General features: G+C 29.8%; 25 protein-coding genes and 2 pseudogenes across 37 annotated transcripts; 14 read left to right on the top strand and 13 right to left on the bottom strand.

Moving 5' to 3' along the window:
* Nucleotides 1-344: 344 nt before the first annotated feature.
* LOC149882887 (uncharacterized) lies at nucleotides 345-2,877 on the bottom strand. The gene is made up of 2 exons (XM_090100688.1): nucleotides 2,509-2,877; nucleotides 345-1,847 (listed from the first exon to the last, which is right to left on the bottom strand). The coding sequence occupies exons 1-2, from the start codon at nucleotides 2,858-2,860 to the stop codon at nucleotides 829-831; spliced, it is 1,371 nt and encodes a 456-aa protein (XP_089956814.1). The 5' UTR covers nucleotides 2,861-2,877; the 3' UTR covers nucleotides 345-828.
* Nucleotides 2,878-18,619: 15,742 nt separating this feature from the next.
* Nucleotides 18,620-38,522, bottom strand: LOC145192907 (1-phosphatidylinositol 4,5-bisphosphate phosphodiesterase gamma-1-like). Its single transcript, XM_090099926.1, has 36 exons — nucleotides 38,216-38,522; nucleotides 37,965-38,108; nucleotides 37,128-37,221; nucleotides 36,884-36,931; nucleotides 36,732-36,813; nucleotides 36,551-36,628; nucleotides 32,387-32,430; nucleotides 31,548-31,599; nucleotides 30,931-31,044; nucleotides 30,360-30,475; nucleotides 27,261-27,346; nucleotides 27,062-27,179; nucleotides 26,418-26,503; nucleotides 26,229-26,311; nucleotides 26,014-26,074; nucleotides 25,870-25,937; nucleotides 25,404-25,523; nucleotides 25,172-25,203; nucleotides 24,886-25,011; nucleotides 24,485-24,665; nucleotides 23,665-23,687; nucleotides 23,405-23,536; nucleotides 22,998-23,175; nucleotides 22,759-22,827; nucleotides 22,487-22,590; nucleotides 22,091-22,178; nucleotides 21,911-21,986; nucleotides 21,370-21,458; nucleotides 21,134-21,287; nucleotides 20,928-21,024; nucleotides 20,623-20,793; nucleotides 20,372-20,474; nucleotides 20,175-20,289; nucleotides 19,745-19,992; nucleotides 19,500-19,663; nucleotides 18,620-19,200 (listed from the first exon to the last, which is right to left on the bottom strand). Exons 1-36 carry the CDS (start codon nucleotides 38,472-38,474, stop codon nucleotides 19,152-19,154), a joined length of 3,852 nt encoding a protein of 1,283 aa, XP_089956052.1. The 5' UTR covers nucleotides 38,475-38,522; the 3' UTR covers nucleotides 18,620-19,151.
* Nucleotides 27,539-29,406, top strand: LOC149882888 (uncharacterized; annotated as a pseudogene). Its single transcript, XR_016456269.1, has 3 exons — nucleotides 27,539-27,792; nucleotides 27,934-28,002; nucleotides 28,192-29,406. The product of XR_016456269.1 is annotated as an uncharacterized LOC149882888 (transcript).
* Nucleotides 38,523-45,881: 7,359 nt separating the features above from the next.
* On the top strand, nucleotides 45,882-49,791 carry LOC145196017 (uncharacterized). Its single transcript, XM_090065610.1, has 5 exons — nucleotides 45,882-46,373; nucleotides 46,735-46,827; nucleotides 49,135-49,266; nucleotides 49,368-49,420; nucleotides 49,586-49,791. Exons 1-5 carry the CDS (start codon nucleotides 46,040-46,042, stop codon nucleotides 49,679-49,681), a joined length of 708 nt encoding a protein of 235 aa, XP_089921736.1. The 5' UTR covers nucleotides 45,882-46,039; the 3' UTR covers nucleotides 49,682-49,791.
* Nucleotides 49,792-69,842: 20,051 nt separating this feature from the next.
* On the bottom strand, nucleotides 69,843-78,283 carry LOC149882889 (inositol monophosphatase 1-like). Its single transcript, XM_090101343.1, has 8 exons — nucleotides 78,116-78,283; nucleotides 77,827-77,960; nucleotides 74,681-74,785; nucleotides 74,444-74,489; nucleotides 71,310-71,421; nucleotides 71,053-71,164; nucleotides 70,728-70,879; nucleotides 69,843-70,603 (listed from the first exon to the last, which is right to left on the bottom strand). Exons 1-8 carry the CDS (start codon nucleotides 78,212-78,214, stop codon nucleotides 70,491-70,493), a joined length of 873 nt encoding a protein of 290 aa, XP_089957469.1. The 5' UTR covers nucleotides 78,215-78,283; the 3' UTR covers nucleotides 69,843-70,490.
* Nucleotides 78,284-80,314: 2,031 nt separating this feature from the next.
* Nucleotides 80,315-92,452, top strand: LOC149882890 (kinesin-like protein KIF28). Its single transcript, XM_090099932.1, has 27 exons — nucleotides 80,315-80,467; nucleotides 81,261-81,299; nucleotides 81,431-81,507; nucleotides 81,613-81,629; nucleotides 83,427-83,449; nucleotides 83,545-83,666; nucleotides 83,972-84,050; nucleotides 84,233-84,296; nucleotides 84,382-84,471; nucleotides 84,672-84,768; nucleotides 84,889-85,041; nucleotides 85,275-85,539; nucleotides 85,727-85,905; nucleotides 85,991-86,079; nucleotides 86,174-86,303; nucleotides 86,400-86,457; nucleotides 86,888-87,030; nucleotides 87,140-87,280; nucleotides 87,375-87,462; nucleotides 87,640-87,702; nucleotides 87,791-87,878; nucleotides 88,061-88,234; nucleotides 88,312-88,434; nucleotides 91,229-91,498; nucleotides 91,696-91,854; nucleotides 91,958-92,086; nucleotides 92,223-92,452. Exons 1-27 carry the CDS (start codon nucleotides 80,457-80,459, stop codon nucleotides 92,319-92,321), a joined length of 2,970 nt encoding a protein of 989 aa, XP_089956058.1. The 5' UTR covers nucleotides 80,315-80,456; the 3' UTR covers nucleotides 92,322-92,452.
* A 428-nt stretch (nucleotides 92,453-92,880) lies between these two features.
* LOC149882891 (eukaryotic translation initiation factor 2-alpha kinase 1-like) lies at nucleotides 92,881-99,067 on the bottom strand. Of its 3 annotated transcripts, none has more exons than XM_090099933.1 (16): nucleotides 97,923-99,067; nucleotides 97,556-97,717; nucleotides 97,430-97,458; nucleotides 97,020-97,121; nucleotides 96,779-96,831; nucleotides 96,503-96,677; nucleotides 96,241-96,343; nucleotides 95,318-95,345; nucleotides 94,954-95,143; nucleotides 94,604-94,700; nucleotides 94,413-94,507; nucleotides 94,137-94,257; nucleotides 93,921-94,051; nucleotides 93,619-93,756; nucleotides 93,432-93,527; nucleotides 92,881-93,275 (listed from the first exon to the last, which is right to left on the bottom strand). In XM_090099933.1, exons 1-16 carry the CDS (start codon nucleotides 97,993-97,995, stop codon nucleotides 93,162-93,164), a joined length of 1,707 nt encoding a protein of 568 aa, XP_089956059.1. In that variant the 5' UTR covers nucleotides 97,996-99,067; the 3' UTR covers nucleotides 92,881-93,161. The 3 variants fall into 3 exon arrangements, 2 of the variants coding, with proteins under 2 accessions (XP_089956059.1, XP_089956060.1); XR_016456271.1 differs by having other exon boundaries at nucleotides 92,949-93,275; nucleotides 94,611-94,700; nucleotides 97,923-98,082; XM_090099934.1 differs by having other exon boundaries at nucleotides 92,949-93,275; nucleotides 97,020-97,096; nucleotides 97,923-98,030.
* A 289-nt stretch (nucleotides 99,068-99,356) lies between these two features.
* LOC145193346 (aspartate beta-hydroxylase domain-containing protein 2-like) lies at nucleotides 99,357-100,479 on the bottom strand. The gene has a single exon (XM_080070810.2). The coding sequence runs from the start codon at nucleotides 100,352-100,354 to the stop codon at nucleotides 99,488-99,490; it is 867 nt and encodes a 288-aa protein (XP_079926936.2). The 5' UTR covers nucleotides 100,355-100,479; the 3' UTR covers nucleotides 99,357-99,487.
* A 298-nt stretch (nucleotides 100,480-100,777) lies between these two features.
* On the bottom strand, nucleotides 100,778-107,251 carry LOC145193347 (dynein light chain roadblock-type 2). The gene is made up of 5 exons (XM_090099935.1): nucleotides 107,112-107,251; nucleotides 102,099-102,174; nucleotides 101,521-101,630; nucleotides 101,252-101,309; nucleotides 100,778-100,928 (listed from the first exon to the last, which is right to left on the bottom strand). The coding sequence occupies exons 1-5, from the start codon at nucleotides 107,112-107,114 to the stop codon at nucleotides 100,870-100,872; spliced, it is 306 nt and encodes a 101-aa protein (XP_089956061.1). The 5' UTR covers nucleotides 107,115-107,251; the 3' UTR covers nucleotides 100,778-100,869.
* A 10,666-nt stretch (nucleotides 107,252-117,917) lies between these two features.
* On the bottom strand, nucleotides 117,918-120,188 carry LOC145193336 (eukaryotic translation initiation factor 6-like). The gene is made up of 8 exons (XM_090099505.1): nucleotides 120,010-120,188; nucleotides 119,764-119,849; nucleotides 119,550-119,593; nucleotides 119,185-119,316; nucleotides 118,962-119,072; nucleotides 118,750-118,815; nucleotides 118,431-118,612; nucleotides 117,918-118,057 (listed from the first exon to the last, which is right to left on the bottom strand). Exons 1-8 carry the CDS (start codon nucleotides 120,114-120,116, stop codon nucleotides 118,048-118,050), a joined length of 738 nt encoding a protein of 245 aa, XP_089955631.1. The 5' UTR covers nucleotides 120,117-120,188; the 3' UTR covers nucleotides 117,918-118,047.
* A 314-nt stretch (nucleotides 120,189-120,502) lies between these two features.
* LOC145192966 (ubiquitin carboxyl-terminal hydrolase 10-B-like) lies at nucleotides 120,503-129,468 on the bottom strand. Its single transcript, XM_090099504.1, has 12 exons — nucleotides 129,268-129,468; nucleotides 128,752-128,832; nucleotides 128,597-128,645; nucleotides 127,977-128,351; nucleotides 126,903-127,104; nucleotides 122,782-122,926; nucleotides 122,371-122,559; nucleotides 122,041-122,166; nucleotides 121,651-121,743; nucleotides 121,394-121,538; nucleotides 121,241-121,300; nucleotides 120,503-120,858 (listed from the first exon to the last, which is right to left on the bottom strand). The coding sequence occupies exons 1-12, from the start codon at nucleotides 129,313-129,315 to the stop codon at nucleotides 120,674-120,676; spliced, it is 1,698 nt and encodes a 565-aa protein (XP_089955630.1). The 5' UTR covers nucleotides 129,316-129,468; the 3' UTR covers nucleotides 120,503-120,673.
* A 199-nt stretch (nucleotides 129,469-129,667) lies between these two features.
* LOC149882892 (cytochrome b5-like) lies at nucleotides 129,668-133,992 on the top strand. Its single transcript, XM_090099506.1, has 6 exons — nucleotides 129,668-129,873; nucleotides 130,199-130,235; nucleotides 130,692-130,783; nucleotides 130,954-130,992; nucleotides 131,731-131,759; nucleotides 133,665-133,992. Exons 1-6 carry the CDS (start codon nucleotides 129,763-129,765, stop codon nucleotides 133,744-133,746), a joined length of 390 nt encoding a protein of 129 aa, XP_089955632.1. The 5' UTR covers nucleotides 129,668-129,762; the 3' UTR covers nucleotides 133,747-133,992.
* Nucleotides 133,993-143,949: 9,957 nt separating this feature from the next.
* On the top strand, nucleotides 143,950-146,023 carry LOC145194959 (uncharacterized). Its single transcript, XM_090099508.1, has 2 exons — nucleotides 143,950-144,422; nucleotides 144,669-146,023. Exons 1-2 carry the CDS (start codon nucleotides 144,245-144,247, stop codon nucleotides 145,991-145,993), a joined length of 1,503 nt encoding a protein of 500 aa, XP_089955634.1. The 5' UTR covers nucleotides 143,950-144,244; the 3' UTR covers nucleotides 145,994-146,023.
* Nucleotides 146,024-150,548: 4,525 nt separating this feature from the next.
* Nucleotides 150,549-152,746, top strand: LOC149882893 (uncharacterized). The gene has a single exon (XM_090099510.1). The coding sequence runs from the start codon at nucleotides 150,878-150,880 to the stop codon at nucleotides 152,375-152,377; it is 1,500 nt and encodes a 499-aa protein (XP_089955636.1). The 5' UTR covers nucleotides 150,549-150,877; the 3' UTR covers nucleotides 152,378-152,746.
* A 5-nt stretch (nucleotides 152,747-152,751) lies between these two features.
* Nucleotides 152,752-155,870, bottom strand: LOC149882894 (uncharacterized). Its single transcript, XM_090099507.1, has 3 exons — nucleotides 154,348-155,870; nucleotides 154,139-154,276; nucleotides 152,752-152,994 (listed from the first exon to the last, which is right to left on the bottom strand). Exons 1-3 carry the CDS (start codon nucleotides 155,386-155,388, stop codon nucleotides 152,830-152,832), a joined length of 1,344 nt encoding a protein of 447 aa, XP_089955633.1. The 5' UTR covers nucleotides 155,389-155,870; the 3' UTR covers nucleotides 152,752-152,829.
* Nucleotides 155,871-158,941: 3,071 nt separating this feature from the next.
* LOC149882895 (uncharacterized) lies at nucleotides 158,942-160,097 on the top strand. Its single transcript, XM_090100969.1, has 2 exons — nucleotides 158,942-159,808; nucleotides 159,912-160,097. The coding sequence occupies exons 1-2, from the start codon at nucleotides 159,527-159,529 to the stop codon at nucleotides 160,095-160,097; spliced, it is 468 nt and encodes a 155-aa protein (XP_089957095.1). The 5' UTR covers nucleotides 158,942-159,526.
* Nucleotides 160,098-160,381: 284 nt separating this feature from the next.
* On the bottom strand, nucleotides 160,382-166,109 carry LOC149882896 (uncharacterized). The gene is made up of 2 exons (XM_090101154.1): nucleotides 165,837-166,109; nucleotides 160,382-162,585 (listed from the first exon to the last, which is right to left on the bottom strand). The coding sequence occupies exon 2, from the start codon at nucleotides 162,581-162,583 to the stop codon at nucleotides 161,642-161,644; it is 942 nt and encodes a 313-aa protein (XP_089957280.1). The 5' UTR covers nucleotides 162,584-162,585; nucleotides 165,837-166,109; the 3' UTR covers nucleotides 160,382-161,641.
* Nucleotides 166,110-168,198: 2,089 nt separating this feature from the next.
* LOC145192962 (uncharacterized) lies at nucleotides 168,199-198,036 on the bottom strand. Of its 6 annotated transcripts, none has more exons than XM_090065652.1 (31): nucleotides 197,871-198,036; nucleotides 197,663-197,731; nucleotides 197,478-197,524; nucleotides 197,091-197,148; nucleotides 196,456-196,517; nucleotides 196,258-196,316; nucleotides 193,933-194,136; nucleotides 190,306-190,352; nucleotides 190,084-190,200; nucleotides 189,863-189,966; nucleotides 188,999-189,062; nucleotides 186,673-186,763; nucleotides 182,468-182,513; nucleotides 182,214-182,349; nucleotides 181,834-182,079; nucleotides 181,554-181,676; nucleotides 180,855-180,977; nucleotides 180,614-180,705; nucleotides 180,144-180,242; nucleotides 179,862-179,971; nucleotides 179,654-179,751; nucleotides 179,224-179,281; nucleotides 178,227-178,312; nucleotides 177,073-177,133; nucleotides 176,867-176,973; nucleotides 173,502-173,602; nucleotides 173,294-173,368; nucleotides 173,106-173,185; nucleotides 169,719-169,871; nucleotides 169,337-169,546; nucleotides 168,199-168,681 (listed from the first exon to the last, which is right to left on the bottom strand). In XM_090065652.1, the coding sequence occupies exons 1-31, from the start codon at nucleotides 197,892-197,894 to the stop codon at nucleotides 168,371-168,373; spliced, it is 3,261 nt and encodes a 1,086-aa protein (XP_089921778.1). In that variant the 5' UTR covers nucleotides 197,895-198,036; the 3' UTR covers nucleotides 168,199-168,370. The 6 variants fall into 6 exon arrangements, with proteins under 6 accessions (XP_089921778.1, XP_089921780.1, XP_089921779.1 ...); XM_090065654.1 differs by having other exon boundaries at nucleotides 196,252-196,316; XM_090065653.1 differs by having other exon boundaries at nucleotides 197,478-197,508; nucleotides 197,871-197,978.
* On the bottom strand, nucleotides 197,871-211,538 carry LOC145192965 (palmitoyltransferase ZDHHC3-like). Its single transcript, XM_090065660.1, has 7 exons — nucleotides 211,078-211,538; nucleotides 206,356-206,525; nucleotides 206,148-206,199; nucleotides 204,867-204,948; nucleotides 204,155-204,285; nucleotides 203,696-203,742; nucleotides 197,871-199,125 (listed from the first exon to the last, which is right to left on the bottom strand). The coding sequence occupies exons 1-7, from the start codon at nucleotides 211,432-211,434 to the stop codon at nucleotides 199,017-199,019; spliced, it is 948 nt and encodes a 315-aa protein (XP_089921786.1). The 5' UTR covers nucleotides 211,435-211,538; the 3' UTR covers nucleotides 197,871-199,016.
* Nucleotides 199,583-201,898, top strand: LOC149882897 (uncharacterized). Its single transcript, XM_090065659.1, has 2 exons — nucleotides 199,583-200,028; nucleotides 200,170-201,898. Exons 1-2 carry the CDS (start codon nucleotides 199,671-199,673, stop codon nucleotides 201,759-201,761), a joined length of 1,950 nt encoding a protein of 649 aa, XP_089921785.1. The 5' UTR covers nucleotides 199,583-199,670; the 3' UTR covers nucleotides 201,762-201,898.
* A 4,030-nt stretch (nucleotides 211,539-215,568) lies between the features above and the next one.
* On the bottom strand, nucleotides 215,569-217,661 carry LOC149882898 (peroxiredoxin-6-like). The gene is made up of 3 exons (XM_090101363.1): nucleotides 217,295-217,661; nucleotides 216,341-216,632; nucleotides 215,569-216,143 (listed from the first exon to the last, which is right to left on the bottom strand). The coding sequence occupies exons 1-3, from the start codon at nucleotides 217,378-217,380 to the stop codon at nucleotides 215,865-215,867; spliced, it is 657 nt and encodes a 218-aa protein (XP_089957489.1). The 5' UTR covers nucleotides 217,381-217,661; the 3' UTR covers nucleotides 215,569-215,864.
* A 9,074-nt stretch (nucleotides 217,662-226,735) lies between these two features.
* On the top strand, nucleotides 226,736-232,421 carry LOC145193397 (dynein regulatory complex subunit 4-like). Its single transcript, XM_090101208.1, has 12 exons — nucleotides 226,736-226,845; nucleotides 227,392-227,490; nucleotides 227,734-228,001; nucleotides 228,141-228,277; nucleotides 228,647-228,701; nucleotides 228,833-229,038; nucleotides 229,144-229,275; nucleotides 229,363-229,398; nucleotides 229,962-230,180; nucleotides 231,832-231,909; nucleotides 232,039-232,104; nucleotides 232,184-232,421. Exons 1-12 carry the CDS (start codon nucleotides 226,843-226,845, stop codon nucleotides 232,322-232,324), a joined length of 1,440 nt encoding a protein of 479 aa, XP_089957334.1. The 5' UTR covers nucleotides 226,736-226,842; the 3' UTR covers nucleotides 232,325-232,421.
* A 4,880-nt stretch (nucleotides 232,422-237,301) lies between these two features.
* On the top strand, nucleotides 237,302-240,472 carry LOC145193094 (E3 ubiquitin-protein ligase MYLIP-like). Its single transcript, XM_080070484.2, has 4 exons — nucleotides 237,302-237,530; nucleotides 237,628-237,818; nucleotides 238,004-238,381; nucleotides 238,488-240,472. Exons 1-4 carry the CDS (start codon nucleotides 237,381-237,383, stop codon nucleotides 239,164-239,166), a joined length of 1,398 nt encoding a protein of 465 aa, XP_079926610.2. The 5' UTR covers nucleotides 237,302-237,380; the 3' UTR covers nucleotides 239,167-240,472.
* A 3,245-nt stretch (nucleotides 240,473-243,717) lies between these two features.
* LOC149882899 (uncharacterized) lies at nucleotides 243,718-245,430 on the top strand. Its single transcript, XM_090100779.1, has one exon. It carries the CDS (start codon nucleotides 243,960-243,962, stop codon nucleotides 244,809-244,811), a length of 852 nt encoding a protein of 283 aa, XP_089956905.1. The 5' UTR covers nucleotides 243,718-243,959; the 3' UTR covers nucleotides 244,812-245,430.
* Nucleotides 245,431-246,788: 1,358 nt separating this feature from the next.
* On the top strand, nucleotides 246,789-248,043 carry LOC149882900 (uncharacterized; annotated as a pseudogene).
* A 968-nt stretch (nucleotides 248,044-249,011) lies between these two features.
* Nucleotides 249,012-257,186, top strand: LOC145192166 (uncharacterized). 5 transcript variants are annotated; one of them, XM_090065664.1, is made up of 4 exons: nucleotides 253,067-253,824; nucleotides 254,485-254,643; nucleotides 254,764-254,960; nucleotides 255,154-255,295. In XM_090065664.1, exons 1-4 carry the CDS (start codon nucleotides 253,822-253,824, stop codon nucleotides 255,170-255,172), a joined length of 378 nt encoding a protein of 125 aa, XP_089921790.1. In that variant the 5' UTR covers nucleotides 253,067-253,821; the 3' UTR covers nucleotides 255,173-255,295. The 5 variants fall into 5 exon arrangements, with proteins under 5 accessions (XP_089921789.1, XP_089921788.1, XP_089921787.1 ...); XM_090065663.1 differs by lacking the exons at nucleotides 253,067-253,824; nucleotides 254,485-254,643; nucleotides 254,764-254,960 and adding exons at nucleotides 249,012-249,109; nucleotides 256,342-256,863; XM_090065662.1 differs by lacking the exons at nucleotides 253,067-253,824; nucleotides 254,485-254,643; nucleotides 254,764-254,960; nucleotides 255,154-255,295 and adding exons at nucleotides 249,158-249,562; nucleotides 256,342-256,733; nucleotides 257,060-257,186.
* Nucleotides 257,187-276,288: 19,102 nt separating this feature from the next.
* On the top strand, nucleotides 276,289-277,536 carry LOC149882901 (uncharacterized). The gene has a single exon (XM_090100972.1). It carries the CDS (start codon nucleotides 276,289-276,291, stop codon nucleotides 277,534-277,536), a length of 1,248 nt encoding a protein of 415 aa, XP_089957098.1.
* Nucleotides 277,537-288,358: the final 10,822 nt, after the last annotated feature.

Below are 288,358 nucleotides of genomic sequence, written 5' to 3' on the forward strand. Positions count from 1 at the left end.
GTTTCGATTCAAGATTCGAAACAATAAAATGCTTATACGCAGAGCAAGAATTTAAATATATATATAAATTCTTTACTATATTTTTACTATATTGAGCACTTTGGCATCACACAAATCTTTTTAATTACTTTAAAACAGTTCTCTAGTTTAATTGCTAAGATTTTCCCTCAAAAAATTATTACATAACTGAAGAATTCTAAAGGACTAAACGATATTCTGTTGGTTATTTACAGCATTAAACGCAAGTGATGACATCATACTGATTTAGGTATAGACAAGGCTTCAGTACATACATCGATTGATTTAGGGAGAACTCACAAGAGAATTGATAACACATAGGCTTAGACAGGGATTAATATTATTCGTTTTTACTTTCTTCGTTTTACTTTGTTTTTGAAGAAATAAAGCGCTTTTTTTAGCATTAAAGTGCACAAAATGTATCAGGGAACTGTGACCTTATATAGAATTTGTAAATATATATGGAACATGGGAGAACAATTTCCACTTCAGACTTAAGTATGGGGAATAAGTAAAAAAGTATGGGGTATAAAATCTTAAACTAATTAACATCAATATTTGAATATAAAAAAATACATCTGTTTAATTACTTCAATTTTAGGAAAATATTACATGAAACGCAATGATGTAAAAACACTCAATTACATATAATACTTTTTATAGTTTAATAACTATACGATTCTTTTTATTCTTAATTAAAAATAGAGCTTACAAATAAAATATGTTACTTTTGATAAAAAAATATGATTCAGAAACATGAAAAAACATATTTAAAAAAGGTTAAAAAATCTGCTACTAATAGAATACACCCTACTTTAAACTTTTACGTAGTGAAACTTCTCCTTTACGGGAAATTTTATGCCCTATTTCACTTCTTCTCATAATCTGAATCCACGTTTTAACAAAGGCCCTAATTCTGATATTAATCCACCTTTTAATAATTTTCTCATATAATACATTTTTTATACTGTCATTTTCAAGGTCCATTGTTAGCATCTCCCATTTTTCTATGACTAATTCACTTTTAATTATATTGTTATAAACTAAAGTACTTAAATTTTCCCCGCAATAAGTGATTAGCAAATTTTTGTTTATAATTTTACAAGCATCTATTTCAATTTGACGAACAAAAAGCAAAAATCTGTCATTTACTATTATGAGCCCTCCTCTATTAACTCTTTCAACCCAGTGTATTGTATATTTATTTATATCTGCACATTCATCTTTTGGCTCTGTCTTTGATCCCCATAATGATAATAAATCAATTAATGCTTTACCCTGAGGTGATCGTTTATCCTTTATATTTTCTTTAAGAACATATATTATATAACCAGCAATATATCTAATAGTCTCTTCTTCAGAAATATCAAGAGGCTTATAAACTTCCTTGACATTTACATCTAAATTTATACATTTAACACGATACTCTAAACTCCATTGCAATAACCTATCAAATATATATTGGAGTAATAGACTGTTTGCTTTTTTCGATGTAGAAATATTGCTAAGGGATAGGAAATCATTCCAAATATCTTTTGCTTTTTTTAAATAGCATAAATGCAGAAATTTTTTGAACATTTCTTCTCTGTTATGGCACATGGTTCCATTAAGTTTTATAATTGTAAAAATTTCAGCTTTAGCAAGACTGTCAAACTCCTTAAGCTTTGATGTATCTTTTGATAACACTTGCATTACTTCTTCCGCCAACAACTTGACTTCTACACCTGGTCCAGTAATGTTATGCATAGGATCTTCAAATGCTTCCTTTAAAGATCGAGTAATAAAGTTCTCAGAGTGTGTGTTGAACTCTGATTCTATCAGCTTAGGAGCTATAAAGAAATGAATAGATATTGGTAATAAACATGACATGACGTAAAATATAATTAAATGTATATAAAAAGTATACATGCAGGGTGTTCGCCAGAATTATATTTTATAAAGCCAGAATTATATTTTATAAAGTGTTTTTAAAATATTGGGAATATTTGTAGTTATTGTTCTACAAAATATTGGCAATTTTTGTTAAAATTGATTATACTAAAAATAGTCATTGAATTTTGGGAATTTTAAACCCATTGGGAATTCAACGGTATATGCAGTGCCATCTGGCTGGCTAACATCCAGACATGTTACATTAATATTTTAATATAAAATTAATTATATTTAATATGCAATTATAATAGCATAATTGTATATTGTAAAATAAATGCAATTATAACTCACTAATATACATTATTTTTAAACTGTTTAAAATTCTTAGTCATGATTTTTTTGTATTCATTTTGTGTAGCTTTAATTACATCTTTTAATCATTGACAGATGTGTTAAAGCTACAAAAAAAATATTAACTTAATGTAATGTTTTAATTACATTAAAATATGTAACAAAAGCTACAAAAAATGAATAAAAAACAATCATGAAATGATTTTTAAACAGTTTAAAATAACACTGAAATACTAAAATCAGCAACTTTTTTCATTAACAACTTACTTTCTCCATGCATATCTTTTCTACACTTTTCTTCGTGAATTTTTAAAAAATTTTGATTTTTATACTTTTTACTACAAAAACTGCAACAAACTGGAAGTGTAGTAAGGGTGGACGAAGATTTATTTCTAAAGTAGACCTCTTCGAAAACAAATTGAGAAATATTATCATCGCTTACAAACACAAGCTTTGGAATATGAGGAAGTTCCTCCACTATAAAATCTATAGCAATATCATCCTCGTTGATTAAATCCTCAGAATTCACGATTTCTGGATTGAATAAAAATGAATCTATCTCCAGTTCTTCGTCAATGTCTATATTCTTTAAAGCAAATTCCAGTTCAATATCAGCCATTTTCAATGTAAACTTTTTATCTTATTTTTTAATTTATTTTTTAAAACGTTCATAACATTTTTTTAAAGAAATATCATTGGATATATACTTTTTAATGTGGAATGTGATTGGATAACCTTAAGTTATGATAATTACGCGAAAAGTCATTGAAAATTATGTTACAACTAAGACTGTTCCGTGAAAAATGACATAATTTAACTTCGTTCTCACTCCATCTATAATAACTCTTTGGAATGTCTGTTATCGTAGATAATTAAAGATTGCTGTTTTCTTAAAGTTAAATTCAGGTTTCAGTTTTTATACCCATTAAAAAAACCTTTTCCTGCAATCTTTTTTTCTTCGTTAAGCCGATGTTTTATTTTCAAATATTCTGCTAAATCATGTACTAAACTCAAAACTTCATACCTAGAAAGTCCTAAGAATAAAAAATCTGCCTTTTGTATGCTTTACCAGTTTCAAACTCATCATTGAAAAAATTTTCAAAATATCCCAACTTGGGACATGGGACTACAGCTTATAATTTTTTTTTTTCTATTACTTTTTTTTAAGTAACAAATTTAATAGATGTCAATTAAACTATATTTAATTAACAACTCTTTTATGATTGCACATTGTTCGTTAAAAATTTAAAAAACTTTTTTCAGCGGTTAAAATTACGTCTAATTTTTTTAACAAATTACTTTTAGAATAAAATTGGTTGAAAAAATTGATGTTCTTTTTTTTTTTTTTCTTCAGATTGAATTTAGAGCGCTTTAGCCAAAAACTACTTTTTTTTTTTTACACATTTTCTTAATTTCGGACGTCAATTTTTCCTTGAGATGCGGGGCTTTAGGGGTGTGTACGAAAGTGGAATAGAGCCAGAAAGTCCAGAATTGTCTATGATTAAAAAAAACAAAATGTTCAAAACATGATTTTACTGCTAAAGTTTATGTATGGGAAAATCGGAAATTTCAAATGACCGCATCTCATGAACCATAAAACGTTTTAAGCTGAAATTTTCAGCATTTGATTCTCCCATTGATATAAACCAATTCATTAAGTTTAATTACAATCTGAGTTTTTCCATGTTGGACCAAAGGTCCACTTAGCACGGAATGACTCGTTGACATAACTTTTTTAGTGATCTTTCTCATTTAAAAAATTTTCATTCTTGTAAAAAATTTTAATAAATGAAGCTGAATTTTTCAGCTCATCATACAGTTTTCATTTCTCATAATGTTTTTGTAGCTTAATTATTTCCGGCTCCATTACACAGTTTTCATTTCTCATATGGTTTTTTTAGCTTTCTTTTTTTGGGATAATACAATTTTTATAAAAATCAATATAATCTGAATCAGTGAGACATTTTGAAAAATCATATGAAAAATGAATTTTGTACTTATACTGAACTACCAACTTTTGAGTGTTTATTTATTGTCATTTTTGATAAATCATGTTTTCAAAATCAAGTTTTTCACATTTTTTTTTACAGAATGTTGAGGCAAGTGCGGCATTTTTTTCTTAATTTATTTTTCATCATATACTTACTTTTACAAATTTTGTTGATAATTGGTTACCTTTATTATAAGTTTATCATTTCAAAAAGTTTTATATAGGAGTACCATCTTAAACTCTTTCTCTCAAAAGTTTTAATTTATTATCCAGATCAGCTGTGTACAGATAAGTGTTATAGACCCAGGATGCATTTTTAATCATTTTCTGTTACATTTCTATAAAATATGATATATACCATTGAAGATTTTGAGGAATATATTTGAACTAAAAAACTTCATCAACTTTTTACCGCTAACCTGTCAGGTTCGAGTATACCAAAGAGAATGACGTAATTACAGAGTTGTACAACTACTACACTCTTGCCTAAAGATAGCAATTCAACCTAGTTCCAACAGAAATCTAGAAATCTTTAACAGTGATTTCTAAAAAAACCTTTAACAGTGATTTCTAAATTCTAAAAGAAAGAAGCGAAATCTACGATTGCATATTTTCGGAAATTCAGGTAAACTTTAACCAGCTCAAATTTTAGAAATTTTCATATTTAAAAAGTAGTGCAAAACTGAACATTTTTAAAATGTAAGTTTTATGTCCTGTACGATTTTTTGCTTGAGTATGGAGTTATTGGAGTTTGTTCATTAAGAGTTTAGGAGATGGATTATACTGCATCTCATATATATTCTAAAGAAAGACCTACTATTAACACTTTTTTTCAATTCAAACAGAAACCGTGCTCAACTAAAATAATATAAAGTTTTTTGCATATGACCAGAATATCAATGAACCTCTAAATTTTAAACTCTGATTGGAGCTTTTTTTATTATGAACTGGCAGGGGTACCCGACGCTGTCCTGGAATAAAGTTAACCATTGAGCAAATCAGATAAAGGGGGGAATAATTCAAAGTGTGGAAGTTTAGCCCAGATAAGTGGTTTCCAGTCTGTGCCACGTGGAGGCACTTCCACATACAGACCAGTCTTTTTGTCTCAAGACTTACAGTCAAGGACTTAGACACAGAAAGAGAAACCTAAAAAGAAATGAAAAATTTCCTGTTAGTTTTTACATACCTGCCTTGCAAAACTCCTGGTCTTTGAAATGAAAGGCTGTTGAGAAACCTAGCTAGAGAAACTTACATAGACATGGAAATATCAGTGTTCATTTAAAAAATTATGAAATGAGATTTAATCCAGAACTTGTCTGTAAACAATATTTTTTGAAACTCCTCCAGGGACCAAAATAAAAAGATTCCTAGAAGAGCCAACTCTAGAGTAGGCAACATAAAATTGACCATGTGAGAAACATGGAGACCTTAAATCAACACCACAGTATTTGATGGATTGTCCCTGAGACTTGTTGACTGTTATGGAAAATGCTAGTCTAACAGGGAACTGAAGACTTTTGAATGGGAATTCAAAATTGGAAGCTACTAAGGGAATCCTGGGAATAAGAACGCTTTCACCAGCGCCCTTTCCAGTCAGAATTGTTGCCTCAATGGTGCTGCGTAGCATTCTTTTCACACACAGTCTAGTTCCATTGCACAGTTTGGGAGGGTACAAATTTCTCAACAGTATAATAGGTGATCCTACCTTTAAATAAAGTGAGTGAGGTGGCATACCAGGAGGATTTTGGGCATTTAACACCTCAACAGGAAAATGAACTGCATTAGATTCCTTAACAACAGCATCAATTGACTCATGTAAGTTGGGTTCACCTGGCAACATTGATAAAATCTTAGTATTTATATCATGAACATCATCATTTTTGGCAGCAAGAATTGCTCTTTCTGTCAACCAACTTAAGTTTTGATAGTTTATTTCCACACTTGGATACACAACATTGATAAGGTCCTCAAGTGACTGTACCAAATTGCACAGCTCATGAATCAATTGAATTTCATTGTTGACATTTTGAGGAAACCTGCCATCACCAATTTCCAAAAGAACATTTGGAAAATTGTCAAGATTACTATCACTTCCCAAGCTCACTCGCATGTTTTGAGTCAGGGTCAATGTCCTTGCGTGTCTCCACAAATGTGACATTTTCAGACATGCATTGACTTCATCTGCAAGTGTGGACTTTGGGATGACTGGTAAGGTTTGCCGGAAATCCCCACAGAGTAGAAGTAAAGTGCCCCCCATAAGTATGTAATTTTTTCTGAGATCTTTTAGAGTTGTATTTAGACCTTCGATAGATTTATGGTGTGCCATGGTACACTCATCCCAAACAATCAACTTACAATCTCTAAGGATTTGACCCCTACCGCTATTCCTTGATATACTGCAAGTAGGATTGTCTAACCTAGCAATATCTAGTGGAAGTTTAAATGCAGAATGTGTTGTCCTTCCGCCATCCATCAAGGTTGCAGCAATACCAGAAGAAGCTACAGCGACAGCTATCTCTCTCCTAAATCTTACTTCAGCCAATATTAGGTTGGTCAGGAATGTCTTGCCTGTACCTCCTGGAACCTGTAGAAATATTATGGATCCATCCTCATTTCCTAATGCATCCATTATTGATGCATAATCATGTCTTTGATCATGATTGAGTAGAAGCCTTTTTTCAGCAACATATGCTTGCAAATCTTCTGCATTGTAATCAATTTCCCTAAGGTAGTCACTGTGAAGCACAGCACCTTGGTTGCGGGCTGGAGAAGGTAGGCCTAATTGCTGCAATGTGCTGTTATTCATGGACTCACATTTATCTCCGATCAAAATCAAGGCCTCATTAAATACATCTTCAGAATATTCAATTTCAAGATCTGGATTTTCTCGCCTAACCCTTGCAAGAATATCCTCACTCAATGCTTCCTTGTACTTGTTCCACAATTCTGCCGGATTTGAAGGGTTACATGTGCTAATTATAATTGCAAATAAGTTTCGCATTTGTGAAGGTAAAGAAATTTGTTTAGCCTCATTCAAGCACTTATCCCAATGGTTGTTCCCCTCCAAGTGTCCCAACATTTGACATGCCTCACGAAAGGTTTCACACACGCAATTTTCAACAGTTTTCACCTCATTAAAAGACCTTGGGCCTCGCACCTTGTGCAGCAGTAATCGCAAGAAATAGCATTCTTTGTTTTTGGGGTTCACCACAGACACTCTTCCCAAGGCCTTGCCTGCTTTTCTCCTTGACCAACATTTTTTACTTGCATTCCAGGTAAAATAATTGGGAACTTCCACATAAAGCAAGTTCCTTGCAAGTTCATCAACTGTACAAAGCTTGAAAAATGCCGTCAGAGTTGTGTCACGTGGATTAGCTGATATTTCGGCAGCATTCTGCTCCGTGAAGTACACCCTTTAGCCATTTTCCAGGTGCACTTGAAATTGCATCACAGTAACAGAACGATGATGTATGGAGTAACCAAATATCCTCCAGAATGATTCATTGCTACTCAAATATCTCCCAAATTCGTAGTTACTCACCTCGTCATTGGCTCTTGAGCCAACAACGCCAAAAGCAGTCATGTCACTTCCTTTATTCACATACTTGCAGATATATTTGATAGACTTTACACTACTACAAAACTCAACAATAATGTGTGCATTAAACATTTTAGAAAGCACAGGGGAGTAGGGAACAACCCAACTGTTGTCAACTTCCATTTCCACGTTTCCCCACAATCTTACTTTGGTTATAAAGCCACCATCTAATGGAGCACGACGTCTATACAATGGATAGCCATCTGTACCAGTTTGAGTCTCACATAATAAGTTACGCGGATACTTTTTTGTGCACTTGCCATCCTGCATACATGGGGCTTGGAGATTGTGGCGGCCACAGGGCCTATGAATCATATTCTTAGTTATAATTGCAAACAAATTTGGGTCCACTTCAGGGTTAGGCAGTTCTGCAGATATCACACAGTAAATCTGAGAAGGGTGAATTTTCTAAGGTGTATATACTCTTCAGCCCTCAATTGCTTCTGATTTAGACAAATATATAACAGTCTCTCACTCTGTATTTTTGCACATATATCAACCACAAACTGCTGAAGCAGGTTGCGACAATTAAGCAGGTAGTTCTGCTCTTCATCTCGAACCATCAAACGATATGCATAGAATTCCATGGCAGACACTTTCTTAGAAGTTTCTTCACCACTAATTGGATTTACCTGTCTGAGAGCAAAATTGTATCCATCTTCTCCTTAGGGAAAAAGAAGAGGTTACTGCAAAGCATCATACCAGCGATGTGTTTCAATGATACGCTGGACTCCCGCATTTCTTTTGTGAATAACAATGTCACGTGTTCCAGTCTCTTGGCCAGAAATCACAACTGCAACCTCATCAACTTGTGGAGCATTGTAACGTCTCTCATGCTCACCGGGGGGCCGCCTATCAGCCTTGATAACAACCTTATACTCATCAGAAGGCATTCTAGAAAGAGCTACCTAAAAAGTATGCACCAATGAATTGCACTCGTGAAGCATTCGTTGCAGATTTTCAACAATTTCACGATTTGTACCTGACAAATATGAACACCTCTGAGAGGCAGCATCTCCTACAAAGTACATTTGTAAGAATTGCGGTGCCTTTCCTTCTATTTGTAAAAGCGACCCTGCCAGATGGTACACTTGGCCCTGGACTGTAAAGGTGGACTGAAATCCAGAGTGATCAACAATGTTTGTTGCACCAAATGAGGTCATTTGAAAGCAAGAATTATATTTTCTCATGTTTTTCGAAAAATCTCTCGACTGGGGAGTTTCACCATGGGTAAGACGTAAAAGTTCAGGAGGTGGTGGTGCCAAAGGAGCTAATTTCACCTTCCCACTGTTGCAACATAGTCCAGGGCGCTCACCCTTAAACGTTCTTGCTCTACAGAACTTACAAATCTTATCCATTTTACCGATCAAAGAAAATGTGCTATAATCAGTTGTAGGATCATACATAAAGCCATCAATTTCAACAGACCGTCTGGCCCTGGTTGATGATCTGAACTGCTCTACTCTTTGCCTCTGTTCAGCAAGAAAAGTTTCTCTTTCATCAAGAGTCTGCAATTGTCTCATCTCTATCTCTCTTTCTCTACGCACATTATTTGAGGCCTCTCTTTCAATTTCAGTCTGAGACAATCTTACCTCAAGCTCTCTTGCCCTGCGCTGTGCAAGTAATGCCTCTCTTGCAGCCGCAGTTTGAAGCCTTCTCTGTTGCGCTCGCCGTTCCTTTTCTCTCAACAGTCTTTCATTGCGCTGACCAGGAGTTTCTCGCCTTCCTTTCCTTGAATCGATTCCCTTTCCTCTTCCTCGGGCCATCCTTTTTTAATAAACAAGTATAAATAAGTTTTAAAGTTATTCCATGGCTTCATAATCCTTTTCAGCCCACAACTACTAAAAAACTGAAGCAAAAGAGAAAAACAAAGCAAATTATTGCCGTTTATTTTTTCACCTTGCCTAATTTTGTCATGTCAGATTGATAAGCTGACTTAAGAAATCATTTCAACTTTATAGGTCAAACAATGTGCTAACATAGGCTGTTGCAATCCAAGGACTTTCAGTGAAAGGGACATAGTTATAGAAAATATTGTGCTCAAACATCATGGGTCAACCACTTATTCTCAAAATGTTAAGCTATGAATTAAAATTAAATTGATAACTATCCACTCCAACTGGCTAAAATAAAAATATGACCAAATAATAGTTTCTCTGCATGGGGCAGATAATGTACAAAACCAAACAAAGCCTGTTCAAATCATACAAGACCAAGTTAAAGCATTAACTTTATTCCAGCAAGCAGATCAATTAAGGCTTGAAAAGAGCAAAAGAAAAATAGATAAATTCAAGATCTTATACTCAACCAGGGGTCACTACTATAAAACTCATTCCGATCGGAATTAAAAAAATTGTAAACCCGATGAATTTCATCGGATGCGACAAAATAGGCGTAAACCCGATAATCCCAAATAGCCTCTACTATAAAAATTTTTTTTCGTATCGTAAAAACTTTCCGACGAAAATATTAGCGGGTTCTTAAAAAAAACAAAAAGATATTATCTAGTTAATCAATTGTTTTTTTACATTTTGTTTTGTTTATATTATGGACAGTTGTGCAAAATTTCAACTAAATGCCACAAGAAAAACAAATTTCAAAAAAGAAATGTAAGTAAATTCAATATCCTTATCTTAAATATACATTATAGGGGAACATGGGGTAAGATGACGAAATGGGGCAAGATGAAATTATATTGTTATCTTCAAAACTCAACTAAATATGAAATCTGATTGTAGCGAAGAGGGAAGTAGATTACATCTACTAGATTTATTTATGCTTTTTTTTATAAATATTATTTTCGGAATCAAAGATAATTATTAAAAAGGTTTTTCCTACATTAAGGAAAAAAAAATTTATCCACTTGTATTTGATTTATTTCATCATTACATCACCAGCCAAAGGTAAGCAAGAATTTCTCATTCAGTTTGTTCAATTTGGAAGCCATACAAGTAGTATTAAGCTATGATAACTTATTTATGTAGAGTTCTGAGTCATTTTAAAGATTAAGTAGCCTAGGGGCAAGATGAACGGGGCAAGATGACTCGTTTGTCCTTTCGCCAAAGTACATGTTTTACCATAAACCTGTAATGTAATAATTTTTGTGTAGCTTAGTCATTAATACATTGTTTTTGTGTAGCTTAGTCATTAATACATTAATACTTAGTCATTAATACTTCTTTATTATGCATTAAAATGTTTTGTTTGACATTTGCTTTATATTGTTGTGTTGGAATTTGCTATGAACTGATTAGTAGACTTTTTTTTGCACAGTCCTATATAAATATATAGTTTAATTGTTAAAAAAATAACATAACCGTTTGTATTACATATCTTATTAACTAGAATTTATGGTATCGTGTTATTTGAGAAGGTAATAGTATAATGGAATTTACTTTTTTTAAAGCCGATAATTTGAGGTAACTTTGGTTAATTAGTTTTTTCCAGGCTGTTTTTAATTTTTATATGGGTTTTTTTTGTACATATATGACATACATAATTTTATGTACATATGTACATACATAATTTTTTTTCCACTTTTTGATAAAGTTTCACTTATTGGAACAGTTATTGAATAAGATATAAGTGCTTTTCAAAACGTTCGTCATCTTGCCCCATGTTCCCCTACTTATTTCCAATTACGAATCTTTCTGTGAAATTACCACAGTCCTACGTTCATATGTTTTAGGAGTTTTAAGACGTTCTTTATCAATTTACAAGGCCAGCTAATCAATGTTTTATTAAAATATTAAAACCATTAAATAGTTATAAGTAATTTTTTCACTGTAATTTTCCTATGTTATAGACATACCACAAAGGCAATAATTATATGTCATAGAACTTCTAATTAAAAAAAAAATTTTTCTAAGGCATAACAAAGACAGGCACACAGCCACAATTAAACAGTAATTTTAAAGTAGTGAAATTATTATCATGTTAAATAATTTTCATGTTAAATAATTTTCATCACATTACATCAAAATTATTCTTTATTGTTATTGTTGCCTGTTTGTGTCGACCCTATACATAATACTATTCTCACACATAGTGCATTATATTTAATGTGCTTTAATGTTTTTTACCCAAGGGGACAGAAAAAAGATGCCTACATAGCTCGAGTGTCATTGAGTTTGTCACAAAAATTCGGCAGACTGGATTAAATAATTAAAAGATGTTTTAATGAGAAGATTTGGTGAAAAGTCACAGATGGCTCAAAAACACCAAAGGTTACCAATCTTGAAAAAAACCTGGGCATCCCAGCAAACATTTAGTCTAAAAAAGACGTCTTAAATATGTCTTTTAGACTTATTAGACGCTTTTTATACCTCTAAAAGACATCTTTTTTAGACTCGATGTTTGCTGAGATCTGAGGCTATCTATTCTAAAGCAGTTGCAAATGGACTCCCCATTCCAAACATCTACTACCTAAGACATGTAATAATTTCTTACATTTCCAAAAGTATTCTAAACCTAATTTAAAATTAGATTACCAAGTTTTATTCACATTAGATGTTAGTTTGGTTTGTTAGAAGCAGGATCCATTTTGACCAGACAAAATGTATTGGTCCTAAATGCAACTTATTATAAGCCCTTAAATTGAAGCCTTCGCCACTTCTACTACACTGTAAATAAAAATAAATACCTTTAAAAAGCATCAAAAAACATCCTAAAAGTTGTTATAGGAAACTAAAATTGAACAATTCGATTCCATTTATTAAAAATTTTTTTTTTGGAGAAATTAAAGTAATAATCAAGCTTGCTCTGACCAATCGAAAACTTTTTTTGTTGTCTCCTGAAAAATTTAATTCTCTTTTTAACTATTTAGAGAAAGTCAGTGGTTATCACATTCTTGATAATTTTACTTTATAAAAAGTATCGCTTTAGTATCACCTGTCTATGTTGACCCTTAGATGCCATTTACACATTTTGTGAGTTGGAAAATTTGTGTCATTTTTACTAAAATAAAAATTGCCAGGCACCAGTTTTAGTTACCTGATAATATTTTAATATAGCAAAAGTGACCTATTGCCCAAGGTGTAAATGGTTCCTAGACGGTGCAAAATACTGCAATAATGCAATATCATAATATAGGATGTAATCAATGTTGTAAAGTGTTACAAACTTAAAATGTATTATTTAACTATGTAAGACTTCTGGGACAACATCAAATAAGTGACTACAAAGAAGGTGACAGATTCTAACAAAAGTAGTATGGGGAGTCAAAAGCTAATACCACTGGATGAAATTATTTTTGACATTAGAATCAGATAGTTCTATAGAATATAGTACAACTATTCTAGAATTAAATTCTGAGTTTTTATATTCAAATTCAGTGTATTCTACTGCAATATAAAGAAATCTAGATAAAAGTATTTGTAATTGGCAAAACAGTTTCTTTCATGATTAGTGACACTAACCTTAATAGTCTCTTCTTTTGCAAATAATATTTAATGATAACCTTGGTATTTGCTATTTGTGGAGAAATTCTTATGAAAATAGAGTTTGGTCTGAAAAAGTAGAAATTTATTCGTGCGCAAATTCATACTTTAATTCATTCTTACCCACTGTTAATTATCTGTTGTCGAGGTGGACAGTGAAAAATGAAATGCGGAACTTATTCTAATTTTGTCAATGAGAAATGTTAGAGATTGAGTTTGATTTCTGTTTTTGTTTTCAAAACAAGAAACTGTTAAAAAAAAAGCTAGCTCAAATTATCGGATTTACGATTTCCGCTACACAAAGATCGCGTAAACTTTAATTGGGTTTTTACGCTGAAATTAGCGGAAATTCCGAAAAAATATGTTTATAGTAACAATCCGCTTATTTCAGCGGGTTTCAAATGAAATGGTCGTGAATTCCGATCGGAATGAGTTTTATAGTAGTGACCCCAAGTGTAATTGAATTGCGTGAAGAAACTATTTACGGCGGATTTGATTGACGTAGTTTCTTTGATATGTTGTAAATATAGTTTAAGCGGTTTATTTTATGAGAATATTTGAGGTTCTTTGTATAGTATAAATTGAAGGAAAACTATTTGTAAAGAGAGAGTTATTTTAGGAGAAGAGAAAATGTAGAACTGAAACCTTGTGTTCGCTGCAAGAAAACAACACCAAGGCACAAAAATCCCAGGGACAATTAAGCATCGGCGTTACCGCACTGGCGGTAAAAAAATTTCGGTAAAATGCGGTAAAACGCGTAATACGCATTTTTACCGCAGTGCGGTAAAAATGCGTATTACGCATTTTTACGCTTTCTTGTTACAGAAGACGGTAAAATTGCGTAAAAATGCGTAAAATCGGTAAAAATGCGTAAAAATGCGTAAAATGCGTAAAAATGCGTAAAAACGGTAAAATTGCGTAAATACGGTAAAACTGCGTAAAAGCGGTAAAAATCGGTAATTTCGGTAAATTGTGATAAAAGTTTGTATAAGCGGTAATTATTATGGTAAAAAATTACTTTGTTTTTATCAAGTCAGATAGTTGTTAAATAATTAATTACCTTCTAAAATTAAATTAGCCTCCTATATAAGCTTTACAAAAGTCAAGAAAGACTAACCACCTCAAAGTTCTTCAGTGATCTGATTAGTATACCAAAATCACTACCGAATTAAACCATCTTCAAGAAACAATGTCTCTTTGGAATTATTTTACCAAGCTAGACAGAGAAGAGGATAACATCTCTGGCTCTGGCAGAAAATCAGGATTTGCTGAGTGCAATAAGTGCAAAAAAGTGATTAAGCTGTCTCAAGGTAGCACAGTGGAGTTAAAGCTCACTTAAAGTAAGTGTTTTACTCTTACTAAAATTTAGTATATTTTAAACCACTGATCTCAAAATATAACTGGATAGCGTATTCTATCGCTGTTTTCGAAAAAATATTGAAGCCAAAATTGGCCTTCCAAGATGGCGGCGATCAGAGCTCTTAGCGGTGAACCGATGTACATCTTATAAGACTTTATTGTAATATGAAAGAAAATAATTAAACAGTTTTGAAAGAAAAACAAGACAATGAAACAAGTTTTTAAAAAGTTTATAGAAATGAAATGGTTTTAAAAAAATTAGACAATTAAAGATATTGTTAATTTAAATGTTAAAGTTCAAAGTATTCGATATAATTTTTTTATGTGCAATTTACGATTAAATTAATATTTATGTATAACTTATGTACCTTTTAGTTCTTAGTTACCCAATACAGTGTGCTACAAGGTTGATAACACAACTGAATGGTAAGCGGCAGTGGTGTTTACCTACAATTTTGACAAATTTTATATTTTCAATAACGCAACATGCAGTTGTGTTACTAACCTTCTCAGGGGCGTGTCTAGGGGAGGTCTGCTACGTCGCTGGACATACTCAAAATATGTATCTTTATATATTTTTTCACAACTTCAATATTGTAGATAAAAGCAAACAGAGCGAATAATTATAGCAAACTACAGCAATAATTAAGCAAACTATACAAGGTTAATTGTTTGAACGGATGGTAAGAAGTTATTAATCCGGGATAACAGTTAGATTTATGGTTTGGTATTTTATTATAGCGCTTGTCAAATCGAGAACGGTCTAAAATTTATTAAAAAACGATTTATATATTAAACGGAGGTTGTTTTAATTTTTGACTTAAACAAATTAACAAAAAACTTGAATGGACATACCTTTTTTTTATTAAGTTATAAAGTACTTCATTTTTTAAATATTTTCTTTTGTTAATTTAAAAAAAATAAAAGTTATTATTTCTTAGAGAACAAATTCCGGACTTCCATTTCAATTACACCCTAAGTAAAGTTTTAGTCAAATTCTTTTGATATATATCATCAGGAGGAGAAGACTACAATTAACAACAAGTATATATTAAAATATATCAATGGACATCCCCAATTATTTTATACAAAGGTGTGTATCTTTTTAATTACTTGCATTTTGAACAATATAAAAAGAAAGAAAGGGTTTTAAACATCAAAAATTAAATTCGGACTTACGTGTGTACATACACTAAGCCGTCTTACCTCATATATGTGTTTGTCAATGAGGAAGGGGGGGGGGGGGGATGCTAAAATTTAACATTTTTGGGAAGGGTTTAAAATTGCGACTTACCCAAAAAAATTCCTGTACAGGCCCCTGCTTCAAGCACAAGCATTGGGTAGTTAAGAACTAAAAGGTACATAAGTTATATTGCAAATGCTAATTATTTTAAGTTTGAGATTTCTGCACAAGTAAACAAATACTTTTTCTTCACTACTATTAAACAAACTAAATTGAAACAAATTAAATTAAAACTTGTACTTAGTTTTACTGAGAACTTGTATTTTATCATATGTGCCCATATGATAAAATACAAATTATAACGTTATACGGAATTTTTCAATTTATTCAAATGCGAATCATTAAATATCTCGAAATAAGAAATATATGACTTAGACCACTTTCATAATTATGAGCTCATATTTATTCTAAAAAAACGAAAAGCAGAAAGTTAACATACAACAAGCTATTGTAAGAATATGTTTTGTTAAATAAAAAAATATTTATATTTGAAATTTATGTAATTATGTAATATTCCGTTATTTTTATGAAAAAAATCTTATGCTAAACAAAAAAATAGATTTTTATTTGAAACTTATCAATATTTGAGCTTAAGATTTAAAATTTGATTATCATTAGTTTCTTAATTTTCATATAGCCGTTCGTTGTATCCGCCGCCTCAACGATTGGGGAAAAACTTGCGAAGAAGAGCCGTATGAATTACCACATGTCACACCACCAACTAAGAAGACTCACCAACAGGGAAAATCACATAGTCAAACTGAAACTAAAAAAAGAGGTCCACCTGAAAAGGCTTCTCCAACTTTATCAGATACTCAAACTGGTCCTGAACCTAATAAGCAACAACAGCTACAGTTAGATACTCAAGAGAGTCAAAGGACTCTAGCTCAACAAGAAGGGTATGAAGTGACTCAAGGTAAAGACCAAACTCAAAGTGTCTCTTTGTTTATTCCAATGACACTCCAGCACAAACAAAGTAGAATCAAAAAAGCAAAATTAAGTAATATAATGAAGTCAAGTTGGAAGGGGAACGAGAAAAAAAAGTACAGAGCATCTGAGCTTGCAAACATTTTATTAGAGACAGATGATGATATATCTGATGATTAATTTTTTATCAATAACTTGTTTGTTTAAAACTGTAAATGTAATATTTACTAATAGAAATACAAAAAGCAATTTAAAGTATCTTTTTTTAGTTTTTCGGTAATCAGCAAAAAAAGAGGTAATTTGTGATAAAATGCGGTAAATCGTGATAAAAAGCGGTAAAAAGTGATAAAAACGGTAAAAAGTGATAAATGTAGTAAAAAGTGATAAATGCGGTAAAATTGCGTATTACGCATTTTTACGCAAAATTACCGCGGTAATTACGCATTTTTACGCATTTTTACACAAATTTACGCATTTTACGCAAACTTACGCATTTTACGCAAATTTACGCATTTTTACCGACGGTGCGGTAACGCCGATGCTTAGGGACAATCCCTTTTATACAAAGTAATAGATTCAAAGTTCAGTTACCAAATAGTGAGCCCAAAAAATCTATTTGATTTTGCAGTTTCACATATTTTCACACTTTATGTTGGCTGAAAATAAGTCACAGGTTCAAGTTAGCCTTTCAAATCTGATGAGCAAGGCTAAACATTCGTTGGGTTCAAGAAGATTAGGGAAGTGAGCCAGAGAGCCTATTAGATTTTACATAACCGGCAAGAGGTTAGCTACAATTAGCCCCTGGATTTTTTAAAATATTAGGACGCGGCCGAACTCAAAAGAAAAAAAAAGAAAGAATTTACCTTCCTCAAACAACTCCCTGATTGTTTATCCTGAAAAAAAATTCTTGAAATAAAAAACTTCTTTGGTATTTGAACAGAATAGTTTTATTGTCCACTCGCCAAATCACACCACTGGACAAACAACTTAATTTAAATGCTTCCTCATTGCAGCTGACTGCCCCTGGATCATCGTATTTACTGGTCCGAATTAGGCTAGTTTTACTTGTTTATTTTTGCAAAATTTATACAGCCTCTCGTGGGCTGATTTGTTTAAAGCAGGGACAATCCAACTGCCTTTTGTTCAATGCATAACTATTCCAAAGAAAGAAGAAAGAAAAGACATTTCAATTTTTATTCTGACAATAAATTCTTCAGCCATTTTAAAATCAGTTGTCCGGTCGCCGAGGACTCGAATTGGATTCGGCCGGCGAAATACAGCTGATGCCTGGGAGGGAGCCATTTTGAAAAATCTCCGTGAACATTTCTTTAAAAAATTAATAACTCAAGAACCGTTTGTCCAATCAAAAAGCTTAAAAAAATCAAATTGCTCAGAATTTAGAGTTCTACACTTATAATTTTGTAAGGTTTTTTATTAGACTAACTGTTCTAGAGATTTTTGCATTTAAAGGTGACGTCGGGAAAAAAAGAAAAATTCTTTTAAAGATTCTGTTGTTATTAGTCCGTTTTAAAAGCTAAAACATAGCCTATGGAATTAGCTAGATTCCCACGAATTTTTTAAGCCATTCCTGATTAAATTTGGTGGTCTGGTTGTCAAGAACTCAGCCCGGACACGGACCACGGACGGTACAGTCCTCTTTTATATATATATTAAAAGAAATGTACGATAAAAAGTCAAACAGTTTGACCATATTTTTTTTACATCTGTAAAGTAGTAAAAATTTTTAGGTCGAATTTAAAAAACACAAAATGAAAGCGATTACTTTATAAATATAGGTGTGCATCATAAAAATATCATTCTTCTTCCCAATCATCATCTTTCCACATGTAACAAAAATACGTAAAACATACAGAAAGTATTTTGTATATTTTGTAATAAAGAAATAAAAATAATGTGTATGTCTTTATTACACAGATATACAGAAATATCTTTTATACACATACACAACCTTATGAAAATTCGCATGTAATTCGTTTTATTTTACAAAAAATATATAAAAATAAAATTTAACTCAAACATACAAAAATAAACTCCACGTAGTATTTTCATTTACAAAAATGTGGACAAAAAAAATACCCTTTTTGAATACTATAAAACTATCCGACGCACTATTGTAGTACAATTTAGTAGCGTAAATCAGAAAGAAAAATTTAATTTTTGAATAACAAAATTAATTCCCCTTCATAAATGCTGCCAATATGCGCATGATTAACTCTAAACGAGTTTAGAAATGCTGAATCCATTTAGAAATAGAAAAACTTAAATATCTAAGTTGAGCTAAACTGCAGTTGAGGACCATGTAATTCTCTAAAGTCTGTTGACGATGCGGGGACGCTAAACACGATTCACAACATGAGATTTTGATGCATCTGCCTCAAGATGTCTAAAGATATTCAAGATGTCTAAAGATATTCAAGATGTCTAAAGATATTCAAGATGTCTAAAGATATTCAAGATGTCTAAAGATATTCAAGATGTCTGAAGATATTCAAGATGTCTAAAGATATTCAAGATGTCTGAAGATATTCAAGATGTCTAAAGATATTCAAGATGTCTAAAGATATTCAAGAACAAATAGAACCACACAAAATTTTATTTCATGATGATCAGAAAGAAATAAATTGAAGCAAGAGAAAGCAGGTGCAACTTTGAAAAAATGTAAAATCTCTAAAAGTATCAAACCTCGTTTCTCTGCTATGTGTAAGCCTGGAAAGCTGATCTTGATAGGATTGTAACTGTTTCTTTGTTTCGATATCTACGTCTGATTGCACTGAACCATCATTTCGATCAATTAACATCTGCATCTTATCACGGAGTTCAGCAATAGAAGAGTATTCCTCGTCATCCTAGAAGGAAACGGTTTAGTTTAAAATAATCCGTCTTAGTTTCTGGGCACCAAACTTAAAAACGAAAAATTTTAATGAGACCTGCGCATTTTGTATCTTTAGTTCCACTAATAGTGACGCTAAGGGAATTTCTTCACTATAGGCATTGAGTAATTGGATGGATCGATGACCAACCTTAAGACTGGTTAGAAGCAAACACGATTGAGCAATGAAGTTGGGGTCTCCAAACATATCTTCGTCTTGAACTACAAACCTTATCATGGCGGTGGGAGGGAATATCACATCGAAATCAAAAGTATCAAACCAAGTAGGGCATAAACCATTGTCCGCTAAATGGTGTAAATATTAAAATGAAGCCAATCCAAGCTTCATTAATCAAAAAAGATTAAGAAAACACAATTTTTCTGAGGATCATAAATAACGTAAAATATTCTTGTAACACTTGTAACACTCTTAAATAACAAGTTAAAAAACATTTTTATATTCCTATTATCAAAATAAATGCCCTTACGTTTGGTTTTTGTTCGGAATGAATCGTTATCACAACTCAAGCCGATTATCTCTATCTCAACAAACGGTGATGTAATCCCACGTCCTGATTTTGGTAAATGGCGCGCACCTAGCACCTAAAAATATTTATAAGCTACCTGCTACTTTGCTGCAAAATAACACACTACAAACTATTTAATTTGCGTTCAATAAAAATACCGTCAGCCGAATATTCCAAGGTTCCACATTTTTAAATGTGCTTTTATCGTGAGGATTAAAGTTTGGATCTCTAAAGTAATCAGGCTGCAACACATAACCACACCTGTAAATTAAGAAACCTTGAAAATTCAAGTAGGTCAACCGTCAATCAATGATTAGAATGCCAATAAATGATCAGAACTTTGACCTTTTGTACTGTCAATAAAATGGGGATTATTGAAAAATTTAACACAATAGGCAAAAAATCTAACCGGCCATTATTCATAAAAACCCCGTTATTGATTTGCATTGAACGATCCGGCGTTTGATAGTTTAAAGCACACATTTGCACACCAAAATTCCAGTAAGGCACAGGGTCATAGTTTGAAGAGTCTACACGTGTTCCCTTAGGATAGACACGACTAAGTTGACGCTGATGATACGTAAAAGGGGTCAAGAAATATAAAAACAAAAATTTAAATACATTTTGAACGATTGTCCGAATTTCTCTTGATTATGTTAAGCAATAAAATTTCAGTCTAAAAGAAAACTTGAAACATTTCAAATGAAAAGATATTTTAAAAACCGAATATCGGATGTCTTTTTGCTGACGAACTTTTCACCTTTTTGCTCGGGAAAAGATGACATCTCAAAGTATTTACCGCTATCATAACCTGAAGAAAATAAAGCTAATTTAATACTGGATTGTCTAATATTTTATTTAATACACATAATTGACATGTTTACTTGAGACCTCGAAAGAAAAAGACAAAAAAAGTTTACTTTCTTCTTTAAAAGGAACGGTGACGCAATAAACAATAAGATCAGACAACTCTTTTGCGATATTCTTTTGTTCGCTCAATGCACGGATTTTGCTCACCGCATTTTCAGCTTGTGTTGAAGCGTCCTGTATACTAGTTAACCACTCTACCATTTCCTTTAAGAAAAGAAAAAAACTCAACAAAAGTACTTTCGACTCAGCAGTTTGAAAGAGAATTATGGCTTAAATTTTAAGATACCTGCTCAGTGTCAACAGAACATACAAATTCTCCACTTGAGGTTTTTAAAAGAAAAACATAGGGCCTTTGCGGTCTTGAAGTTAAAATTTCTATATAAGAAATGTTTAAAAATATTAAAAGCCATTTATAGGTATGTATGTAATGTAATGTAATGTAATGTATGCATGTAATGTAATGTATGCATGTAATGTAATGTATGCATGTATTGTATACATGCATGCATTTTATACATGCATGTATTGTATACATGCATGTAATGCATGCATGCATGGTTGCATGCTTACATGGATGCATGCATGCATGCATGGATTGGATGGATGGATGTACGTACGTATGTATGTATATATGTATGTATGTATGTATATATGTATGTATGTATGTATGTATGTATGTATGTATGTATGTATGTATGTATGTATGTATGTATGTATGTATGTATGTATGTATGTATGTATGTATGTATGTATGTATGTATGTATGTATGTATGTATGTATGTATGTATGTGTGTGTGTTTGTGTGTGTGTGCAAAGATTAACCTACGGAGTTGACAGCCGGTCAGATTGATTGCACCTTTTTGCTGTGAATCTAGTGGTATTTCGGCAGCTTTATTTTGCTCCTTTAAACATCAATTAAATGTTTATAACTATGAGTGTATAGAAAAGGGAATAAACCAACCAAAAAAAAAACTAAGAAAAAAAAAAAAGGAAGCAACAAGAAAACCTCTTCAACTTTTGGTTTGATAGTAGTTTCTTCTGTGAAGTTCACAGGAAACCACTTTTGCTCTTGACCATCGTAATCTCCTTGCCACCTACATAATAAACAGTCATGTGAGTGGTCTTTTGATCCCTCTTTTTCATTGCATAACTTTTACGAAATACACAAAACAAGCACACACCAAGCATACAAAAATAGCAAAACAATGTAATATAATATTATAGAATAAAATTATAGAATAAAGAAATAATAAATACAAAACAAGCAACATACATTATGACATATGACATATATACATGACATTTGTTATGAAGAGTAAACATTTAAAAAATTTTCTTTTAGCACGTTTTTTAATTTTATTAAATTTTTTTAGAGGCTTGGCTAAAAAAAAAAAACCTTTACCAGCCGCCATCATATTTCACAATGTTCACTATCAGTGCTCCTTTGCAAAAAGATAACTCATCTTCTTTTTGGGCAGAATAATCATATTTTGCTCTGCAGGCAGGCTGAAGTTTGTAAAAAAAAAAAAAAATATATTAAATTTAAGAAAAGTTAATTTAAAAAAACTCTTGCTATGACAATGAAACAATTACATCAAATACAAAGACAAACAAAAATCTAAAACAAAAGTTTGAAACAAAAATTCCAATAAATTTTAAGGTGACTTCTCTTACTTTTGGCATAGAGAGGTTAGGCTGAGCATAAAACTGATCAGGGTCATCATTAGGCATACCATCTGGGTTCTAAGAAAATAAAATAAAATCTTTTGATTTATTAAATATTCGGTTAAATAAAAATACATATAAATACATTTCTGGTTTCTTGAGACTGTTGATTAAACAATGACATACAAAAACTTTGATGTTAAGATATTGTTGATATGCAGTCATAACAATAAAACTTAAAAATTTACAATTCCTAGCTCTTGAACTACATCTTGATTACAAGGGTATTTTAGCCTCGTTTGCCGGTAGAGAGGGTTTTTTTCATAATGAGAGATCAACTCAGTGAGGCTTTCAAAAGGAGCAGTACCAATCATGAACAATCGCCCTTCTTTTTTTATGACACAGTGCTTAATGGTTCCTCCTGTTCTGGAAAAGTCAAAAAAAATTGAAATGTACAAACAGTATTAATCACTAAATTAGAAAATTTATTAAATCAACAGCAGCAACTTCAATTTTAACGATTTCTCTTGATAATTCTAGTAATACCATCCATTCCATGAAAAGTAATTAATTTTCAACTGAGTATTTTAGTCAAAAGTCATTATATTTATGCGTTAGATACAATTAAAAAACTAGAAAAATAAAATTTATCTACCTAAATGATATTGCATATGATTCACTTTGATCTCCAGATTCATTTCTTTTACGCACCAGAAAATATGAATCTTTTCGCATCCTCCTTAGCATTTCCTCTGCTTGACTTCGAGTCAAATTTTCATGATACCAACTGCAAAAGAATTGAAAGTAATCATGTTTTTCATCTGGCACAAAAACTAAAAACTGAGCATGATAGTATAATTGTAATTCAGTTTGTAATACATATCTAGTAAAAAACTATTATAAAAAATAACTTACTCTTTTCCAAGATGTGCATTAGGCTTTGAAAAAAAAAAAAAAAAAAAAAAAAAAAAAAAGAAAGAAATTAAAATCACATTCAAGCATTAGAAATTTTTATCTTTAAAATAATTGTTTCCAAAGATCATTTTGGCTACCAGAACAAATACGATGTTTATCACTTGTTTAGACAGCACAACATGAATTGTTCTTGTAACAGAATATATCAGCTGTTTGGTGGAAAAAATAATAGTGGAAAGAATGCTATAGACAAATACATAGATTTTGTCCTAAAACCAAATTGTTCTGAAAGCATAATACACAAATCGTTCTGCTTGTACAAATTGTTCTGGTAGAATAATATATAACTCTAGCAAAAAAAAAAAAAGTTGGTTATTTTGGGTTGCTTAATATATTTTTGATTGTTTATATAAAAGTGCTTTGATAGTTTTAGTCCCACTCCATCAACAATAAAAATGTTCACCATGTTAAAATAAATTGAAGCATGGAAATCAACCATTTGGAAAGAGATAAAGTGCAGAAATGTGAATATGGAATTGCTGAAATTTTCAACATATAAAATATGAAAATAAAGTGTTGAATAAAATATTTCAACAACAAAAGAAATTTAAAAATTAATAAAAGAGTAAAACTATCCAACTTTTTTATATTTACCATAAAAATTTTAACAATAAATGACACTATTTTTAACTTTGTACCCATTTTCTATTTATCATATTCTCAATTAAAATGAATTTTATTTTTCTTATTAGAAAAGTAGCTTTATTGAAAAAAGTCTTTTTTTTTTTTTTTACAAACAAGTAAAAAAAAAATTTAGTACCTGGGGAACTGGCTCAGTAAGCAGCATTTCAAATTTATCTGATTTAAGTGGATTAAGCTGGTAATGATTAATCAAACTGTACAAATTGTCAAAACCTTTTGGGCCGACCAAAAAGTATTTTGTTAAACCATCATTCGTTGGACGTGACTTTATGTGACAATGCTGAACACGGTTCTTTCGCCTGAAAGCAAATGCTGCTTAAATTAAGTTATACAATTACAAAATAGAGCAGTGCTTAATGATCATAAGTTTTCTACATGAATAATAAAAGGTGTAATATAGTTGAATTTAAAAAAAAGCACTTTAATACCTTTGGTTTAATTGGTAGTAAAAAATTTCACTTAGTAGAAATAACCAATTACTTTCTTGATAGAAAAACTACAATTAATAAAGAAGCTCACCAAAAAGATAATGAGAAGTCTCCAACAAACATGTTACTTGGCCGCACAAGAAATGATCCATCACCACGCTGATAGTCTTGAAGCAGACTCTCTGCTTCTTGCCGTGTGATGTTGCGGTGAAACCATCTAGTGAAAAAAACTGAGAGAATATGATTGTAAATAATTTTATAAACTTGAAATGCTCAATATATCAACTTCTAAATTATTTTTTAAACGATTTTAAATTTTAGTAGCCATGTAAAGTGAAAAGTTTGTGAAGAAACATCGCTTTAAAACATTTACTCACTTTTCAGAGAAATGCAGATCATCTTCACTGCCCTAAAGAAAATGTTTTCATTTCAAAATTATTACTTTTTTATCCTTTTTTTTAAACTTTTTATTTTTTAAATAAACAATTCTGCTTTATTCTTAAACTAAACATTTTATTTTTTAGGAAAATGTAAAAAAAGTCTAAAATTTCTTTGAACTTTATAATTTCTGTTGTAAATACAATTAGTGAATTTTATATGTAAACTTACAGATTTTTGATCCGAGTCATCAGTATCATTACTATCATCATCATCTTCTTCTGTTGCATCTTGAGCATCAGAATAATATAAAAACCTTGATGTTAAAACAAAAAAATGCTTGTTCCACTTCTAGAAAAGAAAAAATAAAATTTCAATATTTTAAATATCTTTTTTTTATACTTGGTAAAAAATCTTTTAATCTTTTGCTTCAAAAACACTTTATATTAAAAAAATCACGTGCTAGAAGTTCTTTTGTTTCTTTTTAGACTGCTTTACCCTGTTACCTGCAGCTGTATTAGCTACAGGTAGCAGTTATAAGAGAACTATCTTTTTTAAAACTGCAGCTGAAAATTGAGAAAGATTTTTGTAGATTGGTCAAAATGTTGATCCAAGTAGTTTGTGTATAGGTTTTTCAAAAAAAAAATGACAAGAAATTGTTAACTGCTTTATAATTTAAAATGATAAACTATAATACCTTTTCCTCATCTTCCATATATATAAGTCCAGTTTTCAAGGCATTTGAAAGAAAGTCCTCATCCATTACTAAAAAAGGCGACCAAATTTTTTTTGATCTTTTACAAATTTTGTTATAACATCAACTTTATTTTTGTAGCCTTACTTGAATCCTTTGAACTAATAGAATGCCGAAAACTTGAGTCATCATCTATCAACCGCTTGTTCTAGAAAATGATTGTATTAAAAATCTTGATATTTTTTGTGTTTTAATCTTAAACTATTAACCAAGATATAACGCATTTTTTAAAATGATTCTTAAACCCTTAAACAACGTAAAATTAATATGTAACTGAAAGTTTTTTTAAATGATTCTCAAACCTTTAAAATAATTTTTCTCTTTAAACTTTCAGGTGAAGGAAGTTGGGTTTCATTTGGATCTAAAAACTCAGTAACCAAGTATTCTAAAAAAAAAAAAATGACAACAATATTCTAAAGTTTTCTAAAAAGAAAAAAAAATGACAACACCTAAAACATTTTTAAAAAATATTGTTTCATAATAAAACTTACTCCCAAGGTAATTTTTGAATATGTCTGCCATTATTATTTGTTGCGGTATACTACAGTGATTTTCCAAAGATAATATTAAAGGATATCTACATAAATTGACAAAATTGTTAAAGAATGAAATTATTTCTCATCAGGAAAAACATGTTTAAAAAGCAACTGTTTATTTTGCACCAGAAAAATAAAAGGGTGATAAAGCAAAGGCTAAATGATTGTGACAACCTAAAGTTAAAACGAAGAAACAATAAGTTACAAAAAGACTGCTCATCAACATTTAACTATAAAAACTACTTATGAGTAAAGCCATAATAATAAAGAAACATGTCAAAAACCACTTTTGGACTTAACTTCTCAGAGGCATAAATGCATCTAGAAAACAGACTTTTAAATACATTTTGAAAGAGTTGTTATACCTTTTGTTCAGAATTACCTTGATTTGAGTTATGTTGATAAAACCTTTAAACCTTTTTAAAATAAAAAATTTTCTATTCTTTTTTTTTTCACTCCTTCGTTCTTGAGATTGATGTTAAATTCTTTTTTTCAGTTAGCAGAAAATTTTATGCTCATTTGATAAACAAATTAATAAAAAGTTAAATGTATCATATACAGTAGTTATATGATAAAATGAATGATTAAAAAATACTAACTCAGATTCTGCAAAGGCATATGTAGCAATAGCCTTAACAACATCAGCAAAATTGATCTTTGAAGTCAGTGTTAAACCATGATAAATGACTGGTTCTACAGGTCCATCCCAGCAATCCACTATTAAATACATCAAATTAGCAAATCAAATAAAGTTTAAATCAAAAAAATTGTTTTAGAAATCAAAAAATTGTCCCTTACATTCAAGACATCTGCAACCCATTCGCAAACATCTTATGTACGACTCAAATGATGATTCACTTTGCAATTGATCACCAGTCAAGTAACTAGATAAAAATTTTTTTGCAAGCAATAAGACCTTAAATCAATTTGTTTAATGGTGGCTTTAGTATAAGCATTTACCATCAACTGGCTTATTAATTAATAATTTTTTTCAAAATGATAAAGCTTTGACTAATTGAGGGGCTCAGCGGAAAAGTGGTCTAACCCACATTTTTGAAATTTTCTGGATAATCACTGCAAACTGTACATTGAGTATGTAGTTTGTTGTGGAAAAAGTGCCAAACCCCAAAGCCCATCCATACAGTGCTACTACCTATAATCATATTTACTTTAACAGAAAAATAAAATTTGAATTGTGGAAAAGTTGCCTATCCAACAATCAACATGGCGAAAATGAACTGCTCAGATTTGGAAGAGTTTCTAATGAAAAGTGATTGTGATGATTCAGATGCAGATAACAACACTTCTTTAGAGGATGATGTTAGCGAAGGTATGTATATAGTTAATGCAGCATCAAGATATACTTTTCATTGAGTTTATCATACAATAATATAGTTTCTAGCCTCAATGTTGTTTAGGCAGGTTTTCCTCTTCTAGTTTTTCAAAACTGACATGCACTTTTTTATTTCAGTTTCAAGTATTGGGGATCAATATGTTGAAGAAAATGCAAGACCTATATCTATACTAACAGGAGTTAATGGTATGTACAATTTTTCTAAAACTAAATAGGCTTATAAAAGGAATTTTTTAGTCCTATTGATATGGCCTAGGACTGATTGTTTATATTGGTGTTAGGTCTAGCATTAGACTAGCTAGGGCCATTTAGTTTGTTTTGTTAGGAATTCTTTTCTTGTTAGAAAATAATTTTTACCTAACATTTTCATTGCAGATTCAAATGTTAACCTTGTTGGAGAAGTAGGAGAGGACGACAGCTTTTCCCAGGAAGTACAAGGAGAAACCCATAGTCATAGACGTAGTCGTAAGCGAGTTGCCCATCCAGAACTACACAAAAGAAATATTTTGAAACAGAAAAGGTCAACAGGGAAGGGATATGTTACATCAAAGGGCAAAGTAGTTGAACCAAAGATTTTTATTAACAAAGATTGTGGTTGCAATCTAGAGTGCAGCAGTAAAATAACAGTTGCTCGCCATAATCAAATTTTTTCTTACTTTTACACCATGAACTGGGATTTAAAAAACGCCTTTGTGATGGGTTCTGTTGATGTAAAAGAAAAACACAGGACGTATACTGCATCAAATAACTCCCGTAGGGCAAATAATCGTTCCTATAAACTAACTGATGAATGTGGAAATGTTAAAAAGATTTCCAAAACTTACTTCAAAGACACATTGCAGATTCCTGATGGAACAATAACAAATATTTTAGCAAGGAAAAAAACAGATGGTACACCTATCAAAGATCGCAGAGGTAAATTGGCTCCACAAAATAAAAGTAGTGATGAAGACACAGAATATCTTCAAAGATTTATTCGCTTATTTCCAACGTACCAATCTCACTATAGCAGAAAAGACAACCAGTACAGAAATTATTTGCCTCCAACTTTACGAATGTCAACGATGTAGGAGAAATATGTTTGCAATTGCAATGAAAATGATCGCACCCCACTTTCAATTTTTGTATTTCAACGCATATTCAATACAAAATTCAATTTACATTTTCACCATCCGCAATCAGATACATGTCAAAAATGTGATCTATTTAACAATAAAATCAGGTGTCTTTCAGAGGGTGAAGAAAAAAACACTGTTAGGAGGGACCTTATTATTCATCAAGAGATGACTAAAAAGGCAAAAGAAAAAATGAAAGAAGATACACTAGATGCACTTACAAATCCAAACAAGAGGGTATTAGTTTTCGACTTACAAAAAACTCTACCGACACCAGTGCTTAGTACAGGAATAGCCTACTATAAAAGGCAAATGTGGACTTACAATCTTGGAATCCACGATGAAAACTTAAAGACAGGTTTTATGTATGTATGGAGTGAGGAACAATCATCCAGAGGTACTCAAGAGATAGGTTCGTGTATCCTCGAGCATGTTTTTCGACACATACCAGAAACTGTGACCCATTTAATATTGTATAGCAATAGTTGCGGTGGACAAAATCGTAATATAAAAATGTCTCTTATGTTACAATATATTTTGCACAAATCTCCATTTCTGAAAACCATTGAACAGAAATTTTTTGTACCAGGGCATAGTTTTTCCTCCTGCGACCAAGACTTTGCTGTGATTGAAAAAGCCAAAAAAAGGAAGGACCAAATTTTTGTTCCAGATCATTGGATAGACCTTATTAAAAATGCAAAGAAGAGGGCCCCAATATTTATTGTAAGAAAAATGGAGACCCATGAATTTCTCAGTACAAAATCATTGGAGAGTGGGATAACCAATAGAAAAAAATTAACAAATAGCGAAAAAGTTTCATGGCTAAAGACATGCTGGATAAAATTGGAAAAAGGATCACCACGCTCATTTCAAATGAAGCAAACACATTTAGAAAGTGACACATTCATGTTGCTGGACATAACAAAGCGAAATCGTGGACGGCCATTTACCAATATCAATGTTGAACTTGAGCTCTTGTACCCCAATGGTAAGCTAAGTGATCTTTTTGAGCTAATACAATTCATACCACCTGTCCATCATCCCTATTATCTTGCTCTTAAAGGTGACGAGGAGGCAACTGATTTGGGTCTAAGAGATGATTCTGGTGACGAAGACATAAATTAGTGCATGCTACATATATAAAAGAATCATTAACAAGTCATAAACAAAACATCCATTTAGCCTAACCAACTCTATTAACAATATTTTAAAAATTTTGAGGAGGCAAAGTTGCCTAACATTTTTGTTATTGCAGAACACAGTAATATAGTGTCTAATTTTTTAGTAGATATACCAGTGTATTTTTTCACCTGTTTTTATAATAAATACTATTTTTCTGATAATCCTTAAAGTCTTTTACAGTTTACTAAAAATGAAGTAATTGTGGCTTAGGCAACTTTTCCGCTGAGCCCTTCAATTTAGACTTACGTATTATGAGAGGAGGCAATCCAGTACCAGGAAAGTGGTTTTGTCATATCTTGGCACACTTTAGTTTGTTCTTCGTTAAAAATACTGTTTGCAGGACTGAATAAATAGGTGAGAAACTAAAAATCAAAACAGACTCTTTGACATTTACAAAATTTGTTCTTTTTGAATGTTAACTTTTTAAAGCTAAAATTGAATAATAAAAAATTTTTGTTACTATCATTAACCCATTATCATCATCAATATTATAGTTGTTGCCATATGACCACATGTCATTTAAAATATCATAAATTTCATGCCTATGTAAACTTTCCACTTTAAATGAAAGAAATAGTTTTACTAATCTATCGAAGGTGGCTCTCTGCAACTTTTGATCTTCATTTGTTTTTAACTGAACTTTTGTCAAATAAATTTTATAGAAATTAAATAATTTGGGCTGGACTAAATGATATTACAAATAGAAATCACATTTGCCAGAACATAACTTTCTGATGAGCTCATAAAGAAACACGTAGAATTACTTGTGGTTATCTGACATTTCTACTTTTGATTTTAACAAAGTTTAATAAAGTACCTGCTGTTGAGTAAAAAAAATTTCATTAGGGTTAGCAGAGTGCATTGATTCATCAGGGACACACAGTGACATTAATCCCTGTACATAAGACAAATCGTTTCCAGCTTTGTAATCCTGAACACAATTTAGTACAAAATCTACAAAGTTCAAAATACTGCTAATTTAATTAATAAGTTTTATAAGTTAATTTTTTTTTATTGAAAACCTCAAAAAAAAAAAAAAATAAATAAAGCTGCTTTATTAGACTTATAGCATGTATAAAAAAAAAAAAGGCTGTTGTTACTTAGAGCGCCATGCGCTGTATGCAGCCTTATGCTACTCGGATCGCAATACTTTGTACACATGTGCTAAATTTTTTTTTTTTTTTTTAAATCTTGTTGATGTTAACCCTATTCCCATCCCTATCCCTATCCCTATCCCTATCCCTATCTCTATCCCTATCCCTATCCCTATCCCTAACCCTAACCGCCTATCTAACCAGCTTTATTGTGAAATATAAATCACACTGTTATAATAAAATAATTGTGCATGCGTGAACAATATTGCGCTCTGAGCAGTTTATGGCTACATAGAGCACATTGCGCTGTACGAAGACACTTTGAAAAACAAATCCTAACCTTCTGTTCATCTAATAGAAACCTTTGAAAGTCATAAATGGTCATGAACAAACTTAAAAAAAAATCAAGTTTTTAAATAACTTAAAAATAAGTTTTCTGAACAAACTGCAATTAAAACAATTGTAATAAAGATCCACACTGACAATAAAACTGATGTTGAAACGGAAAATACTAATGTTTAAAATATTAATGTTTAAAATATTTATGTTTAAAATATTAATGTTTAAAATATTAATGTTTAAAATATTAATGTTTAAAATATTAATGTTTAAAATATTAATGTTTAAAATATTAATGTTTAAAATATTAATGTTTAAAATATTAATGTTTAAAATATTAATGTTTAAAATATTAATGTTTAAAATATTAATGTTTAAAATATTAATGTTTAAAATATTAATGTTTAAAATATTAATGTTTAAAATATTAATGTTTAAAATACTAATGTTTAAAATACTAATGTTTAAAATATCAATGTTTAAAATACTAATGTTTAAAATATCAATGTTTAAAATATCAATGTTTAAAATATTAATGTTTAAAACAATAATTTTTAAAATATTAATGTTTAAAACAATAATTTTTAAAATATTAATGTTTAAAATATTAATGTTTAAAACATTAATGTTTAATTACAGTTATGACATTCTTTTTTTAACATCTGTGTTTAAATTAATTAAAATTTTTAAATGTATTTAAATTAATTAAAATTTTTTTTTTTTTAGAAGTTAAACACACTAACTCAATTTATTTTACAATAAAATTTATAAGATTTATTCTCAATTTATTTAGAATTTATTAGATTTATTCTGAAATGTAAAGTGTAAAATAATAAGTACCTTTCATCACTTCGATGGAAGTATTCTTCATAGCGATTTACTATCTACAGTAACGTTTAAAAAATTGTATACCTTTTTAAGAGTTTTAACAAAAGCATTCAAACAAAATAATGACATTTTGTTTAACAAATTACAAACAAGTAATTCCATAGAACAGATGCACAGTATTCGATGGAAGGAGCAAATTTTGCTTGTAAGAGAAGCTTACAAGTATTGAAACATGAATGACAAATGTCATTTAAATTCATAAAATTATTGGGAACTTAACGATGTAATTATTAATAATGATGTAATGATGTTATTATTTAAATATAGTTTGTAATGACTATGAAAATAATTGAAATCTATGTGAAAATATTTTAAACAAGATTTAACACTCAGTAAGTGTCACGGTTAAACTTGTAGTGGATCTTTTAGCAGGATTAAAAAGGTGTAGCGTATTAAGAGCCTTTGATTGATCATTCTGATTGTTTCAATTAACAAGAAAATAGAAAAACTTTTAGTAATACTTTATAACATAAATAGTTTCTCTGAGCAACACTTTCAATCTTTTAAAGATATTGATTAAGTAGTTTTACAATTTCTTTTTTTTTTTTAAATTCTTTTTCAAGCAAACCCTTAATGCATATCACATTAAATTTTTGAAATTTAAGGAGAACAGGACTCAAAATGCATTTTTAATATAATTGTAGTAAAATGAAAAAAGCATTTTCAAAAGTACTTATGGAGCTCCTAAGGATTGAAGAACTTAGAGCAGGAACATTAAAGCTAGAAAACCTTACAACCATATGTATAAGCAGCAGATTTCACAACAATGGTACATGAAGAAGATAAAGTGAGAATTATCAATATCATTAACAACATAGTCAAGAAAAAATTAAGGCTAACATTTAGCATGTCTTAAGTAACTGTTATCCTGAGTATCAAACCTGATTAAAGTTTAAGCAAATAATTTTTTTATTAAAATAATCTAATTATATATATATATATATATATATATATATATATATATATATATATATATATATATATATATATATATATATATATATATATATATATATATGTATATATATATATAATTAGATTTTTTTAATAAAAAAATTATTTGCTTAAACTTTAATCAGGTTTGATACTGAGGATAACAGTTACTTATATATACAGTGGTGATATTCGAAATTTTCAACAACTGGTACGCTTAAAAAAAAGCTTTTAGATTATATACATTTACTTTTACACATACAATTATTTATTTACATGAAATAGAAAAAATAATATTAAAATTCTAATTTAATAAGTTCCATATTAAATTTTGGTTTTCGCAAGGTGTAATAGGGTCTACTTGTTTTACACGTGTATCACTTGCCAGATGATATCCTAACAAATGGATTTTTATATAATTGGAAATTTATATAATTCATATAAAATAATTCATATATTTAACAAATGGATTTTTATATAATTGGAAATTTATATAATTCATATAAAAAGTTACGAAAAGCGACAGTGAGTTATATTTAAATATTGAAATTAGTCTTTTGTACCACACACAAAATATAATTCACAATTTAATATAAAATACATATCATATTATAAATTTATTTAACTATATATCAACCAGTACGGAAAACTTTGAAAATTTTAACAACGGTATGGTTGTACCGGCTGAATATCACCACTGTATATATATATATATATATATATATATATATATATATATATATATATATATATATATATATATATATATATATATATATATATATATATGACATTGAGCAAAATATTTAAACTAAAAGATCAAAAACAGCAAGAAATGTTTCTTTTAAAATTTAAAAAAAATCATTTTGAATTAAATCAAGTTCATTTGTTCAAACAAAACAACAGCAATGACTTTTCCTAAAAAACTAAGTTGTTTTTAAATCATCTTTTTATATTTATGAAATAATTTCAAAGATCAATAGCTGCAGTGTTTTTAGTATTTGGTTTTCAGACTGAAAATAGTTGGTGAAAATAAATAGTCAAAGTTCTGGGTCTACCATTGAGATAATTAATGGACAACTTTTTATGGAAAGGTTTTCATTTTACAGCAGTCTTTTTCAATTATTAGTAAAAAAACTGAAATAAAAAAACTGAAATAAAGAAGCTGAATTAAAAAAAATAAAAAAACTAAACTGAATACTTGTATTTTTTTTTCTTTTTCAAAATTTTAAAAGAAAAATTGCATGCTGTTTTTGATCTTTTAGTTTAAATATTTGCTCAATGTCATTTTTAGATATACAGCTGCGGACAAAACTACGTGAACGATTGCAAATAGTTTTTTTTTAATGAAATTTTCAATGTCTTAAAATAAGTTTATAGTTTAATACTATATATGGTTGGATAGAGCGTTTTTTGCTCTATAAGACTGTGTAAAGTGTATTCTCTAATAATTTGTTTAAAATTAAACATATCTAAATGTTCAAAAAGCATCAAATATTTTGCGCGACAAAACCACGTGAACGATTTATAAAAGCGTCATTTTTGATGCAAATTATATTATATTCACATCGAAATCAGTGCTTTTAAAAATCGTTCATGTGGTTTTGGTATTCTAAGAACTTAAAATCATTTAAATTTCTCAAGATTATTCTGTTTAACATCAAAAAATTAAAAAAATTAAACTATAATGGTTCGTCAAACTGATTCAAAAATTGAAAGCTTGGTTTTGCGTTTGCGCAAAGAAGAAAAATGGTCCATTGGGCAAATTGCAGCTCATGTGAAGATGTCAAAAGGTGGAATACATAAAATTATACACCGAGAAAAGAGCAAAAAGATCGTTAAGAAAGGTGGTCGTCCACGTATTACAGATAAGCGGTAATATTCCTTTAATTTTATTTTTTTCAATATTTAATCTTAATAATATTAATGTTAATGTTAATTTTAATGTTTAACATTTTATTTTTTAGTACTGATCGAAAAATTGTGCGAAAATCTCTTGAGAATCCACATTTGACAGCCCCTGAAATTCGTCTGCAAACAGGCATGGAAAATGTAAGCACACGAACGATTCAAAGGCGTTTAAACGAAGGAGGTCTTTATGGGCGCAGACCTGCAAAGAAACCATTCCTTAAGCCCAGGCACGTCAAAGATCGCCTACAGTTCGCTAAAGATCACTTAAACTGGACGGTTGAAAATTGGAAAACAGTTTTGTGGTCGGATGAAAGTAAATTTAACATGGTTTGCAGCGACGGTCGAGGTTATGTTAGGCGTCCAGTAGGTAAAAGATTTGCAAAAGAGTATACAATAGGAACTGTAAAATTTGGGGGTGGCAATATAATGGTTTGGGGGTGTTTCTCCTGGGCTGGAATTGGTCTGTTGTACCGTGTAAACGGTATAATGGACCAACTACAGGGAAACATTATCTAATCAAATGTTGCCACACGCTTTAGAAAAAATGCCTCACAATTGGGTTTATCAACATGATAATGACCCTAAACATACAGCTTTGACTGTAAAAAATTGGCTCATAAATAATAGCATAACGGTTTTGAAGTGGCCTGCCCAATCTCCCGACTTAAATCCAATCGAAAATTTATGGATTGAAGTTGAGCGACACTTGGGAGGTCGCAAATTTCAAAAACCGGATGAACTTTTTCGAGCCGTACAGTATGAATGGGAGGCATTACCAAAACAGTTACTAGAAACTCTTGTAGAATCTATGCCAAGACGGTGCAAGGCCGTTATCGATTCTAAAGGCTATGCAACTAAATATTAATGTTTGTTTTTTTTTAGAATCTATTATTTGTTGATGTTAGTAAAATTATTCTTTTACGTTTGTATAATCGTTCACGTGGTTTTGTCGCGCAAAATATTTGATGCTTTTTGAACATTTAGATATGTTTAATTTTAAACAAATTATTAGAGAATACACTTTACACAGTCTTATAGAGCAAAAAACGCTCTATCCAACCATATATAGTATTAAACTATAAACTTATTTTAAGACATTGAAAATTTCATTAAAAAAAACTATTTGCAATCGTTCACGTAGTTTTGTCCGCAGCTGTATATACATATATACTTTGTCAAATATACAAGTATACATCTAAAATTTTTATAAACTCAAACTTTTATCATATTATATATATTGGATTTAATAAATTATTACAAAATAATACTTACCGAAGATTGAAGTATAAGATTATCATAGGCTTCACATAGAGCAGTTGCATCAAATCCATTTGCTTGACTAGAATAACGCTACAAACATTAAAATCATTAAATTAAAAAACTAAAAGTTTGTAAAAACTCTTTTTATTTGGTTAGAATTTTAAATAATTCAAAATCAATTTCAAATTAAGACCTGATATATATCTCGAACTTTATTGTTAGACAACTTAATATTTGCTCGCTGCAGAAACAACTTAAACTCTTTCATTGGCATTCTAAAAAAAAAGGTATTATTTAATAACCATCTCATTCAAACTTAAGTGCAGATGATGTGGATTTACTTACTTGAGCTGACAGTTTTTAGGAACCAAAGACCATTCCCTGCATAACCATCTAAATCAGAGTTTTTTTGCATCAGGTTTTTTAAAATTCAATACTTAAGAAATAGTTTTAAAAATTTAGAAAATTACTTTTTCATAAATGAGAAAATCTGGTATATAAAATGATAAAAAAAAAAAAAGCTTAACTACTAATTATAGTAGTTAGTAACTAAGCAATTATGATTTATGTTAAATAAGTAAAAAATTACCTGTGACTAAGAACTGGAGGAGGTGCAAGTTGATTAACCCATTTTAAATATACTAAAGCCTTTACCCAATACTCTCGTTCATTTGGATTTTGAGCTAAAAAGTTTTTTTATTCTACATTTTATTTTCTTTTGTAAACATTACTTTTACAGCCATTCAATAGCAAAGTTATAAAAATTGGCTCAAAAATGGTCTAATTGTGGCTTATAAAAAATCATATCTTCAATGCTTTTATAAGTCTTACATTACAAATCATTTACACTGATATCATAACTGAAAGTCCATTAGACTATAAAGATATATAAATAATTAATTAACTATTGACAATGTTGTTTCAAATAATTCTAAAAATAATTGAGATATGATGTTAAAATAGACTATTAGTAGGTCAGTTTTTGTTCAGCAAGTAGTATAGAATCTAATACAGCCATGGCATTTTTTATATTATTGCATAATATAAAAAATAACATGGCTGTATGAGATCCTATACCAATTGCTGATTGCATTCTTGTGAATGCCTTAACTCCAACAGCTGTTTTTCAAAGTTGTTTAAAGTTTATCAAGAAAAAAGTTACAAGACTCACAAAAAATTATTTTATCTAAAAACTAAGAAGACATCAGATACACTTTACAATAACGCTATCAATCATCTTCATTTTTAATTTGTTTAATATTAATCAGATACCATGTTTGAATTAAAGAAAATTTTAATTGATTGGTGTTGCGAAAGTTATACTGTTTGTGTAACAAAAGTTGCTTAATTGCATAGTTACATAATTTAATATATTGTCCTGTGTCTGTAAATTTTATTGTTTATATATAATTGTATAAATTCTAACCTAACAATGATAAGGTTTTCAGACGGAATGTTGAACCATAGACAATTATGATACAGCAATTTGGGTTATCAATTTTTTTAAGAAAGCCTATAAAATCTTTAGAACTACAGCCTCTGCGAACTTCTCTTACATCTTCAATGTTAACTATGAAAAAAAGTCTTTTAATAACAAGGGGCTAACTTTTATTGGTGTTGAAAAACCGTTAACAGAAAAACAAAAAAGACTATATAAAGCTAATTAATAAAAATGACCTTTTCCCTCTTCTCGGTTAGTGCCAGCACGAAACCAAGAAATCTTAAATTCCTCCAAGTTAAGTTGAAAAGTCTTTTGATCAGCTCGCCCTTTTTTGAACTTAGTCATGGATGTTCCAAGTTTTAGTGCAGAAACAATTGGGCCCAACTCTGATTCTTCTGGAATTTTTACAGGAGTATTATCACTCTCATTTTCATGAAATGATGTGCTAGGAAGTCTTAATATTGATTGTCGCAGTGCAGCATTTATTGAACTCATTTTTTTAATTCCTTAAAACACTATTATTAGAAATATTGAAACTTGTTATCTAAAAATATATAATATTATAATTTGTTTAATAAAAAAAAAACTTAACAAAATCATGTAGATACGCATAGAAGTTAGAATAATAAATAAATATATCAATAATTGTATACAAATTATATGTATCATACAAAATATGAATACTGTTTTATTACATTTCTTGAAGTGTTGGAACAGTTGTCATACTTTGTATAGCACATTTAATTTGTATATCAATTGTATATTAATATTTTATGACTTAATCAAACTAATTAGTTTTAAGATTGTCTAAAAGGAACAATTTAACAATAGAAACATACAATCACATTTTTAAAAAAATTAAAAAATCTTATTTTTAAAATGAATGATTTAAAAATGAATGATTTAAAAATGAATGTTTGAATGTTGTTTATGATAAAAGCATGTAATGATAAATTAATAGCAATATTCAAAATGTCTATTTTATAAAAATACATATGGAATTCAAAAATTCAACAAAACTTTATGAAAATAGTTTTTTTAAACTAAATATAGATAGGTAAACAGTGACTAATTGCTATTATAGTGTTGTTTTGAAATATAACAAAATTCTATTCCTTTAAATTTACACGCTATATATATATATATATATATATATATATATATATATATATATATATATATATATATATATATATATATATATATATATATATATATATATATATATATATATATATATATATATATATATAAACATGGTTGATTATTGAAAGAAAGGTTACGATCGGTACTCTGTTGCAAAATAAACTTTAGCTACAACATACGAAAACATCGTTAATAGTAATTCTTAAATTAAATTATCTTTAGAGAATTTCTTTACTTTGATTTATAGCTGTTAAAAGAGCAATTGTTTTCGCATTAAGTAATGATCAGCGTGAGCCTTTTGACTCATACTTTCGCATTTACTTGCTGCTTTTTTCTTTTTAAATCAAATTTTTTTAATATTGCACCGATTCTCGGCACCAGAGAAAAACAAATGAAATTTCAAGACAAACAAATCAGCATTTGCAAAAATGAGCAATACCTACAATTTCCACTTTCATACCGCTCAATTGCAAAAAAAAAATTAGTTTCATCAAATATTTATGATAGAAACAAACGTTATAATCAATAAACAACACATTGGTAGATACAAAGGTAATGTGTAGTGTTACAATGACTTTATCTTTTAATCAATTACTAAATTTGCATTCAAATAATAATTAATTTTAAAAAATATTGGAAACATATTTTACAACATATTTTACAACATTCAATCGATTAGAAACTCTTTTTGCTTAATTTTTTAAGATTTGTATTTCTTCATTATCCTCTAAACTTTTTTGTTTTATTTGCTTTACTAAAAATATATTGCACTCCTAGTTTTAGTTTTAGGCTGAGAGTCAAAATTTTATAGTTTAAAGTTAATAATGTAGAAATATTTTTTTAAAAAGTTTAATTTGTTAACACTGTATTGAAAATATATTTCTCCACCAGCCGTCATTACTTATTTTACTTTAACCAGCCACAGTAAATCAAATGAAACTTTATACTTTTCAACAGCTGCTCAAGTATCTGAAATTTCGACAAAGCTTATGAGATGCGACAAAACGTATGAGGGGTGTATGGAATGAAAATGAGTAAATACCACAACACAATCAAGAAAGCTTACTCATTTTTTGGTATTTGATTTTTAGAGCTTTTTAAAAGAGAAATAAAATTTTAAGAAATCAGGAAATATTTTAAAAGACTTTGCCTGTTTCAAAGAATAATTGAGGCAAAAAAAAAATCAACAGATTTTATTAGCTATTGACAGTGTTTAAAACATTTTGTCATTGTGCAACTTGCTGCAACCACAATGTTGTTGTGTTTTATAAATAATAGTATGCGAATTAAAAAGAATTTAAGAATCCTGATGGACCAATGATAGTGGAGTAGCTCGTACATATTTTACACGGTTTAAGAATTAAATGATTGTAACCTCGGCTAAAACTTGATCTGTTCTCATGTGCCATGACTTATCCTTATAGAAACTTCTTTTTTTTCATGTTTAATTGATTCTTTTAATCATGCCCTCATTTCAAAAATTCTGATTTCTAGTTTTTATATCAGGGGTTCGCCAAATTTATGATTTTCTCATTCTCAATTTTATCATTTATGTCAAAAAATACTTTTTCTGAGATCGAATTCTGGATGAGACAGAATTCATCTCACATATATTCTTTTTTTTGTAAAGATGCATAAGGAATACGCTTAAGAACAGCAATACACTTTTTTATCTAATCAGCACTTCGACACTAAAAAGTACGAGAACTTATGGTTAAAAAACGCCTCTCTTTTCAATTTCGCTCTTAGTAACGTAAATATATATTTATTCTAGGAGTTTCATCTCCGTAGAACTCAGTTAACCAGATGATTATACCAAGAGTATGCATGGCAAACTCTCTCTACCACACTGAGTAGCACCTACACGAAATTAGCCTTGCGATGCTAATTTCGTGTAGGTGCTCGACTTGCTTTTCAAGAAAATGTTTACCAATAGTCAAAGAATATGCCATTCAAACAACACAATGTTTTTTCAAAAGTCTGCCTATAAACCTAAAACTTGCTTGTAGACCGCGTAAAACTGTACTAGAGACAAAACACTTTTTAAGATTATAGCAATAGGCGCTTTAAACCCTGGTCAGATAGAATAATATGTCCGAAAAATTAAACTTGCCCCCCCCCCCCCCCCCTTTGACAATAACAAATTAAGGTCTGCAAAAAAAATAAAAACTGTTCAAATATATATATTTATTGCCGTATTTTTATAAGTACCGCATAATAACTCAGGCTAATTAATCTTAGTGAGTTAAGTTTCAACTAATTAATGCTTATTCTCAATTAAATGCATTGGAATACGACGTAATGGAAATACCATTCGTAGAGTAAATATGACCTTATGATGTTTAAATACCTATTTTAAGGTTTAAAAAGAAACAGTTTTTTAAACAAATATTTTAAAATTGTTTTAAAATTATTTTTATTCCTGAATAAACAAGAACCTTTTGACAAATTGCACATTAGTAGTAGCTTGATTCGTTGTATTCACAGGATACAGCAAAGCGTTCGGCTCAATGCTTAGAAACAACTGCTTGGAAAAATATAGGGTCATTTTGTATTTTATCGTAATTTAAACCTTGTTTGATTGTAATTTTAAAAGAAATTTTATTGCTAGTTGGGATGGGTAGGGATTGGGGCGGGTATTGCCATTATCTTTAGATGTTTTGATCAATTAGGGTAAACTAATAGTTGCTTAAATCTTTTATTAAAAGTAGATAATGATAACATTAAATATTAACAAAAAGTCGCCACAAAAAGTAGATTTCCATACTACATGAAAGTTGATCGGTAGGAGGAGGGGTTGGCCAGAAAAGGATTTTCATTAACTATAAAACGTATTTTTTTTTGTTGTTGTTACTGGACGATTAGAATTTAAAAGTACTTCGTTATTAAACTGGATATATTTATTACGTAAAATTTTTATATGAACTTTAAGTTCTAATAAAACTTTTACGTAATTTCACTTTTATAGCTTAGAAAGTTAAAGGTTTCTGTGATGTTTTAACTTTTCATAAGTTATTTGAGTTTTTATCAATTCGGTATGCATTAAGTTTTTATCAGTTTGATATGCATTTTTGTATTTTGATAAGTTTTTATCAGTTCAATAATATGTATTAGCCAAGAGTGACTGAGTCACTTGGGCTGGGTTAATGAAGATAAGTTATAGGTGCTTAAATTGAACCAAAGTCTACATTAGCAAAGGGAATTGGTTTTTTACTCGATTTTAAAAAATGTCCCAAAAAAAACTTGTGAAAAAATTATTCATTAAAGTTACTTTAAAGCTGTTATGCATATTATTTTAAGGAGGAAAAACAAAAAAAATTATAAACATTAGTTTTAACTTTAACTCGAATCATACATATTATCTATTCGAACAATGAAAAGTGCGAGACAGTCGAAACACCAAGTTGACACACATGCACAATTGCATGAAAAATAAAACAGTCACAATAATTAAAGTTTTAACCAATTTTCGAAATGGCGACCAGAAGTTGGATTAGATTTACTTCTTTAAAATGATAGTAGGTCAATTAGTAAAGTTTTGTTGCGCTTATCAAATCGTGTTAAACGTATCGTCTTTGAGTTGGTTAGTATAATATAGATAGTTAATGTCCCCTTGGGAATAGGTATAAATATAATGGTTATGGCAGCGTCTCTCTCTCTCGCAGCTAACAATCAAACAATAACAGATTCGATCACTTAATCTACTACTAGCTGTGATCTATGATATCTTCTTTGTGTTTAACTTCTTTGTATTGTATGTTAATATTTGTAATGAATAATTAAACTCGTTTTACAAGTCCATTTATAAGAAAAACAACAGGTGTCGCGATAATTCTCTAACTACTTTGTAATATTTACCAACAAAATTTTTAAGTTGAAAATAGTTCCATTGTAAGTGGATCCTTAGATCATAAATTCCAAAAGAATATTTTTTAAATGAGAATTAATCGTATTACACTATCTGTATTAGTGAAGTATTAAAAAAATATATTTCAATTAAGCGTTTAGGAAAATTTATTAAGAGACGAGAAAGACCAGTAGAAAGTATTTTTATTGTATATATATTTGGATTTAGGAATTGGTTATTATTTGTATTAAGAAAAAAAAATTTTTCATCGTTTGCATAAAGATCTAAAGTGTTAGAAGTTGAAACGTGTCACAATTTCACTACACGAACCATACGTGATCCATTCACGATTAATAGACGAATCATATACAAACATTAAACTAAACATACACGAATATTAAACAAGCCATTTGACAAGACACATACACTCCCACACACGAACTGAGGGCAAGTCAAAACAACCCAACCATAAAATCCAAGCTCCTAACCGAACCTCAAACGCAGCAATAAAGAAATTACCGTCCTTATATTATCTATAAAATTCTTCTGTTTGGTTGAATTTAGTGCATGTCATGTAACTTTTTATCCAATTTCTTTGAACTTGGTAATTGTTCTTTTTTTGTTTTTTTTTTCTGCCATCTCTTCAGTTTTCGTTTTTTCTCTTATATACATTAAAGTTTGTCGCGCAAATTTTTTGTTTGTACTTAATCTTGGCCCACATGCTTCATTACATTTCAATTAATAGTATTTATTTAGTCTTTTTAAAAGACTTTCGGCGGTTTGTTGCAGCATGTAAAACAAAACGTCTGAACCTTTACCACCTTCATAGTGTTAAAAGACGTAAAAGACGACAGACCACCCGCGACATACCACATGATAAACGAATAAGTTCAGTAACTGTTACTTTTACTCTATTTGACGCAATTGAAAACTAAAAATCGTCAACATTTTCTTCTTGAGGCAATAACATTATCATACCAAGTATTTTAAATGGCTCCATCGTTATTTCTAAAAGTTATGATTTGGCGAAATAATTGTCTCATAATGGCATCATACAAATGGTACCTGAATGCAAAATATTGTAGATTAAACAATACGAAGAACAATTTGCAGAGTTATTTAAGGCCATGAACGCTAAAGTGGTGTAGCCCCAATATCTTAAAAAATGGTTTATTTGTTCAAACGCATCCCATTAGTATAATCTTTAAAACAAAATGATGTAAGCAACATTGTTTTAATTTTTAAACAAACCGTGTTGGTAGAGTTAATTTTGCTTTAACAATTTTGACAACTTCTTCAAAGCAGTTGTGGAACATAAGAGGAAGAATAGTGGTGTATGAGAAGCAACAGTGAACAGTTAAAACTGCTTCACTGTTGCTTTCATGTTAAAGTTAAAACATCCATGTTGTCAAACAATAATTAAAGCCAATAAGTTTTCAACGTAAGCTATATTTGTTAAACAGATAATTACATTATAAAAAAATATAACAGTTATACAACCTCTTTTTTGATACCAATAGCTTTTTAGAGTTTTCCATCCATGGAAAACTTTATCAAAATCCCATTTTAAGTTTTGAAAACATAGATACACGAAGTCAACTGACTTATTTCCAGTTTGCAGCAATTGCAAACGGTAAAACTAAGTTTGTTTTCAGTGCAATTGTTTGTACAATTTTGTATTTGAACATTTTTCTAATATGCTAACATTTGTTACTATTTTAAAATGTCTCAATCGTGGTAAAGAAGATTTCAAATGCTAGAATTTCTATGGTGAATTTCGGAGATTAGTATGGCTACTCTAGGTAAATGTTGGCACTCGGTAAAACTGAGCAATTTACTCATTCTACAGCAAATAAACTCAATACAGGTTTGATAATAATAATACAGGTTTGATAATAATAATACAGGTTTAATAATAATGAATGTACAACCTATAAAAACTGATGATCTTATATTAACTAAAAATTTTGATGATGTCATAATGTTAAAAAATATGATAATTATAACAATTTACTCTCATACTAAAACATAAATTATTCATTATAAAGTTTTTTTATTTTTTCCTTTATATTTATTATCTTTGTGGAAGTTAACAGAAAAATGGTTCAAGGTACAAACATTTATATAGATTGTATTTGTGTTTAAATTAGAAATCAAACGCTTACTGCAGCTGTAATGAAATTAAATACTTACAGCAGCCATAACGAAATCGAGTGCACTTACACAGTAATTTGCGTTTTAAAAATTTTAGATGGTTTTTATTTAAGTAAAAAACAACAACTAAAAAATTATTAAAACTGATGAGATGCTTTTATATTGAAGCAGCTTAAAAGTAGCAAATGTAAAGCAAATAATCGCAATATTATTATCCTCATAAGAATAATCGAAATACCCTCCATGAAATGGTTTTACGTATACTTACAGTTTAAATCTTAAGTTCTACTAAAATATTAAAAGTTTTTTATGTCGAGTCAACTTGGTGTTCAACCATCTCCCTGATAATATTGCGCCTTCATATTCAAGCTGTAATGAAATGAATATAAAACTAGTAATAAAGAAACTAAGAGTCTTTGGAACGAGGTTGTTTGCCAACAATTCCTGAAAGCGACGACGTCATCCGCGTTCCAATTTTCTTAGAACACACGCAATCAAAGTTTAAGCTTGTTTGCTTAACTCAGCTCAAGAAAACAAATCTCTATTGTACACGAAAATTGGGAACAAGGTATTGCGTACTTAAATGGTTTTCTAAACATCCGTTATAATAATTTTGTGTTGTTAAAAACTAAAGTAAAATTTTCATATTTTTTGTTTGAAAAAAGTTTTTTTTTTTTTTTTTTTTTTTTTTGAGATTTCAAAACAAGTTTAAAAAATTTCGAAACGAAACTTTAATCATAATTTTTGCTTTTAGAAAAAAAGTCAGTTTTTAAATTACAAATTGTTGGCTGTTGCTACATATTCTCTGACTTAGTTTTACATCTAAATTTAGAAGAACTGACTTTAAAAGTAACTTGATCACATTTTAGTGGATTCAAATGTTGGCATTGTGGAAAAGTTAGCTACGTTATAGATGACAATGCTTACCGAAAAAACATTGGGCAGCAGAACGGTTTTACCACTTTGGGCTTCTCGGAAAAAAGTTTTTTTGTTAATCGCTATTGTTATTTTCATTGTTTTATTTTTTACAATCCGTGAAAAGTATTTCTATAGGACAGATGCACTCAAACCTATTTTACATTTAAGCCATAAGACTAAAAGCAATCTAGATATACAAAAAAAAGTATGGGGTTTTTTTAATTTTGTTGGTGAAGAATCGGAAGTTGTAGATCAAAGAAACGCATGGGATTTATGGATGGATGCACACCCGCAACTAACATCTATCGGAGATATATATGATAAATGTGGTAAGAAATACTTATAACTTTTCACAGTATAAGATACTCTCACTTTAATTGCTCACCACATCTTTTGATTTAGAGATTGATTCTGGAAGCAATCTTTTCTAAAAGCAATTTTTAGCTAATTGTGTTTAGTGATATTGTGGCTATGTAAAAACTTTTGCGTTATTTTATTTAAAAACTTTTTGTAAAGAATTAAAAGATTTGTTGGGTTCAATCCATTGAAATTGCTAATTCACCCACTTCCTCTCCTCATCCTCTCCTCATCCTCTCCTCATCTCCATAATGTTAACAAATTGTACGATTGATAAAGAACAACAACAAAAATTATGCGTCTATCAAAGTTTTTTAAAACATTTTTTTAAAGATAACCAGACACGAAACAAAGTTGGGAAAGTTGTATTGGAACCAATTGGTAAAGAATCCGTCCAAATTATTTCTTATACGAATCAAACTTACAGTGAGTGATTATTTTCTCAGAACTAATCCTTATTTTTGATTCCTTTTTTTTTTTTTAATTGTTATTTAGAGTAACTAGAGTCATCCCAAAAACTAACAATTATTTATTAAGACTGTTCACTCAGCTTTTTTTCTGGTTCGAGGTTCTTGATCTCCTTTAAATAGCCATTAAGATAAAAACAAAGTTTCAAATTTCATAAGATCTGTAATAAAATCCGTAATAAAATCCGTAATAAAATCCGTAATAAAATCCGTAAAAAAATCTGTGATAGAAGTAAGGTAGTATTTTTCTTAAGATAAGTTAATTGAAATGTAAGTTCTACTTGGTTTAACTTTTAACCTGTCCAAGCTTTAGAAAATCAATTTTTATACAGATTCTGTGAACTAATTGAAAGGTGCCTACGATAGTGTGACGATTATGATAGCATGCTGATCCTGTTTCCAAAAATATTGGTTTTGATGCATAAGAGACTAGACTTGTATGTGTATATTAATATTTCTTTACTTCTGGTGAAAATACGTCCCTTAGTACAAATACTGCTTTTGTAATCAGCAAACGTAAATTTTGTCACGTAATGTTGTAGTTTTAATGGCCTCATATACTTAGGATTAAAGTTTATTATACACAAATATAATTTCCATGAATTTCATCTGCAGGTTTTTTAATTTTATTAGAAAATTTCTTTAGAATGTTTATAATAAGGTAGACAGCTTGTTTTGATAAAAATGGCAAGAATCATTGATGGCATATTGATGAGTTAAGCATAGATATACCATCATAAGACTTAATTGGTGTACAAAATTACACGGCCATATGTATTATTACATATTAGTATATCTGACACAGCATGTTTGTGTTGCAATGAACTTTATTCTCAATCTCGTCCTTAAAGGAAACATGGATTTGCTGTCAAAAATGCAGATCTTGGTGTCATTTTTAATGCGAAAAAAGACACCTAGATCTGTATTGCACAAGACAAAAGAAAGAGATTTATATGTGAAGTATTCTTATAGACCATACGTTATTTTAAATTTTTTTATTGTATGTCTAATTTATCTAAAGTGTGCCATCATAGGAGTTGGTTACATTTTTTAATGGTAGTAACTTATAAAAAAGAAGAATATTTAAAAACTTTAAGGGTCATTTTTATTCTTCATGTTTAAAGGAATACACTCAGGTCAAAAAATTATTTTTTAAATTTTTAGGATTCAGTGAAGCGTTAAAATGAAGTCATCATAAACACCTTTCCCCTACATAATGTAAAATGGTAAAAACATTTTATTTAAAATATCTTTTGAAATAAAAGAATCAAGTAACTCACAATACAAAATGACAGACAAAATTTAATAGATCATTATATCCCTCCCTCCCCTTCCACCCATTCTTATATTCTACCTATGCTTTAAAATTGTTCAGCTCTCGTAAAATATCTGTCAAAAGCATGGTCCTAGCGTATTGTCAGGTACATAACAAACAATACCACTATCTGTATTTAAAAAAGCAACATTTCATTATAATTTGCTTATATTTGGTTTTAAGATATCTTTATGTTTTATTCGCCTTGAATCACAAGATAGCCTTACTGCCATTCTTCAAATTTACGAACATTTGTAAACATGAAAGGATTTTAAATTGTTTTACTTTACGACTTGAGATGTCCTATTCTATTTATCTACTTGTGCAAAAAATCTTATCAGGTATGTATTTATTTAGATTTAAATAATATTCTGCAAGTCAAATATAATACCATCACGTGATTACAATAATCACAATTTCCAGTAGAGCATGAGCTACGTGCTTTTCTAACAGAGACAGTTAATCTGCTAATATAACCCTTTAAACCTTCCATGGCCTCCTCTCCTTGAGAACTGAAATTTTAAACATGCTCGAGTAAATATTCGGCCTTCGGAATGCGGCGTATGTGAATTGCGAAAAAAGTTTTGCACTACTTTTTTTTTAAGCCCAAAAGAAAGCTTAACGTTGAGATTAATTGAATTAGAAATAAGTAATGTAATTACATGATGAATTAAAATTTAAGAAAATCATTATTTCAAATAAATTACAGTTCAAATACCTGGTCATACTATAGACGCCCGACCATTAGGGGACAAGGCTTGCAGTAAACTTTCATTCATACATTAGGGGCTAAATTAAACTTTCATTAATACATTAAGGGCTAAATTCTTTCTTTTTTTTTACAACCATGTATTTGTAAGATTAAAATTATTGTGCAATAAAAAATTGTCTCCATCAACAGAAGTTCTGGTACGCATGTGCAATTCAACGATTTTTTTTTTTCCTTTTAAGAGTTTGACATCACGAAAGCAACGAGCCACATGAAGGTTTTCTATGACGAGGATTTGTTCTATGAAAATGATTACGACGTTTGCGAACAAGTCGAAATGCTTGAGACTCCTTATCACTGCCCATTAATTGCAGGCGAGTAAAAGTTTATAACTTTTCAAATCAAGCGATAAAAACTTCTCATGATGGCTTCTTTACTCTTAAATTTGTATTTTTTATTTTCTTTATCAATTTAGGGAAAGAAATTTTTATAAGAAGCGAAACTAAAATGCCAAGTTATATACCAAAGGTAAACATTTAATTTTGCGCTTTACTTTTTCTTAATTTTGAATTTGAAAACTTATTCTCACTTATATTTATCACTGATACTTAATATATTGTTTTCCCAAGTTATGAAACTAAAATTGTAAAAACTGCTGCGGTTGCTTTAAACTTGATGAAACCTTATTTACAGGGAAGATACACCGTCGAAGTGTCAGTGAGAAACCAAGACGACATTGACATCGGCTGCACATTTGTCGAGTTCAAAACAGGTGAAGAAGAGCACTAGCTTAATTGACTCGAAAATGCCTTTCAAATTATCTTTAAAGTTTGTTAAAAGAAGATCATCTTTGAGTTTTTTCACTAAAAAAAGTTGTTGAATGTTATTCGCTGATCCTACGCATAAAGTGTTTTTCATCGTTAAAACCGTGCGTAATTCCGAAATTTTTTCTCTAAATATTCCTAACTGATATGTTGAAGTTGCAATTTTTTACTTTCAAATGAAAAAACTGATGAAACAATTTGAGAAGAGGAAGATTTCTTCATCAAAAATTTACATTTTAAGGTAGAATTAAAAACTTGGCGACAGCTTTGAAATTTTCATTCATATTTTTCAGCGAAAAAAGATAACGAGCAATTTAATATATTTTCTTAAAAATTCTGTTGAGAAAAAATTAATTTATGAAAAACGAAAACCTTATGTGAGAAGTTAAAACAAGTTTAATCCTTAACGAACATGTTGAATTGCATTGTTTATTACAATATTATTGTAATAAACAATCCCATTAGCAATAAATTATGAAATAAACCTGTGAAAGGTTGAGAGGTATTGTAAGTCATCTTTAATTTTTTTTTGTTCCGTACATATATAGAGGCAAAAATGAGGTGTCAAAAACACATTAAAAAATGGAAGCCTATTTGAGGCATGTTTTTCTGGAAACTGATTTCATCCGTTTCAAGTGATGTAAAACATCATTTGGAACTCAATTCAGCGCGCGAGCCACCAGAACACACAGTCTACAAGTAGTTTTCAACAACCGTATTTTAAACTGTCGATTGACATAGTTTTGACATCTTATAAACACGTAGACTGCTAATCCTTATATCAGATTTTGAATATTTATTATATGGTTTTTTTTTATATCAGCCGAACAGTTTGTTGGGTGTTCAAAAATTTTCTTCAAGAATAGGTGAACCATAAGCATCTGTAGTCATTTAGTGTTTAGAAAAGTAGGTGTAGAAGATCAAGTGACATCATTGTGCTTCAATGCAAGTTTTTAATACTTGCTATCGTTCTAGTGCATGTTGATTGATTGGGCTAAAACTGAATCAAGATCCTTTTCATCTGGCGCTATTATTTAATGGAGCTTATTTTTTGGGTTGTATTTGAAAAGATTTCAATCGGCGCTTCCTCAGGACTAGAAACACTTATCTTCAAAAGGTTTAAAAACTGCTTACAGTTTTTGAATTGTGATAGCTTCCTGGGAGCTTCATCAGATGCGTCAGTTAAATCTCTCGTAAAACCATTTTATTCTGACATTTAGAAACTTTCTCGAGTTTATTTACAAGCCGAACAGCAAATTAAAGTAATTGATAGCCGTTAATGAAAAGGCTGAGAGAGAGGTAGCCCTTTCCAAAATTTTAATATAAAGCTGACAAAGACGAGGATTAGCTTTAGCTTCCTGAATGTACTAAAAGAAAAGTTCTAGCAAATACCAGTCCCAATAGTCAATAAGTGAAATTAGTTAGAGGTTTACTTGGATACGACATTAATACTGCCAGGATATTTTGACGTTCGAAGTTTAAAACACTACTGAGGTATATGTGACTAAGACTATTCAATTAGTTTCACTAAAATAGTTCTCCAATAATAGATGTGATAAGCTGAACAAGTAGACAATGGACATAAACAATTAATTTAAGTTCTAACACTACTATGATGTATGTCTAAATAATTGATATTTAAATATATTGCCAATTGCTAATAAACGTAAATCTTTGAAGCTCAATGTCCACCCCTAAATATCAACTAATGTTGCTGATTTTTTACACATAATTTTGTCTTATATGCATGCATGCATACATGCATACATTCATACATACACACATAATATATTGAGAAAAGCCGGTTCTGGCGCATTGATACCCTTATATATTGGGGGGTTCGATGTTTTTTCCAAGATGGCGGCTGTGTATAATGAAGTAGTAAAATAATCTTGTTAGGGTTTTATTAAAATCCAAGATGGCGACCGGCTTGTTAGCTATATATAAATATCGAAGCGTATCCGTAAAGATCCAAAATGACTTACCTTTTTAGTCCTAAGTTTTGTTCAAGTTTTTTTAAATTTTTTAAGAAGGATCCAGTCTTATTCCAGACCATTAACTTAAAGCAGGAGTCTCAGGAGCAGGTCTTGTTTTGTAGTGACCAATAGCCCACGTGCTGATTTTATCATTTTGTATGATCCTTTTGTCGTCATTAGGGCTGAGTGCTATTTTGTTAATCTCCTCTGTGTAAATATCATGAAGATGGGATCGGAAGACGTTCATGGTTGTAAGAATTTCTTCTCCATTCATTAAGCAGTCGTAGTAGTCTTGGTGAGTGAGGCGATTTTTAACCACATCCTTTTTAACCCCTTTGCATTTTTTGTGTTCTTTATCTTCTTCATCTTCTTCAGGGATGTAGTAAGAGTAGAGCTTAGGTCTAAGCCCAACAAATTGTATGATTTGCTTGCCTCCAGTCTCATCCTTAAACTTGCCAATAACCTTATTATTTTTACCCACTTTGAATCCAACGTTTTGAATAGCAGGATGATTTTTAGGAAAGTCGCTCGTGTCAAATTTGCTTTCAACATCATCGGCAATGTCTTTATAGAAATCATCCGTTTCGATTTCATAAATAAGCGAGTCAGTGTCGGTCATGAGTAATTTTGCGCGATCGCCGTATTTAGGCTTGATGTAGTCGTAATGGAACTCAAACATCAAAGTCTTGCTAATGTCGAGGATGCTCATTCCCAAATAAACAGGCTTATCGTAAAAGACTTTTGTTTTTTCCATGTGAACCGCGATTAAGTTTTCATCAAAAATGGTGTTTCGTTTATAACGAGGGGCTTTGGACAATTTTAAGGCTTCTTTTTTTGTGGTGATTAATATCCAAGGTTTGTTTTTTTGTTTGTTTGCCTGACTGCCTGAATGCCTACGATTATTCTATCCATTTATTTTCGGCTCTGAGCGCTGGTTACGACGTATTGGGGCTTTTGTTAGTTTGTTGGTTTGTTATTTTTAAAAACTTTATTTTTAAAAATTCACCACAAGGTGTTAATAATGCTTTGAAAGTCAAACCCTTCATTTAATTTTTTTAAGACGTAAAGACACAAGTGACAACAAAAAGAGGTATCACCAAACTGAACCCTTTCGCTGTTATAATAAACGGGGCTTTTTAAATATTGAACCAGTTCAACAAGAGGAGGTTGTGCGTAAGAATCGAAACTGTATTTTTTATTGCCGTCTTTGTACCAGCACACCCAATGAAATCCTCCAGTGCTCGAATCACCCGTGTTGACGATACCGCATTCTTTTTTTCTTGGTTTTTCAGGCAACTCGTCTCCCACAAGAGCACCTCGAAAGTTTTTTAATTTTAACCGTTTAGCAGCTTTTATCAATTGAAAGTTGGTTAAAGCCTCGTTGGGTAAAACAATTCCTTCAACATTGATCATTTTTATAAATTTGTTTAAAAGTTTAAGTTTTATAAAAATTTTTATAGAATGGAACCTAAAATGGGTATGCTATTGAAGGGTGAATTAGGTCCGAGGAGTAAACCAGAGCCAGCAATAAGAGTGCTTCCGAGCATACCGAGCAAAGGGAGTAGAGTACCGATGAAACCTCCTGTTGTTTTATGTCCTTTTCCAGTTTTAACAAAGAGTCCTTTTCCATTTTTAATAAAGAGTCCATCGCCTTGAGTATTTTCAGTCCAATGTTTTAAGAATATACCAGAGCCAAATTTGGTTATTTCTATTCCTTTTCCGTCTTTGCTCAAGTAAAATGTTTCAGGTTCATTGATTTTGTTGGTTATAGCTGAGCTTGCAGAATCTTTACTTGAACAAGTAACACCTCGTCCGGAGATTTGATCAATAACAGTAGATCCGAGCGTAGAGGAGGCTCCCTCTAATAAACCTTTTGCAAGCACTGGAGCTGCACGAGATGCAATTTTTCCAAGTAAAGGTAAAAGGGCACCGATAAATCCTCCTTCTACTTTAGAGTTGTACGCAAGTTGTCTTTTGCTGAGTTTAAGCGTAACACCTTTTCCAGCTTCATATGCTTTTTTAATTTGGTTCAATTGGGTGTTAGTAACAGCAAGAACATGTTCACCATCCAAGTCTTGAGGAGTGATTTTAATGCTAGTAGTAGTTTTATCATGCATTGGTTTTTTCATTTTATCGGCTTGTCCCTGTGAGATGTTAATTTTAATGTTTTGATAATTGCTCATTTTTAAAGAGTTAAGAAATTTATTTATTTCACTTCTCTGATGTGATAACGTATCGTAATGTCTTCTCCACGAAAATCAACTAAATCCCCATTGTTATCAATGATGCGAGTAACCATTGTTGAAATTTCGAACACTTTAACAGGAAGATAAATCAAATGCATTGGTCTTTCGATGATTTTATAACCTGGATTAACATTTGGGTAAAAGGAGTAAATGCAATTTAATTGAGTTCCATTAACATAGGACGATCCGATATCGTTGTTAACAATTCTAATGGTGTTCATGCTTAAAATTTTAGCAATATGATCAGACTCGTATTCAGAATTGGAATTCAATTTTCTTTTAGTAAACCCTAAAACTGAAGCGATGCTGTTCTCCGCGTTAAAGTCAATCAAATAATTCATTCCAAGTTTAATGATTGATCTTAAAGTATTAAGATTGATTCCAATTTGAAGGTTGTTTGGAGAGTAATTAATTTTATTTGTAATAATATAACTTCCGCGTTGAGCTGTTTTTATCGTGTTTAAAATAGACTTTTGCAAATACTCATTGATGTCTTTAATTTCATAACTTCCATCAGGAATGATAATGGTTTCCCAATGAGCTCCATTGTTCATACTGTATTTCAAAGAATTGTTTTTGCTGTTTACATTTGGAAAGCTGTTATAAGTTTCAAGCCCTAGAAAAGCCATATCATAACTTTTTCCTTTTTCAAAGACGATTTTATCTAAAAATTCAGTCGTGATAACACTTGATCTTCCATCTATATCGATTATAATACCAGACATGTTTTTTAAAATAAGAATTATTTTTTAAATTGTTTTATAGAAATAAAAAATCGTCAAACCCGATTCGGTATTTTCCCTGGTTCTTTTTAGAGGACAAATCAATGACGGCAAATCCGTGGGGTTGAGACCAGCAGTATTTGCAAATCTTTTAAAATTCTTCTTTAGACATGTGAACAGCAGCATGATCTCTGTAGAGGTGGTCAACGTTTTTTTGGTCTTGAGGAAAGAGACAAATAAAGTTGGCATTTTCTCTGATGGTTTGTCTGGGAAGCAAGAAATAGTTTTGAGCTAGGTAAAAGCAGTCGACGTTGGAGTGTCTTCCTCGAATGTAATATTTTTCGCACGTGTTTTGTCTGGTGAGTTGCAAGTCGTCAAAGATCATCAAATTGTTTTTGGTTGAATCGAGATTTTGAGGTTCAGGAACGTCTTCTTCATTTTCGAAAAATTAACACTCCATATTCTCGTTGTAGGAATATTTTTTTGAGAGGTTGTCAATAACATCTTCAGGGTTTAAATTCAATTTTTCCATTTCTCCTTGTACTTTAAACAAATCAAGAATATCCTTTTTAGGAAGTTTCTTCTCGAAGGAGCTTTTGAGTATTTTGTATTCAGTTTGAAAAAGGGATTTTCCAAACACTTGCAAATGGTTGTAATTGAGCCATCCAGGCTTGAGCAGTAAATTAAGAAGCAACGTTGTTTTCCCGCAACCGGACTTTCCAACGATGATTCCTCGAATGCTTCTAGGGAAAAGCTTGTTGTTGTTTCTTTTAGTTTTATTAATGTTCCACGATAAATCAGTAACTTCCATTTTTTATATTAAAACTTTTTATATATATATATGTTAAAATGTACTGTGTTAAATGCAAAAGAGAGACTAGGACCATTCACTTGAAAAATGAGATGACAAAAAATCATCAAAATATGCTCAAAGGAACATGCGACTCTTGTGGAACAACCAAATGCAGTTTTATTTCTGCGCATGCGCTCAAGGGATTATATTCGTCAGCAAAAGGAGGTGATTTGAAATGGACGGATCAGCTTGCAGAGGAGCTTCATAAACCGGTAATTCATCATTTTAAAAGAAGAAGGGTGATTGTGAACGACATTGATGAGATATGGGCTGCAGATTTAGTAGACATGCAATCGTTTTCAAAATTCAACAACGGAGTAAAATATTTGCTCATGGTGATCGACGTGTTTTCAAAGTATGGATGGATCGTTCCGTTAAAAAGCAAAACGGGTATTGAAGTAGCTGAATCGTTGAAAAAAATCTTCGGAGAAAGAAAGTGCATCAAATTGTGGGTGGATAAAGGAAAAGAATTTTACAACAGGGATGTGAGAGCGCTGGGTGTGCAATTGTATTCCACTGAAAATGAGGAAAAAAGTTGTGTCGTCGAGCGTTGGAATAGAACGATGAAAGAGAGAATGTTTAAATATTTTTCAGCCAACAACACCAAAAAATACATTGACGTATTAGATGAGATGGTGAAAAATTACAACAACACAAGACACTCTTCCATCAAAATGACTCCAGTTGAAGCTAGCGATGAAAAGAATAAAGGTAGGGTATGGTGGAATCTATATGGAAAGGATCAAACATTACCAGCAAAACCAAAATTTTCCATGGGTGATCAAGTGAGGATCGTAAAAAAGAAGTCTCATTTTGTAATACCAAAGAGGGTCAAGACCGTAATATTCCATGTAAACGTCTCTGAAATTTTCAAAGACATCAGCTAGAATCAGCACGTCTGAGATGATGTACAGCTCATGGTAATCTTTAAACGTTTTACATCCAAATTCTTTATAAACGTTTTGCGCATGCGCATAGTCTTCAACGCTGTTGGACTCGTCATTGAGTTTGGAGTAAAAGGCTTTGATAGGAGGCAATGCTGTTTCGGAAAACTTTTCAATGTTGTCTACCCATTCGTAGGGGTAAACGCCTTTTCCTAAAGCAAATCTTGTTTTGTTCCGCTGAAGAATGAATTTAAGTTTTTGCATTCAGTATCGACTTTCTTGAGTCGACGAGATTTGCAATCCTCGCAATTGACTTTGCATTTGCATTTTTTACCTTTTTTATCCATGCAGCTCTTTTTGCATGTTTTTGGATCTAATTTAGAGCATTCATCACACAAATCTTTAACAAGGTTGTCGCCTAAATCTTTTAAAGGGCTTCCCATGAACCTATAGCTGTCAATAAACCTCAATTCTTTCAATACTTCTCGAAGTTTACCTTTTTCATCAATATAGTCTCTCACTTTGATTTTTTTCGTGAAGCTGATGTATTTTTCTTCATTGTTGGGTATGCAATTGAGTTTCCCGCCTAATTTCTTGATGAACAAATGGCTGTCATAACCGGATAAATTGTGTAAAACAATGGGTATAAATTTTGGAATTCGATATTTTTTATTGCAAGCATCATGAGCAGCACCACGGTACTTTCCAGTCAAATGGCAGTGGTCCAAGACTTTGTCACCGTTAAGATCTTTATTGCAAATGTGGCAAATGGTTGCATCTTTAAATTTCTTTTCATCTTCATCAGTCACTACTTTATTTTTTTTTCCAGTGTTTTTGCTGTAAATCACTGTCGTTCCAAATCTTTTTAAGGTCTGCTTCAAGAACTTTTTAGCCACATCATCCTCATCGCTTTCAGCTGTGTACGTTTCAAGCTTTCCCTTGTAAATGGTTTCGTCGAAACATTTGATATAATAGCAGAAGGAGCTTGGAACGTGTTTTTGGTATTTTTTGGTATACGACTCTTTATTATTATATTCAGTGTTGTCATCGATGGGCTTGATGAAACTTTCAAAGTCAGCATATACGACGTAAGGAACTTTCATAGACTTTTTATAGTTTTTAAATTCAACAGTTGCCCCTTCTTTTGGAAGATCGATTCTCGTTGGAGCGTTATCGTAACAGTCTTCTCGATGAATTTGAAGCTTTTCTTCTTGGTCGAAACCTTGCATGCACCTTCTGCAAAAATATCTTTTATGTTGTTTTTTCGATGCTGAGGAGCTTGCAAACCGACTGAAATTTTTAATGAGACAATAATGGCTGTTGTCTTCGTTTGAAATATACAGCAAATCAACACAATGCTTTCGATCCATAAAATCAGATACTCGCAAAGGTTGAGGTGCTTTTTCTTCATACTCATAGACGTTGATGCTTATGGTTGGATTATTCACCTCAAACTTGTCGATTTTATGGTAATCAACAGGAAATTTTATTCCGTCCCTATCCAACTCTTCATATTTTAAAATCAAGTCATCATCAATTCTTTCGTTGTCTCTATTTTTCAGATTCAAAGCTCTGGTGACGCACCACTTGAAACATTCATTGTCGTTGTTTTCCATGTTGACGATCGCCTTTTTGTTTTTCAACTTGGTAGGTAGCTTCATGTAGGAAGAACCGCTGAGAGGTCTGTAATCGATAAAGTTGATATCCATTTTTAAAATTTTTGACAAGACGCAAATAGACCCCATCTTGTTGTAATTAGCGCTACGTTCTAAGATTTTTTCTTCCATTTGACTCATTAACGTTCTTAAATCTGTAGCCGCTAAAATAATTTCCGAGTTGGATGAAAAGTTAGCCATCTGAGTAACCTTTTCACCTGTTAAGATGCTTACTCGTATCATTTCGCAGGTTAGAATAATTCTTACTTTTGTGTTTATTTCTCCTTCCATGGTTTGAATAGCAGACTCTCTCACCAAGTTTAAAAAAGGAACAATGTTTTTGTATCGAGAAGAAGGCTCGTAAGAAAATTGTCTGACAGAACGTTCTGCTGAATGCTCAGTCATATTAAACTTTATTTTAAAAGGACGAGGAGCGATAACTGGTCTTTCACGACCTGTCGACCTTGGAGCAGGATCCTGTATCGGTGTTGTAACAGGTGTACCAAATGCAACGTCTTTGATTGACTTGATCGTTTTTTCCACTCCATTTCTCACGCTGCTCACTGCATTTTTCACCGTGGTTGGAACGTATGGTTCAACGAGAGCATTTAGTTAGTTAAAACCGTTAGAGACAGCCGTTGCAGTTCTTGAAAACCAGCCAGCTCTTGGTGCAGGAACCGAGCTTTCACGACCTGTTGGTTTTGGTACAGGAACAGAATTTTGCAAATGGGTAGGTTTTGGAGCAATAGGTGGTTTCTGCACGACAGGTCTCGGTGGAATTGTTGATGGTTTCGGAGCGATGATAGGTTTTTGAACAATCGGAGCAGTATCAGGGCGCGGTGCTGTAACCGACCTCGAAACTGGACTTTGAGCAATCGAACGAGAAGCAGGCAAAGGTCTTGCATCAGTCGTTCGTCTACGAGGTCCATGCCCAATGACAGGTTTTGTTGTTCTTATAGCTTCAACGAGCTGTTCCCTAGGCATTCTGGTATAGCCTTTGATAGCCCTTTTTTGAGCATCCCTTCGTAATGATGCCTTGAGACTTTTTTATCTTTCAATGCTTTATCTTCCATTTTTATAAGGGGAAGAAAAAAATTTTCGGTGCTTTCAATTTTTCGCTCTTTGGCGATGAATTTTTCTGAAGATTGGAGACTCATTTTATTTCTGCCGTGATTTTCTTTAAGTCAATTCAATTTTTTTTCAATCTTGGCACACTGTCGGCATGTTTTCTTCTTAGAACCGTTTTTTCAATTCTTAAAAAAGAACTAAAAATTAAGCCGCAAGATAATTGGCAAAAATTTCGCTTATTGAATCGTATACATGCGCACGACCAAAGACATCAAATTTAATCGTGTAATTCCTTCCCCAATCATCACGTGCAGTAAATTCACATCCAGCCGCATGAATTTCTTTGTCTTCATAAAACACATGTGCACGACCCATAACATCAAATTCAATCACATATTTCCTTTCCATCTTTTTATTAAGGAAAGAAAATTTTTTAAAGTCAATTCAATTTTTTAAATCTTGTTAACTTTCAATTCTTAAAAATGTTTAGATCCGTGGAAAATCAGTGAATTTTTAGACAGCGTGTCCTACTCATCGTCTGACGAATCATCTTCAAAATCTTTTTCAAACATTCTTCTCGTTTCTTTAAAATATTTTATCACTTCTTCATGCCTTCTTCTAACTTTTTCATGCCTTCTTCTAACTTTTTCATGCAGTTCTCTCAATTCTTCATGATTTCTCATCTCTTTTTCATGCTTTCTTATGTCTTTTTCATACTTTTTTATCGCTTTTTCATGCGACCCTCTCATTTCCTCAAACTCTCTTTCTCTTTCTTCAATATCTTGTTGATCCATCTTTTTTATTGCCAAGAAATTTATCTCGAATTCAATTTTTTTTAATTCTTCAAAAGAATTGAAAATGGATTTTTTAAGCAGCAGGAGCGCACACTCTACGTCTATCCTTACGGAGACCTTTTTTCAACGCCTTAATCTTTAATTTCTGTCGTTGCTCTTCCTCATCGTCTTCAAGATCTCTTATCATCCGTCTTCTCGCTTCTTCAAACTGGCTTTCCACCTGTCTTCTCATTTCTTCCGACTCTCTTTCAAACTCTATTATCATCCGTCTTCTCGCTTCTTCAAACTGGCTTTCCATCTGTCTTCTCATTTCTTCCAACTTTATTTCTATATGTCTTCTCGCTTCTTCCAACTCTCTTTCAAACTGGCTTTCCATTTCTTCAATTTCTTGCAGTGTATCTATCTTTTTTTTTATTTTCGTTGGAATTTATTTTTCTTCGATTCAATTTTTTTTATTTTCAGCAAATTTTCAATTCTTCGAAAAGACTCAAAGCTACCATCAAGGGCATTCAAAGGATCATCCTTTTGCATGTTTTCCATCTTTTTATTTACGCCAAGATTTTTATTTAAGTTAATTTTTTAACATGACAAAAGTTAAAAAATCAATTTTGAAGCATTTTACGTTTTTCAAGCTTTTCAGAATTTAAAAAGTCAATCTTGATTCCATTGTCCACCTTTCCATCTCGACGCTCTAAATATCTCCATCCACGACCAGTTCCTACCATCGCTTTGTAAAGAGACTTCTATTCAGTCACCTCACCCGTTTCAATGTTAGTCATTCTCACAGTGATGGGCTTTTTCTTAACAAAACGAAGCCATTCCCATTTTGGATCGGTTGGTTTTTTCTCTTTTATTTCACGTATTTTCTTATCTTTTGCTCTTTCTAAAATCTTATCTTTACTGATCAAATTATTTTCAAAAGCAAGAATCAACAACGTTTCTAGATCTTCTGCAGTTTTTGAAACACCGTTTTCATTCAGCAAATTTTTCAAATACGATTTTCGATCTATATGATCTCATTTTATTATACCAAGAAATACGATCTCATTTTATTATACCAAGATTTTTTTTAAGCCAATTCAATTTTTTTTTATTTTATGCAGTTTCTTTAGAGTGTTCGTCAATGACCGGTCTTGTGTTTTTTATAGCTTTCACAAGCTCATCCTTTTTCATTTCTGAATAACCCTTTATCGCATGGTTTTTACCTAATTCACGCAATTCTTTAACCGTTTTGCTATCCATTTTTATTCAGATTAAAACTAATAAACAGCAGTCATATTGGTTCCGTCTGAAACAAAATTAAGCAATTTATCTGAAATAATCACTGCATAAATAACGTATTTGCAGTGATTATTTCAGATAAATTGCTAACGTATTTGCAATAGTCGAAGTTCGAAATTTAAAATGAGCTACCAATTCAGGTGTTTCAGAAGCCGTTCTTTCTTTTTGTTTGCTGATATCTACAAGAAACAAGGGATACAATTTTATATACTCAAGCAATGACAACCCAGATTGACAAACAAGTTCGTTTGTACCGTAATACTTTTCATCAAAAGAGAACTCATCCGCATAAGCCATGACCACTTTCTTTTCTCCAAAAATCATGTTGAAATTAAAATTTGGATACTTTATCCCATTTACAGTAGCGTTATAATTACTTACGTCACAATGATCGAATAGTGACGGATTGACAGTTTGGCTAGAATTTCTGTTGGTTTGAAGTCTAAACAAGACCAATATTGGAGCTCCTTTATCCGTGATTCTTCCAAGCGACCAGGTAAATTCTGTTTGACCAGCTGGAATAAGCTGTCTTTCGCATTTGTTTGATTTATAAGGCACTTGAATTGGTATCTTACTAGATATAATATTCATGAATTCAATCTTTTTAGAAACATTCAGCGCGAGGCATGTAAAGTCTAAATTTTTTAAGATTAATCATTCCTGCACTGACGCTCTCCGCTCTGTAAATTGCATCATCACATTCTTTCTTTGTAAAGGTAATGGTGTGTCTGAACCCATAAACAACTTTGTCATAGGTATCGCAAAAACCAAAAATGTGTCTCAAAGGAATTTTAAATGAAAAAGCTCCAACAGATGTTGTGTCTGCAAACAAGTGGTCTCGTCTAACATTGAATCCTGTATTTCCAACAAGATTTGATGAGTCCATATACCACATCTGTTTTAATCCATCCGTAAACTGAAATCCGTAAGGATATTTTAATACTCCAAGAATGGTGGTAGCTTGACCTGGATATAAGACTCTTTCCACTTGCTCCCTTGACAAGTCATAAGTGATATCGTTAAACAAATACATCAAAGCATTATTCACCAAGGCAATGTTGTCTTTGGATTCGTAAAAAGTTCCATCGTTCTTTTTCAGCACCCCTTCAATGAGAAGAAAAGCCTCTGAGGGTATTGTATGATTCGATTGACAGTCAATTTCAAACGTAATCGTGCCTGAAGAATTTAAATCAAGATTGGTTGGAAGGTACTCAAAAAAACCACTTTTTCAATGCCAGTGTCATACTCTGGTTTCTCAGTCACTCTTAATCGATCAGTATTTATCATTTTTATAGAAAAGAATTTTTTTAAAATTCATTTCAATGTCTCTTGCGCCATCACAAGACAGTAGGACCTTCAAGCTATCTTCATACCTCTTCCCATCTTCACCAGGTCTTGGATTCGAATGGCGTTCTGTTTAGAAATTTTCCTAGTTTGAATGGATGAACCAGTCTTTAATTACTCAATGGTCTTTTTAACTTTATTGAGGGCTACGTCTTTAGCAGCAGAAATGGCAGAAAAGGCTAACTCTGTACCAGCAGATTTTGCAGCTGTAATCGCTTCTCGTCCAATTTCGCTTTTTGCAGCATTTTTAAGCAAATTCACTGCTGCTTTTGTCATGCTTGAAGAAACCGCTCTTTTAATGAAATTTTTAATCGTGTCTACAATACAACCTCCTCCGACAACGTTCTTTTTCACATATCTTCGATTATTACAGATAAGCATTTTCTCTTTAAATAAAAGAAATTCTTTTTAAATCCTTTGATGCATGAAAATTAAATAATTTTATCAATCGTCTTCATTAACGACTTATATTCCTCTTTATTAATCTCTCCTTGTCTCAACAGCTCATCACAAATAGCAACTGCCTCATTTCTTGACCCTGTATTTCCAGCATGCCAAGCAGCCACGCTCAATTCAAGCTTTTCCACCAACGCATTCGGATCGCTGGGTAGAATGATCACTACACGACCTTTTTTCCCTTTTTCAATACGCATCATTTTTTCCCAAATAGGAGCAATAAGTTTCTGATACTTTGGTCTTCTTGAAGCTTTTGGTTTATGCGGTTGCGTATCAGATCTTATAGCATCACTGTCCATTAAAATTTTTTCATAATTTTGCAAATCTTCATCCGTATACTCGCTCGGTATTTCAAATTTATTCATCAGTTCCCAAAGACCTTTTGTTCCTTCATACCTTTCTCCACCTACAATAATGTCATCTCCATCCTTTTCAACCTCCATTTTACCAATAAACATTTTATCTCCAACTTTATTCACTTCAAAAGGCATTTTCTTTTTGATCATCTTTTTATTGATAAGTGCGTTGGTTTCGATGAGCGGCTTAAATATCTTTTCCTTGCTTGCGATGAGCGGTTTAAACAGCTTGCTCAAATTAGCTTGAAAATTTGACTCTGAAATATTTTCGTTGATACTGTCTTGATAAATCGTTTTTCTTCTGTCATTAATTTCTTTCACAATTTCATCACGTTTATTCGGGTCTTGTATTTTAAATAAAAACATCTTTTTAAAATACACGGAAAAAAAACATAAATTGGTTTTTACATTAATGTTGTCCCTTTTTGAACAAATTGTTGAACGTTTGAATGGCGTCTTCTCGACCTTTTTGGATCAAGTTTTCTTTTGTAACTTCATCAATATACCATTTTGGTTTTGGTTCGTATTTCCTCCATCATGAATTTAAATTTTTGAAGCTCCTCTAAAATCAATTAAAACTCTGAATCGCTTATTTTTCCGTCCATCAACGCTTTAGAAATGTGCTCGCTGATCGTGTTCAATTTTGACTCGGCCAACACTTTTATCTTTTCATGCTTCTCCGCTTTCAACGCCATCTTTTTGTTCACTTGACCTCCGACAATCGATAAAAAAACCCATTCCAATGACCACGCCTTCACATGCAATCGCTGCTGGACTGGCAATAATGGTTGACAAAAGACCTATTCCAGTCGCACCCAAAGCTATGCATAAGCCTTGCATCGTATTGTCCACATTCGAAATGATCCTGAAAACACGATGGTACTTTTTGCTGAGATGAACTCTCTTTGCTTTTTCACTTTCTATTTCTTTCTGAATCTCACCGATCTTCTGAAGACGATAAACATGTCCTTCTTCGCGCGATTTTGCAGGAGCTGATGGAAGAACTGGATAAAGTTTTTCATTCAATATTTACATTTTTTTTATTAAGAAAAAAATTATTTTAAATCAATGTAAGTAATCAAACAAAGTTTTTCGCCTTTTTTAACAATCACGTCCTCTTTGCTGTTGCTATTCACGTCCATAATAACGTTATCTACAGACTCTGAAATAATAACTTCGTTTTTTCTATAATTCAATTGCTCAGTGATTTTATTCATTAATGTCACAACACCTTTCTCTAAATTTAGTCCAATGGATAAAGCTATCATTGTATGGGAGAGAGCAGCAAATTTAATATCTTTCTGAGCAAAAATCTCATACTGTCCGTTCGTGTTGTAATAAGTAGGATGATCCAACGTTATCGTAAATACAATAATGTTACTCGGTCTTCTTTCCTCCAACTATCTTATCCTCTCTTCCAAATATTTCAATTGCAAATCTAAACTGTGAACTTCTGCTGAGGCAACATTTCTAAAAAACTTGTGAGGAGCATGCATTTTAAAATAATAAAAAATAATTTTTTAGATCATTTTTGCAAACTAATCAATTCATTATTGTCCACCCACGAATTAAACGAGTCCGGATATCCTAACCATTTAACCAGTGATCTGCTCTTGGTTTTGCGAACGATTTTTTCAATTCTAAATATGTCTTGATGCGTCTTTTGCATCTTCTGCTCGTAAAAAGTGCCTTGAATTTCTTCACCGTTAGTATCAGCGATTTTATACGTGGGAGGATTCGTATACTGAACATTTGACACGGTAAAAACCTCTTCAAGTCTATCTCGGCGTATACCCCTTTTCAAAATGAGACTTCTTTTTTACGATCCTCACTTGATCACCCATGGAAAATTTTGGTTTTGCTGGTAATGTTTGATCCTTTCCATATAGATTCCACCATACCCTACCTTTATTCTTTTCATCGCTAGCTTCAACTGGAGTCATTTTGATGGAAGAGTGTCTTGTGTTGTTGTAATTTTTCACCATCTCATCTAATACGTCAATGTATTTTTTGGTGTTGTTGGCTGAAAAATATTTAAACATTCTCTCTTTCATCGTTCTATTCCAACGCTCGACGACACAACTTTTTTCCTCATTTTCAGTGGAATACAATTGCACACCCAGCGCTCTCACATCCCTGTTGTAAAATTCTTTTCCTTTATCCACCCACAATTTGATGCACTTTCTTTCTCCGAAGATTTTTTTCAACGATTCAGCTACTTCAATACCCGTTTTGCTTTTTAACGGAACGATCCATCCATACTTTGAAAACACGTCGATCACCATGAGCAAATATTTTACTCCGTTGTTGAATTTTGAAAACGATTGCATGTCTACTAAATCTGCAGCCCATATCTCATCAATGTCGTTCACAATCACCCTTCTTCTTTTAAAATGATGAATTACCGGTTTATGAAGCTCCTCTGCAAGCTGATCCGTCCATTTCAAATCACCTCCTTTTGCTGACGAATATAATCCCTTGAGCGCATGCGCAGAAATAAAACTGCATTTGGTTGTTCCACAAGAGTCGCATGTTCCTTTGAGCATATTTTGATGATTTTTTGTCATCTCATTTTTCAAGTGAATGGTCCTAGTCTCTCTTTTGCATTTAACACAGTACATTTTAACATATATATATATAAAAAGTTTTAATATAAAAAATGGAAGTTACTGATTTATCGTGGAACATTAATAAAACTAAAAGAAACAACAACAAGCTTTTCCCTAGAAGCATTCGAGGAATCATCGTTGGAAAGTCCGGTTGCGGGAAAACAACGTTGCTTCTTAATTTACTGCTCAAGCCTGGATGGCTCAATTACAACCATTTGCAAGTGTTTGGAAAATCCCTTTTTCAAACTGAATACAAAATACTCAAAAGCTCCTTCGAGAAGAAACTTCCTAAAAAGGATATTCTTGATTTGTTTAAAGTACAAGGAGAAATGGAAAAATTGAATTTAAACCCTGAAGATGTTATTGACAACCTCTCAAAAAAATATTCCTACAACGAGAATATGGAGTGTTAATTTTTCGAAAATGAAGAAGACGTTCCTGAACCTCAAAATCTCGATTCAACCAAAAACAATTTGATGATCTTTGACGACTTGCAACTCACCAGACAAAACACGTGCGAAAAATATTACATTCGAGGAAGACACTCCAACGTCGACTGCTTTTACCTAGCTCAAAACTATTTCTTGCTTCCCAGACAAACCATCAGAGAAAATGCCAACTTTATTTGTCTCTTTCCTCAAGACCAAAAAAACGTTGACCACCTCTACAGAGATCATGCTGCTGTTCACATGTCTAAAGAAGAATTTTAAAAGATTTGCAAATACTGCTGGTCTCAACCCCACGGATTTGCCGTCATTGATTTGTCCTCTAAAAAGAACCAGGGAAAATACCGAATCGGGTTTGACGATTTTTTATTTCTATAAAACAATTTAAAAAATAATTCTTATTTTAAAAAACATGTCTGGTATTATAATCGATATAGATGGAAGATCAAGTGTTATCACGACTGAATTTTTAGATAAAATCGTCTTTGAAAAAGGAAAAAGTTATGATATGGCTTTTCTAGGGCTTGAAACTTATAACAGCTTTCCAAATGTAAACAGCAAAAACAATTCTTTGAAATACAGTATGAACAATGGAGCTCATTGGGAAACCATTATCATTCCTGATGGAAGTTATGAAATTAAAGACATCAATGAGTATTTGCAAAAGTCTATTTTAAACACGATAAAAACAGCTCAACGCGGAAGTTATATTATTACAAATAAAATTAATTACTCTCCAAACAACCTTCAAATTGGAATCAATCTTAATACTTTAAGATCAATCATTAAACTTGGAATGAATTATTTGATTGACTTTAACGCGGAGAACAGCATCGCTTCAGTTTTAGGGTTTACTAAAAGAAAATTGAATTCCAATTCTGAATACGAGTCTGATCATATTGCTAAAATTTTAAGCATGAACACCATTAGAATTGTTAACAACGATATCGGATCGTCCTATGTTAATGGAACTCAATTAAATTGCATTTACTCCTTTTACCCAAATGTTAATCCAGGTTATAAAATCATCGAAAGACCAATGCATTTGATTTATCTTCCTGTTAAAGTGTTCGAAATTTCAACAATGGTTACTCGCATCATTGATAACAATGGGGATTTAGTTGATTTTCGTGGAGAAGACATTACGATACGTTATCACATCAGAGAAGTGAAATAAATAAATTTCTTAACTCTTTAAAAATGAGCAATTATCAAAACATTAAAATTAACATCTCACAGGGACAAGCCGATAAAATGAAAAAACCAATGCATGATAAAACTACTACTAGCATTAAAATCACTCCTCAAGACTTGGATGGTGAACATGTTCTTGCTGTTACTAACACCCAATTGAACCAAATTAAAAAAGCATATGAAGCTGGAAAAGGTGTTACGCTTAAACTCAGCAAAAGACAACTTGCGTACAACTCTAAAGTAGAAGGAGGATTTATCGGTGCCCTTTTACCTTTACTTGGAAAAATTGCATCTCGTGCAGCTCCAGTGCTTGCAAAAGGTTTATTAGAGGGAGCCTCCTCTACGCTCGGATCTACTGTTATTGATCAAATCTCCGGACGAGGTGTTACTTGTTCAAGTAAAGATTCTGCAAGCTCAGCTATAACCAACAAAATCAATGAACCTGAAACATTTTACTTGAGCAAAGACGGAAAAGGAATAGAAATAACCAAATTTGGCTCTGGTATATTCTTAAAACATTGGACTGAAAATACTCAAGGCGATGGACTCTTTATTAAAAATGGAAAAGGACTCTTTGTTAAAACTGGAAAAGGACATAAAACAACAGGAGGTTTCATCGGTACTCTACTCCCTTTGCTCGGTATGCTCGGAAGCACTCTTATTGCTGGCTCTGGTTTACTCCTCGGACCTAATTCACCCTTCAATAGCATACCCATTTTAGGTTCCATTCTATAAAAATTTTTATAAAACTTAAACTTTTAAACAAATTTATAAAAATGATCAATGTTGAAGGAATTGTTTTACCCAACGAGGCTTTAACCAACTTTCAATTGATAAAAGCTGCTAAACGGTTAAAATTAAAAAACTTTCGAGGTGCTCTTGTGGGAGACGAGTTGCCTGAAAAACCAAGAAAAAAAGAATGCGGTATCGTCAACACGGGTGATTCGAGCACTGGAGGATTTCATTGGGTGTGCTGGTACAAAGACGGCAATAAAAAATACAGTTTCGATTCTTACGCACAACCTCCTCTTGTTGAACTGGTTCAATATTTAAAAAGCCCCGTTTATTATAACAGCGAAAGGGTTCAGTTTGGTGATACCTCTTTTTGTTGTCACTTGTGTCTTTACGTCTTAAAAAAATTAAATGAAGGGTTTGACTTTCAAAGCATTATTAACACCTTGTGGTGAATTTTTAAAAATAAAGTTTTTAAAAATAACAAACCAACAAACTAACAAAAGCCCCAATACGTCGTAACCAGCGCTCAGAGCCGAAAATAAATGGATAGAATAATCGTAGGCATTCAGGCAGTCAGGCAAACAAACAAAAAAACAAACCTTGGATATTAATCACCACAAAAAAAGAAGCCTTAAAATTGTCCAAAGCCCCTCGTTATAAACGAAACACCATTTTTGATGAAAACTTAATCGCGGTTCACATGGAAAAAACAAAAGTCTTTTACGATAAGCCTGTTTATTTGGGAATGAGCATCCTCGACATTAGCAAGACTTTGATGTTTGAGTTCCATTACGACTACATCAAGCCTAAATACGGCGATCGCGCAAAATTACTCATGACCGACACTGACTCGCTTATTTATGAAATCGAAACGGATGATTTCTATAAAGACATTGCCGATGATGTTGAAAGCAAATTTGACACGAGCGACTTTCCTAAAAATCATCCTGCTATTCAAAACGTTGGATTCAAAGTGGGTAAAAATAATAAGGTTATTGGCAAGTTTAAGGATGAGACTGGAGGCAAGCAAATCATACAATTTGTTGGGCTTAGACCTAAGCTCTACTCTTACTACATCCCTGAAGAAGATGAAGAAGATAAAGAACACAAAAAATGCAAAGGGGTTAAAAAGGATGTGGTTAAAAATCGCCTCACTCACCAAGACTACTACGACTGCTTAATGAATGGAGAAGAAATTCTTACAACCATGAACGTCTTCCGATCCCATCTTCATGATATTTACACAGAGGAGATTAACAAAATAGCACTCAGCCCTAATGACGACAAAAGGATCATACAAAATGATAAAATCAGCACGTGGGCTATTGGTCACTACAAAACAAGACCTGCTCCTGAGACTCCTGCTTTAAGTTAATGGTCTGGAATAAGACTGGATCCTTCTTAAAAAATTTAAAAAAACTTGAACAAAACTTAGGACTAAAAAGGTAAGTCATTTTGGATCTTTACGGATACGCTTCGATATTTATATATAGCTAACAAGCCGGTCGCCATCTTGGATTTTAATAAAACCCTAACAAGATTATTTTACTACTTCATTATACACAGCCGCCATCTTGGAAAAAACATCGAACCCCCCAATATATAAGGGTATCAATGCGCCAGAACCGGCTTTTCTCAATATATCACATACATACATACATACATACATACATACATACATACATACATACATACATACATACATACATACATACATACACGCATATATCTTCAGATATATGTATAGATATGCACCTAAGGCTTGTTCCCCAAGAATAAATACCTTGAAATTTTTAGGCTCAGCGAGTCAACTCGGTATATTTCTTTTCATTGGTTTTTATGTAGGAAAATGTAAAAAAGAGTTAGAAATAAAAACAGAGAAAGGAGAAAACGAAATAAAAACACGACAAAATCTAAGCTTTGCCGGCATTACTTCTCTTATGCAAGATTTTTATCCCCCGCAATATATTCTCTAATGTTTTCTAACGATATTTTTATGAAATCTATTGACGTTTTTTATCTGGATAACTTTTTCATATTTACTATTTAAGTTAATCAAAAATGTGATCTAAAAAAGGAAAAAAAAAAAAAAAGAGGTATTCTAAAAAGAAAAAAGTTAAAACGCTTTTTAAGGTAAAAAGGAGAAACAAGGTTTTCACTCATCGTCACGGAGTGTAGGAATCTGAGTCAAAGTAGGAACAATTTCGTCGATGATGTTTTTACATCCCGCAGAGATTATTGTACGACCCATCAGGTCGAAATCGCTACCTGTGAAAAGAAAAAAAAAACACCTAGCGTTATATTTGTTTTAATTTTCTTCTGAGAGATTTTTCAGTTCATATATTACTATTGTAATTGAATACATCAAGGAAACAGTCGAGGAAATACTTACCTAACGTTGTAGTATTGCACCCTCCAGCCTCTTCCACCATCAGGTTACTAGCAGCCATATCCCAACAATGCGGCCCCCATTCAAAGTATAAATCAATTGAGCTGCAAGCCACCATACACATATTTAAAGCGGCTGAACCAGTACTTCGCATGCTACGAAATGTAGCAACAACAAAATTTTCAGATAAATAAAAATAATTATAATAATAACAACAACAATAATAATAATAGTAATAATAATAGTATTAGTCATATTGATTGCTGCCTTAAAATTAGGTTGCAAATGCAGAAAGTAACAAGAGGCATGCATTACAAAAACATCTTACCCTCGAACCTGATGTTTTTGCATGATGTCCAGCAGGTTTTTACATTTTAAAGCTAAAACATTATTTTCTCTAACTGCGCCAAATTCAAAAGCAATTAAGGCGTTTGTCAAACCTAAATATTTTAAAGCGCAAAAAGATTTTAATTTTTTTACGTTTTAAAATTTTTAAAAACGTAACGTTTTAAATTTAAATGATCGAGCAAAAGATAACAATTCTAAATTAAAAAAAAAAAAAAAAAAAACAAAAAAAAAACGTACAACTAGGAGGATTAATTATTTTCAGCCTTTGTCCGTTTAGATATGCTCCTTCATTTTGTACAGCTACATAAAGGTCTTTTAGAATTGGTGCATAAACCACTCCAACTTCGCTCTAAGATAACAAAAATCTAAATTTATTTAGAAGGGGTTTTGTATATAATTTAAGAATAAAAACATAAAAATATTTGTAAAATGTAAATAAAAGCGATGGCTTAAACAAAACTTTATTATATTGCGATATTAGAGAAAGAAATTTTTTAAAGTAATACTGAACTGCAGACAATAAAACGTGAATATATTCTGCCTTTTTCAATTAGAAATACTTATGAATTAGTTATGCACTATGCAACATTCATTTTTTAAACCGCCCATGATATTAGACTTTGAATGGAATGATTTAATATATTTTTTTTGACTGCAAGCTTTAAGGTGTTTTAACAACTAAACAATAATTACACCAAAAAAACTTGTAATTACACATATAAACTAGACGTAGAAAGTTTTACGTAAGCCGGAGATATTACAGAAAAAAATATCTTTTAAAAGTTTTTGCTTAAAGTATATTAAAAACTGCAGTAGTTACAAAGGAGAGATGCTCTTATTATGACCAAATATCAATTCTAACCTGAAACAATTCACTAAAAACCACTTCCATCTTAAACAGCAACTGGATTGGTTTACATTACAAAACTTTTTGATCATTGTTGCTTTTTAAGACATAAGTTAAAAAAGTTAAAAAATACTCAAACTTATTTTTAAGACATAAGTTAAAAAAGTTAAAAAATACTCAAACTTATTTTTAAGACATAAGTTAAAAAAGTTAAAAAATACTCAAACTTATTTTTAAGACAAAAGTTAAAAAAGTTAAAAAATACTCAAACTTATTTTTAAGACATAAGTTAAAAAAGTTAAAAAATACTCAAACTTATTTTTAAGACATAAGTTAAAAAAGTTAAAAAATACTCAAACTTATTTTTAAGACAAAATTTAAAAAAGTTAAAAAATACTCAAACTTATTTTTAAGACATAAGTTAAAAAAGTTAAAAAATACTCAAACTTATTTCACAGGTCTCTTGAACATTACTTAGGAACATCATCATCTTTCTGATTATGTTTGAAAACTATATTTTAAAAAAGGAAAAGATGAAAACTATGAAAACCTCATGAAGAGGTGTCTCTGGGAAGAATACTATTTGAAAATCTTGATCTACCTAAATTGTTTAGATAAAAAGAGCATTCAACTAGTTTCACATTTACAATCAAGCTTAATTGTAAAAGTAACTCAGATTACGTTTGTGTATTAGTGAAAGTGCATTGATGCATTAAAGTTTTAATAATATTTAACAAGTATTGATAACCTTTTGGGCCAGAATATTAGAGTTGTTCACAGAGCAAGATGTAAATGTTGTGAAATGGCCCTTAAAGTGATTCAGAGAAAGTTTCTCTCTCTCCCTTGGTACCATGCTTGACTAAAAAATTTTTCAATTCTATATTTAATAGATTGAAACTTTATGCAGCTAAGCAAGGTCTAGTTCTTCAAACTCTAGCTCCATCAAAAAAACGAATTAAGCAAAAAAAAAACAACTCTGCTTTCTATAGGTTGCAGCAGTGATTCACAGACTTTTTGTTACTATCAGACTTGAAATTTTTGAGCCAAAAATAATCGTTTCCAAATAATATTTATAAAAGAAAATTTCAAGATATATGACTTCCTACCTTAAGATTTGATTAGATCTCCATTTTTTTTCAATGAAAGTCTGATAAGTACTGATGAAGTATTCCCCTGACATAGAGTTCTAAGTTTTTGTAATGGATATGCAAACATATTTCCACCAACGCAAATCCAATCAAGAGGATTCTAATCTAGATTGGATGAAGGCCAAAAGTTTTTGGTGATAAATTAGCCATATTGTCTTTAGGAAACTGTTGGATCCTTTTGGTCCCATGGCTTAGAGCTCCATATTGCTGGAACACATAGTTTCCATCTGGGGAAGTCTTCTTGAGACATGGTACCACATACCTTTTTAAAAGGCTGATAACCAATTATAGGCAAACCCACATGGATTAAATACTTCAGTTCTTTTTGCTTCCATTTTTAAACTTTTTAAATCAAATTTATTTTTGTTCAACTTGATTTAAAAATTACATATTTAAGCATTAACAAAAAACAAAAAAAATCCATTCTTTTTAGGTGATGCAACCTTTCTAAAAAATTAGTCTACAAATCACTGCTTCCCCCTGTGTATAACATCTTGCACAACTTGTATTAATTTTAGTTAATGGGAAAAAAAATTGCCCTAAACATCAACAATCTTAACAAGTTCCTATGGTTATTCAGCAAGATAGTACATAATCAAATGTTTCAGCAATATACTCAACCATCCTTTGTTGAAAAGTTAACAAAGATGACAACAGAACTTGCCTATATATTGTGGCTAACATTTTTTGCTAGGCATTTTGATGGACATTATAGACAAACTTCTCACAAGTATTAAAAAAAAATCTGTTTTAATTTTAGAACGATTCAAATTTTTAGGTGGTTATCAGTTTACAGTAAACTTAAGTGAAGTGTTAAGAAAAGCACCATTTGAAACGTAATCTGGGGTAAAATACAGAGCAGCTCAAAAAGATATTAACAATATTGTTTTCAGTTGTTTAGGCAAATATTCAAATCACAACTACATTGAGTGTATCAAAAACATTCTCCATAAGCTTTAAAGATTTTGGATCCATTAAAACTCTTAGAACACAAAATCAAATTTTTTCTGGTATGAAAACATTTTTAAAAAATTGTCAGTTTTTGTGACACAATCTGAATTACAGAGGAAAGGAAACTTTGAAAATTTATGAATGATACTGTTTTGATAGGCTAAGAAATCATTCTATATAGTCAATAGCAATAGAGATGATTAATTGAAATATGTAAAGGAAATGACTAAGGTCATTTCATATTATAAAATCATATTTGCTCATTGAAATTATGACTTTCTTTTTCTTTTTTTCTTTTTTTTTCTTTTTTTGCAGGTCAAATACAACCAACTCCTACCATGATTACTCACAAATGAAATGGTTAAAAATAATGGTTGTATCAAGCAATACTTAAAAAAGTAAAAATTATATGAATTGTTTTTTACTTTTTTGTTTATAACAAGCCCAATTGAAACTGCTACATATGGATTTCTAAAAAAAAAAAAAAAATCTTTAGTTAAGAATAACTTTAAGTGAAAATTTGAAAAAACTGTTAAATAGTATTTTAACATTCAAGAAACATGCAACCAAATTTGTATTTTTCTAATAAACTGCAACTTTCAAACAAAATGAAAAAATAACATTTAACCTGTTTATTAACCAAAATATGAGTATTAAAATACCTATGAACAAAATTTGTTGTACCATCTATAGGATCAACAATCCAAGTGGGTTCTGATGTTAATAGAGAAGATGCACCACCACTTACAGATTCCTCTCCTATAAATCTAAAATAAGCACTTAAGATAATACATGCATAGATACAAAAAATTAAAAATTGCCTTTTAATAAACTTAAATAGAAAATTTCTCACCAACAAAAAATTTATAGCTTTATTTATAAAAAACATCTACAAAAATGTACCAAAATTTTTATAGATGCTTTTTAGAACTAGATTAGAGTTCATAAGTGATACTTTTGTATAAAACTCCACCAAGACCTTTAAAAAATGTTTAAAAACAACAACTCTGCTGAATATTGCTATTTAATGAACAATATAAATTTGCAAAAAAATTTATTGGAATTATTATTTCTAAAACTTTATTGGTTTAATTTATTCTAAGAAAACTTGCTTGCAAAAACGGAGAACCACAAAATGGAGAGTCAGGAGTGTAAGCCATCACACAATAAAGCTACTTACAATATTTAGAAATTTATTATGACAAGACCAATCTGTCTGCAAAGATCAGAAACTATATTAATGCAGTATATGTGTACTGTTCATTCTTTCAACTTGGTAGTCTCTTCAGTTCCTTGAGTAAATTCAAGTCCTGTCTCTATAACAAATTTTTTACTGGCTCCAAACTGTTCCATGGCAGGCTACAATATGAATAACATTTGTTGAGTAAGATGTAATCCTATGAATGCTGATATAATAAAAAGAAATTACTAAATTTTGTTTGAAACTTTTGCCTTCCAGGAAATTTGCTGTCCCTTTAAAACTAGTAGTTTTCTATCTTGCTGAGGTAAATGATTTTTAAAACACCAGCTTTAGAGTTTGGCTCTAACTTGGTGTTATAAAAATCATACACTGCATTAATATAGTCTTTTTTTTTCATTATTGGTTGAAGTATTAAATGTTTGCCATATATCAAACTTGGCATTCCCTATTTTTGGCCTAAATGGTCTATGGGTAGTAAATTAAAATTGCAGTCAACCAGAGGTTTTTTTAATCTTTCATAAATACTTTCTGCTTTTAACTCTATAATGCAGACAGCAGAATTCTTTCTTTCAGCATGGTTTTTTTTTTTTTTAAATAGATCTTACTTCTTCAGAAAATTTTTAACTTTTTTAGTTAAAGTAACTTAGTATTTGGCCTCATGAATTTCATTTCCAGTTTCACTCATCAAAAAAAGTCTGTGCAAAAAAAGATCTCATTTTGAATATCTGGGCTTAGCACAAAAGTATTTCTAGAACCAGACTTGCATTTGTATTTTGAAAAAAAATTCAGCAGCTCTAGGGAACTTCTCTTGTATTGAGTTTCAGCTTTATCTCTTTGAAAAGCTATTTCTCAATTTGCTCAATAGGAATATATTAACTAGAGTTATTAAATACTCTTTTTCTTATTCAAATTATAAAACATGGTCCAATAATTGGTCAAATTTTTTTTTATACTTACCAGTTTTAACTTTAATTTAAATGATTTATGGCAGTAGGGGAAGGGGGGGGCAAATCGCTGTGCTTTTTTAACTTTCTCACAACTTTTTTTTAGTTTTGACAAAGCTAAAAATTAACAATAAACAAGTCTTTTTATTGCTAAATTCAATTCATTAATATACATTGAGGCAATGAGATCTGAGTTTGTGTTATTTGTCATTCGGAATACAATTTGAATTTGAACAAAGTTGTTTCCCCTTTTCAAGAAAGCATGTTTGTTAGCAAATGATTGTGTCCACTGATGATTACTATTTTTTACATATTCTTTTTTGCTAATATTCTTAGTAGAAGAAAGTTCTTTATATACAAACTTGTTACTAGCAACCTCAGACATGATGAATATTTCATTAACCCAAAATTAAAAATTTATTAAACAAATTGCTACACATACAGATGATCATGAATCACAAATTAATATTCACTGGAGGTGTAGATTCCAGAAAAAAACCATTACTTAAAACCCATTAATATCTAACAACTTTAGTTGATTTGTACACAATGTGTATGATTTTTTTTGTAAACTCATTTATCTATGCCATTAATTACTTAAATTAGTTATTGAATTATAAAAATAATATCTTTCTCATTACTTTTGAACAAAAGCTCATTGATTTATGATATAAGAGCATTGGGTAACAAAAAAGTCATAACCCTAATGTATAATATATATGCTTACAATGAACATACAATAAATAAGAAACTTTATGCTATTCCTGAAACACAAATTATTTTACCAAGACTTTGTGTTAGTTGTAGACATTATATTAAGTCCTAATTCCAATCCGATTCAAATTCACTATGTGAATATTGCCAACTACCTTTTTAAACATTACTAATCAGTTTTAAGAGAGATTCATTTTAAAACTATTTCCAATCTGTCTGCTTTCTACCATCAGAAAAAAATTGAAAGCAATAGCAAAATCAATCAATTCTTTTTACAGTTTGAAAAGAATTTATTGATTTTGCAGTTGTTTTCAATTTTTACAACTAGATATTGTTGTTCTTAGGGCTAACATTATGGCTGGCCAAATAAAAAATCAAACTCAATGGTGAGAATACTTTTCCTACTCTAGAAACTTTATTCACAGGTTAATAAACAAAGATCATTCCCTAAAAGAATTGTTAACCTGTACAATTTTCCAGCTACTACTTCTAGTCTCACATGTATTTTTAGTGAATTGCACAGAATATTTATGGTTGCACAAGGGTTTTTATGTTTCTTTCTCTTTGAACAACATTTATTAAATTGAAGTGATTACAAAACCATAATCTAAACCTTCAGGAAACTCTTATTATAACAAAACACTACCTATAAAAAAATATAGTTGTAAAGGAAGATTTTCTTTACCCAAACAAAATTCTTAGTATATAAATCTTGTTAAAATGTCAATACAAGCTCTGTTTAACTGATGTTTTTAAAGAAGGATATTTTAACAACAAATATAGTTACCAACAGCCTGGGATTAAATTCATCTTAATGCAAGCAAAGACAATAGTGAAAAAATAAGCACTGTTAAATGTCCTCAAAAAAAAAAGGTAAACTATAAATAAACTGCATATTGATCTATTCTAAACTGAAAATAAAATGTTATTTTGAAATAAAAACTCTTACTTGTGTGATGGAAATTCTTTTTTCAATGCACTAAAAATCAATTTTTCAACCAACTTGTCAGTTTCAGTGACTAAATCTGCAGCACAATCTTTTGTAAACACTGTTTTTACTTGATGATAAGATTCTCTTATAATCTAATTTTAAATATGTATATATATACATATATATAAATATACATGTATATATACATATAAATAAATATATACAGAAATGTGTAATATGTTATAGATTTAAAAAAGATTGCTTAATTTGAGAGGTAGTATATTAGTAAAAATAATGATTAACTTACATTTCCTGCAGTATTAGCAATATTTATAGCTGTAAGAACGTAATGAAGACGACTATCTTGTTTTGAAGCTAGTGTTTGAAGACAGTCATCTAATGACATTTTTGTAAAAACTAAAATTTTTCATGTGTATATATATATATATATCTATATCTATATCTATATATCTATATATATATATCTATATATATATATATATAAATATATATATATATATGTATATATATATATATATAAGTGTACATATATATATGTGTACATATATATATGTACATATATATATGTATATATATATATATATATATATATATATATATATATATATATATATATATATATATATATATATAAACTGGTACAGTCACTATATATGCACATATATATGCGTTTATAGTGATTTGATTGTTGAAAAACAACAAACAAAAATTTTATCGCAATTTTATTTCAAAGCTCCACCATGTTTGTTTATTGTTAAAAAATCAAAAAATGTATTTGGATAGTTTACACTGGGTTTAAAGTTCACCAAGAAGTTAGCAAATAAAGTAGCGAAAAATTTTTTTCCAATAAAGTATTATTTATTTATATATATATATATATATATATATATATATATATATATATATATATATATATATATATATATATATATGTAGTTTTATATTGTTGCTCTTATTTCACATATAGATAGTACTTTTATTTCTTGGTGAGCATAGCTCACCAAGAAATAAAAGTTCTTTGAATTTCACCATTTTTCTTTTTTTAGCGATTCATTTCTCAACAACATCTATTTGTTGATAGCATCTTTATGTATTTTTGATGTATCAGCACTGTCGGGTAAAGAGGCCAGATAGGATCTCCAGCGAGATAAAACGAAACAAGAAAAGTTCTGAATATAAGCATTTTGTCTCAACTATCTAAATTGGATCAAAAAAAAATTCTGTAATGAATATGATATGCATTTCATACGCATGTTCTTGTCAGAAAATATTTTTCCAATAATAGATAAGAACTTTTTTTATCCCTTGCCCCAAGACTGCGCGAAAAATGCAATATAAATTTATATTTGGTTTAAACAATTTATTTTTATTTAGAATTATTCTCGAAAGACTAGTTGTTGTTCTACAAAGAAAGACATGTTAATGACACATTTTTAATGTTATCGAAACTTAAGAACGTGTCATTCTACATTATCTTTTTGAAAAGTTATTATTTAATAATAAATTATAATAATAAATAATAAAAAGTAGATCACAGCTCTCGCATAAATCTTAATTCAAATGATGCATTGCAGGATTTGATTTACGCTCTTATTCAACGCAGAAATTCATTTAAATAAACTAAATACGAGACATTTTTTCTAACTCAGAGTACAAAAGTATACTAAAAATATTGAATACTTTTCTAAGCTCTTTTGCGTAACAATATTACCATATAAAAGATCATTAGAGGTCGATTACATTCCTCAAATAATACTATTGATTCCACTGAAGCTTTTAGCACTTTATTTAATCTAAGTATTTGAAACTAAAATTATTGGAAAAATTATGCATTTATTAAATATATCTGTAGCGCGGAGGTTAAAAACACATTATTGCAAATTTTCCATGCATTTTTGAGGGTATTGATATACTTTTTGTGATATTTTCTCTAGTTCTGAGTTGGAACCACTGATCTCTATAATAACTGGATAGCGCATCTCAAATATCAAAATTCACGCCAAAATCGCCATATTGGAAAGCCCCAGAACAATGAAATCTGATATGTGTGATAAAGCGATAAAGCGATAAGCCGAAAAACAGAACTTAAAGCTTACGGGATTAAAATTTTTGGGGCTTTCCAATATGGCGATTTTGGCGTCAAAAAATAAGAAGTTTTGCTCGGAGTTGCGCTATCCAGTTATTATAGAGATCAGTGGTTGGAACTGAAAACGCCACATTTAAATTGACTCCCGAATTGGAAAATAAAAAGTTGTTAAATTTTACGCTTCTCTCCTGTAAACTATAAAAAATATGGCAAGTTCCCCTAATACCTCTGAGCAGCATATATATTTATTTAAAAAAAGGTTGCTTTATGTCGTTATGGGATATTGTGGAATGCAAAGTAATTGTTTAAAGTTTACATTAAAACCAATTATCTCCACCAATCAATACTAAATATTCATCGTTTGAAAAAGATAAATGAATGATTTTTAGTTTAGCTGCCAACAGTTAAAATCGAAAGTGCTATCTAGCATGGTAGCAACGGAGAAATCACAAATCAAAACTTAACAAAAATCTAATAGGAAAAAGTAAAGGTTTTAGATTTGTTGATAAATTTGGTTTTGGGTCATTAGGAATCTTTGATCATGGCAGAATCGTAAGTTTTTTCAAACCGGGTTTGTTAAGAATTAAATTTATCTAAAAATTATGAGTTATATACTAACACAATTTTCTTAATAACTTTTTTGTTGGAATATGTAGCTGGCTAAAGTTTAAAGAGTTTTTTTAAAAATCTTGTTTGTTAAAAGCTTTCAATTAAATTATTTGGGTCCTAATAATTTTTATGTAAATAGTATATAGTTAATTAAAGGTTTTTCTTAAAAAGTTTTTTTTTAGCTAGCACATCTACTTACAAAAATTCTTTGCTAGATAAGAAATGATATAATAATTCATTCATGAACAAACATTTATGAACATTCTTTGCCCAGTTTTCTTAAAGAAAGCATTTTATAGTTTGTCATTTAGTTTAAAAAACTTTGGTAACTTGACCAATAAATAAAAGAGTTACTAAAAAATGCAAAGGATGCAAAACTTGTATCATAAAATGTAAAAAATACACATACATACATTTGTATATACGTACGTACCTACATACATACATACATACATACATACATACATACATACATACATACATACATACATACATACATACATACATACATACATACATACATACATACATACATACATACATACATACATACATACATACATACATGCATGCATGCATACATCCATACATACGATTGTTGGAATGTGAACCTCTACACTGTGCAATTCAAGTAAGTCACTAAAAAAAACACAACTAAAAATATTTGTATAACAAATTACTGAAGGAATTTTCTATTTTACATAATTTTCACTTTTATTTTATAATATTCTTTTAGTGTCCGAGTAGCTGTCAGAGTGAGACCATTTAACTCTCGGTAAGTATTATAAAAACCTAAATAAAAGTTTATTGTTTTTGTTTTTTAAAGTTGCTATTTTTTCTTGTAATATTTTCCTTAAACAGTTCTTGTTAAAATAAACGAAATTATTTATTATTTTAATTTTAAAGAGAAAAAGAGCGTAATTCACAATGTTGCTTAAAAATGATAGATAAGATGACACAAATAATTGATCCTGAAAATCCAGGTATGTTTGATAATTCAAACTTTTTACTTTTCTTAGGATTCTTAAATAGAATTTTTTTTATTTCTGTTTTTTTATTTTATTATTTTTTATTTTTATTGTATCTAGATCAGCCACCAAAAGAGGTAATTTTATTATTATTAAAGAAGAATTCATTTACTACAATGTTAAAACTATTTTATGCTAAATAATGCTTCGTTTTTGTTTAAAATTAATGTTTTAAGTTTAAAATAAATGAAATAAGTGCGCAATCTTGTTCTCAATAATTTAAGTGTCTATCTAATTGTCTGTGATCTATTACCTGCTAACTATTATCCTAATATCTATCTTTCATGGAAAATTAATAGACAATGTCCAAAATTCTTATCATTTTAAGAATTTTCTGTCAGCATATTATATTATTAATAAGAACAAACATAGCTTTTAAAAGAGATACTGAAAAATTGTTTTATGCAATTATTTAAAAACCTTTTTATAAAGCTTTTCTTATAAAAAATTTTTCCACACTTTGTGATACGATTTAATAGGATGCCCACTTTATTAAAAGACTATGGAAAAGTTTTTAAAGTTTTATGTATGTTATTACTTATATTATGTCATACATACATACATACATACATACATACATACATACATACATACATACATACATACATACATACATACATACATACATACATACATACATACATACATACATACATACATACATACATACATACATACATATGTATATGTATATGTATGTATATGTATATATATATATATATATATATATATATATATATATATATATATATATATATATATATATATATATATATATATATATATATATATATATATATATAGATATATATATATATATATATATACATATATATATATATACATACATATATATATATATATATATATATATATATATATATATATATATATATATATATATATATATATATATATATATATATATATATATATATATATATATATATATATAAAGTAGGGCCTATAACTTCTAAATTATTCTTTGAAATTTTTGTAGATAGAGACTTTCAACTTTCAACCTTACTTTCAGCTTAATTGATGGTTTTGGTTTGCAAAAAAAGATATTACATATCATTTTACCCAAAAGTTTCAGAGTCTTTCCATTAAAACTGTTTTTACAAAAGGTTTAAAAAACTTGTGATGAAATAAATTTTGAAATGTCTGAATTTTTTGAAAGTATAAAAGTAAAATCAAAACAATACAAAATTTTCTTTAGGTGTGCTTTTTAATAAGAGATCTCTTGTAAGTTATTATGATGACAAAAATAGAGTTGCTTAAATTTGTTTTACTATAAATATTTGTTCAAGTTTATCAGCCTTATGGGTTCTTTTGTTTTGCAAAAAATTAATCTTATTTTAGGATTATGCAGGTAAATTTTTAAAGATTGGCCAAAGTTCTTAGTGTTAATTGAATTTTAGGAAGACTTAATATAAGAGTAAAATGTAAAACAATTTTTAAACCCTTAAAATTGACATATTTAATGTTTAATTAAATTGAGTTACTTAAAGTAATTTACAGACTCAATAGTAAATTTTATGTTTTTAATAAGAAAGCTTTGTTTAAAGCAAGAATAAGAAAAAGTGAATAATATTCTTGATTAAACTTGATTTCAATTTAAAGTGATTTTTCATTAAGAATAAGAAGTTCTTACTTTTATAGTTTTTCTCTTTTCCCTATCTAACCTTGAGACCAGTCTCTTTTAAATCTTTTATCCTTGTGATCTGATAGTATGAGTTTTTTTTGTTTATTTTGAAACTATTCAAGTCAAAATTAGCTAATGAAGAGAAACTTTCTATTTTTATCAACAAATTATGTAAATATATTTTTGTTAGAAGAAAAAGAAAATCAAATTATTGTTCTTTTATTTTTAGTTTTCTTTTGATTTCTCCTATTGGTAAGTTTTAACGTTTCTTTGATTTTACTATACAATCTAACATTTTACATCAGTTGTATGTTGTTTCACTTATTTTATTTGAAAACATTTTGTAGGTCTCATGATCAGTTTGAAACTGATGAAAATGGAATTTTTGTTGGCACAAGTCCTCAATATGCTGATCAGCGAATGGTTTTCAATGATCTTGGGCAAGGGGTTTTAAACAATGCAGTTCAAGGTAAATAGAAGTGGTCATCTTTGGTTTCTTTTATCATCAAACATAGGAAAGAAAGATTTTTTTAATTAAATTACTCTTTGAAATTTATGGATTTTGTAAAATAGTTTAAGAAGAAATATTTAACCTGTGTCAAAGAGTTAATAGTTAAAAGAAAACAATAACTTTCAATTTAAAGTTTACTTTTAAACTCTAATTGTAAAAAAATGAAAAAAGTTTGGGTTGTTGTGGAGCTGCAAGCAGGAGTTTTCACACAATCAACTAAATTTCATTCTTTATCAAAATTTTTTTTTTCGATTTTCTTTTAGGTTTTAATTGCTCCCTGTTTGCTTATGGTCAGACTGGTGCTGGGAAAAGTTATTCAATGGTTGGTTATGGTCCTAATAAGTAAGTTTCACATAACAGAATTTTATTTACATTTTTTGAATTAGCAGCAATCTTTTTAAGATAAGAATTAATTTTTCAATTTTTTACCACTATGGTTAGAAAATAAGTTTTTACTATTGCATATGTTTTTGTATTTTGTTTTTAATTTTCAAATATTTTTGAAAACTTTGTATACTTATTAGAGGAATTGTTCCCATCACATGTGATGAGTTGTTTAAGCTTATTGAGCGGTCTACTTCTGATATTGTAAGTTGTTCAAACTATAATTCAGATTAGTTGAAGTATGAAATTTTGCGATATAAATTTATTTTTAAAATGTATTTTGTTTTAGAAATATCAAGTTACATTTAGTATGCTGGAGATCTATAACGAGCAAGTTCGTGATCTTTTGACCCAGGATAATCCAAAAGGTGGACTTCCTGTAAGATTTTTTAAATCATATTTTCATATTTTATTACTTTTTTTACTAAGTTAAAGATATAAAAATCAATGTGTGCTATCCAATGTATATAACCATAAGTTTCTTCTTTTACCAATATATGGAGAAAAAAACAACATAGAAAATTTTTTTAAACATTTGAAGCAACTAAAGATATATTAGATAAGTGTCTTTTCTCATAGGTACGTCAAAATCCTAAGCTTGGCTCATTTTATGTTCAAGGATTGAAATTTGTTGCAGTAGGAAGTTATAAAGAGATAGAAGCAAGAACTGAAGAAGGTATTTTCAGTAAAACAATTTTAATATATATCATTTTTGAATTCAGTTTAAACTATGATATTTCAATACCATTTTGATTCTCCAATTAGTAGTCAATTAGAATTTGATGTTTTGTGTTAGGTACTGCAAATCGAACAGTAGCATCAACACAAATGAATGCTACAAGTTCACGTGCCCATACAGTAGTAACTATACAGTTTGATCAAATTGAGAAAAATTCTGCTGGAGAAGAAACTAAAAAACAAAGTGTTATAAATTTAGTAGATTTAGCTGGTATGTAAAATTTAGTGAGTCATATTGGCTGTAAATTGTAATTTTCAGTAATGCTTAACTGAATTTTCCTCAATCTTTTTTTTTATTTTTTAAAGCTATTTGGGTAATTGAATTTGTTCTACTACTCATTCTTTAATTTTTTTGAAGCAGTTAGAAATGTTGTGTTATTTGTTTAAATTAGCATGTTTTCAATCATAATGCTTTGGGTAAAATCTTTAATATTGTATTTTTAGGTTCTGAGCGTGCTGATTCTACAGGTGCTACTGGAGATCGTCTTAAGGAAGGAGCAAACATAAATAAATCATTATCTTCACTGGGTAATGTGATCTCTGCACTTGCTGATCTTTCAATGGGTAAAAAAAAAGTTTTGGTTCCATATCGTGATTCAGTGTTAACTAAGCTGTTACAAAATGCGCTTGGTGGAAACAGTAAAACAATCATGATAGCAGCTTTGTCTCCTGCAGATATCAACTATGATGAAACATTAGGTACTTTAAGGTACATGTTTAAACTCTAAGTTATTATAGAAAAAAGAAAAAGGTTTCAGCTGTTACAAATTCTATTAAAGTTTTCCATTCTTAAAGAATGTTTACATTTCTTTTTGTAGAAATTGCTGTATATATGTAAAAGAACTAAATGTTATAAAGATATAATTATACATCATTTGTAAATTTGATCATGGTAGATATGCAGACAGAGCAAAGAAGATTAAAAACAAAGCTGTTGTAAATGAAAATCCCATGGATAAACTCATTCGTGAATTAAAAGAGGAAAATGAGAAGTTAAAAAAGGCTATGCAGAGTGGTGACTTCTCTTCATTGATGGGTGCTGGTGGTGAATCTGGAGGTGGAATGACTGATGAAGGCAAGACTTTTATCTTCATGGTTAATTTTGTTTAAATTGATTTAAAAATTTATTTGTAATGAGAAATGCATTTCATTAACTTTAGAAAAAGCTCAATTGCGGAGAGAGATGGAAGAAGAAATAAGAGCTCAACTTGAAGCAAATTCATCTGCAATGATGAACTGGGATGACAAGGCATGAGCTTTCTAAATATATTAGTATCTGCCTAAAAAGTTTATAATGGTTAAATACTATATGTTTTATATCTTCTTTATTTCTTTAATTTTAGTTAAAAGTTGCTCGAAGTGAAATTATTGAAGTAGATACTAAAGCAGAGCAAGCTAAAAGAATACCCCATCTTGTAAACTTAAATGAGGATCCTATGCTTTCAAGTGTTATTGTACATTTCTTGAAAGAAGGTGAGTACTTTGTAAGTCTCATTAATTGTTGTTGAGGATTGATGAGCACTTTGATTTGTGTTAGCTTATTTTTTGCTAAATATAATATGGTTTTAGGCCAAGTTCGCATTGGAAGAAAAGAATCCAGCCCAGATATTGCAATGTCTGGTTTAAGGTTGTTAATAATTTTTTTAAACTACTGAAATTTACATCAAAAATATTTTTATCCCATATAAGCCATTCATTGTTTTTTTTTATATTTTATATTTTGATTTCCTGCAACTTTGTGTCTTATGTTTACCATTGAGTGTTCAAACCATTACTAACCATTGAGTGTTCTTTTGTGCAGTAATGAGCCTCTGCCCCACATTTTTTGCACTTTTTCTCTTTACTAAACTTAGTTTTGTTTGTTTTTCTATTTAATTAAACTTTTCTACCATAACTTATGTTTATGTAGCTTATAAAATACTGAACTTAAAATGAATTGTTTCAAAATTGTTGCTAAATTTGATCTTTATATGGAGAATTCATAATAAGATTTTTTTTTTAAAGAAATAGTGATCTGATTGTATGCTTCATTTTGATTACCTGCTTTTCACATCTAGTATATCAAGCGAACATGCTATCATAACAAATAAAAGTGGAGAAGTCACTGTTAAACCTGCAAGTTCTGGTGCAAAGACAAAAGTAAATGGCATTATGATCACTGGAGAGCAAATTTTAAAACATCATGATCGTCTGCTATTTGGTACTTTCCTCATTTCAAATAAACATTTCAATAAATTTCAAAGTAACTCTCGCTAAGAATAAAAAAAAAAACTTTATTTTTTTAGTTTGATTTTTTAAATTTAATTTAGGGTCCAACCATATGTACTTTTTTGTTAATCCATTGAAGAAGGATGAGGGATCTCCAGAAACTGTAGACTGGGAGTTTGCAAATAAAGAAATAGCACAAGCAAAAGGGTTTTCAACAGCAGGTGGAGCAGGGCTTAGCAAAGGTATTTGGTAATTTCATAAAGATTTTAAAAGAATATCTTAGTTAAGAAATTTTTAGCAATAAACAACCTTTTCAAATAAAATTTGGTTTTGTAGATCAGGTTCAAGCACAAGAGCAAGTGTTGGAACTATTACCAATGGTTAGTGAAGTAAATGCCATCAGTGAGGAGCTGGACAAGCAAATGTAAACCATTACTTTTTTTTTACAGAATAAAAAAGCATAACTTCTATTTATATAAAGAGCATCATTTAACTGATTTTTTTTTTAATGTTTTTTGTTGTTTTTTCTAGCTCCTAAGTTTTCTTTTTAAACTTTGTTTTTGAAAACTTATTTTTTTACTGATTGGTTTATTTCTTATAGGTCATTTGAAGTGATCTTAATATCAGGTGCTGCTCAAGGTGGCAACGCTGATAAAGGAACAAAGTATTGATTTAGATAATGAATTGTTATAATGACATGCTAAATATTAAAAAGCTATTTTAAAAGAATATCTATTGGTTGTTCTTTTCAGAGTGGTAGTTAAAATGAAGAATTTATTAAATGATAACGTTTGGCTCTGGGAAAGAGGAAAGTTTACTAATAGAAGGTATTTAATGCAGGTAAAATATTTAAATTATTTTAAAAATAACAATTTAAAAACAACCACATTTTAAAAATGTTAAACTTTTTTTTTTTTTAAATCATGCTAAAATAACAACAAAAAATTCACAAAATAATGTCTTTGTTAACATTTAACAACCTGTTTTTTACATTCTAATATCTTATTTGTCTGTTCTCTAAGGATATGTATCAGCGCTTCTTGGATGGTGAGAATGTTAAATCAACCATTAAGCAAGAAGATGATCCTTTTTGGGAACCACCAGAGGATGTGTTAATAGGAACTGCAAATGTGTTCTTGCAAAGTTTGTCTTATGCACTAGACTTTGATGATAAGCTTGCAATTACAGATTATAAGGTTTAATGATCATAAAAATTGAAATTTAATATTTTCAGTTTCAAGATCTTGTTTCAAAATTAAGAAAATTTTTTCAGGGTTCAGAAGAAGGTAATCTAGTGATAAGTGTAGTTCCTTGTACACAGCAGGGAAAAGCACTTGATGAAGATTATTTTGTTGATGATCCGAAAGATCTGCTAGGAAAGCCCTATTACTTTAAGGTAACTCTAATTATTTGCCATTAAGTATTTGATCTTAATACTTCTAAATATGTGTTTGCATCTTTAGAAAATAAACTTTTAATACTTTTATTGTGGGGAAGTTGTAGGTTTTGGGAAAAAAAAAGTTGGGAAATTGTGTTGTAATTGTAGGGTTGTTTACAATACTATCATACCAATGTAATAGTAAAAAAGGTTTAAGGAAATAGGGGTGTGAGGGTTAAATGGAAGTAGTGTGGAGGTTAGGGATTTTGTTAAGGGTCTTGGGACTGTTTGTTTAGGGAAGAGTACAAGTAATTGGTAAAAGTTTTGTAGTTGTTCCTGAATGTATACTTGTTAAAATGGTTCTTGTGTAATGGTTCTCTTGTATGCGTAATGGTTAAAATACTTTAGCTTTCTTTATCATTATTTTAATTGAGAATAGATTTGAACTCTAAAAACAAACAACAATTGAAATTCTTCTTATTTCCAAACTCTTGAGACTAATAATCTTAAACTTAAGCAAACTCTAGTGGTGGGTAAACATTTAAACATCTTATCAAAAAAGAGTCAATCATTGATTAATTTTCAAACAATCAGTTAATTTGCTGTTTTTGAAATGAAAAGAAATTTTTGACAACGTATAGAAATTGTTTTTATTTTCAACTGGTGTTAAAGAAAGATGGAAGATGCTGAGAAATGTAAACCAATAATATAATTTCAGTGCAGTAGCCTGAATGCCATTTACAATGTTGTCTGATAAAATTCACTCTGAAGTTTGAAAGCAGTTTTTTATTAGAAAGTAAAGACAAATCCAAGTGCAAAAATTTTTCACTTAAACTTTAATTCATCAACCTCAAATTTTTCATATCATTTAGAGCACTAACATTTTGTCAGCTAAAATTGTTCCAAAAAAGTCGAAAACTGCTGCCTAATTTAATAAAATAAGTAACAATGCTGAAGGGGTATTAGCTTAACAGCTGTAGATCATATTCTTTTTCTAACTTTGACCATTAATAAAGATGTTAAAGATGGCTGGAAAGCTCAAGGACTAAAAATCCCCAATGATCAAGATCCTATAAAGGCAATTGTTATAAACTACAAAAACTCAATAATGTTAAAAACTGCTCAAGAGCTTAAGCAAAAAAAAAATAAATGAAAAAAGGTTATCTCTGTGATATTCTTTATATGAAAAAGTAAATGAAAAAAGATTATCTCTGTGATATTCTTTATATGAAAAAGTAAATGAAAAAAGATTATCTCTGTGATATTCTTTATATGAAAAAATAAATGAAAAAAGATTATCTTTGTGATATTCTTTATATAAAAAAATGTTTAGCAATCAATCAGCAAAAATCTCAAGAAAAACTAATCAATCATGAGGATAATGAAAACAAAGCTGATTCTGATTATGATTTACAAAAAGAGTTGAAGTCTGGGTATTAAAACAAGATGAAATTCTCTAATCAGTTAAAACAAGAATTAAAAAATATTATTAAACAGATTTGACTTTAAAAGAAAAAGAAATAAAATCAATCTCTGATTTTGTTCAGGCTCTTGATGTTGAAGAAGTAAATGTTATGGTTTTAGGGAATAGAAACTGTGATCTGATAAAACTATTTTGTTTTCACTACAAAATTTTAGAGAGAAAAATATTAACGTGAGTCAAAATTTATTTACTGTTGTTTCTGAGAGAATTAATAAAGCAGTAAGAGAAAAATGAGTCGTTCAGTGGACAAGTTGATTAATTCCATAAAACAAAAAGTTAAGAAATGCAATGAAATAATGTACATTATTTTTTAAAATTCCTTTTATATTATAAAATCTTTTTGTCATTTAATGGTGTTAATCTCTATTATTCAGGAAAGTTAAATATAAAAAGTTATTATACCAAGTCCTTTGACACTTAAATTTATGTTTCAAAAAGTGGAGTTGATTTGTGCACTGAACAGCTCATACGTTTACTTCTACATGAGGATAACCAAAGGAAAAGTGAACTCGTCGTAAAAGTAGCATCTGAGTGTGAGTTTGAATCCACTTTTGATATAAAACCAGTGAGAAAAAAAACTAAAGCGGAAGAATTAGCAGAAATAATCTCACAACTTCCTTATCTTGAAGAACTAAAGGACTAATTTGTAATTCATCCCCAAAAACATTTTGACTTATTGAATATGGATTGTTTTTAAATGTGAAAAGCACTAGAGAAAAACTAAGCTATTCAGAAAAGAAAAGTAAGTCTTTCCCCATCTTCTTTAGAAGCAGAAAGAAGTTTTAATGCTACTGGTTAGTTTGTTACTGAGTTACAAACTTGTTTAAACTTATGTTTTTGAAGATCCTATCTAATGAAAAAAGAGAAATAAAACCTCAATAAGTAGCAGTATGCGTTTTATAAATCTTAAAAGTTCATTTTTTAACCTTAAATGAAAATTATTTCATTAATTTTATGGAAATTAAAATACCGATTAACTTACCATCCCTAAAAAAGTACAACTTTTTTAAATCTTCAGGAATTCAGCTAAGTAACACAGCGCCCACTTCTTTTAAATAAAAGTTGTCATCTTTATTTTGTATTAACAATTTTTTTGAACTTCGTTAATTATTGTTTGTTTCTCATTTCTATATCAACTTATCTTTTTTTTGACAGGTATAAATACATTTGCGTGAGACGCTTTTTCCTAATTGCAGTCTTTATGAAAATGACATTTCATTAGTTTATTTTACCGGAGCAAAATAACGACATTTGTTTCTTGCTACTTGCTACAAGACTCTTTCTTTCTTTGCTTTTTTTAATTACAATTTTTTGAAACAATCTTTTCAGGTTTTGTTACGCAGTGCAGAAGTACATAAATCTCGCTACTCTCATGGTTTGTATGTAAAGTTTCTTACATTTGGAGAAAAGACTCCGATTCAAACACCTGTAATAAATGGAACATTATCTCCGCAATTTAACTTCTCAAAAATAATTTCTATGCCCTCTATAACTGACGATCATTTGAACTGGTTTGAACACGGATGTTTGTCGTTTAACTTATACGGCAAGCAAAACCCAAACGCTGTTGATCAGAGATTGGCCAAAATGACAACTAAGGTAGAAAACTTTGAAGAAACGTTTAACATTACATGTTTGTCACTCTCCGTTTTAATTATTCCCTTGATGTAGTCCGTTATGTTTTCTCGGTCATGAGTTTTATTATACTAAACTTGCTATTTTCATACATCGTGTGTACTATTAAAACGTGCTGCTACTTAAGGAAATTACAGTGTTTTTTTTTACGTTTTTCTAAGGAACTTCGTCAAATGGAATCGATGCAAAATAATAAAAACATGGCAAAACATGCCAGCTTTAGAGAAAAAAGCTTTGGAGAAATCGCTCAGCTAAAAAGTGAAGTGATACTTTATAAGAGAAGATATGAGAGAATGAAGCAAAAGGAAAAGCGTATTCAGGTATGTGCACTAAGTGTATTTTCAAGTTTTTAAGAAATTTTCTTAAGAAAATTCTCTGGACTATTACATTCCCGATCTTTTAAAAGCAGTTTTCTGGTTTTAGGATTTGGTAAATGAATGGGGTAAAAAGGAAGACAAAGATAAGGATTTTGCTGCATTCCATAGGGCCGTTCAAACAGCGGCCTTCTACGAACGAGGAAAACTCAAGTACAAAGTCAATCTTTTGCAATCGGTAAGTTGACTTATCTTGAATTGACTTAACTGAGTTGTTTATGAGATAAAGTTACAATCTTTTATACTCCTACCTAATTATAACTTAGTTTTTAGTTGCAGCCTTTATTATTGTTACTAATCTTGTTTTTTTAAAGTATCTTAAAAGTCAGCCTGGTGTTGCAGAAAATGGCGGAAAAATTAAAACAGATGACGTTAAAGTTCCGGTTGGCAGCAAAGCATGTTTAATGCAATAAAATTATATTTATATAAATTATATATATTCATACATATCAAATAAATTATATAATATTTTAAACTATTTTTAACTTAGACTAAGTTTAAGTAAAAAAATTCCTTGTCGTAAAACGGAAAGCATTTGATAACTTTTTTTTGTAAGATTTTGCTTTTCACATAAAAGTATTATATAACCAAAAAAGACTTAAAATTATTATATATTAATATTAAAACATGTAAATTGTGCACTCAAAGTGATTTTTCTAAATTATTTTTGCCAGTATACAAATGGCTTTTAGATTTGTAATTTTGATAAAAATAAATACCAAAAAGTGTTCTCCAGTGTATTTTTTATCGTCGTTGCGTTTTCTTATTTAACCATTTTGAATCTTTGAAAGAACCTTCTTACATTAGGATTATAGGGTATAAGTTTGTAAAACACCGATTGGTTGGTTACATTTAAAAATATCTTTAGATCGGAATCTCGAAATCAAACTCTACAGAAGCAAGTTTTTCAGTAAATTTGTTTGGTCAAAATTAGATTTTCGAAGAGGAAGAAAAACAAATGAGCCTGGAAAATAAATTACCGATTCCTTAGCATTAAACATTTAGCTTTATAAAATAATTTACGACAAGGAAAACAACCGTTGCAAATGAAGTTATTCAACTTTTAACCGAGAAAATTTCATGCTTTCATTTTTTCTTCAAACGAGTTTGAAAATAAAAATAGTTCTGTCGGGTATCGAAAATCTAACGAGGCTTGAACTCGATACAACAACGCTTTCGCTAGATTAACTTATTTTCTCACCAAAGTAATTTGTTCAAAATAATTTGCCCATCATAATTCTGTCTTTAGCGCTCTATACTTTTGTCGAATTAGAATTTAAAGAATTTCGTAAATCTTCCAGTAATTTTTTTAGATGTTGAATTTCCGTATCTTTTGCTTTGAGGGCAGAACGGAGAGAATCTAATGTCTAAAGAAGAAAAAAAAAACACACAAACAGAAATTTTTGTAAACAATTCAAAAAAAATAAATTGAAGTGCTTTAACGAAAAAGAAATTGTTGAAGAAAATGAACGCGTATTAATCAGTAAAAAAGTGCTATTTTATTGAGGGGGTGAATCCAGTACCTCTTCTTGATCGCAGAATAAAGTGGAATTTAAAACATCATAAGCTGGTGGTCGTTTATCAGGAATAGATGATGTCATCTGAAGAATTAGAGTTGACTAGAAAAAAAACATCAATTATTGAGAAAAGATGAAATAAAAGATAAACATCTGTAGAGTATTGAAAAACACATCACAGAATTTAGTTTACCTCTTCGTTCCAAAGAGTATTCACTTCGCCACATGTATTTTGATGAAGCAACCCATTTATTAGATGAACTCTCTCCATTTCAGTGTTAAAAGGATGAAATAACTCGAAGAATATTATGCCGACACTAAAGATGTCTACCTGAAAAAAAGATGTCTACCTGTCTAAAGATGTCTACCCGAAAAAAATTCTCCTGGTTATGATTATTTAGAGTTATGTTATTGAGTTATGCAACACGCAAAAGAATGTAACTGCTGATAGAGGAAGTAAAAAAATTTAAAGAACTACGCAGTCATAAAGGAAACCTTATTTGTGTAGATGGAAGACGTCTTTTGTTCTGGAGCAGCATATATGGTTGTTCCAACATCTGTTGTGTGTAATTCTGAGAATGTAGAAAACTGAGGGTTGGAGGAACGTGTCATACTTCTATCAGACTCTAACATTTTATAAAAAAAATATTTTGAATTTTTTATTTAATATAATGACAATATTAAGAAAATGCTCTACATAACAACTATTACCGAAGAAAGTATTGCTAGAAGTTTTCGATTTTTCATTACGGGCAGTTCGAGCAAGACCAAAATCTCCTATCTTGATACACATGCCATCTTTTTGCGTTTCATTGATAAATATATTTGCTGGCTATAAATAGAAAAATAAAAGTTGTAAGAAAGATAATCATAGTTCCTGTGTAAACGTTTCATCCCTTTCCTCGTTAAGTTCGTACTTCTCGTTTATATAAGATAACAACTTGTAACAATAGAAAACAATGTTAAAAATTGAATATTAATGCCAACTTTTAAATCTCGATGCAGAAGCCCTTTAGAATGAATGTATTGCAGTGCACGGAGTATTTGCTTTAAAATGTTTAGGTTTGTGTTTCTATCAACACCTACAGAAGTAGAGAAATGAAAGGTTACACATTGATAGATGAAACACTTAGCATACTGAGAAAAAGATTTATTTCCAACTATAACCAAAAGTAAACCTTTTACAGATTTAAGCTTTTCATTCCTCCGTTTTATCCACGATTTTAAAGTCAACTGACAAAGCTCCATTTGAATAAAAAGAGTCATCATCAATTTCTAAAAAAAAAAATACATTTTAACATTTTATAACAACTCCTTTTTGCTCTTACGTTCGTCAACACATTCTATTAAAGAACTAATAAAATTAAGTTTCTGAAAAAGTTAGTGATATAGAAAAATTGTTGTGAAGCAAGAGCGGTGCTGTGACAGAGTAATATAGTCATGCCGGAGCAATCAGGTTTCGCATGAAGCAAAGAAGGTTGAGTCCGAGATTTTTAAAAGCTGTACAAATTACAAATACGATGAATACCGTAGCTCTTTTACATCTGTGAAAATCATCGCCATTGCCTTTGCAAATATCCACATCATAACTTTTGGAAATGTTACCATGAGATGTTCTACTGTTATTTTGAGACTTTTTTGGTGTGACACAACCGGAAATAGATAGCTGCTCGTTGGAAACGTTTATTTCTTTTTTTCCAAACAACTGGCTTGAAAGGCTAACACAAAAACATTTACGTGATGAAAGAACAACTTAATTATAAATCCCACAATATAAGATGACAGTTATCTAAATAAGCATTACTCATTTACTGCATTCCTACAACAATTTTAGAAGAATGTTTTCTACTGAAATCAATGTACACAGCGGAAAAAAATATTTTAATAAAAACCTGTTTTTTGGGTTAACTCTCTTTCTGCCTAACAACAAAGACAAAAGAATAATAACAACTAAGACAAAAGAATCATAATAAAAAAGACAAAAGAATAGTAGCAACAAAGACAAAAGAATAATAACAACTAAAACAAAAGAATAAAAAAAAGTTTTTAAAAATATTGATGAATTTAGATGAGAATATGAACGAAAAATTTCAAAAGTGGTGATTTGGCCTACTTAAAATATAGCAAACTTTTATGCTTTGAAGAAAATCAGCTAAAACAAAAAATATTGTATCAATAAACATTTGTTAACATAATTGATGTTTTATAATTAACTGATGCAATACCTACTTCCTCAAATAGCAATTTAGAAATCAAAATAACGCAGGCATAGAACTTTCAACATAATGTAGGTATAGAAAATTTCTGTTCTGCAGTTTGCTAGTTCTTGTTCAAACATTGAATTAAAGTTATTGAAATAAAAAAAAGGGCATAAAACTTGTTCAAATATAACAAAAAAATAAAATAATAAAAATAAAAATTTAATGGTTGGGTAATTATTCTCAGTGCGATTTCTTTTAAACTCAGCATTAGAAAAAGTAAAACCAATCCAATAAATATAGCTTTTCAACTTTAAGATCTTCAGTGCTTCATAAAGCACCTTTCATGGGTTTGAAACTATTTTAAAAAATACAGTATTCAAAGATTTACAATTTTATTTTAGTCACCTTTGAGAAAGGTGACTAATACAAAATTGTAAATCTTTGAATATGGAGTATTGAGCAAAAAAAAAAACTCCACTATGAAATGTGCTTCAAAATTTTAAAAAGGATTTTAAATGGTAAGGTACAGACTTTTTTTAGGTTTAAAATCAAAAATTCTTTAACTGAATACAAAGATTCACTAGCATTTTTTTTATAACACTTTTTAACTTTACCTGCTTGCTGAACTTCATCATGACCATATTCTAACCACGATGAATGATAGCGCACTATATTAGGATGATCTAAGTCAGAGAAAATACGCACCTCCCTTAGTGTCTAGAAGCAAAACAGTTAAAAGCTGAAAAAAATTGGAACAAAATATTGAAATAACAAAAAAAATTTTACTAAAACAAAAAGAGATTTATTTGGTTCAAAAATTCAAATCATCAAACTAATATCTTTACACTTGTTAACTCACATTTTTTGAAGCTATACCTTTAAACAATCTTGAGGCTGAGTATCAATAAAAATAATCTTTTTAATTGCATAGAACTTTTGATCAAGAAGATTTTTAGCTTTAACAACTTTCCCAAAACCCCCTCTGCCTAACAAATCACTTTCCCAAAATGTTTCTTTATACCATGACTGCAGGGTTAATGATATATTATTTCTAAAAGTATTACACAAATTTAAAAATGTAAATCTAAATAGCGAAACAAATAAATTGCCTTAAAGGAAATTACTTTAGTACTATATGAAATTAAAACTTACTTAGCAGACATATGCCACAATCTTTCAGGTAGCATATTTGGAATACCATCCATCTAAAAACATTTTTTATAAATATAACATTATAAGATGGCCATTAAATATGAAAGATTTCCAATAAAATATTCAAAGATTTACAAATTTTTTTTGAGAACATTGTTTTGTTGTTGAGGTTCTATAAAATGTTATATAGAATCAAACATTACCACATGGAACTAAAAGTGAGCAAATATTGAAAATGCACCTTTATTGTGCTAACTGCACTCTTCATTAACTCAGAGAAAGCAGCATTGTACTTTTTTCTGACAGCTTGTAAGTCATCTAAATATGACAAGTTTGGTATCAGCTAAACAAAAAAATATTTAAAAAAAGATCAGGTTTGTAATCATTTTTAACACTTTAAGTGACCTATTACTGATAAACAACCATAAATAACTATTTTCTTATAAACAACTATTTTTCTTATTATATAACCATAACATTAATTTTCTTATAAATAACCATAACATTAATTTTCTTATAAATAACCATAACATTAATTTAATGAAAAAAACTTTAATGACATTAAAGTAATTAACCATGATCGTAAACCATGAATAAATGTGTAATAATATAATAAATGTATAGTAATATAATAAATGATAAAAATATTACCTTCATCTTTGATAAATGGTCACAAACAACTGTAAATCAATAAAAATATTTTTTTATATAAATTAAATTTTTTTTTTGTAATACTATTTTAATTGTCTTCATTATATTTAAGAAATATAAACTTACACTTAAACAACTGTCTACTTGATTTTTCATTCACACTATAAAATTTGCAAATATGCTCAAGTAAGGAGACAAGCATTAAGTGATTGGCTGGTTGATAATCAATAGAAGATGCAACTAAGTCAATCTTTGAAGATGAAGAGCTTGAATGAGATAAGAAATCATCTAGTAAAAATATAAAAAATTAAATTATTAGTAGGCACTTTATAATTCTGTTATAAACTTACCAAAAATTACTAATGTTGTAGGAAAACCTTTAAGTAAGATAAAAATATTGTAATTCAAAAACACTTTTCAAAACTGGTGAACATTCAAACATAAAAACTGTTCAACTTTCAATGTCCACTGATGAATGCTCAAAAATACAAACCATGAAAATCATCATATCTTTCAAAACCAATTGATGAATGTTTAGAAAGAGAGTTTGTATATTTAAAGCTCATCTTTTTTTGTTGACCTTTTCAATTCAAAATCATCTAAAATAATCTCTAAGAAAATAATATCTCCAAGAAAATAATCTCTCAGAAAATAATCTCTCTACAAAAAAAAAAGTCAGAAATTGAAGTAATCTTTACTTATTTAACATTGAAGAGTTTGAAAAATACTCTTGAAAAACAGTTTTAACAATAATATTTGTTCTTCTAGTATCTACAACAATCAAAGCAAATGTTGTCTTTTATTCTAATCTAGTTATCTTATATGCTGCTGTTGTAATGAGAATTTCAATGTCATATAATTTAAATTAAATATTCCCAGCTTTGTTTAAAGTTAGACATTCTTTAATAAATTAATTTCGACATTTTTTTTTGTAGAAACATCAAGATAAACAATTATTCAATATAGTTAGCTATAAAAAATTTATAAAAAAATAAGTTAAACATGTAAAAAAATGACTTCAAATATGTATATAAAAAAAATCAAAGCCTTGACGTTTGTAACGCAAACTTTAACGTCATTGTTTGACGTTTGTAACGCAAACTTTAACGTCATTGTTTGATTTTTAAAAAACCTCTAAAAAATTTAAAAGGGACAAAGAATTGTTTATAAGTTAAACTTAAAATATTTGATCAATTTTTTGACTTTTTTTTACTTAAATTTTTCATTAGTTTATTTAATGTTGAGTTATTTACAAAAGTTAAATCTTTTTACTACAATTTATAAAAATAATAAGAAATGATAAAATAATTTGTTACATGTTTCTGTAAACTATTACTTGAACACTTGCAGTTTCAAAAAACATCAAATGGCACATTTTTAAAAAAATTTTAACGGGTTGAAATTATGAAAAACAAAAGAATGTTACTATTAAAATGATTTTTTGAAAAAAAATCTCTAAGAAAACAAACTTAAAATGTCTGTAAATAATGTCTGACTTAAAATGTCTGTAAATAATGTCTGATTGAAGTAACTTTTTTTTAAATGTTATTACTGATTCAGAAAGCTTAGAAATAACTTGTTCTAAATATATGAATAACTTGAGTTGTTTTTTTTTAAATCAAGTTGCCTGGTTTTTTCGTGGAGGATCATATTATTGATTCAACCAATCAAACAAGATTGTTGCTAAAATAGCTTTAATAAATATTTTTTAAAACATTTTATGCATACATTCATTTTATGCTTCATTTCAAATGTTATGTCACATTTATTTATTTTAAATGTCACAAATTTTATGCTTACATTCATTTTATGCTTCATTTCAAATGTTATGTCACATTTTATATTAGTAACTTTAAAAAAGTTTTAAAATAGCACTACATTCTTTATTTTCAAAGCAAATGGAGCATATTTTGAAAAAAACGAAATTATGAGAAAAAAAAATATATAAAAAGAAATTATGACCTTAATAAAGTTAATGCAAAATAAATTTGAAAAAATTATCTAAAAAAAAAAGAAAAAAAGAAAAAAATTTAAATAAAACTTAGAAAAAAAAATTTCTCAACTATAACACTTTTGTATACACAATCTTTCTTCAGGCATAAGATCGGGATGCCAAAAATCAACTAATAATACAATTCTACTTGCTTGTTCATTATTTGAAGTGTATTGCACAGAATGTACTAAACTGTCATCAAATAAAACAGCTCTACCTTGTTTCCATTCCACTTTTTTTCCAGCTACAATAAGTTCACATTTATCACCTGGTTCCAGTTCTGGAACAGTTAATGCTATATGACAACGAAGTCTAATGTTTGTAGGACCTGTATGCTCAGGAATGACTGTATTTGGATGAACAACCGAAAAGAAGACATAACCAAACAAACAATTGTCAATAATATTATTGCACTTTTTTAATATGGAAACAGTCTCTGTACAAAGATTTGTAATTTTTAAGTTCTGAACACCTTGATTAAATAAATAAAGTCTGGACCATTTGCATGTGTCATGTTTTTCCAAGAAAAGCTTATCTTCTAATAAATAATAATCTTGCAAAAAAAATTTTGCACTTTCCTCTAACTTTTTTATATCAGATTTGTAAGACTCTGGTAGATCTTTAATGTTCCAAATACTATGTGATTTCAATTTTTCAATATACAGAACAAATTTTGATGCTGAGGATGGAGAAAGAACAGCAGTTTTTATTCTTTCTAGTTTTTTATCAAAAAAAAAATTTTGTTGAAAAGTATTTTGCGCTTGTTTAGCAACAACTATATTTCTATTACATCTTAAGCAGTCAGATGATTCACATAGTTCAGTTTCATTTCTTTTACATTCTTTTCTGAAGCTGTAAAATCTCCAAATGAAAGCCATGAAAACACTTGGGAATATAATCATCAGAATACCAGAAAGAAAAGGTTCAAACATGGTAGGAGTTTTAAAGTTTGAGGAATGATAATATAATACACTATCAAAACTATTTTACAGAAATATAAACATTAAAATTTCAAAAAACTTTCATTTTTTCTAGAATGAACTTTGTCTTCAGTATCTTTTTGTTTAGACAAAAAAAGTTGAAATATTTTTTTATATTTTAAAGCCTCTTGAAGATTTTAACCAAAAAAAACATATAACTACTTCTTTCAACTTAATTTAAGTTTAAAATATTTACAACTCATTTTATAAATATTCAATTAATTTACAAAACAAGATAAATCATTAAAATAAGCAAAAATAATTGCATGAAGTAAAATTATAAAACATTTTTCAGAGAGCTTAATTTTTTTACCTAGGAATATTGAGTACTTAACATTTAACACGACAGCATAAATAAAGAACACACAAAAAATGTCTTTCTCTATTAAACTAATTTTATGGTATTTGAAATTAAAGACATAAAAATTAACAATAGATAAACTGATTATCATTCCATCAACCATGCATTAACTATTACGTTCATTTATACCAGGGTTTTGAATAACAATTAGCATGTACTCTTTCTCTAAAATAAAAGATATTGAAATTCAATGCTTAGTTTCAGAAGGATTGAGTAAAAACAATTGTTTAATCAATCATTAAAAAATTTGTTATACTATGATTAATTTTTAAAAAAGGAAAAATTTTTAATTTGATTTTAGAAAGTTTTTAGAAAAAAATTAGAAAAAAAGGTTCTGGAGAACAAAAACCCTATTGGAAGCACATTAGGAGAGCAAATCCTAACTTAAACTTTGTATTTCTACTCCCCTAAATAGCAAATTAAAAATAAACAGTGAACATAAAAACAATATAAAAACATATGAAGCACAACATCAACAAAAAGGCTACCTGGAGCTACCATTATTTCATGCTTTTTAGATCTGATTCGCAAGAAAGTCAAGTCATTCTAAAACAAGCAATTAATGAAAACAGGACTAAGGTAATTTATTTTTCATAGTATCAACAGAAAGTTTACATTAAATCTTAATTTACAAGTAGGTAATTCTATTTATGTAACCACTGGGGTAACTCTGTTTATGTTTGAACTTTTTGTGCAGCAGTATAAAGTTAAAGATTATGTAAGTTGACTTAATTTGGAAGAAAAATGTATTTCTTACTTGAGGGTCTATGTCACGCACAGTACTTCTTGCTTTGGCAGTCAGTTGATGGATAAGTCCTGCATATTGAACTGTAGTGGAATTGTCCAAAGTTGTTCTGATAGGAATACCTGAAAATAATTTTGTAAAAAATGTAAAACTTTTATCTGATAAAAGTTTTACATTCTTTATTACTTGGCAGTATTTAAATCTAAGATGTTAAGTTTCAATTCATGCAATTACAGCTGTTTTTTAGTTATTTTTTTTTTAAATTTTTGGTGCTGCATTACTTGCCAAGCATTAAAAGAAATTTTCTCAAACTTAATGAGACTTTCTAACATTTAAAGTAAATTTATTTGAAGACTAAGTAATTTTATGATAATTAAGTCTTTAAGTAAACAAATATTAAATCTGGAAACATGAAATTAAAAATATTTTTTTAAGCACTTATAAGTAATACAGCACCAAAATTATTTAAAACACAGTTAAAAATGTTTTTAAAAATATTAAAAATACATGTATTAAAACTTAATGATGTTAGTTTAAATGCTGCAATAAACTACTGCAGTTAAATTAAATCCAAATAAAAAAATATTTACCTTCTTGATTAACAACAATAATACCAATAACTCCTTTATGACTTCCAATCCTCTTCAAAGTTTCTTCAATTTCAGACTAGACAGAAGAAAAAAATTTAATCTTGGTATCTTAATGTTTTTCTTACTTCATTTTTGAAATTTCATATTTTTAAATTATATCTTTCACATCAGTAGAAAATTTTCAAAAAAAAGATGAACTCTAACAATGTTAAATTGAATCTCCACCGATAAACTGCTTTTACCAAATAATTTTGAAATTTACTTATTCATGACATGTGATACAAATACTTTAACCCATTAATAGAGAAAAACTGATGCTTTAAACGCAAGCATGATTATGCAGTAGAGAAATCAATTTTTAAAACTTTTTTAAAAGTTTAGAGACACTGTAAACTGTAAATCAATTTGTGGAATATTGCTTTTCATTGACAAGAACACTTTTAAAACGACTTTTACCCTTCCCTGCCTGCCCCGATAAAGAAACTTTTTAACATTTCTATTAAACTATATATATATATATATATATATATATATATATATATATATATATATATATATATATATATATATATATATAGGTGTGCGAAACTCAAAGTTTCAAGTTCGAGTTTATTTAATAATCAAACTCGAATCGAATATGTTTAGTTAATCGAATATAATTTGAATTTGGAACCAAAAGTTCGATATTTAAAAAGTTGCTGTAAAATAGTGTTAAAATGCTTAAAAAAAGTCACTGTAAAATAATATTAAATGCTTCAAAATGGAGGACGAGAGAGTAAGGAGCATTATTTGGAATTTTTTGATAGGCGTAAAATTAATGATACTATTTTGGATTTTGTAAAATTGGAAAATGCAGTCAAAAAATATCTTGTCTTACTTCATCTACAACTGGCTTATTTACTCACCTGAGAAGCTATCATAAGAAGGAATCAGCAGAGGGTGATAAAAAGGCACAAGAAGCAAAAAGAATGAAAAAGGAAGAAAATAAAGCTGGAAAACAACTGTCAATTAGTGTCACAGATCTGTGGGCTAAGAAAACACTATGGAAGTCTGATTACGAAAAAGTTAAAGAAATAACACGAGGTATTGGGCGCATATTGGCTTCCAATTACCTGTGGTACGATTTGATTGAAGGACAAGGTTTTCAGGCACTTATGAATTTAATGTACACTTTCACTAGTTTGTTTAATAATTTTAAACTCGAGCTTGAACTTGATCAAATTTTTGTTATTTCAATCGCACGCGATCAAAGATATAAAACCTAATCTCGCACAGCTCTAATATATATATACATTTTATAAAAATATATATATACATTTTATAAAAATATATATATATATATACAGTGGGGTGCAAAAAAAAAGCCACACTAACATTTTTTCTTGACTTTAAGTATAAAATGTATAATCAAGCAAAACAAAAAAAATTGGATGTGGCAGTGAAAAGTTCAGGAAAGAAGAGGTATGTTATATATATACACTAATAATTATATAACAAAAATCTTTAAAAATACGGAATAATATGGGCGCATTTAATATTTCAGAAAACAACTAACTAATATAGGAATTGGAATAATTATTGAAGCTGCTGACCGAGGAGAGTCTTTTAGAAGAATTGGAAAGCGTTTTAATTGGCAAAACTCTGCTATTAGCAGATTGGTGAAGAAATATAAACGAACTGGTAAAACTGAAAGGTCTATTGGATCAGGGAGAAAACCTAAAACTTCAAATAAGGAAGATCGCTACATTCTTAACTTTGTCAAAAAAGATCGTAAAATCACATGTAGTGAGATAAAACTAGATTTGAACCTTACTAATATCTCAAAGTGGACAATATCTCATCAAATAAAAGCATCAGGTGAATTTTTTTCTGGAAACCAAATAAAAAAATCATTTGTTAGTGAAATCAATCACAAAAAAAGATTAAAGCCATGCATTGAGCACAAAGGTTGGATATGTCAACAATGGGCTAAAGTTATTTGGAGCGACGAATCTCCTTTCATCTTTTTTGAAAAGCACCATGGACCAGCATTTGTATCACAAAATCTTAGTTAATCAACTTTGACTAAGTATAAAAGAACTTTTTCCTAATGTTGACTACGTCTTTCAAAAGGATAACGATCCCAAACATACAGCACCGTTGAATAAAAGATATCTAGAATCTAAATTGATACCATTTATGTTTTGGCCAGCACAGTCACCTGATTAAATCCAATAGAAAACCTAAGGTCTATGCTGGATAAAAAATTGAAAGATCGTAGGATAACAAATGAAGATGAACTGTTCCAAATTCTTCTTGTTGGTTGGAAAGCATTGCCAAATGACTTATTAAAAAGACTTGTAGATAGTATGTCTTCTAGATGCGTAGAAGTCATAAAAAGTAAAAGCAATTAAGTACTGATACAGCTAAAACTTGAAAAATACTTCATAAATCCTAATCTTTTTATTATATGTAATATACAATAATATCAAAAGCATTAAATCAAAATTGTCTTATATTACTTTTATTATATGAGTTTAAGGCAGCTTTTATTGCTTTTTTTTATTAAAAAAATGAGTGTGGCGTTTTTTTTTGCACCCCACTGTATATATATATATATATATATATATATATATATATATATATATATATATATATATATACATATATACTATTATTGTTATTATATAAACTAAATAATTAGCTTGGTTTATATTACATTACTTAAAGTTTTAGTGAAAAAGTGAAACTTTAAGTAATGTAATATAAACCAAGCTAATTATTTAGTTTATATAATAACAATAATAGTATATTCACTCTACTTATTCTACGCTGTATTGAGCACTCTTACTGGAAATATTAACATAATTTCTACAATACTATATATATATATATATATATATATATATATATACATATATATATATATATATACATATATATATATATATATATATATATATATATATATATATATATATATATATATATATATATATATATATACATTTTATAAAAATATATTAATATATATATACATTTTATAAAAATATATTAATATATATATACATTTTATAAAAATATATTAATATATATATACATTTTATAAAAATATATTAATATATATATACATTTTATAAAAATATATTAATATATATATACATTTTATAAAAATATATTAGTATATATATACATTTTATAAAAATATATTAATATATATATACATTTTATAAAAATATATTAATATATATATACATTTTATAAAAATATATTAATATATATATACATTTTATAAAAATATATTAATATATATATACATTTTATAAAAATATATTAATATATATATACATTTTATAAAAATATATTAATATATATATACATTTTATAAATATATATTAATATATATATACATTTTATAATATATATATATATATATATATATATATATATATATATATATATATATATATATATATATTTATAAAATGTATATATATATATTTTATAAAAAAATATATATATACATTTTATAAAAATATATATATGTATATATAGACATTTTATAAATATATATATATACATATATATATACATTTTATAAAAATATATATATAGTTAATAAAAGCATATCTTACAAAATCACTTGAAAAATAATTTCAATTTTAATTAGTTTAATATTTTATTGAATGGTTCTCAACTGATGGAGGTTGTATATCAGTTTTGGCATGATAAAGCTGATACACACACATAAATTACATATATATATATATATATATATATATATATATATATATATATATATATATATATATATATATATATATATATATATAATATTTTCAAATTAAAAAGAGAGAAATGAAGTTCAATTTAATTAAATATAATTCTAATACAAAAATAACTATGAAAGAAAGAAAACATATTTTTAAAAATAGTAATAAAACTTAAACAAAAATAAAGTTGTTATTTAATATTACTTTTTTTATATAACCATTTAGAAAATTGGTTGAAAGTGTTGCTGTCATTATGTTTTAAAAGCACAACATTTTAATTCATTTTAAAAATATTATAAATTTTGTGTTGTATATTTTTATAAAATATAATATAAATATAAAAAAATAATTATAATAAAAAAATTGATAAAACTATCAATTTTTTTCAAAATCACAAAAAAGCCTCAGCTGTTCCTAAATAATTAAGAAAAATTTTCATTATCTGTATATTTGATCAGAATCTCTAATTTACTTTATTTTTTAGTTAAATGTTTAATCTTTTTTATTTCAAAAAATTTTTGAAAAAAAAATTGATTTTTATTTTCATCATTAATTGACACATAAATGCTGAAAAAAAAAACAAAGAAAATGATTTCAAAAAAATCAAACAAAACAGTTAATGGATACTTTAATTACTATCTTTAATGATTAATTAGAATATAATAAACTCTACTTTTGACTTTTAATAAATGTAATATAGTCTTAAAATTCAATAAAGTGGAAACAAAAAACACACTTAAACTAAAGAAGTCTATGGTAACAACTTTATACTATTATGAACTCTCAAAACTTCTTTTAAAAAGTATTAAATTTTAGAATGATTTATTATAAATTTGTAATTTTCTAAATTAAATTACATGTTAAATTACATATTAAATTACATTAAAATTAAATTACATCTATATTTAGTTTATTAAAGAAGTTTAAATTAAGTTAAGTTTTGGAGTATGCCATGTTTTTAAAGGAATTTTTCAAACTAAAAACTGTTTAAAATTCATATAAAAAGAATTTAAAATTTTTAAAATAGAATTTAAATGATGTTTTGCAGTGTGAAACCCAGTGCACTCTTAGTAATGATAATACACTTAAGTAGGAAGAGGTGACTGAGAGTAATATACTACTTTACAAAGTATTTACAAAATTATAAGCCAATATTCCTTTACCTGACGAGTTTTATTATCCTACTTTAAAATGACTAAGTTAAATCTGAATATCTGAGCTAAATAATAAGAAATATTCGAAGGGAATAAAAATAATTTACCATTATATCTAGTTAAACTACTCTTGTACTGTATGGACCCGTCTCCAGTCACAACCTTGTTTTGTGCTTTTGATTGATAACTTATAAAATGTTCGACCGGTTTAATTTTTCCGTACTGTTTCTTATGCCAAACTCTTAATCGATAAAGAAAATATGGTTGAGACGGCACAACGAGTTGTAACGTTGCAACGTAGCGGGAATAATTTATTTGAAAAAAAAAAAATTATCAGAAACAGTTCGCAATTTCGAAACCACCATAGCATACACAGTTATAAACTAGATTTTGAAAACTTTCTGTTACATGAAAAATAAAAAAATTTAAAAAGACGATTTTTGGTATTTAAGATAAGTTAAATTCAGAGATGGTGCTAACTAAATTTTTGTATATTTACACTGGTGCCAATTAAAAATGTCTTCCTAAATATTGCGGTAATCGGGCGACCAAGCTTACTACCCCTCTATTTAGTGGGGATGTCAAAATTATATTGTCATAACTAGGGATGTTGACTTAAAATAATAATAGACACTTCTCTAATTCGATTGCGCAACTAATTTCTCAGCTTGAAAAAGAGGCCAGTAAGGACAAAAGTGTAAACAGATAAAAACTCTTTCTCGAAATTATAAAATTAAAAACATAATTTTGCTCCAAAAGATGTCTCATTCCAACTCAAGCATTTTCAGACCAAACGAAGTGAAAAAAGGTGGAAGAGGGATGTATTGCTGTATTCCACTGTGCGGAAGTTCGTTTTATAATAACAATATGGAAAAGACTAACATTGCTCTATTTTCTTTCCCAATTAAGAAAAAAAAACTTGATGTTTACAGAGCTTGGTGTAGCGAAATATTTAAATATAAACGTAAAGGAGGTGCTGATAAATTTGAAATAATGAAACACACGAAAGTGTGTGAATTTCACTTTAGGCATGAGGAAATACAAGTTGGTTCAGGATGCGGTAAAAAAAACTTTAAAATCAGGGAATGACGTTCCTAGCATTTTTTCATTCAAGACACCACAAGATAAGTTACCTAGAAAATCTCCATGCAAAAAGTTGAAATATCCAGAGTTTACAACTTATATTGATACTGAAACTCATACAATAATCGATTCTACAATCATAGAAAAAAAAATAGAAGTATGTCATGAAAGTTACATGAAAGCTTGCTTGAAAAATATAAAACTTTAAAAATAATAAAGGACCAGCTAAAAAATAATATTTTTAGCTACCAAAATTTTGAAAAAGAAAAAATAGTTTGCCGCTATTTGTTTACATTTTTGTCCTTACTGACCTCTTTTTCAAGCTGAGAAATTAGTTGCGCAATCGAATTAGAGAAATGAGCCAATTTCTCATAAGACGGTTTTGTCGCAACTAATGTTGCATGAAAATAAAGTTTGGGCTATCTATAAAATTTTATCAAGTATGGTAAATTTTATCAATAGGGATGTACAAAATAGATTTGGTTTTGCACGAATCTGCTTTTTAAATGTTTTTGGATATCATCAAGTAATGAGGCCCAATAATTTTTTCCACTCCGTTACCGTAACATAAGTGTAACTACATCTGTGAATTATTATTTTTTTTGTAACAAATTCTATTTTTCTAAAGAAATATACTGGGTACTATAAATACAGCCTACATGTTAAGTATATTAGCCAAATTTAATGAGATAAAAAATTTAATTTATGTGACAATGTCTGCTCCGTTACTGACATTTGCTAATTATTTATTATTTAAAAGCAAAACAGTGTAAGTTACATTTTAAATTAAAGGGAAAATCTTAGTATACAAATAAATTCAGTACATTGTCTTTTTAAAAAAGGTAAAGCGTCTTTAAAAAAAGAAACAAACTCGACAAAAATCTTTTTCGGATTTAAATTGTACAAATACTGTCCGCTCCGTTACTGGATCATTACCATACATCATTAATGTGAAGAAAGTTGTGGTCGCTCACAACATCATTTGCTTCAATCAACAATATTCAAATTTTCATCGAAATTAACCAGATCAATGATATTGTTGCTTAAATGTTGAAATTGGTCATCATTGACATCCATTGCATCGGCCGAAGTAATGCTTTCATCACTGTTAAAATTCTGAAATATTAAAAAGAAATTCACGGAAGTACTTAAAATAATTTTAATTATTATGGAAGCAAATAAATAAGCAAAATAATAAAATACACAAATATTTTTTTACCGTGCTAGTGTTTTTGGAAAACATGTAGCAAACTGTAGCCCTCTTACAGAAGCAACTTCAATCTCGATACAAAACATTAAATTTTCTGTCTGTGTGCTGCTGATGCAATTTCATAGCGCCTGTAATAGCCTTTAATGTTTTGGAACATTTTGAGTCAAAAGAAATAATTTTGGATCCCTCAATATAGTAAAACTTTATTAATGAATGTCCATTGTTAAGAAAATTATATAAACTTTCTGCATCTGGAAGGTCACAACCCATATTAAGCAACTGATCTGCCTGACGTTTCACAGATCCTCCTATCGCATCCGGTGCTCCCTTGCCATGCCCACTTTCAAAAAAATTCCAACTGGCTAAATTAAATTTTAATTCGTATACCAATGTAGAGAATAAGAAGAAGTTTGGCTTATTCCTATATTGTGTGGTTGGTCCATCAGAAAAAAAATGAAGATCTGTAATTTGTGGGTTATCTATCTTGAGTTCAATTAGCACGGGTTCCAGATGTGCCCATATAGAAGGAGGATCGTGCCTCAAAGAGTCGGATATAGTTGTAAATGACTGATGTCCATCCATTTTATAAATTACTCCTGTATGCAATGTAGCTTGCTTGTTACTTGCTCCAAAATGTGAAGATTGAATTGCAGCAAAATACTTGCACACATAGTTCTCAGAAAAATCTATATGTATAACAGCTTCGTTCACATTTACTGTTTCTTTTAATTGTTTGTACATTCTGAACTGGTGTCTTATTATAAAAACATGCTTGCACAGCTCGTTTCGAATAACTTATTTAATTAATTATTTTTTTTATTAATTTATTTAATTAAATAAACACGTCAACCATTAGGGACTTACTGCAGCGATAAAATATGATTACCTTGCAGCGTTAAATATGATTACCATATATACGCTGCGTTCTTTTACTTACAATACAATAAATTGAATATATGGTAATCGTTCGTTCTTTTACTTTCAATTTATTTAAAATAAATGTAAATCTTGAAATATATTTTAATAATAATAAATAAATAAACTTTTGGTGTATTTTCTGCATTAATGCAGAAAATAGCTTAGTTTAAAGCTTTTGATTTTTTTTATATTCGTGATGTCAGCTCCGTTATGTTGTTGTCAACTCCGTTATTAAGAGGAAATCACGGAGTTGACAGTAACGGAGTAGACATAACTATACATAATCAATAATATCTCATTATTACTCATTGGAAAACATCTTTAAAATCTTTTATTGCTATATTGTCCAAAAGATTTAAAGAGTACTAAAACACGCCATATAAAAGTTTGTAATTTTACGGAATAAAAAAGCGTAAGCGTAATAAAAAAACGTAAGTAGACTTCGAATAAGAATATCATTTTTAAAATAAGGTAATTAGGCTCTCATTTTTATATAAATAATGCTTGCAGCACGATATAACTTTAAATGTTAATAAATTCCATAGAACTGGACTTTTTTTTATTATTTTAATTAGTAAATAAGTAAAAACTACAAACCTGTGACTATTTTAGAATGTAATAACGGAGTAGACAAAAAATGTGGGGACAGCAAGTTTTTGACAAGAGCTACAACAGGATAAGGTGTAAATTAATACATGTATTAAAATACCATATATTAGCATGTCTAAAGCACCAAATTATGTCCCCGATTAGCCTTAATACAAAAGAAAAAAATTATTGAGTATAACAATATAGTCCTAGATGCAGGACATCTTCGGAGTGGACATTTTTGATTAACAATTGAGCACACAAAATTTTTAATTTTAGTTGGAAATATCCGATAAAATGCTAGTTTATATTAACGATAAGTATTACTACTCAAATGTCTATTGAATGTAAAAAGATACTTTCACTAAAAAAGATTTTTACATGTGAATTTTAATCTAGTTTATAATATTGCAGCTTTTTTTAATGTCATTCTCCCTCTTTTCCCTTCACACAGATTTGGAATTTGAATTTTTTGCCCTAATTTAAACGTTTCAAATTCCAAGTATGTATGTGCAAAGGGGAAAGTAAGGAATGACAATTTAAATGAAACTTTAATGACATTTACGCCACAGGTTTACGCTATAATGTAGAAAAGAAAATTTATTAAAGTAAAGCTATGAACATTTTTTTTTATCTGCTGCTGTGGTCAAAAAAACATTTCATAAATAGTTTGATATTTTTCAGATTGTTTCAAAATGCCAAACAATAAAAATCTCACAAACGCTTGATGTTTTTGTCTCCGTAATTTTTGAATGTTGCATTTTTTAAATCTGTGTATTTTTTGAACGCTTCACTGAAGTCAATCTTTAATTTGTTTGATATTTTGAACATATCGTTTTTTTTTTAGTTTCTCGGGCACCTCAGATTTATTTAGACACTAGCCTTCAACTCTCGGAATGTTGACTTTAGTTTTTATGTGTCAACATGGTGGTGCCGTAAAACATTTTTCAAATTGCTTTTGAGTCTTTCTAAGAAATGTTGCAATTACTCTTCACTGTAAGTTGTTTGCGTTTTACGAATGTAAGTACGAGCCATTTTTATTTTAAAATCTTAAGATAGATAGCAAAGGCTATCATATTTGTTTACGTTTCAATTAATAATTAACTATTAATTAATTTAGCTTCGCTCATCTTATATTTAAGTGCGAGTAATAAGCATGTTTACTCTTCCCCCTTTTGTTTAAGGGAATAGTACTTGGAACTTTTGTTGATATTTACTCAACGTAAGTAGCTGTACTGGTTTAAATTATTTACTAACTCAAAGAGTCTACACTTGTATTTTTGCAGTCAAAGAACCACTACGCAAACGAACTATACTTTGTTTATTACGGCGGTTTCAAATTCAGGGGTCTGCGAGTGATTTACAAAGTGGTGGGAGGCCACATTCAGGGAGGCCACAGGACAACATATGACGTGCAAGCCGAAGCATTGAAGAAGAGCTTTAAATTATAGTTTGAAGGCGGCCCCAAGAGTTGTAGATGTGATATTGAACAGAACTTCGCTCCAGAGGATTAAAGAAATGCTGCATATCTATTCGTATAAAATACAGCTAGTGCAGGAACTGAGTTCAACAGATTATTGGAATTAATTTGCACTTGCTTTCCAGATCGAAGAATTGGAAAGGCAAGAACCTTGCTTCATTTACCTGACCTCTTTACGGGTGATGAGGCCCATTTTCACCAAAACAGATTTGTTAACAAACAAAATATGTAATTCTAAGGTACACAAAATTCAAAAAATAGTCCACCAACGTTGTTTACTGCCCATATTTTCTACTAATTGTAGCTCTCGCTCCTTTGTGCCTCCTGGTTCTTTGAGAATATTGCTTTGAATCTTCTAAGTCAAGTTAGTTATAACTTGTTAGTTAATAAATATAATTCTATACCTACAGTGTCCTCGAACAAAAAAAAAATGCAACAGCATAATTTTTTTTAAAAAAAAAGTCATAAAACTCAATGTTGTGTCAGTTATTTTTAAACTTCATTTCTCAATTATTATTACACTTGATTAAAGTAGAGAAATTTTAAATTAAACTGTTGAAATTCAACTACAAAAAAAAGCTCAAAATTATTTTTATCAAAAAAGTTAAAATTTTTTTTAGAAAATAAATTAAAATTGATTGGAGCTTCTAATTTTTTTATTTTTGCTTTTAAATATTTAAAACTTAATATATTTACATTATTTCCGTAATTAAAATTTAAAAAATAACAAAAAAAGAAAGTGACAGCCTAAAATTCACGAAGGGCACAGGAGGATTTCTTTAAAACAACGTTTCAATTGTCAATGTTTCACATGACATTTTTCCTAGTTTTAAAGTGCTACATTTTATATACTTTTTTTGTAACTTAACTTTAATTTTTCATCTGTTAATCTATAAAAAAATATTACATTATTTTATTTAAATTAAATGTTTTAACAATTTTATATACACAAGGAAAATATACTTAAATGGCAAAAATGATAGAATTAGATGCTTTTGTTTCTGCTTCTATCAAAATTCAACCATTAATTGGGTATGAGACATTCATACTCATAGTATTTTAGCATTTAATTTTAACTAACATTTGCTTATCATTTAAAACTTATATTTACCAATTTAGGAAAAACATGTTCAGACTTTGATAAAGGTAGAATAATTCAATTACACAATGCAGATTGGTCTTCTTGTAATATTTCCAAAGAAGTTAGATGTGGTAAAAAAAAAAGTGTAACTTATAGCACACATGCAAACCATGGTTTGGGGTGTATTTGCTGTTCATGCGGTGGAAAAATTGTAATTAGTTGAAGGAATCATGGACCAACATAAGTACTATTGTATTTTAGTGCACCAAATAAAACCAATTATAACACATCTATTTCAAAATGGAAATTATATTTTTCAACAAGACAATGACCCAAAACATACAGCAAGAAAAAGTATAAGGTATATACAAAATGCTGGAAAACTTAGCTTTGAGTGTCCGTCGCAATCACCTGAAATTAATCCAATTGAGAATCTGTGTTCTATATTAGATGCTAAATTCAAAGATAGAAAGTCTAGTAAAGAAAATGATTAATTCTAAACACTTCAAAATGGATGGAATTCTCTGGACGTGACCTTGTTAACAAAACTGGTTGAAAGCATACCCCACAGATTCCAAGCGGTTATTGATGCTAAAGGTTATGCGACCAAATTAGAACTAATCAAAATAATTAAAACAGATTGAATTTCTTATTTAGTAGTTATGAGGGAAAACTAATTGCATTAAGTATTCAGTATTTAGTAGCAAAAATGTAAAAAAAACCATAGATGATTAGAAACAATAAACATTTTTACCTTTGTTTGTGAAAAAATATTCCCATTTTAACTAATTTTTTCCACTTTGGTTGTTTTATATATATATATATATATATATATATATATATATATATATATATATATATATATATATATATGTATATATATATATATATATATATATATATATATATATATATATATATATATATATATATATATATATATATATATATATGTATATATATATATATATATATATATATATATATATATATATATGTATATATATATATATATATATATATATATATATATATATATATATATATATATATATATATACATATATATATATATATATATATATATATATATAAACAGTAGGGAAGCAATTATTCGAAAGCTTAAAAGCTTAAAAACTTTCTTTACTTTTTTCTATGCACAGTTTAAAAAGTTTATAGTTAAACTGAGATTGTTGTATTTATCAAAATAAAAATAAAGTTGTTCATTTGATTCAATCTATAGATATAATATAGTATAATAATATAATAAAGAAGTATATTTGAGAGAGTAGATATACAATCAAATTAAAAACAAGTTTTACAAGGGAGAGACATTTACAGAAATAATTTACACCCATGACCAATTATTTAATAAAGAAGTATATTTGAGAGAGTAGATATACAATCAAATTAAAAACAAGTTTTACAAGGGAGAGACATTTACAGAAATAATTTACACCCATGACCAATTATTTAATAAAGAAGTATATTTGAGAGAGTAGATATACAATCAAATTAAAAACAAGTTTTACAAGGGAGAGACATTTACAGAAATAATTTACACCCATGACCAATTATTTAATAAAGAAGTATATTTGAGAGAGTAGATATACAAGCACTTTTTTCGGACAATAAATCTGAAGCTTAAAGAATCATGTTGGATTAACTTAAATACGCGAAAATCCTTAAAAGTACTATTTATAGGATCATGTTTGACAGTTAAGAGAATTGCATCGTTTAAGCAGCTCGAAAACTCAATTGTATCATACTGTATTTTCATATTGCATGTATAAAATTTTTTTTTTGGAAATTAGGACTTTAAATGAAAATTAAGGTTTCGGATTTTTTACACAATCAATGAGCCTTTTTGATTACCATTATAAGAGGATTGTAACATAAGATTTCCATCTTAAGAGGATTACAATAAAATCAGCATAGGGAAATTAGGAAAGCAAGCACCTTTTTCTTCTATCAATTTAATTTTTTTTTTTTTTTTTGAAAAACTTAAGAAGTGAAAGCTTTTTAAATTTTTAAAAAAAAAAAAAAAAAAAAAAAAAAAAAAGAAGAAGAAGAAAAAGTAAGAAAAGAAATAATGCCAAAAAAATTTCTTTAAAAACTTGTACATGTTTTATGACCTGTCTGGGCAGTAGTGCTACCTTTTTAGAACTGTCAAAATTCAATTAATATGCTGTCTACTTATGGAACTATGCAGTTCTTAAGTGTCCCTGGTTTTGATTAAAACTGTAGCTTAAACCAATTAAAATAAAAGTGAATCAACAACGAGTACGTAATTTATCGACCTCTCTTTTCATCTTCCTACTACAAAACAGTTAAAATGCTTTTCAATTCTAAATCTTTATTCTAGAATTGTGCTTTTTCTTTTTAAAACTTCAAAGTTTCATTGCTAAAGGTTACTTGTTTCTACTTATCTATGGACCAAGCGCCATTCTCTTCTTACTCCATCCTAATATATTGAGTTTATTTTTAAAGAAATAATTGAACGGCTGAGTGGAAAAAGGATGGTCTTTCTTAACACTCAACTTTCGGAAAACTAAAAAGTCCTTTTAATTTGTTAATTTTTATTTGAATATTAATTTTATCTATACAACACATACAGGTTAGTACTTAATCATTAAACTCCTAAAATAAGAGATAATGAGAAGTTCTTTTTTTTAATGTGCAAAAATTATAAAGTACTGGAATATTATTCTTTTTCTACTTCGTTCAATGTAAAAATAGGATCTTAAAACAATTTTAATGCATAATTTTATAACGAATAAGATTTTACTTTATACAAAACTGTTATAAAGTCTTATCTTAGTTTAAATGATATAAATTTAAAAATAATCAAATTTTTTATTAAATTAAATAAGTATTTGGTTTTTTTAATCAAAATACCTATCATCATCACAAATTTCTCCTTTCAACATTGGTTGGTTCAAGATTTCGTCATAGAACACTTTATACTCTTGTGGCATGTATTATCTAACTTTTGATATGCTCTGAGTCTTGTTGTTGTTGACAGCAACTTTATAGATTATGTTTTCGGGGAACAGCATTTCTTTTTTTTCTTTTTTTTACGGTCATCAATAAAAAGTTAGAAATTTTCACATAACCTTTCAGTTGATTTTTGTACATCAAGTGCCTGTGCTGGCTTATGCCGAACTTTTCACCCTTTCTTTCATTATCGGTTAATTTTTTTAAAAATATCGAGGGCACCATTTATGAAAGTTTAGTGTCTTCATTTTATACCAATTTTTATTCTTAGGTTAGTGAGGACATTTTGGCTATTTTAAGAAGATTTTCATACTGGCTAAGTATATAGATTCTAACGAACGTCTGTACTGCACATTATATCACTGAAAAGTTTCGGTCACAGAGCAAAAAGCTGTGCCCTCGTACTGGAAATGGATGATGGAAAACTGTTATTGATGTTCATAGTCAAAATTGTTCAGTCACCGTGTGAGTTCTATTTTGGCCACCATACGCGTCACTAAATACGTGAAGCTCTTTTCCTTCATTAGGTATCGTCTTGAAAAAATCAGAAAGAGAGCTACAAACTTCATTTGGACCCCTTTTGAAAGCCCCTTCAGCGTACGATTAAATACAGTTCTTTGTTTTGATCCCATTTGAATATCTAAAACCATAGCTTAAGTAGAACATTTCCTGGACTGGCATGAATGGAAGGGGGAAGTTTTGCATATAGCAGAGTGTTGTGACTATTACGTCACTTCTGATTTTACAATTCTCAGAAACTTTTTTAAACTTATTATAAAACGTCTTCGCTTAGTAACTGTGAACTAACTATGCAACTGCTACTTTGATTGTCACATTGTTTTAGGCCGAAGATTTAATTTTAGTATAAAACTCTTCACAACTCGAGCACACATTTACTTGTGGTCATTAAAATCTGTAGTCGAGGTTGTCATTAAAGTATCAAGTACAAAATTTTCTAGGCTTGGGTTATTGTCAATGAAAAGTATATATTTTTTTTATCGTCAGAAATGCCCCTGAATAAATAACAGTTGCAGATGTATGTTTCCTTTTTAGGAAAAGATGAAATATAATCAAGGATCTTAAAGATTTCTGGGTCTAAAGCATTTTCCCCTTTTTATGCTATCCTCTTATAACGATAAGTGACTGATTGGTTTTACGCAATCTGTTCAAACGTTAAATTATTTCGTTTGATATTCAAACGTTAAATTATTTTGTTTGAATGCAGACTTAAATACTTTACGATAGACCTCTTCTTTGAGGATCACTTTCCAACCGTTATTTATGTTTTAAACAACAATATTGTAATTAAAGAATTTCTTACTTTCAGTTTAGTACAAAAACCTTACATTTCTAATATAAGCTTTTATTTTTATTATTTCATCGTACCTTCAGTTTTACTAGTTTGAAAAAAATAAACACAACGGATACAGCATTTAGAAAATCGATCGATCTTTTTTACGAGTTGTTGTTTTACAAAACCAGCTTTAAATTTTAAAAAGCAAAAAAAAAAAAAAAAAAAAAAAAATTCAAATGTTTCTTTTAAACGAATTAAAAAAAAAACAAAAAAAAAAGCTACGTTAAAACAAACAAACGAAAAACCAGCAGTTTTTTTTTTTTTTTTTGGAACTTTCTTTCACTTCAGCATAATCAGCGAATAAAATATCTTCAGAAGAACTTCACAGCATACTACGTCATACTAAAGGACACAGAAAAGAGAAAAAAAGTACATTCGAGGTGTATTCTTACACCTCGAATGTAGTTTTGTATGCATTAGTATGTGTGTGTGTGTGTTCTAAGGGCCTGCGTATCGTTTCATTTCCATATCGTTATCATACCGATATGATATCGGAAAAAAAAAGTGTCATCGGAATGATTACGACGTAATATCGTTATAAAAACTTTAACCGGTATTGCAGTTAGTTTAAATTTCGGTATATACCGGAACTCTCGCCATTCCAGTTATTTTTTTTTTCCGATATCATATCGGAATGATAATGATATGGAAATGAAACGATACGCAGACCCTTAGTATACATATATATAGTTTTAGAATTATAAAGAAAAAATACCTTTCAATAAGAGCAGCTCTCATACTGGTGGTTATAGCAGATTGTTGTGAGTCTCCTAACTTAAATATGCTCTCGATGACAGACAATTCAGTACTTGTAGTATCAAGTCCACAGAAAGCGCACCAATCATTCACAACCATACCACCCCCTATAACTTCACTTCCACGATTGACTGTACCAGCCTGGAGTATAAAGAAAATTTCATCAGTATTCTACCAAAATGGAAAGAAGTTAAAAGAAGTTAAAAGAAGTAAAAAGAGTTAAAAAGCAACGCATTCACCTAAAAGTTGGGACTAAATAGTTTTTTAAATATATTTACCACTAGCGGTATTTGTAAAAGCGAAGATAGTTCTTCTTGGTTTTCAATCGATGTTTTGGGATGTACCTACACATTAAACAATTTACAGATCATTTGAGCCAAGAGCCGTACATAAATGAGTATAGTGCATAGTTCACACATTAAAAATTTTCTAAAACCTTTTTTTATAATTAAAAATACTAAATCATTTAGACGAGAAAGAAAAAAAGTACCAGCCCCCCTTGATTACTAAAGCTGCAGTAAGATCCAACAAGTGAGTTGTCTGCAACAGTTTGTCTGAACACTTCAACATTTAATGTATCAACTAAAATCTCCTCTGTTTCCTTAAAAAAAAAAAAAAATATCTTATGACTAAAACATATATATATTTTTTATATAATAAAAACTCTTAATAACATATTTTTGATATTCTACATCTAACTCTGTAATTCTTACTCTATCTAAATCTGGGTGAACTATAGCCACATAATCGTTACAGGCAACAACATTGCCGAGCGCAGATAATCTTTCTTCAACACGCTGCAACTTAACACCACATGGAAGAGAATTACGAATATGCTGAAGCTCCTAAAATCAGTTTAGTACACCATGTAAAGATAAATTGAACAGCAGAAACCCATAAAAGATTACAGAAATTACCTCAAAAGTTATCACCGTCGATTTAGTAATAAAAAATGGCATAAAAGATTACAGAAAACACCTCAAAAGTTATCACCCTCGATTCAATAATAAAAAATGGCGTCATTAACTATTAACACTCATATACAACAAAATTTATTAACTGTAAATTTATTATTTACCTGATCTGTTGTGGTGTTAGGAACAATCAATCCATGTCTGTTACCTTAGTGAAATAAACTCATTTCTGTTACCTTCTAATTTTATATCCATAAAAATGATAAAATAAAATTTAAAAAAATTGTAATTCAAGTAAATTAAATTGAATAAAGAGATAAACCATAAGACACTTTCCATGTTTCAACTCTTTTCACAAAAATCATGGAGATGACTTACCCACACTCAGGCTTCCAACAATAGCAGTATCTGCTAGAGAAGCATGAAACACTGGGATAACATCTGATAATTCACCTTCAAAAACACTAACAAACAAAATTTAGGAAAGTATACCTTTTCTGATTAATCATATTAAAAGGAGTAAAATAGTTTCAACTCTACTACAATAATTAATAGAATTATAGAAAATTTAGAAAACTCTACTACAATAATTAATATATAGAAAAAAAAAAAAAAAAACTTTACCTATAAAAGTTTTCAGAGGCACCAACACCAACCATACAATATGTATTTGTAAGTTTTGCATACACACCTATTTCATTACTATTTTCATAACGAGCACGAACAGCCATAGTTTTTAATTGCTTATTTATTTTACTAATTGCATATGAAGATAAAAAATGCTACTCAATATTTATAAGCACATATTTTATACAAATAAAAAATACAACTCATAATTTATTCTTAGTCTAAAAAGCAAAATAAACTTCCAGATTGTTATAATTGAGCACAAATGAGAAGACTGCAAATTGCAAAAAATAACAATTACTTAAAATCTATGAAACTTTATAAATAACCATATCTTTCTGATCTATAGTTAGTAAAATTACAATTCTATATGAAAAAAGGAAGTTTTGAAAATTGTAAAAAATGCTTTATCTTTGAAATCTTACAAATAATATCTTTCTGATCTCCTATCATTAATATAATTATAATTAAAAATCAAATAAAGCAAGTCTGGAGGATACTATTTTCTACTTTTAAAAAAAATTGTTACAAAAACAGTATTCTAACTGATTGTAAATTAGTAATTTAAAATTTTAACTGCAACAAGAAGGAGCTTTGTTTTAAATGCTTTCAAAACACAATTTCTTCATTTTTTGCTAAAAGTGCTTTGATCGTCATCATACTACCTTTGAACCCTTTCATAAAAAAGCAAGTAGGGAACACTGCCTTGCTGTTTACGCAAAACTTGATTAACACTAAGTGTTTTAATTAAATTATCATCAAAGTTTACCCAACCAAATGGATTGCCGTGATGTACTGATGCAGTGTAATGACCACCTGCTGCATGTTTTCCATGATGGTAAATAACTAAAATAACAGAAAAACAAATTAAGATGCAATCTTATTATTATATATCATGTAATAGTATTTATTAAATTAAATTTGAATTGACAATTGGCATAAATTTAACTTTAAATTGGCTTAAAGAATGAATTGATTCCAAGTAACAGAATTTCTTTTATTACAGAATCAATTTGTTACATAAAAATTGTCATAGCTAACAGTACAAAGTACTTTGAATGAAATATTATTGCTCTTTAACTAAACAGTGGAAACTTACCCAAATACCTAATCAAATATTTAGGTATTTAGAAAGCTTTTAAATAACATAAGAGTGTCAAATATCTGAAATATTAAAGCTGTTGAACTATTTGTAAAAAAAAAATAAATATTGCATATAAAAAACTACCTGCATTCAGCTTGTATTGTCGATCACTTGAAGAAACTTTCAATGAGGGTGATAGAACATCTATATATATAAAAAAAAAAAAATAAATGAAAAATAAATTTTTAAACAAAAAAATTTTTTACCTATAAATTCTGAAGTCAGTCCACCTTTTACCTTTAGGTATTTTAAGATCAACAGGTATATCAATAGGTTTATATATTTTTTGACTTCCACCAGTTCGATCATAAACAAAATATTTCAGATGGAAGATAAGAACTATAGGAAGCTCTTCAATTGACAACTTGCGTGAAGCTTCCACCTATATTTGTGAAATGTTTATTGAAATAACTAAACAAATCAAAACTATATAACAACAAAATATGCAATCAAAAACATAATCCAAAGCAATTCTTCAAAAATTAGAAAAAAACCTCAGCATTTGTTTTTGAACATGTAAAACCTTGAAGATTTTCTTTAACAAAATATGCTTCAAGTGCATTTCCCAATGACCAAATATTCTCTCCCTTAAACATTAATAATTAATGAAAAAAATAAAACTACATTGTATATAACAATTCCAAAATAAATGGTGATATCTTTTTAATTCTTTAAAAACAACATATCAATTTACTAAGCTTAACTTAATTAATCAGACAACAATAAACTTAAGCAAATTTAAATATCACAATTCTGCGTATCTAAAAGCATTTTCATTAAAATACTGCTTTTCTTCCAAGTGGTGATATCAAACAATTATCTTCCAATTATTTATTTAAAAAATGTGTAAATTTCTGTTGAAAAAAAAAAAGATTTTAAAATACTTGAATATCTAGTTGTAAAGTAAAGAAAGGCTGCAAAGTTGTTGATTCTTTTACTCCACTTTGCTGAACAGATGATCTAATCATACCGCCAAAGATCTGCTTTATTATGGAATTTTCAGATATTATCTATAAAAAAGGTTTCAAACTTTTAAGCTTTAACTTGCTGTTTACTAAAAGTAAAAGTTAAAGAAAAAAAGATTTTTTTAAAAAAAAGCCATTCTCAATACTTTTTTTTTAATTTAGAAAAGCAAATGGCAGTTGGCATTCTTAATATTTCAATTGCTTCAGTAGATAAATATATTTGTTATTTTGTTAATATGTTTTTGAAACCTTTCTGATAGTCTGTTCTTTATTTTTGGGACCAACATGAGACCAAGAACTATCATCATTTTCTTCAATCTCTGAAACACCATTTCCATTTTCTATTTTTTTTAACAGCAGTTTATTTAATGCAGCCAATTCATCATGAATGCCATTCAATAAATATGAGAGAAACTCTTCAGCATCTTCTTGACGACCCTGAATAAGATAAGCATTTGGTTAGGATTCTATATCAACACTAGCAATAGAAACACAAAAAACACAAACAACAACATGAGTAGTAGTAGAAAACTCAATTAGAATTTAAGCTTTTTTTATCTTTTTCCTATTTTAACAAATTTATTTTATTTAGAAATAAACATGAGTTTTTGTAATTACAAGTAACTAAAGAAAAAAATAAATAAAGGTAAATAAAAAAACCTTTTCAGATAAAGTTGTTTTCAATGTAGTTAAAACATTGTAAATACATCGTGGCTCAAATGAAGGACCAATTCTCAATTCCTCACTTTGCTTTTTCAATGAAACCTTTGGATTAATACACTCAAATTCATTGAAGAAAGCAATCCTAAATCAAATGGTAAGCCTTGAAAAAACAAATTTAAAGAACTTAATTTGTTTTCAAGAAAAAAGTTTTAATTTTATATTTAGCTTACAGGTTAATTGTTTACTTAACTTCATATTTGGACAATCAATTATTACTTAAAATTTTTAAGAATTTATTATATGTACTCTTTTTAATTGCAAGTATCTCTTGATTCTTTCTGTTTGTCTTTTAATGAATACTTCTCATTCAACTTTTGTTTTTCCAAATTAAACATTCACAGTTCATAAAATTTGAATTTTGTGGCTTTATCTGGATTGAGTCTAAATTGAACAATGCAGATGAAACTTTTTGCTCACCTTAGTCAAATTTTTGGAGCAACTTTTGATAGTTGTTAAGCTTCTTTTAGAACCATTTCATTATTGTAATCGTTTTTCACATGTTGCAATTAAATTTTGTAAGTTTCCATTCACATTTTTTCAAACAAAAAACAGTTTTATAGTAATCTTCATGATTTTTACCTGTTTTAGGCATTTTTGAATGTTGAAATGTGAACTACAAAATGAAAGTTAATTGTATATGATACATTTCTTTACATATTTGAACTAAATAATCCCATTTAGAAATTAAAGAATCAATAAAAATGGTGGTGGTGGTGGGGTGGGGTGGGGGATGGGGAAGAGGAGGAGGAGAAGGAGGAAGAGGGCAAAGGAGGGGTTAAAGCTTTAAATTTTATAACATAATAATGCATTTTTTGATTTAAGACAAACTTTTAATAGTTAAAAGAATTATTAAACTTTAAGAGGATGGTAACTTTAAATGGTTTTTGCTTCATTCAACTCACAGTTAGCATGGATCATGATAATGCCAACCTAGCTGACCCAAGAACGCCACTTATATAGAGTGATAGCATACACGTCAAGGTACCCTGTGATGCAAATTTTGAAATCATTTTATTTTTTCCGCAGAAAATAACTTTATTTGAATGTTCAAATTGAGTGAAATTTTGACTTTATAGTGCAACAACAAAAACACTTGTAGAATGAGAACCACTATGTAATTTGATAAAATTTGGTGCAAATGACATAGCTGAACAGCTTTGCATTAGCAACATTCCCGCCAGATTGCTGAAAAGACTTGAGGCTAGATTTGGTTGAGCCCAGTGTTCGTAAGTTTCTAGATTCGGCAAGACACTTGGATTTGACATCACACCATGTGCAAGAGTGCATACTTGAATAGGTTTGAAGACCACAAATTATATTTGCAACTTTCATACACAAGCCAAAATTAGTTTAAGTCCATTTAGATTAATTAGGGATCAGATTTATTCAATATTGGAGTGAATTTCAGACAATTCTTTTGATACTGCAACAAGAGTTTGTCTCTTGACTCCAGTGTCTTTACCAGTTCTTTGAATGAGAGGTTGTTTTTGTGGCGGTGAACTGGTTTCATCCCTGAACAAGTATTGACAATGCTTAGACAAAACTTGAGAAAACCTTTGCCAACATCAATTCCAAGCTTAACAAAAAAGCCACCAGAAACTTTGCGAGATTGAATAACATGATTCACAAGACTTGATAAATCATTGCAGTGAGTAACAACCCAAACTGTACAAAAATCTCCTTTTCTGTCAGTGATTTTTAAGTCACTGCAGGTGAAGAAATCACTTAAGTGTTGACCTGCTCTTAGGAAATTCTTGTAAAATTTTGGCTCTACCATCTTGCTGCTTGATGTTTGATTTGTAGTTTTGACCAGTTCTTTTAATCCAATTGTTTGACAGGCCCATATTTAATTGTACGTTTACAAGAGCTAGAATGATCAATTTCAGAGTGCTTGATGGTGACAGGCACTACTTTGAACTGAAACCAAAACATGCATATTTTAGGTTTTAATAAACTTTGTTTTTAAAGTTTGGTAAAGCTTTTAAATTATTCACTATTAAAGAGATTAGAAACTTGTCAAAAATATATTTCCTGAGATCTATCTAGTCTTCTTAATAGACTTTCTTTCAATATATGCATGTAAAGATTATTTAAGTATAAATATTTGCTGGGGTTTTTTGTAAGTGGAGGCCCGCCAGATTCTTTAGCAAGTCAAATAGTTCCTTACAGGGATAATTCTTTATTGGAAATAACTCGAGATGCAATTTGTTCGGCTGCTTTGGCACCATTTGCTGCTTAAGATTAAAGGTTTTCCCCTGTTCTTTATTTGAGAGCACTGGTGTGGCAAACCTTTTCCTAAAGGGCTGAGGCATGTACTGCAGTGCACACCTGGTTCTTTCTCAATGGTGGTTTGCTCTTCAAGAGGATGTTTTTTTTGCAGCTTTGAACGACCAATTAGATTTTCATCATGACTCTTTGCTTGATTTGGCATTGTGTTAATTCACTAAATCTAACTTTACTAAATCAAACTTTGCCTTTTACAAAATCTAATTTAAAGTTATATTGGATAACAATTCACTTAACGTTTGTTAACAATTACAACTTTTAAGATTTAGATGAGATCTTATTTGGTTAGACAGTCCTACAATTGATTTTTACATTTTTACTTCTCTTCAAATAACTATTCTGCCCTTCATAACATTTCTCTTTTCAAAAATTTTGACACTTTTAGAAAACTTTTGATAGAGATTTACTCTTTTTGTGCCTGTGCAACTATTCTTTTAAAAGTTTTACAATTTTTTTTTTCAAAACAACCCAAATTTATAAAGATTGATCTTCCTCAGAATGGGCCTCCAAACATTTCAGAGGTCAGTTATCTTAGTTATCTAAATTTTTTAAGCCAATATAACAAATAATTTGTTTTTTTCACAGTTTTTCTGTTTTAACAGAAAAAAATATTTTTATTTTCTATGTAGGAATCCTTAGAAAAGCTTTTCAACCATTTTTTAGCCTTTTTATGCATTTTGGCAGTAGTTTATACCTTATGAAATGCAGAGATTTTCAAGCAATCCATAAATCAAACCACGCTTTAAATAGCAAACCAATATTTTGGTCTATAAAATGAAAAACATAATTTCCATAATTTTGAAAATAGTGACCAAATATCACAGTAAGGTTTTGAGGTATAAGTAGCAAAAAATTAACAAAATTTAAACCAAAGCTGCCATAAATCTGTAACATAAGAACCAATTCGACTGAAATTTTATCCAAAGTTTGATGTGATTGTAGGCAACATTTGCACCAAATTTTATCAAATTACATAGAGTGGTTCTCATTCTACAGATGCTTTTGTTGGTGCACTATAAAGTCAAAACTTCACTCAATTTGAACATTCAAATGAAGTTAATTTCCATGGACAAAATAAAATGATTTCAAAATTTGCATCACAGGGTACCTTATGTGTACGCTATCACCCCATATAAGTGGCGTTCTTGGGTCAGCTAGGTTGGCATTATCATGATCTGTGCTAACCGTGAACTATGCATATTGGTGTTAAATGAACACTAAAATGTGAATAAACTCATATTTTATTGGTGTTTTTCATAAAAATATTAAAATTTGTACAACTCTCTCAGACAAAATAAAAATTTTTAAAAATTTTGCAGTTGCTCTACCGTAAGTGTACTCCAAAGGGTTTTCTTGGGAATTGCCATAAACATCAAACCTGATTTTTACAGACCATGCACAAAATAACATAAGCATTGAACTTTTGATTAGATGAAATATTTCAAATTCATTTAAAATGACATTAACAACTATCGTAAAATCTATAAAAGAACATAAAAATTGTTTGTATTTTAACTTTGTAATTCTGTTAGTTTTGAGGAAATTTTACAAATTATCACAACCATACTAAACACATGACAAAATTTTTTTTTCTTCCCAAAAAAGATGTATAAAAGGAAATGTAACTATACCTAATATACATCAAATTTAATTACTTTATTCTTTTTCAAAGAAATTAATATCTGTTTAGTCTTAACATAAAAACCATTAATGTGCCTTTAAATGCTTTTTAAATTAAGACTAAACTCAAACTTTCTAAAAGAAATTCTTACATGCTATCGGTTAAAGGAGTTGATGTATGATTTACATTTGTATTCAGAAATCCTTTGAGGGACTTGTAAAAACGAGATATTGGTGAAATTGCAAGAAGGGCTTGTAATGTGGTATTGATGTAACACCAATTACCTCGATTGATTAAACCACGAAGTTGGAGATGATGACGTGTAAAATCTATCTTCAAATTGCATATGTAATCTAAAAGCATTAGACAAGTTATTTCTAACTTTTTACTAACAATTTAAAAGCAACTTGCTTTGCCATTACAAATGTTAAGTATCTTCCCAGTCAATAACAAAATTATACATTTTAAACTTTAAAACCAAAATTTAAAAAATATAGTAAGAAATAAGACATAAATTTGTAGTATTCAACACAATTAAGATTAGACAGACTTTATACATCAAATTTTTCTTTTGACCCACATAGTGTTTATTAAGTCCAGTTTTGTTATAAAATTTTCAACATCATTTCAGAAATAAAGAAGTGAAATATGCATTTTAATCAAAGACATTGTTCAGCCTTGTCAATAATGCATAAAAAAAGTAAAACTATTATTGCTTATTTTATGCATCGTTGACAGACCTCTGGTTATAGATTCTTAACATATTGCATATTTCTTAAAACTAGTTTTGAAAAACTCTTTGACTCAAACTATTTTAATGGAGATTGATGAAATAATTACAAGGTACTGTATTAATACCAAAGATACCTAAATAATATCTCAGTAGCTTTTCCCAGATCTGATATAAAGGATCTATAAAATTGTTTACTAGTTTTAAAATGAAAGCATTCAGTCAAATCAAGAATCAGGAATTTTTGTTAAATACTTTTTAAGGAAATAAAATGTTCTGTTATAACTAAAGAAACCTTAAAATATAAGTTGACACTAGTTCTTAAGTTTCTTACTGAAAAAAGTTTAAAAGGTATAACATTATTTATTTGATAAGCATTATTAAACATAAAGAGCAACATCAAAAGCTTTTAAATTTCAACATAAAATAATAAACTATCTATTTTGAAGGTCCTTAAAACTTCACAATTCAAAAAATAAAATCAGAGTAAGATACCTGCTAGCTTGACAGCTCTTTCATCATTCTCCATTCCAACAACAGTAATAAAATCTTTTAACTCTGCATTATGAGTGTCATCAATTTGTACAGAAATGACCTTGTCATTGTTAATTGAACTCGAGTTGCTGTCAGTGACAGTAGAGTTAAACAAAGAAGCCCATGTTGATGGCCTGAAAGGTTCTTTTTTTTCAGAGCCATTTTTTTCTATATAAGGCTCATTTTTATTAAGTAAATTTTCTGAAAAGGTTTGAACTTCTGCTTGAGATTCATATTTTTCTGAAATAGCATTATGGTCAATTGAATTCAAATCATTTGATGTGTTAAATTCAAAAGAAACATTGTTTACTGATTCTGGATCTCCAATACATTCAACTGAAAGAAAACAGCAATGTTACTTTTTATAAAAAAAAAAAATTTTTTTTTTTGTTTATAAAGTATACAAGGTATTTTTATGATTTAAGAACAACTTAGATTTTTTTTTTTTTTTTTTACAAAATCTTTATTTTAAAATCTATTGAGATTAATTCTAGAAAACAAAGGAGCACTTTTTGTTAAAAAAAATAAAATAAAATAAGTAAATAAATTAAAAAATAATTATGTTTTTTGTTACATTATACCTTCATTCACCCATGCCTGAGTTGTATTATGTAAATCACCACATAAAAACTAAAAAAATAAAAAATAACTTGAACCTTAACATAAATAAAAATGCATTAAAACTTTTTTATTTTCTGCAGTTAAAGTATAATGCAGTTAAAGTTTTAAAGTATACCTCTACACCAATTTTCTCTGGTTCAGCATGCTGGAAATATATATTATACTCATCTACTTCAAAATCACCAAAAAGCAAAAGCTACATAATAAAAAAAACACACACACAAATATATGAGTTTAAAACTGAAGTAGTAGTTAAAATTTCATCATGTAATTATATTTATCAATACTAAAATCCTCAAAACCATACTTTCCATGCGTGTTTTAAAAAGTTGTTAATACTCAAAATTGTTAGCCTTTCCCATGACATTATTTTTTTTTACTAATATCATGCTTTATTAACAATTACTAACTTCATCACATTGATTATTGACAATTATAGCACATAACATCTAATCTGAATGTAATATCAAAAATTGATATCATTTTGATGACTTGACTTCATGATAAACTCTTTCTAAATCAGCTATTTTGTTAAACAACACTTGTAATAGTATACAAAGATTTTTATTTCAGTGCTATCTTTCATAACTAATGAAGGAGTAGTTCTTAGAATTAGTTAAAGTCATTTCACCTTATTTATATCATTTCGTTCAAGTAGTCCTCCCTCATTTGGGTTCATATTATTTTACTTCCAATCTATTAGACATGTAAATGATCGCATCATTTTTATTTAAGATAAAGTACTTTTATGCTGAATCTGTCAAAAATTGACATCGCATGTTGCATGTTTGTTATTTCGTAGAGCTGCCATTATGGTCTGCAATGTGGGTATGAAGTTATTAAGGGGGATCGATTTACAATAAAAATTTTATATATAATTGTAAATTACTGAAATAAACTTGTTTTTATGTTTTTTTTTTTAAAAAAAGAAAGTTTTTGGGTTAAAAATATGATTCAAAAGATAATTGATTTTATTAACAGCCAAATTTAGCGAACACAAATCCCCCTGAAGCGAATTTATTTACTACTATGTGGTCTATGGACACAATCACACATCGGGAGGGGGCAGAACTGTACAAGCTATCTGCCGTGTCACGCTGAACTGCCTGAGGGTCATTTAATAAACATGAGTGTAAAATTATTCACTCTTGAAGAAGTTAAATCTCATAATAATGGAAAATCTTGTTGGGTATCTATACATGATAAAGTTTACGATATTTCAAAGTTTATAGATGAGGTACGATCTGCTATAAATTTTAGAGGCCTGATATCTGTATATATCATGGAAGCTAACCAATGCATTTTATAAAACTATCATCTGATATGTATCATGTAACAGCCTGGTTCATCTCATGCTACTTATCACATAGCTTCTAATATAATGATACATAACTTAATGTAGATATGCTCTCTTAATTGCATTAGCAGCTATATAAATATTAAGAAGTGGACCAGGTTTTAACATAATGATTTTTTGTAATCTTATATGAGTCTTTCAGAAAAGTGAAAAAAGATTTTTATTTATGTCATTCTGATGCATAATTTATGCTGTATATTTTCAGCATCCAGGAGGTGAAGAAGTTTTGTTGGAAGTGGCTGGTAGGTTTAACTTTTTACATTTTTGAAAGATTAAATATAAAGTGTTACTACTTACTTTAAACATTTAAATTAGTTATCTGCTTTCAATAGGGTTTTAGTAAGTATATTATAAGTATATAGCATCAGGGTTGTCATACTTTTAAAGGAGAATCATGAGCACTAATGAAATAATAAATAACTCAATTAAAGCTGAAGTACTCAATCTTAAACACTAATCAATAATTTGAAAGCAATTTTAACAAGATATCTGTAAGTTAGGTTATAAAAGCAAAGCTTGGCAAATAACTAAAACTCTAAATTCCCTTTAAACTTATAAAACTGTTGAAAAGTTTATCAGCATAATATTTTCTTTGCAAAAAGTTGACCCCATAATTCATTGTATTAAAATTTTTGAGAAAAAAATTGTGCTATAGGGATGCAAAGTTGTTAAAAGAAAAAAATCTAAATATTTTTTAGGAAAAGATGCTACTGCTCAATTTGAAGATGTAGGGCATTCAAGTGATGCTAGGGAATTGTTAGCAAGCTACTATATTGGTGATTTACATGAGGTAAATATTTAGCAGTTTGATTGATATTGATAGTTTGAGATTCTATCAGGAGCATTTTAGAGGGAAGGAATTAAGTTTACTAATACTAGTTTGAATTTTGATTTAAAAAAATCAATTTTATGGCAAATGTTATATTGGTTCCTGAAATTAAGTATTGTTTTTTTCTTTAGAAGGATAGATCAAATTACAAACAAAAATCAGCTAAAGAAGTGAGTTTACTTTTTTTACATATTTGCATTTCATTAGTGCTTTAAGAGATTAACTTTATATACATATTATTTGTATGTGCATATTAATTCCTGTCTTAATGCTATAGTATACATCTGCCATGCCCCTCAAAACTCATTAAATCTCCTTAAAAACTCTTCAGAAAAAAAGAATTTTTACTACTTTTTTCTTAAATCTCCTCAAATTTTCTTTTACCTGTTTAACTTTAAGAATGCCAAATGATTTTGTAAACTTTCTTAAACTCTCCAATTGTTACGGTTTTAATGGCAACAATTTAATACTACAATGTGTTATTTTGGCAAAAACTCTTGTTTTTTGAACTAGCGAAGCAGTCTACTAGTTTAAACTATTTTTGTGTTAAGTTAAAGTGAAACATGAAGAACCTTCAAAACCCAAATATGACATTGAGAAGTTGTCTATTTTTCCTTAAAACCATCTTAAATAAAAACTACTTTTTTTTTTCACTCTAAGCTTCACAATTCTCCTCATTTCTCATGTTTGAATTAAAGTTCCAATCCTGCATCTTTAAATTGAGCATTAAAAAAGAATGTAATTTCTCCTATTGTCTAAATTACATTAGATTAATGCTTGTAATAGAACTAATTGTTTTGTTTAATCTATTTTAACACATATATTATAATGGGGAAATTTTCAAAATGTTTTTTGATCTTAGTATTTTCAAACACATAAACTGCTAAATATTAAAATATTCATTTTAGAAAAAAACAAATGGTTCACAGGAGTCCAGGTAATATTACCATGTTACTTTTATAAAGCTTTAAAACGTTTTTTAATTGATTAATTTTAAAAAAATCTGAAACATAACTATAGAATATAATATTAATATGTTTGGAACTAACAAAATAAAATTGTTGAAATTTTCAATGATATTTTTTTAAAATATCAAATATTTTTAAACAATATCTTTAAAATTATTTGTATTTTCTTTGATGATTTTAAATTCAAAAAAATCTTTTCAAACACTTTCATTCTTAGAAATAAAGCTGTAAATTATGAAACTAAATACAAAATGATAGAATTTTCTATTTGCTGTGATGAGATATTTTTCTACTCTTTGATTTTGATTCTCCCACAGTTTTGTTGCAGAGAACATTTTCAGATCCAAACTGATTGTTTTGTAAAAATTTTCCATTTCTATTGAAAACTATCAGATGTGTTTCTAGATTCCAACTGCTAGAGGTCATTTATAATACTTCCAGTTAAGACATAGGTACAAAATAAACTTTTCATGTCCAGAACTTTCCTTGTTCCATCACCGAGACTTTTGGAACATTGGAACATTTACCATATTTGTTTTTTCATGTTCATACAATTCTAATAGAAATTTAAATTCTTTTACCACCAACTTATTAGCCACAAAAAAACATCTGTACTTTTTTTTCCCCCTTTTAATAATGAAAGAAAATGTACTATTATCTTGATCTTGTCATTGGGTAATTCAATTGGACATTTTAACTTGGTTGACTTGTGCTCATACTTATCAACTCCTCTATTGGATTGTTTTCATAATTGGCTTGATTTTTCTCTCAGCAAATATGCCTTGGGTTGCTGATCATCAGTAAGTGGGTGTTGATTAATGACTGCTGCTGTGTAAGTTCAATCACTTTCCATAACTATACTTTTGTAATATATTTTCAGTTCCATATTTTGGGAATCACATGTTAAACTTTCTGATCTGTGAAATCAAAACATCATTTTCAGTATTTGACAAATTTTTGAACAGATAACTTTATTAAAGTTGAGGTTATTTTTACTCTATATGATTATAAAACAAATGACTTATTCAAACTTACATTCTTTTTCACCCAATTCTTCTGATGCTTTTAGATGGTGTCCTTAAGATTTTCTTTGCATTCTACAGCTAGCGCAGAAGTTTTGCTGACATCTGATTAGTTTTCACTTTTTTTTTCTTCAAATTACAGGAGCAAGAAAACTACAAATGTAATTTTTTAAGATTTACCTAATGTTTAGTCATTTGACCTTTGTTCTTAAGTACCATTTCAAAAGGTTTCGGCATGCTTTAGAGAATTTTTGAAAGTATTGCAGAGACATGTTCTTTTATGGAATTGAAGTGCAGCATACTCGTAATATGGTTAGAACCAGTGATAAATCAGTGAAAAATCGCTTTTGTCCGACCACATGGCGGTAGACCATTTTTCTTGTGATTAATGCTTCCCTTGTGAACAAATACAATTCTTTTCTTAACCATTGAGGCTGTAAGCAATGGTTTTTGAGCATCGTAAGCCTAGGTCTTTTTGAAGCCTAATTTGAACTGTTCTAATAGACACTTTTGGAAAAAAAAGGGAAAAATGTTCCAAAATGTTTACGCAATTTAAGAACTTTGAGAATATTTCCGTAACAAAATTTGGTTTCGAAATTTCGTATCGTTTTATTCCAAACTCTCCGCTCTGACAATAAATCCAAACGCCGAGATTTAAAAAATCTGTATTAAGTTTTTTACAAAGTCTTGGAATCAAACTTAGCAATTTAATTTTTTGTTTTAGTTGTTTGCTTACATGAGTTAAATGTATGTCATTTTACTTATAATAGATATTTTTATAAATTTTAATTTTTTGTTTCACAGAAATGTTATTTCTTTTTATTTATTTATTTTTTTAATTGTTTTTTTAAGCATTTCTGTTTGGTTGGCAATTCTATCTTTAACTGTGCTTGGGATGGCTTTTGGCTATTACATGGTATTTATGAAAAAATAAAATTATCTTAGAAAGGCTTTTTTACGCAATTGCATTCGTGTAATACAGAAGTTGTATGTGAAATTGTCAAAAGATGAATTTTGATTCATCTACATGATGATCATAATAATAGCATGGCAAAGTTGAGATCATGTAATGTGTTCTTTTCTTACTCAATTTTTTAATGTGATTTTCGAAAGTATGCGTGGATAGATAACTTATTTTCTTTGTAAATTTGATTTTTAATAAATTAAAAGATATTCTTTCCTCTTTTTTTTTTTACTCACTTAAAACTTTAAACATTCGAATTAATTTTTCTCGTAAAAGAATACGCATGTTTTTCACATAAATTTGAATTCACTTGTAAGTTTGTAACAGCCGGAAATAAACATAGGAAGGTGACCACAGTCTCCCGAGATCAGTAAAAAAATAACAACTATGAAAGGCGTTGAATGTGTAACAATATTCTACTACTAAGCATGTTAAATTTGAATTACTGCAAATAATGCAAATAAGAATAAAAAGTACAAAACGAATTGTCGAGGCAGTTGTGATATGTGTGCGACAACGAAAAGCCTTATCAGAAAAATATAAGAAAATTTTAAATAGAAATAAAGAAGTAGATTGATTAAGGAGAAAAAAAATACAACATGCCACCATAAAATCCACACTTGGCACTATAATTTTAAATTTTTAAAATAGAAAAAAGGAGTAAATATATATTAGGGTGTGTCACAATTAAAAACTTTTAATTTCAATTCCGTAAGATAATTGACCCATTAGAATAAAATTAGTTTGAGTTCAAAAAAAATAAAAGTGTTGCTCTATTTTTTAGATCCCCGTTTTTATAATTTTATATTCAAAAATTTTTCCAGAAAAAAAGCAGAGACCTTAAAATTTAGCTAAAATCTAGAATTTTTTGTTCTGAGCATCTCAAATGACCATTTAATCAGGCACTCAAAATGATCATTTTATAAATGTGTTAAAAAGTGCACTGATTGCAGGCAGAAGTCGTTAAAATGTATCTTTATTTGATGGAGATTCATTGATATTTGAAATAAACGATTTCTCTCTCAATTGAATATTATAAAACCTCCACCTCAAAAACAAATAACCATTGAACTAGGATTTTTTAAAAACTCTTTTTAGACAAAGTTGCTTAAATTCATGGTGTACATAAATAAAGCCATGGCTTAGGTCCATGGTTAGTAGCCATGGTCTAGATCCATAGTTACCAGCGATACTGTGCTCGATACAAGATATAAAATTCTTTTAATAAACTTGATGCAATCAAAATTAATTCCTTTTTTAATATTTGTCATCAATTTTTAGTAAAAAATGTCAAATAATTAACTTGTCTCAAAACAGGTTACTACTATGGATTGCCGATTCTGGAACATTTTAATTTTTTGCAAATTTTTTTTTGCGTGCCACTTTTTTGTGGGCATGGGTTCTGGCTCATATATATTTTGATCATAATGTAACAATGAATTTTTCTCCGTTTGAACCGTGCATTACTTTTAAAAAACTTTATTTTTGAAAAACTTTTCAGTTTGTAATGTCTGACGTGATGGTGCTTGTTCAGTCTGTCCTGTTAAATTTGTCAATCATTTTTATATACGCGTTTTTAGAATTACGACAAGGTATTAACAATGTCTTGAAAAACGTTTCCTTCATCCAATTTTTTCAAGACGTAAAGATACAAATGACCACAATAAGACTTTCATTTTATAAAATTAAATTTAAAAAGGGGATGCTAAAAAAGGGTGAATTTGGATCTAACAGCAAACCAGACCCATAGCTTCATACCCTCTTCCGCTCTTTACATAAGCTCCATCTCTTATTGAACTCCCTTTTACCCACGGTGTTATAAACAATCCGTCTCCGCTCAGAGTTTTCATCTTCATTCCATTGCCATTTTTTTTTGACATACACAATGCCTCTTTCTGCGATTTTATCCACCATCGCCGACCCTGCAGTTGAAGCAAGTGCTCCCAACAAACCTGTTGCAACCACTAGAGCCGCTCGCACTGCAAGCATTCCCAATAATGGCAAAAGAACTCCAATAAATCCTCCTTTTACTTTTGAGTTGTATTCGACCTGAGTTTTGCTCATTTTAATGGTCACTCCAACTACTCGACGGAGAGCGTTCACAATTTTTTCATATTGCTTTCAGTCACGAACAATACGTCTCTTCCATTTAAATCGTCTTTTGAAAGCTTGATGCTTACAGGCTGACCATCCATTATCGATTTTTTTATTTTGTCAGTCTGCCCTTGTGAAACATTTACTTTTACACTGATATATTTGCTCATTTTTTAAACGTCGAAAAATATTTATTTCATTTCTCGAATGTGATATCTGATCGTAATGTCCTCACCACGAAAATCAACCAAATTTCCATTTTGGTCGATAATGCGAGTGACCATCGTCGAAATCTCACACAGTTTCACGGGAAGATAAAGAAAATGGGTGGGTCTTTCAATGATTTTAAAACCTGGACCAACGTTTGGATAAAAGGAGTAAATGCAATTTAATTGGGATCCGTTGATATATGCCGACCCGATGACGTTGTTGAGAATTCTGATTGTGTTGATGCTTGAAATTCGGACAATATTGTCAGGCTCATATTCTGAATTGGAGTCCAACTGTCTTTTCGTAAACCCCAAAACTGACGCGATGCTTTTCTTCACGTTCAAATCCATCAAATAATTTAAACCTAGTTTGATGGTTGATTTTAAAGTATTAGGATTGGTTCCAATTTTAATGTTGTCTGGAGAGTAACTAGTTTTATTTGCAGTAACATAATTTCCACGTTGAGTCGCGTAATTTTTTATCGTGCTTGAAACAGGTTTTTGCAAATACTTATCTTTAATGTTGTAACACTTGTAAATCTTTAATGTTGTAACACCCATCTGGAATGACAATTTTTTCCCAATTTGCTCCATTGTTCATGCTGTATCTGAAAGAATTGTTTTTGTCTGAAAAAAGCCATCTCATAGTTTTTCCCTTTGTCAAAAACGATTTTGTCTAAAAAATCTGTTGTTATCACGTTTGAATTTCCATCCACGTCGATTATAATCCCTGACATTTTTTTTATTACGCATCATTTTTTTAAATTGTCTTTTTTGGAAAATAAAAGAGGTCAAATCCGCTTCAATATTTTCCATTAATCTTTTTGAAGGACAAATCAATCACGGCAAATCCGTGGGGTTGAGACCAGCAATGCTTGCAAAACTTTTTAAACTCTTCTTTTTTTCATGTCGACAGCGACGTGGTCTCGATAAATGTGGTCGACGTTTTTTGAATCCTGCGGAAACAGGCAAATAAAATTCGCATTTTCTCTGATGGTTTGCCTGGGGAGCATGAAATAATTTTGAGCCAAATAGAAGCAGTCGACGTTGGAATGCCTTCCTCTGATGTAATATTTTTCGCACTTGTTTTGTTTAGTCAATTGCAGATCGTCAAAAATCATTAAATTGTTCCTCGATGCGTCAAAATCTTCTGGTTCAGGCACGTCGTCAGCTGTTCAAAAAACTAGCATTCCATGTCCTCTTTGTCATCATAATTTTTTGAAAGGTCGTCAATCACTATTTCAGGATTTAAATTCAATTTTTCGATTTCCCCTTGTACCTTGAACAATTCGAGAATAATCTCTTTTGGCAATTTCTTCTCGAAGGAGCTTTTTAGTATTTTGTATTCTGGCTGGAAAAGGGACTTTTCAAAAACTTGCAAGTTGTTGTAATTCAGCCATCCAGGTCTCAGCAGCAAATTCAGCAGCAAAGTCGTTTTTCCACAGCCGAATTTTCCAACGATGATTCCCCTTATACTTCTCGGAAAAAGCTTGTTGTTGTTCCTTTTGCTTTTACCAATATTCCATGACAAATCAGAAATATCCATTTTTTTAAATAAAAAAATTTTCTAAATATGTAAACTGCGTCAAATGCAAAAGAAAAACGGAGGCGATTCACTAGAGAAATGAAGCCTCCAGAAACAACAGAAATATGCTCAAAGGAAATTGCGATGTTTGCGGAACGACCAAAAACAAATTTATTTCATCCACAAAAGGAGGAGACTTGGTCGAATCGCTTAACAAACTGTCCAGCAAAATAAAGATTCCGTGGAGAAATGCAAGTTCCCTGGAGAAATGCAAGTTCCGTGGAGAAATGCAATTCCCTAGTACAAACCTCGACAAAAGACTTACCCCCACAAGTGATTTGAAATGGACGGATCAGCTTGCAGAGGAGTTTCACAAACCAGTGATTAATCATATCAAAAGAAGAAAAGTGATTGTGAACGACATCGATGAAATATGGGCTGCAGACTTAGTCGACATGCAATCGTTTTCAAAATTCAACAACGGAATAAAATACTTGCTCATGGTTATTGATGTATTTTCAAAGTATGGATGGATTGCACCCTTAAAAAGTAAAACGGGTCTTGATGTGGGCAACGCTTTAAGTAAAATCTTCGACAAAAGAAGGTGCTCTAAAATGTGGGTGGATAAAGGAAAAGAATTTTACAACAAGCATGTGAAAGCGCTTGGAGTGCAATTATATTCCACTGAAAATGAAGAAAAAAGTTGCGTCGTCGAAAGATGGAACAGAACTATGAAAGAAAAAATGTTTAAATACTTTTCAGCAAACAACACCAAAAAATACAATGACGTTTTAGATGAAATGGTGAGCAAATACAACAACACAAAACGCTCTTCCATCAAAATGACTCCTGTTGAAGCCAGCGATGAAAAGAATAAAAATAAGGTCTGGATGAACCTGTATGGAAAGGTGCAAACAGAAAGAACTGAACCAAAATTTTCCATGGGTGACAAAGTGAGGATCACTAAAAATCCACCTACATATAAAATCACAGACGCCAATGGCGAAGAAATACAAGACACTTTTTACGAACAGGAAATGCAAAAGACTCATCAAGACATATTCAGAATTGAAAAAATCATTCGAAAGCAAAAGAACAAACCATTGGTTAAATGGAAAGGATATCCAGACTCATTTAACTCGTGGGTGGATAATAAAGAATTGATAATTTTGCAAAAAAAAATGATCTAAAAATTTTCTTTTTAATATATTAAAATGCATGCTCCTCACAAGTTGTTTAAAAATATTGCCTTAGCAGAAGTCCACAGTTTGGATTTGCAATTGAGTCATTTGGAAGAGAGGATTAAGGAGTTGGAGCAAAGAAGACCGAGCAACATTATTGTGACCAAAAAAAAGTTGGATCATCCTACCTATAACAACGTTAACGGACAGCATGAGATTTTTGCTCAGAAAGATATTAGATTTGTCGCTCTCTCGCACACGACGATATCGTTGTCAGTCGGACTGAAATTGGACAAAGATATCGCTTATAGAAATCAATTATAGAAATCAGGACGTCATTGTTAAAAAAGGCAAAAAACTTTGTAAAATTAATCAAATTGATTTGAATTAAAATAATTTATTAATTGATTAAAAAATGGAAATATTAAAAAATACAGATAAAATTTATCCGGTTCTTCCAACGGCTCCAGCGGATGAAAGGCATATTTACCGCCTTCAAAAAATAAGCGAGATACAAAAAGAGATTGAAAACGAAAAAGCAAAGAGAATGGCTCTTAGCAAAAAGTACCATCGCGCTTTCAGAATCATCTCGAATGTGGACAACTCGATGCAGGTATTGCGCATCGCTCTTGGGACCGTGGAAATCGGACTTTTGACAACCATTATTGCCACTCCATGCTGAGGCAAGGAGAGATTAACAAAGACCAATATAAATCGATTCAAAGATTCGTCGATATCTAATATTTTCTCATTTAAAAAAATTTTTTAGCTCATTTTAAAATGCTAATCATAAATAATCGTAGATATGTTAAAAAAAACATCGTCGGTGGCATTGTGGACACGATTAAAACTTTTTTGAGAAGCGAATTTGCTTAAAAATGCTGCAAAAAGCGAAATTGGAAGAGAGGCGATCATGGTTGCAAAGTCTGCCGGTAAAGAGTTGGCCTCTTCTGCTATATCCGCCGCAAAAGGCGTGGCCATTGACAAAGGAAAGAAGGCGATTGAGAAATTGTATACCAAGACTGGAACAGTGAAGCCGAACATTTTAACCGAGACAGTGAAGCCAGATCTGATAAATAATGGTGCTGAGATTCCGATTTACGATTTGCATAAAAAATTGTTTGGTTCAACCATAATCAGAAAGAAAATGACAAAAAAGAATGCAACCAGAATTCAAGACCTTGTAAAAATGGGAAACGAGATGAAGATTGCGTAAAATAGTTTGAAACAGCGTGAAACAGTTTGAAACAGCGTGAAACAGTTTGAAACAGTTTAAAAATTTGAAAGATTTTAATCGCGTAAAAAATGAACTAGATTTTTTAATTTCATTTAAAAATGATAAACATCGACAGATTAAGAGTTACCAAAAATCCAGAATTTTACATTGATATTGAAAAAATTGATTTTTTTGAGTACCTTTCATTAAGTATCGATTTAAATTCTTCAGGCACGATAACTCTTGAGATTGACTATCAATTGATTCAAACAGTGCCATCAGAGGCTTACATCCTCATCGAAGGAGTGTTGAAAAAAAGTGATAGCACTGTTTACGAAGCCACAGACAAGATTGCATTTGTGAACAATGCCATGATGTATTTGTTCAACGATGTCACTTATGACTTATCAGGAGAGCAAGTGGAGAGAATCATTTATCCAGATCAAGAAACAACCATGCTTGGAATGATGAAATATCCTTATGGATTTCAGCTTGCAGATGGATTAAAACAGATGTGGTACATGGATACGTCAAATCTTGTTGGAAATTTACAAAGAAAGAAAATGATGATGCTATTTACAGAGCTGAGAGCGTTAGTGCAGGAATGATCTACCTTAAAAAATTCAGACTTTATATGCCAAGACTTGAATTGGATATTTTGAGGAAGAACGATTTCATGAATTTAATGACGAAAAAGACCCATTCAAGTGGCTTATAAATCAAACAGATGTGAAAGGCAGATTGTTTTATCTAGTTGCACAGAGTTCACCTGGTCGCTCGGAAGAATCACAGACAAAAGCATTCCAAGATTTGTCATATTTGAACTTCAGCAGAACAGATCTTCCAGTCAAACTGTTAATCCATCCATATTTGACCATTGTGATGTCAGCAATTTTTACGTGACCGTTAATGGAATAAAGTATCCAAATTACAATTATGGCTTGAATTTTGGAGAAAAGAGAGTTGTCATGGCCCATTCAGATGCATTGTCGTTTGATGAAAAATATTACGGCACAAACGAACTTGTTTGTCAATCGGGGTTGTCCTTGCTTGAATATGCAAAATTGTATCCATTGTTCTTTGTTGATATCAGCAAGCAAAAAGAGAGAGTGGTATCTGAAACTGCTGAATTTGTTGTTAACCTCAATAATATTTTTTTGTTCTGAACAGCGACTCTTGCAAATACCGTCATATTCGCAGTGGTCATTTCCAACAAAATGATGAAATTGGTGTCCGATGGCACCAACATGAATGCTATTTATTAAGTCTTTCAGACCCATATGAATTAGATCCTTTTTAATCTGAATAAATATTGATGAAAATTTGAAAAATTGAATTGACTTAAACAAAATCTTGACATATTAAAAATGAGATACACGACAACGTATTTGAAAAAATTACTGATGGAAAATGGAGTCTCCAAATCGGCAAACGATTTAATTACGTTGACGATGCTGCGGTTGAAAATAATCTGATCAATAAAGATTTAATTTTGGAAAATGCAAAAGAAAAGAGACCTGTGGGACGTCAAATAAAATCTGAAAAAGAAAAAAACCGATCGACCCCAAATATGAAAGGCTCGGTCAGATTAAAAAAAAGCCCGTAACTGCAAGAACAACTAACATCGAAAGAGGCGAGGTGGTTGGACTGTGGATCCCTTTACAAAGCGATGAGAGAAACGGGACATGGATAAAGATATTTGGAGCGTCGATATGGAAAGGTGGGCAACGGAATCAAGATTGAATTTTTTTATTCTGAAAAACTTGAAAACCCTCTAGCGCCTGAAAGAATGACCATTAACAAAGTGAGCAAGCTCGTCCCAAACTTGAACGAGAAAAAGAATTATGTCATCCATTACGAGAACCTGAAATTATATGAGCGATTGGGGTTAAAAATTTCAAAGGTGCACAGAGTCATCAAATTTGAGGAAAGAGATTGGCTGAAAAAATACATCGATCTCAACACCCATTTAAGAACTCTTGTCACCAACGACTTTGAAAAGGACTTTTTAAGCTGATGAATAATTCAGTGTTTGGAAAAACCATGGAAAACATTGAAAAAAGAGTGGACGTGAGATTGGTCACAAAAGAGGAAGAAGCCAATAAATTGTCTTCCGAACCCAATTACGATCGACACACCATTTTCGATGAAAACTTGATCGCCGTGCACATGAAAAGAACAAAGCTCATTTACAACAAACCCATTTATTTGGGAATGTGCATCTTGGATTTGAGCGAAACGTTAATGTTTGAATTCCACTACGATTACATCAGGAACAAATACTCCGATAAAGCAAAGCTGCTGATGACCGATACGAACTCGTTGATTTATGAAATCAAAACGGACGATTTTTATAAAGACATTGCTGAGGATGTAGAAAGCAGATTTGACACGAGCGAGTTTGACAGAAACCATTCCGCCATTCAAAGCGTCGGTTTCAAAACAGGTGTCAACAAAAAGTTCATTGGCATGTTTAAAGACCAAACCGCAGGTAAGCAGATTGAAGAATTTGTCGGGGTTCGGTCCAAATTGTACTTTTACAAGCTCCACGAAAAAGAACAAAAAAATGCAAAGGGGTTAAGAAAAATGTCGTCCAAAAATAAATCACTCACGATGATTACAAAAACTGTCTGAAAAGTAAAAATAAGTAGCTCAGGAAAATGAACGTCATCCGATCCCATTTACATGAAATTTACACTGAAGAAATCAACAAATTCGTACTCAGGGCTGACGATAATAAAAGAGTCATTTTAGAAAATGGAATCAACACCTTCGCCCGCGGACATTACAAATTAAAGTCAACAAAATAATGTAAATAAAATGATTAATGTCGAAGGAATTGTCTTGCCTAATGAGGCTTTGACGAATTTTCAGTTGATAAAGGCGGTAAAAAAGCTCAAAATAAAAAACTTTAAAGGCGTTTTTGTCAGAGATGAATTACCTAAAAAGCCAAGGAGAAAAGAATGCAGAATTGTCAATACGGGGGATTCGAGCACGAATGGATTTCATTCGGGTGTGCTAGTATAAAGACGAAGACAAAGAATACAGCTTTGACTATGATCAGCCTCCTCTTGTCGAGCTCGTTGAATATTTGAAAAGTCCCGTCATTTACAACAGCGAAAGGGTCCAGTTTGGCGACACGTCTTATTGTGGTCATTTGTGTCTTCACGTCTTGAAAAAATTGGATGAAGGAAACGACTTTCAAGACATTGTTAATACCTTGTCGTAATTCTAAAAACGCGTATATAAAAATGATTGACAAATTTGACAGGACAGACTGAACAAGCACCATCACGTCAGACATTACAAACTGAAAAGTTTTTCAAAAATAAAGTTTTTTAAAAGTAATGCACGGTTCAAACGGAGAAAAATTCATTGTTACATTATGATCAAAATATATATGAGCCAGAACCCATGCCCACAAAAAAGTGGCACGCAAAAAAAATTTGCAAAAAATGAAACTGTTCCAGAATCGGCAATCCATAGTAGTCAGGTTACTATCAGCAAAAACGAAAAAAGGAGTTAACAAAAGAGTTAACAAAAAAAAAACTTGCTTCTAACAAAAGGTTGAAAAAAATGTTCGCTATGTAAGTAAAATTTTTAACTTAAGAGTTTTGATTATAAACTGCAAGTTAAAAACTTTACTTTGAAATGGAGTCGTAAAAAATAAATCGAAAGAAGATAAAAGTCTTCGATCGAAAACTTTTTTTATCTTCATGTAAAAAGAAAAAGTTTTCTGAAAGCGGATTGGTGTCTATAATTTTGTACTTAAAGCGGATTGGTGTCTATAATTTTGTACTTAAAGCGGATTGGTGTCTATAATTTTGTACTTAAAGCGGATTGGTGTCTATAATTTTGTCTTAACATTAATTTTTAACCAATGATATATTATATATACTAGATGTCTAACTTCGATCCGAAAAGTGAAGCCGTGGGAACCATTTCTAATTCGGGCAAAAACGTGCATTTTTAACTTTTATTTCGCACGTCGGATATAGTTTTTGCCCTTATTACAAATGGCGGATATAGTTTTTGCCCTTATTACAAATGGCGGATTCAATTTGTAAACAAAAAAAGCGGCTTCACTTTTCGTCCAATAAAATCCCGCAAGTTAGACATCTAGTATATATAATATATCATTGTTTTTAACAGATGTATTCATGATATTCATATGAACGCCAAACGTCCGCAAAACTTTATATCCGCCATGATGGGTGGCAAAAAGATGTAAACAAATGTAAAAATGGTAAAAAGATGTTGCGCACCATACTGTGAAAACAGAAAAATTAAAGGTAGCACAATTCCTTTTCATAGGTTTCCGAAAGAAGAAGAGCGAAGGAGGTTACGGATTGCTTTCTTAAATAGAAAGATTTTGCCGAATTTGAAGTTTGCTTACATTTGCGGTGAACATTTTATTACTGGTAAGTCAAGTCTTCTTGCGTGGATTTATTAAATGTTAAATACATAAACACATGAGCACTTATAAATTTACATATAAATACATACATATATATTTATATACAGCAATATATATTTATATACAACAATATATATATATATATATATATATATATATATATATATATATATATATATATATATATATATATATATATATATATATATATATATATATATATATATATATATATATGTTTATTTTTTAGGAAGAAAAAATGATGATAAAAATCATGCTGACTTTGTTCCCTCCATTAAAAAAGTTAACAGAAAAAACAGTATACCTATTGAATTTAATGACATGTCATGTAATTCATCAAGGAAAATATATTCAAAAAGATCAAATCGTTTAAAAAAGAGGAATGCTGAAAAAGTGCTTATTGAAGAAAATAGTATTAACAGTTGTTTGCAAGAACAAATTGTTGAAGAATCTGAAACTGTCAAAATTATAAAAGAGTTAAAAGAAGAAAACGAGAAGTTTAAAAATTCAATTAAAAAACTAAAAGAAGACAATAAAGCAGAAATTGAACTTCTTCAAAAGGAAAATATGAAATCAAAATATATTATACAAAAACTAAAAAATATAAAAACTGCACTCATCAAGAAAAATAAAAAATTGAAAAATCAAGTTGATCAGGCTACTTTTAAACTAATAAAAGACAAAAAAAAAGCTCAATTTTATACAGGTCTTCCTGATATACATGTTTTTAAACATGTTTTTAATTTAATTGAAAACTATGTGCCAGCTAATAATGCTTCAACTATGACAAAGTTGCAAGAATTTTGTATTGTTTTAATGAAACTGCGTCTAAATTTGCTGGAACAAGATATAGCGTACAGATTTGGGATAAGTCAACCAACCGTATCACGAATCTTTGAAAAATGGCTTCTTGTAATGATGCGCAGACTATCCTTTTTGATAAAGTGGCCAGAGAGAGATATCTTAAGGAGAACAATGTCAACTTGTTTTCAAGAATTTTTTCCTAAATGTGTTGTAATTATTGACTGCTTTGAGATTTTTATTGAAAAACCAAAAGATCTGACAGCTAGAGCTCAAACTTTTTCTAAATATAAACACCATAATACTGTTAAAGTTTTAATTGGCATTACTCCACAAGGCTCAATATCATTTGTTTCAGAAGCTTGGGGCAGAAGAGTATCTGACGTTTATATTACAGAAAATTCTGGAATATTAAATAATTTACTTATTGGTGATCAGGTGTTAGCAGACAGAGGTTTTACCATTGCAGATTCCATTGGTTTACATTGTGCAGAATTAAAACTTCCTGCTTTTACACGAGGAAAGTCTCAGTTGTCTCAAATAGAAGTTGATTGGACACGAGAGATTGCCCATGTACGAATACATGTTGAACGTTTAATTGGGCTCTTAAGAAATAAATACACAATTTTGCAAGGAGTACTTCCTAATAAACTAACCAGTCGAACAGATGATGGAATATGTACACTAAATAATATTTTAACTGTTTGCTCTGCTTTATGTAACCTTTGTTGTGGAGTAGTCCCTATTGATTGACTTTTATTTTAATATATAAAAATACATAAATGTTGTGTTATGTTTATTTATTCATTTAAAACTTTTTTTTTTTAATTCTGGTTTTCTTTTGGCAACAATATGGGCAAAACCATTTTCCAATTGGTTTGCTTGTGAGTCCAAGACAATTAAGATGATAGGTTTTTATAACGCAAGTTAAATCAAAACATTTAATTATAATACTCTCTTTGATTTCACCGCAAGTACATATTGTTTCAAAATTGCTACTTTGTTCTAATATTTACAAAATTATTATGATTTCTAGAATACCATTTAGCAAGGAGTTCAGGCAATATCGCTAAAATAAAAAAATCTCTTGCTTTGTTTAAGTTTTCAGTGAGGAATTCTTTATCAACATAAATCTTTTCAATTAGACTGGCTTCACCATCATACAGAATAAAATAACATCGGAATATTTGAAATTAACATTTGTAGCTGAACTTGATAAAAATGTTGATGATTTCTTTTTAAATAATGTTTTCCGTCCTTTATTTCCATGCAAAACTCTTTACCATTATTTGCCAGTTCAAAGACATTTCTTTTTGTGCATTTAAATGGACATTTTATCTCAACTATATATTCATGAGGACAGCATGTGCATTTCATAATACCATCAGGAGTTGCTTCGAGGTATGGCCATCTGGGTGTTCTAAGTAATCCACCATCAAAAATTTCAACATTTTTGTGAGTTGTTAATAGATGTGATTTTAAATAATTTTTAGCTACAATTTCATTATCACAACCATACTTTGTTGCTTTGGTAATAAAATTTTTTTTCTGATGGATAACAAATTTGCATTATTAAATTTTCAGAAGGCATGGCTATATTTGAATGACAACAAGCTTTGAATTTACTAGCTGTTATAACCCCTGCACGTGCTCTAAACCATAAACTTGATTGAGATTGAGTTTTTGTATGATCTGAAAGCAATTTAATTTCATCTTCATTTATTTTTATATCTGAAAAAGTTTTATTTGAAAGTTGCACAAGTTCATGATTGTTCATGTTCTCTTTTGTAAAAGTTAAAAATAATTGTATTTAGTTTTGCAACTAAAGGTATATATTTATAACTATATTCAGGAATTATACGAAGAATTACACTATCTCTTGCATTATCTGATATTTTACTGTAAAAGTTAGCAATTTCTGTCTCACTTGGAATTGGAACAGATAAGGCTTTTTTAATATATGGTTTTGCTTGTGTTTTGTTCTTCACTTTTGCTTCAATTTTTTTTTTAGGATCAGTAAAATTAATTTGTGAAAGTGGCAAATAAGTAACTTCCTTAAGGTTTTGTGGCAACCAAGCACACAATTGAGATGTACAAGCATCATCATTATTTCTTTTCCAATAATCAGATGTTAACATTAAATAAAATAGGGTTGCTCCAATATGAGAACAGACTTCACATAAACCTGCCATACATGTGCAATGTGCATTTATAACTTCACCATCTTCTTGAACGCTAACCCATACCCTTGTTGGAGTTTTAGAAAAAATGCTCTGACCATGTCTTACACGACTGGTAACAATATAAATAGACTTTACACCATGAATGAACTTTACAAGAACGTTGTGAACAAGACAACTTGTTACATAGTTGTAAGATTCAAGACCTTTGTAAGATTTTAAACTAGAACTTGTAAACTGACTTGGAAAGTTGATTAGATAGCTGTATATATCAGCAAAAGTCAGATTAGGCAATTTGTCTACGTTATTAGTTAGTTCACAGTCTTTTTCTGATAAAGAATACGGATCAAAAATAATCTCTAAAACTGATAATTTTTCTTCGTATCTCTTTTTTGCTTCCAAACTAAGACTCTCGTAATACTGTGATCGCATAATTGTAGGCAAAAAAGAATTTAAATCAATTTCAACAGATCGGCTTTTAGTATCTAATATTTGTTTACATTTTTTTGCCACCCATCATGGCGGATACAAAGTTTTGCGGACGTTTGAAGTTCATTTGAATATCATGAATTCCCTCTAACATACAAAACAATAATAAATTAAAAAATAAAAATAAAAAATAAATTGTTGTCCCTCAGAATTTTTAACTACTTTACTTTTTGATAAGTTATAATCATAAAAAAAAAATACAAGTATGCCATTATATACCAACTGCTCCTATGATGTTTACTTTAAATAAATTACTAACAAGAATTATTTTTATTCTTTATTAATGGAAACACAACATATAATTAAAAGAAAAAAAAATTAACTTATGGTTTAAAAGCATAGTTCACATACAAATTTTATTCTTCTATCTAACCCTACACTTAAAAAATGAAACCAAGATCTACATTTTTGACACCAAATCTATAATTCTCAATTAAAACTGCCAATCTTTTAAGACAGTAAGAATCTACATTGGTCATAAAAGATTTTTTTTAAGCGCGTTATGGTGCACAAAATATTCAAGCTATTTTTAAAAAATTTCACTAGTTTAATGTTCCAGTTGCATTCATAGAACATATTACAGTCAAGTACTGATAACGTTCAGTACTTCTGAGTGCACTTTTTATTACCAGCCATTTTAAAATGTTAACAAAATGCTTGGTATTATTTTTTTCTACTATTCTCAACACCCACTGCCTCAGATCTTTAATAGCTAAAGTAAAAAAATCTTGTATCCATATCCACTAAATGCATACTTAGTTCAACTTCTAACGATAACTTGGTATTGTTCTATGACCTCACAAATCTGCTTTTGTAGCACTATTGCGTTTTTTAAATTTTTAACATATTGTCGCTTGTTGCCTTTTGGTAACCATTTTACCATATTGTCGCTTGTTGCCTTTTGGTAACCATTTTAACATATTGTCGCTTGTTGCCTTTTGGTAACCATTTTAACATATTGTCGCTTGTTGCCTTTTGGTAACCATTTTAACATATTGTCGCTTGTTGCCTTTTGGTAACCATTTTAACATATTGTCGCTTGTTGCCTTTTGGTAACCATTTTAATATATTGTCGCTTGTTGCCTCTTAGCAGCCATAAAAATTTAATTGAATTTATCATAAACAATTTTTAACACATAGATAAAAAAAAACATGGGAACTACTTAGATTCATGCAATTCAGATGTGTTATGAAAAATCAAGAGACGATACATGAATTTCTCTATTCCATACTGTATGGTTTCTACAAATATTTGTTTCTTCTGCGCCTTTCCAAGACATTTCAGCTTACTGTCAGATGTTCAAGTATAGAAAGCATAAAGAACCTTATGACCCAAAGGTGAACTAGTACTAAATGAGATTAAAGGTTCTGTGAAACATAATGCTCATGTCTCTCCATTAATGTTTCTCATGTCTCTCCGTTAAAATATCGAAATGGAGAAACATTTATTTCCATTATGTTTAACAGATCAAGAACTTGGTCATGATGAAAAAGAGAAAGTTGCAAAAGTTCTGCTCTGCCAACAAGTTCGTTCACACTTTGAGCATGGCCTACTATATTACACGGCCGTATATGTTACATTTTAGAGGCCGATTCTAAGAGGCCTATTTGCGCAAAAAAAGTAAATGACACTGCTACAAGTGATAAAGTGTAAATATGCAAGTGTAAAATTTTAAACTTGCATAAGATTATTGGTTTAAAAGGATAAAAATAATATATATATATATATATATATATATATATATATATATATATATATATATATATATATATATATATATATATATATATATATATATATATATATATATATATATATTAGACCATCCAACTATTCGAGCTTTTCAACTATTCGAATATCAAATAGAAAAATCTGAAAATATTCGAGTAATCGAATACTCGAATAATTAAAAGACATATCAAAAAAATAAAAAATAATCTAATTATAAAAGTGTTTTATATCTTACTATGAACGATTTTATTATTTTATATATGAGTCATTTTCTCATTCCGTCAACTCCGTTACTGAAATTTTGTCCTACAGCTATAAAAACACAATTCTTGTACAAGTAACATAAAAAACAGCACCGTGGGTAGTAATACTTATCGTTAATATAAACTAGCATTTTATCGGATATTTCCAACTAAAATTTAAAATTTTGTGTGCACAATTGTTAATCAAAAATGTCCACTCCGTAGATGTCCTGCATCTAGGACTATATTGTTATACTCAAAAATTTTTTTTCTTTTGTATTAAGGCTAATCGGGGACATAATTTGGTGCTTTAGACATGCTAATATATGGTATTTTAATACATGTATTAATTTACACCTTATCCTGTTGTAGCTCTTGTCAAAAACTTGCTGTCCCCACATTTTTTGTCCACTCCGTTACTACATTCTAAAATAGTCACAGGTTTGTAGTTTTTACTTATTTACTAATTAAAATAATGAAAAAAAGTCCAGTTCTATGGAATTTATTAACATTTAAAGTTATATCGTGCTGCAAGCATTATTTATATAAAAATGAGAGCCTAATTACCTTATTTTAAAAATGATATTCTTATTCGAAGTCTACTCCGCTACGCGTTTTTATTCCGTAAAACTACAAATTTTTATATGGCGTATGCCTGCCGGATTGTAGCAATATTCAAATTGAAAAATATATGCAATATTTTCTAAATATATATTCAATCTTTTTCAAATATATTCAATCTTTTTCAAATATATATTCAATCTTTTTCAAATATGTTCAATCTTTTTCAAATATATATTCAATCTTTTTCAAATATATTCAATCTTTTTCAAATATATTCAATCTTTTTCAAATATATTCAATCTTTTTCAAATATATTCAATCTTTTTCAAATATATTCAATATTCCTGGGATAAAGCAATTTACGCGCGTAAATAGAAGGATAATAACTACAATTAATGGCAAACAAAAAAATTAAACACAAACAAAAACAATGGCGACCGAAATCATTGAAAAAGACATGGGTGCAGATCTATATAAATATTTAATATTTTTTCTAGATGAAGTTGAATCTTTTATTGGAAAAACCACTTGTGGTGATTATTTGCCGTTATTATTACAGCATATTGATTTAATCGATCAACTTATTCCAGTATTGAACAGTTTTAATGAAGAGTTTATTGGTGATTTAAACAACAAAGAAAGAATAGAAAGTATATTATATATATTTTTGGAGATTCGGAAAATGCTTTCCCTTTATTATCATGAAAAATCTTCAAAATACTGCAGTATCAATATTAATGCGTTATATAGTAAAACCCCTGGAAGGCCAAAGTACGAAATTCCAAAAAATGTTCTAAAAGAATTTAAGTGTTTGGGTTTTTCTTGGAATGTTGCATCGAAGGTTTTAGGTGCTTCACGTTGGACAGTTCATCGCAGAGTAAATGAACTTAATTTAAACAAAACAGGTCGTTTTAGCAACATCAATGACCACGAAATAGACAGAATTATAGCTGAATACATATCTCGTCACGGTGTAGCAACAGGGGAACCATTATTATCTGGTTATTTTAGATCAAAAGGTTACCATATACAAAGAAGAAGAATCCGCTCTAGTTTAAACAGAGTGGATCATAGGAATACTGCATTGCGATGGGGAGCATTGGTTAGAAGGCGATCTTATTATGTACCATGGCCAAATTCTTTATGGCATATAGATGGACATCACTCTCTAATTCGTTGGAAATTCGTAATACATGGGTGCATTGATGGTAAATCAAGGAAAGTAATGTTTTTGGAAGCCAATACAAATAATTTAGCAGAAACGGTGTTAAATCTTTTTTTAAATGCGACAAGCGAGTTTTCAACGCCTTCAAGAATAAGAGTAGACTTTGGGGTAGAAAATGTTCTTATATGTGATGAAATGATTGCAAGAAGAGGTCATGGCAGAGGGAGTTTTTTAGCTGGATCTTCCACAAGAAATCAAAGAATAGAGAGGTTATGGAGAGATGTGTTTCGATGCGTCGTGTTACCTTTTTATTACACTTTTTATGCTATGGAACAGAGCGGCATTTTAGATATTGAAAATCCAATTCACATGTTCACACTGCATATAGTTTATTTAGAAAGAATAAATCTTTCCTTGAAAGAGTTTAAACTTATGTACAACGACCATTGTTTATCTACAGAAGAAAATTGGACTCCCAATCAAATATGGACTATGGGAATGATAAATATTGACAATCTTATGTCAAGAGATGAAACTGAAAATGATATAAATGATTTTAATATCTATGGAGTAGATGTTGACGGCCCTTTATCTCACGATTTAAACAATTTTGTTGTTAACTCAGTTAGTATTCCGAATAGAATTGATATTGAAGCATTCGTCAGAAATTCAATAGATATGTCTAAAGAATCCACTGAAATGGCAATCGACATTTACATAGAAGCCTTAGCACTTGTGGTGGAAAAATTTGAATCTTATTTATAATTTCAGATGAATTTAACTTCTTGTTCTATTTTATTTTGTATTAGCTGCTTGTTAATGTGTACAGAATAGTTTCTACTGAATAGAATCCTTTGTATCTATACTCTCGAGTCCAGAATACAAGTGGAGTGGGAATAAACGGCACAGTGGAGATGGGGGGGGGGGGGGGTTGTTTATTAAGGACTCGAGAGTACTATATTTTTTTACTTCCATGTAATTCGTTTTGAGCCTATATTCAAATCAAGCAATATATTCATTTGCTACTAAATGGAAATTATCCATAATAGGGTTACTTTTTAAATTTTTGCATTCGTTCTAGACGGTCTCTTAATATTTTTAGAGGGTAAACCAGAGACTTGGAAAAAAAAAGATTAGCGTTTCTCTCAAATATTATATATTACTTGGTAAGACTTCATATATGAACATGTAAAAATATCATCAAACATATTGCAAAATCATATTGTTCCAAAAAAGTTATTAGTAAATGCCATGTCATAAACATCAAAAAGGTCGTTATTAGCTGGAAGCTTGCATAACAGCGAGCCACGCGGCAAAACTAAACAATTAGAGCAAGTATGTGCAGTTGGTATATACATATATGCTTCATGTGTCTTCTGATCCTATAAATGAACAAAAATAAAAATATTATTATAACTTGCAACACTTAAGAATGTCTAGTTTTATTATTTTTATTTAAAAAAACAATTTTTTATGAAAATAACCTTCAAATATTTTTTGAAAAATTACATCATAAATCCAAGCATGGAGTTTTTTTACACACATTTTTGCATATTTATTAAAAAAATTTCAAGATCTTGCAAATTATTCTTGTTTATGTTTTTAGCTTATTATAGAAATCACACTAATTAAAGTAAACTGGGGTGGTTTTGTCCCACTTTGCACCTAAATTATCCTAGGTACAATAGCTGGTGGCCAATTAAAAATTGGCCACAATTGGTCTACAATTAAATTGGATACAATTAAAAAAAAGCTCACTGTACCTATGGCCAATTTTTTTCAAACCCCTCTATATGGCGGAACTTTTTTATTTAAGTCAATATACTTATATCAATAGAAAGTAATTGGTATATACATTTGATCATATCAGTTTTACAATTTTTAGACAAGTGCGGAGCATTAAACTTTGACGTTGAAAATACGTGGCCCTAGGTACACGAACTTCCCCTACACTTTAAAAATTCCAGGGCTTTTCCAGGATTTTTGAGAAAAAAAAAGAAAAATCCCAGGACTTTCTAGGATACTAGTCCCGGACATTGCAGGACTGTGGGAACACTGTTATGGTAGAGAATATAAACATTTTAAAACAAAATATATATTGTGAAACAAAGTCATGCAGAAACATGCAGGGCCAAAGTTGCCCTTTTTTACATTTTTTAATTTTGCAAGTTTTGTATTATGAAGAAATCTAAAAACCATAAACTATGAAGAACCATCCAAACCACTTCATAGTGACACTTAAAAACCATTATAGAAAAGTTAAAGCAACATTTTTACAATTAAATGCCCTTCCTGATGTTAACATGAATCAGGTTGTACTAGATTACATATTACCAGTAGCTGGATAACATGACTTGACAGACTATAAAAATAATATTTTAATAACATACATCTTTCAAATTATAATTTAGTTTCCGATAACAAACTAAATTTGAATGAAATAAATTATTCCGATATTTATTTTGAGTATGAGCAAAATCTTTCAGTTAAATACTACTATTTTATTAAATATAATAGATCTTTTACTTTTTCATCAGCTTCAATAGTAGGAATAAATTCAACAGACGGTTGCAATGCAAACCCAAGTAGAGGCTCTTCTGAAGCTCCAGTGACGAAAGAAAGAATATTTGCCAATGAAACACACTCTCTTCTACCACTGGCAACCTAAATAATATATTATATGTAACATCTAAAACATCACAGTGATCACTGTTTTACATTTAAAAAAAACTTACCTCTCTGACATATTTCACAAACATAGAATAAATCTCTTTTTCTTTAACTAAAGCCGTCGACCCTTCTGATGAAAATTTTGGCTTCAATAATTTTAAAAGCATTTTTGCTGTGAATTGTACTTTTGAAGGTCTTAATAATTCAAGTAATTGTGGAAACTCTTTGAAAAACCTTATCAAATTAAACTTGTTTAAACCTTTTTGTATATTAGATATACAAATATCTGCTGTATTTTCGGTGATCTTAATAATGATGCTGTCTGGTAAATATGTTTGTAGCTGCCCTCCTTGAAAGAGTGCAATACCAATTAACAAACCTACAAAGTAATATTCCTCAGCAAAGAGCTCTCTCAAACCACTATCAAATAATCTCTCTTTAATCATTCTATTGCATTCTCGTATCCACTCTCTCCTTGGACCACCATAATCCTTAGCTAGTTCTCCCATAAAGTCAACTTCAAATGTAATTAAAAAATTTTCAACGGATTCTAATTCAGCAAATGTTGACATTAAAATATTTTGTCGATCGATACAAATAAAGTTTATCTCAGAATCTTTATCCGTGTTTTCATCAATGTTTTCTATATCTTGAACTCTGCCCTTGATCATTGTTTTTTGAAGAAACCTTAAAATTTCTATTGGATCCTGAAGATTATTTTCTTTAATTTCCTTAATTTTTTGGTTTTCAAAATCAATTTCAATATATATATTTTTATCAACTGAACCTTTTGCTACAAATGAAGCTGATGTAAGTTCTTTTATTTCCTGTATATCAACTTCATTAACATCTTCTTGATCTGTTAGTTGTGAACTTTTTGATACAAATGAAGCTGATGGAATTTCAATAACTTCCGTTGGAATGATCATTTGATGATCATTGCATCGTTCTTTTAGCTGTAAATATAAAAGCCCTTGTCCAGCTAGTTTTTTTACAACATCATATGAGTAATCAATATTTGAGCATTTATTTAATTTTGATATTTTTTTTTCGTGATACTTTAACAAAATCGAATTCATCTGAACCCAGCAAAGGAAATTTTTCATGCAACGACTCCTTTATTTTCTCTCTTATTATTTGTTCACTATCGAATTCATTGATAATCAAAATTCCATTTGCAATTACAGAATCCCATTTTAGGAATTGTTCTTCATCATTTTCTGTAGATGAAATTAGTGCAAATTCTAATGTTTTTGTCATTTTCTTTGATTTATTTTGATTGCCTATGTGGTTGCCTATATTGCTACTGTATGATGCTGACGACCTTAATCTATCGTTTCTATTAAGGCGCCTAAAAATACCCGATGAACCACTTTCATTGAGCATTCCTCTAGCTCTTTGTAATGTGGAGGTTATTGTGAGTTCCGATTGTGGCCTGCTGATATTTGTGCTTTGATTTGTGCGAAGAAGAGTAGAAGCTTCCTCTAACAAAGATGCAACTTTGCTATAACTATCCATATCGGTATAAGTATAAGTGCTTTTTATAACTACACGCTTTTTCTAATAATATTATTAAAGTATTTTTAACCCTCCGTCGGGCGCAACTGATCTAACAGGCACATGCTTCATTCATTTGTTACTTTCTCCACACCGGAGCGCTTTTAAATCTAGATCTTTCTAGTAATTTCCTGTCTTTATAAGACTTATAAAACCCTCTCACTTAGTTACTTAACAGATAACGCAAAGTGTATTAATTGACCTGTGTGTTCTGATAGGCTCATTGCGCCCGATTAAGTCATTTTATTTAGGTAGCTATTTTTTAATTTTTTTTTTTCAGATTTGTTGATTTCGCACATTTTAAACTAGTAATATTAAACTAACTGTGCGTATTTCATAAAAATAAATAGAAAATCTTCAAATGGCCTAATATGCACATTGCGTCTGATTATGTCATAATTTATTTATTAAAGAAAAATTTAATGGCGTCTCAATTTGATGAGCTAAGGAAGTTACTTGAGGAAGAAGTTTGAAGAAGAACCTGCACAAATTGAATATTTTGCAGAAGAAAGTGATATTGACTCTGAAGATGAAGTTGAACAATGCATTCTTAATTCAGAAACTGAGCAATCTGAAAACGAAACAAAAGAAGATGACAAAGAAGAAGGAAACTCTTTTATGGGCAAAGATAAAAAAACGGAGTGGCTAACTAAACCACTAAAAAAAAGTCGACGTCGAAAGACACACAACATTTGCACTCATCTTCCAGGAGTAATTGGAAATGCAAAAAATGCCAAAACTCCATATGAATGTTGGAATAATATTTTTAATGACAATATAATTGAAATGATGGTCACATACACAAATATTTATATTGACTCCGTAAAAGATAGGTTTGTGCGGCAGAGAGATATCAAATCCACTGACATAATTGAGGTAAAAGCATTCATCGGACTATTGTATTTAGCAGGAGTATATAGAGCAAATCGAATGAGTTTGGAAGATCTTTGGGGAAAAGAAGGTGATGGCATTGAAAAATTCTCTCTTGTTATGAGTCTCAAACGGTTTAAGACACTTATTTGTTGTCTTCGTTTTGATGACCGAAGAACTCGAAACCAAAGAAAAGAAACTGACCGCCTTGCCCAGTTCGAAAAATCTTTGAAACATTTGTCAATAATTGTCAGAAAAGTTTTAGTCCAGGGGAAAATCTTACTGTTGATGAAATGCTTCCGGGATTTCGAGGTAGATGTCAGTTTCGGCAATACATACCCTCAAAACCAAACAAATACGGTATAAAACTTTATAGTCTAGTTGATGCCAGGATGTTTTATACTGTCAAATTGGAAATTTATGCTGGGCAACAACCACAAGGCCCTTTTTGTTTTAGCAATAAACCAAATGATGTGGTGATGAGAATGGCTGAACCTTTATTTGGATCTGGTCGGAATATAACAGCGGATAACTGGTTTACTAGCTTCGATCTCGTAGATAAATTAAAAACTAAGAAGCTTTCATATGTCGGCACTGTCAGAAAAAACAAAAAACAGCTACCAATTGCATTTATAAATGTCAAAGGTAGAAAAGCAAACACAAGCATGTTTGGTTTTAATAATAATAAAGTTTTGGTCTCCTACATCCCGCGCGAAAGAAAGAATGTCATTCTAGTTTCAAGTTTGCACGATGATGATGCCATTGATCCTCAATCTGGAGAGCAAATGAAACCGGAAATAATCACTTTTTACAATCAAACTAAGTGTGGAGTTGATGTAGCAGATCAAATGTGCGCTTCTTATAACGTGAGCCGAAACACCAGACGTTGGCCTATGGTAATTTTCTATACAATACTAAATATTGCTGGGATCAATTCGCAAGTAATTTACATTGGGAATAACCTCGAAAAAAAACGAAGAAGATTATTTCTAAAAGAGTTGTCACATGAATTGGTTTTGGAACACCTACAGAGAAGAAGCATGAATATCGTTGGAATACCTTTTAGTCTACGTATTAGGATGCAAAGATTCCGTCCAAGAATTGATCAAGAAAAATCACAATCTCCTACAACTTCAAAAAGACGTAGATGTGTCACGTGCACTTTAGAAACGGGTGTAAGAAGGTTATCTCAATACGAATGTCGAAAATGCCACCAATCACTTTGCATGAGCCATCAGGTTTTAGTCTGTCAACCATGCTTTTCTTTATACGAATGCATCAATTTAAGTGAACATGAAATATCCAAATCAGAATAAATATGATTTAAGTACATTAATGTGACTTACAAATGGAATATTTTGAAAAATCTTGATGCTTTGTATTATTTATGTTTCTGGTTATTTTGAAACTAGATTTTTTTTTGTTTTATTACTTAAATTGTAATATTACTCAGTATTTTATCATAAGACTGACTTTTTGCATAAAAAATTTGATATAATTTTTATATACATCTTTATAAAGGTCAGTGATTACTTAGTATAGTATATGTTAATATGAGTTGTTAAAAATAGCAGCTTTTAACTCTGTGCCTAATACGCACATTGCGCCCGATTTCACATGTTTCAATATTGCGCCCGACGGAGGGTTAAATGTTGACAATGTTTTGTTCAACCAAAAGCCGATTGGCCGCGTTCTCCCCAGGAATATTGAATATATATTTGAAAAAGATTGAATATATTTGAAAAAGATTGAATATATTTGAAAAAGATTGAATATATTTGAAAAAGATTGAATATATTTGAAAAAGATTGAATATATTTGAAAAAGATTGAATATATTTGAAAAAGATTGAATATATTTGAAAAAGATTGAACATATTTGAAAAAGATTGAATATATATTTGAAAAAGATTGAATATATTTGAAAAAGATTGAATATATATTTAGAAAATATTGCATATATTTTTCAATTTGAATATTGCTACAATCCGGCAGGCATAATGGCGTGTTTTAGTACTCTTTAATTATTTTGGACAATATAGCAATAAAAGATTTTAAAGATGTTTTCCAATGAGTAATAATGAGATATTATTGATTATGTATAATTATGTCTACTCCGTTACTGTCAACTCCGTGATTTCCTCTTAATAACGGAGTTGACAACAACATAACGGAGCTGACATCACGAATATAAAAAAAATCAAAAGCTTTAAACTAAGCTATTTTCTGCATTATTGCAGAAAATACACCAAAAGTTTATTTATTTATTATTATTAAAATATATTTCAAGAATTACATTTATTTTAAAAGTCTAACGTATTAGAGTCAAATGTAAATAAAAACCAAATAATAAATGAAATCCTAATACTAAAATACTTACAAATTACTCTTACAATAAATTGAAAGTCAAAGAACACAGCGTATATATGGTAATCATATTTAACGCTGCAAGGTAATCATATTTTATCGCTGCAGTAAGTCCCTAATGGTTGACGTGTTTATTTAATTAAATAAACATCAGTCATTTACAAGTATATCCGACTCTTTGAGGCACGATCCTCCTTCTATATGGGCACATCTGGAACCCGTGCTAATTGAACTCAAGATAGATAACCCACAAATTACAGATCTTCATTTTTTTTCTGATGAACCAACCACACAATATAGGAATAAGCAAAACTTCTTCTTATTCTCTACAATGATATACGAATTAAAATTTAACTTAGCCAGTTGGAATTTTTTTGAAAGTGGGCATGGCAAGGGAGCACCGGATGCGATAGGAGGATCTGTGAAAGGTCAGGCAGATTAATTGCTTAATATGGGTTGTGACCTTCCAGATGCAGAAAGTTTATATAATTTTCTTAACAATGGACATTCATTAATAAAGTTTTACTATATTGAGGGATCCAAAATTATTTCTTTTGACTTAAAATGTTCCAAAACTTTAAAGGCTATTACAGGCGCTATGAAATTGCATCAGCAGCACACAGACAGAAAATTTAATGTTTTGTATCGAGATTTAAGTTGCTTCTGTAAGAGAGCTACAGTTTGCACCTGCTACAATTTAAAGCGATATATGTTTTCCAAAAACACTAGCACGGTAAAAAAAATATTTGTGTATTTTATTATTTTGCTTATTTATTTGCTTCTATAATAATTAAATTTATTTTAAGTACTTCCGTGAATTCTTTTTAATATTTCAGAATTTTAACAGTGATGAAAGCATTACTTCGGCCGATGCAATGGATGTCAATAATGACCAATTTCAACATTTAAGCAACAATATCATTGATCTGGTTAATTTCGATGAAAATTTGAATATCTTGTTGATTGAAGCAAATGATGTTGTGAGCGACCACAACTTTCTTCACATTAATGATGTATGGTAATGATCCAGTAACGGAGCGGACAGTATTTGTACAATTTAAATCCGAAAAAGATTTTTGTCGAGTTTGTTTCTTTTTTTAAAGACGCTTTACCTTTTTTAAAAAGACAATGTACTGAATTTATTTGTATACTAAGATTTTCCCTTTAATTTAAAATGTAACTTACACTGTTTTGCTTTTAAATAATAAATAATTAGCAAATGTCAGTAACGGAGCAGACATTGTCACATAAATTAAATTTTTTATCTCATTAAATTTGGCTAATATACTTAACATGTAGGCTGTAGTTATAGTACCCAGTATATTTCATTACAAAAATAGAATTTGTTACAAAAAAATAATAATTCACAGATGTAGTTACACTTATGTTACGGTAACGGAGTGGAAAAAATTATTGGACCTCATTACTTGATGATATCCAAAAACATTTAAAAAGCAGATTCGTGCAAAATCAAATCTATTTTGTACATCCCTAATGATAAAATTTACCATACTTGTTAAAATTTTATAGATAGTCCAAACTTTATTTTCATGCAACATTAGTTGCGACAAAACCGTCTTATGAGAAATTGACTCATATGTATTATTTTTTTTCTAAAAACATATATTTTAAAAATAAAAGAGAATTGAATGTTTCGAAATTTAGACTTGTTCTTCTTTTCGTTTTAATTGCACCTGCAGTTGAGAATACTCTTTCAGAAGCTGTTGAGGTAGGGCGTATTGTTATTAAAGCGTTATACAAAAGGTCCAGCGTTGTCGACCGTTTTTTAAAAGAATCCAATTGACGAAATTCTTTCTTCAAATCAATATATTTATCAATTTCGCTGCGATTGCTAACATGACAGTTTTTTGGTTCTGTAATAGAACTTATTGCATTTTGGAGTTCTTTTTGCAATCTGACTGCAACTGGTGATGTTAATTCTATTAAATCATCTGCATCAGATGAGGTAGAATCATTATTAATTTGCTCTTCTTCAAACATTTGTGGATATATTTGTTCCATAACTTTAACAGCGAATAATATTGCTGCATTTTTTGATGAATATTTAAAATGAGCGTTAGAACTTGGTATATTTCCACTCTGCAGATAAATGATCAATGTCATTAAAACTGGATCTCTTCTTTCATCCATCCTTATTTTGATCGCATGTATCAGTTTTTTTGCTATATTAGTTTGCATTGGTTGCAACTTTTCAAATAAAAATTTGTAAACTCCTTCAGCAGTTATGAGATTTGCATCATTTTTACTTAATTCAGTAACAGCAGTTTCAACTGGTGCCAGAACATCAACAAGGTTTTGTAGCGCAAAATTATCATTTTCTGGAATTGGATCAATATTCAATTCGACTAAGGATTTGTTAACACATTCTGATAGAATTAAAAATCGTTGAATCATTACACTCAAAGAATTCCATCGTGTTTTTATGTCTAATTTTAACTTGAGTTTTTTCCCCATTTTTTGAGCTATATTTTGTTGCAAAATAGAATGCTTTGTAGCTGATTTTTTAAACATTCTTATAACACCTCTTAACCTGTTAATAATTTGATCAAAATCTAACGTCATCATATTCATCTTCCTCAATAAACACCAAATTGTAATCAGAGCACTGATCTTCTGTGGAATCTTCTTCTACATCTTCATCAACAAAATCTTCGGTATCGTCAAACACTTCATTGCGAATAGAATTTTTTGGTATATAAAAACAATCCATCATGGCTAAATGAAGCGCGTGATTATGGCAAAGTTGATTTAAAACACCTAATATATTGCCATATTTTTTCATTACGGCTGTTGCATCGTTAGTAGATGCAATAACATCATTTTTTAAGAAAATCCCAAAGTCTGCTAACTTAGCTTCAACCAAATGTTTAATTGTTTCTGCATTTGCCTGCTTAATTATTTCCGTTAAACCCAGAACATAGCATTCAATTGTATTTGAGTCAATTCCAATCACATGAGCTGTTACGTTTACATAACGTAAAATAGTACAATCTGTCCATTCATCCACAGTAATAGCAAATTTACGATTTGCTGTTTTTAATTTTTCAAATTTTTCCCACAGTTCAACACATTTTTCTTTATAAAAGCTATTGATGCATTTTGAAATAGTTGTCGGACTTTTCGGCATTTTATAACCTTTTTGTTGCACGTAACCAGCTATGGCTTGGGATTTACTCATTGCTGTGATAGCCATTCCATCAAAAGCTGCGACTTTTGACAATATTTCATTTAAAGATTCTTTTTTTACAAATGGCCAAATATTATTTATTTCAGTATTTTGTTTTTTCTTAGGAATATTATTTTCTCCATCATTGTCATTTGATACCGATTTAGATATCAATATGTTGTGTCGTAGCTTCAAATGATTAATCATAGCAGTAGTTGAACTTCTCCATCCTATGTTCGTGTTGCACCTACCACATTTGGCTTCACCAATATTTTTTTCGTCTTTCTTAAAAAACTCCCATACCTTGGATTTTTTTGACATGGCTAAAAAAAACCAGAGATGAATTATCTAAGAAAATCTAAAAAATTTTAACTTACCACTTCAAATTATGCAACCACAAATTGTATATTATATTATATTTATTTAACTGTATATTATATTTATTTATTCACAAAATATTAAAAATTATTATTATTAAGATTATTATTAAGATTTTTTTTTATGGAACAAATATGTATTTATATTTTCAAGCAATCTAAATAAACGACTGTTTTCTAAAAGCAAACAAAAATAATGTCACACAAAATAAAAACCATACAAAAATGCAATTTAAGTTTTCCACTTCAAGGTTATATAAAAATGTTAAGAATTTTTTCCGTTTGCAAAAAGAGAAATATTTTTTTTGTTTGCAAAAAGAGAAATTAACAGTTCTTTTTTAAAAGCTTACTCTGCATTTACATTTTTGAAATTATTTGAATATTGGAGAAAATATTCGAATATCAAATAGTAAAAAAACACGCAAATATATTCGAATATCAAGTATTCGAATACTTAAATTGGATGGTCTAATATATATATATATATATATATATATATATATATATATATATATATATATATATATATATATATATATATAGCTATTTTAGAAAGTTAATAAAGGTTAAAAAAGTTAAATCATATCATGGTTAACAAGTGTGTTGCATATGGTTGTAAAACTGGATACATCAGTTCTTTGGAAGATAAAAAAAGTTGCTTCTTTTCATTTTCCTTTAAAAAATGAAGAGTTACTAAATTATTGGGTTCATTTTGAAAACCGTAGTGATTGGGTGCCTTCACCTAACTCTGTTTTGTGTGAGAAGCATTTTAATGAAAAGTACATTATTCGTGGTATAAAATGCAAGTTAAATTGGAATCTGGATCCTATTCCTGAAATTTGTTCAAATGAGTGCTTAAAACGTCCTTCCACACTACCATCACCTATTGCTATGAGAAGACCACCTAAAACTCGGATTTATCAAGAAGATGAACTTAGTTCTTTTTCTAAAATTGATAAAATTACTGACTGGAACATGTTAAATAGTAAACATTCACCAGAAGGGTTTGAATTTAAAAAACATCTCAATTGTGTAATTTATTATAGTTTAGTATTTGATCCAATTACACATTTTCCATTGATTCTTGAATCAATAAAAATTGACAATTGTTTATGTGTAGCTTTACAATATAAAGGAAATAATGTCCCACTTCCTCCATGGTTAACTAAAGGTCATAATGCCAAATTAACTTGTTTGAGTATGTTAGAGAATCTTGCTTCATACATAAAAATCATTGCTTCTTCTAATAGAAATATGCTTCTTGATGAAATAAATAGTCGAATATACTATAAATCCAAGGGTCAACCACAGTATTCTGCCAATATGATTAGACATGCTTTATTATTAAGATATACATCTAAACAAGCATATAAAATGTTACTTGAATTTTTTCTGTTACCTTCAATTTCTTTATTGAATAAAATAAAACAAGGTGGAGTTGATGCAATAAAGGCTGCTAAAACACTGCTTGAGAAAGGTTCAATACATGAAGATATAATACTAATTGTAGATGAATTTTATCTTCAGAAACAAGTACAATATTGTAGTGGTGTTTATGTGGGTGCAAATGACGAGGGTACTCTGTACAAAGGAGTTGTTGCATTTATGATACTTAGTTTAAAGAAATCTATTCCTTTTATTATAAAAGCAATACCTGAAGTTACTATAAGTGGTAAATGGCTTTCAGATCAAATATCAGATTCTATTAGTTCTCTTTCTCTATCTGGTTTTAAAATTCGAGGAATTGTTACTGACAATCATCAAGCAAATGTAACTGCATTTAGTTTGCTTCATTCTAAATTTGGTAACCAATCAAGTTTATTTATTCATCATCCTGATAGTCCGAATAATAAAATATACTTATTTTATGATAGTGTTCACTTAGTTAAAAATATCAGAAATAATTTATTACACTGTAAAAAATTCGTCTTTCCATCTAATAGTTGTCCAGCTGGTTATATTACTTGGGGAGATTTTCATCATCTACATTCTAAAGATGAGCAACTTCAGGGTAATTTAAGAAAAGCTCCAAAAATCACATATCAAAGTCTTTACCCTGGTAACAGAAAGCAAAATGTTTCTCTTGCACTGTCCATTTTTGATGAAACAACAATTGCAAGTTTTAAAAGTTATTTTCCAGAACGAAAAGACATTTCTGGTTTTCTTACTATTTTTCAAAAATGGTGGACTATTTCAAATTCTAAACAACAGTTTAGTCCAAATAAACTTGGTAATGCAATTGTTTGTGATGATGGTAAAACAACTTTTTTTAGGCAACTTGCTAATTGGATTGAACTTTGGCAGAAATCTCCATATTTTACACTATCAAAACAAACATCATCTGCTCTTATCACAACTCTGTGTTCCCAAGCTTTACTTATAGATGAGCTTATTGAAGAAGGATATTCGTATGTGCTCACTTCACGACTTCAAAGTGACCCAATAGAGCGTAGATTTTCACAATATAGACAGATGAGTGGGGGGAGATTTCTAGTAAGCTTACTAGAAGTTCAACATTCAGAAGTTATTTTAGCATGTCGGTCTTTAATTAAGGAGCATGTAAATTTTTGGAAAGAGGATCTAAAAAAGGACCATAATAACCCAATTAATAAGGAATTACTGGAAATATTAGATTTAAACTCAAATGAGATATCTGAATCAACTCTCTTACCTGAAACAGAAGAGGTTGCAACAACAATTGCTGGTTATATAGCTAAGAAATTGATAAAAAGAAGCAAATGCAGTTATTGCAAATCTATGCTAGCTACAGATACAAACAATATAGTTATTTGTCCATATCTACAATTACTTTCAAGAGGTGGTCTTACTGTACCTTCACTTTCACTCAAAGATTTTACATGTGGATGTTTTGCAGTCTTAGATAAACTTTCAAATTTAATAACTAAACAAGGGGCTAATATCAAAGAAGTGTCAACCTTTGTTTTATCAAAATACTTCCCAATAATTACTTTTACTTGTGATTTACACAAAGAATGGGGTTTTAACTTTGCTTCTAAAATTATAATTAATATCTTTTTTAACAATAAGCAGAACCTAATCAATGCCACTGTAAGAAAAGATGCTGTTAAAAGTTTTAAAAGTTGACAGAGACAAAAGTAAAGTTAAAAAAAAACAAAACATTATAAATAGATAAAACATAGAAATGGATAAAAATATAAAAGAACATAAACCTTAACCTGTGATTTCTTTATAAATTCCCGGCGCCACTCGACTTTCTCCCCCCCCCCCCTAATTTTATGATTGATTCTGATAGAGAATTTTATGCTGATTAAGAATCGTATAAAAACATGGGTCTCAAAATCAATGGAAAGTGCTCTAATTCGAAGTCAAAGTTGTAAAAAATCCCACTAAAAACCCTAATATTCGCCATTTTGAAAATACTAAGTTAATGATCTTTTAGCTGACAAAAGCAAAACATTAATAGCATGGTTTTTACGTTAAAAAATTCGTTAAAGTATGTTTATCTTGCGCAATTTTTTGTGGCAATGAAAATAGCCGTTTTTTGATTTTTTATAGATTAAACTATATTGCAAGTAATGTACTTTTGTAATAAATTTAAAAAAAAAATTCAACAGTTTTGTTTCCTAAAAGAAGAACTTATGAAACTTAGTACATAGTTGTTCTACCACATGTAAAATTTAGAAAATGTAACCTTCAAACCGTTTTTTTAATAAAAAAAACCAGCGTAGGATACAATAATAATTATTCATCAATTTTTCTACATTCTCACATTCTACGTTCAACCTTTATTTGAAATCTTCCATTAATTTCATTTCGTTATAACACTTTCGTTACAATACTTTAAAATAATAATGCTAAGGCTTATGGAAACCAGGTCTGTTTATTGCGCAATGTAACGGTAATTTATTTTCGTTAAAAATGAAAGCGTTTTGAAAAAAAATGGCGAATATTAGGGTTTTTAGTGGGATTTTTTACAACTTTGACTTCGAATTAGAGCACTTTCCATTGATTTTGAGACCCATGTTTTTATACGATTCTTAATCAGCATAAAATTCTCTATCAGAATCAATCATAAAATTAGGGGGGGGGGAGAAAGTCGAGTAGCGCCTAAATTCCCAATGTTGTCGATTTAAATGTATTAACAGATATAAAAATATACATTAGACACAAATATATATAATACACATAGATATATATGTTTATAAATACATAAGTCGCTGGTATGAAAACACAAAATGCCAGTTTTCTGTGAATACTTTTTATTTGTACTCGTAGTATTACATTTAGTTCGCATGAGATATGTTTTTTCTCTGTAATTGCGCAGCCATCTTTTTTATAAATAGGCCTCTTAGAATCGGCCTCTAAAATGTCACATATACGGCCGTGTAATATAGTAGGCCATGCTTTGAGCATACCGAAAAGCTTAATTTCTTGAAAGATCTGGATTGCACCCAGGAAAAAACACCTAGTTTGTCACACTTTGTCGGCAAGAAATCATAGTATATTTCCGTCCTCTTACATTTAATTAAGGATCAAGAAAAACATTGGCGGAACTGCCCTGCATTTTTCTGGGACTTCGTCGACCAATTTAAATTTTTATTTGATTTTGTTAACCGCCTATATATGGTCAACAACTGCTTTGAACGGGCAGTCAAATTTGTATCAGATTGTCCTGATTTTATCTTCAATGAAGGGGACAGACAGGATATCCTTTTGGATTATTTAACTTATCTTGATGTTTCTGAAAAAATGACAAAAGTGACAAATTAAAATTTGTCTAACTTTAAACACGATTTAAAGCCATTTGTGAAGTGGAGTTTTTCTGCAGTTCCTATCGTGCATTTAAAGGAGTGGGGATGGAGTTTAGCGTTTTGTAGGTTAGGCGGTTGGATGTATAGGTGTATGGGGATGCCTTTTGGTTCTGTGTAATGGTAGCGCTCTGATTTATTTTTGTTAATACGTGCACTTTTCTTTACGCGCAATATTTCTCGTTTAAATACTAATAATAACAATTCTTTTCCTTTAATTTTTCTTATCGTTAAAAAATATTTCTCCACTTTAAATTCTATAAAAACTATTTTTTGTACTCTCTTGTAAAATTAAAACTCCCATCTACTTCTTTCTCGTAGAGCCTAAAAACTCTGTCATCAGCTCTTCTTTTCGTAATTTTAAAGCTCCACACTACTTATCCATCCACCTATCTATCTTCCTTTTTCTTGGCTTTCTCTCGTTTTTTCCTCTCTTTTTCGTAGTTTTCTCGCTTTTTATATTGGTTATATTGCTTTGGGCGTTGGCGCCTTTTCATTTTTATTCGTTGCCGTGTAAAACATTGATTAATTTTTTTGGGTGGTTATATTATTATAAACAACATCTTGTTTCACCTAGGATTAGCTTCTTCACACATTTCATAAATTTCATAAACTTAAAAAAATTTCATAAAATAGGCATATTGTTGGTTTTGTCGTGGAGGGTCACAATTATCAGGTCACTAATTGGTCAATTTCCCCTAACCTTTATTATTGATTTTATTGTCGAATTCGTTTAAGATATACGATGAAAGAATCGGACAAAAAAAAATTTTATAAGTATTTTCTCTTATATTTTTTAGTAATAAGGAAATATGTAAAACCATTTTAATACAAATTTAAAATTAACAAACTTACATTCGGGGAAAAATAATGAAATAAATAGGAAACGTTCCAAAAATGAAGGCAATTTTCTTTGAAATATTTCTTGAAAATAATAACTTTTAGAATGTGCTAATCAAACGATTGAACCATCTAACTAACCGGTGGATTAAACCGCCGTCAATGTGACGTTCTGATAAATAATTTTGATGGTTTAACGACTTTCGACGGCGAAATAATCTCCAAGTATTATGTCGCCTTTGGTTAAATGAAACGTCCGAACTTACACTTTGGAAATAATGCTCAGTGACAATAGATTCTTTAAAATCTGTGCTGCTGACTTGATTGAAGTCACTCTGCAGATTACACTCTCCTGCGTCACACTCGTTGCCGCTCGATAGGTTAAAGTGGCAGTCAACACCATTTTTTTTACCTAAAATGGTAAAATTGACCCACAACTTATTTTTAACATTAAAAAAATGACATACATACATACATACATACATACATACATACATACATACATACATACATACATACATACATACATACATACATACATACATATACACACGTTTTTAGTTTAACGCAAACCGGATCAGAAATAAACTCCGTTGGTTAACTAAGAAACAAACGAAATCTACAACTCGCGAGGTTAGAATTATTTTGTTCTATCTCCAATTTTGAAAGTTGGGAGAAAATGAGTTATTAATTTTAGTTAGTAATAATAACTTTTGAAATACGCATTATTTTATAAATTTTTTTCTAAATAGTTTCTTTAAATATAAATTTATTTAAATAATAAGTTATTATTTCTTTAAAAATAAAAGCTAAAGCTCTAAACAATTTTTACTTTTAGAAAAAATCAAAAACTTTCTCCCAACGTTTAAACTTGGAGATAGAACAAAATAATTCTAACCTCACGAACTGTTGTTTTATTTCTTATAATCCTTTAATAAAAATAAAAACAATTTAAACAATTTTTTTCTTTTTGATTTTTCATTTGATTTATTGTTTATTGGAATGACACAGGTTAACCTACTTAATATCCATAGTACTCAGCTATAAAATGCTTAACAAATGTTTACCAAAAAGTTCTATTTGATTGACATCATCTCGCTTTATAACATGCAACAAAGAAACCTCATCGAGACTCTCGTTACGTAAACTTCCAACTTTCTGGTCTTGATTTTCTTCTCCTCTAAATATTCTCAGAATTCTTTCCGAATGCTTTCCCCCTGTTTGGGATAGAATGTCATAGCAATTACGACCTTGAAAATCTTTTATACTAGGTGAACCTATAAAAAAATATATACAGCTCAACATTTTTTGGTTAAAAATTATGGGGAAAAAACAAATGAAATTCTGTCAAAAATACGAAGAACAATATTTATCTAAAAATTAATTTAATAGTGTTAAATTTTTAAATTAAATACTGAATACGATGAAGAGACTTTTAAGAGGAATTACCTCCAGCTTTTAATAACAGCTTGATAGTCTCTTCTTGATTACTAGTAGTCGCAATGTGCAATGGCGTGAAGCCACTGTGTGTTGCAAGGTTAGGATCAGCACCATAATCGAGACAGAGTTGAGCAAATACACAACCAAAAGGTGACGGCATACCTAAGAAAAATAAAGGAAGGATGCTAAGAACATCATTTTAAATGTAAAAAAACAAAACAAAACAAACAAAAAAACAAAAGTAAAATCTATTAAAGTCTGATGACATAACGATAAACTTCTAAAGACCTTTCTGTGTCAGCTACGTGGAAAACGTCGTAAAATCGGTTTTTAAAATGTTTTTTGCAAAAAGAATCAAATGAATGACTTAACAATGATTGCTACAAAACAAAAGCAAGAAACTCTTTTTCATTTAAGTTTTGCAAAATATCTAGAAATTCTTAATAAGTTTACTTTACTAAATTGATCACTTTTGTGATTAATGGTACATTCCAAAAGTAGCAAAGTCACATGACTTGAAAGGTTAAAATGTTACATTTTATGATTGAAGTTGGGAGACTAAGGATAAAAATTAGGCTCTTCATGTCAAATGAGAGCTAAGATATTCCTAAAATATTTCAGTAAAGAGGAGGAGGAGGAGGAGGAGGAGGAGGAGGAGGAGGATGATGATGATGATGATGATGATGATGATGATGATGATGATGATGATGATGATGATGATGATGAAGAAGATGATGATGAATATTTAAAAAGCAATTCATTTTTACGTGATAGAAATGTTGTTTTTTAGAAATCGTTCACACGAACAATCGATTCGAAGTAATTAGGTTAAAATTCAACCTATTGGATTGGAGAGAAAGTTCTTTCGCACTTGCACCATTACAATTTTTCTTATTAGAACATGGGAAGCTCTATGATTTTCTAGAATGTTCTAGCATTTTGTTTTAATTCATCAATGGTACATTATTTTCTAGAAATTTCCACGTAACTACATCAGCGAGTACAGTTGATTCACTTGACATAAAGTCAGATCAGAAATCCCATATTCGAAACTGTATCATATGAGTACCAGCACGGTCATTCCGCCGGTGAGGCCGAACATAACATATTCAAAGCCCTAAGCCAAGACAGTATTCCAAAACGCACTTGTCAAATTTAATTTCAACTTTTTCGTTCCTATGAGTCCCAACTCCAGGACCGTCTTGGAGGTCGGGTCATCCAACTGAAGTTGGTTCTGAAGTGGTACGCAAACTAGTCGATGAGGATTTAAGACTTAGTAGCTGCTGCATAACCTCCAAACTCCAATGTTTTCACACCTCAGTGCTGCAATGTCTTCATTCATTGGGAAAGGTTCTAAAGTTGGGGATTAAGTTTCCTTACAGTCTGACATAACATGACAAGGATATGCGATTGAAAATTTGCACATTCTTGCTCTCCAAAAAGCGACACTTTGACTGATTAGATCACTTAATCACTGGCGATGAGAAGTGGGTACTTTATGTAACTAAACACACGAAAGTCAAAGTGGATTAAGGCTGTAGAGCGGGAAGAACCAGAGCCCAAAGCAGATTTTCACCAAAAGAAACTCATGTTATTAGTGTGATATTTATGCATCTCTCTATCAGCTCTACGTTTACGGTATACAGTATTCCATCAAGTTGGTAAGATATTTTAAATATTACATAAATTTTGTGTATCATTCGCCAGCTTGTGTATAGTACTATAAGTTGGTTAAAGAATGCTTAAGGTATTGAACATCGGTTAGGAAAAGATCACCTGCTAACTGTACGAACTTCAGGATTAATCAAAGCTGTGAGAAGCAGAATTCTGAGAATTCTGGCCTACTAAAAGGTTAATCTTAAACATTAATGGACACTAACCCTTCCGATTTAAATCCGCTGGACTACAAGTTCTAGTCAGTGTCGGAAGATATTGTCTGGAAGACACGATTTTTAAATTTAGAGAGTTTGTGAAAAACTTTAAATAAACTATGGTCTATTTCTGATGGACCTCTTGCGTACTTTCGTTGATTTTTAGCTGTCATGTTTAAAGGCCTGCGTGAAGGTTAAGAGAGGGGATTTCGAATAAAAAAATTTATTTTTTTTAACATGTGTAAAATGCAACAATATAAAAACTATTTATAACGTCATTCAAAACCTTTGTAAGAGAAGTTATAGCAGGATAAAGTGTTATTTGCTCTGATTTCTTAAGACTTTAAGGAAAAAGTTGTGTGCTAGTTGGATTTTATTATTTAAAATATTTAACCACAGATTACATGTTTTAGAATTATTTTTCCTAAAACATGTAAACACGGGTACAAAAAACTATCGAAGCTGTAGATCGTGAAACTAATAACTAGATTAAAATAAGTGTAAAAAACTACTAAAAAAAAAACTCCTAACAAAAGAATTTATTGATAGTCTTGCTTATTTGGGAGCAAAAAAAACTTTAAGAAACTAAAAGTTTGTTTTGCAATTTTGATATTATGCGATCAGGATGATTGGATTATGCAAATAAATAGAAAAGATTGAGTTTTTTTACTAGGGTAACAAAGTTGACACTCTAAATATCCATGTTTCTTTTGCTAACAGGATCATATAATGAAATATAAACGCTGGTGAAGAAAAGAGGGGCCAAGCAGTGATCAATTGATTATTGGAGAAAACTACATCAAAGATGAACAATAAATTAATAGAAATATTCCCACTCTATATCAAGAATGGTCTGAAAAATCATATCTCGAAAACCCTGGTGAAATAAATACAATATCTTGACTAAATTTAACAAAATTTCTATGGCTCAACAATGAAAATTCTTTTCCGAAAGATTTTAAATAAAACTTGTTAAGGACTCAATTTTTGTACTGTGCATGAATGAAATCAGAGCAATAGCATGTAATGTGGTTGCAGAATTATTCTTCAAAAATGACATTTAACATGACATACTTTTTCATTTAACAAAATATTAAAGTGAAAGCTTAATATTAAAGTTATTTACACCTTGTGCTTCAAGTTCTTTAACCAGAAATGAAAAAACTTTTTCACGATGAGGTTTTTGATAGAGAAAAGGTAACATGATTTACAAAAACGGATGCGAGATTTAAATTTAAGGCCTCTAAATTTTCCGATAAATTAATGAAATTGGGCATGGTTTACTTTTTCCTGTTGTGTCATCACTGCGCTAACAATGTTGTATGAATATGATATGTATGCATAATCTCACTTTATTTAAAAAAAAAAATTTAACATTATTTTATTACCATCTTGTAAGAAACATTTTTAGAAGTTTTTTTTTTTTGAAAGTTAAAAATTATAACTACTTTAAAAATCAATATTATGCATTATAACTGAGGAAAATACAAAAAGCATTCTAGTTAAGCATTTTAAAAAATCTAACCTGCACTAAGGTGGATAGCAGCTAGCCCTCTATGAAGATAATTAACATCAGCTCCTTCACGAAGGTATTTTACTGTACTTCTGGAGTTCACAAACAAAAAATAAAACTTAATATTTATGTAAACTAATTCAAAATTGATAAATATAAACAACGGCAATTTGTTAAATCACAGAAAATTTTTTACATACTTCAGATTTTGTTTGCGAATAGCCTGATGCAAATTATTTTCCAAATGAAAACTATCTGACTGATCTGAAGAGTATCTGTGAACAAGCATAGTAGAAATAAAATAGTTTAATTGGTTGAGAAAGACAAAACAACAGGTTTGAAATAAATTTAGGCTTACAAGAAAAAAATTATCATAAAATTCTTTAAACTCTTGTACCCTGAAAATACCTTTCTAATGTCTCATTGCGACTAATATTTTTTGGGGACTTCCCCTTTGCTAAAACATTAACAGCACTCAATGTATCTAATGAACTTCGAGACTGAACTATCTGATTGAATAAAATAAAGCATATGGAATAATACACAACCTAAGATAAACTAACATAAAAAATTATGTATAAAAAAGCAATTATTAAAAACTAAGTTTAAATCATAAATATACATACCATGGTGTGACCTAACAAAGTCTTACTTATTTTTAAATAACTTATTATTTAATAACTTAGTTATTTTAACTAGATATCTAGTTAGTTAAAATAACTAAATTTTTTTCTCTAAATGTTTATTTTATATATACGAAATTTGTCATTTCTTAAATAAGGACTTTCTTAAAGCATAGGACTTTGTCAGGTCACACCACGGTAACTTATATGTGCATATCGCTTAAATTGTTATTTATATCATACAGGAGAAATCATGATTTTATGCGATACGATAAGACATTTGATATGAGCTATTTGTTATTTCAGTAACAACAAATCACTAATACAAAGTGTCTTACCATAAATTCAGTTACACTCCAAACTCTGAAGCCACTCTCAGTGAAGAGGGTGGTTTCAGAGCTTGGATTGTAATATATGTGTTTTGTCATATTTTTAAAGCGGATCATTTTGAATTATTGTTTATGTTTTAAAATATTTGTTTAGCATTTCTGATCAGAGGAGATATCAACAAAACTTGTGTTTTACTTGCAGTGACTTAATAACTTTGCTTGGTATTATAAGAACACCAAAATTCTAAATTTACAAATGTTCCCACAACAACAGCCATGATAACATGTGGAAATACTGCAACTATAACAAAGTTGTTTTTAACTTTAATATTTTTTAATCTGGCTGATTTTTTGTATGAGCTTCTTTTGTGATGTATAACAATATTAGAGGGTATAATAATATTAGAGGGTATGCATTGCAAAAATATAAATTTCCCTATGAGCTTGGGCTAGTCTTTATACGCTGCCAGCTTAAAGTTTGAGAACATGAAAAAAAAAAAAAAAAAAGAAGGTTAAAGAATAAATTAACATTCTTTGTGGAGGCTATATCATGTTCTTTAAAACATCTGCATCAACTTTTCATTCTAAATATGCATATTTTAACCTATGCATAGTTTAGAGCTCTTTTTGAGATCATTGTCTTGCTGGAAAATGAATTCAGTACCACTACTTGCAACCCAGATGGAGCTGAATATCATTCAAGAATTCTATTGTATTCCTCTTTTTCATTTTATCATCAATTTTAAATAAATCTCTAGAGTTAGAAAAGTAGCCCCAAACATGACAGAGCCCCGCCATACTTCACTGTAGGCACCACACCTTATACTAACATCTCTTTAGCAGATACAAGCTCTTCTTTTTGAACCAAATGTTTTGAGCTTTGATTTGTCACTCTAAAGACCTTTTCCAAAGTCTTTTATTACCTATTCACAATGAACATAAACCCATTCTAGTCATTGTTTCTTATTTTGAAGTCAAAGTTTTTGTTTTCTGACAGCATCTTGACCAACAGATTAAATTCTTATAAACATCTTTTAACTGTGTTAACTGTTGATGCAGGTTTATTCCAAGTGCTAAAAACTGTGGTACTGAAAATTGCCTATTTCATTTACTGGTTACAACAATTCTTCTATTCTTGTTGTAGCTTTTGGCCTTTAAAAAAAAGATGATCTTGATGACTTTCACTTTGCCTGTATCACACAATGAACACAAATACTTGATATTTTTATTGTAAATGTTAAAATAGAAGGTTGCTTTTCAAAGACTAATTTTATAGACTTCCCCCATTTTTATGTCTTTAATTTTAATAAGTCAATTGAAGACTTTAGTCATGTTTAACTCTTGTTTAATAAGCTGTATTTATTTCCACTTGAATGTCACCTAAGTTTTCATCTAAGTGTTAATAATTAAAGAAATGTAATATTTAAGCATGAAACAATAAAAATGATTTAAACTTACATTTAAAACTAGTTGAATAAGCCAATAAACAACTTTAAATTGGAGAAAATACAGATTGATCACACTGTTGATTTTAGACATGCTTGTATACTTTACTAATTTTTTTAAAAATAACTGTAACCTTGTATACCTTATTAATTTTTTTAAAAATAACTTTTTTAAAAAAAACTGTACACGTCTGCAAAAAACTTAGCTTCAACAAAATACTATCAATTTTTTAAATATAATTGTATATTTATACATAACTCTCAAACTTTTGACTGACAGTTTATATACATTTATATACCAGATTTGATAGACATATTTATCTTTGCATAACAGGAACCTGAAAGGTACTGCAAGTGCTTTTTCGAACCAAGGTTGCAAGGTGTAATACCACAGTTTATAACAAAACTGTCTGCAAATATCTCAAAAAGTTTTAGAACAGCTCATGAGCAGCTTTGATGGGAAGTTTTACAGACATTAACTATTTATGAAATAGGTATTAAGTATAAATATAGTTTTAAAGACATTTTTTTTAACAAACATTTGCTCCTGGTTTCAGGATGACAGGTGTTTATCCACTTAACCATGATATGCTTAAAAGTCATGCAACTTCATTTCAGCCTGTAACATCTTCATCAGTTCTTGCAACAAGTTTCTTTGTTATCTGCAGTCCAATTTACACTACTTCTCTTAGTTTATTTGAATCAGTAGTTCCATTTGCTATACTCTATGTATTAGTTACTCAAGGGAAAAGTAGTAATAAAATTTTTCTTGAGAGCATTTGTCTCAGAGATTTTGTCTAGTGAAATTTTGTCTTTTGAACTTTTGCCAGACAGCCTATACTAACAATCTTAATCAAAAAGTAGGTCTTTCAAATGAACATCCATTTTAACAATGCAATTAATTCATAACATGGGGCACAAACAAAAAAATATTTTGATGGTTTAGACTTTGAAAGAAAATGTGCAGCACATATTTTAAGAAAAAATTCAAATAACATTGAAAATATTTATAAATAAATATCTTGCACAAATAACTTACACAGACAAATCACACTTTTGTAAATTTACACAGATATGTATTTTCACAAGCTTTCAAAAACTATCAATTACTAAATTAATAAATCTTACAAAAAATAGATTTGTAACATTTGCTACAAATCACACATCTAAGATTAGTTTAACTTTTACACACCTTAGATATACTAAGGTGTGTAAAAATTTGAACATCAAGCATTTGTTATAAAAAAAAAGTTAAAAGGAAACTTAATAGTAAAATAAATTTATAAATTTATATTTAAAAAGTAAACATTTAGCTACATGTAGTATAGCATTTTACTACCTAAAAAAACAGCAGTTATTTTTGTAACCAATTATACCTGGAGGTGCAATTGTTCTAAGCATTTACACCGCACACAGTTACACAAAGATGGAGTATCCCTTGAATAACAACTTTTAGATGGGCAGCTACTAGATGATTCAAAACCTAAATAGCATAGTAAAATATAAAAAAAGCAAAATATAAAAAATGAATAAGTTTATAGCATAGATAAAGTAACATTGCTAAAAATATAAGTATGAGTACCAGTTCTGTCATATTTTTTTGTTCCAAAATTCTTCTTTATGCCAATATTTCCATCAAAAGACTAAACAATTGTAACAGAAAAAAGTTCAATTTCTTTTAATATTGTATAGCTTATCATTTTTTTCATATTAAATAAAGTAAACAAAAAAACTGTGTGCATTTAAAAGAAAATCACAAACATTTTCAGGAAAGAAATTTAAAAAAACAGGGGTAAAGTCAGCCCATGGATTGGGATTGACTTTACCCCATGGTATGGCGTAACTTTACACAACTTGTAATAAAATATAAACACAAAATCCTTTGAAAATAAACAGCACACAAAACTTTCCATAAAAACTAATGGAAAACTAATAGAAAGTCAAGATAATGTTCAGTAACATTTGGTTATTACATAGTTAGAAAATATGCTTTCAGCATGAGAGACGTTAAGAAGTTTGACAGTATGTCAACATATCCCTTTTTATAGACTTTTGAAAATGTTTATTTACATCTAAGCATTGAAATGAACAATTTTATATATCTTTATATAGGTTATTCACTGATAAACCAGTATGTAAAAAAACTCCAAAAAAGTTACTATGAAAGCACCATATAATATTTTTGTGAAAACTCCTTTACTTTGTAAAGTCATCCCTAATCACAGTACCTAAAATAACTACTTAAATAACCTAAAAAACCATGGTACCTAAAATAACTACTTAAATATTTTACACTACTTAAATAAGTAAAGAACTTTACATAGATTTTAAATAAAAAATGAAGGTGCAAATGCTGTCAACAATTTGTCACATTTAGCCTAAAAAAAAATACACTATGAAATTTTTTTCCCCCCTTTTTGTTATAAACTAAGCCAAGTAATGACTTAACATAACTATGATTCTTCTTACATTTTTTAACATAACTATGATTCTTCTTACATTTTTTAACATAACTATGATTCTTCTTACATTTTCTCATGAAAAAAAAATTAATGGAAAAAAATTGCATCTGACCTGAGATAAATAAAATGTAAAAATGCAGCAGGTTATATTATATGAGAAAATCACATCTTTGGTCATATTATATGAGAAAAATCACAATATTTGGATGTTTAATCATTATATTATGCAGTTAAATGACTAATCTAAGTAATAATTACTACAGATAAATCTAACCCTTTGTGTAGCTACCATAACTTTCTTCTGTTTTTTTGCCCTATTTAGAATCTTTGAGCAGGTTCCGGACTTTTGAACAAAAGTTTCTATTAAAAGAAAAATGCATAAAAAATAAAACAAAAGAGTTTTACATATTATTTCCATTGAGATACATAAAAATACATAATTTCTTGTTTCATTAATGATTATGAGTATTATCATTTTTAATATCAATAGGAAAAAATTGCTGTATTAATGAAGTGATCAAGACAGCATCTTAAATAAAAATATCTTTTTCTTCTCTTTTGTCTATAACAATTCTGACCAAAGTTTTAAATACTTATGAGCTTCAAATTCTGTTATAGAATCAGAAAAAAAATTTTTAAAATCTGAAAAATGAAAAAACAAAAAAATCTGAGTATGCTATTAAAGGTTGTCTTTAAAAATTTTTAAAAAAACTAATAACTTACACTGAAAAAATTCAGAATAAAATCATTTAAAACTTATTTGAATATATTTCCTGAAGATCCTATCAACTGTGGGATCTTAGTATCATTTAGAAAATATGTTTTTTAAATGTTTTTTTATGAATTTTTTTGAACTTTGAATTTTTTTCTTTGTCTATAAATAGTTCAGTGAAAGCGAAAATGATTAATGAATTGTATAATGATTTTTCTAAAAAGTGTAAAAATTGTTAGAAAGTCTGTCTTAACACAAGGATAGTTATGTAAGCTCAGTACGTCAAATACTTTAAATTATTTCTAAATGGTTTTTATAGAAAGTTTTTATCATAAAAATTTTTCCAAATACAATTTAAATTTTATTGAAGTATTTTACTTTTGTAAAACAGTATTTCACTTTACAAAGGTAAGAGATATACTTATGTTTTGTAATTTCATATTTGTTTGTGATCCTAATAGAATGCAAAACAATTTAAGTTAAAATGTAATTGGTATTCCTATTGTAAAAACGATCACTAAAACATTGTGTTCTTTTTTTTAAAATGTTTGATGCTCACCATGATTTTTAATGTAAAACAAAAACTCAATCTCAAATTCTGGCAATGAAGTTACTGTCTAGAAAAAAATGCAATTAGTAAATTTAGACAAAAATAATAGAAGTTAGAACTACAGAAACAAATATTTAACACCCATCTCTTAATTTAAAGAACTTACAGAACCTAACGTTACAATTGTTGGATATAAAATATTGATATAAAAGACAGCCAACTCACATTTTCAATTCTTCAACAATTGCATTTGCTTCATTTAAAATTGTAAAAAATTAAAACAAATGCACTTTATTACTGATTTTTATAATAAATCAACTATAACAGGGTAAAAACGTAAAGATTGAAATATTTAAAAATATAATACTCTATATTCTGAAAAAGTAATAACTCAATATTCTGTATTGTCAAGTGAATACTTTAAAAGCTCAAACTATACCAAAGCTTTATTGTTTGAATACATGATCCAAGTGTCTTCATCACAAACTCTTTTTTTTGGATATGCTCCACTACAATGTTTAATGAAGGCAGTGTATTCTAAAATATAAAAACCATAAAAATTGTCTAAATAAAAAAAAGAACTCAGTAAGATGTACTGCAGCTTATTGGAGATCAACATTTGCCAACAAGTACAGCATGCAACACACCTGAGTCTTTAATAATTAGACTTGTAAGTGAAAACTCTTGACCAGAAGGTTGCTTGCCAAGATATGGCCCTAATATTTTGTGTTGGTATAACAATCTGCGTTCACATAAACTTAAAAATAGCAAAAAATAACACAATTTGGTTAATGTTTGTCATCAAAGTAAGATTTGATGAATTTGTTTAACATTTGTATAAAGAAATGTAAAAAATAAAAAAAAAAGCATTTACAATTTCATTTAAACTATTAATACATACTTTTGAAAAAACTATAAAAATAGCTTACCTGGATAACTGAAAAGTAAGAACATCAGGCCAATTTAAAGTTATGATCTCAGGTTTCCATAAAAACTGAAAGCAAACTGGACAAAATGACTTTTCTTTTCTAAACACATAAAATTTGTTTACATACTTAGAAAGTCATATTCTATTCAGTTACAAATAACAAAAATGTGAAACTTTGAAAGACACGTTTTTTAGATGTTTGTAATTTCCAATTTATTTATGTGATTTATACTTTTTTTCAATGATTATCCACATGTAAAGAATTACTTTTAAGAACCAACTGATTTTATAATTTAAAATTTTACATTTGATAGGTTGAGTGAATATTAGATAGTATTTTAATTGTTAAAAAATGATAAATGAAAAAAGTTGGGTACATACTTAACATTGTCATGTATCTCTTTTTACAGTTATAAACCCTATCCTTTATATTGATATAAACCTCTTTTTACAGAGTTTTCTCAAACATACTTGTAAGCAAAAGCTCTGATACACTCATCCAAAGAGAAAAAATTTACAGGTTGATTTTCCGTGACTGAGACATCTTCAATTTCTTCTATAAACTGAAAATTAAAATAATTATTTTGTTTTTATTTTTGAAAATACTTTAATTATTTTGTTTATCATATAATTTTTATTTAACTTTATTTACATTTTCATTTTTTTAGTGTTAAAAAAAATAATTCAAAAACACAAATTAAAATGAATATACCATCTCCACATTATTAGAAAGAACAACAATCATTGAAAATTGGTCACTGACTGTTACTTTGTCACACATTTGTACAGGGCAACCACTGCATTGCAAAGTCATGCAGAAAATGCATAACTCAGACTAAAACAGATGTTAAAGCAACATTATAAGTTTTAGTGTATTTGTTTTATTGTAATTAGGCTTTTGAACTTTATTTACAATTAGAACTAACCTAAACAAAATTAATAAACCAAGAGTGCACATTGTTTACAGTAAAATATGGTTCACATTACATAAAATTAACTTATAGCTAAAACTGGAAGAAAACTGCAATATTTGTGTGGAATTGGTTTTTCATGAAAGACCAATAAAAAATTTTTTTACAGAACCTTTACAAAATGAACTGTGACTTTAACAGGTGCATTTATTTTTAAGCAATTGGAAAAGCTATCAAACTTAGAGAATGGAAAAACACAAATTTGGAAAACAAAATTAAGATTTGAGAATGGAAAGACAAGCACAGTTTACTGCTAGTTAAAACAGTAACTATTGTTTTAAAATTGAATAATGAACGCCAACAATATCTGGTGAGCAAATTTAGAAATTTTTTCATTATTAACTTTGAAATATTTTTAAGTCTTACAATATTTGTGTTAAAATTAACAACAACAGAAAGTTAAAAATTAAGCCACTTGATTCATTTTAACATTTCTTGACCTTATTTTTTATAGAAATCTTTAAATTAGTAGAAGAAGTATTTAGCAATCTTGCTATACACTCATACATATCAAGACCAAGACAAAAGCGGGGAAACTTTAGTACCAGAAAAGAATAATGGATCTAAAAAGAATAAGTCAAATAGTTTGAACAATTTTCAATAACATAAAAGTATAAAGAGCAAAAAAATTAAAGTGAAATATATGTAAAATAAAGAATATAGAAAGTGAAATTCTGAAGAAAACTGAACAACAAAAATAGAAAAAAAACTTAAACTTACTGACAACTTCAAAGAATAAAAGTAAACAAACAATCTAGCCATATTTTTAATCTTTTTGGTTGTCTCCAGTTTCCCATTACTTCTGCAAGAGAGTTCAGGATTGGTGCAAGTTGTATTGAAACTTAGATTGTTAGTGGATATAGACTCCAAAGAAAATTTGTCATCTAACAGATGACATAAATTTGTTTCAAATGCATATATTTCTCCATCTGCTAGCATAAGCTCAAATAATATGAGGCTGTCATGCTATAAATAAAAACATTCTGTTTTAAACATTTTTAGAAAATGGCAATAAACAAATTCTACCAGCAACTAACTGATATTATCATATTTTTCTGAATAATTTTTTAGAGTAAACAAAAATTAGATGTCAATTTCACCAGAATGTGAGGCTGCCTAGCTTCAGTGATCAGACACATCACTAAAGATTCTTGCGTTGCTTGTATCATTTTCATAAATATCATCTTATCTTTAAGACTTCCTACTGTTGACCAACTGTTAATAGTAAAACTATATCTAAAAAAATCCAGATTTTAATTTACACAAATAAATTATGCAACTATTTTTAGGACATTTTTATAACAATACACTAATAAAAGAGCAGCTACAGCAATATTAAAAAAAATTTTATCACCTAGTGTTAACTATGTTATTCCCTTTTCTTCCTACCACTTTGACAACTATACAAATAGAAAAAAATATATAAATATAGAAAAATATGCAGATGTAAAGCTAATAACTTAGGTAATAAATTACAGATTCTTGTATTTTTTAATCACTGTGAACCAGAAATACCATCAGGTATTATATCATGTCACTCAATCAAAACCTTTACTATCAGTTTAGTATTAGTTTATATTGATCATTTAAAATTTTTTTAAACTCAAAATCGTATGTTAACATGTCAAAAATGATTATTAAAGGGCTTGAAGAAACACTTAAAAAAAGCTACTAAAAAATCATTAAAAAAAATCAACATTATGACAATTTTGGAATTGTGGGTAATCAAAAGCAAAATATCAAAGTTAAAATCCCAAAAAACTGGTGTCTTACATCAAATGATACAAATAACGTTTTAAAATAATTTTCAAAAGAAGCTAAAAAAACTTTTATATTAGCTTTTTCTAAAGATTAGATTTTAAACGACATTTTTCTAAAAATTATACATTTTTTATCATATCACATCACTTAAAAAAAGACACCTGTGTTATTTTTTGGTTTTAATTCACTTTGAGTTCAATGAAAATGGCTGTTGTTAGCCAATTGACTGTTGTTTTTGGGGAATTTTTTAGAGCAAGTTCCAAGTCTGAAGCTGTATATATATCTTGGGTATTCCCTTGAAATTTATAATTACCTAACTGTAATTTGGTCTTGTTATAAAAGAAACCTTTGCTTGATGAAGTTGGGTAATACACTCAAAGGCTCTTGGGGAGAGAAAGTATCAAAAATAATTCTCATATTTATAGGATAAAACTAGTTTTTAAACTCATTGATTTTTTTTTAATGTTATTGTAAAGTAAGCCTATTAATCTCTATAGATTTTGATGTGTTTCTTTTTTAACTTAAAAAATTATACTACTGTTTATATCAAATCATACATTGCAATGAAGCATTTATATTTATAAAATTACGTATTTAAAAATCACTTTTGAAGGTTGAGTGGAAAATACTGACTAGGAATTCAACTTCAATGCTCCAAAATAGTGAAACCAAACAAATCATATCTTCTTCATCAGATAACTCAAAGCTCTGTGGAAAATGCTGCTCAATTTTAGTACATGGACACACTCATAATTGTTTTTCTTCAATTACTGTAACAAACTTGATCTCTCTTGCCATAACTTTGGGAAGCATTCAAGCTGAACAGATTGCTTCAAGTATATTGAAAAAAAAGATGAATACTGACTACATATCAATTGGTGGAAAGCCTTTCATTTTAATGGTTTGATGTCCTGCTAACAAGGTAAATCAAAGATCATTAAAGCAAGCATCCTCACAGAATATAAAGGAACTTCAAATTGTATTGGAACTTTCTATTAACAAAACCAAACAGTTAATATCTACTCTTCGGAAAGGATTAGGGAATAAGACTGCTGTAGAACTTAACATTTTTGGCATATTGAATGATTTTGAGGAACCCATATCACAATTTTATCATGTAGAAACTCTAATTTATAAATAATTATCAAAAAAGTGCTCTTTTAGAATGTTTTTACATTTTTTATGGAAATTTTATATGTAAAGAGAAAGAGAGAGATCCTCCACCATGATTAAAGTGTAATGATAGAATTTGTAATGGCCACACATACAAATACTAAATGCCTTACATATTGTAGCTATATAATGTGTAAGTATTAGTAGCTTTACAATATTTTTTGTAAAATAGTGCAGCTAATCTTAAGTTGACTAATATGTGAATTAGAATTTATTTTTATCTTTTTTGTGTAATGCACATAAAAACATTTTAACTTTTTGTGTTAATGCTTTAACACCTAAGTTTTCCCAATCTGGGCATCAACAAGTTGTTGAATGTGAAGAATGTTTTTTGGTGTCTAAAAACATAATGACAATTGTTCAAACATTTTTACAGATGAATTTCCTAGACACTAAAAAGGTAAAGGTTTCAAAGGATCTTGTGTATGTTCAAGAGACATTATCTTTCATACTGGATTTGATAAATAAACATCCTCTAGACCTTCATTTAGCTTTTGTACAAATTTCTATGAATGGTGGAAGACCCTTTGAAAGTTGTAATCAATGTCTTTGATGCAAATGAATGTTCAAAGTCTGAAACTTACATGAATAGTGGTGTTTGGAGCTTGCCTGTGGTGTGAAGGGTTAAAAATGAAGAATGTGAAAAACTAAGAACTATTGGAAGTCTAGATTATTGGTATGAAAAATATAGTGTAGAAAATAACTCTAAAAAATCTAATATGCAACACTATATGAATGTGATACATACATGGATTTGCTACATAGCAGAGACTCTTGATTCTCTAATCCATCGTTTGGTGCCACCTCCCAAATTGCACCTTTTGATAATGAAGTTGCATCTACTTTAGGATGTCTGGTTATGGGTACTTGGCCTGAATTTGATGACTGGCTGAAAACTAAAAATATTATTCAAGGAGGGTACCAAGGTAGAGGTTGGGATGAAAATAATTCCAAGAAATTCTTGAAAAACTTGGACGAACTTGATAAGGTAGTAACATCTCAGCTTCCTCAACTTAGATCTATTGTTCAGTGTATAAAAGACTTTAAAAAAGTAAACTATTCTTCTTTGGTCAAAGGGTTGAGTCAGAATGTAAGATAGCATTTACCAAGTCCTTGCTCAGGTTCTAGGGAAAAAAATTTTAGTAAACTGAAAGTTTCACATTTTGCTGCATCATGTTCAGCTCTTTATTGAATACTATAATTGTGGTCTATCCAAGTTTGGTAAATGTGGAGAGGCAATTCATTCTAAATTTAAACCTACATGAAGTAGATTTAAACATATAGAAGAGCATACTTCACATGAAGAGCAACTGCTAACCTCTGTAGTAAAATTTAATAGAATTTAACATTAACTTTGATATACAGCCCTAGAAACAAAAAGAAGTTAACAAGCCCAGGATAGTGACTAATCTTGTCAAAACAGCTATTTTCATAGCCACAAATTTTTTTAAAACATTACAAATGGCTTGTTCTGCAATATCTGAAGAGTTCTAAGTGACAAGAACTTTTGTTTTAGGTATGCATGTTTTTATAATTTGCCCTTACTTTCTGCATAACAAGGTTATGCAAAACAAGGTTATGCAATAAGTAAGAGGAACCATATGTAAAAAAAAAAAAATCAATTTACTCTTTTATATTTTTGAAAAGCTTCTTTAAATCAAACTAAAAAGGTTGCTAATAGTAATACCTACAATAGATTCTTAAAAGAGTTTAGAAATCAACAAATGATTTTAATGGTCTAGTTTTGTTACACATGATAAATATATGTAAAAATTTTTAAATTGTTTTTTCAAGCCATAGCACACAAACTAGATTTAAAATTATTTTTAATTAACCATATGCATTAATAATAAGCTAATAGTAAAGGCTTGGTTCGAGTGACACAACATAAAACGGTCTCTCTGGTTCACAGTGATATATGGAATGATAAAATTGCATTTTTAGTCTATGCAGTAGTAAATGGAACCAAAAATATAGTATAAACTAAGTGTTTCTATTTTTTTAATCTATTTGACCCATTTAAGAATACAATCAAGATCATATTGTGAGAGAATTGTAGGTGATACAAAAATAATAATGCCAGATACAATCTCACCACCCAAAAATTCCTAAAAGTTAGGTGATTTTGTTAAAAAGATTTCACAACAATTTGTGTGTCTGTGCAATTAAATCTTTGCACTCTTTGATCTCATGAGTTTTTAGTAAAAAAAAAAAAAAGTATAATAAAAGTGAAAAAAGACCATATCCAGGAACAGATAAGATAAAATATATAAACTAAGAGTGAAATATTCAAAGAGAAACAAAAGAGCAAGAAGAATTTCAGAATAAGATTAGAAAGGAATGAAAAATAATTTTTCACCCAATAATGGTAGAACAACCTTTAATACAAAGAGAGATTTGTTTTTTGTTTTTCTTTTGTTTTGTTTTTTTAATTTAAAGAGAATTAATTTATGAATGGGCTATAATAGATCAATTAGATAATTGATTAACAAAAATAAATGTAAGGTTAGAAATTAACAGATAGAGCAATGATTACTTAAACAGCATTGAGTATGTCTGCTTGATTGATGTGGTAAAAGATGCTATTGATAAAAGCATATATTAAAATATTGCTAAATAATTTACTCAAAAGCTTTTCTTCTAAATCTTCTAAAGGAACAGTAATGGTTGTAAATGTTTCATCTAAGATCTTTGTGTAACCACATTCACAATGCACCTAAAGTAACAATAGCATTCATGTTTTATTACCAACATGACCAACATGCTTTTTAACTAAAAAAAAAATACATAAGCAGCATGATTGTTATATCTGATCATTGCACTATATTTATTTCAAAACTCAGTCTTATTTCTTCAAATAATATGTTTTCCCAGCTATTGCTGCTATAAACTATTAGAAAAAGTTATAACAAATTAAGCTAAATTTTCTTAACTTAAAACTACTTTTTAGTTTAAGTTTTACTTGTAGCTTGCACTTGCAAGTTGCACTTGCAGCAAGAATCCTTGTTTGACAATCAAACTGCAGAAGTTGTTCATATTACACAATCATTTTTTACTTTATTTTTAACATAACCCTAAACTTGCTTAATCAGGCCACAAAGATGAAAGCCACAATGAATTGAAATCATATAAACTTTCATGTAAATAAAAGAACTGTGTAGTATAAGAATATAAGAACCATATAAATATAAGAACTGTGAACAAATTAAGTAAATATATATAAAGTAAAAATAAGAACTATATAAAGAATATCATATGCATAGAATTTGTAGCTACATACTCTTATCTTTTTGGATAATAATAAAACATAGAGCTGTGGCAAAGTATCAGTGTCGGTATCAAGTATCTGTAGTATCACTGTTTTTTTTGGGTATCAGTATCGGTAAAATAATATCGATACTTCAAAAATAGTGTAACATCAAATTAAATAATTAAGTACATTTCTAAGAAAACAATATATAATCTTTTATTAAAATGAAATATTGAAGCAACATATTTTTAACATGTTTTATAATTTTTAATTTCATTACATGATATCCATGATCAATAATCAATCAGTTATTTATGTTATCTTTTTTAACATGTATATTGAAAAAGTGAGAAAAAAATCAACATTTATATCTGACAATACAAAGGAATCCTTTGTATTTTTGTTTACAGATGTATGTGAAGTACAATTAACAGTACTGCATCACAAGAGATTCATAACTTAATTGCAGAGTTGATTGAATTAGATAAATATTTTACAAATACAGTATTACCATCATAGGCTTTACTACTGATATATGGACCAGTAGATCAAATGAAAGCTTCATAAGCCTGACAGGTCACTGTTCAGACAATATATTTAATCAGAAAACTGTTGTACTTAGAGTAGCTCCATTTCCTGAGAGGCATACAACAGCAAATATTGCTGAATTGATTGAAGATATCATGGCTGAATTTAAAATATCACTTTCAAAAATTCTTTTAATAGCTAGAGATAATGGTGCAAATATTGTTAAGGCTATTAAAGATAGCCCATATGATAGTATGCCTTGTTTTTTATACACACTGCAACTAGTAATTAATCCCTTGTTTTTTATACACAAATTAATGCTTTGTTGTGGTGGAAATTACAGAAAACCAAAATGCTACTATTAGCAAAGCTTGCTTTAAAGTATTTAAGGTGCCCACCATCTTCTGTGTAGAGTGAAAGACTTTTTAGTATTGGTGGAAATGTATATACTGCAAAGAGAAATAGCTTAACAGGAGCACATGGTGAAATGTTAATGTTTCTGAACTATAATATGAGAAATTAAAAATATTTTGTCTCTTCAACCTATTTTTTAAATATACAAATTTTAAAATAAAAAATATTCCATATTTTTGTCTTTGAGAGAACCAGTTAAAGTATTGGTGTTAGTATCAGAAAATAACTCAGTATCGCAGCATCGGTATCGGTCAAAATTTTGGTTTTGGCACAACTCTAGTAAAACACATAAAACCATATAAATTTCTTCCAGCTTTTCAAACCAAAGTTGCAAAAAGTCTATAAATTTACAACTCTTTTTTAAAAAAGACCAATTTTCTAACTTATTCAGCTTTTGTTATGTTTGGACACAATGCATAGTGCATGAATGAAATCAGTTAATTCAACCTGCCTAGGTTTTTAATTGACATTTATAAGTACAACTTGCATTCAATCAACACTTTTGCTAATATCTGAAAAGAGATTTGCTTATGTCACATAACAACTTGTCTAAATTTTTACTGAGATCATAACCCTCAATTTTAAATATTTTTGCAAGATCATGTAGAAAAATAATCATTATTTTTAAATAATCTTTAAAAAATAATTATTTTGATCCTTTAGAAAAATATTTTCTTAAAATGCAATAGAATGCAATATGAAATTTAATTCTTCATAAAAAAATTTGTACACAATTTTTATGATTTTTGTTAAAATTACCTTCTTTTTAAGATGTCCTCGAAACAAGTGACTAACAGCAGTATGATTTTGCTTATGTATGAATCTAAATGTATAAAAAAATAAATTAAAAAAAAAAGTGCACATGATAAGTTAGTACAAAACCAAGGTAAAGAGGAAAATGATTTGAGTTGTTCCCCAGTTAGATGAAACTACTAAGTTTAATTGAATAACTATTTAAGATATAGTACAGATATTTATGGGATCTTTAGTTAGACAAAATGACTGGGCAAAATACACATTTTTAGAACAGAAGAAATAATCCTTAAAAAAAGCTGTACATAAACACATTGCCATTCAGTAAAATTTTACAACCAATGTCTTCATCTGTCATCAGTGAGTTGGTGGATTTAGGAAATACATCTGAAAGTAGCTTTGGTGAAGGATTCTCAGAAGGAACTTTAGCATTTAAACTTTTATTCACCCAGTACATCAAATAACTTTATGAGTTGAGAAGAAATGTTCAACAAAACTACATTAAAGTTCATAGGAAGAAAAAAATTTGCTTAGCTTTCATAAATAAAAGAAAAGTTTTGGTTAATGTTCTTACTTGTTTTATGAAGCCATTATAGTAGAGTCATAGCATAAAAGTAATAATAACAAAATATCATGATGAAGTAGAATGTAATACTATTTCTGTAACTGAAGCCAGTTTCTTCAGTACTTTGAAATATCTTGTTTGAAAAAATACTTTAAATTGACACATAATTCATGACAGATACATTAAATAAGTAAGGATCTTGTGGATTTCTCATAAAAAGATCTTTAATTTTTTTTCACAGAAGTGAAATAATTATTGCAACAATAAATACAGAACTGTTAGGTAAAAGCCAAAACTAGATGTACCTGCATTGTTCAATGCAAGCTTGTTTCAAATATTCTTCGCTTTTTGCTTGGATTAATTCTTCATGAAGAAGCTCTAAGATACTCATCAGTATTGATGATGGAGGCTGTTTGGAAAGAAAAAGAAAACAGTTGTAAATATTCAGAACAAAACACAATTAAATGCCATTATTCTATGCATTAAGAAAATTTCCAATCAAAAACTTAAGACTGAGAAAACTCACTTCCTCAAGTAAAGAAAGTTCATCAGCTTCAAACCTAATTTTAAAATGCTTCATAGCACCATACTTTTTTTTAATCACATTGTAAGCATCCAGAAAGAATGAAATAGTGGGAAAGTGCTAAAAAAAAATAAATTATTATCTTATTCGAAATGAATTTGTTTTATGTATAACAAAATTTTTAAAGCAAGATAAAAGTGTTTTATGACAGATATAAAAAACAACCTCTATTATGTCTTTTCTTTGATTTATTGGTAATTCTTTATTAATATCTAAAAAGTAAATACTTTGATGATTGCATTATTGCATATTTCAAAAAACTTTGATAACTCAAATTACAATAAATTAAAAATTGATAAATAATTGATAAATAATTGATAAATAAATGAGTTTTTGAAAAAAATTTTTTTTTATAATAGAAAAAAAATAAAAAGGGTGATACTCACAAATAGTGTAACTATTAAATATGGATGAGCATTTCTTGAAAATTTTAACCTACATTTAGTAGCTACACTATTTTGGGGAATTTTAGAATAGATACAGTTAGTTCCAGGTAAGAAAGAATTAATTTTTTAAATGCAAGCATTTTGTTTTTTTAATGAGATGACAAGAAAGAAAAAGAGTTCAACCATTTAGGAAAACATGCCTCATATTTTGCCTCTTACTCATATATGAATACCATTACAAATCACAGTAGAAATTAACAAAAAATTAATAAAAGAAAAAAGTAATATGGTGGATCACAGGAAAAAAAAATTTCATCAAGAAAATGTAAATTTTAACAATTTTTAACAATTATGTCTGATACTTCAAATGTAAAGCCAGATTATTCACTTAACTTTTTACTGAAATGTATTTTTGCAACAAATTTTCACAGAGAAAAATTTAGTAATAGCTGTTACATCAGTGAACTAGAACATAAAGTCTTCTTTTAATGTAAAGCATAAGATGGTTTTCAAAAATTCTAAGGATTCATCATAATGATCTCATGATTTTAAAGGAAATCTTAAAAAAATTAACTTTTGAAGAAAGAATATTGTAAAAAACTTTTTTTTTACATCATATGTTTTGTGTTTTCACATGAGAATTTTGAGTTTGGTTAAATTCCACAAACAATGTCTTTCAAGTTCTTTAGTCTACACAATAAAAACAAACAAACTGAATGTAAATATGTCAGGTAAGATGAAACAAAACCTATAATGAATAAATACTTCATGAATTATTGCCAAATCCTTTTCAGAACATCAAACTCAAAAAGCTAAATGGTAGAATAGTTGTAGAGAGCAAAATCCTGAGCAAAAAGAGAACATGGCTACAGCGCATTTGAGAGCTTATAAGCAGCATTCAAAACTCTGAGGTACTAACACATCAGCAAGCAAGAGCAGTTGAAATGATGAAAAGAAATCTTCATGCTAAAATGGTACTCAATACATCAGCACTTTCTATAGCGCAACTTAAAGGAAATATAACAAAGAAAGTTTTAAAAACATTACCAATCAACGTTGGTCAATGTCATGAACTTCTACTCTCTGTTTACAACAAGACATGATGTGAAAACTCAAAAATTAAAACACAATTTAAAATTTGAGTAGAAATATAGCTTCAAATGTTTTCAACTATTTTTGTGATGACGCAAATGTTGTCAACTATTTTTTAACCAAATGTAAAAGACTTTATTGCTATCTATTGCCACAAAAAGAAACTTAAGCAACAAGTCCACATTGTTATTATTTTGGGGATAGAGCCCAAGTAGCTGAACCGAGAGCGCCATCTATATAGAGTGTTTGTAGACATGTATCCACATCCTGTATTGGTAATTTTGAAATCTATTACAACCTTGGAAATAAATTGGCTTTGAAATTTTGGTTTATACATTTTTTAGACCTACTCATGTGAAAGAAAAAAATTATCATAAAATTCCTGAAATAATTAGCACTTCAATGAAAATTTGTGGGATTGTAACCCTCTATGTTCAAATTTTGACACTTTTGCCTCAACTCATTTTCTGTGACAACACTATTATACAGTATGTTGACCTAGCCAATGTTATATAAGTTCTATAGGAACTGACAGCAACTTTTATTAATGTTATTTTTCAATTACATAAGTTATAGAAAATTTATGTTGAGAAAACCATTTAAAACCACTAAAAATGCGTTCAAAAATTGTACTTTTGATTAAAATGGGTAACTTTGTGTTCAAAAACTGTCCAGTTTGCACCAGTGAGTTGATCTGAGTTAGAAAGATGACCATATGCAAAGAAAACCAGGAAAAAAGCTTTTTTTTTTTTTTACAAAACAATAATATTGAGATTTTCCCTTTTTTGCATCTTTTTGAAGCTATTGCTTCAAAAGTTGTTTACTACTATTGTTGCTAAGTGAAATCTGTAAATTATTTAATATATATATCAAGGTTTGCATGAAATTGTTTCAACACAAAAATTAAGAAAAAATAAGAATAAAAAAATTTCTGAAAAAATGAAACTAGATACCTATTAATTTGACATTTCATTTTACAAGAGAAAATCAAGAAAAAAACATACAGGTAAGAAAGCATTTCACAATCTTCATCATTTTTTCAGCTGTTTTATTTTTTTGGCTGTTTTTTTTTGGAGGGGGTTCATTTTATTCACTCTAATTTTTCAGCCATGTTTTTTACTTTTACAACTATCTTTGTGTCTATTTCAAAATGCTGAATATTGCCAGAGAACATGAGTAAAATAAAAAAGTAATTTGCATGCTTTGTCTTAAAAAGTGCTTCATGCAGTTAACAGCATTTTAAGCAGGTTAAACTTTTCAAATTTATGAAACTTTGACATTTGGGATGCAAGAGTTTCCCAAGATATTTATAAAACCTGTTGCATCATCTTCAGAAGAAAAGATGAAGGCAGGGATATCACTTTCTCCAAATTGTATAACTTCATGCCCATCCCCATCAGAGTTTAAACCAGCAATCAAAACTGTGACTACCTAACTTGTCAGATCGGCCAATTAAATTTGAATGAGAAACACTCGTTTGAAGTGGACCAAACAAACAACAGGTAAAAAGCTGGTTAAACCCAATACACCTTTGAACTTTACAGCTGCTGGTCAGTAGCTCAATGACACTCCCACCCAGATCAAAGCGTCTACAATTTGAAGGTACTACTATCCAAATACAGTAATTGTCCCCATTAGAAAGCTGTCAGAATAAAAAAGAATTTCAAATGTCAAAACTTTCACTAAAAAACCAAGGATTTATGTAAAAATTTGAATGTTTTTCTTCTAAAAATCACATGTCATGCCAGTTATGTTATGTCATTGAATTATAAGGTTCTCACATGTTTTTTTTATTTTTTACCTTATTTTGTTTTTTTTTTTTTAAAGAAAAATTTAGATATATTTGAAAGATTAATAACTTTTTCAGTCTTCCTAAAACTTTCATTTCACTCCATCAATCACTTTCAGAGAAATTTCATTTCAAATTCTATTTTTTTTTTCTTGGAATTCTATATTTATTTTCCTTCTGCATTACATCAGTGAAGTGAACTTTATTGCAATAACTTGGGTCTCTTCAAATTACATTAAAACAAACTTTTAGAATTAGACAAGATCAATTTACTGGATAATACAGTGTTTTTACTTTTATTTTTAGTCACTTTTCTCTTTAGATATTGCATTATTTTTCTGCATCTTTTACATCAGTTAATCATAGAACTACCCATATACTTTATTATAAGAAGGCTTTCCTGTCTAAAAAACATGTCCTTTTTTAAAAAAAAAAAAAATTTTCTAAATTCAAGTTAACATTACATTACAAATTAATAATCATGCATTAGTTAAAGAAATACAAGATGAATTAAAAACAGCAAACCTTTAAGAAACTTCTGTAACTTTTTGATACTTAACAAGCAGCAAAGCAAACTTTTCAAAGCAGGTGGAATAAAATTGCCAAAAGTCTCTTCGCCATTTTCAGGAAAAGACAATAAAGAAACTTTATTAATTAACAGTGGTTTTTTGCTAGTAAAGGTTTTATTTCTTGAGGTTTTCATTGAAGAATGTCTATTTATGAAGCTATCTAAATAAAAATATCACAAAAAGTGTTAAAACTTAACAAGAGATTTAGTGCTTAACGGAATTCAGTGCTTTGTAGAAAACTCTACTTTCATCATTTGAAACTGTGGATAATTTTGATTTAATTGAAAGAGACAGAAAAAAAAAGAACTCTTACTTCAATTAAATTTTTTTAAAGTAAAGATACCATACATGCTGGTCTTCAAATTATTATCATAATAATGCATTTTGTCAGATAAGAATGAATTTGTTTTATCTATTTTAAACATCAGGAGAAAGTTATTGATTACTTTCTCCCAATATTTAAAATAGATAAGACAAATAAATTCAAATGATTACTTAAAACTTTAACAATTTTTGAAGTATTAACTTTTACTTAAATTAATTTACACTTTAAAAAATTGCATAACAGTTACAAGATCTTTTTTTATTTAAACTCACTTGTTTTGTATGTCCAAAAAAACAAGATTTTTTTAAAAGCAAAAGATTTTCTGTAACCTTCTAAAATGCCTCTTTGGAAGAACAATTAGGCAGTCTATAAACTTTTAGCCCAATAGGGTAAGTTCTTCAGCTGGGTTTCACAGTGCACTTTGGATGGTAAAATCTTTTATTTGTTAAAAATGAAAATATAATACAATTACAAAAACAAATTTTATTTTACAGCATGCAAGTTACAAACATTAAAAGGTTTATTGTTTTGCTGTCTTTATCTGCATCCATTCATGGTTTACTAGCAGAAACAATGCTGATGCCCCAGTTAATGATATTTGAATAATCCAGAGACTTTAGAAATATGATGACAACACTATACAAACAATTAGATTCAAAATAAAACTGCAGCATTCATAGTATTTGGGTCCAGAGCTAGCAACAGCACACTTTTTCATCATAACTGAAAAATAAAATTAGTAGTAACAATTAAGTCCGACCAAAGCCTAGATCTTCCTTGCAGTGTTCGAGACTTATTTTCCTTTAGAACATTTTTTGAAGCAACAATTATTGAATCCAATTTTATCACAGTTCCCATGTAGACACTTGGTTTGAAAAGTCATCTGAAACAGTAGGAGCCTGTATCAATAATTGCCATGAGCTAGGAACTACTATGATTCAAAATTTCAATGATACTATTAAGTTAAGAAGGACAAAAACAATTTTTGCTAAGTGCAATTGTTAATCTCAAAGTTAAAATTATTAACTATTGATCACTGTTAAACTGTTTATTCCTAAAAACTTACTGTATAAATATTCTGTTTAACATTAGACAACTACTTTCCAAAAACTTTCAATAAATATTTAATTTTAATATGAAATTTAAATTTTATATTATGACCTTTTTATGAAATTTCTATTATAAATAAACTATATCTATGTATTATACATAATCAATATTTTTCACGTTTCCAGTCTCAGACAATCAAATTATGAATCAGTAAAGGTAAATGTTTCTATCAGTTATCTTAAAAACTTTTTATACTTAGAACAAAGAACTTAATAGTTAAATATATATTATTTTTTAAAACTTTTTTAAAATTTTCTGAATAAATTTTTTCACACAAATTTATTGATAAAATTAATTTTGAAAGTTCAATTATATGATTTGATTTCAAAATCCTTCACTGAAATTTTGAAAGAATGTTTTCAATTGTCAAATAAAATAAATTCTGCAGTCCACTAAATGTTCTATTAAATAACACATTTGGTTTTAAAATTGTTAACTATTTAGAAAATTATTGAGACTGAATGTTAATTTCAACAACCATATGCACTTTCCAGAACCTCTTCTGAGATATGCTTTCTATAACTTAAAATTCACACTTAATGCAGTTCATACTAATACCAGTTTTAGAAAACAACCACATTGGTGATAATCCACAATTGTGTTTTTTCTTTAATTTTGCTTTCTACTCTTATTACAAAACAGTTTTATAGTAATCCAAAGTTTGAAAAGCACTAATACAAAAACTTCACACCTTATCATAAGAATTTTTATCATTTGATTCAAAGCAAAGAGTCAAATGATAAAAATTCAAACTTTTGCTTTAACAGAAGTTCTGTCATAGTTTGATTAGAATTTATTTTTAAAAAAATACAAGAAGTATTTATAGAAGAGAAAAACAACCATTACTCTCTTCATGAGGAATCTCTTTTAGCTGTTTGTCACTAACACCAATACCACATAAAAAACTAAAAAAAAGGTTTCATCATTACACAATTTCTATACAAAAATCATTGTTATTGAAGTGTTACTCCAATCTTATGGAAATACAATTCATTCCTACATTTTAAAAGATGCATAAGTTTATATAAAATGCTTTAAACAAACCTTTGTTGACAACAATTTAGAGAGGAGCCAATGCAGTATTTTTCAACAACTTTTTGTCCTTCCTAATGTTAAAAACAAATCTAAAACAACCCAACAATCATTTTCTATCTATCAAAAAGAGTCAATCAAGAGAATGATTTATTTCTGGTCTTTTTTAAAGCATACATATAACCTTATGTGAAATCACTTATTATAAGTCTTCCAACTTTCTAGGAAATAACACCCATTTTGTATCTGTATAAGATAATTAACTTACTAAAATAAACAATTTTGCTAAATCTTCAGTTGTATACCTACATCTCCAAAATATTAATTTTTAACAAAAAAGTTTTATTTGCTTGTAATTTATTTTTTAACGCCATGTTACTATGCAGTACAGGTAATCATTTCCAAAATAAATGTTTTTACTGTGTTTCTTTTAAGGTGGTAAGAAACATTTATTTTCAGTGTGATTCTACTCATCAACAGATTTATGGTTTTGAAATGATAACAAAATGATCTTTATTAAAAAGAGAAAACATTTTCTAGCTTGGATTAGAATAATGGTTAACAAAAAACTAATATATAATTAATACTAAAATTAATTAAAAAACTAATAAATAAAAAATTTTAGTAAAAATTAAACTTAGTCTTACTGAAACAATTAGAGAACTATCCTTAGAATTCTCAGCATAGCGACATAAAGAAAGTAAGCTAAAATTTAAAAAAGGTTATTTAAGAAATAATCATATTATATTAATTTTGAAGAACCAAATCAGATATGGAATTTAAATTTCAATTGAACTTAAGTGTAAAGTGTTTAATACACACCTTGACATAACATAAACTAATAATAAAACAGTGCATCAGAATTAAACTCCAGATATTGATTTCCAGTGTTGCAGTACCTTAGGCAATTGCTCTCTGCTTTTGAAGACACTGCACTAATTTACCTCCAACTTTGCAACCCCATATTTATTGAAATGGGAAAAGCAGATATCAATAAGAATGATGAATAAAACAAAGATGCTACAGCTTTTTACCTTAAAGTTTCGCTTCCTTCTTCAATCAAATCTGAAGTGTTAAATACCTAAAGTTAGAACTAGAAGAATAAAACTTGTTTAAAAAAAAATGGAGAAAATTTTCCTGAAAAATTTTGTTGTCTCTTTTTAAAATAAAGTTTTAAAAATTGCACTTTTTGTAATTGGTAAAAAATTCAACAACTTGCTTGAAGTTTTCGTTTTTCTTCTCTGAGTTCATCAAATATTCTCCAATTCTCTGCACTAAACTTTCTTTTCTTAAAAAATTTAATAATATATTTACAAAAAATAACTATGCAGATAACAGTGAAAAAATGAAAATGGTAAAAAATGAAAAACTAAATGATACTAGTAAGTATTATAGTGAAATATTTTCATCTAATATAAAAGATTTACCGAAGAATTTTCGAAATAGGTCATCTTGGAAAACAAAGCAGCTGAAAAGTCTTTAAAAATCCTGCAGCTTCTTACATCATTCAAACAACTTTTTTTTTTTTCACTTAAGCAATCATAAAATCTAGATAGACTTTCTAGTCTACAAACTAAACAAAAACTATTTACTCTTACTAGAAATAAGCAAGTAAGTTAGAAGATTAAACAAGCAAAAATAATTTAAACAAATTCATTTGTATTAATTTTAACATCAATAACATTTTTGGTAATATTTAAAAGATGCTGAGTTTTTGATGGTTAATAAAAAGAATACAACTCATATACAAATACATGATATTTTCAAAACTGATAACAAAATTATACTCAGTTATATCTTCTCTCATTTTCTGTAATAATATCTGTTCAACTATGCTCAAATAGTAAAACAATTATATAATAAACTGAAACCAGTTGGGAGCTTTAAAATATTTAATTGGAGATTTAAACTGGTAAATAAAAAGAAGTAACCATAAATAAAAAAAAAAAAGAAGAATCCAAAAAGAATAGTGTTTTTTCTAAAATGTGTATTTCAAATTTACCAAACATATTTACAAAATTGCCTATTGGTATTGCACACTACAAATATCAGTTTCTAAACATTTCCACACCTCTTCTTAAACCAATACTTATTGTTAAAAAATTAATTATTGCATACAAAGGCTCTTAAAACCTAAAAACACAATTATATTCTCCTTTTAATCAACAAAGTTCAAATTTTATGTGAAAACTTTAAACAGAAAAAATAATTTTAACAAAATATGAAACAGAAGACTTTAACATGAAAAATATTTATACATACTTGGATCTATATAACAGAAATAAATATTGGAGCTATAGTTAATTAAAAGCATTGATATTATCTAAATAATAGAAGAAAATTGAGGTCATTACAAAACAAAGTTGTTTAAATAAATCTTATGGCGCTTGTATTTTAAACAATAGACTAACAAATAAGTATTAAGTGAGACTTGATTAAAGAAGAATATAGTACTTATGAGTTATAAATATTTTTTCAAAAACACTACTAGAAATTGATTCTTCTATAAAGATCTAGGAATTTACTTTAAAAATGGGTAATAAGAAAAGAATAAAAAAGGCGAAGGACATCAATTAGACTTCATAAAACTCTTGCTTTTTGCGATGATAAGGTAAGGAGGAAAACGGGGAGAACCAAGAAATCCCAAAGTCTCCACCAAAAGTGTCTTTCATACGATCTTTCCTGTAAAGAAAAAGCAAAATAAAAATCTCATACTTTCTTATTTGTAACAAAAGTTTTATTTAATAAAAAAAAGAAAAATAAAGAATAAAGTTTTTTTTTGCATTTTTTGTAAAAACTTGCACAATAATGCATAGACACTTCTACTCATAAATATTCAAATGACAGAGATTTTTTAAAAAATGCTTAAATTTTATATAAATTTTTTTTTTATTATTTTTGTAATATTGGTAAATTATGGTGATGTAAAGACAGATAGGTAATTTAAATAAAATAATGCTGAAATAAAAATCATGAATTTAACAATATATGGCTTCGTATTATCTCAAGTGAGTGTTTAAAATTTCTTTCAATTTTTGTGTTAAGATTATAGACACTGAGAAACATAAACATTTAATGATTTGTTTGTATTAAACTTCAAAAAGTTAAGTTATGGTATAATTGAAGAGCGTTTTTTCAAAAGGGATATAAGTCCATTTTTGCTGAAATCGAGTTTTTTTTACTTTTGGATTCTATAGTGTAAATGGAACAAATCTAACTATAATAACATGGATAGAAAATTATTTATCCACTTTACTTTCAATATTAAAATCACCAAGTTTTTTCAAAAGGGCATAAGTCCCAGCATTAGAAAAAAGTATAGCAAAAACTTAAGTTCACGCTTGCGCAGTAGCAACTTCCGTAACAAATTTTATCTAAAAATGGTATCTAAAATAATAGATTCAGAACTGGAAATATTTTCTTACTCTCTAACCCCTGGACATGGTCGGAAAAGATCGAAAATAAGCAAAACAGGAGAGAAAAAACGCCAGAGATATTCATCTCTTGGAAAATTACCTGTCATAGCTTGTAGGCACAACAACAAAAGATGTAAAGCAGGCAATCTTGGCAACCTGGATATTGTTGGTGAGCTCAGTTGTATTACACTAACCACTTTTGTTAGTTCAGAATTATTATAGTTAGCTATGAGTTTCAATCTATACTATGAATTTAAAATACAAATAATTCTTTATTATATCAATATTGACATACCAAAATTTTTTTTAGGTTTTTTCCAGAAGCTGTACAATGAAGAATTAAAAGTTAAACAGGATAATTTTCTTCTGAAGTTTGTTAAATTAACTCAAGTTAAAAGACACAGGCCAAGGAATGAATATTTTTGTTTGAGAAAACATTCAATAAACTACAGTATTGCTGACAGAAGTTGTAAAACAGTTCCAGTTTGTAAAAAAACATTTCTTTCCATAACATGTGTTGGAATAAAAAGATTGCATAATCTTATAAAATATTACTCTAAAAATGGGTGTCTTAGACCTGAAAAACGCGGAGGATTTAGACAAACGATAGGTGATAAAGAAATCACCAATTCAATAGTGAATTTTATAAGTCAATATAAAGGTTGTGTTTCACACTATGGGAGAGGGAAAAGTGTTAGAGTGTACCTTTCACCTGAATTAAATGTTGTAAAGTTATGGAGAAACTGGAAACTTCATAGAAACCAAGAAAATATGGGTATTTCATCACTTTCTAAATTTAAAAACATTTTTTACACAAAGTTTAATGTTGGATTTGGAAACCCAAGAACAGATATCTGTTCTTTTTGTGAAGCACAAAAGAAGTTGATAAGAAAAACATTTGATACAAAGTTAAAGGGAGAAGAGTTTGCTAAATATCGTCTGCACAAATTAAGAGCAAAAAAATTCTACTCTCTTATGAAAGAGAAAAATGAAAATGTCATTAAAGTGTGCTTTGACATGCAACAAAACCAACCACTTCCTAAATTAAGTGTTAGTGAAGTATTTTATGCTCGACAAATTTGGCTCTATAATTTAACATTTGTTCGACATGATCAAATAGTACAAAACAAAGATAACATTTTTATTTATACCTGGTTGGAAACTCAGAGTGGTAGAGGATCTAATGAAGTTTCTTCAGCCCTGGTTCACTATTTGTCTAAGTTGGAAAAAGATTTAATTACAGAAAGAGGAGCTAAAGTGAAATTAGATCTACATTTATTTTCTGATGCTTGTTCATCACAGAACAAAAACTTTGTTGTTTTGTGTTGTTTGAAAAATTTTGTGGAAACGAGTGTTATGTTTAATGCTGTTAAACATTTTTTTCCAATCAGGGGTCATAGTTTTTTACCTCCTGATCGAGTTTTTGGGCGTATAGAAAAAGTGGTACGCAAAAAAGAAACCATTCTTTCTCCTCTGGAATATTACAAAATATTTTCAGAGCATGGAGCAGTGCAAAAACTAGGAGAAGATTGGTTTCTTAAAGATTACCAAAAAATGGCTAAACAGATTCTTAAAAAAAAAAAGCCATTTCCAATGAGAGATCAGAAAATTATAATTTACTCTCAAAAGAAAATCGAAGTGCAAAGTGCATATTCTGCAGAGCCTTGTCTAGTTAGTTCTTTATTAAAAAAAGGACAGTTATTTGCAAAAATGACTGAAGCAATACCAAGACCATTAGAAAACAAAGTCAAAAAGGAAAAGAAAGCAGATGTAAAAAAGTTAATGGCTTTCTTTGAGGTACCATATGATGCAAAGGACTTCTATGCCTGTGTTCTTGATGGTATTGAGGGAGTAATGCAGAATGATGTTGATGAGTTTGATGAAAATGACCCGTTTGTTTAAACTTAATAAAATAATTTTACTAAACTTTTGTTTTGTTTTTTTGTATTATAAAATGTTCTCTATTGTTGTCTTAAAATGAGATTGTCTAAAAATATGTACTAAAAGAATATAATATTAAATCCATTCAAATAATTTTTTGTCCCAAACATTAAGGGTTCATACATTAATGACGTCTCTGCTGAAAGGGGTACTAATGACGTCTCTGCTGAAGGGAGTATCAGTAAATTAATTCAGATGGTAATTATTGGTAAAATTTTGAATTAAAACAAAAATGTTTAATTAAACAATTTAATTATATCATAGGCATCTTGAATTCCTTAAAAACTCTTTAACCAATGTTTGATTAACTCAATTTAGTATTTTTATGAAAATAAAAAAACTGATCTGCAGCATGCTTTGAACTGGTATGGCTGAAAACCATCGAAAAACGTTTAAAATATTTTCGCTTTTCAAATCTCCATTAAACATATTTCTGGCATAAAACAACAGTTTTTTATTTTTTAAACAGCGTACGTATGAATTTTAAATTTTTACAAAAAAAGAAAAATCACAGAGAGGGTCTTACTTATCATGTAACAAGGGATGAGGTGGTCAAAATATTAGGTGTGTTTTAAGAACTTACGTTACAAATTTGTAAGTCCATCCAAATAAACTTAATTCGCAAACAATTTAAAACATAATTTTGTCACAAATACTTATTTTTCTCTAAAAAAATGTGGACTTATGCCCTTTTTGAAAAACTTCTTACATTTTAACCCGTTATAAGTATACTTCAAAAAAAGAAAAATTTTAATTGTAAAATTATTTTTATGAAAATCACAATAAACTACCGCTTACAAAAAGAAAAATTTTTATTTGTTGAAAGTTTAAATAGATTATTAATTTTTTTTAGTTTTTTCAAAATATTTAAAATGTGACTTATATCCCTTTTGAAAAAACGGTCTTCAATTGTTATGGTACAAGAATGGTATAATAAGTTATGGTACAAGAAATATTAATAGCCATACATATTACAAATAGTATGAATAGTATGAATAGAACTGTTGATGACTGGAAACATGTTTTTTGGACTAGTAAGTCAAAGTTGCAAACTTTTGGTTTATAGAGAAAAGTATTTGTTTAAAGAGAAGTTGGTGAAGGTATGATAAAAGAGTATGTGTTGTCAACTGTAAAATATATTGGAGGTAGTGTCATGGTGTGGATTTGTTTTGGTTGTAACAACACTGATGATATTGCTAAAATATAGAGAATAATGATGAAAGAAGTTTGTTTTGGCATTTTAAAAAATTATCCCAATCTTTCAGGAAGTCTGATAATTGGAGAACCATTCATTTTTCAAGAAGATAATGACCCAAAACATTCCTCAAAACTTTCTAGAAATCATTTAAGTGAATTAGAAAATGATAAAATAATTGAAAGAATGATTTGGCCTCCTCAATCACAAATATCAATCATTAACATTACTGATATTTCTTCTGTATTATTTAATAGTAAATATTTCAAACAATAATATATATATATATATATATATATATATATATATATATATATATATATATATATATATATATATATATATATATATATATATATATATATATATTAAGTTTAGAAACACTACAAACATTGACATTTTAATTTTTGAAATAAACTTTCATCAAAATTCAATTGTTTCTAAAAATTTGCACAGGAGCCTTTTTAAAAAAAGATTAAATTTTAATTAACGGTTATAATTTTTTATTTTTGCAGTTTGTATAATGAGTTGAATTAACAAAAAGAATATTTCATAAAAATTTCAGCTGATTTAATAAAGTTTATGAAATTCAGCTGATTTGATAAAGTTATGATTTAAAAACTGCAAAAAATTTGGTGTTTCTAAACTTTTGCACACTACTGTATGTATAAAAAACTTCAGTATAAAATAATAGGCTGACCAATTTCCTTGCTTTTCATGTGCTTCTTTTTTTAAATGCTCGATTCCCTGTAGTAAAAACATAATTTTTAAGAATCAGATTTCCTCTGTAGCTATTAAAAAAACAATTTATTATTATTTTTGAATTTTACAATTATCATTACTTTGGAAACAAAGGCATTTTTTTATTTTATATTGAAGCATAGGGACAAGACCTCTGCTCATACTTTAAACATATGATTTTAAGTACCTACTCATACTTCTTTGAAGTATGAGTAGGTACTTAAAATCAAAGATATTTAGAAAAAATAGCTTTTTAATTTTAGAAAACTTTATAAGTTAATAATTCAAAACCTCTTTTGTTGTATTTATTTGTTATTGCTGTGCTTGACAACAACAACAACAAAAGATTTTGAACACAATGTGACAATGAATTTCTGAAGTAAAACTTAAGAAATTTTTATAAATATCAAATACTTACAGTTTCATCATGCATTACAGAATTTATTTGTGTACAGAACATAATCAAAGTGAATAAGCCAAATAATAACCCTTCAAAGAGGAGAAACACAATAAAAATAATTGTAGTCGGAGGTGAAAATATTGTACAACCTAAAAAAGAAAAGAAAAACATTTAAAAAATAAATTATAGTTTATAAAACAAGAGGTCATCAATTCAACAAAATATTGATTCTGGCATTAGTGATAGTCAAACTAACTTAACAATTTTTATTGCCCTTGGCAAAAAATTAAATAAAAGTAAGCTCATATAAAAAGAGGAAAAAAAAAAAAAAGGAGTAGGGGGAGGGGGGAGGGGTGGAAGTGTGAAATTGGTAAACAGCTACTTTATAGTCATGAATAGCAATATTTAAGCATTAGTCATTTAGAAAATATTCTTAGCCAATTATAAATTCTGAAAGCTGTATAAATATTTTTGTCATTATTACTCACTATTATTCTACAACTTAACCTTGATTTCTTTATTTCAATGTTTTTACTTGACCTTTTAATGGTTTCCCTCATATTGTTTGCTACTGTTTTTGGAAATAGCAGTAGAAAACAATATGAGCCCACAACTAAGTGTTTAAATTTTTGAAAAATATTCAGAAAGTTAATCCTGTAAAATAAGAAACATTTTGAAATCTTTTTAATTGAATTCATAAGTTTTCAACAAATATTTGAGTATCTCTCACCTTTCCAGTCATTATCAGAACATTTAAAGACATAATGAATAGCCAGAGCCATTGCATAAGCAGACAATGTCATAATATAAAACTAAAAGATCAATTAAAAAAAACTTAAATAACAAACCAGGGATAGATCTTAAAAATATTTTTTCAGCGTAAAATTATGCAGAAATCACAATTTTTTTACACCATTTTATCAATTGAAAAAAAAAGATGGATTCTTAAAAAAAAATTACTCCAAACATTTGTGTAAATTTACTCCAAATTTTGTACACTTTTTTCAGTATAAGTATTTACTCAAATTTTTTTTGATTTTTTGATTTTTGAATTTACAAAAATTTATTTGAGTATTGTGCTTTGAAATGTTTCTAAATGCTTGTGATATGCTTTGTTAATGTTACCAGGTGCCGAGAGATATCCTTGATTAATTAGAAGAATCTCTTACTGAAAAACTTACAAACCTTAACAGTTTGTTGAATGATGGTGATCAACTAATAATAATGATTATTTCATTGTTTACATTTACGCCCTGTCTTTGGTTTAAAAGCTGATCTACTTATACTAAGATACTAAAACAATAAAATTAAATATTTCTTTTGGTGATGTGCACACTAACATTCAAAAGCTTTTGTTGTGGTGACATTCACATAGCACAAAGTTAAAATTTGAGTTTATTGTCTTGCAATTATTTCTCTGATCTTCTAGAATAAAATTAGTGTTGTTAAAAATCAATAACAAGAAGAGTCTTGTTATTACTTAAGTTAGTCTTGATTGATTCAAACCTTTACAAGACAAGACTGAAATATCTTGTGTCACTCAGTCTTTTCTTTTCTTGCTAAGTCTTGCTAAAAAATATTAAAAGATTTCATTTCAATTCATGACACAGATCCTTAGTCACAAGCAATTTGGCACAAAAAATTTATTCAGAAATCTGTTGCAACACTTCAGTTCACAAATATCTAAAGATGTTTTTTTAGCTTTATCCAGAGAGATGATAGTTGAGTTAGCTATGATTTCAATGCCTACACCCCATCTTTAGAACTTTTTATAGGAACAAATTTTAAAAATTGTGCATATACGCCAGATTTGAGATTTTACACTGAATATTGGAGTAGTTATTTGTATACGCTACTCTAAAACTCTAAATTTTTCAGGATTGTCTTACAGAAGTAATCACATTTTTTAAGTGTAATTACTTAAAAAGATGATTTAAATAGGATTTTATTCATACTTCATGTTTGTTAGAGCTTTGCAACTGATTGATTTGTACCACAAAAAAAAACTCACAGTAAATAGAACAAAATACTTTTGGTTGAATTCTCCAACACAATTATTGATCCTAGAAACATGTAGAAAAATTTTAAATAATCAACAATAACTGTTAACAAATGATAAATCACACAAAAATGATACAACTGATATATAACATGAAAAAATATTTTACTAAAAAAAAAATCAAGTAAAAAAAGTTAAAATACTACATAAACAAAAATACCATGGACAGTGATGATCCATTTTTCTTATACAACGTTGACAAGTACTACAGTGGTGTGCACGCTCTGTCTTAATGCATTCGCACCGTGTACAACGAATGACAACATCACCAGACTTTAAGCCTAAATGTTTTACATTTTCATCTGTAAAGTTTCCTTTAGGTATAGTTCCCTACAAAAAAAAAAAAAAAAAAAAAAAAGAAAATACATTTAAGTAATAATATTTTTGTTGTATTGTGGTAACAAACCATTGAAAAAAACAAAAAAAACAGGTGTATCATAATTAATTTTTCTTGATTTAAAATTAGAAAAGAAAACTTCAAACTTCGTGTAAACTAAAAAAGGGATTTATTTGTTAATTGAGGATCAATAATGGCATTAAAATCCATTATAAATTTCAAATCAAAAACAGATAATGAAGTCATGAATATTGATGAACCAATATTTTGCTATTATTTGAGACTTTTTTTCTCCTTAATGCTATGATTTGGTAGGAAAAACTTTGCTCCAGATACAGTGGTTTTCATAAATTTAGACGCACTCATATTTGAGAACTTAATTTTTAGTTTTTTAACAATAAAACAATAACGAAAAAAGATTTTGGTTTAGTTTTTTTTCTATTTATTAGATAAATACATACAGAATACAAAATTTTTAAAAAATTTACAAAAAAAATGCAAACACTAAGTAATAATTAGGTACAACTACATTGTATTAAAAAAATAAGACAAAAAAAATTGTTCATAAATTTAGACGCACGATACATTAGGAGGCATAATTTATGAACCAATCACTATTTTGTGTATCCACCTTTTGCTTAAATACAACTAAGAACTCTTCTAGGCATAGACTCAACAAGATTTTTGCTCATCGCTTCTGGGACTTTATACCAGGTCTCCTTAAGGACGTCCTTCAGCTGGCCAAGTGTGGAAGTTTGAACCTTTGCCAATTCACAGTCAATCCAAGCCCAAATGTTTTCAATTGGGTTCAAATCAGGTGAGTATGGAGGCCACGGTGTTGTCTTGATATTATTATCGTTAAACCACTCCATTGTATAGTATGCAGTATGTGCAGTAGCGCCATCTTGTTGAAGTTTCCATGGTTTATCATTGAGCATAAGCAGGTCATTTGATGGAATTAGTTTGTTTTCCAGTACTTCTACGTATATTCTGGAGTTGATTCTTCCGGTGTATGTTTGGCACATACCAACACCTTTGTAATTGAAGCATGACCAGATTCCTATCAAGCCTCCTCCACTTTGCACAGTCAGTCTAATGTACCTGGCGTAATACTTTTCGTGAGCCATTCTTTTGACTGTTATGTTAGATTTGCGATTGATGAGCTCAAAGTTACTCTCATTAGTCCACGTAATGTTTTTCCATTGTTCTATTGTCCAATACCTTCTTTCACGACACCATTTTAGTCTCCTTTGTTTATCATATGGACGCAAGAGCGGTTTCTTCAAAGCAGAGTAGACTCCAATCTTGTATTTGATAAGTATTTGACGGACTGTGCTTTTAGAAATAGATGTATTTCGCGTTGTATTGAATTCTATGTTCAATTCTTTGTAACTAATTCTTGGATTAGCTCTGACAGCTCTAAAAAGGGCACTATTATCCTTTCTGGTGGTTGACAAGGGTCTACCTGGCCTCGCTTTCTCGCTGGCACCACCAGTGTGAAGAAAGTTTTGCTTCGTTGTCTGAATGCATTTCTCAGAGACTCCAATTAACCTGGCGATTTCTCTATTACTTTTGGTTCCTTCTTTGATGTGAGCAATGATTTGCCATCTTTCAGCTTGAGTGATACGTCTTTTGCCCATTTTTCGCATCTTTTTAGTGCAAAACTAACTTAACTTTTGTTTACTTGTTAAATAATGATTAACTAATTCCAGGTAAGTTATACTTATACAAGTTTTTTTGACAAAATCAATTAATTTAGGCCTATTAATGAGAAATATGGAAAAAAATTACTAATTAACTATCAACTAACAAGGTATAAGACTTTTTTGATTGTGCACCTAAATTTATGAATAAAATAAAATCAAGCTTATCAATTAACTTTTTTGTGCTAATTGGTATAAAATGAATAATAAACATCCTGTAAAAAAAATTAAGGTACTCTATAATAATTTCACTTTCTCTACTAATTTATATACCAAACATAGCGGTAGCACTTTTATTTTATTTTTATTTTAAGCATTTTCTTACATATATGTAAAAAAAAAATGAGTGCATCTAAATTTATGAAAACCACTGTATAAGGAATGGTAAAACTTATGCTTATTTTATAGTTTCTTAACCAAATTTGTTCCCAGTTTACTTGAAAAAAAAAATTTTTTTATTCAGACTTTTTTACCTATCTATTGATCTACTTATCTAAGTGATCTACTCATTCTACTTCACAGTATTTCAATATGAAACTTATTTAAAAAAAAAAAAAAATTATTGAAAAACATTAAATCTAAGTTCATTTAATCTAATTTAAAAAACTTTAATGCAGAAAATCCTAATTAGTTATTTTTAAATGTAATTAGATAGGCAATTTGTGAAAGGAAACTAAACCGTATTATTTAAATTAAATATCATTTCATATAGCTACTCTATATTGGATGTTGAAGATCAGTCTCTGTCAACTTTTTAGGTATTTAGACCTAAAAAAGCAGATATGGAACTAACAGCATCAAATGAAAGAGTATATTTTTCTACATCAAAATTTATATTTAATTAGAAATAATATATTACATACAATAAATTAGTCTTATCAAATATCTAGGAACATAAACAGCAAGTGAAAAATTCTGAACTCATGATGATGGGATATGCCATTTTATTTAGTTATTATACTTTACCTTACCTACAAGTTATATTTTAAATAACAGCAAAAATTCATACCAGGAAATTATGCAAAGGAGATTATAAAAACCAACTAAAACAAAAGCTCATAATGTGCCATTTCTTATCGTTTAATACCATTACTCAACAGTGTATTAAAGAAATGCACACATGACTAACTCTGATGACATTTTTACTGTGGTTATTATCAAAAAAAACATCTTGTAATATTCCAAAGCATCCATCTACTGAATAGAAAATTGTTTCTATTCTAACAAGCCTATAGAATACCAAGGCCTTAAGCACCTCACATAGCTAGAGTGTTAAAAAAAGACTATAATTATAAACAATATATGTATTTTTATAGGAATCAGTATTCCATATTTATAAAAATATAAATTTAAAACCAGAAAATTTATTGAGAAATGTTGTCATAGTCATAGATTAAAATGACAATAAAGTAAGCTTCCCTTATGTTTAGGGGCAAATTTTATCCACTGCCTTTATTACTACATGAAAACCTTTTAAACATTGCTTTTAAACCATCTTAAATGCAAGCAGAATTTTATGCAAGCTGGTGTTGACCTTCATTTTGAGATTTGATTTGTCATGAAAGCAATTTTTGAAATCAGAAAACTTGCCTATTAGATCACTGTTTCTATATGGATGCATTTTTGGTCATATAAATTACTGATTCAATGTTAAATTCCAAAAGATATTCAGTAATCAAAAAACTACGTACAAAGTCAGAGACTACTATCTGTTGTAATGGGAATTATTCAGTTGAGTATCTATTATTCAACTACTATCTGTGTAAATCTATTAAGTTGATATTATTTCAAAATAATTATTTTAGAAAACTTGCTAAAAACTATTTAACTAAAAATTTCAGTCTCAAAACTCTATATTTACAATGGAAAGTTTTTATCGTGATTTTTATTTTATCTTTGTTCTCAAATCACTAGTACTAGTCCTATGATATGAACACTACTCTCAATACCAGTCATAGATATGACTAGTGTTAGAAAACAGGGAGGGACTAGGAAAGGTATTACCCCTAGCAATTTTTTGTATTGACTTATATCTTGGTGATTCAAATGCACTAAAAGAGAAATCCTGAGAAATCAAGTAACTTTATAAAAGGTCTATGGACCATTTCATTAAACTATCATTAGAGTTAGTGTTAGAAAGTATAAATATTATTTACAAAGTTACAATCCTATGAAACTTATCAAATACAGTTTTTAGTTTAATTTAATGTAACTTTTTTTGCAGATGATACTTCTGAACTTGGGGAATATACACTCTTTGAAGACAAATTTGGACAAGAAAAACTCCTAGGGAAGTACTGGAGAATACAAAGTTAACTTGTCATAATTCATTTTAATGTTAAATAGTTTGAATCTGAAAGTCAAGAAAATTGAGAATCTGAAATACAAGTTAAGGTTGGCTTTTGGTAGCTTTCACAGTTACAGGGTTTAATAATCTGGGACATCTATGAAAGTTTTCAATAGATAAGCTAACTGCATATTTTAAAAATTCAAATAAGGAGACTCCAAGATAATCTCAATACAATCTCTCACCTCCTACTCTCCTCTTGTGAAGCCTGATAGATTGTATTCATTACCAATAAAAATATAACCTGTATTAATTTTATCGACCTTTATTTTGTTGCAATTATATTAATATTTAGTTTCAAGACCACATTATCACGTTATCTTTACTATATTACAACATGATACTAAAAATTTTTCTTTGAAATGATATTTAATGTAAGTTTTGAAGAAAGGAAACATTTTAAAAATAAGTACATTAAAACCACAGTAACATAATTTTATTAATCAACTATATAATTATCGCCTAATTGATATTTCGGCCAATAATTAAACTTACAGGGTTTGTAGTCATGGCTCGAAGATGAGAACAACCTGCTAAAATAGCACAGCAGCTAAACAATACTGCGTGAATGTAACTCCATGGAGAACCAGGGAGAAAAGGAAGAAGTATAACACCAATTACAACAAATTCACCAAATAAAATTAGGATATAAGTAAGTCCAGAGCACGTAATTCCTAATCCGTCAACTACAAACCAATCAGGTCTACAACGACAGCACTGAACTTTCATTTTCGTAGTGTCAGTACTTTCAGCTGTACCAGCAGTCTGCTTATTACTAACTTCTGCCACTATTTTAGAATAAGAATCTAAGTTTTTGCTAATTATGTCTTCAACTTTGATATACTCAGTCATAATAAAGCATCTTTTATGAAAAAACTGTCAACATAATTTTATACTGCTATGCGACATCTATCCGCCATGTTACAAAACAGTTTTAACCAAAAACTCGGCAAATTTAGCCGACAAAGATAAATTCAAAATTTTTAGACAAACTTATGCTTGCCAGCTTGATCAGTCGGACTTTTTTATTATTGCAAATTAAAAATGTGACTTTAAAAGTAAATATTTTGTAATGTATTTAAAACGAAACTATACTTGAGTTTCTTATATTATTAAAGATGAGCTTCGTCTTGGAAAAGCGAAACAGTTTAATAAGCTACTCGACTTATATGAGCAACACCTTTAATGTTCTTTAAAACAATTCAATCTTGGCTCTTATTTGGGAGAACATGGTTCATAAATCATACTTATGGGTTTGATTATGATAAGCTTTTCATTCGGCATGAGTACTGTCAGGCTTACAATTGAAAATAAAAAAACATTTTAAATGATGTCATTCAAGAAAGGTTGTATTACTTTTACTCTCACTTTATCTCCAGGAGTTGTTTGATCCTTTTACAGGAAATTATGCTGCCGATGCGAGTTTTCAAAAGTAGGGTAGGACGGGGCTAGTTGAGCATAGGGGAAAGTTAGGCAACTAAAATATCTCAAAAACTACGCATCAAATGATAAAACATCTAACGGATGAAAGATAGGTATATATATAATAGTAATAGAATGCGCATCAAATAGTTGTTGGACCGCGGATAAGTGAGATGCACGGGTACTTTTTCGAAAAAAATAGTAAAGTTTTTTTTTTTTCGAAAAGAAAAAAAAAAATTTTGTTACTAATTTTTTCTTAGATTCTTAAAAAAACATTTATCTGGCAACACTTAAGTGTTGATATTTTACCAATTTACTACCCATGACTTTCGATTATACTTAGCCAAATTTCCCTAAGTATTAGAGTTCTTTTTATAACCTAACTTTTGTGTCACCTAGTCTAGTAGGGGTAGGTTGAGTAGGTTTGAAAAAAAGTTAATTAATAAAATTAATTAATAAAACTAATTAATAAAATTAATTAATAAAATTAATTAATAAAATTTATTGATAAAATTAATTAATAAAATTAATTGATAAAGTTAATTAATAAAATTAATTAATAAAACGGCATTATCGGATACGGAGAAAAAAATTTCGTTGGGTAAACATTTTAAGGTCTATAAGCACTTAAATTAATCATTATTAAATACTCTTAACAATTTAAAATAATATCTAAAACCCTTTTTTTTAAAAAAAATATGTAAATGTGATTTAAAACTATAAAACTTTTGCTCCTTTTAAAAATATTTTTACTTAAATATTACTTAGTCAATAAAATATAAGTCCAAAGTTCAGAAATAAAAATCTTAACTTACTAACTTTATTTTTAATTTACTCTGCACAGCTGCTCAACTTACCCCCCGCTGGGGCAGCGGTTGAGCAGCTCGGTAAACTTTAGGGAATATTTTCTCAAACAATTCTAAAAACGATTTTTTTTTTCTTAAACAATTTTTAGCAGATAAAATTATCTTTCTAATAGTGAAAATATTATGTAAATCTGACGCACCGTTCAAGAGATCTATTAGGTTTAGTAAAAAATGCTCAATTAGCCCCGCCCTACCCTATATTAAAAAATTCCATATTTCAAACAGTATGCAAAATGGTATTGAATTGGGCGGTCCAACGAGCTAATTTTTTAACTATCATAATATGGTATTAAAATTTCATTTTTTCCGATTCCAGTATTGCATTGTAGTTTAACAAATTATTTTTTACTACCTCAGGGGTTCCTCAAAATCTCAAAATTTTAACATGCTTACAGATGGTAGTTCCCTTAACAATTCATATTATGACTATCAACTTAAGATTTTGCATTTTTTTGCTCTTGTCTTAGGGGTAAAAACATTTTTATCAGATAACTAGAAGATGGAAAGTTGTTATATATTGTCATGGACGTGTAAGATATGGGCGTGCAACGATATTGCTTTCTTTGCGAACTATGCTCGTTGCGCATTGTTAAAAATCTTTTGTTTTAAACAATAGAAATTAAATTATATTAATGACTGTCGGATTCGTCGAAAATTTTTGGTCTCGTCTAACCAATCACATCAACTTCCTTTTAGTTATTAAAGATAACAGCAATAGAACCAAGTTTTAAGCTCAATTTTATAAAGATAGACATTCTTAATATTTTAAGAAACAACGCTGATGTTGATATAGAAATTGAGATCATTTAACTACTTTAGTACATGTATAACTAGAGATAATACAAAATATCAACTAGTTTTATAGCTACCTAGAGCATATTGGTTTCATGCCCAGGGAACTACTCCATCTATTATATTGCTGTAGACTTCCAGTTTATGAATGTTATAGAAATTTCCATTTTAATGTTTAACAACAAAAATATATAGTTAAGGATAAAAAACTTATACATAAAATAAATATAAATAAAATAAAGAACAAATAATTTGTCACAGTTTCAAAGAATTTAGTAAAGCCAATTTATGGCAAACCGCAAGAATAACTAAGTATTTAATATTAATGTAATGTGATTTACCAGCTATATATAAACTAATTTTTATTTGACAAAAACAAATGGGTTATATGTGCCTTTTATGACAAATGAAATAATATATGAAATATGAAAAACAAAAGCATGAAATATCTGGCCGCATTTTGCAAGATAATTATAAACTTGAATAACTTTGTAAAAGGTTTTGTTATATCAAATAAATTGTAAAAAAGCCCATTAGAAATACACCTACTAAAAAATAATACATAGTGGAATATATATTATGAAGCTTATAGAGTTGTCGAGTCAAAAAATGGCGACATATCAGAAAAAATACTCAAAAAATACACAAAATTGAGCCTGGTGAATGAAGGACCAAGGAATTGAATGAAATCAGATCTTGACAAAAAATTCTATTTAAGCTTTTTTATATTTCGCTATACTTTTTTTTGTTATCTTAAAATTATCCATACAGGTCTATTTTATGATTGACAGACTTTGCTTACGCGAAAAAAGTTCCCAAATTTACAAATGTTCATCTTGAAAAAATGATGCAAATTTGTTCGTGACGGCAACTAATTTCCTTTACCTTGGAGTAATTTGATAACTAATTTGTCAACACGTGAAGTAGTTACTTTATTCTGAACAGTCTTATTCTGAACAGTTTTAAAACAGATTTTTTTGTTGACGGGTGAAAATTTAGAGTCTGACGGAAACTCGCATGGCTCGCTGATTTCTTCGGCCTCTTTGATATAAAACAGAGTAAAACGTCCATCTCTTATACGTCTATGCCGATGATATATATTAACTAGATGTCTTACTTCACAAAAATTCCGTAAGAAAAAGTGAAGTAGGTTTTCAAATCTTTTAATGCCTGTAGCCATTTTATTTAAACTGACAATACTTCATTTTTGTTTTGCTTTTATTTATAATTGCATCATTTCAGGCTGGTAAAAAATTTGCTTCACTGCGAAAGCGCGAGTTAGATATCTAGTTTATATATATGATTGGACCATGCATATGTTAATAGTCTCTGCGGGGGAAGGGGGAGTGTTGTCAGTCAATTTAAGGTTGTTTTAAGGTGGTAAATATGGGTGAAGAGGCGGTCTAATTTCATTTTTTATCAGTAAAATTAGTAATATAGATATAACTTAGTTATATCTTAGATTTGCTTCCTTGCTTTTTAAGTTTCAGTCATTACCAATTTTAATGTAAATAAAAATTTGTATGAACGAATCGTTAATTGATTTGGTTTGACGTCAAATTGTGTCATTTTAGTCGTTTGGTTCGTTGAAGATATCAAATTATTAATGTATCATCTATAGCAGCTTTTTAGTCTTTTGAATAACAGCCCTTCAGAATTTTAACCTATTTTAGTACGGATGTTCGGAAGCAACAAAAGTAACAGACCAAAGGAGGTAAGGGGTGGTCATCGTATTACGATGCACCAAGGCATAAGGTATTTTTAAATCTCCCGAAGAATATTAGGATTTTTCGGGTGATTTATATACGATCCCTAAATACCAGGCGAATGGGGGTCTTATTAATAAGGGAGTCAGAAAATTTCTAAATATATAATCTAACAAGAATAAATGCATGCAAGCAAACAGTTTGTTCATTCTTAGGCCACGTTTATTTTTCCATTCATAACATTATGGTTAAAGGAACAACACATCTTGATCAAAGTTACAAATTACATGTTGTAGCATAAATTGCAAAAATGTTGAACAATATATTATGAAATAATCTTTGAATAGTGTTAATAGGTTTACGAACCAAGAAATATCAAATTAAAGTTTATCTAAAATTAATTAAATAAGGGAGCAGCTACTTTTAAAATTATATAAACTTAATTACAAACAACACCAAAACATATAAATAATAAATGTTGATACTCTATAAGTAATTAATTATAATCCTTGGTAAATCTCATGTAACCTTTTCCTGAAGGAACTTCATCTTGCCGAATGCCATTAGGAAAGTATGTGGAGACCTCTTCAGGTTTAATAGAAGGAATTACCATGGCCTCATCACCTGGAGCCCAGTTAACAGGAGTGGCAATTTTTTTGATAGCTGTTAATTGAAGTGAATCAATAGCACGGATGATTTCATTAAAATTTCGACCAGTTGTAGCAGGGTAAAGAATAGACAACTTAAGTTTTTTGTCAGGACCAATGACAAAAACCTGAAATGATTTAAAAATGGACATTAGAATCTATGTGGACCATGAAAAATACTCATAAGAATAATAGAAAACACTATTGTAATTCAACAGTCTCTATACCTACCACAGTAGTTGTAATGGCTGATGTACAACCTAAGTTTATCAAACACACAAACAATATAATAAAATGAAGCCAATTTTGGTAAAAACTAACTTACAGCTCTGCATGTCAATGGAAAGCCTTCTTTGTCTTTTTCATCAGGATCTAGCATACCAAGTGAAACTGCAATATTGCGATTTGGATCAGCGATGATTGGAAAACTAAAATTACCATTTGTATAGTTTTTGATGTCATTAATCCAACCATTGTGAGATTCAACACTATCACATGATAATGCAATCATTTTAACACCACGTTGGGAAAATTCATGAGCTAAATTTTGAGCTTCTGAGAGTTCTGTAGTGCAGACTGGAGTGAAGTCAGCTGGATGGGAAAATAAAATAGCCCACCTAAGGTTAACTACAATATTTTAATTGTATGTAAGACATTTAATGTAAAAGTAAGACAAAATCATTTACTTTTACAGCCAACATCTCAGATAAAATAATAGTTACAGTTAATAAAATACAGCTGTAATATTAGGAATATAAAACTTTAGATCAACAAAATATACTGCTCCCAAGCTATGACCAACCAAACTTTTGGCTTGATTTATAACAGTTTGAAATTTATACCTTCCTAAAAAAATTCTTTAATTTTGTAAACAGTACATCTTAAGTTTTTGAAAATTGGTACTTGTCAATTTTAATGGAATTGGTAAATTTTAACAAAATCCAAGCCTGATGAGAAAAACCAGGTATTTACAACGCTATTTATAGTATTCATGCATTTCTAAGCGAGAAGACCTGGATGAATTTTATTGCAGAAGCTGCAGAAGAAACTCTCCATGCTTAAGACAGATATACTTAGGCGTTTTTTTGTAAAAAAAACATTTTGATCTTAGAAACTTTAAGTTAGGTAAAACAGAGGAAAAAATAATCAAAATGCTTTACTTTTTTTAAAGGATAAGTTCATTCTAAGAAGTATCAGCTCATTAAAGACAGTATATACTAGTCCTAAAGCAAAATTACGTTTTTTTCTCTTTAACATTTAGACTTAATTTTAAACTTACGATTCTCCGATCCAATCATGAAACTTGATTTTACCTTCAGTTGAATAAGCAAAGAAGTCGGGCATAAGATCTCCAAGGTTTGGCATGATGAGTACTTTTATGTAATATTAGTTTGGGTGTTGTATATCAGTTCACTGTGAGCATTAGATGTACGGCTGTACACGGGAGTTATTTTAGGAAAGTACCTTATTAATCCTTTACGTTCGGTTTATATGCTTAACCACTTGCGTTAACAACTCAATTTAGAACACCTTGTTTGCGACGCAATTTATTTACTTGCAATTTTATTGCCAAGTTAACGCAAACTTTGCGTTAACTTGGCAATAAAATTGACTAAACCATAGCTTTAGCTTAGATTGAGATACATAAATAACTAGCTGGAATACCCTCAATAATCGTCATAAAAAAACGGCTAACACATATTTACAACTTTTTGGTTTTCACTCGTGTTATTACGACTTAGAAATTATTCGACTGTCGACTAAATCGATTAATGTATTTTTCTAAGTAAACCAAAATCGACTAATACATTTTTAAAATCGACTAAACCGACTAAATGTCGATTTAGTCGAATATTTGAATAAAACTTTTTATTCAAATATTTCGACTAAAAAGTTGTCTGGCAACATTAAAGTATATGATTATAATATTTGAATATTATTATCATATACTTTATGTTGCTTGACAATTCATTTTTTAGATGCTCCGGAACAAATAGAACTTTAAGAGAGTAAATAAAAAAACTAGGTGGCATGTAATAATGTTATAATAACACATGCTGTTGTTTTATCAAGAGCCTTTTCTTTGTTCAATTTTAATTCATCTATTAGATGAATTAAAGTCGAATAAACAAACAAAATAAAACGGAAATTACTATCACAAATTAAAGCAAAAAAAAAAACACAGATGGGCATTTTATATCATTTTTCACAACAATTAGAGCAAAAAATTAACAAAAAATTTAATTAATAAAAAACGTTGGCGTAGATAGGTGGGGGCAGATGGGGCAGCTAAACCTTTTTTGGGGTGGCAGATTTATAAAACATTTTCGTATCCTTAACTGAGTACCAGAACACATTACTTAACATTTTGTTTTAAAAAGCAATAACATTTTGTTTTAAAAAGCAAGCAAAAAGAAAAAGGAAACATTAATGAAATGGTGCTATATACAGTAAGCTAAGAGTTAAGATTATGTGATACAGCAAATTAGGTTCAATGTTCAGATATTTTAGTTGAATTAAAAAAACAGCTATGATTGATATTCTTATGCATAAATAATTTATCTTTACAAGATAATCTATTCATAAAGATATCTCTTTATTAATTGGTTATCATAAGAATATTAAAGCATCATAACAATATTAAAGATTGATAAAATTAAATCAAGTGAAAAAATAGGATGATTACCCGACTAAATAGACTTTTAGTTGATTATTAGGTTGATTTAGTTGATTATTAGGTTGATTATTAGGTTGATTATTAGGTTGATTATTAGGTTGATTATTAGGTTGATTATTAGGTTGATTATTAGGTTGATTATTAGGTTGATTATTAGGTTGATTATTAGGTTGATTATTAGGTTGATTATTAGGTTGATTATTAGGTTGATTATTAGGTTGATTATTAGGTTGATTATTAGGTTGATTATTAGGTTGATTATTAGGTTGATTATTAGGTTGATTATTAGGTTGATTATTAGGTTGATTATTAGGTTGATTATTAGGTTGATTATTAGGTTGATTATTAGGTTGATTATTAGGTTGATTATTAGGTTGATTATTAGTTTGATTATTAGGTTGATTATTAGGTTGATTATTAGGTTGATTACTAGGTTGATTATTAGGTTGATTATTAGGAGACCCATAGTCGATTAAATCAAGAATTCAATTTTTCAAAGTCGACTAATTTCGACTTTCGACTAGTCGACTTTTAGTTAATTTAGTCAAAGTCGATAACAAACTAGTTTTCACTGTTAAAAGCTATTAAAATTATTAGCTCCCTAATCACCTCCTCGCCGGGGGCAAGGAGTGGTTGTAGGGGGCTGAAACTGTCCCAGCCATAAGCATCCTGAACATAGAGTCTGGGGTGGTCCAAACCTGGTTTTAAATCTTCCCTGGGAAAAATTAGACCTTGCGCAAAATTTGGTGAGGATCGGATTAAAACTGTGGATTTGTATAAAGAACACACCCACATACACGCATACAAACTTTGTCCTTTATTATAAATAATGATTGCTTTAAACTTTATAAAAAGCCCCGAAAAATCGAAAAGTTGCATTTCATTTAAGATATGTTTTTTTATCAAGTAACAGTTTTGTTATATGTTAAGCATTAACGTTTAGTTTTTCGATAATTAACTAATGATAACAAGTTAAGTATCAACGTTCTATATCAGTCTGAAGATAAATTGAATATTTTAAAAATAATTGAAATAGAATTCTTTATGCGTTTAAAATAGTAAAAGTTTTTAGTATAACAAATTTATATTCATTTATAATTTATTTTTGAAAAATGAGTTTAACAGATTTAATTGAATAGCAATCCCATGCAATATCTTGAAGGGGGGTTGAAACAAAATTTTTTCTGGAATCTTGTAATTTTGTGCTCCTAAATATATAAATTATTTTAAAGTCGATTATTTCAGATGACTAAAATAAAAGTTTGTACTTTATTTGCCATTAAAAACCGAAAAAAATACCGATGTTTAATTTATATCTTAAAATGCCATAAATCGAAGTACTTTAAATTCTTAATTTTGAGAGCTGTGATTTTAACTTGTGACCTAACTTAGACCATAAAACTTAACTTAGACAACATTAAACCAAATAAAGATCTGTTAAAATTTGAATTTAGATCAGCACTTTAAAGTCATTCTCCATTAAGTATACGTGAGTGTTAAAAAAATGGTTTTTTAGTTAACTTTTATGTCAATGATTTTATATTTTGAATATATTTGGTTGTATTGGTTAATAGATAGGTTCTTGATAAAGTTTCTGCTTATACAATTGTAGTTGTCCCATAATATTTAAACGTACGTATATTTTCATAAAATATTGCTTTTTTTTTTTTTTTTTTCAAATAAAACTTAAATTAATCAAAATATTGAATATTGTTTTTTCTGATTCACAAAACTTCTTTAACTATTTTTTCAAGTTTTGTAAAGCCATTCATAATTTCAAATAGTGGTATGTATTTATGAAGTAAATATGAGTTTTTGTAAAATCAGCAATTTAGTTTAAACGCATATTTTAATTGAATTTTTTGCAAATAATTGTAACCGCAAAACGAAAGTGGCCACTTGCGTTTTGCGGTTATAATTATTTGTATATAATTATATACAATTATATAAGTCTAATAATTACTTAATTATAATTATATAAATATATATAATTATAATATAAGTATAGAAATGTATATAATTATAATTATATAACAACCACGTGGTTGTTAAATGGCTGAAAAATGAGAAATATCTTACAAAGTTTGTAATTAAAGTAATATATTTTTTTCATTTTTTTTTAAATATTAGTATAATCAGTGATTTATAAATTTAAAAAAGAATTTTTTGAATTTATAACCTTTTTAAATGCAAATTAATGACTACCAATTTTTTCTTATGAAGTTATGTGCGCGTCTTAATGTACCAGGCTAACTATATATTAGGGTAGATCTTAAAATTTTTCTTTGAATTTTTGGCTCTTATACTGAAGAAAAGTTATCTTTTACATATCAGTAGAGATGTGTAAAAAAATTCAATCAGATTGGTTGTGGTTTTAAGGCTCCCCACGAGCTTTGATAAATATTGTTTTTACATCACACAAACACACTATCAGTGCTTATTACATGTAAAAATGGAGCTCGTCATCTGTTTCAAATCATTTAAAAATGACTGTATATCTCCAATGAAGTCAAAGCAGTTATAGATCCAGTAATTCAACGCAATCCGATACTTTGCTCACCCAGAAAACTATCTTCTGGAAATATTGAACGATGAGGGCAAACGTTTAAGTTTGTATAAGTTGGAAATCTAGTGCACAATACGTTCAAGATCAAAGAAGTATTAAATGAAAATATAAAATTAGAAAATTTCAAATCCCTAAAATAAACTTTTCAGCTGGAGATGACGTGGATTTGATTAATTAGCAGAATTCTCTTATCACTGGACCACGCCTTCTTACTTTAGTTTAGTTAGGAAACGTTCTGATAATCAACTTTCCTAAATACTCTTGGCATACTCAAGTTATTGAACGATGCGTCAAGTTAGTAATTGAACCATCGGCCGCAGTGTGTGGCATAAAGTTGACAGATGAACTTAAATTTGTGTAAACCTTTAACTTCGTCAACTAATGCCAAAGTCTAACACCAAAGCTGAATATTTTTAAAAATTCATATCATAAATGATCCAGCATACTGTAGATCTACCATACTTTAGTTAATGATCCACCAAGACTGGAGTTGCATGCTTCAAATTCAATTTATTAACAGGGATGTGGAATTCCTTGTCCAACTTTGGCACAGCAATTTTGATAGAAACATTTTCAGCGCCTTGATAATTAGGTTTTCCCGACACACACAGGGTCTAATACTTTTTACATTTTTGATTTTTACCAATTTCAAATGTAAAACATTGATATTTTATCCCTCTGATAGACGATAATTCGTCTGACTTTTTTTTCCCGTGAACTTTAGGAAATTCACGGGAACTTTGGGAAGTTCCCGTGAACTATGGGAAGTCAGACGAGAAAACTTTGGTTTTGTGCTAATGCAATTTTTCATCTACCTATAATTCTTTGATCTTAATGAAATATCGTAAAGTTTCGGGGGGTTAATTAAAGGTTGCGCCAAAATTTAGTTAATTAAATTGTCAGTGCTATTCAGAAGCAATATGACAAACGAAAAGGATAATTTAGAGTATGCTTTTAAAATAGTTTGTGATTTATTTTTTATTAAGTCTTTAAAGGATTACCAAAAAGAAGCTTTAATAGCTCTCAGCAATGACATAGATTGTTTTGTTTGCCGACCAACAGGCTGTGAAAAACATTAATTTGAAAGTTCAAAATACGGGTTTACAAAATATATTCGACGTATATTTATATTTGGCAAAATGGTTGATAATTGGTTGAAAATAGTTGATTTTTAAAAGGTTTATTACCCTCGTCCTTAAACATGCGAACCGTAATTATATTTCGCCATTATTCACTTTTTTAAATAACCAAAGTTTTCTCGCCTGACTTCCCAAAGTTCACGGGAAAAAAATTCAGACGAATTATTGTCTATCCCTCTGATAACTCTGGTATTTAGGCTTAAACTTTATAGCGTATATACAGTAATTATAGTGACCATAGTACACGGTTGCATGGTGAAGCAAGGATTAGTGTCAGCTTTTTTCAACATTTTGAGTGAAGCATGGTGGGAAAGCCTGGATAATTTGCTGAATAATTTTTCCAGGATATATTTTTAATAACTTTTGAGTAGTTTCTTTTTATTTAGATTTAAATATATTGTTTCGGCAATATTTATTGGTCTTAAATTCTTACCTTCCCTAAAGTAACAAATGTAAAACATTTTGACAAAATTACCTCTCATTTTATGCTTCATGCTCTTTCTAATGATTGGCATTTCAAATGAATACTTCAGAAGTAAAATTTTTCATAACATTTGACAGCAATTGAATCTTAAAAATATTTTAAAATTATCAAAAAAAGTAAACTCGGGCAGAAGGTAAATTTTTATTCTTTTTTTTCATTTGTAAATACTTGGTCACGGACGTGTCATAAAAGCTGATCTTATATCTAAGCATATGCAAGTTCGTCAAATTTGGCGAGTTCGATTTTTTCAAAAATTGTGTTCAAGTTCTTGAAAAAATTGTGCTGAAGTTTGTCAAGTTTACTTTTCACTCAAGTATTTCGATCGAATTTATTAAGTTTATCAAGTTTTTAAATTTTGACAAAGTTATTTAACAAACGCAATCATATGAGAGTATCAATCAATCCAACACCGAATCGTCATGTTATCAACATGATTTTGAACAATTTGTTATTAGCACGACAATTCAAAAAGTTAATTGTAAAATGTTGAAAAAAAATCGGCTTTGTTCAAAAACAGGTTAAAAAATTACTCATTGTTGATAAATACAATGACTGTTCACTAAAGGTGCTCTTTAAGTTTAAGAACAGCTCTAGCGAACCGTCATTGTAATTATTGTTTGTACTCGTCATAGTTCTTTGTATCTGTTTTTTAAGTTACTTATATTCTAAAATTATTGAACAAACATAAAAATTTTATGATGAAGTTTACTAAATATTAAATTTGAACCTTGTGTTTGTATTTTTTGTCGATAGTCTCTCGTTTTAAGGCCTTCGTCACATTAGCAAACTTTTAGCAGCTAATTGTTTGGAAATAAGTTAAATCTGTAAATTTAAACATTCTTGTAAAAGTAATTAAGAATTAAAAGTAGGAAAACTAATTTTTTTAACAAGAGAACATAAAAATTGATAAAATTAAACAACTCGAAAAACCTGATTAAAACAAATATTAAATAATGTTATACTTGAGAGTCAAATTAATCGAGTTAATTAAAGAATTTTGCGATTTCAAATAGTTCAATTATTTTGTAGTCAAATAATTCAAGTTTACTCGAGTTTTTCAAATTTATCATGTTTCAAGCTCGAACTCGCATATCCATACTTATATCATAACGTAAACATTAAAACTGATTTCTAAGTATACGTTTTAAACTAGTGAAGTATAAATTTTTTTTTCGCTAAGGAGGTGTTGTTAGAAATGTTAGAGGAGGATGAATCAAAAAGTGGAGAAAATATAGGATAAAGAGCCCAAGGCAGCTTGGTGTATTGGGTTTATAATTGTAATAAAAGAAATATCATCAAAATATCTCCAAACTTTTATAGACTTAAACAATAATACACGTATACCTAGTGATTCACTCCTAACCATACATCGGTAGGAGTGAAGCATGCAAATGATAGGAGTGAGCCATAGGTAGTATAAGTTTAAAATCTATTGAGGGACAGTCAAAATATCTGGTGAATCAGGCATCCTAAATTTATTACCTTTTTTCAGATAAAAGATTTGATACATAATACATTTCCAATATAAAACATAGTCTTTTTTGCTGCTCCGACATTCTTTTACAAGAAGGCAATAAAACATTCTTGAACAAGTCAATATATATTCCTTTAGTTCTAAGCCTGTAATCTATGAATATTCTTTTAATGTAGTTTGGAGTCAGTCTTATATTTTCCTCAACCAAATTTTTTTCAATAACAGCAAAGCGTTGCATATGGGATATTGGAAGTCTTTGCTGTTTCTTTAATACTTTTCTCTTCTTAGATTAAAGTTAAAGATTCTTTCATCTTTAATGGAAGATTCTGCTTATAAAGTAGTTCTTCTATGCACTCGAGGCATTATAACACTTAGAAAAAATAAATTTACTTTAACGTTGCATAAGAATTTACTTTTAAAATACTAAAAGTCAAACTTGTAAATGTTTTTATGCGGAAGACAAAACTTTTTTAACGCAAAATTTACAAAAAGTACGATTGAGCCCAGGTTCAGTCCGACCCGAGAAGCAATAGTTCATTCCTCCCCAAGTTGTGCAACTAGATTTAATTCACAATAAGTACGAAGTTTCTGCATAAAATAACACTTTTTTTTTACTTTTCAACTACTGTCTACTGTCTCGAAGTAGCCAGCATGTTCTTTAAAGAACTTTCAAAAATTACGGAAATTTTACTTTGTACAGAAAAAAATGGAATATACCGCTAACCTAGGCACCCACACCAACGTCCTGTAAAAAATTGGATAGCCTTAATTACTTAGTGAAAATTTTTGGGTCTTATTCTAGGCGTATTTTACCGCCCCTGGTGCTATTCCAAAATAAATTCAAATTCATTTGTTAATGTTGTATATTAAGGGTTCCGTATTTAATTATGTTCACCCAAATCTAAACTCAACACCCACTGATTTCAAAATGTAACTATAAATATAGTTATATTTTCAAAATATAAATATAAATATATTTTGAGATCAGTGTTAACGCCAAATTTACTTTTTTTAAATATTTTATTAAAAAGCCGAGGACTTGAGAATTTAGATGGCCTCATATTGAAAACTGTTAGTAAAAATGGGCTCACGGAAGCCATGGAAGTAAATTTACTTTTTTTAACGAATGTTATATTCTTTAGACAACGTCACATTACACGATTGAATTACATTCTAAACTTTCTTGGTGACTTAACTGATTGAAATTAACTAAAGTTTACTATATAAATAGTTTTAGTTTAAATATTCGTTTCGTTTAATCTTGTTTTTAATCTTATGATGTGGTTACATAGATTATATACCTATTAGTAAGAATTAAAAACATTTAGCTAAAATAAGAAAAGGTATATATTTAGCCATGCGTAGAAATACTTTTAAATACAGAAGAACAATAATAAATTGGGTTTTTATCAACTTAGATCTACCTAGATTTCGAAAATATTTTTTGCTTGATAAGAAGCTAACGAGGTCTTTGTCAAACACATTAAGACCACTTATGTACCAACTAACTAATGAGTAGTTTCGAAAATCTAGTAAGAGTTTGGAGTTAACTGACTACCCAACTAATAGTTAAATTCATATTTAAATATAATTTGACATAATGATTTTATCTAATTTTTCATTTTCCATTTTTTTAAAAATACTGTAGGTAACTATCAAATTAATAGCTCTGTACTTCAAAAAGCGTTAAACTTTTTGAAGTACAGAGCCATTAATTTGATATTTACCTACAGTATTTTTAAAAGAATGGAAAATATTTTTAGATATTTTTATATACAGTTAGATATTTCTCTTATTCATTTATATCAACTTGGTTTATTTTGGTAGATTTTAAATTACGGAAGAAATCCAAGTTGAAAAGAAACACTGCTCAGAGTGTTAAACTTGATCATCAAACAATACATAGTTTAATATTACTCAAAATTAAAAATAAAAGTTTAGTAAATTAGGGAACATGAAATGTACTTCTTCTCTTCATATTGTAAGGATATATAACTTTTTGGTTCAAGGAAATTGGTAATTGGATTAACAGATAAACAAAAAGAAAAATTATCTAATTAAAATTTCTCCTAAAATATGCCCCCCCCCCCAACTGCTATGTAAAAAAAATGTATTGTTTATATTTGAGGTAGTTAAAGTTAGATTTTTTTGTTATACAATTTTAACACTGAGCAGTATTACTTTTCAACTTGGATTTCTTCAGTAATTTAAAATCTACCAAAATAAACAAAGTTGGTATAAATGAATAAGAGAAATATCTAACTGTATATAAAAATATCTAAAAAATATGGTCATTTGCCTTATCACTATCTTGCTCGTTAATAAGTTAATAAGTTAATGTCAATTATCTATAAATATATTTAACGTGTACTTTTAATTTTTTCATGACAAGAAAGTTTGTTTTAAATTTGATGATCTTTTTTTTTAATAGCCTTAAAAATTACTGTTTACATATTTGGATTTTAAAAGGTTGCTTAAGAACCTAACATGGTAAGACTTTTTTTAAACTTATTACCATAGGGCGTCTTAAAAATCACTATCTGATTTGCTTTCCTTATAACCTTTTATTGGATTTACTAATATACAGAGGGTGAACAATAAATGAAAATTTAATTCATGTAGTTTTTTTATACTAAGTTTTGAAAATTATGTCTGATAAATGGGTCCCATTTAAGCACTGACAAATTTGGGCTCTTTTTTTTTTTTTTGCATTTCCATAACAACACAGCAAGTTCCGTGGTATGTTTGTGATATGTTTATAGTTTAAACTTCTGATACCCCCATAGGAAAGGTCTGAAGTTCTTAAATCTGTTTTCCAAGCAGGCTAGTTAAAAACATCATATTTGGAGATTATACAGTCAAGAAGAATTGCAATGCATTTTTCTGTAGCACTGTCTTGTTGTAACCTTTTTTATGGTCATTTTACACCAGTTTTGTAATTGTGTTTTTGTATTTTGCATCAATTGTTTTTGCTTTGTACTCCTTATTGTATGCCTTTATTTTCATAAGTATTATTTCCTCTTTTTGATAAACTAGGGTCCTAAGAAGAAGAAAACTGGCAAAAAAAATGTTACAAAAGAAAAACCATCTATCATTACTGATGGAATGAGTACTAGTGAGATGAATAAAGAGCAGGTTTAACCAATTACCATACTCTTTTATTTTATATTCAATTAAGTTTAAGATTTAGCACAAGCTATTGTTTTATTTACATAACAATGTGTATTGTTTTATTTACAAAACAATAGCTTGTGCTACATTTAGCACAAGCTGTTGTTTTATTATAAGTTGCTGCTGAATGTTTTTTTAAAAGTTGGAGATATATACCTAATTCTTTAAACAATTTTATGAGAAGGTATAAATAAATTTCTATTATAGCTTGAAGAATATGTAAGAAAGCTTCGTGAAGAGCTGGATAGAGAGCGTGAGGAAAGAAATTATTTTCAATTAGAGCGTGATAAAGTAAATACATTTTGGGAAATAACGAAACGCCAGCTTGATGAGAAAAAGGTTGATATAAGAAACAAAGAAAGAGAACTAGAGGAGGCAGAGGAGAGACATCAAGTAGAAATTAAAGTTTACAAGCAGAAAGTGAAACACTTATTGTATGAACATCAAAATAATATCACTGAATTAAAAACTGAAAGTAATTAAATTATTTGCTTATTCAGTGTTTTCTTATAACTAATGCCTGGATGTGTAAAGTTGTAAGCAGCCTTAGAATGTAATTTATTGCCTTAATGACCTTATTTATTCTCTAATTTTTTCAATCAAAATTTATACAGATGTAGTTGCATTAAAGTTAACTCAAGAAGAGCACAATGCCGATGAGCAAAAGCTTCGCAATGAAAAGCGGACACTAAAAGTTGACCTTAAAGAACAAGAACTTTCTAATGAAGATGTTGTTAAAACTCTTTTAAGAGTAAGTTTTCACATATGTGTGTGTAGAAAGAGTAAGTTTTTACATATGTGTGTGTGCAGAAAAAGTAAGTTTTCACATGTGTGTGTGTAGAAAGAGTAAGTTCTTGGTTTTATCAAAATATATTCTAGATGAATTATTTTTAACTTTTCTTATTAACATAAATTGTTGAATAAATATTTCCATGATAAAGTAATAAAAACATAGTAGTTTATAACTTTATTAAATTAAAAGTGAATGTTGTATGATCTATATATAAAGATTTTAATTGTTTTGTTCTTCTTTAAAAAAAATGTATTTATCTTATATATCATTTGTAATCATTAAAGATAGTGGATGTTGTTAAATTTTAACTAGTACATAATGTTTTAGGCTAAAGACAAAGATGTGACAAAATTGAAAAATGACTTTGAAAGGAAGGCAAAAGGTTTAAACAAAAAATACCTAAATATATTAAACCACATGACATTTTACTTGATTTTCTTATTTTAGTTTTGATCCAAATAGGGAGTAAAAGTTTAGAAAAATAGCCAATTAACTTGTCTTTTTTTTCTTCAGAAATTGAAGTTAAGTATGAAAAAAAGATGCTGTCTTTGAGAGATGATTTAGAATTGCGTAGAAAAACAGAGCTACATGAAGTAGAAGAGCGAAAGAACACTCAAATAAATACATTGATGAAGAACCATGAAAAAGCTTTTAGTGATATTAAAAATTATTATAATGACATAACACTTAACAACCTTGCCCTCATTAATTCACTTAAGGTAATGCTTTCTTGTAAAGTTTTGTTGTGTATTAAATCTGGATGATCTGAACTTCTTTATAAACTATAACTACCTGTTAGATATGAAACATTTGTCTTCGTGTAGGAACAAGTTGAAGATATGCGTAAAAAAGAAGAAAGGTCAGAGAAACATTTGAATGAAGTAATAGCTGAGAATCGCTGTCTAATTGATCCTTTGCAGAAAGCTAAAATTGATGTTTTAGAGTTAAATAAACAGGTTTTACATATTTTCTTCTTAAGTTTGAAATTAATTTCAAATTTTTTTGATAACTGTGCATAAATTGGTCTTTATTGGTTTTAATAGCTATCAAATTATGAGAAAGACAAAGCTACTTTACTAGTAAGTCCTCCTAGCTGTTATATAATTCTACTTTGAATAGTATAAAATTATAGTGCACTCATTTTTCCTGAAGTAGATTTGATGTTTCGTCAATAGCAATTCTTGCCACTTATTATTTTCTGCCATAATAATTATTATAATGATGCAAGTTAATGCAGCTATTTAGTTGTCTTATAAATTATTTATTGTTTTTTTAACACCATCTTGCCTGATAACTGGTTGACTTTGTTTTTGTAATCAAAAATTTTTTGCTTTGAATTTTTCTAAATAATCTTTTCTAAATTTAATCAACAGGAATTTCTTTGAATAATAAACATAATTAATTTATCACACTTGATAGGAATAAAAAGCAGTATCTGATAATAATGAAAGGCTTAAGAGCACAAAATACAGTTTGATTTGTTTTTATAAAAAAAGTAAACTTCATAAAATATCAAATGTCAATTCAGGTATTGAAATATTATTGTAAGTATCTTCATCAGTATCAAAAATGTTTACTTTCATCAATGTAGAATTTATATAAATGTCTATATATAAATATATGCAGAAGGCATATTGTACAGGGTACTAAAGCACGTCTTCGTGTCCGAGAAGCAGAACTTAAGAAGTTACAATGGGAACATGAAGTTTTAACACAGCAGTTTGAAAAGATTCAGGAAGAACGAGATGAGCTTTATACCAAGTTTGTTAAGGCCATCCATGAAGTTCAGCAAAAAGGGAACTTTAAAAATTTGCTATTGGAGAAGAAGTTATCAGCATTATCTGATAATTTGGAGAAAAAGGTGATTGAAAAAGGCTTATTTAACATGTTAATTATATCTTATTTTTTAGCTAAAGTACTGCTAAAACCTATACTCCTAAAGAGTATAGCTTTTAGCTGTACTTTAATTGGAAGATTTATTAATAATCCAAAGACTTATGCAATATTGCTAAAACATATTTTGTCATCCAGTTGCAATAAGTATATTATACTAATATCTTAAAAAAAATTTTAAATTTCTTTAGTTGATATTGTTCTCTCTTTTCTGAGTCAAAGAGAAATATTTTTTGCATGATTACATTAAGATGTTGACTTCCAAATCTAAAGAGTATTATGTACTAGTGTCTACACTGTCAAGTTAAACAAATAAAGTTACTTAAGATACTTAAAAATTTTAAATAATCTGATAAAACAAAAAATAAGCCTAATACATCTTTACTTCTTTGGGGCGGAGGGGAGGAGGGGGGGGGCATTTTAAACTTCAGGGTTCAGCAGCTATTTACTGAAAGAAGTTTTTGTATGATTAAAAATACTGTGAATTTATAAAAAAAAAAAATTTGTTGAAGTCTTACAATAATTTAACAAAAAAGTGAATAAAAATAGTTTTGGTTTAAAGGGTCTAAAATGGAAGCAAAATGAACTGAGGTGTTAAATTTGATCCTTATGGGTTCACCTACAAAAGAAGTGATTAGAATATCTGAAAAGACTAAAAGTATAGTTTAAAAGCTAAAAAAATGTGATAGTGCTAAAAGGACTTAGATGCTAACTCCTGTGAATAAAAAAGTTAATAATAAGTTCATAGAACAACTTAGGAAGCTGAAGTTGAGAAGAGTTCTACCATATCTATTAGAAAAACTGAAAAAGTGTTTGAATTTGATGTAAAGACCATGAGAAGAACTCAAAATCTAATTATTCTTTTATTTAAGAACCATTTTTTATTCTCATTTGGTATTCCTATTGTTTGTAGAAATTTGTAGAATCATTTGATAATTGCATAGTTAACACAGTATGGAAAAAGGGGTTAAAGTCGTATGAAAAGATAACCCAGAAATTGTTATTGGAATTACTAATCATGTTAAGAGCAACCTTTAAAATTGGAGAAAACTGCATTTTTTGAGCTGAATAGTGATATCTTAATTCCACTTAAGTTATAAAAATTAAGTTATAAACATTTATGGTAGTAAAATTCTATTTTTTGAAATTTAATGCATATGTATATATTTAATTAAGTGATGTTTTCATCAGTTTCTCCCTCTAGATGCAATGTCACTGACAAATGCAACTCCCCTTACACATGCTATAATGTTGACATTAAATTATATTTCAACAACTTTACAATTAGACAATACTAGATAGCTTTTGAAGTAAGTACTCAAAGGTGAAAAAAAGTCTTTCATGAACAAAATGAATGTACTGGATTCTTCACTTATACATTAAACTGCAGAACAGTTAACTTCTTTTTGACATATACTACTTTAGCAATTTGTTCACAGTAATGATCAAGGGATCCCTGGTATCAAAGAATGCCAGATATGAATTCAGTTATGCATTTGACACATCCCATTAGTAAGTTAAGCTCAGGCAGAGGAATATCAAATGTTAAAATGATTTTTTATACTAATGCAATCATAAACTTTACCTTAAAATGTTGCTTTCAATATTGTTTCTACTAGGAGGCACAATTAAATGAAGTATTGTCCGCTTCAAATTTGGACCCTACTGCTCTTACCATAGTCACTCGCAAACTCGAGGTAAATTTCTGAATGATTGATTTTAAAACTCTAAGTTTGATCTCTCAAATTTCAATAATTGTTACGAATTAGAAAGGATTGTTGTGTAGAGTTTTGACAGTGAATTAATTGAACCGTTTATTTTGACAGGATGTACTTGATTCAAAGAACAATGCTATTAAAGATCTTCACTATGAACTGTCCAGAGTTAGCAAGGTAAAACTTTTTGAGAGTTTTAAAAGTAAAAGGGCAAATAAATTTTTATAGTCTAATAAGTTGATTTTATATTTTAAAGGCGCATAATGACTTGATTCGGACCTATGAAGCTAAACTTAGTTCTTTTGGAATTCCAGTAGAAGAGCTTGGATTTAAACCTTTACAAAAGATTGTTGGACTTGGAAAAGGAACTGCTGGACTTGTTTCTCAACCAACTTAAATATTTTAGCATATTGTTATAAATTTATCACAAAGTGTAACTTAATTTATATTTTTGTATATATTTCAATAATTTAAATAGATTTACCCATTCCCAACGATTTTTTTAAATTTATATATGCATGCTAAAAATAACATCATCGTCTATATTCTTATAGAAATAAACGTCAACTTAACACATTTGAGGAAACCTCCTATCAATGTAAATTAACGAAAATATGGTTGATTCATCGATTTATCTATGCCAGCTATGGATCTTTTTTTTTTTTTGTAAATATTTAGATGTCACGTGCTGCCAGCCAAATGTCAAAAACAAACATTTTATTTAGAGCTCCTAGATAATAAAATCATAAAAGCCGAAAAATTGAGATCGTGCAAAAAGAATAAAGCTATAATTTGAAAGGCCTTTGTTTATAACCTCTAATCTCAACTCTGTCGCCAAATTTACAATAACTGCAGTGTAGCGAAACAATACGTTAATTTTATTTTTTTAAGAATACATTACTTATTAACATTAATAAGTCTGCTTTTGGTTCTTTCTTTAACTGAATTAACAAATTTAAACTATCAGTTTAATAAGAACTTGGTGAAATAAATTAACAAAAGCTATTTTGCTGGAAGGTGTGTTACTTTTGCCAGATTTATGTTTTTCATTAAGCTTTTGAACGAAAAGGATATCTTAAAAAATTTTAAGTAGCTCAATAACATTAACAGCAATGCTTGTGTTTGTGAGATGAGTTGAGTGAGATAATATTCTTATTTATTCCCTGAGCGACCACGATCGATAAATCTTGAGCAAATTAGCAACTGCAACTAGTATGGAATTGAGAGTGAAAGGTCTACCTTTTTGTTTCATTGCTCACGGATATTCACCATGGTTTTCATAAAATGGGTATAGAAGTTAAACCGATTTTTGTGTCTTTTTGTAACTTTTTTAACTATTTTAGTTTTTTAATTTATAAATTCATTACAAATAAATTCAAATATACATTTGTTGTTTAGTTCACTCTCTAACATTTCGCGTTTTTGGGGATCTGTAGATCGTTTTGTGAATAAAAATCTTTTTTTGGTTGGTTGGCACAAGGATCGCAGAGCTAGTTGGCAACATGCCAACTTACCCTTATTCATATTGGCCGTAGATTCCCTAAGTTATGTAATTTAACTACTGCAGTTACTATCTCTGCCAGTGGGAATTCTATTCCACATTTTTTATATTTTCACGAGTGATGTTCAGAGAGAGAGTTTTTTAAATGGTGCTCCTAATTAAAGTGGATTTGTTATCCATCTGGTTGGATAACTGAGCTTAACTTTTCACAGTTTTCCCATTATTTTATCAAATATACTAGAAGATCAAAAGGAGGATCTGTCTAGTTACTATTAGACAATCATGGCTCCTCTCAATAAAAGATTTAGACTACTTTAAAGAAAAAGGTTTATTGGTTTTTTCACTTCAATCTCATTGCAGCTACAAACTGCAACCCCTAAATCGCAGTGTATTCAGTCCTTTTAAAAAATACACAAACATAACTTGCGATGTATTGATGTCAATGAACCCTAGTTCAACAATGACAATTCGTAATGAACATGTTTGCCATACTTTTTTTGAACTGCAGTTTGATATTTTTAAAAAAAAAATCACCCATAAAACCATAGAATTTAAAAATTAAAACTGTAGTCATCTACTCCAGGTCACCCCTAAGCTTTGTAATGTTGAAACAAAAACTCCGTTAATATGATGATTGTAAAAAGGTTAGCTGTTAAGTAGCATTGTTTATGGATATATTTAGATGTATTTATCAATGTAAAATTGATTAATGTTTTTAAATTGATGTTTTTATTTTCAAAATTCAACACTTTTTTATTGGATGCCACACTCCGACTAATTTCTTTTTTAATTTGTCTTTTTGTAAACACAAACTTCTTGAATGTATATATATAGCAATATGGACATATATAGTAATATTTGTGTTTATAAAATCTAATTAAATTGTGTTTATAAATTTTATTCAAATTGTGTTATTAAAGTTTATTCAAATATTTGATTAAACGCAATCATTCTCTGCAAGAATTTTTCTGTCCTTTTTTCTTAATTAATTTTGTTTTACTTTGTGGAAAATTTTGTAAACAGTAAAGCATTGCTGCAGTTCTTTTTAAATGAAGAATTGAATATCAAATTAAGCTATGAGTATGTATAATGTTTGTAATGAAAAAAATTATTGCAAAAGCAATAACATATATTATATTGTAAGATATTGTAACATAATATAACATATTATAAGATATTATTAAGATATTAAAAGATATTGTAAGATATTAGATTCATTTGTGGAGAACAAGGTATCCGAAATGGGGAAAAAAAAAAAAACACTGAAGATAAACGAATGCAAATATCGTGTACAGAGTATTATATTAAGAGGGGAAACTTAACTGTACAAACATTGGTGTTAAAAAGCGAAGAAATTTAAAAAATATGTATATATAATCAATTTTATAATTTGTATAGTAATGTTAATACTATTATTTTTATAATTTATGTAGTAATGTTCATATTAATAATTTTACAATATATATAACTATGGTCACACTATTATTTTTTAAAATTACATAGCAATGATCATAATTTTAATAATTTATATAATGTTCACTTTACTATTTTTACAATTTAGTTATACAGAAACGAAAAGTATAAAAGCAAAGTAATTTCTATAAAATTATGAAAAAATTATTTCTTACTTTTAGCACAATAAAGTAAACCTCTCTTTATACAGTTACTTTTAAATGTTACAACTAATAATATTGCAACAAAATATATGACCAGAAAATACTTTGTTAAAACATTATTGAGATATTGTCTGGGCCTTTAAACAGCAACTAGAAACACACACAAATAAGAAGATGAAAATGATAATGATCGTAATTGTATCGGTAGCGTTTCTTTACATCGGACCAATTTGAAATTCCTATAACAACAACTTTAAAACTCATTCTTGTTTCGATTTTTTAACAACCGTAAATAACCCAGTTAGCCTCCGTGGGGTTATTTAACTTGAGTTTTAGAATGGGGTCTTATTTAAAAACTTGACTTATTAGGGTGGAAGTTTATGGGGAAGGCAGGCTAACTCGCTAGTGGGGGCTAACTCGGTCATTTACGGTAAGGAGATGAAGAATTCAAGGCAGATGGATTATTCCGCTACAGTACTCAAAGTCATCCAAACCTAGTACTTGGATATATTCTGAAACCGACTTGACTCCGTGGGGTTATTTAACTTTTTCACAATAAAAATTTTTCAGTTGGTCCTATTGTAGAACATATATACATCATATCGTCAGGTAAGAATTATTTTGTTCTATCTCCCATTTTAAACGTTGAAAGAAAGTTTTTGAATTTTTCTATAAGTAAAAATTACTTCAAGTTTTACTATTACTTTTTTAAGAAATAATAACTTTTTTTTCAAATAATTTATATCTAAAGAAACTATTTAGAAAAAAAGTTTTAAAAGTAAAATGTATTTTAAAAGTAATCATTACTTAGTAAAATCAACAATTCATTTTCTCCCAACATTTAAAATCGGAGATAGAACAAAATAATTCTAACCTGACGATATGTTTAACACGTATGTGTACGTGTGTAAATTTCACAGACACACACATAGATAGGCAAAGTTATATACTGTAAATTAGAGCAGCATATATCTATGGTTAAAAAAAAAGAACTCTTTTTTACAAATAAATTTACACATTAGAGGTCCAAACTTGGGTGGTGAAAACTTTTTAATTTATACCCGGTGGTATAGGCTGTCCAATAGGCCTTTTCAAAAGAGAAAAATAAAAAAAAAAAAAAAAAAACACCACAGAAGATAAAATTAGGGATTTTTGGACCAGTTTTAGCGTGATTTGAAGTGTGCACTTTGCGCTTCTCTCATGTAATGAAGTTTTAAATAACATCTTCTATGTATTACGATGTTTAAGAAGGTGAAAAATTCAGGTGTACGTTCAATATGTTCAATATGTTCAAAACTTTTTTTTCACCAAAAATTACGAAAATTCTGTTTGAAATGCTAATAACCACATTTTTAAAAATAATATATGCATGTTTTTATAGTAAGCTTAAGGTCAGTTGACATATAAATTTATATCATAAAACAATTGAAGACCGCAAGAGAAAAAAACGTTGCATTTTTAAAAATTCTTTTACTTGCTTAAAAGATAAAGTTTGTTCTGAATCAAGTTTTAAGTTGCGAGCTAAAATTTACTACACAACCAATCTATCAGCTTAATTTTTGAGTATCCAATTAAAAGGAACTAATAATCTTATTTTAGAGATAATTTTTTTCATCTTTTCTTTGTGTAACACAAAGTTTTTCGTAGCCGTGTATAAGGCTGATAGATAAGTAAGGCTTAGATTTTTATTTTTTTACACAGTTTTTTTTACTGTATCATAGATCCAATTTTTGTAATTTATACATGTTGAGTGAAATACGAAATAATCTAATTTAAATAGAAAATAATCGAAATTGCTAAAACCTTTTCAATGCCTTTATATTCATACATACATACATACATACATACATACATACATACATACATACATACATACATACATACATACATACATACATACATACATACATACATACATACATACATACATACATACATACATACATACATACATACATACATACATACATACATACATACATACATACATACATACATACATACATACATACATACATACATACATACATACAGTAAAGAAATTAAGTAGCAAAGTTCCTTTATTGAGTATTACATTAACATCTGTTTTTTTTATTTACAAATTAAAAGCATAAACAAGGGATTTTCCCAACGGGTTCAAAGTCGAATTCTTTAATAGGTAAAGTTCTCGCGTATTTGTATGCCTAATCTTAATTTGATTGGTGTTTCTGTTTTTGAAGGAAGTTGATTGGTTTAAAAAGATATGTTTAAAAGATTTAATTGGCTCTGACAGATTCTTATCAAAATAAGCTTGCTTCATAATATTTTGTGCATGGTAGCTGCGAAGTTTAGATAGAATGGATGACGAAGATAGAGTAGATGTTTCGTCTCGAACTAAGGTTTCATTCAATCAGGGCAAAATTTGGTGCCTAGTTACACAAAGAGATAATGTATGCTTTTCGTTTAAATTTAAAGAAGATGCTAAAGGGCAAGATGTAATGGACGAGGTAAATAATAAATTTTCACAACTTTGTTTAGGGTACAAAGTCCACTTGAAAACTAAATATATTTTTAAATTGGTTTTGACTGTCGTTTGTTTTTTAGGTTTGCAACAAGTTAGGGATTGTTGAAAAAGATTACTTTGGTTTGCAATTTACAAATTCTAGGGGTGAAATACATTGGTTAAACATGAGAAATCGAATTTCTCGACAAATAAATAAGCCTGAACCATTTTCATTGATGTTCTGTGTAAAATTTTATGTTCAACCTCATCAGTTGCTTCAAGAATCAACCAGGTAACTATTAAAAGTATTAATCTCTATTGCTGGTAATCTTTGTCATAGTGATAATTTAAATGTTGTTAGGTCTTTTGTTTATTTATTCAGTCTACAAGGAATTGATTAAATCCTTTTTCCTTTTCATTTTTATCTAGGATTTTAATCTTTGTGTTATAAAAAGTTTATCTAAAAACAATTTTTAGATTGCAGTTTTTTCTAAATGTTAAAGAAGATTTGATTGCTGGTAAATATAATACCTCTGAAGTTAACTTGCCTCACTTGTATGCTTTGTTATCTCAAGCTGAAGCAGGTGACTTTCGTGAAAATCATATTGGGTACAACCCTTCTAGATGCTCTCATTGGTTACCTGATTTTCAGTCTCAAGTTATAATTGCACATTGCAAACTGCGAGGAATGATAAAAGAAGTAGCTCAGTTTTATTTGCTGAAAGAGGTTGCAGAATCAGAAGATTATGGTATGGAATCTCACCATGTAAGGTTGGATTCTACCAACAAACCTGTTTTTCTTGGAATTGGAATTGATTGTTTAAAACTTGATAAAGGAAATGATTTGGCAGAAAGGTATTTTTTAATGTGAATATTTATAGTTTTGAATTAGAAGAAACTCTTCTTTCTGTAGAATTTTTTCTCTTGAAACATTTTAAAAAGTTTGCTGCTGTTCATTTAGGGTACCATTTAACTGCTTGAGAATGGCAACGCGGTCAGGGAAAACAGTTAAATTAGATATTTGTAGTTCTGATGTTGGTGATATTGTTAGCATCGTCTATCGTTTAAATAGTAAAGAAAGTGCTCAAGCTCTGTATCGTTCCATAACAGAGCACCATGCATTTTACAGGTGTGACAGTATTCGACCAGCTGTCAAACAACAAGTTGCTCGAGATTTTTTTGACACACTTTTTTCTTGGCTTCCAAGTGACCATATGACAGAACAAAATTATATTTTTGACACTGAAAGAACATGTACAGAAGCTTATGATCATGCACGTAGGATACTCTACAATTTTGGCTCTTCTGCAGCAGCCACAATACATGCTAAAAATGATGAAGAGGTCACAGCTCAAGAAATGAATGAAGTGTCAGAAGTTGAATGTCTTAGAAATCAAGTTGTTAGGCTAACTAATCAAGTTGAGCAATGGAAAGATTCTTTTAATTGCTCTGTATGTCGAGATCGGGTTGTTGATGTAGTTTTGCAGTGTGGTCATACAATTTGTTTTGATTGCAGTGAACTGTGCAAAATCTGTCCATTTTGTAGAAATAAAATTAAAAAAAAAACAAAGTTTTACTTGGCATTTAACCATATAGACCATATGCTTGAAGGAAACTCAGCATCCAATAAACATGAATAGAGTTTAATTATAGAATTTTATTCTCATGATTAAGTTCATTTTTTAGTTCTTAATTTGAAGATTCAAAATGTTTTTATTACTTGTTATTGTTTAAACAGAGGAATCTTGGTGTGCTTTAGGAATGATTGGGTTGAATTGATTGTAGTTTTTATTTTTGAAGGCATGTTGGAGTATATATATAAGTATTCCTTATTGCTGCCGGAACAGTGATAAAGAAGAAAGCTTTATTCTTCAAAAAAAAAAAAAAAAAATTAGAACTAACAAACAAAACTTCTTTTTATGTAAATATATTTTATATTTGTGAGTCTGTTTTTATGATCTAAAAATACTTCAGGTAGTTATTCTTCTTTTTATACATGTCAAAAGACATTTTTTATAGCAGCCTTAGTAACAGTCTCAAACAGTTTCACATTCTTAAAATTTTAGTTGTTGTAATTTGTTAATATATATTTAATGCTGTTTTATTTGTAACAGTAAAAGTTTTTAAATAAGGGTACTTTGTTGAAATAGGACATTATCTTAATATTTGAGATGTTTGATGATGCTCATAGTAAGACTTAATGCGTTGAAGCATAATATATTTTTATGGACTCTATATATTCTAGTTACTACTTTGAAAAAACACTTACTGAATTTGTTTTTATCTCATTACTTGTTTACAATGATAATTTGTGTTGGTGTTCTAGGCAACACATCAAATAAATTTTCTCTTGAAATGTTTTAGCAAGATTTGTGAGTTATTTCAAATTTTAACAAGTAGTTTAGTGCTGAGACTAACGATTTTTAAGGATAAATATTTTAAATTGTTATTTTTTAAAAAGAAAAAAAGTTGTCTTTTATATTGTAATGTTATTATTTTTTAATTTATTGTAATATCAATTATGTTAAAAGTAGCATTAAAAACAGTCTAAATATTATTGTGTAGCATTGATAATAAAGTGTTAATTAATATTTTCTCCTTTTAATCTTATGAATGATGGGTCTAAAAATTGTCTGGTTGTTTAAATGCTTTTTAAGAGGTACTTTTTTTACTCATTTTTAAAGTAATTCCCGCCTAATCTAAAATTCTTTGTGGTTCTTTTTTTTTTAAATTCTTTTATTAAGAAGAAAGCATTTAATAATTTTTTCCTTTGCTATAAAATCTTGTAAAATAACTTATCAAAATTTATACCAGTTTATGAGATACAAGACTCTTCACTTATGAATCGTAATAATACCATTTAATACCATGACTTAATACCATTTTACATAAGGCTAAGGCATGTAAAAGTTAAATAACGATTTTTTAATAAACGAAGCTTTGTTATTTGCGCTTCCTTTTATCTTTCTTGCTCAACTTAGAATTCAAAAGTAATTTTTTGACTAAGATCAATTTTTGATGTCTCATTCTTTCACATGTGAATGTATAAGAACGAAAGATTTGATGTCTCGTTCTTATACATGTGAATACTTGCATGAATCTATACATTTATAAAATTTCAGGCGGCTGAAAAAAAAAAATTGGTAATGCAACTTCGTTTTTAAAAGCATGATCCTTTTTGGTTTCAAAAAAAAAATTGAATAAAAATTTTTTTAGTTTCCTATTCCGTAAAGCATAAAAACCAACCGTGTATGTTGGCTATTTGTTTTTATTTATTTTTATTTTTTTTTTTTCCAAAATTCCTATCCAAATCTAGTCTGAGAAATGTAAGCATCTCAAGTTATGCCCAAAGCTTACAAAAAAGCACGCAGGAGGGAGAGGGGGCGTTATTTAAAATACAAATTTTTTTTCTTATTTGTCGTTGCTCACAGTTTATTACGATTTTTTATTGTTTTGCACTTTTGTGTTTTTACTTATAAAAAGAAAGTAGTAAAGTTGTTTGAAATGTTTTGATGGAGCATTTAAAAAAGTTTTTCTTTTTAACAAAAAAGCTCGTCTGCATCTTTTATCAGTTTGTGGCATCTTGTAAAAACTAGAAGCAAAAAACCTAAATTTTTTTAATTTTATTAATTCTTTATTGCCCTCTCAACATCTTAGTTTATGAAAAAGTTTTATACGACTGATTGTTGAAATATTGTTGCTTTTTTACTTAACAGGCGGTTCTTTTCAAAGTCTTTTGCATGCAAAATGTATGACGACAATAAGAACCCTACGGATAGAATTGACTAATCCGATTTAGCTTATCTATAAAGCTTTTTAAAATTTTTAATTAGTAACCTCGTGCATGACACTGTTTGCTAGAATTGAGTGGTTTTATTTAAATTTAAAAGTAAGCGTGACTTCTTGAGACATTTTTGAAACAAGCGGTTTAAATACTTAGATGTTTATTACTATTCGTTAATCTTTGTATAACTTCAAATCATTTATACGCAAAGCTTGTCTGATGGAGCTCAAAAAATCTAAAGGGAGATTTCTTTTGGTTTATGAAGACTAATACAATTTAATTCTTTTTTTTTTCACAAACCTGTGACATTAAACCTACGATAAATTGCAACATAATACCAGTAACTAAAGTTATATTATTTTTGAATAATATATTACTCTAAATTCTTAAAATCTTTCAAATCATCGAAAAAAGAAGTCTAAAAGTATCAATGTTTTACAAAAAAAGTTCGCTCTTTGTTGTTATTTCTAATTTTGTGGCGTGTTTTTATCGCAGAAAAACATCTTCATTTTTGACAAGAGCTAAATAGAAACTGGGAGCGCATGCTAGGCCAAGGAAACTGGGAGCGCATGCTATGCCTCCTTAACTAGGGAGTTTTGTCACGTGACATTTTATCGCGGAAAAAAATATATCGTACTTTTTTGAAAAACTTCGTCCAAAAAACGCAACAAATGATTTTATGTAGGTGTCGAAGAATGAAAACCCACCCATAAAAATAAATAGTATATACGTATATATAGATGTTATTTTTTTTAGAAAAGGTTGCACTACAATAATATTTTTGGGGACGTCGTTTTGCTTTAGAATTGATAAAGATATTTAATTTTAAATGTTTCAGTTTTGTTTATACACAAGTAAATTAAGCTAATTCTTTCGTCCCCACATAAAAATAGATTCTGCAACTATTTATTTATTATGTCAAACAGTTTTTTTTTTTTTTTTGGTAGTCTAATAGGGTGGGTTTTTTGTTTTCTAAGTGGAGATTTTATAAATTTCCCCCGTCTTTAGATATTTTATTGTTAACGCAACTTTTTACGCAAGAAAAAAAAAAAGACAAAAAGTTTTTTTTTGGTGCCAAAAGTTTAACGAGATACTTTAAGGAAATATTTCATAAAATGTATATGAATTGAAAATATTAAAACACGAATATCTTTGGAACCAAATAAGCTACAGAAGTGGTTGAAACCATTTTGAAAATAAAATATATTAAGGAATCCAATGCATTTTAAATAAAAAAGATTTTGATTGGCTATAAAAATTGCCTAAACTCCCTACCTTAACCTCAAAAAACTTTATTTTTTAAAGCTATTTTCCAACTATGCAAATCATTTAGAATAATAGGAAAGTAGAAACAAAAACTTATTTTTAGATAGATAAAGTTTTAACAATTGTGGACCAGAGTGACTGGCAGGTTAAGTTGTTCCCCAGATCTAAATCTTCTTTTTCAGTAGTTGGGTATACATTTGTAGACACCATTTATAACATTTAGAACTTCTGGTGTGTTGGAATTTTTGAAAGTTTTTAAAACAAAGAATTTAAAAAACAGCTATAACTTATCCTATAAAAAGTAAAACACAAAATAAGAAACCTTTATGTGAATTATATAAAGTAACATAAAGGTTTCTTATTTTCTGTGACACAGCGGTCATTTTTTAGGGTAAACTGACCTATATCTGGCCGCGTCCTAATTCTGGCCAATTTTCAGAAGCTCAAAATGCTTTAATGTAATAGTTTATTGGTCTGTTATGAAATAAAACATGATATTTTAAGTTTTTAATTTTTAAATGTGCAGTTAAGAAAATATATAGAAATGCTGATGCTTTGAAAACATGCTGGAAATATTTGATAAATTTCTTGCGTCCGTAAACTCGATCTTTGATATTTTCAAAGTTTTGATAATGACATTCAAACATCATTGCGTTTGTAAATCGCTTGAATTGAAAGTAATATTAGAATGTAATGTTATTAAAACTGTATATGTAATTTTGCTAGTTTTGAATAATGTGCATAAATTCTATTTATATGTGAATTTCTATATATAAAATTGTAATATATTTTCTACCGAATGTCCTATATCTGGCCAAAGATTATTCCTACTATTATAACTTTAAAAATGACACACTTTCATAGATATGTGTGTGTTTGTTTGTGTAATTTTGAAGACTATGGTATTTAATGTGTATTAATGATCATGTATATAGTTATGCAATTATTATATGTTATATGTACATGTGTCAGTTTGTATAGACACAAATGTATCTATATTGCATTGTATTATGTATATAGCCTATGTAATGTTTAAAAGTAATCCAAACTTAACTTTGTATTCTTTATAAACATAGTATTATTTATAACTATAAATTTTATTTTAAGTAGATTAATAACATATTTTTATAACATTACATTACAAATACCATTTTATAAATAAAATTCTATATATAGGCCTTGATACATGACCATGGTCTTGATTAAATGCTTTTTTGCATAATAATATTTTAATTTTGTTGTATGATAATGAATGTTATAGATACGCATCTACATATATTATGGCTATGTGCACTTATATGCAAGAACATTTGTTAAATATTAATAACTATCTTATAGTTTAATATTTATGTTTTTTATAGAACTCTGAAATTTCTTATTAGAATGGAAAAAATTAAGAAAGTTAAAATAAGAAAAAATTTATATAGACTAATAGATTCTAAAAAAAATGAAGAACTGTTCAGAAGTAAACGTGAAAAACACTGTTTATGGAGTGATGCAGCTATGATATCAGCTATTGAAGCTGTAAAAAATGGATCTTCACAGCATGCACCATGTAAAGCTTTTGGTGTTCCAAGATGTTCTCTGCAGGTTAGACTTTCTGGAAAAACAGAATTGGGAGCCAAGCCTGGTCATCCCACCCTTCTAAATGATGAAGAAGAAAATAAAATAGTTGATTTTGCATGCAATTGTGCAGCATTAGGAATAGGATTTGGCCAATCTCAGTTTCTAAAATATGCTGAAAACTTTGCTGCAAAGCATAATAAATCATTCAAAAATGGAACACCTTCTGAAAAATGGTGGCGTGGGATGTGCAAAAGGCACAAACAGATAACTTTACGTCAACCAGAAGTTACAGCTGCTGTTAGACATCAGTGTATGAATGCTTGTAAAGTTTCAACATACTTTTCTATTCTTAAAAATGTATTAATGGAAAATAATTTAATTAGTAAACCACAGAATATATGGAATATTGATGAGACTGGAATCCAGTTTGATTATCGCCCTGGGAAAATAATTGTTAAAAAAGGAGTAAAGTACCTACATAGTCGTACATCAGGTAATCGGGAAACAATCACTGTTATAGCTTGTGTTTCTGATAGTGGATGGACTAAGCAGGGAATTGCATTTCTCTGGTTTACCAAATCATTTCTTCCAAAAATTGGTTCTGACAGACCTCAATTACTTATTTTAGACGGCCATGACTCACACAACTTTGCCAGCTCACACTTCTAACTGGCTTCAGCCTTGTGATTGATCAGTACTTGGTCCACTCAAGAAAGCTTACAGAAAAGCATGTGAAAATTTGATTTGTAATTTTCCTGGGACACTAGTTTCAAGAATAAGTTTTTGTGGATTAATGAAGCAGGCTTGGAACGAATCTGTTACCCCAAATAATATTATATCTGGTTTTCAAGCTTGTGGAATTTATCCATACAATCCAAATATAATTCCATCTGAAGCTTACATGCCTAATTCTTTATACGTAGAACCCAGTTATCAAAATAATGAGAATCTGTTGAAAATTTTAGGCAACCTACCTCAAGTATCTAATGACCATTGTGAAACAACAGAATGCAATATTGATCAATTGAATCAATTGAAGAAGATGTTGAGTTTTTTATTTCAACATCTTTAGCAACAACGCATTCTTTAATGTTAAATTTTGACCACACATACGCTATTCCTAATCCATCCCCAATAAAAAGTATAGTTACAGATAATATCAAAACTCAGAGTGTTGCCATGAACGAAATAGAAATAACAGCTTCAAGTGTTTATCAAAATTTTCCATTTAAAAATCAATCCTTTCCAGGAGATCCAGATTCTGATGTTTTAACATATCCCACTCAAATCATTAAAAAAACCAAAACTGCATTGAAACCAAATTATTTTTTGCTCACATCTCAAGAAGTACTGGATAACAAACATGAAGAAGTTCAAAAAAAAAATAATCAAAGAAAAAAAAAGAGAAGAAAATGTTATGTTAAAGAGAAAAAAACAGGAGGAAAAAAAACATAAAACTTCCAAACTGTAGGAAAAAAAAAATTAACAATATATTATTCTTTTGTTTTTATTTTGTTGTTTTTGTTTTAACTTGAATTTTGGTGTTCCAGTTTCTTGCTTATGTAATGTGTCTTCTTTCAATTGAATTTTTTTCTGTTTAAAAACATGTAATTTAGAAAAGAAATTATGCCTAAATCTAGCCGATGGCCAGAATTAAGTAAGAAGCGGCCAGAATTAAGTCTCAGCGGCCAGAAATAAGTCTTTTAGCTAGCATCTGAAAAACTGATGCTTAAACATATCAAGTTTGATTTTGTTAAAAATTTTTCTGAATTATATCCATCCCTAAATATTCCTATTTATATGTAAATTTATTTATTCATGTAACATTAAATGAATTTTTATTTTTAAACAATAAGAACGATGTGGCCAGATATAGGTCAGTTTACCCTACTGTTTTTCTCCTAAGGACTGAAGTTCCCGAAAAACGGTTCTTCGGTTCTTCGGTTCTTCGGTATTTTTCGGGGAATCGAAAGGAATCGAAGGTTTCGGTTCTTTATCAGAATAGGAATCGAAAAGAACCGTAAATTGATTACTCACCTTTTTTTTAATAATATACTTCCGTTATAACCAATATTTTCGATTCTTTTCAATATTTTCAATTATTTCGGATATTTCGATTCTTTGTAATAAAAACGGTAAATTTCAATTATTAATTAAAAAATCGTTTTTATTGTAAAGAATCGTTTTTATTACAATTACGTTTTAATAATGGCATGCGAAATTAAATTCAAATTCATTCAAATTTAATTTACCTCCCCTAAGGGATTCCCCTTTACCAGTATAAATAGTGGGGTTTTGTGAAAATCTAATCAGTTACAATTTATTGTTTCACAAACAACTCTTACAAACAACAACAACATTACAATTTACAACAATGTCTCAAGTTAATAATGCAATTTGGAATTACTTTACCAAACTACCAGAAGTGACAGTGAATTCTGTCACCAAAAAGAAAACTTATAAATCAAGTTGTAATCAATGTCAAGCAGTGTTAACTTGCTGCCATGGAAGTACATCAGGAATGAGTAAACATTTAGGGTAAGTAATGTTTTTTCAATTTTTTCGGTAATTTCGATTCTTTTTAATATTTTCAGAATTTTTGCAATTTAAGTTAATATTAAGTAAAGATTTACTTTATATTTACGATTCTTTCGAATAATTATCAACAAATTATGCAATTTAGATTATTTATATTTTTTTTTCTTTTCCAGGTTCAAGAATTGCTAAAGATGCAATGACCAGGTTTATAGAATACTTGGAAACTAGGATTCCAGATAAAGGCACTGAAGTTAATGACTTTAATCTTGCAAGTGTGTTTGATCCATTTTATAGAGGTTATTCTATCACATTAATCAAGGGCAACAAAGATCATTTAGATGGAATAATAGACCAACTGGTAGACAATCATCCAACTACCAGAGAATACAATGAGGCTTATGAGGCTTCATTACCTTCTGCACAGCCAAACTTAGATGAAGATATGGATGATTTTTAGAGAATGGCCATGGAAAATGATGGAAATGATGCACCAACTTTGGCAGGACCATCAGAGCCTCCTCTAAAGGTAGATATTCATTTTTATTAATAATAATTTCGATTCTTATAAATATTTCCGATACTTATAAATATTTTTTCGATTCTTTGCGGTAAATTCAAATTCAAATTTTTTTTTTAGATGGAATTTAAGAGGTACTTGTCTATGCAAAAGCCAGCTAAGGATGTGAAGGTTTTGGAATGGTGGAAGGTCAATCAAAAGGAACTGCCATTACTAGCTGCTATGGCAAGGAAGTACTTGTGTCCACCAGTGACTTCATGCTCTTCAGAAAGGCTATTTTCATTAGGAGGAAATATTATTAGTGATAAAAGACACAATATGAAGCCAGAGACCTTTCAAAAAATAATGTTCATAAAAGAAAACTTTCCACTAGTCAAATCAAAAATAAGGTCCTGGGACAAAAAATGCCCTGGTGAACCAGGCTATCAGTCTCAACCTCTACCATCCACCTCTCAAGATCAACCTCTACCATCCACCTCTCAAGATCAACCTCTACCATCAACTTCACAGACTCAACCTCTACCATCACCTTCTCAGACTCAACCTCAACCATCTCCATCTACACAAACCCAATCAACCAAACAGACAAAAATGAAAAGTTTTTTGAAACCAAATGAATCACAGTCTCAAAGTCTACTACAAAGAGCTAAAAAAAGGAAACTTGTACTTGAATCACCAATGAAAAAATCACCAATGAAAAAAAACCCTATATATGATGCATCTAAAGATTTATTTAATACTGAAGCTAGTGATAGTTCTACTAGCGTAGCTTATAGCAGTGCTAGTGGTAGTCGCAAGGGCAGCAAGGACAGTGTCACTGATCTCACTGATACTGATTTAGAATAACTGTATTTTTCAACTGTATTTCAACTGTATTTTTGAAAATAAAAATTAAAAAAAATTCAAGTTTTTCAATTCTTAGTAACAATTTCAATTCTTTGTAGCATTTTCGATTTTTTGCGATATTTCCTGCTAAGAACCGAAATTGGAACCAAAATTTACGGTAATTTCGATTATTGCTTAAAATTAGGAGTCGAAAAGAACCGAAGTTATCGGTTCTTTATCAGAATCGGAATCGAAATTTACCGTTATTTCGATTCTTTCTTAAAATAAGGAATCGAAATTTACCGAAATTTCGAATCTTGCCTAAAATAAGGAATCGAAAAGAACCGAAGTTATCGGTTCCTTATCAAATTAGGAACCGAAATTAACAGAAGGAACCGTTTTTCGGTAATTCCAGTCTCTATTTTCTCCCAAATGCTTTTTTAAAGAAATACCATAATTTATCGAAACTTGATCCAAAACGTCCGCAAATGATAAATTTTTTCGAAAAATTGCAAGAGTATAATCTTTAGCATTAAAATAGGGTTATATAATAGTATTGTTAGTATACTTCGTTAAATAGAAAATAAAGTTCGAACATATATCATTTGTTTTTTTATAAAGTCTGCTAGTTAAAAGTTATATGGATACAAATTTATTTACGGCATCCCTTAAGATATATGTTGTAAACTGGAATTGTAGATGTACATATTAGGAATCTATAGAGGAATTTTCAGATCATATGATTAATCATGGATGAAGGCTATCTAAGAGTTTGTTAGTTGTTTTATCGATGACCTAGAAACCATTATGAATTTCAAAATATATTATTGTCGGTGTTATTATATGATTCGATGCAAAAAAATAAAAATAGTTTATGTTGTAGGGTCGGGAAAGCAATTTTGGTATTAGAAAAAATTATTATTTATTTGAATAATAAATAAATAACTTTTGCACAATTTGATGATAATTGTTTTATTAAACTAAATTTTTTCAGATTTAGAAACAGTTAATCAAGAATCAAAACATTCGTCTTTAAAGCGACAACTGAAAAATAATAGTAATCGATCAGTTTCTTGTGATGAACAAGGTAAATGGCATCAGCTGATGAGATCTAGTTTTGTTAGAAACTTTTATCTTCCTTATCATTTTCATATGAACATATCTTATCACTCACACTACAAATCAAGAGTACCAGCTAACTTAGATAGTGAATCAATATACCATTGTTCATGACAACTTGTAACAGAGCAAATTTGTGATTGTTGCATATTTGCAGTTCCATTAATGCAATGTGTCAAAAAAGGTGAATTCACTGAAGACATTTTGGCTATTTTAAAACCATACCAATGTCAAGTTTGCATTGAACAAATTGTTGACAATAACAAACTTTTACAACACTTAACATCACACGCACAAAATCAAAATATCGATATTATTCCTAGAGAACTTTCTTTAAAACAATTAAAGAATGAATTAAGATTACGCAGTAAAAGTACTAGTGGAAACAAGGCAGAGTTAATGAACCTATATATACAAATAGGTATGCGATCATTATATGTATATTTTTATTCTGTTTTTACCTCTGACATGGTGTCGGCACACACATAAGTTATTATATATCAATGTATGTTAAATACAATTGTCCCTTGAGTTCAAATATTTAGGTCTTAGCTTATTTTTAAGTTACTGTTTAAGCTAACAGCAGTGGAACAAGGGATTTTCTACAGTGCATACAACATGTGATTTTACTGATTAGACCTACCAGACCTGTAGTTTACAGGGCAACAACTAGTTAAATGTATATTAGGGTTCTGTTTGTTATATTCAATATCAAATGCCCCTTCCAAGAGATCAGCATTCGATTTAATTGGATTGATTTGAAATAAAAAAGATGGTTGTTTTTACTAACAATAATAAATAACTAACTTTTTTAGTTAAGTAATTTACATATTACAAATAAACTAGAGATATAATAAAATTATTAAAAAAATCTAAAGATGTTTCAATTTTAATGCTATAAGTTATTAAAAATAAACTAGAGATGTTAAAAGTTTGTTTTAATGAACTTGGAGTGTCTATGGATTTACAAATTAAAAACAAACTTGTTGATAACCTTTTCTTGTCATATATTTAAAACATTTATTTTACAACTTTTTGTCTTATAAACATTTAAATTTAAAATCAACTTAATATTAATATATTAAATTGATTTTAAAGTTTTAAAATATTTATATATATATGTATATAAATATATATATATATGTATATATATAAATATGTATGTATAGTATATAAATTATATATATATATTTTATATATTTAAAGTTCACAAATTATTGATTCCTTAACGCTTGTAATGAAGTATCAACAACAAAATAATCTGCAGTGTATCTTTGAATGTAAAAGCTTAATCTTATATAATGTGTGATGTGTGAGTATTCAAATTGAATTGGAGTGTTTTCAGTTATTACAATCTCTGCGCTACCATTAAATGCTAAGCGTTTATTTTGCTTTCCTTCCTGATTAACTTTGTGAAACATCCTATTTGCCAAAAAATTTGTTCCATCAAATCGACAAGGATCAAAAGCTTTTTTAGCTTTTTATCAGGAGTTTTTTTTTTGTTATTGTGTGTCTGTAGCATGCTACAAGCACAGCCATACACTTTTATCAGAGTTACTATATTTTTCATATCTCCCCATGGAATAAACAATGAAACTGAAAGAGCTAAACCAGTCATCTTTCCTTTTGCTAGTTTACGAAGAAATGCTTTACCAATTTCTTTTAGGTAGCCATCTATCATTGGACCAACCAATACCTCTCAACAATATCATTCATTTCATCTCCACCAAAAGATTTTTCACTATGAATACCATTAATTATTTCTTTAGTTCATCTGGGTTGGCATGTTCCAACCCTCAGTTCTTCTTCAACCCAAAAATTATTACCTCAATCTATGGACTTATTTGAATGCTTAAGACTCCTTAAAACTTGAATGCTTAAAACAGATAGAGTAAAAGTGTTTTCGTTACATCCGCATAATAAATAATTTTTTAAAATCTCATAAATCTTAGCAAGTGGGAGAAAAACAATCAAAAATAACCAATGTGTGATGAAGCATATTTTTACAGGGACAGTCATGTTCACAGACACAATTGTGTAATTTGGAGTGATGAAAAACCTTCTAAAACATTACCAAAGATGCTCCATGCAGAAAAAATTTGTGTTTAGTTGGGTTTTACAGTCTAATTTTTTTGCAACCATTTTTCTTTAAGGATACTGTAACAGGAGAAAATTATATAGACATGCTAGAGACTCACATTCTGCCACAATTGCATGAAAAACGTAAATTATCCTCAAGAGTCTTTCAGCACGATGGTGCACCTCCTCATTAGTCCTTGTCTGCTAGAGAAGTGCTAAAGGAGCACTTCCATGAATGTGTCATCGGTCGCGGATTTGATTATAATTGACCTGCCAGATCACCAGATCTTTATCCTTTAGATTTTAATTTCCAGGATGTGATTAAATCAAGGGTTTATCGAAGAGGCAGTGTCCAAAACATTAATGAATTTAAGAGAAGGGTTTTAGAGGTCATATCTGAAGTATCATAGGATGAACTATTGGCTTCTGTGACCAACATTCTTTATCAATGTGAATTGGTTATGCAAGTTGATAAGGGTATTATTGTACATATAAAATAAAACCTCCAATAATTATGAAATTTTATTGTATATATTTTTTAATAAAATGTTTGAGATATTTTCTATTTTTTTTTTTTTTTTTGCGTTACTTAACAAATACACTGTATATATACACTTAAACTGCAAAATTAATGCACCAATTATAAATTTTGACTTACTTTGATAAATTGTGTGTTTTTCCTGGATTTATCAATTACAAACATGATTATAATGTTTATTATTAGGCCTTTAGTAGGTTTATTCCGTTTCCCATATTTCATTTCCAAATTATAGCAGTTTTTCATAAGTAGCATGTTTTGCTGTAATTAAGCCTCACTTCTAAAAGAAAAGTATGTATTGCTTTTAAATTGTTTTAACAGTAGACACGGTTGTTTACGTAAAGCGAAACAGCACTATGTTATTATGCGCATGCTCTAGAAATAGAAATCGAAAGCGATGTAAACATGAAAAAAATTTATGATTTATCAATAGTGGCAATCCTAACGTTTTCTCAAATAATTTTACAAATAAAAATCTTCTTAAAAAAATGTAAATTGGGATAGTTCCTATAATAAGCAAAGTATACACATTTCTTAAAAAAACTTTGAAATTTAATTGCGCGCAAATATTAAGAACCGAAAAAGCAGCTGTCGATAAAGGTAAAAACTGAGAATTTTAAAGTTAAAATAAAATAAAATCTAATCATAGAATTTCCAGATTTTTTTTTAAATACTGAAATTTAATCTGTATACAACATTACAGAGCAAGTTTTACTGAGCATTAAATTTTTTTACTTTATGTTGATGGCTTACAAGTGATGACAATATTGGACTGGTTTTGACTGGTTCTAAACAATGTACAAGTGCCACGATTCATGGAGCTAGCGTTGTTTATAAATTCTTATTCTCTAAATAGTTGCTGAAACCTGGTCTGAAGATGAAAATGTGGTTGAAAATACTCCTTTCACCTTTTACAAAGAAGAGAATGGAAAGTTTGAAATAAATCTAGCACCTTAGAGTTATGTAAAAGATCCATCAACACACATCTTGATCCACTAGAAAGGTCTAAAGTTACCTAAGCAAAAAGTAAAATCTTTAGAAAAAAAATTAGTTTAGCAAATGTAGCATATGTCAATTTGCAAATAACATATGCTATACTCTTACATTAAAGCAAGTTTTAACACTGCTAGTGTAGCTTACAGCATTAAAATAAGGTTTATGTAATATGTACATCTTTGTGTACATATTACATAAACCTTATTTTATCACTACATATATACATATTTATATGTAGATATATATATGTATATATGTAGTGGTCTTACTGATTTCAAAAAATACATATATGAAGGTTTTACATATCTAGGGATAACAACATTACAATATTTAGTTGATTTGAGTTTCTTTGTGCACTTTATTGTATTTCAGGAGCTTAAGATGAGTTATTATAAAAGAAATTCAACATTAAAAGGTGAATTTAATTTGAATAACTTATAGTATTTTTTTGACATGAAACTTAGTAAATAGAAAGTACAGAAATAGAAATGTTTCACTCTTGAAAGTCTTCAAACCAATTATCAAAGATTTATGTAAAATGAGGATCTCAAGAAAGATGCAAAAAGTTTCAATAAAGTCATTACAGAACCAATTTTGAAGGTAACTCTAGATCAGTTAAAATCATTTCTCTCATTTAACTCAATTTTAACTAGTGATAATTGATTTGCTGTACAATGTCACTAAAAGTTGATTTAGTTTTTTAAAATCATAACTCATACACATACATTTATATCTAGGTTTCTATACCAACTCTACACATAGTTATTTGGACTTATCTTAAATATTTCAACATGTTTGTAGAAGAAGCCCATAAAATTGGATATTTTAATGGTATTAGAAGAAGTATTAAAAATTAATAGCAGCATCTGTTCTGAAAAATATCATGAATTTATATTAAAGCAAAAACAACTGTCAGACCTTCAAAGTTCTATTTTTAATCTTGATGAACAAATACAGCTGGTGAATATTGCAATGGAAATGGCTAGTTAAATAATTCTGATAATGTGGAAAATATTAAGTCAACTTACTTCCCTCAACTTGATTTTCTAAAGAAAAGTAAAAAGGAAATGGTAAGCATTTTTTTAAAATAAGGCATTGACAACATGATAATGTTAAGTTCTGTTTTTCATAGAATTATTGTTCTGCTTTAAAGTGGTACTGGCCTATAAAAACTAAAACTGTTAATCCTATGATTTTCAGTGCAATATTTGATTAAATACATGCACAATGAAAACACTTTCAGTATAAATAAATAAAAAACTGTTAATGTGCCCATAAACATGCAGAGTCAGCAATTAATATGCAATTTTAACTGCATTTTTAGACAATAATTTCTTAACTAGTCATAGTTTGAGTCTAAACTTTTGCAAAAAGGTTAACATGTTGATAAAGAGATTTGATCAGAATCATCATCAAAGCATTTATAGATGCAAAATGGTGGCATTTTCAATAATGGTGTTTAATTTTGTTGTAAAAGCTGTCAATATCATTATCTCAAGAACAGCAAACTGTTAAATCCTTATTTTGGTCAAACCCCTCGAAAGTGACCTGATAACCAGTGTGCAAATATTTTAGGTATAATCTCCAAGTAGTTAAAAAGATATCCTTGTTCAAAGTTGAAAAACTCTGAAAGAAAACAAAATAAAATCTCTCTGAAACAGTCAAGACAAATGTGAGTTTCCTTGTGTTTAACTAATCTTAATTTAAAAGCAATTATAACACTTCTATAGACAAAACAATGTAATACTCTGGAGCTTGAATCTATGCTGAAGAAAGGTGAGGGACCATGCACACAACAGATTGAAGCTATATTGCAAAAACTGAAAGTTGAGCGACAAGCATACCATGGAAAAAGTTTTATTGGAAATCATGTGCATAAAATGCTTCAGGTTCCATTTCTTTTATAAATTAGTGTATTCCAAATCTGAGACATTATTGTTAATAGCAATAATAACAAGTAATATAAAATCATGCAATATATCTTTTAAAGAGACATTTATCTTTTTTAGAAAAACTCTATGCTAAAGTTATGTAATTCTATTTCAAAGCTTGTTTATGATGAAGGATTCTCTGGGAAAAGTCTATACAAGATAGCAGTCGAAATCATTACAAAACATAAACTACATTTTCATAAATTTTCTGCATGCTATACCATATTCTACTCAAAAAATACGATGACAACAGAAATATTAAATGAACTTAATAAGTTTTATTTGATTTTTTTCTTTTTCTTTCTGTTTATAATGAATTTCTCAAAGCGCTTTAGAAATTTATTTTGTTTATTGTTATTGAGGTTGAAGAGTATACTGAAACTACAACAATACAGTTATGATGATTTAACTTGTAAAGCTGGGATTAAAAGTACAACATGATTGATGTTGCTATCACATTTTCTTTAGAAAAATATTGTTGAACTGATGCATTTTTATTGCACAACTTGGCCTAAGGCTTTATTACCTCGAAAGTTACACATGCTGGAAGATCACGCTATTCCATTTTTGAAAAAATGGGGTGCTGGCTTTGGATTGCATGGCGAAAAAGGTGAAGAATCAATTTATCTTGAGTTCAAAATTTTAAAGCGTATTTATCAATCTATCCCTTGCCCAACAAAGCGGTTAAAAAGCATCCAAAAATTTTACTATCAGAAAACTAATCCTAAAAGTAGGGCATTAAATTCAGAATCATGAAAAAGAAAGAAAAAACGAAAATTTTCATAGTTAAAAACACTTTTGGGAACAGCATTTTACATTTCTTAATAATATATATTTCCTTTTTTCTATTATTTGTCTCTAGAAAAGGCAAACAAAATGTAGCTATAATGGTCAATAAGGTAATTCAGAAAAGTGCCTTTTTTGTCCATTAAAAAAATTGAACTCTAAGAACAGGTATAAGAAATAAATAGAAGGTCTCCTCAAACTTTTTCAAGAAATATGGTTAGATTTCCACGATTAAAAACCTAGAGCGTAGGGTCTAAAAAATATAAACAAATCACGTATAGTTAACCAGCCATCTTTCTCAACAACAAATGTTAACGAACGTTTAGATGTTCCTTCTCTTGCTTTAAGTGTTTTAGTACACAACCGGGTTATCGTTAAACTAATTAAAATTAATACAGCAACAAAAAAACTTATTTATATTGGAGAATATGCAATTACTTGGTTTCCAGAGAAAAATTTTTCGTTGCTAAGGGCCGTAACCATTTTGAAAGAGTTGATTTTTTTTTCCGTAAAGTTTGCGCATGCGTACAATAACATAGCGCTACCAAACCACCGCACAGTGGAAAATTGTAGAGCAATAGCATATCATAAATGTTTTTTACTAATGTTGCTACTGTCATTATATTTCAATTTTATTTAATAGTTTAATAGTCAATCATTACTATAATGCAGGAATTTCATATAATTTTATGTAAAAATAAAAGTTTTGAAAGCCCTACTGTTCATTATTTTTGCGGATGTTCATTTCAAACCTGTTCGCTTCATCACTTTAAAAGTTAATTTTTTATAAAACTTTCTAGGAATTCTTTCAACACTTTAAAAGTTAATTTTTTATAAAACTTTCTAGGAATTTTTTATAAAACTTTCTAGGAAGTTTTGGTAGTTATGCTGTAGAAACTGCCAGAATCTATGTGACCAATTACGGACGGTACTATATGCCATCTTCAGTACACAAAATCTTACTTCACGGAGAAAATATCATAACGAATTTTGCAGTACTTCCTATCGGTCAACTTTCAGAAGATGCGCAAGAATCCTGTAATAAGGATTATAAAAAATTTCGCCTTCATCATGCCAGAAAATGTTCTTCATCAGTTACAAATGAGGATGTATTTCATACTCTTCTGTACACTTCCGATCCGTACATCACCAGCATTAGAAAACCGTATAACAAAAATGTGCAAGAACTTGATGAAGATATTCTGCAGCTTTTGAAAGTCAACGAACTGATTTCAGGAACTAAAAGTCCTTATGTAGTTGTGGTATAGTACCTTTAACATACCAATACATTATTTCATAAAAACAACTATTTAAAAATTGTTGTTTAAAAACTGTTTTAAATATTTCTATAATTAGTAGGTAAGCATTTTATGTACTTTTCATCGTTTCTAATAATTTTAAGGTATTTTCATACATTTATAAAGTACTATGTTAAAGTGTAAGTTAACAAACTGCCAATTTTGAAGTTTTTGATTTTTATTTATTTATTTTTAATATTGTATTACAAAAAATTCCTACAAAAAGTATTTCATTAGAAGCGTCATATACTACTTTACATTTGTGCAAATTTTCAAATCTCTATTTTTAGTAACAAAAAAGTTATCGATTTTTGGTCCGAAACACACCTTTATTTTCCACTGTGCACCGTGTAGAAAGGATAACTGTCATTTGAACACGTCTTTTCGCAATGCAGCGTTTTAGACAAAATTTAAGTCATGATGAATTTGCTGCACTTGTTTCTTTTTCCAATGAAGAATTAACAAATCACCAACTTGGTAGAAGATTTGGAGTGTCTCATACAACAGTCGGTAGGGTTCTACAAAGGTTTGTAGAGATCCAACGATCACGCTAGACGACTTGGCCAAGGGAGACCACGAGCTAACTATGCCGAGGGGGACCAATTTTTAATGCTTCAAACGCTGAGAAAACAGTTCACAACTGCACGAAATCTCCAAATGCAACTTGCTGAGGTTCATGGAACTGCTGAGAGCCAAGATACCATAAGAAGAAGACTTCGTGTTTTAAATTTACGATCTCGGCCAGTAGCTACTGGTCTTAGATTGTCTGTAAACCACCAAAGAAACAAACTAGCTTTTGTAAGGAGGCATATGAATTGAGAATACATGAATCTCCCACTCTATCCAGAGAGAAACAACCCCAAACTATCACAGAGCAATGTTTTGCTGTTGGATCCAGACATTGAGTTAGCATTTTTTCTTCGGCAGATCTTCTGGCGTAAACTCTTCGCTTATTTCCGAAAATTTCAAATTTTGACTCATCGGTCTAGAGTACTTGTTTCCATTCATCCATCATCCAATTTTTGTGGAACTGTACCCAATGGAATCTCTTCTGTCGATTACCTTTTCGTAGATATGGCTTTCGGATAGCAACACGACCATGGAAATTAGCTTTTTGTAATCTTCGTTTGATTGTACTGACAGAAACTTTTTTTTCTCGACCACAGTTGAAAATAGCTGTTATTTGTGGAGCAGTTAACATTCGGTTACATTTATTGATAACTTTTATACGAGTTGTATAGCAAACTGTTGATTTACTCAGATTTTATTTTTCAAAGTGCTGTAACTTGGTAAACGTGTAGAGCAAGATTTCTCAACTTTGCCAGCCAAGTTATGTATTTTTAACAGAGGGTTACACGATAGTGTTTAGTGTCAAACTGTTACTGCTTTAGGTCTTGCTGTTTTCAAGCCTTTATTATTCAAATTTGTTCTAAAAATACATAATAATGTATTTTAATAACATATTGCATAATGTTGTTACTTATGTTTTGTTATATATGAATGTTATCTTACTTAAGTTATATTATATACATATTATATTAACTTATGGTGTGTGTTGTTGCTCTGATGTTTTTTTGTTATCTTTTGAGTTAATAGACATTTGGCTTAACTTCATATTGGTGTCTATTATCAAAAATGGTAAATAGGTAATTTTATTAAAAATCACTGCTTTTAATCATTTACTAAAAGCCAATACAAATTTTTTTGCCATTTATACAATTTGTTTTATCTCAATTTGATTTTTTGTCTTTAGCGCTGTTTACCAGGGCTGTGGAGTCGGTAAGCTGCTGTTCCGACTCCGACTCCTTGATTTTATCATGGACCGACTCCGACTCCTTCATAAGTAACCAATTTGTAACAACAAATAGTTGTTTGTTTTACTACAGTTATTTGTTTGTAACAACAAATAACTGTAGTAAAATGTTAACATTGGCTATTTCATCACTATGATACAAATAATCCAACCACTTAGTGCTTTAAACAATATTTATAAGAAAACAATTTCTGAACAAACAACTTTTCTGAACTCTTGTTATGCAATAAACTCTTATGCAGTCGCTAATAACATTATGAATTTGTCAAAATCATGTTTGAAATATTGTCAGTTGGACAATATTTCAAACATGAAAGAGCTTGTTCTTCTTTAAGTTCATATTCTTTAAGAATCTTTTCTACTAAGACTTGGAGAAATTCGCTGGTGTGATTAGTTTTGGCGTCTTTTACTGCCAATGTCTTGGTAACTGCTTCATTTTTTTCAAAAAAGAATTAAACATTGATTGGAAAATAGCTCACTCTGTTAAGAAACACAAAGCGTCCCTTGAGACATTCATTTAGTTCTTCTCTTTGTTTAACAGCTTCTTCAATCACTAATTTTCTAATACTCTCTCTCTCTCTCTCTCTCTCTCTCTCTCTCTCTCTCTCTCTCTCTCTCTCTCTCTCTCTCTCTCTCTCTCTCTCTCTCCAGAGAAACAAAGTTAATTGAATACTTACAGTCTTTCTGTTTGTGGAGCAACTCTTTGGTGCTTGGTGGTGGCACGCCTAGCTTTCTACTAAGAATATTGTGCACAGTGCTAGACAATTTAAGTCGGGAGTTAGGGGATCATGAAGTTATATAGTTTAAGGGATGGTAGAGGAGAGCGCAAGGGAGGTGATATATGATTCTAAGTGATAAGCAACAAAATACCCTATTGCTTATCACTGTTTTAAAGGCCTAAAAATAACATGTCAAACTCCTTGTCCTCCAGTTGTTGCAAACTACAATTCTCCATTGTGTCCGGATATCCTACAGCTTTCAGACCATCCTGGGACTTGTATTTTTGTAACATCTATAAAATCCTTATGAAAATTATGAAACTTTGAAAGATTTTTTTTTAAACCGGAGTCGGAGTCGGTACAATTTTTCCGACTCCGACTCCGACTCCGACTCCAGCCAAAATGAGCTCCGACTCCGACTCCACAGCCCTGCTGTTTACTACATGATTTTGCTATAAATATTTTGTAATCATGATCTTCCAGCATAAATTGCTATAATTGCTATAAGTCGCTATAATCTCCGTTCACATAATGAAGTTGCAGTGTATTTGTTGGTGAAGATGGTGCACTACCTGCTTCCAGGGAAGATGTTATTTACCCAAGTCATCCTCTTAAAACTATATCAAGTATGTCTGCTAACTTAGATCCTATGGTTTATCCTCTATTTTTTCCGAGGGGTGATGCTGGTTGGCATAATCAATTAGTTCACAACCCTGAACATGCTACATTGGTTAGAAATCATGTTACATCAGTATTATAATTATAAACTTTCAGTTAGACAATTTTTTTCTTTACTCTTTTATGGCAAAAAACTGTTTCAGCAATATGCTATTGATGCGTATGTTAAAATTGAAGGCCAGCGCCTTGCTTTCATCAGAAATAACCAAAACAAACTAAGAAGCGAGCTTTATAATGTCTTACATGAACGTGTAAACAATTAAAGGCAATTGATAGGTTGTTAAAAGATATTTGCAACAACAACTTTCCGTTCTGAGGAAAAATCATTCTTTTTGGTGGTGACTTTAGTCAAATTCTGCTTGTTGTGAAAAGAGGACAACCAGCTGAAATAGTAGAATTGTGTATAAAATGTTATTTGCATTGGCGATGGGTGCAGAAGTTTGCATTAACTGAAAATATGAGAGTACAAGATGGGGAAGGTGAATTTTCCCAATGGCTACTAAAACTTGGGAATGGAACGATACCTGTCAAAGAGGAGGATCCTTTTGAAGGATGCATTGAAATACCAAATCAGTGAATTACTAGAGAAAATGAATTGATTGTTAAAAAGATTTTTGGAGATGCTGATCAAAATGATTATTCTAAACGCGTGATTTTTAACACCAACTAATGTTGTTTCATTATCAATCAATGAAGAAGTGCTTGAATGTCTGCCGGGTGAGGTCAAAATTTATTTAAGTGCTGATCAAAATGATACTGATGACCTTAATGAAAGAAATAACTTTCCTGTTGAGTTTTTGAACAGCTTAACTCCTTCAGGTATGCCACCTCATTGTTTAAAATTGAAAATTGGTTGTGTAATTATGCTACTTAGAAATTTAGATCTCAAAGCTGGGTTATGCAATGGTACTCGAATGAAAGTTTGTGCTCTTCAAAATAAAAAATATTGATGCAGAGGTTTTGACAGGTGTTTCTGGTGGTAAACGGGTTTTTATTCCTCGAACTCAGTTGGCTCCATCAGATTCTAATTTACCTTTTGTTCTGAAATGTCGTCAGTTTCCTGTCAGATTGGCTTATTCAATGAAAATTAACAAAAGTCAAGGTCAAACATTTGATAGAGTTGGGGTTTATCTCAAAAAAGCATGTTTCTCTCATGGTCAACTATATGTTGCATGTTCAAGAACTAGAGGATTTAGTAGTTTATTTTTCAAAATTGATAAACATCTCATTCAAGGTATGGTAGGTGAAAAGTGTTACACAAATAATGTTATGTTTTCTAATGTTCTTAACTTATAGTCTTTAGATTTTGTATGTATAACTTTGTATGTGTAACTCACATTTTGTATGTTTAACTTTATTATTATTTTAATATTTTTTTTCATAGCTTTTGATTAATATATCTGTCATTTAATATTGTTATAAAATGTGTTTATATGTGTTATATAAAACCATATTTGTTTATAGTTGTATTTATGTTTAAATTATATTGTTTCCATGTTTTCAAAGTGGTGTGACTTGGCATTATGTTGAGCAAGATTGATAACCTTGCCAGCCAAGCAGTGTACTTATAGCAGAGGTGTGATTTGACAGCATTTAGTGCCAGGCGGTGTTACTGCTTTAAAGCTAGTTTGTGTTATCTAGCCTTTTTTAATTATTCTGGAAACACATAATAATGTCTGTTAATGTTTAGCGTAATGTGTATGACAGAGTATGCAACCTTGATCTATAAATCTAGGGTGTTTTAATGTCCTAAATTTGAAGTAATTGAATAACTAATATTGAATATAAAAACAAATATACTTTTATGTATTTATATGTTTAGTAAAAAGGTAAATATAGTTAACTTTAAATTGGTTTTCTAATTTTGCCTTTCATATTTTAATTTTGTTTGTTATTTTCGCTGGATTTTAGGATCAAGGGTGTAAATATTCTATTGTTATGTGTTATTGTGATGTTTTGTGTTGATATTCATTTTTAACAATAGACACCTTCACGTTGGTGATCATTGTTAAAAATGAATAATAGGTTGTTTCATTATTGGAACTTACTGCTTTTATTTACTAAAAGCTAAGACAACATTATGCTAAAATTGCAATTTATATCTTAATTTGATTTTTTTTATTGTTATTATTATTATTATCATTTTAGTATTGTTAATCCTTTTGTACTTCGAAACAGATTTTATAGTTACATTTTCGTTAAATGTTTATATTAATTGCCATGTCAAAACAGGTTACTATAAATAGGTAAATCGATTTTCATTTTTTATGTGGTGTTTTTTTTTTTGTTTTTTTGTTATGGTATCATAATTCCTTTTTTTTTTTTCTTTAGGATTTACGATTGACGCATTTATACGATTTATAAAAAAAACATGAATATCTTTTATTGTAAGTTTTTGTCAGTTAAAATCATATAAATATAAGCAATTAGTTCAATTTCTTTAAAAATTTCTCTATTTTATGCCTAATAATTTGTTGTACGTAACTTAGGGGATCTTTTTAAACGGGGGTGGTGGTGGTGATAATTGTAGTTTTGCGCATTTGTCAAATATCGAGTTACTTAAATATTATAAGGTGTTTAACTAATTAATTAGCTTAGTTTGCATTTGCAACACTTTTGAGGAAAGAAAAAATTCTTATATATTAAAAAGAAAAAATTCTTATACATATAAATCATTGTTTTACTTTTTATTATTCTGGTAAAAGATCTTCATCAAAAACTTGATAACTCTTAATAAAGATAACTCTATTCTCCTCATCACCATTAAGGCAAAAACGGGGAAGGGAGGTCCTTTATTAGTGTCAAATTATTTAAGAGAATTAAATTTCGAGTAACAAAAGGAATTTTTAGTAAATGGTAGCAAATTACCGTTTGCTAAAAACTATTGAAACAAAGAGGCCATATATAAAAATGGTCAGATTAGTGCCACAAATAGCAATAGTCAAATGGTCAGATATTTTTAATAAATTTATTTAGTTGTGTGCATTTAACGTTATAAAGACAATTTCCTTTTTTAAAGAAACATGTATCAAGGGGATACCAAAAAATTAATGATTCATGTATAATTTACGTTTGCTTTATATTAGTCTTATTAATTAAAGTTCATGTTATAAAAAATATAACAAGAATTTAGCTTTACTTTTTTGTCAATTTAAAGCATGATGAAGTGTTATTATTTTATGTCAGTAACTAAAAACGTAACGTGTTGAACTTAGTATTGTCGAGTAAAATGGTTCTGCCTTACACTGATATGACCTATGTCAGTTGTAAATTACTCAAATAATGTTAAATAATTGATAAAATATTTTACCTCCGCATACTTTTTATTTTAATTTTACAGATGGTTTAATTTTTTTAATTTCAAGGCGTTTTTCTAAAAGGGTATTAGTTATGGTTTCGCAACTTTAAATTGTGGAAAACAGCAACTATAAATTAACAGACCGACCATAACCCGTATTACGGGTTGCTTTTTACTAGTATAAGTTAATAATTTTATAACGTTATTACATTTTAATATTGTTCTTTTGAAAAAATATTTTTAGTCCTAACTTCCATGAGCGGCAGTGTATATTAGTGATGTGCGAAACCAAGATTTTAAGTTCGAAACGAAACTAAGCCACTTTCGTTCGAATTCGATTCGATTCGAAAGTACGCTGCACAGGTATTAAGCCGGGTGAATAAAAATGAGCAATTGCTTTTATTCAGTAATTGGTCAGCTTTACGTGAATAAAAACTTCAACAACTTTTCTTAAGTGTAGTAGTTTCTTTAGTGTAGTAGGCAACACATAACAGCAATTTGTTTCAGTTATTTACTATTTGTTATGGCTCAATAAGTCAGATTTAGGGTCAATTTTCGGTAATTTTGCTCGAGATATGCGACACTGCAAAATCATTCCATGTTGTGATTTGTGCCCGAAAACTTTCATAGTTGTAGCTGAGATGTCTTTAATATTACGTTCAACTGCCTGAGAATGGCATGGAATACCACCCAAGACATCAACGTGAAACTGGAAAAGTTCAAGATCATCATTAGAAACAGTTAATAAAAGCGGTGGTGGGGTTGCGATAGCAACAGACCAGTAGATCACTTTTATGAATGACGAAGCTTCCGGATCAAGCTTGATGCTTGATTTACCAAAGACACGTAACTACTATGACTTGCAGATTCTGGCGCATTGACATTTTTTTATATGCATTGACAGTTTTCAAGACACAATATCGATTCTGGCGCATTGACATTTTTTTATATGCATTGACAGTTTTCAAGACACAATATCGATTCTGGCGCATTGACATTTTTTTATATGCATTGACAGTTTTCAAGACACAATATCGATTCTGGCGCATTGACATTTTTTTAATACCACATTAACATTTTTTATAATTCCGCATTGATACTTTTCTATACTTAAGGATTCAGGCGCATTGACATTTTTTTTAATACTTAATGAATTCAAGATGGCGTCGTGTTTTTAATTTTCTGCAATCATTTTTGTTGACTTACCTTTTTGTGTCTCTGCCTCGTGTTCTGAGTTTATATTTAATCATCATGTCCGAAGAGTTGATCATAGTCCATAAATGTAAAGCACGGTTTTATAATTAAAAGGTGGGTGTGAATTTCCATCCGAGTTTTTCAAACAGATGAGAGCAAATGTCGTCGTAAAATCGTTTCTTGTCAATGGTCTTTAAAACCGAAAAATCTTCCAAGCGACATGGATGACTTCTATTTTGGAGCAGCTGAAACAAAATATACTGCGCGTTCATGAAACTCTTTCTTTTCAATTCTTTCGGTTTGTCTTTTCCGTACACCAGATCGTATAAGAAAGACAGATCCTTAAAATCTTTAATCAACTGCTCTTCCAGATATTCTATATCGTCTCGTTTACCGGTGAGCACGTAATAGATATAATTGGCATTTTCATACTGGTTCGTGTAGTTGAGTTGTTTTAAAAAGATCAAAATGTGTTCTTTGGTAATGCGGGAGTATTTCACATTGGTGTTTTCAGAATCGATCAGCAAGTTGAGCGCCTTAAATTTTTTCTCCAAATTTTCAAAGACTTCTTCAGGAATCTTGCAGTTTTGTTTGCCTTGATATTGTTTTATACACTCTTGAAAATGAATGATGCGCGAGTAAGTGTACTTGTTTACTGAATTGGATCGGTCGTAGTCTTTATATGAGACAGTTGTTTGTAACATTTCTTGTTGCTCTGAACACAAGAGGCAGTATTTTTTATTGCTATCGTCCATTTCAAACTGACTCGGGTCATCGTTGATGCAAAATTTACATTTAGTATGCAAGACAATTTTTTGGGCAATTTTAATATCGGTCCACTGTCGTTGAGAAAGCGTTTCTTCTGCAATGGTAAAATATTGACGTTGAAGTTGGTTTTTTTCTTCGTCAAATTTAGCACGGTCTTCAAACGAAAGCTGCGTCTGCAGGATGTCTTGATATCGCTGGATGAGATGGTTTGTCTTGGCGATGAACGTTATTTTTTCAGTCTTGCGTTTATCCAATTCATCTTTGGTCTCCATCAGATGCTTTAGAGCTTCATCTGACAGGTCGTGTTTGTTTTCTAAAAGAAGAAATATGGATCTTAAGTGCGTCATATCGTAAATGTTATCCTTGTCAAACTTTTCCATGATTTTCGTGTTTAATAAGACAATGCTCATTTTTTAAATGAGAGCGAGTTCATTCTTTTAATTCGTCATCGTATTTTTCTATTCTACAGTAAACGATGTACAATTAAAAAAATTTGAATTTTGAGTTAAATAAATTTCTTATGTAATAAAAATGGATGAAATAGATGAATTCGATCTTCTTTATATTCTTGAAGGTGAAGAAGTGAAATATCGTGATGAGAAATCTAGAAAATTTCTTAAATTAGAAAGAAACGTTCGAAAGCTTCCAAAGTGTGTTAAAAAATCGTTTATACAAATGATTCAAATGCTATCATTCGAAGAAGTTTTAATAAGATTAAAATCTGCTATTGATACATATAATCATATTGAAATGAGAAAAACAGTGAATAGAAGTTTAGTGCATGCTAACGATGACAAAAGAATTTATCGTGATTATAGTGAAGATATTGTTAAGAATACGAAAGCAAATTTCAATATGAGTAAAATTAAGGAATAATTTTATATATCTTTATATATAAAATTTACAAGAGTTTATTCATAGAATAGCACCTAAAAAGGGAATGCTATTAAAGGGTGAGTTAGGTCCGAGCAATAAGCCAGATCCAATAGATTGATAGCCTTTTCCATTTTTAACAAAGAGTCCTTCACCAATAGTAGGTTTCACCCAAGGTCTTAAAAAGACTCCTGATCCTGCAGCAGTCATTTTCATTCCACTTCCATTCTTTTTCAAGTAAACGATTCCTCTTCCTGCAATTTTATCAACCATAGCAGAGCCAGCAGAAGAGCCTACTCCTGCTAACAATCCAGTGGCGAGAGCAGGAACTACTCTTGTAGCAATAGTGCTGCCTAACATACCTAATAACGGTAGAAGAGCTCCGATGAATCCACCTTCAATGGTTGAGTTGTGTGCAAGTTGTCTTTTGCTTAATTTAAGAGTGACTCCTTTACCGGATTCATACGCTTTTGTAATTTTGTTCAATTGCGCATGAGTAATAGCGAGAATATGTTCACCGTTCAAGTCTTGATGAGATAGCCTTATATTGACATCAGTCTTGTCTTGAATCGCTTTTTTTATTTTGTCAGATTGACTTTGTGAAATGTTTAATTTTACTTTTTGGTAACTCATTTTTTAAATAAAAGAAAAAAATTATCGTTGAACAGCGCTGCTCGTAAAAAGGTCTTGAAGCACAGAGGTTATTCTTTCTCTCACATGAAATCGGAGGATAATGTCTTCACCTCTAAAGTCGATCAAGTTACCGTTTTGATCTACAATTCTTGTTTCCATTCTTGAAATTCTGCCTACTACTATGGGAAGGTAAATCAAGTGGAAAGGTTTTTCGGTAATTTTGTAGCCTGGAGGAGTGTCAGGATGAAAAGAGTAAATGTCAGATGTTCTTTTTCCGTTATCATAAGATGCTCCGATAACATCGTTTGTGATTCTGATGATGGTCACGTCGTCTATTCTCGAAATTGCTTCAGACTCGTAATAGTCAATATAACTTGTGACTTTATCCGGATTAGTCGGATCTTCTTTTTTCTCTACATAGGTATATTCCGCTTTATTAAATCCGAGAACAGGAGCTAAACTGTTATTCACGTTGAAATCCACCCAATATTTTGTTGTAGATCCAGGTTTTCCAAATTTCAGTGTAGATCTTAAAGTCATTAGGTTTGCACCGATAACAACACCATCCTTTCTATACAAGGTTCCAACTTGTTTTTCCATTTCCTTCTGAAGATAATCATTAATCTCGCTAATTTCATACGCTCCTTCTTCGATGTAAATGGTGTAGCTGTTTGAACCGGCGTTGGGACTGTATCTGAAAACATTATTTGTCGAATTGATGTTGGTATAGCTGTGAATAGTGTCAAAGCCAACAAGAGCCATTTCATACTTTTTATTAGGATCAAATTCAATGGGGCTGTCAAACTCGGTTTGGATGACGCTGTTTCTTATGGTTGGAGTTTCTTTTTTTGCTTTTGTAAGGAGATAAAATCCGCTCATCTTTTTATATAGAGTTGGGAAAATAAAAATTGTCAAATCCGCTTCGATATTTCCCACAATCCTTTTTAGAGGATAAATCAATGACGGCGAATCCGTGAGGTTGAGACCAACAATATTTACAAAACTTTTTAAACTCTTCTATCTTCATATCGCTTGAAACATGATCTTGATAAATGTGGTTTATGTTTTTAAAGTCTTGAGGAAACAAGCAAATGAAATTGGCATTTTCTCGAATGGTTTGTCTAGGTAGCATAAAATAGTTTTGAGCGAGGTAAAAGCAGTCAACGTTAGAATGTCTTCCTCTGATATAGTATTTTTCACATTTGTTTTGTTTAGTCAATTGCAAATCGTCAAAGATCATTAAATTGTTTTTGGATGAATCAAGATCTTCAGGATTAGGAACATCGTCAGCCGTTTCGAAAAATTGGCATTCCATATCTTCTGTGTTATCCCATTTTTTTGAAATTTCATTAATAACGCATTCAGGGCTTACGTTTAATTCCTCAATTTTGTTTTGAATGTTAAACAAATTAAGAATAACTTCCTTTGGCAATCTCTTCTCGAACGAGTTTTTGAGTATTTTATATTCAGGTTGAAAAAGAGATTTGCCAAACACTTGTAAATGATTATAGTCTAACCAGCCAGGTCTTAAAAGTAAATTGAGTAGCAGCGTCGTTTTACCACAACCTGATTTCCCAATAATGATTCCGCGTATACTTTTAGGCAAAAGCTTGTTGTTTTTCCTTTTGCTTTTATTTACATTCCATGACAAATCAATCACTTCCATTTTTTATTATGTTGAATATAAAAAAAATGTATTGTGTCAAATGTAAAAAAATAACAGAAACGAACAACTTGTACCATTCTATAAGCAAAAGCAATAGAAATATGCTTAAAGGAACTTGTGCTGTCTGCGGAAGAGGCAAATGCAAGTTTGTTTCTGCGAATGAAGTCAATGGAGGAGACTTGGTGGAATCGATCAACAATTTTTCAAAAAAAATAAAGCTTCCATGGGCAAAATTTCCAGGAGAAATGCACATTCCAGGAATGAATTTTGCAGGACCTGGAACCAATTTAGACAAAAGACTCACATCCACAGACATGTATCAAGATTGGAGCAAACCGGTGGATAGAGTAGACAATGCAGCATACCACCACGATTTAGCTTACAAATATTTAAACGATGTTAAAAGCAGAAATGTAGCAGATCAAATGATGCTTGAAGAAATGAACTCCATTCCAAACCCCACTCAAAAAGAGATAAACGAAAGAAAACTGATCACTCCCATCATCAAAGCCAAAGCTAAATTCGGATTAGGTTTTAAAAAAAAGCACCGGAGAACTTGAAATGGACGGATCAGCTTGCAAACGAGCTTCATAAACCAGTGATACATCATTTTAAAAGAAGAAAAGTGTTTGTGAACGACATCGATGAAATATGGGCTGCTGATCTGGTTGACATGCAATCGTTTTCAAAATTCAACAACGGAGTAAAATATTTGCTCATGGTGATCGACGTGTTTTCAAAGTATGGATGGATCGTTCCGTTAAAGAGTAAAACTGGAGTTGATGTAGCTAACGCTCTAAGCAAAATAGTTGAGGAGAGAAAGTGCACAAAGATGTGGGTGGATAAAGGTAAAGAGTTTTACAACAAGCATGTGAAAGCGTTGGGAATACAATTATACTCCACTGAAAATGAACAAAAAAGTTCTGTTGTCGAGCGATGGAATAGAACGATGAAAGAGAGAATGTTTAAATATTTTTCAGCCAACAACACCAATAAATACATTGACGTATTAGATGAGATGGTTGATAACTACAACCACACAAAACACTCTTCCATCAAAATGACCCCAGTGGAAGCTAGCGATGAAAAGAATAAAGGTAGGGTATGGTGGAATCTGTATGGAAAGGATCAAACATTACCAGCAAAACCAAAATTCTTAATGGGAGACAAAGTGAGGATCGTAAAAAAGAAGTCTCATTTTGAAAAGGGATATACACCGAGATGGACTGAAGAGGTTTTTACCGTGTTAAATGTTCAGCATACGAATCCACCCACGTATAAAATCGCTGATGCTAACAATGAAGAAATACAAGGTACATTTTATGAACAAGAAATGCAAAAGACGCAACAAGACATATTCAGAATTGAAAAAGTCATTCGAAAGCAAAAGAACAGATCACTAGTCAAATGGCTAGGATATCCAGACTCTTTCAACTCATGGGTGAATAATGAAGAAGTGATTTCTATGAAAAAAATGATCTAAAAAATCGTAGATTTTCATTATTCTGAAAAACGAGTTAAATAATTTTCTTTTCTATATAAAAGAAATGAGTTTTATTACAATTGAAAATTTTGATGAGAGTAAATTATCAGTTGGAGAAATTTACGCAGCAACCAAACCAGTAGCCTATCAAAAATTACCGATAAAATATTCTTATTCAACTGGAGACGGTCCTCTTGTATTACGAACACCTATATTATTTTCGTATGGTGTATGCGAGAATAAAGATCCAGCAACACAAAAATTGACTGGCTATTCCATGTCCTTCGTTTGCTTTGATGCTAAGAAAGGAAAGACAGAACAAGAAGAAAAGTTTATTAGCACAATGGAAAAGATTACTTTGTTCATTAGAAGTGAAGTAGATAAATTGTCAGCCAAACTTAAAAAGGGAGGAAGAAAAAAGCAAATTAATTCAGACGAATTGACTATTTTAAAATATAAAGCTGACCATGCTGATGCAGCACCAGTGTTTTATGCTAAAATGTATATAACTAAAGGATCTAAAAATGAAGACGAAATATTCATTACTTCTGTATTTCATAGAAAGAAAACAGATCTTGATACACAAAATAGAGTCAAAGGGGAACGTGGTAATAAAAATTTGGTTAGATCTTCTGGACATGATTTTATCAATCAAAGATGTTATGCTATTGGAGGGCTTAGAATTGAGGGGGTGTATATCGGTCCTTCGATTGTGTCTATTCAAGTTAAACTGGTCGAAGCCGTCATCGTAAAAAATGCATCTTTACCTCATAGCATCATGATGTGTGAAGACATGAATTTAGAGGTGAAAGAAGATGAAATAGAGCAGGATGATGAAATGTAAAAAAACCCTTTTTAAAATTTTCTGAATTTTAAAAAAATGATCAACGTTGAAGGAATTGTACTACCGAATAAACCTCTCACCAACATTCAATTAATAGATGCTGTGAAAAAGCTCAAAATTAAAAACTTTAGAGGTGTTTTTGTGAGGGATGAATTGCCTAAAAAGCCAAGAGTAAAAGAATGTGGAATTACCAACACGGGAGATTCCAGCACAGATGGATTTCATTGGGTCTGTTGGTATAAAGATGGAGACAAAAAATACAGCTTTGACTCTTATGCCCAGCCTCCTCTCATCGAGCTCGTTGACTATTTGAAAAGCCCTGTCTTTTACAACAGCGAAAGAGTGCAGTTTGGTAACACGTCTTATTGTGGACACTTGTGTCTTTACGTCTTGAAAAAATTACAGGAAGGAGATGACTTTCAAAGTGTTGTTAACACACTTTGGTGAAAAAAAAAGTCGTGACTATATAAAATGATTGACAAATTTGGAAGAACTGAATTAGGAAGGTATTTTTATGATCCTTCCTCATCAACAACCATAACAGGTGATCTCTATGTCAGGACAGATGGAAACAGCACCATCACTGCAGATTTGGATTACAACTCTCATAAAATCATCAATTTAGGTGAACCGACTAACGCACACGATGCTGCTACGAAAAATTACGTAGACAATCACGTGACAGGCGGTACTGGAACTGTAGTGGGAACTGCAGATTTGGATTTGAACTTTCACAAAGCCATCAATTTGAACGAACCGACTAATCTTCATGACGCCGCCACTAAAAATTACGTCGATGTGAGTTCGAGCCAGTGTGTTAAAACGGATGGATCTAGCACCATCACAGGGATCATCGACATGAACTCTCACAAGTTGATCAACGTTTCCGACCCTACCGCTTTAAAAGACGCAGCGACAAAAGGGTATGTAGACACCAAAGTCTCTTACAACACTATTTCATACACCGACATTAACATGACGTCGCACAAATTGACTAATTTAGCAGAACCCACATCAGCTTCGGATTCAGCTACGAAAAATTATGTGGACACGCATGCTTCAGGTGGAACGACTGTTGGAAATGCAGATTTGGATTTGAATTCGCATAAATTAATTAATGTGACTGATCCAGTCAACGCGCAAGATGGAACTACAAAGAATTATGTAGACTTGTTGTTGCAAAAATCGAGTTTGACCAGTGTCGTTCCAGGATCCAGTTTTACCAGTTTAGGCTTAAAGTCTCAGACAGTTGCAGCATTAACCACTTCGCCAGTGTTTGCGTTTTCCGGAAAATCCGGAGTGTTGAGAAGACTGTGGCTGGCTTTATACAGCACCTCTGGTACAAATATTCCAGGTCAAGTTTTCATTCGAATCTTTACTGACGGAGAAATCAATGTAGGGAATTATGCAGAAACAACAGAAGGAATTGGAGTGGATCAAACAGGACTTGCTACCGATTTGCTTTTTTCACCATTGGGAGGAGCTTTTTACGCCAATTCTTTGCAGGGATGCAACATGTATAACACCACTTCCTTGGGAGGATATTTCACATTGGACATGCCTTTCAGAAACGACGTCTCCATTCAACTCGTCAACAGAAATGCTACTGCCATCACTTACTGGATTCAACCGTTCATTTCCACACTTGCCTCCATTCCTGCAACCATCCCTCTTTACAAGCTGTACTGCAGAACGTTTCGATATTTGAACACCACTTATGGTAGCGAATACGTTTTGTTGAACACCAGCGGGAAAGGAAATGGTGTCTCGTTGAAATACATCAGGATGCACGTCATCGGCTCTTCTGGAAACTGGTGGGAATCAAGAGTCCGAATGTACGATGGGAATTTACCTCCAGGTAACGGTACTGTACTCACTCCTTGGACACCGTACAACACCAACAATTACACGTATTTTCCAGGATATGACGGTGACAGCACATGCATCTTTTCCTCTTCTGGATTAGAAGATTTTTATTTGTCGTCATGGAACGGCTCAAATTTAACTTCCTTCAACAACAAATCGACTGGACTTTTGTATCAATCCACATCCTCCATCGGATCGACCACCACCATTTCTTTTTACAGAAATTTCGGAGAAGCAGATTCTATGCCTACGGTTGCAGCTGGTAGAAGACTCGTTGTCACGCTCAACTCTGGTGATGCTCAAGTCGGTCAATCCGGAAGCTTTTACCTTCTTCTAGGACAAGCCTATTATTACGCATAAAAATCACTAGTGATTTCCATGAATCCGCAAATGGATATAATGTACAGATGAAAGAAAAAATTGAAAATGACTTAAATAAATTTCTTTTCATATAAAAAATAACAATGAGTATGTCAGATAATGAATTTTTAGAAGACGATTCTGATGCTGAGGATAGGCCTTACAATTGGCATATGTTGGTTGACCCTGAAGATGATGATCCAGAGGATATACCTAACAATAATATTGAAGCGAGTGCAAACAGACTTATATTAGTTGACCCTGAAGATGATGATCCAGAGGATATACCTAACAATGAATTACCGAGGGAAGAGAGACGAGAAACAATAATTACAAGAACCCGTGTAACTGAAGATGTTGAAATTGTAGAAAGCGATCCTGAAGATTTACGTTATTTTTATTATTACGATGAAATGATAGAACGGCAATATGAGCTTTTAAACCGACGAGAAAATTATGAAACGAGAGCAAACAGAATACGTGATGAGAGAGAAAGAAATCAAGAACATGATATTATCGAACGACGACGAAGAATTGAACGTCCTCCGTCTGAAATAATTATAACAGAGCCTACTGAACCTGGTGGAAAAATTAAAGTTAAACTTATTATAAGGAGACCGTCTGTAGTTGAAATTACATTAGAAGAAAAATTAACTCTTAAAAAACAAAAACGATATGAAATAATTGAAAGAGGACCAACAATTTAATTTAATGGACGCAGACAATAATCATTTTATTCTTTATATGTGAGGAATAAAATGATGTATTATAAAAATTAATTTTTTTGTGATAATAAAAATGGAGAATCATGTGCATAAAAAAAATTTTTTTAATAACGATCGAAAGGCTCGTCATAAATCATATCTTTTTTTCGACAAGTATTTGAAGCATCCTCCTGTAAAAGTGGGAAGTAAGTATGAAATATTTACTCAAAAAGACATCACATTAAATAAACTGAGTCATCAGAAAATAACTTTTATGTTTGGAATAAAGCTTAAAAGCGGATTAGCTTTAGTGAATTTGAGGGAAAGCCTAAAATCAAAACTGGATTATTTCAGTCACAGCATCATACTATCAGAGTCGGTGGATAATGTGATCATGGAAATTTACAATAACAGCAAGTCAGATGTCATTATTAAAAAAGGGGAAAGTTTATGCTTTGTCAATTTCATTAATGAGTGAAAAAAAATATTTTTTTCGTTTAATATAAAATGGAATACAATCACGATGCTAAATCTAACGCAAAAGCGCATGGACTTTATCCAGTTCTTCCATCAGCTCCTGTAGATGAAGGAGGACATGTTTATAGGCTTCAAAAAATAAGCGAAGTCCAAAAAGAGATGGACAACGAGAGGAAAAAGAGAGTGCATCTCAGCAAAAAGTATCATCGCGCTTTCAGAATCATTTCTTTTGTAGACTCTACGTTGCAAGCAGGTGGTCTTGCACTTGGAGTTGTTGGAATTGGAACTTTGAGCACCATCGCTGCTGCTCCTATTGCGATTGCGTGTGAAGGTGCGGCTATTGGAATGGGGTTTTTATCCATTGTAGGAGGACAAGTCAACAAAAAACTGACATTAAAAGCGGAGAAGCATGAAAAGATTAAAGTGTTGGCCGAGTCGAAATTGAACACCATCAACAGTCACATTTCAAAGGCATTAGTAGACAAAATTGTGAGCGATTCAGAGTATGAATTGATTTTAGACGAGCTTCAAAAGTTTAAGAGTCTGATGAAAGAAATAAGAACTAAAACAAAAATCAACATTGACGAGATAACTAAAGAGTCGTTGATCCAAAAAGGAAGAGAAGATGCAATAAAAGCGTTCAACAACATGTTTAAAAAATCATAGATTTTCCACGGATCTAAGAAAAATTAATTTAAAAAAACATAGATAAGTTTACGTTTAAGTTTTTTCTTGCGTTTTAAAAAATGTCCTTTTTTAAAATACTAGACCCTAACAAGAGGGATGAACTGGTGAAAGAATTTGTTGAAAGAAGAAAAAGAATCTATCAAGATAGTTTGAATGAGAATATTTATGATGCTAATCTTCAGACTGATTTGAGCAAGCTTTACAAGCCTCTGATTGAAAGCAATGAAAAGATGATCAAGAGCATCGAAGAAAGACGCAATGAACAAGCACCTCCAAGTTTTGATGAGACAAATCATTTAGGAGACATTTCATCCGTCTATTTAAATAAGTATAATAAGCGATTCGTAAACGATGTTAAAAGAAATTTCGAACTTAGTAAAATTAGTGATAAATTATACTTTGGAAAAATGGAGGTGGAGGTGGATGGAAATGATATCATTGTTGGAGGAGAAAGGTATAAAGGAACAAAAGGCCTTTGGGAGCTTATGACAGAATCTAAAGCTCCAAACGAATTAATGAGCAATGTTACCGATGAAGATTTGGAAAATTATGAAAAAATTATTTTCAACTCTGGTGCTATTTTTTCTAATGCAAATCCAAACAAGCCAAAAGCCTCCAGAAGCGAAAAATATCGGAAAATTATAGGTCCTTTTTGGGATAAATTTAAAAGTGAAACTAAAGTCAAAAAAGGCAATGGTGTGATTATTCTTCCAAGCGATCCAAATGCTCTTGTGGAAAATCTCAACTTGAGTATCGCTGCATGGCATGCTGGAAATAAAGAGTCGAGAAATGTAGCTGTTTCCATTTGCGATGAGCTGTTGAGGCAGAATAGGATTAATAAAGACGAGTACAAGGCTATGATGGCGTATATCGATATGAAATAAAAAAAATCTTTGGAAATAAAAAAATGATCGTTTATAGAAATAGATATGTTAAGAAGCATATTGTAGGTGGAAGTAAAATAATAGACACGCTTAAGAATTTCTTGAGAAGAGCGGCATCTTCAAGCGCTTCAAGAGCGGCATCTACTTTGGCTAATAAAATTGCAAAAACTGAACTGGGAAGAGAAGCCATCATGGCTACTAAATCTGCAGGAAAAGAGCTGGCTTCTGCAGCTATTTCCACTGCTAAAGACGTAGCTATTGATAAAGGTAAAAAGACCATTGAAAAATTGTATGCCAAGACTGGAACTCCAAAGCCAGCTGCAAAGAATGATCTCAGTCTTAAAAGCAAAGAAATTATTTCGAGCATTGTTAACAAAGCAGCAGCAGCAGAAGCACCGGTTATGAACGAATATTCTATGTTTGGATCAGGATTGTCGAAGAACAACGCGATTAGAATACAAGACTTGGTAAAAAAGGGAAATGGACTTTTGATTGCATGAGGATGCAAAAATTTTTTTCTTTGATGTATAAAAATGGCAAATTCCGATGTTTTAAATTTTACAGAAGAGATTATGGTGGATGAAGAAATTGAGAGATTTGAGTTTCACGAATACGAGCCCGTGAATAAAAATATAAATGTGGATGGAGAAATAAGGATCAATATTGAGCAGCAAGATTTGTTCACGCTTCCATCTGAGGCATACATTTTGGTTGAAGGAAGACTTTTAAAAGCGGATGGAACTTCTTACGCTGATACAGATGTTGTTACTTTGGTTAACAATGGTTTCATGTACATGTTCAGCCAGATTTCTTATCATTTGTCGAATAACGAGGTGGAGACCATTTACGAACCTGGACAAGCTACCACCATGATTGGATACCTCAAATATCCAGTAGAGTTCCAAGTGTCTGAAGGAATGAATCAGCTGTGGCAAAGAGACACGACAGCTTTAGCAGATCTTGTCGGCAACACTGGATTTAAGCAAAGACAAGACTACATCATCAAGCAAAGTGAAGAAAAAGGAACGTTTTCGTTTTGCATTCCTTTAAAGCACATTTTTGGATTTTGTGATGATTACGATAAAGTGCTCTATGGATTTAAGCATACAATTGCTCTTGTGAGAAAGAGCGATAGTGATGCTATTTTTAGAGCAGAAACAGCAGCTGCAGGAAAAATAGATCTTAGCAAATTATCTTTGTTTATGCCTCATGTCACACCATCTGTAGCGGCTAGCAACAATCTTTACAAAATCATTGAATCAAAAGTAAATGTTCCAATTTCGTTCAGATCTAGACAATGCGACACCATCGCTGTTCCTGTATCCAATAACTTTAGTTGGAGATTAAGCGCAAGATCAGCTAGCGAAAGACCAAGGTATGTCATTGTTGGATTCCAAACCAATAAATCTGGAAGTCAAGTAGAGAATCCTGCAGTCTTTAATCACTGCGACTTGAAGAACATATATGTCACTTTAAACAGTGAAAGATATCCTGCTGTTGATTACAATTTGGACTTTAACAACCAAAAATACTCAAGAGCTTATAAGGACGCTTCTAAATTTGACAATAGACTTTATGGAGTAAGCGATATCATAAGTCAACCTAATATATCTGCCTTAAACTATAGATACATTTGCCCTCTGTTTGTTTTTGATGTGAGCAAACAGGCTGAGAGACTAAAAACTTCAGTGGTAGATGTGCAAATAAAAGCTACATTTAATGCGAACGTTCCTGCAAACACCCAGGCTTTTGCTGTTCTCATTTCTGATAAATTGCTTAGATTTGAATCAGATGGAAGCAGATTTAATTTTGTTTATTGAAAGGACTCAAAAAATAATATTTTTAAAATAAAAAATGAGATATACGAAAAAGGATTTGAAAAAATTGCTGAAAGAAAACGGAATTTCCAAAACGTCAAACAATAAAATGTCATTATTAATGCTTGCGATTGAAAACAACTTGATTGATAAAAACATATTGATTAAAGACGTGAAGGAAGATCGACCCGTGGGTAGACCTAAAAAGGATTTAAATCTGTTAAAAGAAGAATAAAATGAAACAGTTTTTTCCATTTTTTCTAGAATGTAGTATCAAAGAGACTGATATAAATAAAAAAAGACATCTTGAGCTTCTTGCATTTGAAAGAGCAGGTGTGTTTCGCGAATCTGTTTACATCACTGAAAACGGAGATTTTAATATTCCAAAAGAGTACAACGACGAAGAGAGAGACAAGCTTTACCTACTTGTATGGAGTGGTGAGACAGAATATTCACGAATGGAAAAGAAAATCAAAGAGAATCTCAGTACTTGGAAAGTCTTGCCTAAAAAAGAAAAACTAAGAATGATTGACAATTATGTGCTTGGTTTGGATTGTGATTTCGAGGAGAAGAAAAAGATTTCTGGAAATCTAAAAAGCGCAATTTTAAATCATTCACTTGATCCTAATGATATTGTATATAAAAACTTTAGAATAATTTTCATCAATGACATAAATTTAAAAAAATCGAATTTGATTTAAAAAAATCTTTACAAATAAAAAAGATGAAATATACAAGAAAACTTTTGAAAAATTTGTTAAAAGAAAACGGTGTTTCCAAAACGTCAGACAATAAAATGTCTCTCATGATGCTTGCAGTTGAAAACAATCTGATTGATAAAGATGTCATTTTGGAAAACTCGAAAGACAAGAAACCTGTTGGCAGACCTAGAATACATGAGAAAAAAGAAAAGAAACCTCTTGATCCAAAATATGCTAGACTTGGTTTAATTAGAAATAATCCTTTACATTTAAAAATAACTCATGTGGATACTGGTGAGGTGACTGAGTACAAGTCTGCTTACGAGACTCATAAAAAGACAGGACATAGCTGGCAGTACTTTGAATGCAGAAATGGAAAAGTAATAGATGGTTACAAATATGAGATTTCTGGAGGAAGAAGTTTTTAAATTCAATATAAGAATTTAAAAAAATTGAAAAATGATATAAATAAAAAAATCTTTTGTTAATAAAATGGAAAACAAAAGGGTGAAAGAATTAAAAGAAATTGCTAAAGAGCAAAAAATAAGAGGATACTCTAAAATGAGAAAAAGAGAACTTATAATGGTTTTACAACCTCCTAGAGTAGTCTCTGCTCCTGCTGCTTTTCGTAGACCTACTGTGGTTAGGTTTGTTCGGCCAGCTGTAAAAGTTTCTATAAAACCTACAAAAGTTTCAATAAAGCCAACAAAAGTAAGGATTGTTCCTTCCGCAGTGCAAAAGCCTCCTATTGCTCCGAAACCAATTCATTTGCAAAGACCTATCCTTGACGAACCTGTTTCAGATTTAACACCTGCTATAACACCAAAACCAGTCATTCCACCTAGACCTTCATTTTTTTCAAGTCTGAAGGCAACTACAAAAAGTGTGGCGTCCTATGTTAAAACTAAGTTAAATGATGTTAAAGAATGGGTGGAGCCTTACGTTCCCGAAGTAGTCAAGAATCAGGTAAGCAAAGCAGTGAACAAAATCGATGAAAAGATAAAGTCTATCAAATCGCTTGTATCAAAAACAGAGTATAAACAACCTGCTGTAAAACAACCTGTGGTAAAACCAATTAAAGTAAAGTTTAAAATGACTGAACATTCGGCAGAGGGTTCTGTAAGACAATTTTCTTATAGACCTTCTTCTCGATACCAAGACCTTGCATCCTTTTTTAATTTGGTGAGAGAGTCTGTCATTCAAACCATGGAAGGGGAAAGAAACACCAGAGTAAGAATTATTTTAACGTGTAAAATGAAATCTGTAAGCATGATGACTGGTGAAGAAGTGACTCGAGAAGCAAGCTTTTCATCAAGATCAGAGATTGTTCTAGCAACTACAAATGTAAGAGAGCTCATGGGTGAAATGGAAGGAAAAGTCTTGGAAAGTAGTGTCAAATACAATGCTTTAGGATCTAATTGCACTATATCTAAGATTTTAAGAATGGACATTAACTTTACTGATTATGAACCTCTCAGCGGTGGATCCTACATTGAGCTGTCTAAAGAGCTGAAAGACAAAAAGGCAATCATCAACATGGAAAACAAGGACGATCAATGCTTTAAATGGTCAGTCACTCGAGCGTTGAATTTAAAAAATAGAGACAACGAAAGAATTGATAAAGACTTGGTTCTAAAATCAGAAGAACTGAATTGGGAAGGAATGGAGTTTCCTGTGAATTACCATAATATTGTCAAGTTTGAAAAGAATAACCCAGCGATTAGCATTAACGTCTTTGGATACGAAAATAAAAAACTTTACCCTTTGCAAATATCTAAATTTAAAGATCGAAAGCACTGTGTTGATTTGTTGCATATTTCAAACGAAGACACTGACCATTACTGTCTTATTAAAAGTTTGAGTCGCTTATTGTCTACACAAACATCAAAAGGTAAAAGAAAACAACATTATTGCAGAAATTGCTTGCAAGGCTATGACCAGGAAGAAAAGCTTCAACAACATCAACCTTATTGTTATGATAACGATGCAGTAAGAATTGAACTTCCTAAAGAAGGGACAACCGTTCAGTTTAAAAACTATCAAAAGGGTATGAAAGTTCCATACGTTGTCTATGCAGACTTTGAAAGTTTCATCCAACCTCTTAACACTTGCACACCGAATTCGAAAGAGTCGTACACCAGACAATATCAAAAGCACGTTCCAAGCTCCTTCTGCTATTATATCAAATGCTTTGACGATAGCCTTTACAAAGGAGAACCAGTCATGTACACAGCTGAAAGCGAAGAGGATGACGTAGCTCAAAAGTTTATAACCATGCTTGAAGCTGACCTTATAAAGATTCTCGACAAGATTGATATAGTAAAAAAGAAAGTGGTAACGGATGAGGATGAAAAGAATTTTGAGACTGCAACTCTATGTCATATTTGTGGATCAGATCTTAACAGTGACAAAGTGTGGGATCACTGCCATTTAACTGGAAAGTATCGAGGAGCTGCTCATAACAAATGCAACTTGAATTATAAACTTCCAAAATTCATACCCATCATTTTCCATAATTTGTCCGGTTATGACAGTCATTTGTTCATCAAGAAATTAGGTGGAAAGCTCAATTGCATACCCAACAATGAAGAAAAATATATCAGTTTCTCGAAAAAAATCAAAGTAAGAGAATTTATTAATAAGAAAGGTAAACTTCAGGAAGTATGGAAAGAGCTAAGGTTTATCGACAGCTACAGATTCATGAGTTTCAAGTTAGAAGATCTAGCTAAAAATCTAAACAACGACCAATGCAAAAACGTTGCTCAATATTACTCTGGAGAAAAGTTTGATTTATTAAGAAAAAAAGGTATTTACCCTTATGACTGGGTGGACTCGATTGAAAAGTTCTCCGAAACGCAATTACCTCCTATTGAAGCATTCTATTCCAAACTGAATGATGAGGGAATAAGCTGTGAAGACTATGCGCATGCAAAAAACGTTTGGGATGTATTTGGATGTAAAACGTTTAAAGATTATCAAGAACTGTACAACAAGTCAGACGTTCTGATACTTGCTGATATCTTTGAAAATTTCAGAGACGTGTGCCGTACCTATTACAAGCTTGATCCTGCTTGGTATTACACCTCACCTGGTTTGGGTTGGGATGCCATGTTAAAACTAACTGGAATTCGGTTAGAGCTTCTGTCTGATATTGATATGCTTAATATGATAGAAAAAGGGATACGCGGTGGAATTTGCATGATCAGCAAACGACATGGAACTGCTAATAACAAATACATGAGTGATTATGATCCTTCACAACCTTCGAAATTCATTCAGTATTTAGACGCAAATAATTTATATGGATGGGCCATGAGCAAACCTCTACCTGTTAGAGGATTCAGATGGATGAATGATCTTCAAAATTGGCGTAGCATGCCATGCATTCTCGAAGTTGACTTGGATTATCCTAAAAGTCTTCACGATTTACACAACGACTATCCTTTAGCTCCTGAAAGACTAAAAATTAATAAAGTGGACAAGCTTGTTCCAAATTTAAACAATAAAGAAAAATACGTCATTCATCATGAAAGCCTAAAACTCTATGAACGACTTGGATTGATCACTACTAAAATTCATCGAGGAATCACCTTTGAAGAAGAACCCTTCATGAAACAATACATCGATCTCAACACTGGATTAAGAGCAAAAGCTAAAAACGAGTTTGAAAAAGAATTTTTTAAACTCATGAATAACTCTGTCTTTGGAAAAACCATGGAGAATATTCGAAAGCATGTTAATATTAAACTCGTCACCACAAGAAAAGAAGTCTTAAAATTATCCAAAAATCCTCGTTATGATAGAAATACCATTTTTGATGAAAACCTTACTGCAGTTCACATGAAGAAAACAAAACTCTTTTACAACAAGCCTGTTTACTTAGGACTAAGCGTTCTAGACATCAGCAAGACTCTCATGTTTGATTTCCATTACAACTACATCAAACCTAAATACGGAGATCGCGCGAAACTACTCATGACCGATACTGACTCGCTCATCTATGAAATCGAAACGAAAGATTTTTATCAAGACATTTCTGACGATCTTGAAACCAATTTTGACACAAGCAACTTTTCTAAAGACCATCCTGCTATTGAAAACGCTGGGTTTAAAGTAGGGTTAAATAATAAGATTATCGGCATGTTCAAAGACGAGGCTGGTGGAAAAATAATTAAAGAGTTTGTTGGACTTCGTCCTAAGCTCTACTCTTACAAAACCTATGAAAAAGAAGAGAAAAGATGCAAAGGGGTTAAAAATAAAGTCGTTCAAAAACACATCACTCATCAAGATTATAAAGACTGCTTATTCAGTGGAAATGAAAAGCTTGCATCCATGAACGTTATCCGATCACATCAGCATAACATTTACACCGAAGAAATCAACAAAGTCGCACTCAGCGCTAACGATGACAAAAGACACATCTTGCAAGACGGAATTCACACGCTAGCCCTTGGACATTACAAACTAAAACCGTGCTTTACATTACTACTACAATTTGCGGGTTCTGGCTCATGGGCATTTTTGCGCATGCTCATGGATATTTTTTGCGCATGCTCATGGGTATTTTTGCGTATTTCCATTTTTGTGGATTTTCATAATGAGATGACATAATGAAAAAAAGGTTGTGAATGACTTAATTTATTCTTTGTAGTTCAAGTATGGAAAAAGATGTTTATATTTTTCTCTTCGCGTTTCTCTAATTCTTTGTGCATGTTGTTTTTGTGTTGATCATCGTGGAATTGTATGGCCATTCTGTGTAATTCTGGATCAAAAGTGGGATTAATTATTTCCGGTAGTTCACTGTAAAGGAATTCCTCAAATTCTTCTTGTTCTGTAATACTCATCTTTTTATAGCAAGAAGAATTTATTTAAGTCATTTTCATTTTTTTATTTCATCTGTATAATAGATCCATAGAATTTCGCAAGTGATTTTTAAGCGTAGTAATAGACTTGTCCTAGAAGAAGGTAAAAGCTTCCGGATTGACCGACTTGAGCATCACCAGAGTTGAGCGTGACAACGAGTCTTCTACCAGCTGCGACAGTAGGCATAGAATCTGCTTCTCCGAAATTTCTGTAAAAAGAGATGGTAGATGTAGAGCCGATGGATGAAGTGGATTGATACAGCAGTCCAGTCGATTTGTTGTTGAATGAAGTCAAATTTGCTCCATTCCATGAGGACAAATAAAAATCTTCCAATCCTGAGGAGGAAAAGATGCATGTGCTGTCACCGTCATAACCAGGAAAGTAGGTGTAATTGTTGGTGTTGTACGGTGTCCAAGGAGTGAGAACAGTGCCGTTACCTGGAGGTAGATTTCCGTCGTACATTCTGACTCTGGACTCCCACCAGTTTCCAGAGGCTCCAATGACGTGCATCCTGATGTATTTCAACGAGACACCATTTCCTTTCCCGCTGGTGTTCAGCAAAACGTATTCGCTGCCGTAAGTGGTATTCAAATATCGAAACGTTCTGCAGTACAGCTTGTAAAGAGGAATGCTAGCAGGAATAGAAGCAAGAGTGGAAATGAACGGTTGAATCCAGTACGTGATGGCAGTAGCATTTCTGTTGACGAGTTGAATGGAGATGTCGTTTCTAAAAGGCATGTCTAATGTGAAATATCCTCCCAAGGAAGTGGTGTTATACATGTTGCATCCCTGCAAAGAATTGGCGTAAAAAGCTCCTCCCAATGGTGAAAAAAGCAAATCGGTAGCAAGTCCTGTTTGATCCACTCCAATTCCTTCTGTTGTTTCTGCATAATTCCCTACATTGATTTCTCCGTCAGTAAAGATTCGAATGAAAACTTGACCTGGAATATTTGTACCAGAGGTGCTGTATAAAGCCAGCCACAGTCTTCTCAACACTCCGGATTTTCCGGAAAACGCAAACACTGGCGAAGTGGTTAATGCTGCAACTGTCTGAGACTTTAAGCCTAAACTGGTAAAACTGGATCCTGGAACGACACTGGTCAAACTCGATTTTTGCAACAACAAGTCTACATAATTCTTTGTAGTTCCATCTTGCGCGTTGACTGGATCAGTCACATTAATTAATTTATGCGAATTCAAATCCAAATCTGCATTTCCAACAGTCGTTCCACCTGAAGCATGCGTGTCCACATAATTTTTCGTAGCTGAATCCGAAGCTGATGTGGGTTCTGCTAAATTAGTCAATTTGTGCGACGTCATGTTAATGTCGGTGTATGAAATAGTGTTGTAAGAGACTTTGGTGTCTACATACCCTTTTGTCGCTGCGTCTTTTAAAGCGGTAGGGTCGGAAACGTTGATCAACTTGTGAGAGTTCATGTCGATGATCCCTGTGATGGTGCTAGATCCATCCGTTTTAACACACTGGCTCGAACTCACATCGACGTAATTTTTAGTGGCGGCGTCATGAAGATTAGTCGGTTCGTTCAAATTGATGGCTTTGTGAAAGTTCAAATCCAAATCTGCAGTTCCCACTACAGTTCCAGTACCGCCTGTCACGTGATTGTCTACGTAATTTTTCGTAGCAGCATCGTGTGCGTTAGTCGGTTCACCCAAATTGATGATTTTATGAGAGTTGTAATCCAAATCTGCAGTGATGGTGCTCGATCCGTCCGTTTTAATATAAACGTTGCTGGCTGAGTCTGATGCAAGATTATCAAAATAAGCACTGAATTCGTTTCTGTTGAATTTGTCAATCATTTTTTAATGGTGAAAAATTTTTTTAAATCCTTTGGATACATGGAAATTCTTCGAATTTTTAAATCCGTTTGCAGATCTAAAAAAATTCACCAAAGGGTGTTGACAACGTCTTGAAAGCTGTCTCCCTCTTCGCATTTTTTCAAGACGTAAAGACACAAGTGACCACAATAAGACGTGTTTCCAAATTGTACCCTTTCACTGTTGTAAAAGACAGGACTTTTCAAATAGTCAACGAGCTCGACGAGAGGTGGTTGAGCGTAAGAGTCAAAGCTGAACTTTTTGTCTCCGTCTTTGAACCAACACACCCAATGAAACCCATCTGTGCTCGAATCACCCGTGTTGACAATTCCACATTCTTTTTTTCTTGGCTTTTTTGGCAACGCGTCTCTGACAAAAACTCCTCGAAAGTTTTTTATTTTTAGTTTTTTTGCTGCTTCCATCAACTGAATAGTGGATAAAGCCTCGTTTGGTAAAACAATTCCCTCCACATTTATTTTTTTGTTTCTCATTTTTTATTTTGTTATTTTTTTAAAATCTTTCAGATCCGTGAAAAATTCTTCATTTTTGTCACTTACCTTTTTGTCTCTGCGATTATACCTCTGCACTCTTCGATCAACATTTTTGACTTACCTGAAATTTCTTTGTTTTCCTCGATTATCTTTCTGCACTCTGCGATCAACCTTTTTGCCTCTGTCATTGGTTCTGCTTCTACCTCTACACCGTGTTCTTCCTCTGGCTCATGTTCTACCTCTGTCATTGGTTCTGGTTCTACCTCTACACCGTGTTCTTCCTCTGGCTCATGTTCTACCTCTGTCTCTGCCGATTTTTTCAACTTGTAGTGCCCATAAGCCAACGTGTGTATTCCATCTTCCAAAATGAACCTTTTGTCATCGTTAGAGCTGAGTGCGACTTTGTTGATTTCTTCGGTGTAGACATCGTGATGATGAGATCGTAAGACGTTCATTTTTCTGAGCAGATTTTCTTTTGTCATTAAGCAATCTTTATAATCTTGATGAGTGATGTGCTTTTCAACCACACATTTCTGAATTCCTTTGCATTTTTTGTGTTCTTTTTTTTCATTAAAGACCTCATAAGAGTAGAGCTTAGGACGAAGCCCAACAAACTCTTTAATTTGCTTACCACCTGTTTCATCCTTAAACTTACCGATAACCTTTTTATTTTTAAACCCAACGTCAAATGCAAAGTTTTGAACGGCAGGATGATCTTTAGGAAAGTCGCTCGTGTCAAACTTGCTTTCAACGCCATCAGCAATGTCTTTGTAAAAGTCTTCCGTTTCTATTTCATAAAAGAGCGAGTCAGTATCAGTCATGAGTAATTTCAGCTTATCCCCGTATTTAGGTTTCATGTAGTCGTAGTGATGTTCATACATGAGTGTTTTGCTGATGTCAAGGATGCTCATTCCCAAGAAAACAGGTTTGTCGTAAAAAACAACTGCCTTTTCCATGTGAACCGCGATTAAGTTTTCATCAAAAATGGTGTTTCGTTTATATTTAATTTTTTTAGATAATTTTATAGCTTCTTTTCTCGTGGTAACGAGTCTAACATCAACGCGTTTTAGAATATTCTCCATGGTTTTCCCAAAGACAGAGTTGTTCATGAGTTTGAAAAATTCTTTATCAGATTCGTTTGTAGCTTCTTTTCTCTTATCGGTGTTGAGATCAATGTACTTTTTCATGAAAGGTTCTTCTTCAAAGGTGATACCTCGATGAATTTTAGTAGTGATCAACCCCATTCGTTCATAGAGTTTTAGGTTTTCATGGTGAATGACATATTTTTCCTTGTTGTTTAAATTGGGAACTAACTTTTCCACTTTTCCAACGAGCATTCTTTCAGGAGCTAAAGGGTAATCATTGTGTAAATCGTGAAGACTTTCAGGATAATCTAAATCGACTTCGAGAATGCAAGGCATGGATTTCCAATTTAAAAGTTCATCCTCAGTCATCCAACTAAATCCTCTAACTGGAAGAGGTTTGCTCATAGCATATCCATAAAGATTATTGGCGTCTAAATATTGAAGAAACTTCGAAGGTTCTGAAGGTTTATAATCATCACTCATGTATTTGTTGTTAGCAGTTCCATGTCGATTGGAGATCATGCAGATTCCACCGCGTATTCCTTTTCGAATCATGTTGAGCATATCAATATCGGTTATAAGATCTATTACAACTTCAGTTTTCTTTAACATAGCATCCCAAGCCAAACCAGGAGAGGTGTAATACCAAGCAGGATCAAGACTGTAATGTTTCATACAAGTGTCTCTAAAAGTTTCAAAGACATCTGCCAGTATTAGCACATCCGACACGTTGTACAAATCGTGATAATCTCTGAACGTTTTGCATTGAAACGTGTTCCAAACCTTTTGCGCATGCGCGTATTCTTCATCGCTTATTCCCTCGTGTCTAAGTTTTGAGAAAAACGATTCTTTTGGAGGTAATTGCGTTTCTTGAAATTTATCGAATCCGTCCACCCAATCGTAAGGGTACACACCTTTTTTACAAAGCAAATTAAATTTTTCACCTTCAAAATGTAATGAAAGGCTTTTAAACTGCTCTGGCTTTAAATTTTTAGACAAAGTATCCAAACTGGAGGAAAGGAATTTAAAGCTGTCGATGAACCTCAATTCAATTTTTTTGTTTTTTGGTTTTCCATCTTTCCCAATGTACTCTCCCACTTTGATTTTTTTCGAGAAGCTGATATATTTTTCTTCATTGTTGGGTATACAGGTGATCTTTCCACCTAATTTCTTGATGAACAAATGAGTGTCGTAACCAGACAAATTATGAAAGACAACAGGAATGAATTTTGGAAGTTGAAATTTTTTATTGCATTCGTCGTGAGCCGCTCCACGATATTTTCCAGTAAAATGACAGTGATCGCGTACTTTGTCGTCTTTGAGTTTTTTATTGCAAATGTGACAAACTGTTGCGGATTTGAAATTATTTTTGTCCTCTTTTGTAAAAACCATCTTTTTTTTCTCGATTTTTCCAAAAAGTTCTTTTATTGCGCTTTCCAAATTTTCAACAAAAAATTGAGCCACGTCTTGGTTCTCGTTTGACGATACGGAAATGACTGGATCGTGCTCTAAAACGGTTTCATCAAAACATTTGATGTAATAGGAAAAGGAATTTGGAATGTGTCTTTGAAACTTTTTTGTGTAAGACTGGTTTGAGTTGGGAACGCACGAGTCTATCGGCTTGATAAAGCTTTCAAAGTCAGCATATACGATAAATGGAACCCTCATTGACTTTCCGATGCCTTTAAACTGTAGAGTTGAACCCTTTCTAGGAAGTTCAATTCTCATTGGCGCGTTTTTATAACAATCTTCTCGATGATTTTGAAGCTTTTCTTCTTGATCATAACATTGAAGACACCTTCTACAAAAATGTTGTTTTCTTTTACCTTTTGTTGCTGAGGAGCCTGCA

The sequence above is a fragment of the Hydra viridissima genome, unplaced genomic scaffold, assembly GCF_058129835.1.
Source record: "Hydra viridissima isolate aposymbiotic clone 2 unplaced genomic scaffold, HvirCarnegie_v1 scaffold_10, whole genome shotgun sequence".
In the NCBI taxonomy this organism is placed as follows: domain Eukaryota; kingdom Metazoa; phylum Cnidaria; class Hydrozoa; order Anthoathecata; family Hydridae; genus Hydra; species Hydra viridissima.

What these genes read in the sequence shown, in the direction of transcription:
- LOC149882887 (XM_090100688.1), bottom strand. Translation starts at nt 2,860, where the DNA reads ATGGCTGATATTGAACTGGAATTTGCTTTAAAGAATATAGACATTGAC. An exon ending in AAAAGATATGCATGGAGAAA is followed by an intron (nt 1,848 to 2,508) that starts GTAAGTTGTTAA and finishes ATTTCTTTATAG; the next exon opens with CTCCTAAGCTGATAGAATCA.
- LOC145192907 (XM_090099926.1), bottom strand. Translation starts at nt 38,474, where the DNA reads ATGAGTTCAATAAATGCTGCACTGCGACAATCAATATTAAGACTTCCT. An exon ending in TTTTTTTTACTCAACAGCAG is followed by an intron (nt 30,476 to 30,930) that starts GTACTTTATTAA and finishes TTTGATTTTTAG; the next exon opens with TTTCTCACCTATTTATTCAG. An exon ending in ATTCCGAACAAAAACCAAAC is followed by an intron (nt 19,993 to 20,174) that starts GTAAGGGCATTT and finishes TACACCATTTAG; the next exon opens with CGGACAATGGTTTATGCCCT.
- LOC145196017 (XM_090065610.1), top strand. Translation starts at nt 46,040, where the DNA reads ATGACAATGCTTACCGAAAAAACATTGGGCAGCAGAACGGTTTTACCA. An exon ending in TTATACGAATCAAACTTACA is followed by an intron (nt 46,828 to 49,134) that starts GTGAGTGATTAT and finishes TTTCCTTTTAAG; the next exon opens with AGTTTGACATCACGAAAGCA. An exon ending in TCACTGCCCATTAATTGCAG is followed by an intron (nt 49,267 to 49,367) that starts GCGAGTAAAAGT and finishes TTATCAATTTAG; the next exon opens with GGAAAGAAATTTTTATAAGA.
- LOC149882889 (XM_090101343.1), bottom strand. Translation starts at nt 78,214, where the DNA reads ATGTCATTAGATGACTGTCTTCAAACACTAGCTTCAAAACAAGATAGT. An exon ending in TTGCTAATACTGCAGGAAAT is followed by an intron (nt 77,961 to 78,115) that starts GTAAGTTAATCA and finishes ATTTAAAATTAG; the next exon opens with ATTATAAGAGAATCTTATCA. An exon ending in GTGCAATACTACAACGTTAG is followed by an intron (nt 70,604 to 70,727) that starts GTAAGTATTTCC and finishes TTCTTTTCACAG; the next exon opens with GTAGCGATTTCGACCTGATG.
- LOC149882890 (XM_090099932.1), top strand. An exon ending in AGGTGGAATGACTGATGAAG is followed by an intron (nt 85,906 to 85,990) that starts GCAAGACTTTTA and finishes CATTAACTTTAG; the next exon opens with AAAAAGCTCAATTGCGGAGA. An exon ending in TCATGATCGTCTGCTATTTG is followed by an intron (nt 87,031 to 87,139) that starts GTACTTTCCTCA and finishes AATTTAATTTAG; the next exon opens with GGTCCAACCATATGTACTTT.
- LOC149882891 (XM_090099933.1), bottom strand. Translation starts at nt 97,995, where the DNA reads ATGAGCTTTAAATATACAAACTCTCTTTCTAAACATTCATCAATTGGT. An exon ending in AAGATATGATGATTTTCATG is followed by an intron (nt 97,718 to 97,922) that starts GTTTGTATTTTT and finishes TATTTTTACTAG; the next exon opens with ATGATTTCTTATCTCATTCA. An exon ending in TTCTGCATCGAGATTTAAAA is followed by an intron (nt 94,258 to 94,412) that starts GTTGGCATTAAT and finishes TTCTATTTATAG; the next exon opens with CCAGCAAATATATTTATCAA.
- LOC145193346 (XM_080070810.2), bottom strand. Translation starts at nt 100,354, where the DNA reads ATGTTTGAACCTTTTCTTTCTGGTATTCTGATGATTATATTCCCAAGT.
- LOC145193347 (XM_090099935.1), bottom strand. An exon ending in TATTGTTGTTAATCAAGAAG is followed by an intron (nt 101,631 to 102,098) that starts GTAAATATTTTT and finishes AATTATTTTCAG; the next exon opens with GTATTCCTATCAGAACAACT. An exon ending in TGCGTGACATAGACCCTCAA is followed by an intron (nt 101,310 to 101,520) that starts GTAAGAAATACA and finishes TGCTTGTTTTAG; the next exon opens with AATGACTTGACTTTCTTGCG.
- LOC145193336 (XM_090099505.1), bottom strand. Translation starts at nt 120,116, where the DNA reads ATGGCTGTTCGTGCTCGTTATGAAAATAGTAATGAAATAGGTGTGTAT. An exon ending in CTAACACCACAACAGATCAG is followed by an intron (nt 119,317 to 119,549) that starts GTAAATAATAAA and finishes AACTGATTTTAG; the next exon opens with GAGCTTCAGCATATTCGTAA. An exon ending in TTTTACAAATACCGCTAGTG is followed by an intron (nt 118,613 to 118,749) that starts GTAAATATATTT and finishes TTTATACTCCAG; the next exon opens with GCTGGTACAGTCAATCGTGG.
- LOC145192966 (XM_090099504.1), bottom strand. Translation starts at nt 129,315, where the DNA reads ATGAACCCAAATGAGGGAGGACTACTTGAACGAAATGATATAAATAAG. An exon ending in TCAGGCATGGGTGAATGAAG is followed by an intron (nt 128,352 to 128,596) that starts GTATAATGTAAC and finishes GTTTTCTTTCAG; the next exon opens with TTGAATGTATTGGAGATCCA. An exon ending in AAACAACTTTATCTGAAAAG is followed by an intron (nt 122,560 to 122,781) that starts GTTTTTTTATTT and finishes TATCTTATTCAG; the next exon opens with GGTCGTCAAGAAGATGCTGA.
- LOC149882892 (XM_090099506.1), top strand. Translation starts at nt 129,763, where the DNA reads ATGAGTGTAAAATTATTCACTCTTGAAGAAGTTAAATCTCATAATAAT. An exon ending in ATATTGGTGATTTACATGAG is followed by an intron (nt 130,784 to 130,953) that starts GTAAATATTTAG and finishes TTTTTTCTTTAG; the next exon opens with AAGGATAGATCAAATTACAA. An exon ending in AATGGTTCACAGGAGTCCAG is followed by an intron (nt 131,760 to 133,664) that starts GTAATATTACCA and finishes TGTTTTTTTAAG; the next exon opens with CATTTCTGTTTGGTTGGCAA.
- LOC145194959 (XM_090099508.1), top strand. Translation starts at nt 144,245, where the DNA reads ATGGTAAAAAGATGTTGCGCACCATACTGTGAAAACAGAAAAATTAAA. An exon ending in CGGTGAACATTTTATTACTG is followed by an intron (nt 144,423 to 144,668) that starts GTAAGTCAAGTC and finishes TTTATTTTTTAG; the next exon opens with GAAGAAAAAATGATGATAAA.
- LOC149882893 (XM_090099510.1), top strand. Translation starts at nt 150,878, where the DNA reads ATGGCGACCGAAATCATTGAAAAAGACATGGGTGCAGATCTATATAAA.
- LOC149882894 (XM_090099507.1), bottom strand. Translation starts at nt 155,388, where the DNA reads ATGAAAAATTTCCTTTGCTGGGTTCAGATGAATTCGATTTTGTTAAAG. An exon ending in TTGTGAAATATGTCAGAGAG is followed by an intron (nt 154,277 to 154,347) that starts GTAAGTTTTTTT and finishes TATATTATTTAG; the next exon opens with GTTGCCAGTGGTAGAAGAGA. An exon ending in CTATTGAAGCTGATGAAAAA is followed by an intron (nt 152,995 to 154,138) that starts GTAAAAGATCTA and finishes GTTCATTTATAG; the next exon opens with GATCAGAAGACACATGAAGC.
- LOC149882895 (XM_090100969.1), top strand. Translation starts at nt 159,527, where the DNA reads ATGGGTTGTGACCTTCCAGATGCAGAAAGTTTATATAATTTTCTTAAC. An exon ending in TTTCCAAAAACACTAGCACG is followed by an intron (nt 159,809 to 159,911) that starts GTAAAAAAAATA and finishes TTAATATTTCAG; the next exon opens with AATTTTAACAGTGATGAAAG.
- LOC149882896 (XM_090101154.1), bottom strand. Translation starts at nt 162,583, where the DNA reads ATGTCAAAAAAATCCAAGGTATGGGAGTTTTTTAAGAAAGACGAAAAA.
- LOC145192962 (XM_090065654.1), bottom strand. Translation starts at nt 197,894, where the DNA reads ATGACCTATTTCGAAAATTCTTCG. An exon ending in GAAGGAAGCGAAACTTTAAG is followed by an intron (nt 197,149 to 197,477) that starts GTAAAAAGCTGT and finishes TTTAAATTTTAG; the next exon opens with CTTACTTTCTTTATGTCGCT. An exon ending in TGCTATCCACCTTAGTGCAG is followed by an intron (nt 169,872 to 173,105) that starts GTTAGATTTTTT and finishes TATTTTTCTTAG; the next exon opens with GTATGCCGTCACCTTTTGGT.
- LOC149882897 (XM_090065659.1), top strand. Translation starts at nt 199,671, where the DNA reads ATGGATAGAAAATTATTTATCCACTTTACTTTCAATATTAAAATCACC. An exon ending in TGGCAACCTGGATATTGTTG is followed by an intron (nt 200,029 to 200,169) that starts GTGAGCTCAGTT and finishes AATTTTTTTTAG; the next exon opens with GTTTTTTCCAGAAGCTGTAC.
- LOC145192965 (XM_090065660.1), bottom strand. Translation starts at nt 211,434, where the DNA reads ATGACTGAGTATATCAAAGTTGAAGACATAATTAGCAAAAACTTAGAT. An exon ending in CTGTAATGCATGATGAAACT is followed by an intron (nt 203,743 to 204,154) that starts GTAAGTATTTGA and finishes TTTTTACTACAG; the next exon opens with GGAATCGAGCATTTAAAAAA. An exon ending in CATGAAAAGCAAGGAAATTG is followed by an intron (nt 199,126 to 203,695) that starts GTCAGCCTATTA and finishes TTTTCTTTACAG; the next exon opens with GAAAGATCGTATGAAAGACA.
- LOC149882898 (XM_090101363.1), bottom strand. Translation starts at nt 217,380, where the DNA reads ATGCCAAACCTTGGAGATCTTATGCCCGACTTCTTTGCTTATTCAACT. An exon ending in CATGATTGGATCGGAGAATC is followed by an intron (nt 216,633 to 217,294) that starts GTAAGTTTAAAA and finishes AGTTAACCTTAG; the next exon opens with GTGGGCTATTTTATTTTCCC. An exon ending in TTCCATTGACATGCAGAGCT is followed by an intron (nt 216,144 to 216,340) that starts GTAAGTTAGTTT and finishes AAATCATTTCAG; the next exon opens with GTTTTTGTCATTGGTCCTGA.
- LOC145193397 (XM_090101208.1), top strand. An exon ending in GTGAGATGAATAAAGAGCAG is followed by an intron (nt 227,491 to 227,733) that starts GTTTAACCAATT and finishes TTTCTATTATAG; the next exon opens with CTTGAAGAATATGTAAGAAA. An exon ending in AACTGTCCAGAGTTAGCAAG is followed by an intron (nt 232,105 to 232,183) that starts GTAAAACTTTTT and finishes TATATTTTAAAG; the next exon opens with GCGCATAATGACTTGATTCG.
- LOC145193094 (XM_080070484.2), top strand. Translation starts at nt 237,381, where the DNA reads ATGGATGACGAAGATAGAGTAGATGTTTCGTCTCGAACTAAGGTTTCA. An exon ending in TTGCTTCAAGAATCAACCAG is followed by an intron (nt 237,819 to 238,003) that starts GTAACTATTAAA and finishes AACAATTTTTAG; the next exon opens with ATTGCAGTTTTTTCTAAATG. An exon ending in GGAAATGATTTGGCAGAAAG is followed by an intron (nt 238,382 to 238,487) that starts GTATTTTTTAAT and finishes CTGTTCATTTAG; the next exon opens with GGTACCATTTAACTGCTTGA.
- LOC149882899 (XM_090100779.1), top strand. Translation starts at nt 243,960, where the DNA reads ATGGAAAAAATTAAGAAAGTTAAAATAAGAAAAAATTTATATAGACTA.
- LOC145192166 (XM_090065661.1), top strand. Translation starts at nt 249,307, where the DNA reads ATGCAATGTGTCAAAAAAGGTGAATTCACTGAAGACATTTTGGCTATT. An exon ending in GAACCTATATATACAAATAG is followed by an intron (nt 249,563 to 256,341) that starts GTATGCGATCAT and finishes AAAACTTTCTAG; the next exon opens with GAAGTTTTGGTAGTTATGCT.
- LOC149882901 (XM_090100972.1), top strand. Translation starts at nt 276,289, where the DNA reads ATGGTGGATGAAGAAATTGAGAGATTTGAGTTTCACGAATACGAGCCC.